At 34.5% G+C, this 288,358-nt stretch overlaps 10 protein-coding genes and 1 long non-coding RNA gene across 13 annotated transcripts in view; 7 read left to right on the top strand and 4 right to left on the bottom strand.

The window, feature by feature from the left end:
* Positions 1-723, top strand: part of LOC137918629 (uncharacterized) — an 821-nt gene extending 98 nt beyond the window's left edge. The window contains exons 1-3 of the long non-coding RNA XR_011106706.1: positions 1-29; positions 351-441; positions 526-723. The exon at positions 1-29 is cut by the window's left edge and continues 98 nt beyond it. This is a non-coding gene — a long non-coding RNA (uncharacterized lncRNA). The remainder of the gene's footprint in view (positions 30-350; positions 442-525) is intronic.
* The window catches only part of LOC137918976 (sialin), a 104,819-nt gene extending 29,760 nt beyond the window's left edge, over positions 1-75,059 (bottom strand). Inside the window, exons 1-5 of the mRNA XM_068761933.1 lie at positions 74,863-75,059; positions 64,081-64,143; positions 30,817-30,989; positions 23,792-23,925; positions 14,550-14,752 (exon numbers count right to left, since the gene is read on the bottom strand). Coding sequence (XP_068618034.1) covers positions 14,550-14,752; positions 23,792-23,925; positions 30,817-30,989; positions 64,081-64,120 — 550 coding nt within the window. The 5' untranslated portion in view covers positions 64,121-64,143; positions 74,863-75,059. The remainder of the gene's footprint in view (positions 1-14,549; positions 14,753-23,791; positions 23,926-30,816; positions 30,990-64,080; positions 64,144-74,862) is intronic.
* A 789-nt stretch (positions 75,060-75,848) lies between these two features.
* Positions 75,849-101,538, top strand: BicC (protein bicaudal C). Its single transcript, XM_068761932.1, has 20 exons — positions 75,849-76,063; positions 76,354-76,501; positions 76,581-76,624; positions 76,696-76,765; positions 77,317-77,396; positions 80,182-80,244; positions 82,849-82,998; positions 84,406-84,519; positions 85,877-86,002; positions 87,690-87,908; positions 90,617-90,785; positions 91,614-91,982; positions 92,614-92,690; positions 93,751-93,853; positions 94,517-94,624; positions 95,532-95,680; positions 96,425-96,547; positions 98,109-98,247; positions 100,427-100,546; positions 101,013-101,538. The coding sequence occupies exons 1-20, from the start codon at positions 75,983-75,985 to the stop codon at positions 101,123-101,125; spliced, it is 2,565 nt and encodes an 854-aa protein (XP_068618033.1). The 5' UTR covers positions 75,849-75,982; the 3' UTR covers positions 101,126-101,538.
* A 2,553-nt stretch (positions 101,539-104,091) lies between these two features.
* On the top strand, positions 104,092-105,195 carry Cox17 (Cytochrome c oxidase copper chaperone COX17). Its single transcript, XM_068761852.1, has 2 exons — positions 104,092-104,293; positions 104,961-105,195. The coding sequence occupies exons 1-2, from the start codon at positions 104,166-104,168 to the stop codon at positions 105,043-105,045; spliced, it is 213 nt and encodes a 70-aa protein (XP_068617953.1). The 5' UTR covers positions 104,092-104,165; the 3' UTR covers positions 105,046-105,195.
* Positions 105,196-110,091: 4,896 nt separating this feature from the next.
* Positions 110,092-129,540, top strand: LOC137918903 (sodium-coupled neutral amino acid transporter 9 homolog). 2 transcript variants are annotated; one of them, XM_068761839.1, is made up of 12 exons: positions 110,092-110,203; positions 116,722-116,796; positions 118,785-118,905; positions 121,504-121,610; positions 122,205-122,362; positions 123,457-123,618; positions 124,939-125,139; positions 125,463-125,650; positions 126,018-126,122; positions 126,828-126,896; positions 127,879-128,042; positions 129,242-129,540. In XM_068761839.1, exons 1-12 carry the CDS (start codon positions 110,121-110,123, stop codon positions 129,411-129,413), a joined length of 1,605 nt encoding a protein of 534 aa, XP_068617940.1. In that variant the 5' UTR covers positions 110,092-110,120; the 3' UTR covers positions 129,414-129,540. The 2 variants fall into 2 exon arrangements, with proteins under 2 accessions (XP_068617940.1, XP_068617939.1); XM_068761838.1 differs by having other exon boundaries at positions 118,779-118,905.
* A 3,592-nt stretch (positions 129,541-133,132) lies between these two features.
* Positions 133,133-144,386, bottom strand: Pgm1 (phosphoglucose mutase 1). The gene is made up of 10 exons (XM_068761565.1): positions 144,035-144,386; positions 143,654-143,735; positions 140,592-140,791; positions 139,989-140,145; positions 138,710-138,898; positions 137,403-137,606; positions 136,717-136,924; positions 135,778-135,961; positions 134,381-134,460; positions 133,133-133,332 (listed from the first exon to the last, which is right to left on the bottom strand). Exons 1-10 carry the CDS (start codon positions 144,272-144,274, stop codon positions 133,194-133,196), a joined length of 1,683 nt encoding a protein of 560 aa, XP_068617666.1. The 5' UTR covers positions 144,275-144,386; the 3' UTR covers positions 133,133-133,193.
* Positions 144,387-148,114: 3,728 nt separating this feature from the next.
* LOC137918613 (fatty-acid amide hydrolase 2-like) lies at positions 148,115-182,226 on the top strand. Its single transcript, XM_068761438.1, has 12 exons — positions 148,115-148,146; positions 160,529-160,803; positions 162,563-162,686; positions 164,039-164,210; positions 165,438-165,562; positions 168,194-168,283; positions 170,808-170,953; positions 172,214-172,296; positions 174,188-174,371; positions 175,975-176,097; positions 178,557-178,694; positions 182,074-182,226. Exons 2-12 carry the CDS (start codon positions 160,567-160,569, stop codon positions 182,215-182,217), a joined length of 1,566 nt encoding a protein of 521 aa, XP_068617539.1. The 5' UTR covers positions 148,115-148,146; positions 160,529-160,566; the 3' UTR covers positions 182,218-182,226.
* Positions 182,227-189,017: 6,791 nt separating this feature from the next.
* On the top strand, positions 189,018-215,948 carry LOC137918612 (fatty-acid amide hydrolase 2-like). Of its 2 annotated transcripts, XM_068761436.1 has the most exons (13): positions 189,018-189,099; positions 189,292-189,498; positions 189,936-190,202; positions 203,667-203,787; positions 205,067-205,238; positions 206,910-207,034; positions 207,729-207,818; positions 209,338-209,483; positions 210,660-210,742; positions 211,635-211,818; positions 213,627-213,749; positions 214,512-214,649; positions 215,177-215,948. In XM_068761436.1, the coding sequence occupies exons 2-13, from the start codon at positions 189,436-189,438 to the stop codon at positions 215,321-215,323; spliced, it is 1,659 nt and encodes a 552-aa protein (XP_068617537.1). In that variant the 5' UTR covers positions 189,018-189,099; positions 189,292-189,435; the 3' UTR covers positions 215,324-215,948. The 2 variants fall into 2 exon arrangements, with proteins under 2 accessions (XP_068617537.1, XP_068617538.1); XM_068761437.1 differs by lacking the exon at positions 189,018-189,099 and having other exon boundaries at positions 189,246-189,498.
* A 1,166-nt stretch (positions 215,949-217,114) lies between these two features.
* On the bottom strand, positions 217,115-264,679 carry SamDC (S-adenosylmethionine decarboxylase). The gene is made up of 8 exons (XM_068761640.1): positions 264,309-264,679; positions 260,728-260,814; positions 233,754-233,955; positions 224,709-224,805; positions 221,175-221,335; positions 220,594-220,686; positions 218,284-218,439; positions 217,115-218,003 (listed from the first exon to the last, which is right to left on the bottom strand). The coding sequence occupies exons 1-8, from the start codon at positions 264,428-264,430 to the stop codon at positions 217,866-217,868; spliced, it is 1,056 nt and encodes a 351-aa protein (XP_068617741.1). The 5' UTR covers positions 264,431-264,679; the 3' UTR covers positions 217,115-217,865.
* Positions 264,680-265,650: 971 nt separating this feature from the next.
* Positions 265,651-267,831, bottom strand: LOC137918932 (uncharacterized). Its single transcript, XM_068761868.1, has 2 exons — positions 267,433-267,831; positions 265,651-265,929 (listed from the first exon to the last, which is right to left on the bottom strand). The coding sequence occupies exons 1-2, from the start codon at positions 267,730-267,732 to the stop codon at positions 265,651-265,653; spliced, it is 579 nt and encodes a 192-aa protein (XP_068617969.1). The 5' UTR covers positions 267,733-267,831.
* A 507-nt stretch (positions 267,832-268,338) lies between these two features.
* On the top strand, positions 268,339-279,417 carry LOC137918812 (activating signal cointegrator 1 complex subunit 2). Its single transcript, XM_068761725.1, has 13 exons — positions 268,339-268,417; positions 268,517-268,594; positions 268,784-268,935; positions 270,021-270,201; positions 271,444-271,641; positions 271,975-272,225; positions 273,060-273,239; positions 274,030-274,170; positions 274,733-275,046; positions 276,503-276,740; positions 277,369-277,510; positions 278,751-278,923; positions 279,039-279,417. Exons 1-13 carry the CDS (start codon positions 268,391-268,393, stop codon positions 279,193-279,195), a joined length of 2,232 nt encoding a protein of 743 aa, XP_068617826.1. The 5' UTR covers positions 268,339-268,390; the 3' UTR covers positions 279,196-279,417.
* The last annotated feature ends 8,941 nt before the right edge of the window (positions 279,418-288,358 follow it).

Raw genomic sequence — 288,358 nt, 5'->3', positions numbered from 1 at the left:
AAACTTTACATCGTCTCGCACCCCAAGGGGTAAGTGTTGAACAAATATTATAAAGACATCATTATTACGTAGCATTTATCTATAAGTTAGAGCTCAACATTTTGTCTGTGTCCATAGTTCCATCATTATGTATTCATTATTACTTTTCAATCTGTTTATTTGTTTATCTCTTCTATTTTTGTTTTACATGCTTTACATTTTGTAACTCCGTTCTGACAGTAAACAATCACATCAACTGCTTTCGGTTTCTGCCCTTCCTTCGTCGCAAGCCATCTCGGGGTTTACTGTCAGCGGAGCAAATTGTACACATATTTATATATGTATATTATAACTGTGACATTTATTCACAGGTGCGAGTTTTACGCTGCGACTTTGATACTGCTACCTTTATACTGCAAAGTTTATACTACAAGTTTTAGACTGCAAGTTTTACACTGCAAGGTTTACACTGCTACCTTTACACTGCAAAGTTTATACTACAAGTTTTAGACTGCAAGTTTTACATTGCAAGTTTTACACTGCAAGTTTTACACTGCAAGTTTTACACCGTTGGAATTATATCACCGTGCACCGGAACCGACACATACTGCAACCTACCGGCGCTCCCTGCTCTCGACTTGCTGCCGCCTGACCAGTCCTGGGAGATCGTGCGGCTGACCACCACCACCATCAGGGGAGTACCGAGCTGCGGTATAAAATTAGACCAGGCCTTCTGCCCACTACCCTTAGTTAATTAATTAAATACATATATATTTTTCTTTGTGTGCTTTTTTTATTGCCAGCAACTATTTTCCTCTAAAAACGGCACACAATACGTAGCTATCAATAAAGCATATCAACCAGCGAAATATATTACACTCCATCCGAAAATCAATGGTTTCAAAAATAATAGATAACGTAATGATAATATAATAAAATTGTGATTGCTGCTTATTAAAATCAATTATTGCCTAACATCTGACCATACAGTACTGACCATACAGTACAATAGAAATGTTTAATATTTCAGAGATGATCACTTTATATATGGTAATTGCAAATATATATAAATGCTTTACCTAAATTAAATAGTTTAGCTGAGCAATGAGCTATACATTCATCATTCATCAATCGTTCTCTTTCGTTCATTCCATTCAAGGCAGACTATAGGCGCCCACTGTACTGCATAGGCCTCCCTTACCCCCCTAAAGTTCTCCACAATGACCAGACTTACGCTGAACGTATTCAGCGACTTCTCTCTACCTTGATTATAACTTCGATCCACATAGACAAGGACCTTCCTCAAACCACATCTACAAGATCATGGTCGCCATTCAAGAACTTTTTGGTCAGAACGGCATTGGCTGCGCCGTAAGCCACGCCCTACTGCCACATCAAGCAATCAATTCAACGAGCTTTATCGGTAGATTATGGTTCTACTTAGGATCTCATCATTTCTGAGTTGATCTCGAAGCTGCAAACATACCCCTCTCTTTTACTCTTTGACACAAAATCAATCTTACAACAAATTCGGACAAAGAAACCAATATATAATTAATATGCAAAACGATTAGCGAATGACATAGCTGAGTGGTGAACGACGGGAATTCCACAGCGGCCGTTGAGGTCGAGCGAACGTCAATAGACCCGGCGATTTAATGATAGACACGTTTTCCTCCAAAATGCCTAGACCTAGTTGATTAAGGACATTTACAGGTAGAGTTGGTAGCTATAAACATTTTAACTTTAAATCCCAAGTTTAAATAAACGCTCCTAATTTTGAAGACATCAATTTTTTTGTCTCCTTGGTAAAGCGGTATTTAACACGTTCACTGCGGCTTGAGGTCGATTCAGCCTCATGGTAAACTTTACACTGGTGCGGCGCGTAAAACTCGTGTTTTCTCTCTAGTGCGGCGGCTGTTTACACTCAAGAGTATGAGGTATGACAGAGACAAATATAGCTTTCTTTATGTCTGCGAAGCATTGACTTAATATTGTAAATAAATAAAAAAAATATTGATGAACATGAGGCAGAAAAGGCCTCAACCGCACTACTAGGAAGTTCAGCTTGAGGCTGATTCGACCTCAGCCGCACCAGCTGAAAGTTCTTTAAAATTGGGCCCGCAGTGAACGTGTTAAGCTAATTATACACAATATGTAGTACATAAAACAATCGATATAAAATTAAAAAATGATTTCTATACATTGAAATCATCATTGTTATATAATAACCTTTTATACGAGTTATATAGTTGCGTGCAGTAACAATGGTCTCTGAAAAGAAGGTAACTACCGCTATGCCATTTATCAGCGGGCTGGCGGGCGGTGAACTTCGTTGCACGACTACTGCTACATAGCGGAAGTAGCTATATATTAGTCCTTTTCTTACTTAGGATGAATTTCCGCAAAGTAACGCCTGAATCCATTAGATAGTTTTAAGGTCACAGGAAGTTTTGGATGCGAGCAGCGCAAGCGCATATTTAGAGAAGACCTATGCCTTGAAGTATGCATCTATCACCTGATATTATGATGATGATTAAGTCGTTGGTGATCATTTTTAGTATATATATATTTACGTGTTTCGATCACTAGTTAGTTATAAACGATTATTTAAATAGATAGTAAGTTAAAAACGTGATAAAAATTGATAGTATCAACCTTGTCTGTTAGCATCAGTTTATTGTTACGTTTTTGTAACAAATCACATTAGGTTATCGTATGCAACGAATCGGTCTCTTTTTGCGTTGACGAACATCCTGTTTTGACTCGCGTCGAATATGAGAAATACGATATCTTGAGAATCGACGGAACTATCGCCACTGCATTGGCCGATGTTGATTTACAAATTTTTTTTTGTAATAGTATTACTCTACGGAAAATGGAGTAATTAAAGATGATTGGTGCTTATCACTTGTAAACCACTTAAATAGACCAGTGTATACGGGCATAAATATATACAAAATACATCACAGCGTAAAACACATCAATGATATTTCCAATATGTATAGATGTACACAAACGTGACGAATGTCTTAAATAAATTAAGAACTGATAAAAGTAATAGAGTCAATATCTAACAATATTAGGTGGTTTATTTCACTACTTAATAGTTACTGAATTTTTTTTAAGGTCAACACGATGACAGGTCCTTTATTACCCACGTTCAGCGACTTCTTGGTACTTTGACTGTGTCATCGGTTCACCTAGTTGGAGACCTGCTCATGCTGCGTCTAGTGGCTATGATCACCATTCAAGAACCATTTGGCCTCGACAGCCATCGATTGTTTGACGAGCAATTCTTAGAGTTACATCAGTGACCTTGATGCTTTTCCGGATCTCATTTCTAATACGATCTCGCAGCGAAACTTCGGGCATTGCTCTTTGGGTGACCTTTGCCACTCGAGAACCTTCCAGTCCCAACGGCTATCGATTGCACGAGCGATGTGCGTCGCATACTGCCACTTTAGACATTCAATTCTTCGAGCCACGTCAATGAGTTTGTTCGTACGTTCAGGATTCCGAAATTTCAAATTACAATTTTGGAAACTAAAATCCCATTATAAAACAATATTAATTCGAATAGAAATCATAAAATTATCGATGCACCATATCTGACTTTTGGGGATATTAGTCACGTAACATATACTACACTATAATATAATTACTAAACTATTTCGGACACTACAACTCCGAGATGACAATTTTTACAAATTTAATTTATTTTATATACCTAGGACTTTACATAAACGCTGAAGAAATTCGTTTTAATACTAAACAGATACTGTCAGACTTATCTAATAATTTGAAGCAGAATATCATACATATATATCATACATATATATATATATATATATGTGTGTGTGTTTTGTCAGACGTGCGACAGACATAACGCTCCACGAAACCGAAATTAGCCGATTGTCTCTTTCCAAAGGTCGATGTGTAACATTTACCGGATATTGTAAAGTGTACCAAAACTGATACAAGTTAATACCAATAATAGTGTGTTGTGTACTCTTTGTAAATTCTATTCAGTAATACTAAATATAAATACTCCTCCGTGGAGATATCACAGAGCGTCTCTGTGTGCGTAGTGATGCGTATACGGACGTGACATTAAAATTAGCGACACACAGACGCACTGTACGCAGAGACTCGTTAATTAAGTGTTTCTCAGATCCGCGACAAATTCCGCAGCGAACGGCCATCGGTAATTCCGACGACGAAAGTGAAAGTAAATTTCTGCATGCGTTCGACACTCGAGCTGGGATGAGACATAATTAGTTTTAAAATTAATGGTTTCGTTAAAACACTAGCTTGAACGCCTTTTATTCATTGCCTTTTTACTTTGGGTTCAGAAACTAATAAATACGAAATAATAAGAACATAATACAGAAGAGTTGTACTAGGTCTTGAGTTCGCATACCCCAGGACGGGCTATCTAAAAAAAAAAAAGCACGGCGCGAGGGAAGACCGGGAGATACCGCGATCCCCCGTATAGCGCAGAGGGCGACCACCGAGGGGTTTTAGAGGGGAGGAATCCCACATACGCCTGTCCTCCCCCCAGAAGCAGGGCATCTTGAACTGAAATCTTGAAGATTTCGCCTAACGAAAAAAAAACTCAAAAAAAAAGGTCTCGAGTTCGGTTCATGGGATACAATCTTGTATATAAATCACAATTTGTATATTAATTATATAGGATTGCCAAAGCTCACTAACAATTTTCCTGATGATGGGCAGCAGCAGGTATATCCCCTCATAGATACCTTTGGAGAAGGACTAAGTATAAGGAGTAGAGACAACTGACCAGCAAGCGCAGTGTAAAGCTTTCACCCACCAAATGGAACTCGAAGACGTTGAACGTACCGGTCCTATTGGATATTTAGGGAAGCACAAGGCAGCACGTTTGAAATGATAAATATGATGCGTATGAGGCAGTGATTCCCAAAGTGGTCTATATCGACCCCTAGGGGTCTATGACAACCTGCAAGGTGTCTACGTCAGCGAAAAAAAACTTGAGGGTCCATGAAATGAAAATGGGGGTCCACGATAGTAGATCTCAACACATACACTGATAGTATCTATTTACTTACATCATACTATCTTATAGTATCAAAACATTTACATTATTTATAAAAATACCTATAAGGTAAAAATTTAGGTCTGGACATCATTAGCCGAGGAGATTTAAGATTAACCCTTACAAAATTGACGCCAAATGTTGATAATTTACAATTAAAGCATCAGGTTTATCCTTCTCACTAAATATATTGACTAATTGCTTATGTTATTTTATTTATAGTTTATTTTATGTTTATTTAATGGTACGTAGATTTTACATAACAGATACAAAATTTTATTTTGAGTAGTTTTAATTTAAATTCAATTAATAAATGTATAAACTAACACGTGTTTCTACTGTAAGTTTTTAACACTAAACTTCACTATTGTTAGAAATTTACAGGAAATCATTATCAGGAAAGTAGGGGGTCTACCCAACACGGAAAAACATACACATACACAAGGGGTCTACTAAAAGTTTGGGGAACTCTGGTATGAGGTATTAATATCACTGTCTCTTTCTCCTCTACCTTTTTTTTCTCTCTTAGTCATACTGACTGTATATATATATTTTTTTACTTTATATTTAAAATCCATCGATATCGACAATACATTTATTACCCACCCTAAAAGAAGTACCTGTCGAGAAATAAAAATCTTACGTTCCTTTATGGTGATAGTAAGCGATGTTTCAAGTTGTACGGTGTTTTGTTATCAAGTAGGAAGTCAAATTACGTCCATCATAAAAAACAACAGATATGACGCGTAAAATGTTTATATTTGGATAAGATTGAGATGACGCGCGTGTCTTGATTGATAACTAGATATAGGATACTCGAATGCGTATTTATCTATAGCGTCTGCGCAAGTGCCTTTGAAGAAATATATGAAGTAGATAAATAGCACTTACTCAATAGCCATGGAAATGATTATGCTTGAGATTTCCCTACGAGATTGTATCAGGAATGAGATTTGACGAACGAATGTAACGGCTTTAGATATCAATCAGTCAATATTAATTTGAAAGTCGAAATGACAGTGAAACAGACAGATTGGCGGTGGAGCCTTAACCCTTTCCACTCCAAGACTGTTATGTAGCATCGATAAAATTTAATTGAATTACAGTATCTTGCGATTCTAGAATATGTTTCTTTCATTTGTGATTCAAACATTTTAGTAACAAAAATCTTTCCCGTTTTAAAATTTTCCGCAAAAAGAAGTATTACACCATGTCGAGTATCACTCGACAGTGGAGCTTGTGGAACAAAATCAGTGTCGAGTGACACTCGACATTGGAGTGGAAAGGATTATGGTTGTGAACTGAAGACCACAGACCGACAATCGTAGCGTAGGATGTCATTCCGTAAGGTGGACAAACGATCTTGTCGTTAGGAAGGTGCTTGATGTAGGCAGCTTCTAACTTCAGCTTTTAACGGAAAAGAACCATGTTTAGCAATTGACGTCTTATGGTGACAATGATTGATTAATACAGTTTCTAATATGACTACCCGATTATCCGTCAGTGTGCATCTTGTCAGCCGCACGCTTCCTTCTCCGTTCTTTTACATAAGGTGACTCTTTACATTTTCGCGACCACTATTTTGTAATATTATTTCTAATTATTTTTATTAAACTATAATAAGAGTGGCTTTAATGAGTCATAAATATATAAATTTACATAAGGTAGTATGCATTCATCTGCACATAAATAGGTGTACTATTTTGTTACAATTCAATCGCAAACGCTTTCACGTAAGCCCCAACTTTTAACAACACTCAAATATATTTAATGAAATCAGGCGTTACCTCGCGGAAGTCTATCCTACGTAAGAAAAGGACCAATATTTAGCCACTTCCGCACATGCAGTGGTAGTTGTGCAATAAAATGCACCGCCCGCCAGCCCGCTGATAAATGTTCATGTGCCAAACACAGAGTCAACTCTCTGCTCTGTGTTTGGCACTAATCGGTGTAACATAAGTCCTGAAGATGCCCCGTGGAGGGGTGAAACGCGTGGAATGATTTAACGGTGGCAGTTGAGTAATTCGCATTGTTTGTTGCATACGCATTTATCAGCGGGCTGGCGGGCGGTGCATTTTATTGCACGACTACCACTGCATGTGCGGAAGTGGCTAAATATTGGTCCTTTTCTTACTCAAATATATGTTAAACTAAATGATGAAAAAATTATATACAACCAGTAATGTTTTTTGCACAAGCGTTTTTCATTTTAAGCCAACACATTCGCTTTACGTAAATACATATCTGTATTTTCGATCTCCGTTGATAATTCTATTTTAAAACAATAATGCGTAAGTAATATTGATAACGGTATCAAAATACAAAGATAATCCAAGAATTATATAAATAATACGCATATTGAAATAGCACCACGCAAATTTGTTACGCAATTTCTGATAGAATAGTTTCTTTAGTAGAACAGTTGGGTATAGGCCTCTTTCATAGATATATATTAAGACTAGATAATAAGTCAGTAATTATCGATTTCCGACGATTTTAACGAGGTCACTTGTCCACCTTTTGGATGGACGTCCACCGCTGCGTTTGAAGGTCCTCGGTCTCCATTCCAAAACCATAAAGGCCTATTGGGCAACTGTTCTGCGTGTTCTACCGTGATAACGATTTGTATCCGTGTACTATTTTTTTAATTCCTAATATATTTAGTAACCTGAGCACCTGCATAAGTTTAAACTCAAGAAGAGTCCCTCGTGCACCTGCTGTGGACCAGACCATGGCGCACCTGATCACCGGCTGTCCCATATTCGGAGCGTACTGATTGTCAGTTTAGGTTGGAGGAGAAAACAGATAAGGGTAACATCGTTTCATTAATGAAACAAGACGAAGGTCTACAGATCTTTCTGGAATATTGCAGAAAGTTTAAAGGTAAGGTAATAACAGATAACAAACCAATAATCTTTAAAGGGGTAAAGGATAATACCTGTGATAATTTTCTTAATGATAAAGAAGTTATAAATGTAAAAATTAAAAAAGGAAGTGGAAATGTTAAATAAAGAAAAACCGAATGACAAATAAAAATGTTAAAGTAGCAAGTCCAGCAGAAAATGGTGAAGTAAAAGAGGTGATGCATAAAAGGTAAAGGAATGAAAATAAATGAAAGATGTAAAGCAAAAAAAACGGGAGAGACATTGAGACAGACAAAAGAAGAGTAAGGAAATTATTTACAGAAAAACTGACCCTGTTAATCAAAGACAGAAGTGTTGTATGAGAGGTCCAAAGTAGCAGGGGCCGTAGAAGATACATTTAGTAATATTTTAAAAATACGCTATCGTCCATAATTACTAACGGTGTTAATAATGAATCAAAAATCAAAATACCCTACCCGAATACCGTGGACAGGTAAGTCAGTCCGTTTGTTATATGGTCAATGCACTTTGTACATTTATTTTTTATTTCTCTCATTCGACCGCGACGATTTACCGTATCGCATTGATTACGGCGAACTGAATGGAAACTCGGCGACTATAATCGCTCAGTCAGACCTCTGGTTTATAATAACACGAATTAAAATACATCCTTGTGTGGACTTTGATTTTCTTTTATTATGCCTGAATTGAACTGACCGGTTTCTTTGTTATTAACAAATGATGTTGTCCTGTTTTTATTTACAGTTTAATATTGATTTGGCAGAGCGCTGAAGATGTTTAGTTAGGATTTCCATACCATAACTGTACTTGATGCCCACCCCAGGGCATACAGCTTGAACTATAACTCTATTTATATCACAAAATTGGGAAGCTGTATAGCTATACATCGCTTGGGCGTTTCTATTGAGTGACTCAATACGATATCTTATACTAGTGTTGTCAATTTACATACGTTTGGTATTTCAAGGATCCGGGAGAAGGTAAAACAACGGCTCGATTTGTGTTTCATTTATTTATTCATATTATTTCTCATTTAGATCATTGTGATCACTTTATGTACGTCATGAGTGCCCAAAATCAAATTCCAAATATCTTTATTCAACTAGTCATTTACATGCGTTTTTGAATTGTCGATTATTTTAACACTAAGTGGTAAGCTGCCACCGGCTCGAAACGTTGATCTGTTGAGTAGAGCCGGCTATACACTCAACAGTTGCTCTTTTAAATTAAATTTCATAATTTTAATGCATATATATATACAGTATAATAATAATGAGACAAATGAGTCATCAAACTTGGATTAACTAAAAACTCTTGGAATGTTATAATGTCATTTATTTAGTAATATACTATTAATTTAAGATTTTAAACTAAGAAGAGGAAGGTCTATAATATCTCGTGGAACTTTATTATACATGTGAATGTACATTCAGAACGATAAAGGAATGAACTTTATTACAACTAGAATCAAATAGGGCTCCTTTGTAATCGGGTTTTTCAATTTAAAATAAAACTAGGAGCGTTTAAAATGCGTCCTCGTCTGAGATGAAACAACCTTTTATTTTATGACTGGTTTTATAATTCTCTTTTATAGAGCAATTAATTTCAACGTTTTTTTATCACTTAAAAAATTCCTTTGACTCTAAAGTAACATTTTCGAGCTTTTGTTCTGTAGTTTTTTTTTAATTGTGTTAAATGATAAATCATACATACATTATACATTGCACGGATGTGTATTGTAAAATCGAACACTACATATATCTACCCAGTATACAATAGACAATCGGTTAACAATTGTACAAGCGTATTAAAGTAAAAATCAAAGACAATTTTTACAACAAATTTTTTTACCTCAAAATCAATATCATCATGTGAACACGTGTTGTCAATTTACAATATAAAAAAATCGGTCTGCCAGTTTCTATAGACTCGGTCGAAACAATTGTACGCTAAATGACTAATACATGCGTCACTCTTGTGCCAAATAACATGTCCTTAACACAATATTTGAGCAAATGTCGCCGACGTCATCTGTCGTGTCGCGCGACGCACAGGCGGATCATAAAACGTATCACGTTCTAGCTTCAGCTATATATTTCTGTTTTTCAACTGAAGAGTGTCGACTTTTTAATAGTTCCTTCATGGATATGCATGTATGCACATATAGTAAAGTTTTATAAGATATCTAAGACCTTCCGTTTATTAGTTTTAAATCTAAAATTAATTTTATTATAGCGTTAAAAATTTTTTGGTTGATCGAAATGTATGTAACTCGGTTTGTTGACTAATTTACATGATTGGTATTATAATGTACACATGAAAAAAAATATCGTTAAATTTCATTTAAAAGACCAACTGTTAAGTTTTTAACCGGCTCTTCTAAACCGATCCGCGTTCCGAGCCAGTGGTAATTTACTACTTGCAATATCAAAATAATCGAAGATTCAAAAACACATGTAAATGCCTACTTAAATAAAGATATTTTGAATTGAATTGAATAAAGTGATTTCAGAAGGATGGCATTATTAATTCAATATATTTTATTAAATTCGCATCATTGTTACAACCATAAAACGTCCACAGTTGGACATAGTTCCCTGAAACTACAGGATCGGTTTTTTTTATGGCCCCTGCTCTTGGGAGCCTCTCGTACCCCTATTTTGTTTGGGACAGGGACTTTATTTACAAATAATTTTTTCAGGGTTTTATCTTTATTCTACACTCACTTTCATTCTTCTCAATTTCTTTTATTCTTTACTATTTTACTATAGGACCGGTTGGAAGCGAACGTCTGTCATTTTTGTGAGTGGACGTCATATTTTTGTCTCCATTTCAGAACCTTAAGGTCCTAGCAGTCATCAGTTCTACTTCATCTTACCAAAATGCTGGGATGTATCAGTTAATTTCGTTCGTCTAGGGATCTCCTCATTCTCATGGGGAAATCCCGAGCACAGCCATCTCCACAGTTTGCCAAGGAGACACGAAATGTGAAACTACATTTCGGTGCAGTAAGTCAAACTATTTGTTTAAACAAAGTTAAATCTGTCAAGTCATTCCGATATGTCTCAATTAAAAAACATAGTTTTTGTTTAAAAACCCGTTATCCACAACTAAGCTCTTGGAACCGGAACATACACTAATACAATAAGGCTTCATGTACTGGCGCCGCGTTGGTACCTACCTAGATATCCTAGCAGACCTATATCTTGTATTTTATTACCTATTGTTGCAGTTGACCAAGTGCAACGACCCGCCGGCTAGTAATAGGTCACAGGGATACGGATATACATTGATAGAAAAGAAGAAGCATCACAAATTCAGGAAACTAATTTACATACATCTTCTTAAGGAATAAGTCTGTATTTATTTATTAATTTAATATTATTTTTTGTACACGTTAAGATACATTTAAATAGTTTCATAATAATTAACAGAAAAGTACAGTGGGCGGTCTTATCACACGAGACAATCTCTCACAGACAATTATCGATTTATAAAGTAATATTTTCGTGACCCCGGAACCTATCTTCGATCTTTACATGGTTTGCTATAGAAAATCTTAACTCACTTTGCGTCGTGTTTTTTTGGAACGTAATTACGACGCAAAGCGAGGTCGGTTACTCTAGAGGAACTAATGCAACAAGACGTCACTTAAACTTTAAAAAAATTGATGCTCTCAATGACGTGTAAATTACGTTCTAATATATTTCATATTCGTGAGAGACTAACAGGGCTTACTTAAAAAATGTTATTATTTGCAATTACAAAAAAAATATGAAAGTCGCTATTGACATGTAAGACGCATAAATAACACGATATAATCACGATAAGGATATTTGCAGTTAAACTTGATAAATCGTAAACATATTGTTACTGGGAATTAGTTTCCGGCTTAGATCGCATACGACGGCTAACATTGAAACCTAATCTCTAGTTTCAGATCGATATACCTCTCTTATTCCGTATTTGTGTCATTTAGATCTGTCAAAGATGCAGGAAAAGGCTTTTGATCTATTTATGTTTACCTTGATATTATAAATAGTGTTAAACTACATTTATAAATCGATTTAGATCAAGGCTCAAACATATGATACTAAAACACAGAAAACTGCACATATTAACGTGTCAAAATGCATAAAACACGTGCTAACACAAGCCTATCGGTTACGAACTTGTTGCATAGTGGACGGGTTGCGGTATTTTTTTGGTTTGATTATCACTATGTATTTATTCAATTTATGTGATACCAAATATATAACCAAAATGATAATTGTGATATATAAATTTATGATAGAACTGTATAATAAAATAATAGACACAAAATTTAATTGAAATAAATAAATATAAACATTGTATAATAAAAATTATAAATAAATTTAGAATTGTTGCTGTATTCTGGAGGGAAGGCGAAGGAAGAGAGGCGATGTACAGGTATCAAGGAATAAAAAGGAACAGAAAAAAATGAGAAGTACAACAGAGGAATGAATGAAAGATCTTAAGGAGGACAAATGAGGGAATGGAGCAAGAGAGGTGCCCCAACAAAGATGGCCAAAAAAATGTGACACTAATGTGCGCATCTAACACCACGGGCCTATGGAAGAGAGCGTTACGGCTTGTACGCAGTGCCATGCTGAATAGGTCTGTTTGCGCACAAACACACACAATACAGTTAGCGGACGCTGACATAACTGGCCACGACTCCAGTCATAAAAAAATGATTAAGACAATTATAAGAAATACAGCGCGGCCATAACCGGTAGGTGGTAGAGGACCAGGACATGTACCGGTCAGATATTTAAGACTGCCACGCTCAGGTCAGGTTGATGAGGAGTTATCCTGCCTGGAAGAAGGAGGCAACTCAACATGTCACCGCGGCTGCCGCATCAAGGACAAGGCGGGTGAGTCGTTCTGCGTCATGCAGGGCGAAAGAAGGAGACCATGGTCATAAATTTACGTTTGACATTGAAAATAACGAATATTCACTCAAATTAAATAGAGATATGAAGTAAAAATAAATATATAATAATGATTTAAGATACGACTAAATAATTAAATGCGACCTTGGAAAATGAGGTCAGACAATGTCGCAAACGGTTTGGGAATAGAAGCCCATCGTGACCTTGCGCGGTCAAAGCTCCCTTGGCCGAGGTATTCGCGCCAAAATTACTAATGCCGCAAACGCAACGTAACCTTCTTTATTATCTGTGCTGATAACATTTATCAACAGGAACTACTACACGAATTTCGCTTATCATTGATAAATATGATGACAGTTTCAGTTGTAAATCTAGATTGTTAGCTGGGAAACCAATAATACGTAAATATACATATATGTATATATTTATTATGTTTAAATTAGGGAATTTAAATCTTAAATAAGTATGTGGATGATTTTAAAACAAAATGCAGACTGCATGTGAATACAGTAAAAATATGTATTTGTAATAAAAAAGTCGTTAACACTAGAAATCGATAACTCCAGCGATCTATATTCCAGCGAATGTTAACGGCGAACGATCTAGAATTTTCTCAAAAGTATTTTGATTAAACACCCAAGTTTAAAATTTGTACTTCCTAAAACTTTATTTACGAGTCGACAAAACGGGATAGACAATGATGAAATATCTAAAAAGTGCACGTGCACTAGATATAAGTTTAGATGAACGGTACGCGTAAATTCGATTTAAAGAATTCGCAATAACGAAAAGGATGACGGACGAAAATATAAACCACATTCAATTCTCGGTAGTCGTTAAATGCGCATAGCAACCGTTGCGCAAGGTTAGCCCGCGCAGGCACGCGGCGCCGGCCAATCAGCGCGCGCCGTTCCCATGACGTCAGCGACCACGCCTGCGCGCGCCTCCGCCGCCATGTTGCCCGCGCCATCGTAATAAACGGAACGAGCCCACACAACGCACGCGAATAATCTCAAACAGCGATAACAGCCGATGTACTGCGTCTCATTTCTCAACCTAATTATCGATGGAGCGTCATGTGTTATTTACGGCCTAGTGGAATTATTTCGCGGTCATCAATCATAACATAAGGCACGATCAAAATAAGGATGATGACACAATGGTTTGATGTGCAAATTAAATTTATAGCATCGTCAAAGCAACTGTCGCTATGTGCAAAAATTATAGCTTTGATACAAGTACTATACTAAGTAAAAAACACAAGAGAATGGTTTTGAAAATCCTTCTTTTACCCATGAGAATGTAGGAAAAGCATCTACCTAAAGTTTTTTACCCACCAGAACAGAACACCGCGCGTATAAAATATATAATTTGTAATTGTTTCGAATTGATTATTTATAACTAAGACAGAATATCGCTTGGATTAGCCAGTACGTATTTCAAAAATTTCGTAGGTACATATCATATTAGTATTGACTATAGTACGTGCTTAGAATCTTTTGCGAAGTTGGGGGACCTCTATTCCGGATCTCCGGAATATTCTTCATGTTTTTAAAAGGCCGTGTTATTTTTTTGTTATTACATTATCGCATTATAGCAGACCTTAGTGCAAAGTATAATGTTTAGTTACATCCGTTTTTTCATAAACTATTCAATATTATTTTAGATTAGGTTTAACAATAAATTACTTACCCATCATGTTTGACATGAATTTTGATCTGTCCATAGGAGGTATCCATTTGGACGCCATGGGTAGTATAGCAGGCCACGTCGCTCCCAGCAGGAAGCCCAGGACGACCCTCAAAGCGACGATCCATCCAAACCCTGCCGCTGCGGCTCCAGGAGACAGCAGAGTGAGGATACTTGCTAGCAAAGTGCTATAACCGAAGACTCGCCTGTTGACAAGAAACAAAAAACTTGAAATTTATTTTTGAAATGTACGGGTGGCAGATTTGTCTTTAAATGAGATTATTTCGAAAAGTAATAAAGGGTGCGGGGGGAGGGCGATACAGTTGGAGTCATTATGCGTGCGGATTTCTTAGTCACGAAGTTGCAGTGGTCGAATGAACATCGCACGTACGTAATAGTAATGTCGTTTTAAAAAGTAATAATTCTTAGGTCGACGAAGAGATGAACCAAGTGTGAATTTATTTCGTTCCTGGACGCAGAGATTGTACACAACTGCTTCAGATATGAACTCCGCACTGCCAGGGATCAGTCGATCTTCAAGGACTCTCAAAAACATTGAACTGGCTGCAAATTTACGTGAAAATCTACGACTTTCAATACGAAAAAGTGCATCCTCTCTGGAACTTTCAAGAGCGATTATGCATGAAATTTTTAAATAGGATCTGAAGTTCAATACTTATTGCATTCTAATTGTTTAGGAATCGAAGTGACTTAAGATAAAATGCTCGGTATGCTGAAAAATGGTACTATAGGTACAAAGACATAAATCATAGTCAATGGTGACAATTCAATCTGGATATTTCATTAATTATATCAGCCGTTACACGCCAACTGCAAGGGATAGGCCTGCCCCAAAGATGACCTGTCAATCGCTGCCCGATTTGCTGCCCAGCGATTTTCTGATACTTTGACTATAGCGTGGGTCCACCTGCTGGGGAACCTACACCCACCATGTGGATACATCGATCTCTAATTCGCAACTCAAACAACTTATTAGTATTCAATGCATACTTTAAATGTCAGGCCGTGCCTATAAATGTTACTTTAGAAAGTCATTTAACATGGCAACACTAAAACGGACGGGGTGACGTCTCGCACTTGGCGGCCCGCCATCTTGCAAATAAACCCGCGCATAATCGAAGCGTAATCGTGTTTCCGGTGTCTCGAGTATAGCGTCCACGACTTATCGATTTGATTTTTGAATCGATTAGTCATGAACAGGATATTTTATAATAATCCTAATTGAATTTAATTTTTGCGGTATTTATAATGTAGCGATAATTGTTGGATATAATGTCAAACAAAAGACATTAATAAATTAAAATAAATAAATTTTAAGAATTGTCATCCATATTCCCTTCTAGTGTCGTAATTCCTCAGTACTAAGGGTCATGATCCTTTTAGGAAACTTTGTCGTTCAGTACGTCAAGCATCTTGTTAATCTTCGACGGTGTACATTGCTCCAACTACTGGCTCGATAAGAGCTGGGTTCGAACCTGATCGGACCAGTGCATGAAGCTGTGGCCACTAATGCTCTGGTCTACGCATGGGGAATGTTGATGCAAAACCCAATATATAAAGTATCAAATGATGTCATTGACGAAAGATTTTCTTAATGGTAACAATTATCTGCAATTGACCCTAGGACATTAAACTTTGTAGTTTTTTTTTCAGTAAGTTTTTAAAGAAATCAGATGAACAGAGCATATTTCCTTTAGCAACCGCGATTGTTAGTAAAAATACTTGGAATCAAATTTAGTCTTTTAGGAAAAAATTAAGGAATATTTACAGGATGATCGGTTACAGGTATAAAAGACAAAGACAGACATACATCAATTTTTATTAAACAGAATTTCGAAAACGCTATTTCATTAAGTATGTATAGTAATTCTTAATAATTTGAAAATGGAACTTTTGAAAATAAAAATAAATTCACTAACTTATAACAAAATAGTTCATATTTAAAATAAATAATACTCGGTTTATAAGCGGCACAGCTCAACTGACAATTAATTCAGTTGGAACGCCGACAATTCGTATTTATATCTACCCACATTGTCACGGCGCATAAAAACTGACACAAGGCATTTCGCGTGCGGTCTCACGCGGGCTCGGACGTGACACTTGCTTCGAGAGATGTTATTCCGTACATTAAAAAAATAATGAACATTTTAATTGACAGTTGAGTTTTATAAGTGGATGACTATATTTAATTATGTTGCGTTTTTATCTCATTCTATATGTATGGTATAATATATAGAGATGCATACCTATAGTTAGTTTATTATGGAACATGACAATGTTCCACAAAATATCTAGACCTATTTCTTAGTTTTTAATCAAAAATTAAAGTACTTTAATAAATAAATCGTATTATAGCATTCTAGAGTTTTTAGTTGATCGAAATACGTGGAACTTTGTTGGCGCATTTAAAGGGCTTATTTTACGAAACATGCATCAAATATTGTTAAATTTTACTTAAAAGAGCAACTGTTGGGATTCTAGCAGGCTCTTCCATGATCAGCATTCTGAGCTGATGGTAGCTTACTCAAGAACTCACTACACTGATTTTTTATAATGTTAAGATAATTGAGGGCACACAAGTGCATGTAAATGTCTGGTTGTTGGATCTGTATGTATCACCGGCAACACAATGGTCAAAAACCTATGTCTTCAAACATTGCGCTATTTTAGACGAGAAAAGGTTTCGGAGATTCCTGAACGTTGCCCATCCAAGTTAGATTCACCGAGTGATCTCTTTCCCAAAGTTCGACTTACCAAGTTACCAAGTAACTAAACAGCCACTGACATGGATCTATCAAAGTATTATTTATTTATTGACCTTGATTCAAATTGTGTATATATGTTATAGTTTTGACGTATGTCGTGTAATGTGATAGTGTTATCTATGAAATATTTGCAAGTTCGTTTCCGTGCTGTACAATGGTTAACTTGTAACTAATTTCGTCTTTTAAAGGTTATTTTAACAATGGTAAAGGTTTGTTTACACGTACACGAAATAGTTTTTTTTGTTTAATCACGCTCTCAAATATACTCTACGTGATCCCAGATGATCGTCAAGTTATCTGGCATTGTGCAAGGTACATAGTTCTCGCTGAACGAATAGCCGTTGCGGTCACAAGATTTGAGACCATCGATCAGCAAGCGCAACGAAGGATGTTCACCCTTTGTTTCACAAAGTGAAAAGGCTTCCTCGTTAAAGCCGTCGGAAGATACTGAATACTTCGATGACGTTTTTAAAGATAACTGTTGCAGTAATACAATCGAAAGATCAGTACACCTGACCTTGATAGCGAAGGCCGTATAACCGTCAAATATTTAAATTACGAATGCCGTTAATGATATGAATAATTTGAAAGTAATAAATGCTAGTAAACATTCGCACAAAACGTGCGAACAATAAATATATACAGATGCCATCGGCCTAGTTTCGAAGTTACTCACTTATTAGTCATCTACCAGTTGTGCCTACGCCGAGAGCGATAAAATAATATAATTCCAGCTTGAAGCGATCTGTGTGTTCGATTTTTGAACATAATCGCATCTCGGGTTTTACCCGCCGCCATTTATTAAATTTTTCCGCGCTTGTTTTAAATTTTTTAGTAAGAAAATATTTTTATTTTATAATGTTATGTTAAAATATGATCTCTGCCGGTCGGGCGTCATTCATATATGATATATTAAATAGGTAGAAAATAGGTAGAAAAATTTTTAAAGGGCTGAATATATAGCTCATTTTCATGAAAAAAAGCTTACACGTATTTTCAATCATCCTGTATAGTGTGATCTCTGTAACTCTATTTTAATGCATCAGGCCTATAACTATAACCTTTGATTATTGGATAGAGTCTATATCCTATCCAAATGATCACAGTAAATTACCTATAAATTTACTTCTTTATAGCTATTACAGCTATAACTAATGGTCAGTTATGGCTATTGACCAAAATATATACCTAATGAATTCAGGCGTTATTTTGCGGAAGTCCATACTAAGTAAGAAAAGGAACAATATATAGCTACTTCCGCTATGTAGCAGTAGTAGTGCAATAAAGTGCACCGCCCGCCAGCCTTTTGATAAATGCGCATGCGGCAAACAATGCCAATTACACAACTACCACCGTTAAATCATTCAACTCGTGTTTCACCCCTCCACGGGGCATCCTCAGGAGTAATGTTACACCGATTAGTGCCAAACACAGAGTCTGTGACTGGCACTAATCAGTGTAACATTGAGTCAACTACTGCTGCATGGCGGAAGTAGCTATATATTGGTCCTCTTCTTACTTCAAATTATATAGGTAAGTGAAACAAAAACGAAATAAACGTGCTGTACCATCGCGCTAGATGTCATCTATTAGACTAGTAGATGGCACGCAAGCATAATTATCATATTAAAATTAAGATTCACATAAAACAGCCATAAGAGCTATAGTTAAGTAATTTGATACAGTAAGTAGGAAATTAAAAAAAAAACTAAGTGAAGTAGTACAAGGTCTGTGACGTTTTAAGGTACGGCGACTATAAATAAAAAAATAGACCTAATCATAAAAGTTTATTATTATGTAAATATTGTATATCTGAATCACAATAAAATGTATATGAAAGACAAGCTGTTTACCTTGGTGTACGAGGTCGTACAAGCCAAATGAAGATTAGCAAATTTTACAACCAATTTAAAGTTTACAACTATTATTTATTACACTTATATTTACTATTTATGTTTTGTAATTAATCCGCGGTTCGTATGACATGCAAAGCTAACTGTACAATAAGCGACTCGGAACGCTGATCTGTTGAGAAAACCCCGGCTAGAAACACATATACACACATATGACGCCTACTCACGAGAAGAATGGTGATTTTGTTAAGGTCTGAAGCACGATGGGTGAAGGACCCTTCCATCTGCATCTATACGAAGTTTTTGGAACCTATGTCCAGCTGTGGACGTCTTGCGATTAGTGCCAAACACTGAGTCTCTCTGTGTTTGGCACTAATCGGTGTAACATAACTCCTGAAGATGCCCCGTGGAGGGGTGAAACACGTGTTGAGTAATTTGGCGGTGGTGGTTATGTGATTCACATTGTTTGCCGCATAAGCATTTATCAGCGGGCTGGCGAGCGGTGCATTTTGTTGCACGACTACCACTGCATGTGCGGAAGTTCCTAAATATTGGTCCTTTTCTTACTTAGGATGGACCTCCGCGAGGTAACGCCTGATTCCATTAAATATTGATGATGAAAACTTTGGATCTGTTAAAGCTACAATTCTTAGAAAAATCTTATGAAATATCTTGAATTAACACTCAATTCAAATTTTCTTTATTCAAGTAGGCGTGTACGTGCATTGTTAAACTGTTAATTATTTTAACACTAAGTAGTAAGCTACCAATGACTTGGAACGCTGAACTGTTGAGAAGAGCCAAAAACTCAACAGTTGCTCTTTAAAAATCTTTAAAAATTTAGCCATTTTTTCATGTGTACATTATTATCGATCATGTCATTACTTAGATCAACTAAACTTTTGAATGCTACACCCGTATCCATGCAGGATTTGTTAACCCTTTCCACTCCAAGGCTGTTATGTAGCATCGATAAAATTTGATTGAATTATAGTATCTTGCGACTCTAGAATATGTTTCATTCATTCATGATTCAAACATTTTGGTAACAAAAATCTTTCCTATTTTAAAATTTTCCGCAAAAATAAGTATTACACCATGTCGAGTATCACTCGACAGTGGAGCTTGTGGAACGAAATCAGTGTCGAGTGACACTCGACATTGGAGTGGAAAGGGTTAAGATTTTGTAGATTTCACAATATCCTATTTCTTTACTTTTATATCCATAAATTAGTTCTTACATTGCTGTGTTACTAATATGCACATAAAAAATAATTCGTTTTCGTCATTCTTAAATCATTTTTCTGATTTCATTCATATTTTTTTGGAGGTTCTTATCGAAATGCAATGAAATGTCCATAAATAAATAGCGAAGACAGTCGTCGCGTATTTGGGGCATCAATAAAATGCAAGTTTTTAAATAACTATCTTTGTGCCTGTTCCCGTGTTGGAAAAGTAAACATTATTTATTTATCAAATTATAGATTTTTTATATAACATACATAGCTTCTCAAGTAAGATAATAAGCAAGAAATAAGAGCTACATATAATCTTCTAAAACTTATATTAATTGCTTTACTTTCCGTATATTGGGTTTCCGGATTTGTTTCCGTAGATATACCAGAAAACATTATAACAATGCCGTAACATAAAGCAATAAACACTATGTTTTAAAATTACTATTTTAGTTTGGTAAGGATTTTTGATAGCTAAGACAGGGGAACGTTTGTCGGATCAGCTAATGGATAATAAATATATATATATTAAAAACAAGATGGCGTCATTATAAACAGTTAAATGATAAGAGCTATGACGATGATTTATACAATTATTACCTCATAATCGGATATCATAAATACTGACGCATATTTACCTAAAGTTAACCAATTGCAATAATATGGAAATCACTTTTATATCTTATTCGTGTACGATAATATCCGTCACCCTATAATTTTCTGGCTAAAATGGCGGAGATGGGCAGTTTCTTTTTTTCTCTAAATAAACAAAGTAAAGTACAAACAAGAATAAAACAATTGAACGATATAAGTAAAATTTTGCTCCTTTTCGGCATGCTAATAATAGATACAATTATGTTCTAATAAATACTTTCACTGCTTTATGTCTATTGTCTCATGTGAAGTTTTTGCTGCCGCAATAGCCGCAAGGCTATTGCGGCTTTTACAGCTTCATAGGAAACGAGTTCACGGAACTATATGCTTTATGTAAACCAATGTTCAGTTATTTAATGGAATCAGGCGTTACCTTGCGGAAGTCCATCCTAAGCAAGAAAAGGACTAAAAGCGGGCTGGCAGGCGGTGCACTTTGTTGCACGACTACCACTACATGTGCGGAAGTGGCTAAATATTGGTCCTTTTCTTACAATGTTTAGTTTTCCATTAGTTCATGTTGCATTTTACGGACTTATGTCTCAATTCATTGGGTGTTGGTCAGCAATATACCCATAACAGTTTGTAGAATAAAACAAAACTATACAATCAGAGATATAGATTAGTCAATACAATAATAATACTATATTAACGGGTCGTCACGATGAAGTGGCAGGCCACATGGCGTGCAGAACTGATAGCAGCTGAGCTTTAGCCTGTCAACTGTCTATGGACATATCTGCCCTTAACGCCCTGGTGCCTGCAGAACAGATCTGCTCGAAATAAAGTAGGCTATATTACATCGAATTACATTAAAACACACGGTTTAAAATCGCTTGTTCTCGGCATAATACAAATCACAGGACTATATATATGTATAATATTTCTTTTTTATGTAAATTATGTTGAGTGCTAACATTGACAGGCGCCATGTTGCACCCATCCCTGCCAACGAAAGGTGAGAGTGGAGGCAACGAACTGGCAAGCGTGGCGTTGGATGTCCACCCATAATGTGAAAAGAAGACCATATCAAGGTCAGAAACACAGAGTGACTCTGTGTTTGGCACTAATCGGTGCAACATAACTCCTGAAGATGCCCCGTGGAGGGGTGAAACACGTGTTGAGTAATTTGGCGGTGGCGGTTGTGTGATTCGCATTGTTTGTCGCATACGCATTTATCAGCGGGCTGGCGGGCGGTGCATTTCATTGCACGACTACCACTGCATGTGCGGAAGTGGCTAAATATTGGTCTTTTTCTTACTTAGGATGGACTTCCGCGAGGTAACGCCTGATTCCATTAAATACATATCAAGGTCGTTTGAAGATACTAGATGCAGGCAAGTTTCTAGTAGTGTACGTGCTATGGTGAAATTACGGTGATGATTATACCGAAGTATCCAAGGGAGTTTTCGTACTTAGTATCTTAAACCTGACTATCGTTCTAATTACGCAACAGAGGCCATCCGTTAAACTTTTTTTTATATTAAATTATTTTAAAAGGATTATATATACAAATTAAATTTTACATATATAAAAAAAGTATTTAAAAACGTCTCCAAACATCGCCTTTTTTTTATTCTTCAAGACAAATCTAGATGTAAGTAATCAACTTCGTCTATATATATAAAAATAATACTGGCACAATAGTATTTAAACACGTGTTCAACTAATTAAAATATAATAAAGAGTAGTTAAAATTTGATGCTAGTTCGACTCCAAAAAGTATATTTAAACATGACACAGTAGCCGCAATCATGGCAGGTCAAAACCGCAAGGACTGAACACGCCATTGCCCCTTGTTAACTCTACCCGTCTATCCATTAGCGTCTTCTGGAAACTTCTAGCGAACGCGATCCTACGCAGTAATTGATTAACTGTCTTTCATTAGTTTAATGCCTACATTTCATTCATAACTACATCTAATTGAATACGATTCGATACGTAAATTGAAGTAATTGTTAATGACGAGTTATTATTGACAGGATCTTTTTATTCCGAGTCGCTAAAATCAAACATTTCATTTGTCTCTTTGACCTTTAATTTTTTTACCTGTCTACTTGTCAATGGAAGTATATTTTTTTCTACCTTGAAATGCTATTAATATTAACCACGTTAAAAAAAACAAAAATGATGAAAATAAAAACAATTAATTTTAGAATATGTATTGGCTAAATTGTAGTTGCACATATCCCAGCGTGTTGACAAGATTATAGGCCATATGAGAGTTTTTTTCTCTCTCGTTCAACCCTATCTGGTGTAAGACAGGGACATTAAATTTCGGAGTTCTTTTCTTATCATTCATACTTCATAAAGTCTTTTATTCCTTTATCTTTAGAATTTTTTAAATTATTTATTATTACCATATTTATTTATTAAAATTGAGGAAATGAATAAACTGTGATACAACACTATGATAAGCTAAACGAAATACAATTGTAATAACTAGAATAGGAATAGAGGGAGGAAAGGCGATAAATGAGAGGCCATACGGGAGTTACAGTGAGCAGGCTCACACGGCGCAAAGAACAAATGTAGCCGCTGGAGCCTTAAGGTTCTGAAGTGGAAACCACAGACCGGCATACGCAGCGGAAGTCGCCTCAGCTTGGTCGTAGGATCACACTGGATGCAGGCCACTTTCAACCAGTCCTATTGTAAATCTATGGGAGAGGCTAATGTTCCGCAGTGGACATATGATTGAAATGATTGCAGTCACTCACCTGGCACCAATGATCTCCGCTAGTCGACCGCCCGGCAGTTCTGTGAGAACGTAGCCCCAGAAGAAACAGCCCAACAGGTGATTCTTCTGTTTCGTATCCCAGTGGTAGCGAGTCTGCTCGATGTGACCCGGATGCTGTTGAAAATATTCAAGGTTTAGAAAAATCATTAAAGATTCGATAGCTAGCTGAGGTTTTGTGGCTCTGATTATTCTTTCTCTCTTCTCTATCATGTAGAAACTTAACATCAGTGATTTACGTAGTGTTAATACCAAAAAAAATAAAGAATGTGTTTACACGAATTAAAATAATCAGTTTGCATCTGTCTTTTGCACGGTGAGTGCACGCTTTAAAATAAGATAAAATTAAAATTAATTTATTCAACTTTAGATGTTTTAACCAAAATTATTACCTTAAACTTATTTTTTTATCCATTTCATTTTAAAAACTTCGCTAAATGTGATAAATTTGGAGAAAAAACTCCACAACAACAAAACTTTTAATAGTTTAACAATACAGTTTAATAGTTTAACATACATACACATACATTTTTATCAGAAATAGGCTAAATAAAATCAAAATAATCAAACGACATCACTGCCAAGGAATTTTATAATTTAAAGTTTCGTTTATTGAATAATAATTGCCCTTTCCGTCAATCTGATTTTATTATGCATTTGAGTTTTGTAAATGGTAGTCCAAAAATATTTTGCGTAATTTTATTAAAAAATTTCTTTTTTTTTTCTTGCTATATGTTAATTATGCTTGTTTATCGTATGACTTAACGTGTTTTACTGATTTCTAATTATTCGGAGAACCATGATTGAGAATTTTATATTTAATAAATCTAAATCAGAAACTTTTTAAAATATTATATATAAAACAATTTGTTACTTGCGTATATTTTATAAAGAAGTAGTCCAGTGTAAAGGTTTTTTTTAAATATTATTACCATTGTCGACCGCCCAATGTAAAAATAGACTCCTTTTACCTACAAAGGTGTGGTTGAAGTACGCTATATTTGCTCAGTAGTAGATAAGCCTTCACTAAAGCCTTCTACGACTATGGAGTAAGTATTGTAAATATAATGGCTTATTACAACACAAAGGAGTTTGTATATCCATACTAGTCGATTGCACAACATATGACGCAATTTCCACTGATCTCAATGCTATCTGTCTTCATTTATTTGGTGCGCTGATAAATAGGACATATTTAGACGGCAGCCTTAAACTCATTTGTCTAATTGAAAGATTGGACTGGTTCTCAATGAAAGATTTCATCCAATGTTAATAAAAATATTAATATGTTTTTATACTATAACCATCAATAAGGATATACTAAACATAGCAACTATTGAAATACATTTTTTGAGGTTTTGATATAATGTACTCATTACTACAATAGTGAAGCAAGCAGACATTATATTGATATTAATATTGAGCAGTAATAGTTTGTAGGTCGCGAGTTCGATTCCCGGGTTACAATCTTATATAATTCATACTTAATGCATTATTTATATAGGATTGCCAATGTTCTCAAGCATGTTTTCAGAAATGGACAGCAGCGTCCTCTGCGTATCAAAATACCACATTGCAATCATCAACCCGCCTGCCAAGCGTGGCGATTATGGTTTATACCCCCATAGAAACAAAGAGGTATATATATGTTTGCATACGGTATTGTTTATTGAAAAATATAAAAAAATCACAATTAAAAAGGGTTTTATTATTAAATTTTAGAGATGCATTTATATTTTTATCGTTTCGTGATTATAGAGTTTAAATAATTAAATACTGTATAATAGGATTCCCTCAGATTTTTTCCTGAAATACATAAAAACTTATAATTTGCGACAATAAGCCGAATTATTGCGACTGACAATTAAATGTAATCAAAGTACAGTGGTGAACTACTAATTAGTTATAATTAACAAAATGGATAACAATTATTGATTTAATATAATTATAATCAATTTGATAGTGTAACTTGCTAATTACTTTGTATTAATTGTTTGAACCAACACATATACAATCAGCGGCGCGCGCCTTAGTTCCACCAGGAATCGTGCTGACATTCCAATACGCAGGTTGTTAATTACACTTGGCTATGGATGCACTCTCATTCAGTTATATCTACTGTACATAACATAGAAGTAAACAGGATATTGTTACGAAGAGACCATTACACTGACGTAAACGTTATTGTATTATTACCTCAAGGTCGCCATAGCTAATGAACTGGACAAAGCAGACGTATTCAATTACATCTATATGCTATAACATATACTATGTTACACGCTCAAATACTTTACTGTCTGTAATCGGATATTTGAATGCGTATTTAGCCAAAGAGGCATTAATAACACATATATTGCTATAACGAACTTTTTAGTGTTCACTGGGCATAAAGTGCCCGTGTAAGGTTCTATAATTGAGACCACAGGATCTGCGATCGCAAAGTAGAAAGTCCCGTTTCAAGTGATCTTATTAAAACCTATGGGGGTAGCCTATACCTATAATGATGTAACTAAACCGGAATGATTGGCTATAACCGCTATATAATGTGTTTAACATTCAGTTCATCAATAAAGAAAGACTTCCTCTTACTGTGCAGAGAAATAATTGGTTAAGAGATAAACAAAAACCAAAGATAAATGTAAATAAATAAGATTAACTAAAATAATGCAAACTAAAGTGATAAAATTAAAAATGTGATATAGAGTAATAATTTAATATAAAGAAAATGTAAAAAGTAATGAGCGATGAATGAAAGGCGATACAGAGCGAAAGGGAAAGAGAAAAATTGTGGTAAGAATGAAAGGAAAGAAAGATCATATTATGTACGAAGAGAAAGAAAATAAAAATGTATGTGAAAAAAAAATGTAAGCTAGTCCCTGTCCCACGCCAGATAGTGGGTACGAGAGGCTCCCAATAGCGGGGCCATAGAAAAACCGCTAAACACAGTCTGAAACCTGATAATACTGGACTAAAACCAGCTCGATACATGAAACATACGATAGGAATCTCTGCACTTCGCACCGCACTATCTAATAGCACCGACCTATAGCCGTCATCATGAACTTACCTAATCGCAACGTCTAGCTTTCATATAATTGCAATTAATGTTATAATAGTCTCTCTAATTATTCATGTATATTTATTGCGTAGGAAAATTTACATGTTATATTGAGTTGATATATTCTAAGATATAGCGATACTAAAAAACACATGGGCTATATACTGAGTTTCGAGACTGGATTTGGGCGATGAGGTTCCGTCTCGGGACCCTTTCTAATAGAACCAGTTAAAAATGGCCAGTATTCAGTGTCTTCTGGCTATCTAAGTCTGGTCGTCACTTCAACTTGTTGACGGATATCGTCTAGACCATGGTTGCACAGACTTATTTAAGACTAGGGGCCACTCGGGCAAATCATGAACTGAATGAAATCATGAACCGGCCGCCAGAAGTATTATCATGATGGTACACCTATATCTAATTAATTTAAGCCATGATTGCACAGACTTATTAAGACTAGGGGCCACTCGGGCAAATCATGAACTGATGGCGAGCCGGCCGTAGAAGTATAGGTAATTAAATTTTTTTGGTTTTATTCTCGAATAGAATTTAATATTTTTAGAATGTACGAGAGTATTATTTTTGCTGTCGGCGAGCCACCAGTATTCGACCGGCGGGCCGCGGTCTGTGCATCTATGGTCTAGAACCTTATCGGAGCCCTTTACGGCCCGTGAATTCAAAATGGCATGTTCAGTGTTCGCAGATTCGATGGGGTAAGGCATTAATGGAGCTTAATTTAAACCTTATATTAGCAAAGCACGAAGTCTCTATTAGCTCTCTACTTACTACTATATTTTTAAATATAATAAATTTATCAAAAAGTAAGGTGAATTTGGTTATAAAATGTAAATTCTTTATTTATTATTACAAATCTATTTCAACCCATTCGAACGGGGAGCCCGATAAAACTTTTGCCAACGCTTTTTCTACTCCTCGAAACACGACAAAATAATCTTTTAAGGTATAGTTTTCAATCCTTTTTTTCGATTCAGTTATCTCCTCGACCGTGTCTAAACTGCGTCCCTACATTAACCTTTCAGTTTGTTATATAGCCACAAGTCGCACATAGACAAATCTTTAGATTCATTCGAGTTTTTGACGCTTTTTTCCGAAGAATTAAACGATTTTGACACCAATCAAGACGCATTTAACAAACTTGAAACATTAGATAAAGAGACGTGTGAACCGGAGATAATTAAACCTTTTGACAAACAGATGCCTGGCAAATGTTATAGACAGTCCTACCAACCTACAAAAAAACCTGCCTTCCTAATGCCTAGGAGTTTAAAATGACAGTTATATTTTGGAATTTTGTTCTTAACAAATAGCTTATTAACCATTTTTTTGTCATGATACTGTTCCATTATTTATTTTTTTGACAAAATATCACCATCATCATAGTTTCAAATATAACACGCTTTACTATTAGACATAGGCATAAACCTTCCGCAAAGATTGGATCTATTTAAAAACTATCAATAAATAAGTCCAAAAGGTTTTATGGTCTTTAAGAAAATACGTGAGCAAAACATGGGGCCTAAATCAGTCTAGAAATAATTTCTTGTGAGAACTATGCAGTTAAAAGCGTTTTATTTACCGTTAAAGCCTTTAATAGTAAAAAATAAACCGGTACACACCATTAGTGAAGTACAATATATATTATCTATGTAAATATATACGTAATACCAGTTGAAGCACATATGTAAACAATCACACCGTTCACATACATATTGACATTACATAGAAAACTTGTATGTTTACTAATTTCGTCGACCAAGTCTTTTAATGCGAGGTCAATAACGATAAAGCTGCACAAAGATTAAACGACTAACAACATAACGTCAATTAAATCAAATGCAATGGGCAGGTTGCCCAGTATGAGCCGCTACGTCCCGTGAGTCTTCGTAGAAACTCGCTGCGGTAGCGGTGTTTATTGGACTATGTCAAACGCACGTGAGATTAATATACAAAGATGGTCGTGCGTTATCTCATGTCGTTAAGACCGTAATTAGGTAGATATGACCCATACATGACTGCCAAACCTTAGAGCGACCTTCTGCCACGACCGATTTAAAGCGTAGCATTGGTTTCCCCTATTTAGAGGATAGTAATGCGTTCATGAAAATGATGAAAACAGATATCGGAAGACACCGGATGCAAACCCCAACAAAAACACTATTAGAAACCTCCTAGTGATGCATACGACAGCAGTATAGTACAAGAATATAGAAGAGTAAGAACAGAACAGAAATAGAAAACTAAAGATAAGATACATTTGTAATCTCGGACAGATAATTCAAACTATATTTATTGGTAGAAGTCTACGTTATAAACAGATGCAAATAATATACCGACTCGTAGCACTCAAACGTGTTTCATAAAACACCGTAACGTATTCATCTGTCAATTACTCGCAATAATTATATATTCACTGGCCCATATCGCCTAGACTTGCAGCAAAAGCGATAAAAATCAGTTTACCTTTATATGTAAACTATAAGATACCATAAATTTCGTCGTAAGTCATTTTGAATAGACAGGGTGATATGTTACAGGTGTAAAAGGAGTATACGCACATTTGTCATGAAATAGTTTTAAAACTTTTACACCTATTTAAATTTATTGCTGTCCAAAATGATCATTCTGATATGTTACGTTAATTAATAGACAGAAAACGATCGTCAATTTTAATGTATGGTAATCCGAATTTATGAAACGTCATATCTTACTTTATTTTCATTACATTATTATTTTTGAAACCATTGATTTCTGGATATAGTGTACTTGCTATACATTAATCGATAGTAATTGAATTAAACCTTCATCCCTTTAAAAACTCTGCATTGAGTGAAATATTACTTTAAATAGATAATAACAATGAGTCACTTTTATGGAGAGGATGAAACATTGACTTGCTCGTTAAATATAGTTCCAATACCCGCGTGTCTTATTATTTCTAACCGTTCCAACGCGTTCATCCGCAATCCTTTGCTACAGGTATGCAGCACGTCATAGGAATGACCGTGCGGTAAACTATGTCCCGATTTATGGAATCAGGCGTTACCTTACGGAAGTCCATCCTAAGTAAGAAAAGGACCAATATTTAGCCACCTCCGCACATACAGTAGTAGTGCAACAAAGTGCGTGCACCGCAAGCCAGCCCGCTGATAAATGCGTATACGGCAAATAATGCGAATCACTCAACCGCCACCGCCAAATTACTAAACACGACAAAATGATTTCAAAAATAATTGAACATAACAATATCTTTTGCAATCAGACGCCCACATTTACCTAGGGTCAATAAGTTGTCATCGTCAAGTTAATCTCATAATAAGTTCTTAAAATAATTCAAAATATTCCATAAAACATTTACACACGCTTTCGAATACTTAAAAAATTTTAACATTATTAAAAGGTCAGTGTAGTCAATACATAAAGCCAAAAACCCAACAGTTGCTCGTTTTAATTAAATTTAAAAATTTATAATGAATAACTTATAATGGATGATCCATGTGAATGGGTCAACAAACGAAGTTCCACACGTTTCTATCTACTAAAAGCACTTGAATGTTATAATAAAATTTAAAATATATTCAATTTTAGATTTGAAACTAATAAAAAGAAAGCTTAAGATATCTTTTTGAACTTTAATATTTGCGAAACTCTATCAATACCAACCCTTTCTGAAGTCATGGCAGTCCGACAAAAGCAACCCATCAATTTGAGGTTTGCACTTAAATTCAAAAGTTAAACACGTATTGAATCTAAGCCGTGGTCCGCTCGTCATCTGGTGACTACAGTCCGCTCGAGCTATCTAAAGCTTGGCCTTTAATTCAGAGACCAAAGACTCGAGAGAGAGCTCTAGAGTTTACTTACTATAATAAATCGTGAACCTCGTCAACCACCAGCAAAACAAACATAACAAGAAATGTAAGCTTATGACATACCTCTGTAACATTCATGTGTGTGGTCAAGTTGGCAGCAGCGGCCATGGTCTGATTGTCTTTTTCATCGTAGATCATCTCGACGATGGCGATGGTAAGATTGACTCGCAGCGCGTAGTTCAACATGAAGCCCAACAACACCATAATGTTCAGCACTTGTACGCATGTCAAACATCCTGAAAACAAAACAATCGTTAACTCTTTGCCTATAATTAAAATCTCTTTCAGGCATCGTTATAGTACTGGAATGGAATATTACTTGATAAAAACCAATCTCATATCCTTTGAGACTCTATGGATATATACATGAGTTCGAAAGCTAACAGGCTACGGCTCTATGAAGTAATATATATGTGACCTAGTGGAGATTCGGTCCTTTCGGAAGACCTTGAGTCGTAGCTAAACGGGTAATATTGACGGGTGACATTGAGGTCCCTTCGTGAGGACCTTTCAGCCAAATCACTTTATAGATTGTCCGCCTTATCTCTCAATCTGGGGCTCCCCAGCCTATAGCTTCGCTACCTTAAAGGAGGTTTTAGGCTAAGCGATTCCCTGCCTGCCTCCTTGCACCTGCAGATTCTAGCATATATGTGTCTACTATAAAACAATTGATAAGAAAAAAATGTCATTTTTGATATTTATTATTCAAAAAAATTACATATTTATAAATAAACAATTTGAGCACTCAAACCTCACTATTTAATTATATAACTCTGTAAAAACAATCAGTATATATTAAATAATTACTGTTACGCCGTAAATATACAGTTAAGTGTAACATAAAAGTATTCCGACGTATTCCGTTAATAAAGAGAGTATTTAAAACCCAAAGTGTTATTTAATTATTTATTACATGATAAAAGCTTTTAGGTTAACAATTATTTTTTCTTGTTTACCCAACAATCTTTACAAATATAAACTTTCTTATGAGACAACTCGCAGTTATCACGTGAACGTTTCTATCTATCCTCGGCACCTGCGCCGATCTATTTTAGATCAGAAACCAATGTCTTTAAATAGCATCTATCATTACTCCGCTCTATTCGAAACGCATCTGTCTCGATTGCATTTACGTGTTTCGACATCGAATCGTATCGCGTCGCGTCGCTTCGAATATCATCGACTGACGTATGGCCCCACCTACACAATTTTCATATTGTTGGAAACTATTCATTTTTTAGAGTCCTGTAATTTCTCTGCTGCTCAAGTGTTTACATATTCCATTGGTTCTAGGCGGTATAACACAGAGTGCATCTAGTCTGTGATCTCTATTAAAATAGTGATATGGCTCGTGTTGCTACTACTGTCTAAGAAAGGGACTCATAAATGCGCGTGCGGCAAATAATGCGAATCACAACTACCACCGTTAATCTACTCTACACGTGTTTCACCCCTCCACGGGCATTCTCAAGAGATGTTACACCGACCAGTGCCAAACACAGAGTCTGTGTTATTATTAGCGTGCTAGCGGGCGGTATCCATTGCACGACTACTGCTGCATAGCGGTAGTAGCTATATATTAGTCCCTTTCTTAGTTAGGATGGACTTCAGCGAGGTAACGCCTGAATCTATTAGATACATACTACTGTTTCAGCCAATTGTGGAAACTACATCGTTCTATCTTTTTACATGTAGCATCAAAAATCTTGATAAACGGACAAAAACGGACAAAATTACACATATTAAGTACGCTTTGATAATTTTAAACAAAATCTTATTTAATCCAGTATTTTTTGTTACACAAACTTAATAATGTAGATGTTACGCATAGCAAACAATTACATAATGTAATAGCTGTATGAGAACAAATTATTACGTGAGAAACTTAATTGCGCAGTAATTATCTTGACTTAAGTCGGCATTGTTGCGAGAAAAAAAATGAAAAATGATCTGTAATAAATCTTTAATTATTTTGAAGATTTCTTTACGCACATCTCGAGAATACACTCATGCACGAAATACGGAGGGCGGGCTTAACAAACACATACATATACGTTCCGGAACCAAGAGAGATTGTGTAGTGTGTTCCAATAGAAAAATTCCCGGCGATAGACGACAGAAACATTATTGTGATACCTGTCTATAAAAGTCTACATATTGGCAATTGCTTTGACAGTATCATACTTTGGACGATTACAAAATATTAAAATTTAATATATTTTTATATATATCATAACATTTGTGTTCATAAAGAATTAAAAAAATATATAATATTTGTATATTATAATGACTTTTCTTTTGATGCGTAAATCACACTGGCATCTGAATATGATCTTTACAATTAAATCTCTTTGAGTTTCTGATAATACGATAAAAATATAACTTTGAATGCAGAGTTAATTCGTATTTTTTAGTAAAGCACCGTCTAGTCTAACAGTATTGTAAAGATAATAAGTGATTTGTGGAAGCACTAGTGCGATATCATAACCCCGTAATAGTAACCACTACAGCCAAGCCACGTGGAACGTCCAGTTCAGTGATTCCCAAAGTGGTCTATATCGACCACTAGGGGTCTATGACAACCTGCAAGGGGTCTACGTCAGTGAAAAAATTTGGGGGTCCATGAAATGAAAATGGGGGTCCACGATAGTGGATCTCAACACATACACTGATAGTACCTATTTACTTACATCATACTATCTTATAATATCAAAACATTTACATTATTTATAAAAGTACCTATGAAGTAAAAAAAATATTATATATCTTTATAAAATTGTGTAAGTTGTAGGATGTTGGTATTCGCTTTGTAGTCGCAATACATTTTGAACGTACACTAAACTTCACTATAGTTAGAAATTTACAGGAAATCAATATCAGATAAGTAGGGGGTCTACCCAACACGGAAAAACATGGCAAGGTATCTACGACACAAAAAAGTTTGGGAAACTCTAGTCTAGTCACTCCAAGCATCGGCTTCCCGTGAGATCTCTCGAACTTGGTTATTGTAAGGTCGAAGACTTCTGCAATCTTTCTCTCTTCTTATCTTTCAATCTGCCTCCTAAAACGCGATAAAGTTGTAAATATATGTAAGTGTAGGTGCTCTTTCAGGAACCCTTGAGTCAAGTTCCTCAGAGCATCTGTCTTTAATGCTACCAAAACCGCTATACCGCGCCTTTTCCGTGTGTTAGTCGTCAACGATCGCGAAACAAGAGACAGCTTCGTGTTCTCCTTACTTAGTGGAATATGTAACGCAACGAGGCTAAAACTCCCGCGATAGATCTTATTTTTCCAAAGCACTAATCACCTTTAGGCTAAAGTATGATTTCAACTTAGGACCTCATTTTCTATCGTTAAACTGGACGAACTCTCGTTAAAAGCCGTCCCACTACTGCCGTACAACCTACTACGTCTTTCATTAGTGCATAACACATATACGAACTCGGATTGGTTATAAATGTTAATACTTTAAAAAAGGGAAATTTATAGTTCATTTGCCAACATTTAATTCATGGTACACACTATTTAAAAATCAATAGTTTCAGAAATAATAAATAACATAAATAAAGAATACTGATAACAATAATTTACTTTATCCTTGCAGAATTTGTACTGCCAGAAGCCTTTCGCATTAAAATGAAAATATAAGTTACTGTATCATTTCAAAGTTAAAGTATTCGTCCTGTATAATGTACGCCGCGATATACCGTTATATTTCACGGTCCGTAATCAACTATCGCTTTCAAAAACGTGTTTTATTTGTTAATTTGCGAGACATTTGTGTAAAGTTGAACGAATATAGATCGGTAAATATAGAGAGGACATTATTTACTAATTATAATTCAAGGTTGCCGTTTGTTTTCGCGCGGATCGTGTGATATTATCATAAAGTCAGGGACCGCTGGTTAGGCAACGTACAGGTTTGCAAAGTGTATCGACTCGCCCGCAAATCTGATACAAGGACGCTTTATCAAAACTTGTGCGGTTCGCCTTATTGAGTCCGCTAAACGAAATTTTTTAAACACGTGGATAATTTTGTTTTTCATTTCTTCACTTTTTTGGTGGCCCCCGCTATTTGGAGTCTCTCGGTCCCCCCTATCTGGTGTGGACTATCTGTTTACGTTTATTTAATTTTTTCATAGACATTTTTTTTATTTTCTTTCTCTTCTTTCACACGTCACGTTATCTTTCGTTCGTTTCTTTCTTTCCACAATTCTACTGTCTTTCCCTTTCGCTCTGTATCGCCTTTCCTTCATTCCTCATTACTTTTTACATTTTCTTATATTCTATTATTATTCTATATCACTTTATGACTGATACACATGTTTAACCGGAAAACCGGTTTAAGGAAAGCCTCACTGTAGTCCGTTCCGTCGAAGTGACGCTACTGAACCGGGCATGTGCGAAGTGTGCACATTGTATGGCGGTAAGCTGTTGTTCGAATTTACTCATTTGTGTTACATATTTAAAGATTTTACTGGTACATTAATTAAAAATATAAGTTAGGATAATTCTGGTTAGTTTATTTGGCTGTGATATATCTTACAACAAGGATCTACACATAAGTCCACATTACAAGGTGGATGCCGACTGACTCCGGCGCTGGTAACGAAAGGGTTAACTATACGTATCTCAAAATCATCACCCGCCTTTGCTTTAGCTTCCTTAGCAACTTTTAACTTAGCCCGTCTTGATCAGATGTATGAAACTTTTTTCAGTATTACATAAAAACATCAATAAAAATCTTTATTTCAAATCCATTTAGGTTCTTTTTTTTAATTACAGACAATTATCTCAATCTGACATTTTCATCGCAACTGCTGAACATGAACGAAATATCAAAACATGTACATTTACGTTAGTATAAAAATGTAGAATATTTTTTTATTATAAATAAACTCCTTTTGAAAGTCAACAAATGAAATTAAAAGGTATAAAAAAAGTGTTGCACTGTGATCGGAGAAGTGTCACTGACACTGACATTTAAAGTTTATTATTAAAAAAATGTTGTTTACTTCGCGATCTATATTATTATTAATCTTTTTTAATAATATAATATAAATTGTAAGCTCTGAATTAAAAACACGCAATTATTTTTCATTGACGTCTGTCATGTGTCATTGCCACAGATTAAATTAAAAATTATACATACAAAAATACGTAGTAATGTTTTGAAATATAGAAGTGCAATAGTTTCTTAAGTAAGAAAAGGGATAATATTTAGTCACTTCCGCACATGCAGTAGTAGTCGTACAACAAAATGCACCGCCCGCTAGCCCGCTCATAAATGCGTATGCGGCAAACAATACGAATTACACAACTGCCACCGTCAAATCACTCAACACTTGTTTCACCCCTCCACGGGGCATCTTAGGAGTTATATTACACCGATTAGTGCCAAACACAGACTCTGTGCACTTTGTTGCACGACTACCACTGCATGTACGGAAGTGGTTAAATATTGGTGCTTTTCTTACTTGATTGCTTCTGTCGTTCTATACAATGATGTACATAGATGATCTAAAGTCGAAAATAATATGAATAAATTGATACGAGGATGTCTGTCCCAAGCGAAATTCTCACACGTATAGTCGATATCGGTGTTTCAAAAAGTGGACCCCACGTCCCACAGGGTGGCAATTTGATTGTTAAGTGCTGCATTTCGAAAATGGACGAGTATAACACTTTCGCTTTAATATAAAAATTATGTCACATACCACAAAAAGGTTGCTAAATACTAGTCTAAGCTAACGCATAAATCTAACAATTCGTACTTATTATTTGATTTGGAGCTAACTGCATTTAATAAATAAAAGTTTTGCTTTTCATATTAATATCGTTTCAAGGCTGAAGGTGAATTCACGAAAGTTAGTCGAAATTCCATGCGCGCGGACGCCCGAGTGTAAATTTGGCAGCATTTGCGAAAACAAAACTCTAAACACTGAAATAGATCTGTAGTCTGATCGGGCGAAAGTCACTTTTATTCAACCTTGATTTATTAATAAGATGTCTACGAAAATAAAATTAAAATACTTTTATGTACGTGTAACGTTATATGTATACAGAATGATTGGTTATGTGAAAACCTTAATATATCTCCGTTCAGCTTACCGGACCTTCTCAAGAAAAAATCTACAGCAGAATCTTCTGATGAGTTGGCCCGGCACATTGTCCTAAATCTCAAGGCATTTAACGGTCTGTAGCGCTTGGGCAGCGACTTAAATAAAATAATGTAGCAACTAATATATAATTGTGTATTCCAAATTGTATTGTTAATATGTATAAATTTTAGCTGTATTTACCCGTAAGTGAAAATTGTGTGAAAAAAAAAATTGTAAAAAAAAATAATAATATAAGACGCTGTCGTGCCTCGCAGCTGGGCGAAGAAAGATCCGTATCAAATAGCGGCAACCCTCTCCCAACTGTCTGCGTTTAGTTAAAGCGAAAGATAAATACTGTAAAAAAAACACCAGCGATACAAATTAGAATTAATAAAAAAAAAGCTAGCTTGCTGTCAATTATTTGTGTTAAAATTAATGGTTTCAGAAATACGAGGGTGAATCAAAAAATTCTTGGAATCAATATTAAAAAATGCAAAGATTTAAATAATAATGTTTTGTTTTTCTACATAATCTCCCTCCAATGCAATGCATTTAGAATAACGCGTTTCTAACTTCCTTATTCCTTGTGAAAAAAAATTATTTTCTAGACTCTCGAAAAAGTCCTCTACGGCAGCTATAACCGCGTCATTATCGTGAAATTTTGTTCCACGAATTTCCTCTTTTAATTTTGGAAATAAGTGAAAATCACATGGGCGCTAAGTCCGGAGAATATGGTGGGTGGTCAAGGAGATTGAAGCCAGCACAGCGGATTGCGTTGAGCGCAACTTCCTATCGATGAGCAGGAGCGTTATCTTGAAGGAACAACACGCCCAACGACAGTTTTCCACGACGTTTTTCTTTAATGGCGTCACGCACTTTCGGGATTAAATTTGCATAATAGGGTCCAGTAATCGTCTGGCCTTTTGGCATATAATCAATAAAAAGGATTCCTTCACTATCCCAGAACACAGAGGCCATAACTTTGCCAGCGGTAGGAGCAACTCGAAATTTCTTAATGGATGGAGAGGATGGTCGTTTCCAAGACATGCTTTGTCTTTTAGTTTCAGGATCAAAATGGTGGACCCACGTTTCATCCATGGTGACAAGACGACGGCAAAAATTATCCGAATCACGCTGGAACATTTCGAGATTACGCTTGGAAATTTCCAAACGTCGCTTTTTGTTTTCGTCGGTTAACATTCGTGGCACCCATCTTGCAGACACTTTTTTGAACCCCAGTGAATCAATTAAAATGGATTGAACGCTACCAAAAATATCTTTAGGATCTCAGCTATATGTTTTATAGTCATTCTTCTGTCTTCCAAAACCAGATTCTCAACCTTTTTGACATTTTCTTCTGTAACGGAGGTTGAAGGCCGCCCAGAACGCGGGTCATCTTTACAGCTTGATCTACCTCTTTTAAATTCAGCCACCCAGTACGCAACCGTAGAATAGGGTACAGCATAACCCCCTAATGTCTGCTGAATGTCCAAAAAAATTTCCTTCGTAGACATTTTTTTCAAACTGAGATATTTTATCACCGCACGTAACTCACTTTTATCCATAATTTTGACTTTTTAGCAACTCGTTGCACAAAAAAATTTATTACATGCGAACAAACTGACAAAAACCAGTGACAGTCTGCATAAATATAGTGTGATAGACACTCTTTAATTTGAATATCGAACTTGATCCAAAAAGGTTTCATATATATGCACTTCTAAGAACTTTTTGATTCACCCTGGTATAAAATGTCGTGATGATGATATAGTAAGAAAAAGTATTTTCTTAATTCCTATTGATATGTACTACATATTGAAATTAACATTGTTTACTATCTGCGTCTGCAGAATTTGTACTGCCTGTAACTATTCCCTTTCCACTCCAATGTCGAGTGTCACTCGACACTGATTTTGTTCCACAAGCTCCACAGTCGAGTGATACTCGACATTGTGTAATATTTCTTTTTGCGGAAAATTTTAAAACAGGAAAGATTTTTGTTGCTAAAATGTTTGAATCACGAATGAATGAAACATATTCTAGAATCGCAAGATACTATAATTCAATTAAATTTTATCGATGCTACATAATAGCCTTGGAGTGGAAAGAGTTAACTTCTAGCATTTCTATTGGAAATAATAACTTGTTATTATAAAATACCAAGTAGTTTAAAGTATATAATGATATACAAACGCAAAGCCAATAAGTTAATACAGAACGACTGCAGTCGGTAATCATCGCTTTAGACGGAGGTAGCATTTTAATGAAGGTTTTTTTATGACCGTAGGTCAAGAATTTGATTATATAATATTGCTATTGCTCATAAAACTCAGAGATAAAATCGTCGGCAAAAGGTATATCCTAGTATTAAGGCAGAGGACATAACCATCACCTTTTCAGTGGTAAAACATCCACAGCTGGGCATAGGCATCTCCCACAAACCGTCACTGTCAGTATCCGTTTTGATGAAAAAAAAATTTAACCTTATGGCAATAGCACACCACACACTCATATATACTACTACTACTACTACTCCGCTAGCTCAGTGACCCAAAGTGGGTCTTGGCCTCCGAAGCGAGAGACTTCCACTTTCCTCTATCTTGCGCCATCGTCTGCCATTGGCTGACATTCAATTCGCGCAAGTCTGCCTCAACGCGATCGATCCAGCTGTATATATATATATGGGTATTTCCCAATGTACTAAGACGATTTCAATCGTAATATGAATGACTCATCTACAGTGTGTTAATGAGCTAATATAAATAAAACCTAAACAAGTTAAAACCTGTTATTAGCTCTTAGCCTATAACGTTACATGTTAATTAAAATGCAGCGCCACCCGCCTGTATTTACGAAATTAATTAAGCCAATTTAAATACATAAAAATATTTCGTGTACATCTGTCTGTATGTCACATTTTATATATAATAGATATCGATGATATAGACTGGGAATCTGCAAGAACTCGAGAAGCAAAAATCTCTAATGTTGATCATTACAAATTACACGTGTACTGGAAAGCATTTTGCGTGGAAACGCAACCGATGAAATCTGATGATTGACAGCAGCATTGAGGAAAACCATCAGAATTTATAGATCAGTGTTTCCCAACCTTTTTTGTACCGCACCTTAAAATTATTATTATCCATGTAACATATATAATTTTAAAACTCATATCGAGTCCATTTTCAACTTGACCTTCTGTGGGGCGTGGACCCCATGTTGGGAAACACTATAGAAGGTGACTGTCTCCCTCCGTGCGTCGTATCCCTCACTACTGAAGATCATGTCACCGTTTGGAAACTTCTTGGAGCACTATTTGTGGTCTTCAGCGGTGTGTATTATTTCATCTACTGTGATACTGAATGTAGCTCGGACTAGGGGTTCGTTGTCGCCTTCCAAATCATTAAAAAATATGTAGCTGGGAATGGTGATAACTTGGAACTCGAAATTTGAACGCGACCGAAAAACTATGCTCCGATTTTTGTTGGACTAATAAGGGCCTTCTTATGTTTCAAGGTAAACCGGTGTTATACAGGATATAAAGTTACCTGATTATATGTAACCCCATACTGTTTTCATTGGATCGTATTACTAACCATAGGGTAAAAATCACTTTAAAATTATACTTTGTTTTTATTCTACAATATATCGCCTGACGATGCTGCATTGATAATTAAAGTCATTATTATGATATCATGTTAATTTAATCGATGTTCGAACTATGCTCGATCAGTGTCTCGGGGAATTCCCGTGTATCGTAGCAATGCTCTCGGACCACGCATTTCAACGCTTGCATATTTTTATGTTAACAAATCGTCCACTAAATTTGAATGTGACTAAAAATATTTAATATAATATAGGGATATTGCATTAAATCTTTACTTCCCAAAGTGGTCCCTAAAGCAGTTCAGGGGATACGGCAACTTACATGGGCTTGACAAAAGAATAGGGAATCACAATTTTTACGCGAAGATCCAAGAACACATTTCGTTTCAGTCCTTTGAAAAAATATTGGTTTGACTTCATTTATCCATATAAGCAAATAATATTTTAATAATCTGATCGACTTTTACTTGTAAATACATATTTATTTATATTAGCCAGTCAATTATAACTATTTTAATCAAAAACTATTTATTCGTGATTGTAAATTTTCATAGTTAGATCTAATATGGAGTAGCAAAGAAGTTTAGCTGCAAAGGTCCACCGAAACCAGCTAAATTATTTTGAAGTAGGTTTATGAGGGAAAACAAACCTAGAAACCTCTACTCTCCTTTGTCCTATAATCTATTAAACATGTAATTCCAGTTATATATATATATATATATATATATATACACACATATATATAGAAAAATAAACAAATAAAATTGTCAATTCAAGTTATTAAAGTTATTACAGGCAAGAATTATAAAGATAAGAGTACAAACAATGGGAAGGCTTACTCGTACTCTAGCGATGATTTTAAGGTACCAGCTGCAGACAAACCAGGGGACGGAGCAAAAGCGAGCGATAAAAATTCAACAAACGCCAAACAAATTACAATACCGGTCGTGAATCAGACGATTTCGTGGAAACGTGTATCAATACCAACTCGTACAGCCAGCATATGCTATGCATCTCGAAATCAACCGGAGAAATCTCACACGACGTAATAGCAAATTACTACGTTAATTATGTTCAAGGGATATCGGGCTGTATTACATACGAGTAAAGCTCATTACGCACCGGCCTGTAAGTACTGCATTATGCATCGGAATTTGAATTAGCATAGTAAAACGAGTATTCATTTAAATTATTTTGTATTTTAAAGAAAATAATTCCGTATAGTTAATCAATGACTTGCTTTTACGTTATATGAACTTTTTAGACAGTTAGAATTTTTAAAACATATTTAATAGATTAATATAGTTCTTAGTTGACTCAAAAAAATACTAATATCATATCAGTCGATAGTGGCCCACTGCAAGATACAGGCCTTCCCCAAAGATATCTACAATAAACAATATTCCACTGTCCGCATCCAACTAAAATGATTAAACATAATATTACTTTAACATGTCTTGGTATTGCAAATATAACAAATTTTATACCAGAAAAGGTAGAATAAATACATTTAAAAAACTTTTAAGTTGAACGGTTTTTTAATACCCATATTGTGGTAGTTGTGGAAAAATACCTAGTCCGCCATATTGGAACGGCGTCCATCTTGAATTTTAAATTTTGACATAATCATCGTGTTTTACTAGTGTAGCCCTTTCATTTGATACCCATTTTCAGGGGGTTAAGGAAAAATATGTAATCATTTTGACTCGGCGGCCATCATAGATTTATAATGTTATTGATTTTATTATATTGTATTGTCATTTAAATTAAATGTGTGTACCAAATTTCAGATCAATCTGACAACGGGAAGGTGCTTACATTACAATTTTTAATTTTGATCCAAATAAATTCCGTACGGGTCGAACTAAATAAAACCGTTTAAAAAAAATTAAAAAAGTTCAGTCTAAGAAAGAGCTGCCATTTTTAAGAGAATACACTAAAGGTATTGGTTTACTTATATATAACATAGTACAACATATATCAGCTAAAACAAATGAAGATTTTATTTAAGTTTATTTGAAAATAAAAAGTGCGCTTTGGAAAAAGTACATTATCTAATGTTGCCGCCTTATTTCGTTTACTAATGCTACGCGTAATTAATTCACAAGATATTGCAAGACTGATATAAACAAGGTCTGGCCTTCGTACAAAATGACTGGAAATCCATTTAATGCCCATCCGTTGTAAAAATGTTATACCAGTGAACTGCTATAGGATAGAGCTGTCACGATGCAGGTACGTTACATACATGCTAAAAGTTGCATCGTCTTTTCAGTCGTAAAAACTCCACAGCTGGAAATGGACCTGCCACATATATTTAGAATAGAACTGCTTGAAATCTGTCTACATCTTATCTTATATTAGCTATGAAATGTTTCTAGAACGATATAAGTCACTTTTCAGAGTGATGTCACGAGACAAATTAAAATGGTTTTTAAAAATGAATTTGTTATTATATTGAATATAATACCTTCAAAAAATATTTTAAATAATATATAATCTATAGCTTGCGGTTTTTCTAATGCCAAACAAATGATTGAGCCAGTGAACAGGTAAGCTGACAATACAGCAGTTTATTTTTATTTTTATTGCAACACATGCTCATGGGCAAGAGATATCTCTCTAGAGCCCTAAGACATCAGCGGGTATCTGTTCTGAATGCTTTATCTGCAGCTGCTTTATCGGTTTATATAATGATAATGATTTGACTTCTTTAGTTTATGTGCAGAAGATGAAAAAATAACAAAGAAACGGCTCGTCGATCTCAGTCAATGTCAATGCGCAGGGTCATAGTTGCTGATATATCCGACTACCTGCATTCACACGGCCACTTCCGCTTGAAGAGCCTTGACCGACACGCGACTCAATATTATCATTGCACGTCAACCAAAACAAACACTTTTTACAATCTCATTGTTAGGTTATTTTTTTTTTTAGGAAGTTTTCGTTCCTTATCTAATGGATAGGTGTTACTTTGCGGAAGTCCATCCTAAGTAATAAAAAGACTAATATATAGCACTAATCGGTGTAACATTACTCTTGAGGATGCCCCGTGGAGTAGTGAAACAGGTGTGTGAGTGATTTAACGGTGGTAGTTGTGTAATTCGCATTGTTTGCCGCATGCGATTTATCAGCGGGCTGGCGTGCAATTTATTGCACGACTACTACTAAATAGCAGAAGTAGCTATATATTAGTCCTTTTCTTGCTGTGATTCCATGTTCATCAGCGTCATCAGCTAGTCTGTTTATCGTTTACACCGAATGATTGTTTAAAGTTGTACAAGATTTAATGACGTGAATGTATCCACACGACTTAAGATGCTTGTTGGTCCGTGATCTCCGCGACACAACCTTAAGGCTTTAGCTTAAATCTATTAATAAATCTTTACCAGTTACAATTTATAAACCGATTTTTAATTGATTGCCGATTATGTCTGATTATTTAAATTGAATAAGTTACTCGAGGCACTCTTCAAAAAAGGCAATCCACTGTTAAATTCCAATGCGCAGTAACAGGTTCTGTTTTGATACTGAATTTTCCCACGAACTATTTCAGTGATACAAAAGAATGTTAAGTTTATTGAGATTAATTAAAAAAACAAAACCGGTGGCGCTGCGTAAGCGCATACATCGCGGGATCATTAAAACGCGCCAAGTTAAGCGTTGACCTTAAAATTTAAATAAATAACATTTTCATATCGCAATGTTTACGATTTTTTCCTTATTTAGAATCGCGTTATCCTTTTGAGTTTTGAATTACTTTCGACATGTTTTATTATTACACATATGCAAATGTTTTCATCACTTTTAATGCAATACTACAGGTACACGTGGAGTGGGCGGGCTTCCAACTAGATGGATCGACGACTTCGGTAAAGTCGTGTATATTCGCTGAATGTGGGCAGAAAATATTCATCATGTTTGGTGGAAGCCTAGCTTAGGGAAAGCGTTTCTCTACTATTGTAATGTAAACAGCTAAGGAGTGGTACCGCCTACCAACCTCATTGTTTCCAGCCATGACTTTGGAGTCTTTGAGACAAGAGTAAAAAGGTTTCGTCTAGACAAGCATGTACCATCGCAGACCTTGTTATCACTTCACATCAGGACAGAGGTAAAATGCTTCGCCTATACGATTAAAATATACTACGAGCTGGTGGATGTAGCGTGAATAGGCCCCTCACTAGATGGATCGACGACATAGTTATATGGTCTTGAGAAGTCGTTGGAATCGGGCAGAGCAAGACCTGTCATCGTGATGATCTTTGAGAGAGGACTATGGCTTGCAGTTGGCATCTATCGGCTGATATGATGATGATTGAAATATATTCATTGCACATCAACACAGGATAGAAAGTGCGATCTTATATCATACACAGTTCTTCCATACAGCCTTGGGCTTCCGCAGAGTCTTTGTAGAGCTCATCTAAGCAATCTAAAATCTCTGAAGCATCCTAATCCTATAATATCTCGTGACATAACAGCTGGAGATTCCAGAAGTAGCCCTCGAGGTAGTATTAACAACGCTGTATTTGATAATATGTCAAAAAACAAAACTAAATGAATACCGATATAAACCGCATCTGTTACATTCACTTAGCGGTGGATTTTAGTTAATGTTATATGTATTGTGAAAAAATAATTAATATTATTAATCAATATACGCTGTCAGACATCCGGTATAAGAGAAATTATTAAGTGAAAAATATTTTTCGAATTCATTGATTTGCGTTGATAATATACCAACTAATGACTGTACGGGAACTTAAATCGATGAAAATTTATATCGTACATTAATTATTTAGACATTTTCCATTAGGAAATGAAAATATCAATTGTTTTTATCCAACTTAAAAGATTTAAAAAAAATCTGTTTTTTTTTATATACATACTTTGTCGGTTATTGTTAAGACGATTTCTACATGGTAAAAAGTCTACCTACCTATAGTTCAATATGAGTGAAAACAATACTCACATTTGCGCGTGAAACACGTTACATCTTTACAATGTTAAGCGTCTAATTATTTACCAGGACGCTAGTACCTATATTCAAGATCACGCGACCACTAGCCGGTAGACGCGGCGTTGGTAGCCCCCCCCCCCCCCCCCTAGGTAGACTGATGACATAGTTAAGATCGCACAAGACGGGTCTTCGTAGCGATCTTTGAGGGAGGCCTATTTATGGCATGCAGTGAGATTCTTTGTCTATCAAAAACTACCTGAAAATTCTGATATGACGGGTAAAATTAAAAAGAAAATGTGACAACTTTTATACCGTACACTGTGACAGCATTTGATTTATAGCGGTGATTGTATTTGATCGCTGCAAAGATGTAGCCTTTATTTTAAACAATAATTCTTCAAGGTAATTCACGTATATTATTATCTTAACGACACATCCGTGGCCATTGTCTGGATGCCAGAGTTGTAACTGATAAGAACTGTTGGTAATTAGGCTCTGGTGATGATGATCTAATCGCATATCTCACTCGTATTATGATAATCCTTTTATTGTATGATTACTGCGTAATAACTGCGCATTATTATTTGCTTAAAAATTCGTAATTCGCTAAGTTTTTATCTTAATTTTGCAAATGCGTATATGACGTGAATATCAGATGCATCGACTGCAGATACGTGCATTGTGAATCTAAAAGAGAGCATCTGATGACAGCTTTAAGTAAAGTATTGGAGAGAATCTTTCTGGGTCAGCTCAAGTCGTCATGCCGGATCTTTCTGGGTCAGGCCGAGCCGTGATACCGGGTTTTTTGGGGACAGGTCAACCTGAGATGACTTCAACGAACAGTGATGGTCTCCTTGATGTACCGAATTCACAAAGAACCGATCTTCAAAAAGAGGTGCCACACAAAAAGAGATATATCGACAGCAGAAGACGAAGACGAGAACGCTCATCATTGCTGGTATTTAAGCTTCCTTATGGCCACTGGGACCTTCGGATTGTGGAATGGATACCACAGACCGACAAACGCAGCGATAGGCGTTCACTCGCATGATGCTTCCAAACGTCCTCTCTAAGAGAAGTATGACAGATCATGAAGCGTAAAAGGAAAAAAATACAAGATAAACGTAACGGTAACGTCCCTCTCCCACATGAGATGCCGCAATATGAGGGTAATTTAAAAAAAAAAACGGTCGTATTAGATGAGTCCTAGACTAGGTACCGGGAGATAACGCGGCCCTCGTATAGCGCATCACCTGGGGGGGGATGTTAGTGGGTAGGAAACCCACATACCCCTGTCCTCCCCCCAGAGGCGGGGCATCTTGAACGTCCGGAATATCCCCCCCCCCCGAAACCTAAAAAAGGCCTATACTAGGTATACAGTACGGTAGACAGCTGAAATCATTATGGTGAAGTTTCCCTTCAAAGGTATGGTACGAGTTATATGCGAGGAATGTCTAACACGGATAAGAGATATAACTTTCAGCGTTTGTTTGTCCTAAGGAATGTCCGTTTTCTCACAATGTTATTCTTCTCAGTTTGTCATCAGTGGGTATTCTCTTAACAAGCTAACGTTGCTCGGATTAGCAATATTACCGCCATAATAAAAAATATTTTGGATTATAAGTGTAATTTGTAAATTTTTTGTTGTTGGTCTGTCTAATAGGTACAAAAAAAAACAATTGGAAAATGTTTCTGTTATTAGTTTAATGTCTACTTACAATTAACAATGATTGGCAATTGACATTCTAACAAGATTCAGATCAAAATGTTCCAGACTTTATAAAGTCTGATCATTGGCCTTGGGCCATTCCGGACTTAAGCACTTTGGACTATAAACTGTGGCCTGTGCTAGAGGACATGTCCTGGTCTAAGCGTCACCCAAATATTGAGTCGATCAAGAAATATTTTATATATATATATATATATATATATATATATATATATATATATAAAATAACATATATTTTACCCCACATATGTTTTTATAAAGAAAGCCGTTTTTCCTATATCTTTTACAATTATTCAATTTTTTCTTCTCTTTCTTTTCCATAAAAATCTGTTTGATGCGCCAACGATACTAAAAAAATAGCTATTGTTGTAACTGTTTTGTAGTTCTGGACAGAATATTTATATCAGTCAAAGTTCATCCATAGCTGGACATGAGGATTCCCCGTAGTTTTGCAATAGGACTTATTAGAAGCGGCCTGCTTCTGGTGTCTTCTGACGACCTTCACAAGGTCATCTGTTCTTCAGGTTGGCAAGCCGCCTTATGCTGTGACGATCCTTCATCTTTACTCCAGAACTTTAAGACCCTAGCGGCCATCTGAGTCTGTCCACTGCCACATCAACTTGGCAATCCTCAGGGTTCCTTGTGTTTCACTACGCATGTTTTCCAAGGCCATGTTAATTCATAACTTATTTTGACCATTACTTCAACTATTCTATAAAGATATAAGATTGCTTCTCATTGTAACCTACTCATAAAGAATAAAACAAACAATACAATATAATTTGTCACATTGTATGTATGTATATATATTTATAGTGCCTCGTGTAACAAACACTGTCTAGATATTTACGTATATTAATCACATGGTCGTGACAATAATTCCATCTAATTTATACATTGTAACAAACATACAAAAAGTTGATGAATTTATTCGTACAATTTACGATTGGAAATTAGTCTTGCTTTAAGAATAAAAAGATAAATAATGTAAAAAAATGTCGTATATTTTATGTTTTATTGCAAGCGTCTTTAAACAACTTTTGTTGTAGATGTTTATTATCTACGTTAATCTTAAATTACTCTAAGTATCCATAAACACGTTTTATTATGTACAATTGTAACGTGATTTGAACATAGTTTCCTTATGGCTATTTAGTTAAACAAAATGGCTCTAGAGAGACCTAGGATCAGCAAACATAGACGTCTGACCACAATGTGGACAGACAACCTTTTTAAGTTCGCCAGAAGACGCATGATGCAGTACGCCTGTCTGTTTACGACCTACGACGGAAATGTTAATGATGAAGATAAAGAATATATTTTTATTTATTTTATTATAAAAAAGACAAAAGTACTGTAACTGTAGCACACAGTTACAACGAGAGAGAGACGGTCTTATCATTCGAGGCGATTTCTACCAGACAACCTTTGGACGGAGATGAGAGACATATAAGAGAGGGCAGTTTAGGGTGTACACATATATATACATATACATATATATATATATATGGAAGTGCTCTTTTACCACATTTTTAAAGCTGATACCTATTTAGCGCATCTTATATATCTCATTCCATAACCTGACAGCGACAACAATGAAAGATTTCTTCCTAAATATACCACAATGAACAGGTATAATCAATTTCAACTGTTTTATACCTAACTAAAAATCCTGGTTTCTTTATTTGTATCTTAAACATACTGCTATGTTATTAAACAAATAAATCCGCCTTTTGTACCAACACTGCCTAAGTTTATTATTAATTACATTACAATTTATATATACCATGGATGCACAGACCGCGGCCCGCCGGTCGAATACTGGTGGCCTGCCGACCAGCAAAAATAATACTCTCGTACATTCGAAAAATATTGAATTCTATTCCAGAATAAAACCAAAAAAAATTAATTACCTATACTTCTGGCGGCCGGCCCGCCATCAGTTCATGATTTGCCCGAGTGGCCCCTAGTCTTACTAAGTCTGTGCAACTATGCCGACATACCATGCACACTTATTATACCGACACAGTGCAATTGGCTTAATCTATTTTTTAATATTAATACTACAGTTATAATTAAACATAGCGTCATGCTATAGCTATTTCCGTATATGATAAATATTTTTTCCATAATGGCTGCTGATGATGGACCAATGGTTATGATGAGTATAGTTGGATGCAGAGGATTATAAATAGATATTAGTCATAACGACGCATAGACTGATATAGCCGTGAATTTAACGTGGATATATGATTGTGTATTATTTTTTGGACTCCGTTTCTGGGGGCCTATCGTACTCCCCTAGTTTATTGTGGGAAAGGGATTATTACATTTTTAATTAATTTCTCACGTGTCTTTTTATTTTCAGTGCCTTTTTCATTCTTCATGCACTCATGTAACTAATCACATAATCTAACACTCTCATTCATTCTTAATTGTCCTTCTTTTCATCACCTTTCATCGTCTCTTCAAGTATTACAGTCTATTCATATTTTATTAAAGTTTAAGTTATTTTTTAGTACGAGTATGACACGTGTATATTAACACGGTCCATAGTTCATTGATTTTTGTTAATCTCAATATTTTTATTTATATTTTAATTTTATATTATTTTGTTACTTTTATTGGTCTTCTATGTTTTTCTCTTGTTTAAATTACCCAACCCTATTTTGAACTATCGTGAATTGACCTTGCAGGTGACAATCTCGCAGCGAAAAAAATACATGAAATAAGGGGTTGCCGTGACTCAGGTGGACCTAGGGCATTGAGATTCTGGGTTGGCGACCCACAAGGTGGAGTGACGATGACCTGATGATGCTTTAGGAGACTTACTCTTACTTGAACCCGGGTTAGGCGGACACGGCCGCCGTGTTATGTGTAGGTGTGTAGTGCATGACATGTGCATCGAGACCCCGCCTAACCAGCGTTCAAGCGAGGGCGATCTGGAGAGGCCCGTGTCTTCCCCGACCGCCGAGTTGTCCTCGCTTCGTACTACATACTCAACACCCCACTCATTACACTATACACCTACATAGTTGTAGTTCTCCGCGTGTAGACGTCTTCGTCGTAACTGAGGTTCGATCCCTAGCGTAATAAATACATTTAAAAAACTTAATTTAAATGGTTTTTTTGATACCCATATTGTGGTGGTTGTGGAAAAATATGTGCGTAATCCGCCATATTGGAACGGCGTACATCTTGAATTTTAAATTTTGACAATATCATCGTGTTTTACTAGTGTAGCCCTTTCATTTGATACCCATATTAAGGGGGTTAAGGAAAAATACGTAATCCGCCATTTTGTATCGGCGGCCATCTTAGATTTATAATTTTATTGATTTTATTATATCGTATTGTCATCTAAATTAAATGTGTGTACCAAATTTCAGATCAATCTGACAACGGGAAGGTGCTTAAATTTAAATTTCTAATTTTGATCCAAATAAATTCCGTGCGGGTCGAACTAAATAAAACCGTTTAAAAAATTTTAGTCCGTGGACCTCTGTTTCCACGGGCTCACTTTCGATGAAGCTGTATAAAGCCTAGACCGGCTAGCAGTACAACATCAATTACATCAAATAGCTATTACTTCTGTAACCATTACAAACTTTGATACAGTAATTAACCCTTTCCATTCCAAGGCATATGTAACATCGATAAATTTAATTGAATTACAGTATCTTGCGATTCTAGAATATGTTTCATTCATTCGTGATTCAAGCATTTTAGTAACAAAAATCTTTCCTGTTTTAAAATTTCCCGCAAAATAGTATTACACCTTGTCTAGTATCACTCGACAGTGGAGCTTGTGGAACAAAATCAGTGTCGAGTGACACTCGACATTGGAGTGGAAAGGGTTAAACTACTATGAGGATTTTACATTTTTTTTATGTTGCTCACGATATCCGAACATGTATTTCTGAAACTAAACTTGTTATTTAAAGGCACGTTTTAATTATTTCTAATTCAGTATAAAATTCAATGATATACAACTCGCATAAAAATTACATGCATCAAAGTAAAATCCAGACAAACCGGTATGTTCTTAAAACTATAGTTAAACAAATACAAGTTCAACTAACTCGTTCGTCGTCTCTGCACCCGTGCAGGGTTACCGTTAACTGTTTAACAGCTAACTGGCCACTGTTAGCATGCACTTTAACCGCCTACGACGGCAGACGGTAACGGTGAGTTGAAAGAGCATTGTTTGCGCGAGTGATGTAAGAAATCTCGCTGACAACGGGACAACGTGATCAGAGGGTACTCGGAGATTTTACGTAAATTTTATTTTCATTGCATTTTTTTAGACTACCCTACACAAAAATTAATTCACTAATTATAATACGGTTTCAATAAAATGATTGGTAATAAATTACGTAATTATAATATGAGTAAAATATTTTTCGGAATTGGGATTACTACATATTAAAATAATTATTTACTTGTATATTATTTATTTTCACTTTATACTTGGTGATTAGAAATATAAGTAAAAGCTTTAAGGCTTTTTGCTGACCAACGAGCTATAAATTTAACCCATCAAAGCTTATGTATATATATATATATATATATATATATATATATATATATATATATACCATTTTATAATATCACTAGAGTTAGCGGAATACAGTAGACTTGTAGCGTCTAGACACGCGCATTTGTTGAAGGTTTTAAAGCTAATATAAATACCATTTTATATTTTTTTTTGCAATTTTTTAATTTTAGATTTTTGTATGTTTCAAAATTATATATTTTCATATGTATATGTAATTTGTTACCTAATAAATAATTCATCAAAAGATTTTAATTTATTTTTCTTTTATATTTATATGGGGTCGTCAAGAAACTCGTAACCTTTAATGGGGTCGTGAATTACAAAAGTTTAAGAAGCGCTGTTTTATAGGTTATCAACCATTTATACTTTTTAAAAATTGTAGACTACATTGAGACATATACAATCTGAACCAAAATTTATTTTTTAATAAATAATAAAACCTTTTTTAAGATCGCACACATTAAAACAACCGTAATAATCCAGTCACACGTGATCTGGTTTTTACAACAAGATTCAGTCAAACGGAATTCAATTAACAGATCGATTGTAACGAAATTCTCGTCATGGCGCCTACTGAACGGAATGTCGGCTGCAAGTTCAGACAAGTTCGTAACACCGCGCAAAAACTGCGTATCGTATTAATCCACAATTAACAGTTGAATACAGTGACCAAACGACTTTTATATTATGGACATTATTATATCCAAAAAAAAATATTTTTTAGATAAAATTACTTAATTGTAACTACACTTTAGAACAATGTTTCCACAGGAAATCAATTTAATTGTTTGAGGGGCATTTTGAAAGTGTACTCGACACGAGTTCAACTCTTTTGCTTTAATATAAAAAACATATTATATATTCTACATAGGAAAGCATAAAAATTTTAGAAAGGCTAAGTTGGGGTATGGGACAAAAAAGGTTGGGAAACACAGCTCTAGACGATGTTCATTTGTGGGCAACTTAGGCAAATCATTATTAAAACATACTAGTACATCTTTTCAGCTGATAGATGCCCACTGTAAGGCATTATCATGTAAGGCATTACTATGTGAGGGTTTAATGGAATCAGGCGTTACCTCGCGGAAGTCCATCCTATGCAAGAAAAGGACCAATATTTAGCCACTTTCGCACATGTAGTGGTAGTCGTGCAATAAACTGCACCGCCCGCCAGCCCGCTGATAAATGCGTATGCGGCAAACAATGCGAATCACACAACCGCCACCGCCAAATTACTCAACACGTGTTTCACCCCTCCATGAGGCATCTTCAGGAGTTATGTTACACCGATTAGTGCCAAACACAGAGTCTCTGTTATGATATCTCTGTGTATGTTTTTGTTATTAATTTAGGACGCTCGATTCAAGTCGCTTTTAACTGGTCAATTGGAAATCTACATGAGAGGCTTGTGTCCAGCTGTGGACATCTTGTAGCTGAAATTATGATAATGATGCAATAATTTCGACCTGAAAGTAATGTGGCTACGTCGAATCGGCTGAAAAAGTAGATAAAATACAGTTTGAAAATATATAAGTCAAAAAATAAATTATTAAAATTTCAAATGGTCATGTTGTCACCCTAGCGCAATAGGCGCATTACTACCACCGCAGAATATCTAAAGCCGTTTATAGATAAAATACGTTGATTTCTATCGCACTTTCACCCGACACATGCGCACTAATTTAGATAATGTGAACTATCTAACGCGCCGCGTGAGAATGTACGACGTTTATATACAGGATGTTATAGACACTATCTCTGGTAAATTGATTACAATTTATTGACTCGTTTACAGTACTTCTCGCCTGTTTACAACAAGTTTTATTTTAATAATGTTTACTGTTTAACAATACACTACAACACAGCATTTCTCGTATAGTAAATTCTGTATTTATTTTTATTTTTAATATAAAGGAGTCTACATATGGAAGCTGAAGCGGCGAGCGCATTGTTCAGATTGAAATCACGAATATAGCAAATAACAGCCTATACAGGGTTATCATTTACAGGTCTTATAGCTTTTATTTCCAACCTTTTTATGTAGTGATCACTTTTAAATGTTGCAACAATTTATTTTTTCTATTGGAGTGCGAGGTGTACTTCTGGCAGTCAAAAATCTGCATGGACGGATAGCAAACAATAATTAATTTTACTGCAATTCGAATTTTAAAAACACTTTCTTGCCGTGTCACGTTATTTATTATTTCTGAAACTATATATTGATCTTTGGAAAGGGTATTTTTAACATTATCCTTTTTTATTATTTTTACACGAGTCTCCTTTTTAGTGGTCTCTCATACTTCCCTTGCCTTGGGTAAACAGCCACTATTTTTACCATTTTTTTACTCATATTTGCGTTTTCATCTTTCAAATCAATGTCATTTATTCGTTCATTTTTTCCAAACTTTCATCGCCTCACTACTAAAATACTACTGGTTTACAAATTGTTCCGTTATGCTTTGTTTATTTATTTTCCTTATTACATTTACATTCCTTTATTTTTACTTTTCTATTTTCTTCACATTTATCACAGATTTATCTTGACTTGTCTTATACACTTTTGATTTTATGCCTAGGTGTTCATTTTAACGATCTGTCCCATGTCTTCTGCAGCACTGACATTTTTATATTACTTTAATTGACAGCAGATGAACTATACATTCACCAGTTTATAGGTTTTACATCTATAACCAATCATCATGCCTTTAATCTATAAACAATGTTCTATCTACCCTCGGTTTGCGTCTTGTACATTACGGGACAACAGACTAAAATAATTATAAATATATACATAGCCTACTACGGTTTATATCAATTAAAATGAATATTCAAATTAAGTAATTAAGTTTCTCAGCTTAACTGGAATTCAAAGGTGGCCGGATCTCTTATCTGATATGCAGTGTAACCGCATGGACATATTAATTTTGATCTGATAAGGTGGACATTCCATATTCTTCACATATTTGTTTACGCTATCCATATATACATATATATATATATATATATAATTTATTCCTATTTCCTTTTTTCACGTCACAATTTATGAACGACATTTATTTTTTTGATTTTTTTGTATCTTCTCTTATACCTTTTTTAAGATTATTATTATAAAATACAATTTGCTATGAACTTGCGTTTTATGCATTGTACGTTAATGCGCAAATATTTATCTAAGTATTATTTATTTAAGTGTTTATCGATTACAAAATATATTCATTTATTTCGCACATAATAAGTAAATAATTCACTCACAATGATCATGTTATACTGATTTTCTTTTCTATAAACTCCTTTCCTTGACATTTAGATAGAGGAAACTCGGGCCCAAGTGTTATCTGTCAACGCGTGGCAAACAGATGAGATTGACGCCTTGACGCGCGAGTAAGGTGGCAATAGGATCCCAAAAGTAAAATCTTCTGATATGGACACTTATTTTTAAAATTGACATTTCTATAACTACTGTTGTAGTCTTTCCTTGGCATTTAGTTAGAGGAAACTCGGGCCCAAGTGTTATCTGTCAACGCGTGGCAAACAGATCAAACTGACGCATTGACGCGCGGGAAAGGTAACAATAGGATCCCAAAAGTAAATTCTTCTGATATATACACTTATTAAATATTGACATTTCTATAACTGCTCTTGTAGTCCAATACTGTTGTATATTTTTACTTGACTCATTAATCTGCTCGCGATGATTGGGTTTAGACCATGGTTGCACAGACTTATTAAGACTAGGGGCCACTCGGGCAAATTATGAACTGATGGCGGGCCGGCCGCCAGAAGTATAGGTAATTAATTTTTTTTGGTTTTATTCTGGAATTGAATTTAATATTTTTCGAATATACGAGAGTATTATTATTGTTGTCGGCAGGCCACCAGCATTCGACCGGCGGGCCGCGGTCTGTGCAACCATGGTTTAGACCGATAATCTATTCACGAGCTTAGCTCGTTACATTCATGTTTGGGTCAAAATGTTCATTACGAGTCAGACTTGTTAAACAGCGGAGAGGGTTAAAATGCAATAGTCCTATAACTTCTGACTGTACATCGAGACAGACAGTTATTCAATAAAATATATACTATCGCTCCTAACTTATCGAACCGCAAAAGACAAATTCTTTGTTAATAGATTTTAAAATATGTAACGGTGTATAACAGGAAAACGGAATCTGACGGGTGCGGTTAAATTCAACCGCACGCGGTAACTGCCACATAAACGACAAAATCAAATGACGACGTGAATTTATCAATATGTCTATTCTTATTTTAAACATGACTTTATTTGATGGAGAGCTTTGTGATGGAACGGATTTATATAAAATCAATATTTAGCCACGTCCGCACATGCAGTTGTAGTCGTGCAACAAAGTGCACCGCCCGCCAGTCCGCTAATAAATGCGAGTGCGGCAAACAATGCGAATTACACAACTGCTACCGTTAAACCACTCAACACGTGTTTCACCCCTTCACGGGGCATCTTCTGGAGTTATATTACACCTATTAGTGTGGCTCTGTGTTTGGCACGCATTTATCCTTCTTCTTTTCTGCTTAGGATGAACTTCCGCAAGGTAACGCTCGATTCCATTAAATATTATATAAAATTATCGTATATCAAAATTAAAGTGTAAGGCTCATTTTGTTAGTTGTAAAAGTGCACGATTGATCACAGCACGGCAAAGCTACCGCGGACTATGAATGAAAACTCTAAATAGATTATAAAAATACACGACATAACTATGGGCGCCATTTATGATACGACAAATTTCACTGTAAACGTCTGTACTACAGACTTTACACAAATATAGATTTAAAAACGAATACATCTACACTTACTGATATGTTTACGTTATGTAACCAACTTGTGGTCATTGCGACAAGGGGACAAAATGGTAAAGTATATCACAGAAACAGATTTTAAAATAAACACACACACATAGCTTTATGTAATATTCCGGAAATATCCACGTAGAATCATATGTATGGTCACTGCCGCAAGGGAATGATACCAGACGGCATAGTTAATGATCGGATTTTTGTTATAAATATATCTTTGCGTATCGACGATATTATTTAATGTATTCAGGCGTTACCTTGCGGAAGTCCATCCTAAGTAAGAAAAGGACCAATATTTAGCCACTTCCGCACATACAGTGGTAGTCGTGCAACAAAGTGCACCGCCCGCCAGCCCGCTGATAAATAAGCGGAAGTGGCTAAATATTGGTCCTTTTCTTACTTATCGACGATAGGTTTCGGCGATGTGTGATGAATTTAATTGATCGTTAGGCTGCATGTGGGAATTCCCCGAATGCTGTGACGACCTAATTAACAAATAATGAAAATGCGTCTAAGATTCGTCGGATGTTATACATAATAAGATAATGAATCGAACTATTATTTTATAATATATTAAAAATGTTACAATTAAAAATTATCTATATACATAAATAAAATCGGAGTGTCCGTTTGTATTTTTTTAATAACCGTTTACTACAAGTATATATATACGGTGTATATAACAATATTACGTTTCTTTTTTAAATTTTGTCTGCTTGTTTGTTCCGGCTAATATCTGAAATAATTAGACCGATTTAGACAGGACTTATATTGACAGATAGCTAATGTAATAAGGAGTAATTGTCTCCTTTTTATTTAAGGTAAGTTTATAACGAAAAAAAACTAAATAAACTATTTTTTTAATTAAAATTTCAATGTATAATTTATGTTTTGTACAACATTCACAATGTTTATGGTGTATAACAGTAAATAAACGATTAAACACACACCACGTATATTATAAAATAAAACAAAAATAATATAACTAGTCAACTTTATCGAACAAATGTATCAATGCTTCATATCACTTGCGTAACGAAGTACTGAAGACATAGGACATCTTAAAATCATAACGATTATTGTCTCGTATCTTCGTTTCGGACCTTAAACGCCCACTGTAAGGAATAGGTCCCCCCAAAATATCTATGGTGTATATACTATAGTCACCACGCTTGGTAGGATTGGTGATCGCAATATGGTATTATGGTACGCAAAGTACGCTACTGACCATCCTTTGGTAAATTGTTTTTGAGCAGTGGCAATCCTTATGTAATTAATATATAGGGTGGGCCAAAAATTTTTGCAAATAGCAACACGACACACAAACAATAGTCGATTACAGGAGTGCCAACGGCGAGACGGAGCACATCTCGACGATGTAATTTTTAAAAAATAAATTTTAATAAATGATAATTACGGTAAATAAATCATAAACAAAATAGCATTTGTACTTTTATTTCTACATATGTTTCAAAAGTGCAAAAATTTATGGTCCACCCTATACAAAGTTATTTATTTATAACACTGTATCCCGATTGAACTCGCGACCTACGAATGTAAATCTCATTCCTCTACCGCTGCGATACCGCTGTATATGTTAACATGTATATATATGTTAACATATATATCTCTATAACTACTGAATTTGCAGAATATAATAATGCAATTAAGGTAATTTTCAACAACAAATAAATACCACATTTAATCATTATCAAGTATTGTGACGTTCCCACGCTATGAATCCATTTTTGTTTCTATTACTTTTTTATACAATAATAATGTTTTCTCCTAGGCCAGTTAGTTCTATAAACGTTTTATTACTAGCCGTTCTATAATTGATACAACGATTCATGTACCATTATAACAAACATTCAGACTTAGCAAATGCATGTTTAATTATTTTAATATCATTAAAAGTTTATAACAGAAAAATTTATTGCTAAATAACCAATTGTCGTAATTTTTTTAAATTAAACTTTATTTTGTAAAGATATTTTAAAAGATAATAGAGTTTATGAATACATTACTTCATAAATCTTTACTTTTATATCTTTGATCTTTGCTAACTATACATTATATCATATATAACAATTTCACCTTACCTTTTCAATAACTTTCCTATCATCAATAAGTTACTCATGTTTCTAAATCAATTTTTCAAATTCAAAACTTAAAATCTCAAAGAGTAAACTAGATGAAATATTAACTTGGTAAAAATACATTTTTATCGTGATATAATTTCTAAACGGAATCGTACTTCAATAGTTGAATTTGTACTGAATAAAACTTTTATGTTTCTTAAAATCGATTTGAAGTAAAGTTAAAAACATATCGATATTAACGACGACTATTTTTTTTTCATTGATACATCACTATCTATATAAATAGAAATGAATATTTCCATTGGTCACGCCATAACTTGATAAGGACTTCACCGATTTCATTCATCTTTTTTTTAAGATTTATAAATTTTTAAATTTGTTGCTGTATATATTTTCCCGAGGTGCCTTATATTTTTTATGTCTCTCGTACGTCGCCTATCTTGTAAAAATAGTACACAGGGACTATTTTTAAATATATATATATATATGTATATATATATTAATCATATTACTTGCGTTCTCGTCTTTTTCCCTTCACAATGTCATTTATTTATTCACATTTTATTCTTGACATATTAGGTCTACAGACTATTAAAAAAAACACACTTTTTTTGAATTTCGAATTGATTATCGATATCTAAGACAGCAAGTCTAATTAGGGGTCAGTTAACTAACACGACATACATAAACGTATCAAAAACAGAGACAACACTAACGCATGTATTAAAACTGTAATTAACTTCAGTTATTTAACTGTATCTTAAATGGGACTACGTCAATATCGACTTGCAATGACGGCTACATTATAATTTTTTATCTGTGAAGACTTAGATGGCCTGAATGCTCCAATTAACGGAACGATAAGCATGAATAATTAACACTGACAGCATTAGATATTTTTCAGTTTAAAATAGGTCGATGTTAAGCAGACGTTTAATGGTTTTTTTTAACTCGAAACAATCGATAATATTTACCGATTCTGGTGCAATGATTTACGTAATATGATGTCAAAATATTAATATACAGAATGATATTTAATAATTGTATAAACTTTAAAAGGGTTAAAAAATCAATAGTATCACATATGATAAATTAATGATAACAGAAAGAAAGAGTGTTTTACAAATGTGGTTATACATAATAAAATGAGTTATCGTTTACTTTCTGCATCTGCAGAGTTTGAACAGTAAGAAGCTATTGGCTTGTCGAATTGCAATATAAATAATAATTACACCTATAGCCAACCACTCTGTATACAACTAATATAGATATATCTCCGTCCTTGCTTCCGTTATTGTAATTTTATAATCTAAGTAACTGAACTGCTATTTTTACCATACCGTAAAAGCAGTAATAAATTGAAATGAAGAATAGTCATGAATCATAAAAATATCAGTCTTTTAAATAAAATCAAACCGAACTCCGTAGATTCAATAAAATAATAATTTTAAGAAGAAAAAAAAACATAAGTGTTCAAGTTTCAAAGTGAAAGCACCAAACGCTATATCTATTCTGATTAATTACAATATATTGAGTCTTTTATGATTAGGCATTCGATTTGGCACATCGGATAAAAGAACAAGAATAACGGATCCGGATTTGCAGAGCGTTGTCTTTATCGCACATTATTCTGACAGCTTGGTATGTATAATATATAGAGTAGATACAACCGATGATTTTTCAAAAGACTGATATTAGAACTGCAAAATTATATGCCAGGACTTCATTATCGTCATTTTAACACACTTCAATAGGCTTCACTGGCATAGGCCTCCCCCAAAGATATCTACGAGGGATATAACAAAATCGCTACGCTTGGTACGTATTATGGTACGCGGAGGACGATGCTGCCCATCTCTGGAAACTTATTTATGAGCAGTGGCAACCCTAGGGCATCGAACCTCGATAATCTCAGTCCTTTACTGCAGAACTACCACTGCTCGATTATTTAAATCTAAAGTTATGTAAATTTTACAATATTTTCTGTTATAAATCGTTTACACACGACAAGAAAATCAGCACGATACTATTCGGGCTAGGAATTCTCCTATATAAACTTATGTACAACAATATTTATTTCAAATCATGTATATATGATCTATATAGCGTACGTATGTATATACATTCATAAACTTCTTAGTTCATATATATTTTAATATAAAAGTAATACTTGTATTGACATGTTACCTTGTAACATGTTTCATGATTTCATAACGTAATGGAAACATTATTCCCGCGCGGAATATCGTTAAAATGTATACAGCTGTTAGATGATTTACGACAAAAGAAACCTGAGAATCAATTACTGATAATGTAGCATTAAAACTCTTCGACAGTAGTAGCAATATTGCAACTTTGTTGTATCACGATATGTTACTACACTATCAGTATGTTTATCACATTTTTAACCAACAATTCATGTTTACCTTGTAAAATAACACGAAATTAAAACATTACTGTCGTTAAATTTAAACTAACTGTCTGTCTCTCATTGGTTTCTAAAACTTACAAACCGAAGAACGTCGACACGGCAAAAGCATATTATTCAATAAACAAATTTTTAAGTGCCAAGAATCTTTGGCAGTGATGTCGCCTGATTATTTTGATTTCATTTAGGATATTTCTATTGTTAAACTTTATCAAAATATGTGTTGTCGTAGAGTTTATTCCGGCTTCTTCTCCACAATTACAACAGCAGAGTAGATACAAAAATAAATATGATTAAAAAAATAAATAGAGAATTACTTGACGATCAATAAGAGTTTCAAGTTCAAATGTAGAATAAACCACTTTTATCTTTATCTTATCACAACTGGACACAGTTATCTCCCATAGCTTTTTATAAAGACCGGTTGAAAGGAACGTTCTTCTAGCGTCTTCCGATGAACTTCATTTGTCACTCTTTTACTGTGCCAGAAGAAATCCTTCTGCATCTGCTTTTCTATTTTCTCCACTCTAGAACCTTGAGGCTCCAGCGGCTATGTTACATGCTTACTGCCCCTTCAACTTTCCCCTTCGCTGGGCTACGGCAATTGCACTCTTGCTTTTACGGATCACCTAATCTAACTCTACCTCGTAGAGAAATCCCGAACATAGCCATTAAATTAATCAAGGATACTAAACGTTATTAATTATTTTGGATGACTAATACACGCACAAGCACATAGGCTATACACACATAATTTTTCTACATTTGTACTGTTTATATTAAACAGTGCTATATATATTATAAATTATACACTATATATTATTATATATATTATACACACACACATATATATATACATATATATATATATATATATATATATATATATATATATATATATATATATATATATATATATATATATATATATATATATATATATATATAGTGGGAATGTTGTTGATCTTCACGCAGAGAACTAAAAATTGTCAAGTACTCGTTGTAAAATTATATTAGTAAAGAGCAACTTTTGAGTTTCTCGCCGGCTCTCAGCAGAACTGCCTTTCAAATCGGCGGTAGCTTCCTGTAGACAACAATGCCGACAGTTCCTGATGATTGGTGATTCGAAAATGCTTGTAACAACCTATTAGAACAGAATATTTTGATTTTGATCGTGAAATATCTTTTGATAACGGACAGCGAATTGGTTTCGTTTTTTTTTATTTTTTCATCTCGATCTTTGAACTAGTCTATTGAATTATTATTATTAATTTAAACTATTATGAAAATCTTTTAATATCTATAAACGTTAAATCAAATCGATAAGCTGTGAATGTAATCTCAAGACACCGGAAACGCAATTACGCTTCGATTATGCGCGGGTTTATTTGCAAGATGGCGGGCCGCCAAGTGCGAGACGTCAATTCGTCCGTTTTAGTGTTGCCATGTTAAATGACTTTCCAAAGTAACATTTATAGGCGCGGCTTGGCGGCCGACGTTATATAATTGATTTTATCCGCTTCATTACGCATAATGCGATATTATGGTATTATAACTAAATTTTTATTTTCATTTGTGACTCGAAATATTGAATAACATTCGCATTTTAAAAGACTAACTCACGATCAAATGAATTGTAGAAACTAGCTGTTGTGCCAGCGGCTACACCCCCGGAATTTAATAAAAAAAAATTGTATTTTTTTTTCTTTTAAGAATTTGTCTGAAACAAAAGTAACCTAAGTTACTCCTCATTACATCAGCTACCTGCCAGCATAAGTTCTGTCAGCCATTTCAGATATTAGCCGTAACAAACATACAGTCAAAAATTTTAAATAATGTAACTTTTGTATATACCGTATACATATTCATAGGCATGTAGCAGAAAGCGATTATTTTAATATTATTAACAGACACACCGATTTTGTTTATTTGCGTAGATGTATAGATGATCGTTAGTCACTTTCTCTTTTTATCCTTCACAATTTCTATCTTTATTCACGTTCAAATCTTCTAGCGTGCACCTTCCTTCCCTCATATTCGTTCCTAAACCACAGTTTGTTACATTATCACAGTTTGACTCAATTTTTCGATTTGATTTACATTTTACTATTTGTTCTATTTTTATATATTTATAGCTATTTTATTATATTTTCTTATTTACTACACTTATATTGCATTATCCATGACTAGCTAAATTCTGCCGGGAGCAGGGAGTATGGAGGCGCTTAATACATTCCATGCTATGGTTGAACGTATACGACTCCCGCTGCACTTTCCGTTCATTTGCAGTTCTCATTGAAAAACAAAGGATTCATAAACAAATGAATTGTAGGCTCGAATATAGATAACTTCACATCACGCATGCGTGTACGTAATGCATATTTAAATTTGTAACTTTTTCCCGCTAAATATATCTTTGCAGTATTAAAAAAGTGTAAAGCATACGTCTTAAACGACTTTTTTTATTTTAAAGTGTGGGTCGTACAGGCCCCATGCGGCCTGAATGGAAAACATTCAAAAGTTGCCGTGGCACGAAACGTGTTAATATAAAACCTTTGTCAAGTTAGCGAAGATCTACGGCTTCTGGGAGTTTGGACCACTACATACTGCAGTTTTACCGGATTTTGGTAGTAATTAGTAATAAATTCTGCATTACAAAATTATACATGTTACCGATATCACCGACATAGTCTGAACAATTGCCTGTTTAAAGTGGCAGTAAGCGGGGGACATCGCTATTGTAATCAATGGCCATTGGAGCCGAAAGGTTCTCTAGTGACGACCAAGTGTACCGGTAGATCCAGCTTGGGTAAGGTTGACCCCAGGTTGACCGACTACGTAATTAAGATCATTGTAACGGTTTCTGGAGAAGGCGTATATCTTGCAGTGGGCATCTATCAGCTAATGTCTCTGCCAATAGACGAATTGCCAACTGCCAATAGGCTCTATTCGTGTTGACAATCTACGCCAATAAGAAGAAGGCTATATCATACACGCTAAAACTCACCTGTAAAATTTCTCGCAAATGATTTCTCTGTTTTAGCCATGACTTTGGAATGCTGTGATAAATCTGAAAAGAAAATAATTTTGATTAAAATAATGTATAATCAACGAAGCGTTCAAAATAACTTAACAAGTTTTTTGACGTATGTGTATACATATCTCTGTTTTACTCAAAGTTTATAGATATGTTAAGTAATGTAACAAATTTGTGACAAAAAATGAAATCGCACAATTTTTAATACAATACTTTCAGAAATGTTACGATAATGTAGAAAAAAAAACTTGTGAAAGTAAATATATCTATATTGAATACTTTTTATTCATGTGATTTAATACATTTCGTAGATATGGCCAGTGTAAAATAAAACAGTAATTTCCTTCTATTTTTTTGTAATATATCACATCTATAATAAACTAAACTTCATTTAAATTTTTATCAGATTAGGCTATTCTGCTATTCTTTAATTCTGCTTTCTAATAAGAAGATAATGTTTTTTGGTCTAAATTTGCGGTCTATACAGGTGATTTATTATAGGAATAAAAGTTGTGGATGTACAGCAGTAATGTATGGTACAACCTATCCAAAAACCATTGAATTCGTAAATAACTTAATAATAATATAGTAAGAAAAAGCGTTACTGAAATTCGGATTACAACATAATAAAAATAATTATTGTTTACACTCTGTCTTTACATTCTTTTTACAGCCAAAAGTTATTTAGCCGGTCAAATAAAAAATAAATTAATGTAACATATTTTAGAGTGATCACTCTAAAAGTCCCTACATCTATCACCAATCATCACATTCATATTATATATATATATATATATATATATATATATATATATATATATATATATATATATACATATATATATATATATATATAAGTGTGTGTGTGTGTGTGTGAAAACATTTGATTTAAACCAAGAATTTTTCAATTTAACTAAACAAATACCTCGTACATTCATCTTACATCGCAAATCTGGCAGTTCCGGTGACAGCCCCTGTCAATGTCAACCCTAACATCCATCCTTCTATCCTATTTTTCTCCCACATTAAATATGTTAAATAAATTTCTTTTATTAGATGTCTATAATATGAACTTAATCGTATTTCGGGAACAACTGACAATATTCCACGTGTCTTATCACGTAAAACACAATTATTTCAAAATATTGCGAAAGAACAATGCGATGACCTCAAATCTATTTACTCATTCGAGTTAGTTTCGTATCACTAAAATGTTATATACACAACTCTTGAAAGTCTATAGCAAATATTAAAATTGCGACAATACTTCATACTAGTGAAAGTTTTAATGGCCGGTGGATATATCAATAGCATATAAAATATACAGATGGTCATAAACATGTTGAAACATTTAATATATATATTAAATTTGTATATAACTTCGTAATTTAATATCAGTCGTAAAACTAAAACTAGGTTAAATACAGGCCGATATCAACAGGTTCTATTAGAAATCTATAGCTCCTATCTATCCATTAAGTTTTTGTCCAGAAGAAAAAGCCCTGCTGCTTTAATTATGACAATGCTGCAAAATGCATTAACATAAGATCACATTATTTTATTATATAATTCCACTCATCGACTATCTATTATTAGTACTTCTACCTTTTCCATACTATGATTGTCTGTAAGAGATTGCCTTGTGTGATAAGACCGCCCATTGTACTTTTTGTATATTATCGTGAAACTATTTAAATGTATTCTAACGTGTACAATAAAGAATGTTGAATAAAATAAGATCGAATTTGTTAAGACGAGATATTGGTCTCCTGATCTATTAAACACAAGTACACATAAGACATCTGTTTATAATTTTAATATATAAAATAAAATATAAAAAGTAGAATTTTTCGATGTTTTTTTTTAGTATCAAACAAAGTCTAGATTAAGAAACATTTAAGATATTTTAATATTTATTTATGAATAGTAATAGTGAGTTTTTTCTCATGGCAAGGAAAAGTCTAATATCAAATGTTTCGTCTTAAACATGCGACGCAAACTGTTTCTATCATGAATGTATCAAGTGGACTATTCATTGGGCCTTAAGAGTTCTAGAGCGGCGACCAATAGCCCGTAGACTCTTGGTACATAAGCCCACCAGGTGGACTGATGGTACAGTTAAAGTCGTAAAAAATCGTGGTGATATGTATTATTGTTGTATTGTTCGAAAGATATTAGTGCTGTTAGCACTGAGGCTTTTACATTTTCGTCGTTCAAGAGTTCCCAGAGAGTAAGGTCCGTAAACTATAAATGGTAACCTTTGGGGGAGACCTAGGCCTTGCAGTGGGCGTCTTATTATATTTATCACCTTTTGATGCAGAGTAGTTCTCACCAACAATGTATAGAAACATCTTTACAAATTTATTTAGTTCTTACCGTTACGCATCGACAATGTATCTGATCTAATTTTAATTTATTGTAAATTCAATTATGTTGAGGCTATTAGTCTGTATGTAGCCCCTGGTCTAACTTTAACATCATCCTAGACCAGTGATTCCCAAAGTTGTCTATATCAACCCCTAGGGGTCTATGACAACCTGCAAGGGGTTTACGACAGGAAAAAAAAATTGGGGGTTCATGAAATGAAAATGGGGGGTCCACGATAGTGGATCTCAACACATACACTGATAGTACCTATTTACTTACATCATACTATCTTATAAAATCAAAACAGATTGAATTGACGCCAAATATTTATAATTTATTATTCAAGCATCAGGTTCATCCTTCTCACTAAAATATTGACTTATTGCTTATGTTATTTTATTTATAGTTGATTTTATGTTTATTTAATATTACGTATATTTTACATCACAGATACAAAATTTTATTTTGAGTAGTTTTATTTAAAATTCAATTAATAAATGTATAAATTAACATGTGTTTTTACTTTAAGTTTTTCTAGTTATAGTAAGTAGCTACTTACTCTAGTTTCTCTTTTTTCTATCAACACTAAACTTCACTACAGTTAGAAATTTACAAGAAATCAATATCAGCTAAGTAGGGGATCTACCCAACACGGAAAAACATGGCAAGGGGTCTCCGATACAAAAAAAGTTTGGGGAACTCTGTCCTAGACCATCTTCATTCCAATGATGTTTCATTTGTTAGGGTAAACCGCCTATCTACCATATTCTATTGTATGAACTTAATCCCGTTGTGATACTAAATACTCTCTAGTGTCAAGTTTTTTAAAAATGAAAATCATCATATGTGAGTGATAGACTAATACCGGTTTTTAAATTTTCATCACCCGCAGCTAATTGAAAATAGAACATGGCAACCTTAGAGATTTCTGTGCCTTGAAGATAGCCTAATTAGCTGACATGGTAATGACCTTTTTTATTATTTTTCATTATTATTTTTGTTTTAATTTTTAATGTATCAACTATCCACTATCATAGCTGTTCGTCGAAATATACTAGAACATCAAAATATATATTGTATATGTCCTCAATACGCAGGTGCGGAGTTCAAAGATTATAAAAACATTTATATTTCCTATGTATGTGTCGTGAATAATTTTAATGTCGTGTGTCATAGGCGGAAAAAAAAAATGATCGATAAAGGCAAGTGTGCCGCAAATTCGCCTACAAATTAAATATGTATCGCGGTCGTATTAAACTTTATTATTTCACTTGTCGTTGTTGTTGTCGGTGGGAAATCTTAACGGACCGTTACGACGGACACCGGCGCCGGCGCATAACGGAACGCGTGCTTTTCGAGACCTCTAGTGATGCGAAAAATAAATATTGCAAAAAAAAAGTTACATACGTTGCCGTTTCTCTAATATTATTTATTTATTTACATTTTATTGTACACCATAGATAATAATTAAAAGAATATATACTATGGGCAAAAGCATAGCTAAGATTGATGTGAATTTATGTATATACTTGGTTTAGATTATATTTTAACTAATCATTTTTTTTACTATGGTAACTTTTTGTTGAAGATGACAACACAGTGTAAAATGTCAAAAGACGGTATATACATGTGTCTATGCCTAAGTATGATTATTTAATAAATAGATAAATGAGATTAGTTTCGAATTCTGTTTTCAAATCACATCCCACATATATATTTATATTAGTATGTTTGTATATATGTACGTGTGTAAGTCATAGGCTTCCAACAAAGATATCTATGGGATAATACCATAATCGCTACGCTAGCACGCGGATTGGCGATCGCAGTGTGGTATTATGATACGCATAAAACGCTGGTGCCCATCCTCTGGAAACTTTCTTGTGAACTGTGAGGTTTCTATATAATTAAAGCACGTAGTGTGAATTATATAACATTGTATATCGGGAATCGAACCGGCGATCGCAAGTGTTAGTCCTTACCACAGGACTATCACTGCACTCATGTGTAAAGTATGTATGTCTTATATATGTATATATGTATATGTGCAAGTATAATATACTCTCAAATATGTAGTAAATTTAAATGTTTTTATTTTTTTATTATGTACACCATACACTGCCCACTTCTTCATGTATATATCTAATGGTAGTCTGGTAAAGATAGATCGCTCTCGGGCGATAGGACCACCTCTTGTACCTGTACAAAAAATTGTACCTTTTTTGTTATCATCTCTGTTATTTTGTTACATTTCCTTTCTGCTTTTTTTTTAAATAATTTTAGTGTATAATAAAATGTAAATAAATAAATTAAAATGTTTTGTTAAAGTAGCCTCCCGTAATATATTTTTTTTAATAAAATTCAACATCTAGCGACAGTTATCATCAACATTTCAGCCGTAGGAAATTAGTGATCAGAAGGCATTTAGAACGCTCGAAGAATTATACGGGAGCTCAATTTGATTCTTTTTCTATCAAATTGACATTCTTGTTTTATTCACGCGAACACGAGTAACCACTATAAATGATTCTAAGGCAATGTTGCCAACGTGATATCCTCACCCCACAAAAAAGATTGGAAAACGCAGTACTAAGTGGATAAAGGTAAAGGAACAATATCAACTTTTACTTTCTTTTCTTGCGACGGATTTTCTTTAGTGAATCGTGCGTAAAATCGCACACACCCACAGATATACAAACACACACACACACACACATATATATATATATATATATATATATATATATATATATATATATATATATTACTCGAGTGTTTTCAGCGATAGCCGAAAATCGTGTGTCGATTGTTTTTACATTTTGAGGCGTTCCTTTATATTCATGAAAACTATGGTCCCAATTAACTATATCAGTTACCTCAACGGAATGTCAAATTGAATTGACAGTGGACACCATTGCATCCTTAAGTTTCTGGAGTGTTGACCACTAACCGGCAAGCAACTGAGAACATCCACCGATAAGGTAGACACATGATCTTGGTAAAGTCCTCAGAAGGTGACGGATGTAGGTAGCTTCCAGCAGTTCTGATTGGAAATCTATGAGGTAGATATCTCCAGTAGTGTACATACTAATTTTGAAATGATGATAATGGTTAGCTGAAAAACTGTGCGCGATTAAAAAAATCTATGTATATGTATGTTATTTTAAAAATTGAACACTATACCGTAGCGCATATGTGAGCGATGTACGCAGTAAAATTCGCAATTCGCGGATTCTATTTTCGTACATAGTCTCAAGGTCACGCAACGCGTCAGACTATGTTAACATCGATCCGCCCAGATACTATTGTGCGGTTCATTATTAAACTGCCCAAATAATATATGTATATACATCCAAAAAAACAGTCATAAATCTATGGAATTAAAAAGCTTTTTTTATATTCCATAGGTTTATTCGCGTTTTATCATTTACAGTGACCACCTGTCCACAACTACAATACCCGGCGATAAATGTTGCACATCGATCTTTTGAAAGAGACAATCGGCTAATTTCGGCTTTCGTAGAGCGTTATCTCTGTCGCACGACTGACTAAACGTCACATAGTGTGAAACAGAGTTAATACTATACGAAGCCGAAATTAGCCGATTGTCTGTCTCCAAAGGTCGAAGTGCAATATTCATCTTTGGGTATTGTAGAATCAAATCTAACTCCCCTTTATGGCAGCAATTTACTTAAATCTACGAAGGTTTCAAACGCGACCTGATAGAAGCACCATAAACTCTGACGAGATATTTTTATCTCTTATATAGGTAATCCTTTCTCAAGTTCAGAAACAAAGCTTCAAATATACTTTACACTATACCATGATCTTTAAATATTTGTTAAATAAACTTTTTTATATGACTTTAGCCCTTTGGAGTCTATCGGGACATACGTGTTCCATTTTTTTTCGAGACTACTGGGTTTAATATGTCCCACCTAAGATGTCTAATGGTACACATATGTCCCGGCTCTTAGCGTAAAAAAGGCGTAACCTGCATTCATAAAACTATCATTTCTAGATACAGTATCCACATTTACACATACTTGACCTCAGATATATCAGAAGTATAAAAAAAATAAATCAGACTCCAAAGGGTTACAGACATTTTACTGAAGTCGATAATTCTTTTCACCACCCAAGTACAATTTTATGCACCCATACTTGACACTGTACACGTTATACACGTGGCCAAAGGTCATCGACCTTCGAAATATGGAGAATGACAAATGCAACCAATCATGGCTGCAGGTCTTGAGTAAGAGGAATTGGGCGATCTCGCAGATCATAAGATTTATTTATTCATTATTCTACATCTTAGATTTCATAAAGAACATTTTTTATTAGGATTTTTTTTATTATTAATTCTAATTTGTATCGCGTGTTTTTAACAATATATATTTTTCGCTTTAACTAAACGCAGACAGTTGGGAGAGGGTAGCCGCTATTTGATACGGATCTTTCTTCTCCCAGCTGCGAGGCACGAGAGCGTTTTATAATTTTTTACAACTTTTCTTACACAATTTTCTCTTATGGGTAAATACAGCTAAAATTTATACATATTAACAATACAATTTGGAATACTCAATTATATATTAGTTGCTACATTATTTTATTTCAATTTTTATTAGGATTAGTTTTGATTTCTTTTAAGTTAATGTTTTATTAGTAATGTAAAGGTTATCTAAAGCGACAGAACCTTCATCTATTATATTCCAGAGTTTTCTATCTCTTTCTGACCTTGACCATGAATTTCCCGCTTTTATGACGTCATTACTCCTCCTTTTATCTGGTCAACCTCTCGTAAAAAGGAAACAAGTTTGTACTAATTTGTGATCAGATATCGTCATGCAAGTTTGACAACATCTTCGTGCTTATGAATCTATATACGTTTAATAAACCACAAACATATATTTTTTAATTTTGTCTACATGTTTGTCTATTTTTTTCGGATAATCTCTGAAATGGTTAGAACGATTTTGACGTGACTTATACCGGCAGGTAACTGATGTTATAAGGAAAAACTCTAGCTACATTTATTTTATTAAAAAAACCTAAACGAAAAATTTTTTTGTGTTAAATTTCACGCAGAAGAAGCCACAGACATAGCTTATAACATATATAGCTCTGGTGTCGAGCGGCTATCGAAGAATATGTCGATTGCATTTTATATTTACACATTTTGCTTCGACATTTGAACTGTTTCTTTCAGATTTAAATTTATCAAAAAGGTTTTAATACAAAAAGTATTAAATGTCTGGCAACACTTAGCTTTTCTCTGCAAGATCGTCTTTCGTGTAGTAACGAAAATATAAATAAATATTTTTACCTAATTTATTATTCTCTATGTTGTACAATTAAAAACAAAAATTAAAGGAATAAAATTACGTACGTTTAGTAGTAGTTTCTTCATAGAAGATTTAAATAAATAAATATATAAATTGTTAACTTTATACATTCGTCGTGCCGTTCGTTACGAACATATTTACCGATTAAACTTTAAACATCGGGGATCGAACCCAAGACTCGCGATATTAAATCTCAAAGTCACAACCTGTTAAAGGTTATATCAGCTTATAATAGCTTAAAAATAAATAAAACAATTCTCCTATCACAATGACTTGTGAATTTTTTCCTACATTACATCAAGTTTATTGTTAACCTTTTGTCGTTTGACTAGCGATGCTAACACTTCCTGGTGTTGCCAGTATTGCGGAACGCTGCATTCCACACAGCTTAGCCAGACATAGCTGTGCTGTATTTATATAAACTTTTAATAATATTGTACCCACCAGAGATTCAACCCTTATTAGTTCTTTAAGTAGGATAAAAATTTAACTTCAAAAAATGACTGCACATAAAATAACTAGTCAATTAATAATAGGAAAATAGACTAAAATAGAATAAGAAAAGTGTAGTAATATTTAATAGCTCTGTGTTTGGCACTAATCGGTGTAACATAACTCCTGAAGATGCCCCGTGGAGGGGTGAAACACGTGTTGAGTGATTTGGTGGTGGCGGTTTGTGTGATTCGCATTGTTTGCCGCATACGCATTTGTCATCGGGCTGGCGGGCGGTGCATTTTATTGCATGACTACCACTGCATGTGCGGAAGTGGCTAAATATTGGTCCTTTTCTTACTTAAGTGTAGTAATGTATTAAAAAAGTCAAGCCCAAAAAAACTGTGATAAAAAAATAGGATAAGTAATAAAATAAAGTATAAAAGAAATGTACCTAGCCACCTAAGAGTAATAAGATGATGGAAGCAAGGCGATGAAAGCAAGAAGGAATGAAAGAACAAAAAAAATGCAAGATATCGTGAAGGATAAAAGGTAAGAACAAAAGGAATTGAGATGTATGAAAATGAGTGAAGAATAAAGATAAAATAATTAAAAAACTCGTTTTGTAAATAAAGTCTCTGATCCCAACAAATTAGGGGTAAGAGAGGCCACTAATAGCGGGGGCCATTAAAAAAAAACTTCAAAAAATGAGATGTCCCCATACGCTGTTATATTTTTTATATTACATCGCAAGTAATTTAAACTGCAAGACATGGGTATCCCCCAAAGATATCTATGGAGGGATTTACCATAATCGCCACGATTGACAGGCGTGTGGGCAATCAATGTGCTATTATGATACACAGAGGACTATGCTGCCCACTCTTAAAACTTGTTTGTTAACAGTGGCAATCCTATATAATTAATACAAAAAGTGAAAATATGTGTGACCCGGGAATCGAACCCGCGACTTACAATCGCAAGTCTCTGTCCTCTAGACTAATCGATATTAATGGATTTAAAATAAAAATAAATAGCACAGTAGTAATCTATTTCCGGTAACATGCAATAGTACGGAAACTCAATTGTTTCCGGTAGTAGTACATAATAAAACTAGCCTATTATAACATGTTTAAGACGACAGAACTATTCTAGAACTATTCTATTTGAAGTAACGTTTAAATTTAAAAGGATATTCAGGATTTAAGCGTCTAAACACTAACATAAGAATTTATAGGTAATTAGATCTATTATTTATGACCTACATGTTATAACTTTTACGACAACGAAGCTATAATAGTTGAGGTTAAAATTAACTAACCTACTGACTTCGTCGTGTTAAAAATATATATATTTTATTACAATAAATACTCCTGTTCGTTGAAAATACTTCGACTAAAAACTACGGTAGTACGGGTTTTCCTATGATGACTTTCAAAATACCATAAATATGGTAAGTAAGGCAAATCAATTCAAAGTTTTATTAGCCCACGAAAATTCCTGCACTTTACAATTCCTAAAAATTTCTCAGATTACAAGACTAGTAATATTTAATTTTTTCATCTAGACATTATAAACATTAAAGTTGGATTTATTAATATCACACCAATTGATCACTAGATTATATTTCATTTATTTATTTTATCTATCGCACTGACATTTATACAGTACAGCTAAGTACAGTATAAAGTCTGAGCTAATACTAAAAATTACAAATCGTAGGTTAACTGAATAATAATTTGAATGTAAAAAAACCATCTCGTATTTTCTACACGTTACTATGGAGTTAAAATCGTCAAGTGACAAAAGACGAAACGGACTTGGTATGTAAATCAAATGCAAATAATAAATTACATGACAATCCAGTTCGTTTAAATTCGAACAATAAACGCATAATGTATAACAATTACAATAGTGACGCATATAAAACAATATTTTGTTTAAATTTTCTCAATTTATTAATTTTTAAGATTTTAACTATATGAGACATTAACACTTAAGTCAATTTTTATTGCGTTTTTGAAAAGTAGGTTTAAAACAACGTGTCGTGCTATATTTTAAAAATGGCGTACATATTTTTGTAAATATTCTTTATAATTGTTTTACAAAATCTACAATCGCAACGAGTCTTTTCAAAATATATATCTAAAATACATCTAATTTGTATAAGCATATTTTTAATTATGGTATGGTGTAGAGAATAGCCTGTAATTTTTTTAAATTTTATTTGACATAAATTAATTTTAAGAATTTGAAGGTAAATATTGTTTGTTTTTGAATTATGAGGATTAAATAAAGGGCATTTATTGTTTTAATATTTATATGGAAGCAAATTGCATAATATAAAATATTATAAATAAGAAATACGACTAATTTCGGAAGTTAATATGCAAAAAAAATTAAAAATACTGTAACAAAGTTCATGTGGAATATAAAATATGTAATAGAAAAAACGAGTAACCTATAAAGCAACAGCTGTTGAAGAAATCCCTGGTTGTCTTTGGAATTTATATTTTATTTTCTGTATTAAATATTGAAATGAACCGCAACTATGCGAACTCTACTTGAGAAATACTTCAAGAAAAACTTTTAATTTATTACTTACCTTATAATTAACCGCTAAAATAATAATATACACTATACAAATAACTACACACAAGCAATAATCGACACAAACTTAAAGATTATCAATATATTATCGCGAATAGAAATTTTATATTAGACTAAAAATTTTAAAATTAATATGACACGAAAACGACTGAGCCGAGAGAAACGTACGCCCTTAACCGGCAAGCGCAGAAACCCGACTGACGCGGCCCCAAGCGGCGCCCGCTCAAAATACTTCTAATTTAAACATGGAGGACGTTTCGTTTTATTAACAACGGATTACAGATGCATTATATTTATACTCAACAAAAAATAAATTAAACCAATGCAACGGTTTAAAAATATTTATTCTATGTAAAGCAATAACTATTTATTATTAAAAATGTAATATGTGTATTGGATAATTTTAGCAGGGCAAAAAAAAATAAAATTAACTATTCACTGAATATTACTAAAATTCATGTCGGATTATTTATTTACGAGAACTTTAAGTCCTTATATATGTTAAAAAAACTCTAAAAATATAATTAGGCACAGCAAATATTAGTTGAAAACTGCAAAAATTTAATTTCTGCATTGTGATTTGCAAATCGTATACTACTTTCAATACTATTCGTCCATAATAAGTTTGTACTTTTTGAATTAAATCTTTTATTTTAACAACACTGGCGACAGACTGGCGCCGTCTTGTCGGCGGCAATTATTAGCAAAATGTTTTGGTATTGGTAGTCAAAAGAAAAGCCGCTTTTTTACGAAAATAAGTTCAGAAACACTACAAGGCATATTATTTTTTTTTATTTAAATTTTTTTTATAGGAAAAATTACGCGCACACTATTATGCTAAAATGTTAAATTCATAAAATATTTAAAATGGAAGTCACTTTATCGACAAAGGTTTTTATGAAATATTTAACTACCTACATTTTCACCATTAAGTTCAGTTAAATAATTCAACCCCTCAATTCATCAGTTGAGTGTGTGAAGTCAATACATAAAGTTGTTCTCATTATCCAATATTAATATTAGTATATTTATTTAATACGTACATTAAATAATATACTTAATTCTTGTTTTGTATTACAAAATTGACCACATTAAGAAATATTTATTAATTTACAATGGCATCATCGAACACTTTAGCCGTAAAGACGCATTTAACAGAATTCAAAAGTAATTCGGACAAGGATACTTTGAGCGAGGTGAGTTTAGAACCAATTATTAAGTCGTTCGTGGTTCAGTTTACACTATTCAACAATCGTAAGGTTTTAAGAAAGCTGTCCGCCATTTTGTTATCGTCTCGTGTTGGAAATGCTTAAATTTAACAGCTTTATATATTTCTACTCTTCTAATATTTCCAATAAGACTGATGGCTTAGTTTAGTACCATCTAATATTAAAATATTTATAACAACTGAATATTATAAAACTGTCTTTTAAACCTAATGCTGGAACTAGATAATTAATTATATTAAAGTTAAAACTGGTTGCAGGCTTCCGAAAGTGGTACGAGCAATTCTGTTTTAACTTCAGCGGAGGATTTACAAAAACTAGCTGTTATACTTGGATTAAATAATGCGGAAGATGTCTACCAAGAAAGATTTCGCGTGGATAGACGTAGGCTGGAAGGAATGTTGGCTGGTAATTATGCATTAATCATAAACTGTAACGTATTTATACCAAACATAAAATATTTATTATTTAATATAAAAACTTTCAGAAAATTTGGAAGAATCACAAACGGCTCAAATTTTTTTCCATAGGGTAAGGAAACATTTTATTTACTATATTAATCATAATCACACACATGTACTAAATAGTTTAAATAATTGTAGATAATGAATGAAACGAACACTTTAATAAATTGGCCAGCACGACTAAAGATTGGAGCTCGATCGAAGAAAGGTAATGTACGGTACATTTAATTTTTTTTATTTTTAACAGTAAATAAATTAATTTTAATGTTATTTGCAATAATATTAACATTTTGCGCTGTTATTTAATATATCGTTATATTAATTTAACTTAAATTTATATTTTAATAAAAAAAATTATTAAAAAAAATAGATTCAATTCGAATTTTAGAACGCAACGTAACAACCGTATATTCAAAAATTTTGGCGCGCTGGCGCCGTATGAGAGCCGCGCTGTTCGCCATGGCGCCAACCCGTCGCGCATTGTTATTCATTTTGAACATTTTCATATAACCGCGCGCGTCTGCTATGAAGTATAACTAATTTAATATTTTATCAATTATCAATTATAATCGAATGAAATAACCATGGTTTACAATGAGGAGTGTGATGAATTTCTGTACAATCAAATTTTTAAAATTAGGCGTAATAATTTTAATGATTTATTAATAAAAATAGGTATGTATATACTTGCAACGAAATATTTTTTAAAAAATTGTACATGTAAGTCTATTTACATTTCAATTTTTTTTACTTCGCTAGATCCCCATGTGCGCATTGCTGGAAGAATTGATGATGTGCAATTAGCCCGAGAGAAGATTATGCAAGTGTTGGATACTAGGGTGAGTTCTTTAACATGTATGTTGCAGAATGTTTAGTGGCAGTAACACCATTTACTTCTATATCTATCTAATTATGAACTAAAATTATTAAATAACAAGATAATTGATCCGTTTTATGTATAGGGTATTTAATTGTTAAAAAAAACTTTAAACACACAATTTGCTATGGCGGACCTAATGACTTAGGTATTTAAATTAAAAGTCTTGATCTACGCCTAATCGATTTAGTTATTCAACATTTGGATATTTAGTATATCAAACGTAAATATTTATTTTCTTTCGCATAACGTTTACATGTAAAGATATATTGTTCAATATTATGTTGTTAGCGGTGGGATATATATTCCTGAATTTTATTAATATTATTTATGAATAAATAACCTATTTATAAATTATTTTTGTGTTGTCATTAAATAATATAGGTTAGGTTTATTTTTAGGGATTTTGACGACGTGTTGACTTATATAGTTTATTAACAAATTCTGTTTACAACAATGGTGTTGATATTTTTTTAGGAGGACGGAAGTTCTCTGTTGCTGTTTTGGTATTTCAGATTTCGTCTTTTTAACATTGTGTCTAAAGTAATTATTGCAATTAATTATTATTATTAGTAATACAATTTTTTATTATTATAATTATTCTAAGATATTGACGATAGTATTTTGAATTAAAATTTTACTATTTTGATATACACATTGGTTTAACTAATAAAAAATGTTTTAGTTCCACGGGAAGCGCATTATCGCGCGGTAGATATAAATATCTAACGAGCGGTATAGCGGTTCCGGTCAGACGTACATAGTATTATATGAATATTTCTAGCTTTATGTAAAGATATTAGTTTTATATTGACATTATGTAAGTCATTTAAATATATTAGGGGTAATTAATGAAAATATATATATTTGGAACAGGAACTTATTGTTCTTTATGTACGTAAGCGAAATTTAAATTCATTTAATCGTACCAAAACATGAAAATGACTTTAGTTTTCCTAATAATTCGAAAAATATTCTTATAAATATAAAAGAGCAAGTGTATATTTCGTAGTAGTTCCGTCGGTCGATATGTATTGTTCACAAAATTATTTCTTTTCTTTATTTAACCAATAAATAGAGAGATTATACTAAAAATGTTGCAATTATTTATTTTTCTACTGTAATGCAATTGGAAAATAATTTTGACTGTAAAAAATCTTTCGGGACATCTAGTCTATATATATAAAAATGAATGTGTATCTATCTGTGTATTGCCGTGAATATTTCGTAAATTATGTACACCCCGGGAAGATTTTTAATTTTTTTTTAACAATTTATGTTTTGGATATTAAAACTGACTTTTTATTTAGATGCTTGACACAACGCGTAACCTAGTCAGTTATAAAATTAAAAACTACTAACAATATTAAGTAATTGGTAACATAATACAGAAATTATATCCAAAAATATTTATCCAATTACCCTTAATAAATATTAAAAAAAAAATCGAAATTGCCTTCAAAAAAAATATTTTTTCAAGTTTTTTTTTTGGTGCAGCAATTTAAACACATAAATATACACAGACACTAGTTCTAATATAAATAAATATTAGCTGTATTGTAACATAAATAATTGTTTTTACAGGATGATTGAAAATAGATATGAAAGTTTTAAATACGTGAATGTATATAATTTGCTGGTAAATAACATGTGGTACATCCTATTCAAAATCAATAGTTTCAGAAATAATAAATATGGTAATGATAATATATTAAGAAAATGTGATACATTTAAAAAAATTTTTAATATCTATCCTTGCAGATGTACTGCCAGAAACTATCTTGTCGCATTCCAATAGCAAAAATACATTAGCGTTACATATTAGAGGGAACGGAAGGTATTGTCGCTTTCTTAACGCTTAATAGCCTAGAGTTTCAATTTTGATACCAATCTTTTAAACCGAATGTTCACATTACTATTAGTTTTTTTTATAGGTTGGCTGTACGAATTTTACTGTTGTATAATATTCTTTCCAAAGAAATTTAAAAAAAAATCTATTTTTCCCTTCATCTAGACCCTCAAGCAAACACAGTAATATTTAAAAAACAATCACTTTCGTAAATCAGGCTATTAAGGGTTAAGTTAAATTCACACGACTACATTTTTAAGTAGTTTTTATTTCTAATTAATAATATATTCACCTTCGTTATCAACAACCTTTTGCCATCTGGTATACAAAATCAATGCCGGAGCGGTAACAAATCAATCTGTTTTTCTGATAAATATGTCGACAGAAATCACATTACTTTCCTGTCCCCCTAATATTTCAGAGTGATCACTTTATATAGGTTGATGTCATAAATATTACACAATCGTAACTGAATCATGCTGTATATTTCGCAGAACCACAGATTATAAATACTGGCGACATAGATATACGAAAAAAAAAAATATTAAAATTTAATAAACAAATAAGAAAAAAATACGCTTTTGTTTAATACTATGTATATGGGTTGATGCTCTTACTTTAAACATAAATTGATAATTTTTTTTTTGAAAAGTCATCCCGTATGCACATGATAATTTACCAAAAATGTTCACAGCGATTGTTTATATGGTTTTTTATTCTATCGAGTGCAGACAGACAGACACGCATTCATTTTTATTTATACACACGATACTTTTTATCGGTCAGTGCTGTAAGATTTTTAAAATATTGATCTATTACATACGTTTATATATATAAACGAATTTTCAAATGTATGTTCATATTTAAATAAATAAATAAATTGTGTTATTTTTCGCAGAGCAACCGGGTTACAATGAAAATTGATGTCAGTTACACCGACCACTCCCATATCATCGGCAAGGTAAGTATGTTTTTTTTAATAAATTTAAATTAGAAAATTCTTTATTCAAAATATGATGGATATATATCTCTTAGTCTATATCAGAGTTCCCCAAACTTTTTTGTGTCGTATACCCCTTGCCATGTTTTTCCGTGTTGGGTAGACCCCCTACTTACCTGATATTGATTTACTGTAAATTTCTAACTGTAGGGAAGTTTAGTGTTAAAAACTTAAAGTAAAAACACATTAATTAACACATTTATTAATTGAATTTAAATTAAAAGTACTCAAAATAAAATTTTGTATCTGTTATGTAAAATATACGTAACATTAATTAAACATAAAAAACTATAAATAAAATAACACAAGCAATAATTTTTTTACTTCATAGGTACTTTTATAAATAATGTAAATGTTTTGTTTTTCGTTGACGTAGACCCCTTGCATGTTGTCATAGACTCCTAAGGGTCGATATAGACCACTTTGGGAATCACTGATCTATATGTTCGAATAATATGCTTCATACTTGAAAAGAAGGAGTGTGTATAATTTAGTAGGACTATTTTTTTAATTACATAAAAAGGATTGAAATATCCTGGAAGTAAATATAATATTAACAAAGTCTGCTATCTTATAAATCTATTTATTTTATAGAAACCCTTAACACAGAAATTTCTTGGATATTTTTTATAAAATCTAAAAATGAAAGTTTTCTAAACATTTACTTTGACAAAAGAAGACATTAAAGATATTTAACAGTAACCTATGTAAGTCGGTGTTTAAAATTGAACGCAACCTTTGTTCCAAATTTAAAAAAAAAAACTTTTTTTTAATTCTCTGACAATGGTAGACAAAAGCATGAAATACCTTCATTATATATAGTTATACAAATAAAAAATCGCATATTCTCGATGCAGTCTCATCATTGGAATGCATGCACGATGCGGGTAGTGGAACTTACCAATGTATCTTTTAATTGCCATGAAACATATCTATTGCCATACACGCGATATCATATACATACGTGTTCGTATATATATATATATATACACGTTCTGGCTTTGAAATTTCGATAATTTATTTATTCTTAAAACTTTATATGCTTATTTCAAAATTAAATTTTGTAAAAGATTTTTTTTGGATATTGCTGTCCAAATGGTACATTCTGCTTGACTTGATTATTTTGGAAGGATGATGGATTGTATCCCCGTGATAGTGATACTACTCGTGATACTCAAGGCGTGTTCAATCCTCTACATCTGGTTTACCACTGCTCATAGTATAAAATAACTATCAGGTGACATATATGATTCGATTCCTTTAATAAATGCTTTATTTACCAAAGTACTTTTAAATATAAAGAATGCAGTGCTAACTCGTTATGGAGACTTCACCTTTTGCGAATCGATTAGTAGGAAATATTCCGCGCCGACTAATCGATTTATATTTTTCTTTATTAACGAATTATTTTTCGATCTGCAGATATTTTTTGACTTTATTGTGGGCTCTTCACAGCTATGGTAGTTTCTGGAACCTTCGTAACTTTGTTGAAATATCCCTTTTTAAGGTGGACTCCCTGAATCTTTTCTTAATCAAACTGTACTCTTCACGAATTATTATAATGCGTACACAAAGAGGTCGGTGTTAAATGATCCTTCATGGATGATAATATTAATAAATGAACGACTAACACATCAAAAACTTCACATTTACAAAACGGACAGAAAATCGAATAACCTTATTACTGAAAACTTGACAGATTTTAAATATTTAATGGAATCAAGCGTTACCTCGCGGAAGTCCATCCTAAGTAAGGAAAGGACCAATATTTAGCCACTTCCGCACATGCAGTGGCAGTCGTGCAATAAAGTGCACCGCCCGCCAGCCCGCTGATAAATGCGTATGCGGCAAACAATGCGAATCACACAACCGCCACCGCCAAATTACTCAACACGTGTTTCCCCCCTCTACGGGGCATCCTCAGGAGTTACGCTATACCGATTATTTCACTCTGTGTTTGGCACTAATACCACTGCATGTGCGGAAGTGGCTAAATATTGGTCCTTTTCTTACTTTGACAGATTTTTTAATTTCAATTTTAATTAAACGTTTATAACACAAGTATATAGCTCAAGCTCGTGCAACCGAAGGCTGTTACGGCTGAAAGATTGTCGAGTGACGTCGCTAGGTGCACTGTGGTCACGGTTATCGGGGCTATGCCTTCCATTGGGCGTCCATCGACTCGCCGTCTGATATTTATAGATAACTAGCTGATCCCACAAACGTTGTTTTGCAAAAAAAAAATAAAGTTTTTAATTAACAAATAAAAAATAAGGGTTCATCAAAGAGGGGTGAAAATTTAGCGTTGTATGTATTTTTGTATGTACAAAAAATAAAAATAAAAAATTTGTTTGGTGGACCACCCTTATCATTTAGGGGTATGGAAAATAGATAGTAGCCGATTCTCAGATCTACTGAATACGCATATAAAATTTGGTAAAAATCTGTCTAGCCGTTTCGGAGGAGTACGGTAACAAACATTGTGACATGGAAATTTTATATATTAGATAAATGTAATACAAAAATGTCTAGATTCAGCATTTATTAAAGAGTCTGTAATAATAGGGTGGATTAACAATCAAACGAGTGATGGAAGACACCGGCTGTCATATCCACTTCCCGGACTCTAATCGCACGAGTACCTTGGAGAAGAGCAACCAGGTGTCCATCGCTGGTGACATGGAACGCGTGGAGAGGGCCAGAGCGCGTGTTCGGGTGAGTTCAGATTTATTTCAATGCTCTATTGAAATAAAGTAGTACAAGCCGATGCTCCCTCGGGTGCACTACATCTTCGATACTTTAAAAATATTTAATGGAATCAGGCGTTACTTCGCGGAAGTCCATCCTAAGTAAGAAAAGGACGAATATTTAGCCACTTCCGCACATGCAGTGGTAGTCGTGTAATGAAATGCACCGCCCGCCAGCCCGCTAATAAATGCGCATGCGGCAATAAACGCGAATCACACAAACCGCCACCACCAAATCACTCAACACGTGTTTCACCCCTCCACGGGGCATCTTCAGGAGCTATGTTACACCGATTAATGCCAAACACAGAGAACTCTCTGCGGAAATGGCTAAATATTCGTCCTTTTCTTACTTTAAAAATAGTCATAGGCCACCTTAAACTGCCATTTGGGCAGCAGTTAAAGTCTATCTCTCTTCATTCATTTCTCCCGAAGTTTTATGTGTTGGATACACTTAGAACTATGGAAGAACTAAAATGTTCATTTAAAATATGAATCGATTTGATTTTTTCTTAATAATCCTAAAGTTAAAGGTATAAAATATTTAAATGTGTGAATACATACAAATAATACAGAACGTAATGAATATTTATCAATAAAAAGCTTTTTAAAAATAGTGTGAATGTCTATTTCATTTCTCAGGAAAAATCTTTAAAGGTTACTCCAATACCTCGCTTTACGTTGTTTCTTTTTCAGTTTTTTCGAAAACACGTCACTTAATTCGTATTGACTTTTACTGTTGATCTTAATATTTTCGAAGTTACGTTGTCTTGCGTTCGATTCTTTACATGGTTCGCTATAGAAAATCTTAATTCATTTTGCGTCCTTACAATTTGCATAGTGTTTTTTGAAATGTAACCATGACGTAATGTGAGGTACAAAGTGATCAGTTCAAAATAAATTACGTTAATTTTACTTTTAATTTTGAGTAGAGGTAATGACTCAAGATTCAGAAGTCGAGCTATACTATTTATAAACGTATCAAATTTAAACACTTATAAAATCCTCCATGAATATATGTTTAAAAACGTTCGTGTATCGTTCCCTATGATAAAATCAAATTTAAAATGTCTTTTTTTTAAATAGTATTAAGTAAGGTGTAAACCTTTGAATTATCGATTATTTTTATTATAAGCAGCAAACCACCACTGGCACAAAATGACCTGACCTGCTGAGAAGAACTAGAAACTCAACATTTATAATATTAACAATGTAAATGAGTCAACAGACCTATTTCCATACATTTTTATCAACTTTAATCTCTTGAATGATTTAATAATAATATAATTAAGAAAAATGAAGATCTAAGACATATTGTGTCAACCCACCTTACACCTATGAGATACTGGTCTTTTGTAAACAGCATTACTTCCAGGCCCTCACTCCACTGGTGTTCAGCTTTGAGCTGCCAATAGTGGCGTCATCTCAACCGCTGCCCGACATCAACTCGCCTTACGTGCAGCAGTTGCAGGAGCAGTACAACGTACAGGTTTGTACCTTCTTAACTTTGTATTTAATGGAATCAGGCGTTACCTCGCGGAAGTCCATCCTAAGTAAGAAAAGGTCCAATATTTAGCCACTTCCGCACATGCAGTAGTCGTGCAATAAAAAGCACCGCCCGCCAGCCCGCTGATAAATGCGTATGCGGCCAACAATGCAAATCACACAACCGCCACCGTCAGATTACTCAACACGTGTTTCACCTCTCCACGAGGCATCTTCAGGAGTTATGTTGGCATTATGCTGGCGGGCGGTGCACTTTGTTGCACGACTACCACTGCATGTGCGGAAGTGGCTAAGTATTGGTCCTTTTCTTACTTCTTAACTTTGTACCTACACCGGCTTCGTTTTTTATATAGATTTTAATGCTAAAATAGCATATGGTAATAAAAATATATTACCCACTTAATATTTTGTAACAAGTTTCTAGAATATTCTTAGAGTTATCCAACCGGCAACATAGCGCTGCGACCCGATACGATCAGATTTATAATTATGTGCAGTAAATGTAATGGTTTAAGATATTTATTAACGAAATAATTTTATTTTATTCTCGACAACGAACAGTTTTATAGATCAACTATTTTATTCTTGTTGTACATTTAATTAAAATCTTTATTGTTTTCAAAAGAAATATTTCTGTCTTATATAGATGTAATCTTAAAATGCCTAAAAAAATATCTTCGTTATGTTATACATATAAGATCTGTGACCAACCCCACAACCTTTACTGGAGGAATTTAATAAAATGCTTTCTTCGCTAATATCTACTCAAAATAAGAAATATTCCTATAAAATTTGAAGTATCTAAGCGTTATTATTTTAGAAATATCGTGATGAACATATAACAAAACGAAAGTATAATTTGTATATATGTTATATAAACAACCATAACTTATGTACGATATATACTATGTATTGTATGCTGTATAATATATACTATATACAACTATAATGAAAATATTAATCAAACGCTAACAACATACACACTTACTGAGCAGGTAGCCCAGCTGGACATGACTTGGAATCGATGGTCGCGGGTTTGATTCCTTGAAAAAAAAATGCAATTGCATATAATTCACATTTTCTGTATTACTTATAAAGAGTTGCCACAACTCATAAACAAGTTTCTAGAGGATGGACAGCAGTATTCTCTCCATATCATAATAACACATCGCCAACCCACCTGCCAAGCGTGGCGATTATGGTGTATCTCTGTGGAAGAGGTCTATTCCTAGCAGTGAACGTATCTATGGGCAGAAACGATGATATATTGTAAATAGTCTCGAGTTATAAGAACATCTGTACTAGAAAAGTGTTCAATAAAGAGTTCTTTCCATGTTCAGGTGATGCTGCGAAACCGTCCAAAGCTGCACGCTAACTTGCTGGTGGTGAAGGGAGTGCAGTGGGAGGTGCAGGCCACGATGGAGGCAACCGGCCTCCTCATGAATTACATGTGCGGACCTCTTGCTGTAAGTACTCTCAAGTAATTACTTATTACATACATATTAATATGAATCTTTTAAAAATAGAGGTAAAATTCGTTTATTCAACATTGGAACTTTTAGCAGAACTCTTATATATCGTCATCTTATTTCTTTAATTTGTTTTATTTTATACTCTACTCTGCTTCGCAAGGTGTTGTAGTTGTGGAGAAGAAGCATGAAGAAACTCCACTTGTATACAATATTACTTATGATAACTATTAATCATAGCATATGTCATATTAGAACGAAAAATGATTTTAAAATTTTATTAAAATCTCTTTGGTTGTAGTATACGTATCTGGCTGTTTTTGATGATATTAAAAAAGTAACGTTTTTTAAAAAGAAAGAAAATAATTTGTATTGTTTTTCGAATTATTTTATATTTGGTTTTCGCCCTGTCAAAATGTTTTCGAATGACGCCTATGTACTATAGTTAAATGTAAATATCTTTTACGAAAAAACGAGAAAGTACTTTTTTCCCAATAAATCACATTTTAATTTTATTTTTTAATTTGTATCCCAGAGACATTAAGAGACTGGGGCTTTGTTTTACAATTAAAGTTAATATATATTTGTTTTTCCGTGTCAGTGTTTACTTGTATTTTTGCTAAACTACTCTTAAAAAATTCAAGGAACTGAAAGGTCATATCCGATGAAGCTGTGAAAGCCCACCAACCTAAAAGAAACAATGCTATGTTCCTTCTTAAATTATTTCAAAACTTAATTCTTGAACTATTTTAAACTAAAACTTGCGCATCTTACCGCCTAGCAATATTCCGTTCATTCGGTTTTTAACATAACAGATTGCATTCTTCCTCGTCCCTATATTCACCATTTTTTTTCGTGGAAAAATCCTGCATGGAATACTCCTTTGATACGGGGACAACGAAAGGTTTATGCCGGACTCCTACCGGAACAAACCCGACAGCCTTCTTGAAAGCCTTTTGTTAAAACTACCAGCAAAACTTTCGCATACTACCGTAGTTTTAACAACGGTGCGCTAGTGCATTAACTCCTTACTTGATCACCCTGAATCCATCCCAAGCCCATGATAAGAGAGTTAGAGAAAGGTGCGGTATAACACCCTCCGACGTCTAGGTCTCTCCCATGTTAACCTTTTGTTAACCTCTATTGATAACTTGTTTACAAATCAAATATTCGTATTTATATAATTTAAACTGTCACATTCAATATTGTGATTTTTATTCACCATCTAAACCTCTTTCGCCTAATAAACAGCCTTTTTTTATGGCAGTAATTTTTTCAGATTTTTTATTTAATTATTAATCTTAAAAATAATTAGTTGTTAGATACGGTCTATTTATTACATTTTTATCTTTTTCCCATCTTTATAATTCATTTAAATTATTTTATATCTTACTTACTAATTTATTCCCAGTTCTTACGTGCATGACCTATTTAAAAATAGGTGGCATTTTCAAAATCAGGTATTTACCACAATTTTCCAATTTTTAATTGAATAATCTCATTATTGTATTTTTATTTTTACTTTGGCAGTCTTTTTCATCTAAGATATAACTTATCAAAATTTTATTGTTTATTACGACTAGCTTAGTTCATTTATTTACAATTTTTTTTTTATATTTTATACTATCTTCTATTATTATAAATATTGTGTTAAGTCATCACATGAGTCCGGTTCGTATTTCAGAGTCAGACGAAGGTGCAGATGAGCCTGGAGATCTCACCGATGCACCACGGCGTGGTCGTGGGCCGCGGTGCGGAACAGCTCAAGGTCATCATGAAGGGCACCGGGACACAGATCATGTTTCCGGACGCCGAGGATCCCAACATCCCCACGCTGCGCAAGAGTTGTGTCACCATCACCGGACAGATGAAGGACGTGTACGCAGCGCGACAGCAACTAGTGGTGACTATTCTATATTTTTGATTATAGGGTGGGAGCCCACGAAATGTATCCCCCCCCCCTTTTTTTTCATTTCCACATTAGATATTTTATATATACTACTCAAAACAAAATAGGGCCCACCATCATTTTGCCCCTTAATTTATGTGCATACATGATTATTAAATTTTTACAATTAGCCGATGTTGAATTAGGGTTTTACACATTAAGTAAACACAAAATAACGTTTGAATTGTTTAATTTTATCGCAATACACTCAAATACACATTTTTAGAGAAAATGAGCACTAAGTAGACTGTCAATAAAAACTTTTATAGTCACTGTTTGTTTTTAATAAACTTGCCGGGAGCTATTCTTTAGTATCGAGTAGGACCTCCTTTGCTCCGTATGCACTCTCTGAGCCTATCTGGAACACTCTCAATCAGATGAGTGATGTTTTGGTCGGGTATTCGTTCCCAACAGAGTTTCAGCGCGTTTATGAGGTCCTGTTGGCTGTTAACGTGACTATGGGTCTCTTTAAGACTTTTTTTCAATTAATCCCATAAATGCTCAATCGGGTTGAGATCGGGACTCATTGCTGGCCAAGGTAAAACCGAGATATTGACATCAGAAAGTGCCATCTGAGTGACCCTATCTATATGCGCACGAGCGTTGTCTTGCATAAACACAAAATTATCACTTACTCTTTGTGAATTTGGGATGACATAAGGTCGGATTACTTGCTCGACGTAACTGGCTGCAGTGACCGTCCCTTCGTTCAAGATCACCAGCTCTGTTTTGCCTAACAAGCTTATTCCGCCCCATATCATCATACTCGGGCCCCCAAAACGATCAGTACCGTGCATGCATGGTTCAGTAAAGCGTTCTCCTTCTCTTCTCCACACACGTACACGTCTGTCATCGCTAAAAAACTTTACTTTACACTCGTCTGAAAAGAGTACTGTCCTCCAATTGTCCATGGTCCAATCCAAATGCTCACACGCATACCTCAAACGTGTTGCCCGGTGAGCCCTTGTTAATTTTAAACGAATAACACGCATCCTAGAATGTTGCCTGTCCTCGTGGAGTCGATTCCGAATGGTTTGAACACTAACGCGTGTGCCAGTAGATTGCCTTAGCCGGGATTGTAAGGTCCGGGCGGTAGTCGTGCGGTCCCGGCGCGCAGTCAATCGAATGTACCGGTCTTCTTGAGCAGTTGTGGCTCGAATCCTTCCTGATCCAGGTCTTCTAGCCACACTACCTGTCTCCTGGAACTGCTCCCATATGTTTCGAATAGCTCGCCGTGACACACCAAGGCGAGATGCAACTGATCTTTGCGATTCTCCCTCTTGAAGCAAAAGAACTGCCCTTGTCGAAGTTTCCACATCCATATGACGACGAGAACCTGGCATTGTAATCGGGAATAATGCCGAAACGAAAAAAACACAGCTAAACAAAGTGTGATCAAAGCATTGCGCTTAAAGCAAGACTGAGAACACAAACGATTGAAAATTTAAGAAATGGATAAATTTAAGCACTTTACTTTTTTGTCTACCCACTTGAAATCAACAAAAAAGTTAACTTTTAAAACATCATTATGAACTAATAAACATGTGTGCTAGAAGTGGTAGTGCTTCATTTTGTCAATGATTAGTATATGAGTTATTTATAAACACGATTAGAGACAAAGTTGCGGTGGGCCCTATTTTGTTTTGAGTAGTTTATTTTATGCAGTGACTATCGCAGAACGCATTCAAATGCTAATTGACAATTACAAAGATATGCTTAGTAAGAAAAGGACCAATATTTAGCCACTTCCGCACATGCAGTGGTAGTAGTGCAACAATGTGCACCGCCCGCCAGCCCTCTGATAAATGCGTATGCATCAAACAATTCGAATTACACAACCGCCACCGTCGCATTACTCGACACGTGTTTCACCCCTCCACAGGGCATCCTCAGATATATCAAAGATATGCTTCGCAGGGTTTTGTCATATAAAACAATTTGTATAAGAACATTATAAGAGTAGAGGGTCTGTTTCTTAGTGAATTAAATGTTGTTGGTTAAGACGTAAACATATGTAATTGTATAGTGGCGGAATTCGTAAGCATTGTCCTTAGGATTTACAAATATATGCGTATTTATGGTATATATATATATGCTGTGCTTTGTCCCATAATACGCAGTATCATGTCATAGGAACACTGCAAGGCATTCTGCAAACATCGCCACCATGATCCGTCTTGCATTGCCCACGATCACAACTATGTCCTCGGTCCACCTAGTGGGGGCTACCCACACCGCGTCTACCTCATGGTCGCCATCCGAGAACCTTTCGGTATCGATGGGTGCACGAGCGACGCGACTGTTACTTCAGATGAGCAATTCTTCAAGCTTCGTCCGTAGCTTTAGTTTTTCTGTGGATGTCATTTCTGATACGAATATTAAACCAATTTATTTTAATTATTATTTTACATCAAGACAGAGTATAGTACCCGGCGATAAATATTGCACATCGACCTTTGGAAAGAGAAAATCGGCTAACTTCGACTTCGTAGAGCGTTATCTCTGTCTTATACCATCTACGTGACGTTTTGTCAGCCGTTGTACAAAATACGCTAATTATGAAGTACATTCAAATTAAATTGAAAATTGCTAATGTAAGCATAAAAAATAGGACAGTGTACGATAATGACAATGTGTGTGAAGACAAACTACTCCATCTTCAGGGAAGCCTTCCACTAGTGTTGATCTTCGACGTGGCGGACGACGCGTGCCGCGTGAGCAACGACACCGCCACCAAGCTGATGCAGAAGTACAACGTGTTCATCAGCATTCGCCGCAAGCCCAAGCAGGGCATCAGCTCTATCGTCATCAAGGGCATCGAGAGATGCGCTGGTAATATTATAATTTCACCCATAGAACGTCCTCTAGATTCAGGCGTTACAGGCTTCTGGAAACTGTCTCCATCCAACGTCTTCTGATATATTTACTATATGAACCACTTTTCGAAAGGTGACCACGTAAAACGTTTATTCCTATACTTTTCAGCATTTTGGTCCGTTTTGATTTATTTTAATTTCTTTGCTTGCATTTTTCTTAATTCCTTTCTAAATACACCAATACCTCACATTGCGTCGTTGTTACGTTTCAAAAAAACAACGCAAATTGAAACGCCTCAAAGTGAATTAAAATTTTCTATAGCAAACCATGTAAAGATCGAAGATAGGTTCCAGGGCCACGAAAATACTACATTTTAAAAAGAAAATTGAACAAAGTAAACATTTAAAATACAAAAATAATATAACTCTGTCAATAAATAAATTGGAATAATATTTACCTTTTTTGTAACCAGAAACAACACGTAGAAATTTATATAAATTTATTATACTCTTTTTAAAAAAGCACAACACATTACGTAATTGAAACTGACCTCTAAAATTAGCAAAAGAAAGTGAAAATTAAACTTAATTCAAATTGCGTTAAATTAGAACTTAGTTAGAAAGGGAATCCCCGAGTTTTCATGGCATGGCGCAATTCGAAATAAAACTGTTGCCTTCTTTAAGAAAAAAAAATTAAAGACTCGAACCCAAAACAACGCAACCTCGAAAATCTAACGACGCACAGTGAAAATTAGTACTAATTAAGCAGCGACGCAACTTTGAAAAAAACGCAAAGCGAAGTATTGGTGTACTGATATATAGAAATAATGTTATATATACGCAGGTGACATATACGAAGCGCGTCGCGAACTTCTCGGCGGCAAAGAGCCGGTGGTGACCGCTGAGATACCGGAGTCCTACAACATACCTGTCCTTAATGAAGCTCTGCCCAACTTCGGAGTATTCAACCCGTTCGCGCCCGGGGCTTCGCCTTGTTCACCGTTCGGGATGCACCTGGATCTCGGACTTGGCAGCCCGTTGGGAGCTCCGCTTGGAGCTCCGATGCTTCCCGGAGCATTGTCGCCGGGTACTCCGCCCATAGTCGCGCCATGGATGATCTCTCCACAGCACCGCCCGCCTATGCACTACCCCGCCTTACCTCAGCATGCCACTACGCCGCTTGTCTACAAGAACCAACCGCCTTCCTGGAACCGTAAGCACAAAAATACTATATCTCTACTTTTATAACTACTTACAACTTCGTTACAATTAAGGAATGATGTAAATATAAAAGTTTCCAAAGGTCCTATTACATCAATATCACATAATTTGACGTGAATTAGGGTAAAAATATAAATATAAAATACTTTAATTCAACATAGAACCTTTTAACAGAACTCTTATTGGCCTTTATATTATTATCTATTGATTTTTTTATCTATTTTATATTTGACTCTACTCTGTACGTACATATATGTGTGCGTGCGAGTTTGTGTGTCTGTGTGTTCAGGAAAACTTTTAGGATTCTCCGCTATTTTCGTATTCGTGTTCAGCTTGAAGTTTTTGTTTCTGTAGAACCTATAGGTCTGGACATGGACCATTTAGGAAACTAGTCTTTTTTCACCCTTAGTCTTTCCAAAATTCTTATTCACCCTATGTAACAAACATAATTTTTATATTAAAGCCGAAGGTTTAAATTAGTGTCGAGTCCACTTTGGTATTTGCCCCCCTGTGGGGCGTGAATCTCACGTTCGGAAACACTGCTCTAGTGCGTCCCACATACATTGCCTGTGAGTTCGTGTGTGGACTATTTTTTTATTCCAAAATAATCGTCATATCCTCAGCAATGTGCGCCGGGCCAGACGTGGGGGGCATGCAGCAACCAATGCCAATGTTCCCGCCCATGCCGGACAACAGACCGGTAAGATATTTTATTATATATCTCGGACAATATACTAATTACTAATATAAATATACTACTGTGATCAAAAAGTAAGATGAAATTGTAATTTGAAACTCGCGGGCATTAGTAAGAAAGGCATTTTTTCCTAGGTTAGTAGAACTGTCTATAACATTTGCAAAGTGTCTGTCTAAGTAAGAAAAGGACCAATATTTAGCCACATGCAGTGGTAGTCGTGCAATAAAGTGCACCTCCCGCCAGCCCGCTGATAAATGCGTATGCGGCAAACAATGCGAATCACACAACCGCCACCACCAAATTACTCAACACGTGTTTCATCCCTCCACGGGGCATCTTCAGGAGTTACGTTACACCGATTAGTGCCAAACACAGAGTTTAAGTGGCTAAATATTGGTCCTTTTCTTACTTAGGATGAATTTCCGCGAGAACTTCCTGTTTCCATTAAATATTAATTTTTCTTATAACATCACAGCAATAAAATGATATAATCTTGCTTATAATTAATTTAACATACAATTGCTTGTGTCTTGTTCTATAATTTAGAGATTCGTTTTATATTGTTTTCTATTTTTCATTTATTAACATTTAGATATACACATAATTGTGGTCGAGTACGCCAATGGGCACATATATTTTGTACTTTATGCTACTACTAATCCTTTATGTGAATTTAGAGACGGATTTTTAAAATCTCGTTGACAGCATACATAAACGAGAGGCTATCGTCTACTGTGCAGATACAACTCCTCAAGTTCTTTGGACTTATCACCCGTAATGAGTAGTTCGGTGATGCAAGGAGATGGACAGACATCATCAAAACTGTCTTATTGTTTCTGAAGATATTAATGCTGTTAGTCCTAAGGCTTTTACAGCTTCATCAGTACTGAGTTCACGGAGCGGAAGGGTCTGTGAAAAACGTTCTCACTCCGTCAAACACTTCGCTATATGAGAACACTTATCGAGAGCAGCATGGGCACCAGAACTGACCTGGGCATCACGACCACCTTGACCATATGTGTCTAAGTTAGCTATATGGTTAAAATGTATAAATGCCTTTCAGATCACCCTTGGTCAGCTACTAAACTCAAGCTCGCAGGCGAGCAGCGGTTACCAGAGCAATTTCACCGGCAGCTGCGCCTCCCTCGACGTCCAGAACATCTCCGGTCAGTTCAAAATCACCAACATCAATATTACCACCGCCAAAACCTCCACAGCCACCGTCACCAATGTCTTCATCTCTCAACTGTATTCGAAAATCTACATATGTATCAATAAATAAATATTAAGTATACCTACCTCTTATTTATAACTTCTGCTCCATCTTTGTTATGCCAAAAGTTATAATAACAGTAATAAAAAAATAAAACATTTTTCGGAATGGTCACTTTATTTATTATTTTAATGTTTAATTAAAAAATACATTTTTTTTTGGCATCAAACATTCAAAAGGTAAGGAGGTGTATGAAATTCATTTTGTATTGTAAAAGTCCAGTGTTCCCCATTTTTTCTAGCTTTAATTCCCTATATTATCTTTATAGAAATATTCTTCGTGTCCTAACAAAAATATCCAAAAAAAGTATCACAGGGTATTAAAATTTTTCGCTTGGCAACACAAAATGCGTCAAATGTTTACTTACATAAATATTTTCAGAATTTCAGATACGGAAATGATTATTAATGCATTTAACTGAAGGTTGTGCGGTATGCGGTAATGTGAAAATCAAATTTCAGCATATATATATGTATATATATACAAAGATATACATGCGTATGTATACAATTGTAATTTTGCTTATATTAAAATGATTGTACATATTTAATTCCAGGGGGCGACGCCAGTAACGGTAGCAACGTGGAGTCACCGGCCGTGTCGCCGATCAGCAAGACACAACATAGCCCCGGGACTTCGGCCGAGAAAGACCGCTCTCAGCAAGGTTAACTATTACACTACAATACTTCTACACTATTAAAACTACAACATTACTAAACTACTCCACTACTATACTAAAATAGTAGTTAATTAACACTACTGAACTGCTACACTACCAAACCACAACACTACTGAACTATTACAATACTGAACTACTACACTGCTGAACTACTACACTACTGAACTACTACACTGCTGAACTACTACACTGCTGAACTGCTACACTGCTGAACTACTACACTGCTGAACTACAACAATACTGAACTACTACACTGCTGAACTAATACACTACTGAACTACTACACTGCTGAACTACAACAATACTGAAGTACTACACTGCTGAACTACTACACTACTGAACTACTACACTGCTGAACTACTACACTGCTGAACTGCTACACTGCTGGACTACTACACTGCTGAACTACAACAATACTGAACTACTACACTGCTGAACTAATACACTACTGAACTACTACACTGCTGAACTACAACAATACTGAAGTACTACACTGCTGAACTACTACACTGCTGAACTACTACACTGCTGAACTACTACACTGCTGAACTATAACACTGACGAACTGCAACACTATTAAATTACAAAACTTCTACGCGACCAAACAATAACAATACTATACTGCTACGCTACTCAAGTACCACACTACTAAACTACTACTAGCCATTATTTGTTGTTAAACAAATTCCATATATTTCCGTACATTAAGCTTTCATTCTCGACTAGTGACCTAAAGAAGTATTGTGAGGCGTGGAGCGACGTCATAGTCGTCACTGGATAAGAGCAGCGTAAAACTGGATATCGTGGAAATCTTTGGGGGTAGAACCACGCTTTACAGTGGGCGTTCATCAGCTGACGTGATGATGATGTTTATTTTTTATGTGATATGAAGGTGCAGGATCGACGGAGCTGGCGAACCTGATATCCGAGCTGCCGCTGTCTGCACGCCGCGCCGTGGGTTGCGAGAAGAAGACGCTGCAGACCCTGGCGCGCCTGTCGCCGCTCGTAGACTACCGTGCCAAGCGCGCCGAGGCAGAGAAGGTCATCTAACATCGTTTTCCCTTTTTTTATTTTCTAAAATTTTCAAAATTTCACTTTTACACTTTCTCTACTTGCCAAGCTAAAAAGCAGGTGCAAGGTTATTTTCGTGATAGCACGCAGTTTTAAAATAACCATTATATAATTATATCTCCAAATAAATTGTTTTTAAACAATAAAAATTAATTTCAACTATTTCTAAAAACTAAAAAAAGGCGTGCCCCAAGAAAAAAAATTATATTAAAAGAGATTGAGTTGTGCAAATGTGATAGAAAAAAATATAAAACTAAAATAGAGACTAATATATAGCTACTTCTACTATGTAGCAGTAGTCGTGCAATGAAATGCACCGCCCGCCGGCCCGCTGATAAATACGTGTGCGGTAAACAATGCGAAACACTACCTCCGTTAAACTACTCTACACGTGTTTCACCACTCCACGGGGTATCCTCAGGAGTAATGTTACACCGACCAGTGCCAAACACCGAGTGATGAAGAGAGAATCACTCGGTTTTGAGAATTAGAATTCACTTGAGAATCACTTCATTGCATGACTACTGCTGCATAGCGGAAGTAGATATATATTTATCCCTTTCTTAGTTAGAATGGATTTCCGCAAGGTAACGTCTGAATCTATTAGATAAATATAAAATACATAAATACTATGCTTGTTATTTAATTCCTAATACAAATTCGACATGTAATCCATCTTATATCGAATAAGGATTTTTGAATTTAAATGTGCAGGTGATGCGCGAGTCGGTGGGCACAGGGTACCGCGTGCCAACGAGCCACTGGTCCGGCAGCTATCTCAGCAAGACCTCCCCGGGGCCCATCACACTGCCCAACGGCAACGACGCCATGACCACGGTCAGTATCTCTAATTATTCTAGATATTTAGAAACTAAAACAAGTTATATATCTAAGCCTTACAAAGTTCAAGGTCACCAAGGTAGGCTTTGTATGCTTGGAGAATCAGAACTACTGATGTAGCTCATTAATGGGCGTGGGCATATCACTCGTACAAACGATAGTTTGGACCCCCCACTGTTGGACGCTGGCAGCGTAAGAGACTGGTCATCGTCGTGATCTTTGGTGAAGGCCTATGCCTTACAATAGGCATGTGTTAGTTGATATAATAATGATGTTGACATATACGTTTTGAAAACAAACGGTTAATATTTAATGGAATCAGGCGTTACCTTGCGGAAGTCCATACTAAGTAAGAAAAGGACCAATATTTAGCCACTTCCGCCACGTACGAACGATTATCAGTTTTATATGGATATCTGTGGAAGCTTATCGACATATATGGTGACGAAACACCACCTTCCATATACCGTGCTTGCACCACGGTAAGCTGCAAATTTTTTATCTTCTTTTTCACGTTTTCTCTTAGTCCCCATACACCTCTAAAGCGGCTGATACCTTTTACAGGTAGTATATATTTAGTTTTTTTTCCTTTCTTAATTTCAGTTACTAAATCAAATTACCTTAACTTTGACTTTTATCGTCAATTTACGAATTTTAATTTTGTCGTTATAATTATTATATCTATATCTAATTAATTTATTTCTCAATTATTTAAACCTCAAAAAAATTTTATATATTAAATTAACTTGACTTTTTATAACTTTTCTTCTTCATAATCTATTTATGTAATATATGTGATAATCTTTTACTTGTACATGTGGGCACGTCTGTGGCTTAGTACAAAAATATCACAACTGTACCACATTTGCCTGTTCTTCCGAACGGTAGCTTTGTCGTGTCTAGTTTACATATCTAACACTGTACGGTTACAAAATATAGCGAAAAACTACAAAAGAAAATCCAATGTGTATATATGTTATATATATCAGATATATATATTAGACCAGGCCTTCTGCCCACTACCCTTAATTAATTAAATATATATATATGTATTTTTTTTTCTTGTGCCTTTTTGTCGCCAACAACCACTACCCATTTTTATTAAATATAGATATTTTTCTTCTTAATAACGGCACACAATGTAACGTTGCAAGTTAACGTCCCATAAATCTTAGTTAAAATTTTAACCAAAAAAATATAAACACGAGAAACATCTCATAAATCGCATTACAGCAAAAAATTGTTCAACCCTTAGCGGGTAACGGTACATCTCAAGTGGCATGGAGTCGTGGAAAAGTGCTATTGGAATAGCGGATCTTTGTTTTTTTTACAAAAATTTCAATGCGCCCGCGCACCAGCCACAGCAGTTTACACCAGTGCTCGGGAGAAGGATCCTAGCCTCATTCATTCATTAGCTTTCATTAGCTTTATAATAATCGTAATTTAGATATAGAGGTCATAAGGAGGTAAGAGAGTGGTGAACTGTAATAATAAATAGGCTCTCTATTATAAATTAATGATTTGAATTTAGACTAAATAAATGATTAACAACGTTTAGCCGGAGAAGAACTGGAACAGATCGGAGCTGGTGCGCCCCGCCATTGTGGAGACGCCGGCAACACCGCCGCAGAAGAAACTCTGCCGTTACATGCAGCTGTACGAACTGCTTCGTGATATTGGACTCTATAAATATATAGGTGAGTAAAGAAATACCAATTCAATACACTTTCTTACTATACTTCACAGTCTAAAAAGATTAGTATCCTAGTATGAATCTTACATAGTAGTGGAAATAATGCATACATACTTCACTCGACATCATGAACTAAAACAACCGTAGTACCCCAGCGGTTACAGTGGGCAAAACAGATGGGCATTGGGGCTGTAAAGTTCTGGAATCTATACCATGGACCAGTGGCGTACCTAGAACTTTTGCCGCCCGGGGCGATCAGCAGTTTGCCGCCCTTTCTATTATATGTCAATCAAATAGTGGTTTTTATAAATTAATAAATAAATAAATTGTGTTAATTACACATAAATAATTTATTAAGTTATTTAATCAATATTAATTAATACACAGAGTAAATTTTTTTAGACATATTTGTATGCACTCGTAAATATATTTATATAATATCTACTCTTCTAGCTTTCATACTAGAAAAATTGTGTATAATGCTTTCAAAAAAATTTATATTATTTGTGATTTCTTGTTCTATTGACAATATTGCAAGATTTTGTAGTCTTAATTGACACATTGTAGAACGAAAATAATTTTTTTATCAACTTCAATTTTGAGAAGCTTCTTTCGCAACTAGCGACACTGATTGAAATTGTTAAAAAAAATCTTAACAAAATTGCAATGCTGGGAACAGAATTTTCCAACCTATACTGCTGAATAAATTTTTACAGATCAAGAGGGCCCTTCTCCCCGTTTTTCTAATGTTTTGCATCTTTTTTTAGTGTAGGTACAGCCATAAAAACCTGGATCCTTTTTATTTCAATATGGAACTGTTCTTTATCAATGTCATTTATTTGACATTCAAATTCTTCATTTAGTAGGTTACACGGTATTATACATAAATATTTTCTTACAAAGCCATGCAACTGATCGGAGCGTTCTTTTATTTCCTTTATAATTCTGTCCTTAGATGAAAACATTTCTCTTCGTACTTTTTCTTCTAAGGATAGCCCCACGTCTCCACGTCGAATTTTCCCCACTCATATTTTTTCTCCTTCTAACTCGACGCTCAGTCGATATCTCCAACTCTTCACAAATTATTTTGGCTGCTATAACAGCGTTTTGTACTAGCGTATCTCTTTGTTTCATGAAATGTGTTTGCAAAGAATTTTAATTTTATATGGCATTGGTGGACATTTAACCCTTTTACTTGCAGGTATTTTTGAGCGTCTTTAATTTCTAAAAAGACGGGTTCCCATAAATGAAGGTAACATAGAAAAGAAAAAGATTACATAGAATTGAGTAGTATTCAAGCATCTGATCTCGTTTTACTATTTTCTTCTTCTAATTATCATAATAATCATTTATTATACAAGAAAGAAAATAAACATGAAATGAATAAGTTGCTTTTTACAACTATAAGTAAATATAAAAAATGCCGCCCCATGGTAAGTGCCGCCCGGTGCGGACTGCACCCACCGCCCCCCCCTAGGTACGCCACTGCCATGGACTGCGGCAGACTTCAACTCATAAGGTGGACAAACGATTTTGTTATGGTCACTGGAAGTCGCTCGAAGCAGGCCCCCTTTAACTAGTCATAATAAATCTATGGGAGAGGCTTATATCCAGCAATGGACGTCCAATAGTTAAAATGATGATGATGATTTCACTGATCATCCTTGATGAAGTGGCGGTAGAGAGCCACTTCTCCCATCGCTAACGCTTTTCGAAGTGGTAGTAATGTTTACCAGGCAATAAAAACTGTCCAAGTGGAGATGCGACCTTCTTCGGTCGAAAAATAACAGACCACGCTGAGGTCTCATCGTGGTAAACATTGCGCCTAATCTCTCCATTGAAATTCCGTCTAAGCTATCTAAGATTTTGGCAGCCTGTCAATTCCAGGCCAAGCCGTAGCTCTCCGGAGAGCCTTCAGACTTCGTTACCTAAAAAGAGATGTTAAGGTAAGCGCCCTCTGTGCAATCCCTTCGAATCAGTGGAATCTGAAAAGCCGGTTGGATTGCTGAAAACTTTGCATGGCGAATCTAAAGTACGCGTATTTGAGGTAACAGCTGCAAGAATAAAGTCGCCGAGCTACAAGTACGGCCTACTAACTTGCAGCCCAACTACCGGGCGCACTAACAAACAAAAACTTCCAAGAATACCCACCATTTTTAAAAGTACTATCAACTGTTATACAGAGCTATTCAAGAAGCACGAACTGGACATGTCGACGTTTGCTTCGTTGAACGAAGCCGATCTCATCGAAATAGGTGTGACCGCCTTTGGCGCGCGCAGGAAGATGCTGCTAACAATTGCCGGTAAGCTAAAATATACTTTATCAAAGATATTTATAAAAGTAATCATAAAAAAAATACTTTCTTATGTATTTTCCTCCGATCACGGAGCATTAGTAACCTTCGTAGCTTTAATTTAGACATAGGCTTCATCCACCCGATTACATGGTCATTCGCTTCTAGACCCCTTGGTAAGCTCATAGTGGCTCGTGTCAATGGGCACGCCATATAGCACGCAGAGCAGATGGCCGTTAGTGCTATGAGGTTGTGTGCCGTTAGTTCTATGAGTGCACTAGGAGCCAGTAGACGCGGTGTGGGTATACCAACACTAGCTGGACTGCCATAGTCAAGGTCGCGAGGAGTCGCTGAACGTAGACAGCGTCAGACCGGGACCATAGTGAGAATTTTTGGAGGAAGCCTATGTCTTGCAATCAGAGATAATGATGATGATGATTGTATAACTAAAGTTTCTTTATCGAATCTTCACCAGAGCTGCAAAAACAAGCGCACGCAATCAAAGGTAACAATACACCGACTGAGCGAAAATTGATCAACTCGCCACCACATTACGACACTTCGGCGCTGGCGCAAGACAAGTGGTAACGACTTCATGACCAACTCAACACTGGTTCCACCAAGACCACAGATAACCAGACATTGAAACCAAAAACATCATAACCTCAAAACTGCTTTAACGTGTTTTACTGACATAAACAATCAGTGTTGCCATATGTATTGTATAAAATTTGATACAAACACCATTTACATATTTACAAAAGACTTAAATTAAAATATTTTCAAATGAGTATTTAAAACACACTTTAACGTCTGTTTAATGTGAAAATAATAATTACGTTTCATTTAAGACCTACGTGTGAAACATGATCTCAAATATCAATTATTCCTAAAATTGAGACTGATTAATATAGTTAAAAATGCACTTTGATCGTTAAGGCTGTAGCACATTTAGTGTATTAAAAGTTAAATATTTATGGTATAAAAGTCTATTGTATGTTTTATGGTTTATTTATGGAAAATTCTAGAGCATGCAATGCTCAAGTCGTGATTGGCTTTGTTCACTTTGAGTCTGTTATTATAATGAGATTTTATAAAATGTTGTCTAACTTATTTTTTTTTTTATTATTATACATGATAGCTAAAAGCGTATCGACGATTTGATCCTCACCATAGACTCTGGAGTCGTGGGTAAACCATAGATTTAAGTTTAGTTTAATTATATTTATATATATATTTTAGAAGCATGTTTTATTTTTTGATTATACTTAATTTAGAAGCGAAATCTCGCGGTTACATTGATTATAGAGATAACATTCGCTGAAAGAAATATATTTTAAAACTTGATTATGAAGCCGTATTGAATTTTGGTCGCTGTTTTTTTTTATGTAAACAACTTTTTTTAAAAAATCGATATAGGGCCTATTGTAACAGCACTTTTGATTTCGTATTTATCAAATATGATTATTCGAAAAGACTGGATGATATTGGCTATTGACTATGATTAAGTAAAAAATCGAGCAATTAAATACGGATCGCGTTTAAATTTAGTTTTTGACTAGATATATATGGAAGCAATCCAAGAGTAATTTTTACACAGTGATCATATAGTAATGACCAATATAAAGTACATCGAAGTTACAGGCTAATTATTTTAATCGGAAAACATTTTATATATCATTTGTTGTATCTGTGTGAATAGATTTAGGTTTTTTTTTATTTTACATATGTGTGTGCATTTTGATTTTAACCATATTAACATTTCTAATTATAAATAAATACTGTAATGTTTTTGATGCGTTTAGTAAACACTTGATACATAATAAATGTGACACAAATCTGTCAATCAAACACAACACTAACCATATAATTATGTATCAAATTGTTTACTACGTTTTTCATCAATTTTTCTAGATCTAAAATTGTTTTTAATCATGAACTTGTGATTCGTATTAATGTTTTTTTTTAAAGTGTGATTATGAAATAAATATAACGCGTAAGTAATTACAGAATGCATTAGGTTAAACAAAGTAAATTTAAGAGATGATGGATGCATTTGCCCAGTTTTTATACTAGTTTTTTTTTTTAGTGATCAAGATTTTGCACGATTATTTAAGTTTGGCTTGTCTAATTAAAGTGTGAAAAGCAAAATATCTAATGTTTTTTATTTACAACCTTCTTCAATTTCATACTGATCAGGGATCGTTCCTGGGTTTTGACTGACAAAATTAAATAAAATTCCATAGTGGTAAACCAACGGTAAGGATTGAGATTTGCGATCATATTTCACGAGTTCGATTTCCCGCGTAAATCTCATATCATTCACATTTTGTTTATTAATTATATATAATTGCCACTGCTAACAAACAAATTTCCGGAAGATAGGCAGCAACGCCCTCTGCCTATCATAAAACCACACTGTGATCGCTAATTCCAACGGTGATTTTTGTATATCTCTCTATAGGTGGTAGGGGAGGCCTATGCCATGCAGTGGCAACGAAACAAAATAGTAAAAAAAAAAGACAAAAAAAATAATCTGTGTAAAATTTTTATAAAATAATATATACAATACATTTATATAACTAATGTGTAAACTTTGAAAAGTATTTTAGAGTGGTCATTTCATTAAATAATTTAATGTTTTAAAAATAAACAACGATTATTTATCACGAATTTTCTGCTTAGTATCATGCAAGACTGCAATAATAATCATCATATTTTTGTTATGTTGTGTTCACACAACATAACAAAAGTTTGTTTTAGTTTTATTACAACCTAATGAACTTTTTTTATTTAAATTGACTATAAATATTTCATGGCTAAGAACAGATATTTTAAATTATCCTGTGGGAGTATATTTACAAATTTTCATTACATTTTTACACCCCACTAGAACCTTTTACGTATCTGAACGAAAATGTAAAAAAACCCAGAATTGATATATGTTTCTCGTAGTGTACGCTTGGCAAAACGAGGTAATTTTTGTAAATACAGGTTAAGATATTTCCTATATCTATTTTAAGACACAAAACCCTCTGTATTTTAGGAAGAAACACTAAGGTTAAGAAATATTAGAGAAATTGAATACAAAAATAGTTACTTTTTATAAAATAGCAGCAGTATGCAATAGCAAGAAAAAATAAATATAATTATAAAACATTGATTATTTGCGTTAAAATGTCATTTATTAAAAACTTTGACATTTTCTTACATCATTAATTTATTAATGTTTATCTATTAATTTAAAATTATTTGTCAAAATAGAAATAAAATTACAAATATTTTCTTAGACTACTACACTGTTCTTTTTAAAGTTATACTGGAAAATATAATAACGATTGTTGAAAAAAATTGGCGACTTATCTCTGCGTATCAAAAAATATCTATGATTTTTTCTTTACGATTAATTATATAAATTTCCATTTAACGTGAATTATTTTATTTATTTAATTATTAAAAGAAGAGGTTTTTAATAAGACTGTTTGATTACATTGGACATTTGGGCTGAACGGCTCATACTTTTCGCTATTTTTCTTTAAAAAGGTCTCCAGTGTCATGTGTCAATTTCAAAAGTTTCAATGTCACATTGCCGTGTAAATTTTCTGAATTTTACGGGATTCCTGTAATAATGGGTAACGCTAGTGCAAAAGCTGTTGAAGTGAAAGTAGCAGACTCCGCAGCACCAGCTGCCGGTGAAAAACCGAAGCTAAAGCCGTGTTGCGCGTGTCCCGAAACAAAGAGGGCGCGTGATGCCTGGTAAGGTTATTATGATTATTTTCAAACCTATTGCGCAATACATGCTGAAAGACATTTAATTTGTGATAAACATGCATAAATGTGAATTATTTTAATTCGACCTCTTCAGCCTTGTTATCTCCTGAATTAATTATAGAAAAAATATAGCCGCACCATTTCATTGGAATGTTTTAAAGTAAAAATAAGGTTTTTAAAAACGGCGAGCAAATTTGTTTAAAGTTTCTAGCACATTCTTTTTAGTTTCATGATTGATGTTCTATGATTCTAATAGCATAGTCAAAATTAGTTGATATGATGTTTTAAAGAAAATAATATTGATCCATATCTGCAGACATGGATGTCAGACCTCCACTGTCATTCTCCAATTTTTATTACCTTGGCAGTAGATTTGGCGAGAAAAAGCATAATACCTTGGTTTGGTAAAATAGATAATTCTTGTAGTTTATTATAAAGAATAGGTAGCTCGGCAATAAGAAATCATTGTGGTTTTGACAAAAGATATTAAAACAAAAGAGTATGTGGTCAGGCTGGCATAAATAACTCTTTTATTACCTCAAAGTGTGATTGATGTGAAAGTTTTACAGGGTGAATGTCTGGCATATTATGACAGGTACTTTGATATAATTTGCAAATTTTATATTAATTAAATCAATTTTCAAATTTTCAGTATAATCGAGAATGGAGAGGAAAATTGTGGACCGCTTATAGAAGAGCACAAAGCCTGCATGAGAAAAATGGGTTTTAACATTTAGATCTAATTTATAAACTGTTGATGATAAATTGTATTACTTCGTAAATAACAATCTCATAGTCATCATAATATAAGCTGAGAGACACCCTGCAAGGAAAACGCCTTCACCAAGGATTGGCACTGGAACTGATCTTGCACTGCCTGCATACTGTGACTTATCGCTGCCCTTACTGTTATTGGGCCATCTAGTAGGAGTTTACCGGTGCTTAGTCTACATCTATCTCATGATTACCATCTGATGATGGCATCTGGCTCATGGTTGTCACTCCAGAAACTTTGGGATTCAATGTTGGGCATATGCTTGAGCAAAGTCCTCATATCTCAACCTTTTATTTTAAACTAATATGGTATGTGTTGATTCTATATTATTAAACCTTTGTTCACTGAAAAATAGATAAAAAACATACATTTGGTTAATATTTTTCTCAAAAAAATAATTTTAGTAAAACTTAAGTTGTATACATTGTCCAAAGATGTTGATTAGCAAATTATTACTTATCGTGTCTAGTTGTGCATTTTAATTTATTAAATTAGGTGTAATTCATGTAAATATAGATAAATTTTTTGTTTGATAACCTGGTTTTATTTCTTAATGTACCCTCAATTCCATAGCCTAGGCTAAATATATATAAACTTTAAAGTTAAATATTTCTTCATCATTTCAAGTCTTCCTTTGCTGGGTATAGGCTAATCCCATAATTTTTTATTAGAACAGGTTGAAAATTGCCTGCTTTTATTACCTTAATCTCAACAAGATCTTTTGTCCATCTTGTATATGGACATCCTTTGCTGCACTATCCCATCTAGGATCTCTATTCCAGAACCTTAAGGCACTGAGGCTAGAAGCTGCCATCTTTTCTGCATTTGGTTTGCCACTTCAACTCCACAAGAATTTAATTAATAATTGAGGAGATCCCCATACAAACAAAAATAGCCCACATAGTTCAAGTAGATTGATCATTTACTAAGAGATAAATAAAATGTGCTTTATTAGGAAAAATTCCACTGCTTTTTGCTTTATTGACTATTTATCATTGATAAATGCTTTTTGTTGCCGGTGCTTAAAGTTTCTATAGGTTCGAAGTGGCAGAGGTCTGAATGGTATATCTCTGGCATAATTAAACTTGATGGCTCCCATGATAATTATGTTGGAGCAAGAAAATAACTCTGCTTGGGCTGTTTCTGACACATTTAGCATTTGGATACAAGAAAGGGGAAAATTAACATTCAGTTGCTTTCTATTATACTATGTTGATCGCTAGTAAAATTATATAAGCAGATTTCTAAATTATTTGTGGTCATAAATAGTTTACAATAGATGCTTACTGCAAACTATAGGCCTCTCATCAAAGATCAATATGATGAAAGGTCTTTCGTTGCCAACATCCAGCAACTTCACATGAATTTAACTGTCTTCGGTCCACCAAGTGGGGCCTATCCACTCCTGGTTAAAAAATTAATAAAAATAAATTATGCAAAATTTATTTTTTCTTTAAATTCATTAAACTGAAATTAATCTTTGAGTAAAGTAATTTAAAATTAATCAAACTGTTGAAGATTTAGTTTGAATTTTCTTTAAAACAGTCTCGATCTGATTCCATAAAACCTTATCTAAATTCTAATTACATTTAATGTTATTGCAAATACATACCATGTAATCTTTAACCTGATAGATAAGTTTGTTTAATTAAACAGTAAAAGATTGAGATTTTAATTATCACGACTACCCTAATTTTAAATTTATCTAAGATCCGCGACATTGAACCGTGTGGATATATGTGACATATTTACAAGAATCGGATTAATAGTCACTGTCTGAATTTGAAATTTAGTCAGTAATGTGTTGGTACCGTGCAAACAATTCTGTCAAAACCAAATTCAGAAGCTGCCAGATTATTTTGTAGATTGGCGTCTTATCTCTTCAGTGTGTGATGAAAGGTTAAGATTTATGCTGATCATAAATAGGAGTCATGATTAGTGACATGTTCTAACAAGGATAAAATCTCATATAAAAAACATGCAGCTCTAGTGTCAATGAATCGTATCGTTTTTTTCACAAAAGGCTGGCCACTACGACACGATATTATATTTTAAATAATTCTTGCGCGTTTAAATTCTAATTCGAAAGAGAATTTAAATTCGAAAGCCGCCAGTTATGTTACACGTCTCAAAATAATTATAATTATTTAGTGTTTTGATATGTAATTCGTCATGAGTAATGTTCTTTGTGCATGGATATTTGATTGATTTTTTTTAAATTTGATTTTGATTTCACTCGGATTTGTGGCCCAAATGGCAAAAATGTATGCTTTATTTTTGGACCGGACTATCACTGCTACCCAAATGACATTTATAGATTATGTGGCATAAATTAGTGGCAGATCGCAGAGTACGACTAGCCTAAAACCTTTTATATAATGTTGAGGCTTGAGGGCTCCCGGGGGAGCTTCGGCTCAGGCCGCTACATACTAATATTTATCGGATCGGGAGGCCGCTGAGTTGTTAGATCACTTCGGTGAACGCTCCATAGAGTGACTGGGTTCAAGGGTCTCCACGAGGGTACATGAGGGCGTCCGAGAAGGCCTAACCTTTGCTTGGCCTGGCTAATATCACTACAACTACGGAAAGCGTTAGCGCTTGGAGATGTGGCGAAAGATACTCGAGCAACGCTTCTATCTAGTATGATCAGGGTTGGCGCTCTGATCTGTGATTGGTTGGTTGTCGAATCCCTAAAATATATGCGGTTTAGTTGTTTTATATTAACTTTTCTTAATAAGAGTTCTCATTTCATTTTGACTTGGTGTAGTATATTGATAGTGTGGGTAATTTTGACATAAATAATAACCCTGCCGCCTCTGCCGTAACGTAAGTTTTTAAACATAAAATAATTATTTCTAATTGATTAAGATGAAACGCTATGGGGCCTGTGATAATATACCATGAAAAATCTATTACAGTTTTAGAATGCGTGATATGGTTACGATGTCGTTGTTACACCTTACAAAGATTTTTGATTTATTATTTTTGCGGGCGAACCTTTTATGCTGAGCTTGCAAATGAAAGTAATTTGTAATATTACATGAAAGCATGTTGTACAATCACGATTTTTTTGACAGCAGTACATTGGACTTTCTTCAAAATATTTTCGTCTGTTTCTTTTTCTTACATTTTTTTTAACCATTTATTATCCTATTCAGATTGCTTCAATTCGAATTGTATATTACAATATTTCTCATTTTTTCGCTATGATCCAAAATGTCTGCTAAGTTCTAAGATATTTGGTCAATGTTATCTTGACTAACCTTTGGAGTTTCTGCTATTTTAATGACATTGTCTGTCCTCTTTTGTGCAATGCCATTAAGACTGTTCCGAGGATTAAATTTTTAAATCGAATTGATTGGTTTTATTAAAGAGATGAGTATGTTTCTTCTCTAACTCCGTTATATTCTATGATCGCATTTCGAGAGCTTTTCATTTGCGACAAAAAATTATTGATGACTAGGATTCGAGTTCTCTTTGTAAAACATTTTTTTTATTTCTAGCATGACCTCCCGGATAGTACATTGATCGTCTTCCTCTTCATTTTTTTCTTCTGGTGACTTCCTCTTTGTATATAGGTTGACACTCGTCACATATCCATTCTACGCTGTCCGAGATATGTGGGGTAGATAGCTGTTCTGCCGATAGTCCTGTGCACTTAGTAAGCTTAAGCTTGGTGCACGTGGGGTGTACTTTTGCCATATTTACACAGTACTATACTGAAAAACTTATTGAAATCAACATCCTTACCCCAAAAAATAATAAGGGAATGAGAGATCCCAACAAGGGTAGCCATTAGAAAAAAAACTAAAGACTGTGTTAGACTAGATTCATCCACCATACTTCACATCGTTTCCTTTGTTGAGTATTAAAAGAATGTGGGAAAAAAGTTTATGTAAGTTAGTTAAATAAAATGTGGTTGATTCTTTCTAGCGCAGGTAAGTCTTAAAGGTAGTGATAAAACGAATTTTAAAGTACTTCTACTTCGTGTATATTTATTCAAACTTCGCCTCTTACAGAGATGTAAACAAAGAATTATATTTCCGTGGGATTCCCCTTTTCGATGACGATGACGTATTGCAGCTCCTACATAGTTATGTAACATAAATTCTTATATTTTTTTTTTAAAAACGCCTGTCACTCATTATCATCGTTTCACCTATAAGACACCCACTGCTGGGCATAGGCCTTCCTTAGCGGCTTCCAAAAGAACCGCTTAGAAGCAAGCTGTACCCACCTTGTAGATGGACGTTTCACGCCACGTTGCCGACCCATGGTCTCCACTTCCCAAACCTGAAAGCCTCATCTATTTTATGCGCTATTTGGCCTGGCTACTGCCACTTAGACTTGTCAATTTAGTGAGCTACGTCGCTTACTTTATTCCATCTACTAATTTCCTCATTTTTAATTTCATCGCATAGAGAAATCCTGAGCAATCCTAAACTGTGCTGTGTGTAATAAATATATTATTATTACTCCTTAAAAGGTAAATATTATTCGGTAATAAGTATATATTTTTAATTATTGTTGGAGAAATACACGACCCTACATAGCGACAGCAATTTGAATATTTTACGTACGTTCAGATATAAAGACTTAAGAGCTGTCAGTGTATGTAGCGGTTAAACTAAAATTTTAACGTTTTGTCTTTACAGGTAGTTATAAGTCTAAAAGTTTTAAAGGGGTGAATGTATATTGAGCATGTCGGCCTACCTTCATTATCTCTATATATTGTATATTGTACTCGTAATGGCCGCCGAACTAGAAAACCTTTCGGACTCAACGGCTGTCGCTTGCAAGAGTAATGTTTATAAAAGTAATAAATTCATTTATAGTTTTAACTTATTAAAATAACCTTCGATATATGTGTAAATTTGTAGTTTAACAAAATGCCTGTTATATATAATTACTGCGACGTAAATCCGCGTGGAACGCTTTGTGAGTTTTTAACGTAAACAATGTATTTAATCGGTTTTGTCGCAGAATCGACTCAAACGTGTCGCGGCGTCGCGTGTGATAGCGTGTCTGTTGGTGCGTATGAAGATGCGTCTGATACGGGATTTAAACAGACGTGAAGATGTGTCGGCGCCTAGTTCTGTACGATCCACTGATAGCTATGGGTAAGATTTTTATTTAAAAAAAGCTATTTTTTGACAGCTTAGTTATTGTTTTGGCGCGCAAAGAAGTGACAGCTGTCATGGACGACATTAAAAATAAATTGTAAAATTGGATTTATTAATAATATAAATAATAATGACACCTAAAGTTAAGGGTATTTTAATTACTAGTTTATTTATTTTTATTATTATTATCATTTTTTAAATATTGTTTATTTATTTATTATTTATTGTCCTTGCGATTGCTCCAATATCGACATACACCCGTGTTAAATTACTGTAATGTCAAAAACATGTACACCTTTCATATTGGATTAAATAAAAAATATATATATTTAGTTTTTTATGTTAATTTATTAATATACTTTATTTTATTACTCGAAATTGTAAAGCTTTGTAAATGAAAGCCATATGTTCTTGTTTATGCGTCGATTGATTTTAAAATCTCTTTCAATTATATTCATCATATTCACGCGAACTTGGTGAAGAAGTCGTACTCTTGTACGTTTCATAAACCTTCTAACAGTACTCTGCCATCATCATCATCTGATCGAGATACTTCACTCGCTTCATTCATGGACGATTCTTCTGAAATATATATAAATAATCCGTTGAGGACTTCTTAAATCTCGATCATACTAGAAAGAAAGGTTAGTAGAGTTTCTTCCACCACTTCTCCAAGTGTTTACGTCTTCCGAAGTGGTAGAAGTGATATTAGCCAGGCAATGGCATCTGGCCAAGCGGAGATTCTACCCTCTCGGGCGCATTTCTTTCGGAATGCTAAGTGGGTGTTATCGACGAGTTACAGCAACACTGTAATATAAAAATAGAATTCTTTTTTAAAGAGACCTTGGGTTAGTACTGCTCTGCGCTCTGCAACTTCAAAGTCACGGTATCTGCAAATGCCATTTCACCACCAGTGAGAGACCAGTGCAAAAAAATCACATTCGTTTTTTTTGTAAAAGTGATGATGAAAAGATGTTTATTTGTAATATTATTATGATCGAATTTTTACAGAATAAACACAATAACATTTAATTTTTATGTTTGCTATTTTACATTTTTCTTGCAAAAACATAGTCATCATTATTTAAGGCATAAGACGTATACTGGTGGACATATACATTCCACATAGATTGAAAATAGTACATTACTGAAACACTAGTTTATTAATATTTAATAAAAATAAGTAAGATCTTCCAACTTTCAACGGGTTCTGTAGAAATTTGACTGAGACGTATGTCCAGTGAACGTCCTATAGGCGAAATGATTATGATGATTAATATTTCTTATATTCCGGAATGTTACCATTATCATTCCGATATATTCCAGATATTCAGATTATAAATATATATATTTGTATTTGCGAATTAAATATAAAATTATTTTTAAGTTTTTATTTACTTATTACTTCATAAACGTAACTCATTTGTCACTTTTGTTTTCTTGACGTTTAAACATCAAGTCAATGTTATGTTACGAGAAATATATATATATATATATTTCTCTTCTCTTCTGGTTGTCTGTAAGAGATTGCCTTGTGTGATAAGACCGCCCATTGTACTTTTCTGTATATTATTGTATCTGTATATTACATATCTTATTGTGTACAATAAAGAATATTAAATAAATAAGTAAATATATATATATTTATATATACACACATAAGTGTGTGTGTTTTTATCAGATTGAACTCTCCTATAATGCTATCCTTACCTTAAAACAAAGTGAATTCCAAATGCGCTCTGATTGTACAAGAGGTTTTATGTGGTCACTTCAATATCTTTAATACAGTAGTAAAACTATTTTCCAAGCTTTTTTATTAAAAAATCATTCAGATTGTAATATGATTTTTATAACAGTTTTTGTATAATTAACTTCTTAAATTTCTTCATTTCAGCCCATTGACGCATAGGGATATACCATAATCCTGTTTCTGATTAGATTTTATAAAATAATTAATAAGGTTAAATATGTCCTTAATTTCTATGATCTAATTAAAATAGAGACAATTGAAGTTAGTACGTTTTGCATTTTAACTACGTATACAAAATTGCACACCATATATTTTTTTAATTAGAATAATTTTAAAAATAATATCACTGTGAACATATATCACAAGTCTTGTGTTAGTATTAAAATAAGTTGTAAATGATACTTTTTATTTACTAATTATTTTCATTTAAAATGCAATAGTGTAATATTTAATTTGTTTTCACAATAAATGAGACCCCACGTAGTGTAGGATTGCGGTATCGGTCTTTGTACATTAACTTTGTCATTTATCTCGCGTATTGCGTATGACTGTTTCACGTTATCTCATCCGTTGCTTTTTATCCTTGACTTTATGCACCGCTGGTACATTGAACTTATTTAAAGAAAACTCTGAAACAAAAATTACGTTATTTAAAAAAAATTGGTCGATACGACTTTGACGTCTTCTAGGTCGGACTTATTCTTATTTTCAAGAATATTTTAACGTTTAGTATGATTAGAACTTATGGTTGGCTAGAAAACAAATATATCTATCTACTTGTCTTTTTAATATATTAGGGGACCGGAATGTAATGTCGTTTCATGTGTAAAAAACCGATTGATTTTTACCGGTCCGGCATTGAAAATCTATATCATCATTTATTGCTATGTCCCCAAGATGGGACAGAAGTTCTAACTGCCTTCACTTTTGCAATGATCGTCCGCCACCAGGTTTGCTTTGGGCGGCCACGTCTTCACTTTCCTTGAGGATTCCATTCTAGGGCATGCCTCGGTATGTGATCAGGGTCCCTTCGGAGCGTGTGGGAAAATCTGTATACTAGACGACAAAAGGTTTATGATAACGAAGGTGAATATATTTTTGATTAGATATGAAAACTTGTTAAAAATGTAGTCGTGTGAATTTAACTTAAGAAAGCGACATTACTTTTCGATGCCTCTTATATTACTGTCGCTAAATTTAAAAGTGTGATACTTAGTTCTTTTTTTCAATGAGAGTTTTTATTCAGACATTTTTAATATAAGTCTAAGATGTTTCTCAATTGTCACTTAAAATTTTAAAAACCAAAGTAAGTTTTTATCTTATCTGTGTACATATTGTGATAGTAAATATAGCTGCATATTCTGGTCGTTCATTAATTTAAAAGTAATAAACAAAATTCGGCTGCCGTTAGAATCTATACCTATTAGTGGTTAATAAAGATGGTGGAACTTTCTTGTTAACTTTAAGTGGATAGTTCGTTCATTACCAGACAAAGGCAACGCATATAGATTTTTAACCAACTATCGAGATCATAAATATTGTAGTTGGACGTCGTTTATGAGACAGTCTCTTGGAGTTAAAAATATAACTCGAGCGTAGAGAACAGACTGAATTTTATTTGATAATACCATGTATTTTTATATTACAGCTATATTAATCAACCCTGGAACGAACTTTATTTATACAACCAATTCAGCCTGGGCAAAATCTTTCTATCCGAGATGCAAGTCCTTCTTTCCCTCTCCCATATCTTTGGCGGATCACACTCGGCAGCCGAAATCTTTGAAACCCCATGCCAGGGCTTCTACCGACGAGGAGCTTAAAGCCCTCGAGCAGTACTTGGCGAATGTAGACCTCGTACAGAAGCTCCCGGGCCATCGGAGAGCTTTCTGATGATTGCGAAGCATTCGGTGATTTTCGCTGTTAAAGCGGAATTTAAATAAATTCCCTTGTCTTCTCAACGCTGGGACACACTCTGCATATCAGGTCCCCGTCGGGCGCGATTCACTGAACACGCATCACAGAAAAAACCCATAAACCGGCGCCTGCGCAAGCGAGGGTAGTCAGAGTCGGCTCACGTCGCTCCCGACCGCTGTGTAGTCCTCGCTTCGCGTAACTACACTACAATCACAACACTACACCTATTCATGTATAATCACTCTTCGTGCGAAATGTAACTATGATATGATCACCAAGAGTAATTTTGTTTTAGCACGCGGGCTTCCAGTTTCCGCGGACTCAATTTATATGAAGCTAATAGAAACATTGATAAGTTTTGTAGCGCGCAGTAATGTATGCAGTCATTTATCACTATAGTTCTATGCAGCGCTTGCTTCCCCATTGTCGCCACACCAGAATCTTAAATCTCCACCGGCCATCTGTGCACTATAGCCTGGTCGGTTCCTTTCTTTCTTCGAGAAATCGCGAGGATAGCTCTCTCCATGACTTGTTGAGCGGCTGTGAACTTGACAGCGAAGGTAAAAGTGGTAGACCAAAGTTTGTACCGTGTTTTTAAATTAAACCAGTTAATATTTTAAAAAAAATGATTTTTTGTATCATTTTTTTTTTCTTACTGGTTATTGGTTACTTTATATGACAAATTTGTAAAGACTTTTGATAAACTGTCACTTTACATTGTAAGTACAATAATATAAGTATATCGTATATAATCTGTATAAAAATGTGACGTATTAGGAAGACGCATCTTTGTTACTATGTATGCGTTTACATTACAAATAATTGTTGGATGACGATATGTAGATAATTATTTCGTCAGATTCTATAAATCAATGTAAACAGCGACCTATTGATATAGGTCTCGTAATAAATAGGTGTGGACATACAGATCTGTCATATTAGTAGCACTACTGTTTACGTATCTATGGTCGTTCTATTTTTAAATTTTTGCGATTGAGGCGGGAATTTAGTGTTGTTTTCTTTATGCTTCGATAATACGGTAAGAATGTTTTTGATGTCAAATATTCCATTTTTAAAGTAGCATATTTATTACCAAATTAAATAAGACATCAAAATAAATATGAAAATTTTAATTTTATTAATGATATATTATATATACTTGCCACCATCTTGCGTGGTCTACCGCTACGAACCTTTTCTTGGGGGTATTAAATTTATACGTCAAGGGAATTCCGCCTTTATAGACAAGTGTTTTATGGCACATAAAAGGTTGAGAAGCCTCACCTAAGCCTTTCTAAAATCTAACTTCCCTATGTAACATGTATCATTTTTATATAAAAGCGAAAGGAATAAACTCGCATTGATTCTATTTTCGAATTGCCCACGTTAATAATCCAACTGTCCCATTATGAGGCGTGGACCCCACGTTAGGAAGTACTGATGTAAACACATTATTTGCAACCAATGGTTTTATTATTGAGGTTTTTTACATGATTTTAACCTTGAGACATTTACGTTCAACGGATACGAGTTTAGTGTGTATGGATCGCAATACTCCACTATATATATATATATATATATATATATATATATATATATATATATATATATATATATATAGTTACAGACTTGAAAACTAATAAACACAAATGAATATTACTTATATGCGTCTTTCCTGGACATATATAATAAAATCTAGGACTGGGTTACGCTGGTAGATGACAGAAAACATGGTTTCGGTTTTGAGATCAGACCGGTTGGTACCGATAGGTTCACGAGTGGCCACCGCTAGGTGTCTTGATATAATCAAGATCGCAGGAAGTCACTGGACGCTGGCAGCGCGAGACCGCTCATCGTGGCGATTTTTGTGGGGGAGCTGTGCATTGAAGTGGGCGTCCATATGTTGATATGATGATGATAGACTTCATGTGGGCTTTTCTTCTGCACCACAACTAGAAAGCATCTATACCTTGACCGGTCTTCACCAGGGTCTTCATCTCTGACCTGTTTTCGTTTTGATTTCGCTCTTTAAGTTCTTGTACGGAATACAATAGCAATAACAGCCTATGAACGCCCACTAAAAATCTCCACGCTTGGCATGCGGGTTGGAGATAGCAATCTAATAGTATGGTACGCAGGGGATATTGCTGCCTATCCTCTGAAAGCTTCTTTATGAGTAGTGGCAATCCTATAAATAAAAGCACTGTGTGAATTATATAAGATTGTATCCGGGGAATAGAACCTGAAACTTACGATCGCAAGTCAGTAAATCAGCAACAACAGCCTTAAGTTTTTTAATATATTTTTTTTAATAATCTTTACATCTGCCACGATTATTTTAAAATAATATGAACAATCCTGATGTATGGCAATCATGTTAGAATAAACTACGCATGATGTGAATCTTTGAACCGCGTGGCCGATTTAAATATTTTTAAACGGTTTTATTTAGTTCGACCCGTACAGAATTTATTTTTTGGATCAAAGTTAGAAATTGAAATTTAAGCACCTTCCCGTTGTCAGATTGATCTGAAATTTGGTACACACATTTAATTTAAATGACAATACAGTATAATAAAATCAATAACATTATAAATCTAAGATGGCCGCCGAAACAAAATGGCGAATTACGTATTTTTCCTTAACCCCCTCAATATGGGTATCAAATGAAAGGGCTACACTAGTAAAACACGATGATTATGTCAAAATTTAAAATTCAAGATGGACGCCGTTCCACTATGGCGGACTAGGTAGATATTTTTCCACAACCACCACAATATGGGTATCAAAAAACCGTTTAACTCAAAAGTTTTTTAAATGTATTTATATTTTATCAAACTCTTTGCAGAATATTTGGCAACGAGTACTCCGATATATCAGACTGCGAATGTCTGGAGGACGGACAGCATTTTGAGAATTACAAGTGAGTAATTAATTATTATTTAAAAAAGTTTTAAAAAAGTTTTTTTTTTTTTTAAAAAGGTCACATATTTTACAGAATTATAATTTAGGTCATAACTGATCCATGGCTAGTTTAAAAACTGTCATCATGAGCTCAGAAGTGTGAGACTACGCTTCACCAACAAAAATCATCACCAGTAACACATTTAGGGCTTACAATACTGATCTAAAATCTGAATACCGGTATTAAAACCGGTATTATTAATAAAAAAATTACTAGTAATATTTTACTAACCTCAATTGTTATATTGATTTGTTACTAAATAATATATGAAAAATTGTTCTGAAATGAGTAGATATTATTTATTACATAGTGAGTAGGAGTAGGTAGATACAAAAAAACGTGCAAGTAAAAAAAGGAAATATTAAATGCTATGTTACATTTTACATGTAACAGGCTCGTATGGCATATATAATTAAAGAAGCAAAAATATAATTGAATTGAAAGTATTTATTATTTACAAAATAATATTTATGACTTGCGTTTTACATGTATAATGTAATATTAAAATACCGGATATTTTTACATAAATACCGGTTTTGAATACCGGACAAAAATCGTCCGTGTTTCCGGTATTCGAGATTCCGGTATTGTAAGCCCTAAAGACATTCTCTTAGCGGGATCATACAGTTCCCCTTCTCTTCAACTCCCTGTCTCTTATCTAATGTTACACTGCCAGGAATCTTTTTTCGGAGTAACTGGTACTTGGTCAAACTTCCATTATTGGTGATCGACCGAATCATGATTTGGCTTTATCGAGCAGCCACGAAATGTTAAAGGCTTTATATATAACAACTCAAGCTGAGAACACTACGTCACAGATGAGAAAATGACCTTTTAGTCACATCTGTATCCAGGTTGCGAAGCGACGGTAAAGCCTGTCGTCATACCTATCCGAAAATCTAGGTAAAGATTCGAGCTGTCTCGCGTGGTAACTCTAGACCATGGATGCACAGACCTCGGCCCGCCGGTCGAATACTGGTGGCCCGCCGACAGCAAAAATAATACTCTCGTACATTCGAAAATAATTGAATTCTATTCCAGAATAAAACCAAAAAAAAACTTACCTATACTTCTGGTGAACGGCCCGCCATCAGTTCATGATTTGCCCGAGTGGCCCCTAGTTTTAAAAGGTCTGTACAACCATGTAGAGTAATTATATTTCGAGCATTTGTAAATACCATTACGCTAAGCAGTGACCATATGTTACTAAATAAAAAAAAAACGAAGTTAGATATGTAGAAACTTTTTGTTCATATAAGAACAATGCATATTACTGACCACTATAGCTACAAAGCTTTGTTTTTAATAATTATTGCGCGTTCGAATTCAAAATTCGAATGGGGATTTGAATTGACATGTCGCCAGTAATATAGGCGTTTATCTGGTGTTTGGAAACTACAGCCTTGCATGTATTTGATCCACAAAAATAGTCACAAATTCAAAGACGACGACATTATTAAACGGTTTTATTTAGTTCGACCCGTACGGAATTTATTTGTTTATTTATTTGGGTCAAAATTAGAAATTGAAATTTAAGCACCTTCCCGTTGTCAGATTGATCTGAAATTTGGTACACACATTTAATTTAGATGACAATACAATATAATAAAATCAATATCATTATAAATCTAAGATGGCCGCCGATACAAAATGGCGGATTACGTATTTTTCCTTAACCCCCTCAATATGGGTATCAAATGAAAGGGCTACACTAGTAAAACACGATGATTATGTCAAAATTTAAAATTCATGATGGACGCCGTTCCAATATGGCGAACTAGGTACATATTTTTCCGCAACCACTACAATAAGGGTATCAAAAAACCGTTTAACTTAAAAGTTTTTTAAATGTATTTATTTAAAACTAAGTATTGTGTACATGAACATCAAAGATATATCATTACGCCAGTATAAGTATAATTATCATGATATTTTTACAGCAACAGAACTCCTTTTTACCCGGGCTACTGCAGAATATTGGGCCACCGAAACATGGAGTGCGAGGAGACCACTCCTCTTCTATCTGCAGCAGCAGTTCGTAAGAGCGTCAGCTGTTCAGACTCTCTGGTACAGATTTCTTTTTTTCTAAATCTAAGACAAAAATTTTCTCATATTCATCCTTGTTAGAACAATGCTATATTCGTGTAATAAATATCAAATAACGGATAGGCTATGCAGATTTAGTGCTATTTAGCATGAAGCTATAAATATTTATGATAAAAAAATATTTTTAAAAACAGCTAATTAAAAAAATCATGTCTGTAGGAGACATTGTTAGACGATTGTTAAAAAGAAAGACACGTAAAAATCATTAAAGAGAATGTGCGGTCATATATAAAAATAAAATATTTCCGAGATAATAAAACAATTTCCTGGATACAGTTCTATTTATAGAACAATAAGATTACAAATACTGTATTTACAACGCAGCTCATAGGTCGCGATAAGAACAAATAACCATTCAAAACCAACTTAAGTAAATAGTTTAAAACGTTAAAAAAATATGTACGTGATAAAATAAAGTCTTAAATATTTTTTCGTTTATATTTAGAACACGATAAGAATTTCGTTTATCAGTTAAACTGAATTATTTTAACTGAAGTGATTATTATTAGCATTTTTTTATATTTTTTTAAATTAAGTGACAAAACTGGATTCTCTTAGTATTGAGGTTATATTTCATCATGTTACTTAATCCTCAGGACATCCAATGCTGCATATAAGCCTCCCCGGGGTATCTTTAATTAAGTTTTATTCCCCAAAAACTTAATGTAAAGATTACACGGGTTATAAATAAAATAATTACCACCATTAAATATATACGCGTTAAGCGGGAAAAGGTAAAAGACCATCCTTGCACATGTACGTTTCTTTTTCGCTTGCTAGGAGAATAAGACATTTGGAATCGATGTGGTATATACTTTTTTTCTTCATAATCTCAGTCATATATTTCTCTGTTCTTTACATCCTCTGGCTTACCAGTCTTCTACACATCTACCTCCACCTTTCTTGCTTCTCCTTTGCTCACAAAATATCACAGTATTTAATGGATTTAGGCCTTATTTTGCGGAAGTCCATACTAAGTAACAAAAGGACCAATATATAGCCACTTCCGCCAATGCAGTAGTAGTCGTGCAATAATGTTTGAATGCAACAGAGTGAGTTCACTCTGTGTTTGGCATTAATCGGTGTAACATTACTCCTGAGGATGCCCCGTGGAGGGGTGAAACACGTGTTGAGTGATTTAACGGTGTTAGTTGTGTAATTCGCATTGTTTGCCGCACGTGCAATTATCAGCGGGCTGGCGGGCGGTGCACTTTATTGCACGACTACTACTGCATTGACGGAAGTAGCTATATATTGATCCTTTTCTTACATATCACAGTACGTTTTCTTTTATATGAAAGTAGAATTTAATTCTCGTCTTAGTTATATACCTCATATTTGTATATCTAATTACATTGTTATACAATTTTTATAATCTTAGATTTAACATATAATATGCCCGACACTTAGGTACTGCTTTGTTTTATTTATTTCTATTACAACTTATATGACCTCTTTGCTAAATTTTAGGAACGAAGAGTTCGATAGTTCGACAGACAGACAGCCGATGTTTCCTACTTAAATGTAGTGTATATTATATGTATAGAGACTGTTTACATTTATCATCCGAACACAATGACGAATGTATCTATCAATGATGGTGTCCGAATTTAAATCAGCGTTCGAAATTCAATTTGATCGCGCAAGAATAGTTTAAATTTAAAAAGCATTATGGCCGTAGTGGCCAGTAATATAGAGTGTCAAATTTAAAACATTCTTTATTCAAATAAGCTGTTACAAACACTATTGATTCGTCAATCTAACATGAAATGACGGCATTGTTGTCCAGGAAGCTTCCGCCGGCTCGGAAGGCAGTTCTGCTAAGAGCCGGCGAGAAACTTAACAGTTGCTCTTTACAAATATTGTTTTAAAGGGAGTACTGATAATTAGGTTCCTGAGTCAGCATCAACATCGTATTCCTTATTGCTGTGTGTCGTGATCCATTGCGCACGGAGTAAGAATTCAGCTGCATCACGTGTCATCTTTTGGCATCGTGTAACGTAAAAAACTGATGATTTGGTGCGGCCAGCTGATAGAACTATGAACTCTTGGATGTTCGCCCTGAACTGTTTCAGTCACCTTCATTCAGTTTGGCCATCCTTTCTGGCATTAAATTACATTATACTCATGCTTCTTCATTCTTATAATGGAGAAACTGGTCAAGTTAAGAAAAACAAGAGTGTTTTTATACAGGATGATTAGATATAGGTATAAACGTTTTAAAGGGGGTGAAATATGCGCCTATTTCCAATGATATATATAAACTGAACACTCAGAAATATGTATGTATAGTACGACGTGTATAAGAACAGATAGTAAACAATAATTAATTTTAATATGTAGTAATCCGAATTTTTAAAACACTATTTCTTACAATATTTTCACTACATTATCTATATCTGGTTCGACATCTCACATATGTCTCTTCTTTTTAGGTCTATAATCAATCACCCTGTATATCATCTTTTGTATTTCTCATTTCCTAGAAAAAAAAATGAAATATAAACATAGCTATTGTAGAGAATTATTACATATGTATATATAGTTGTTTGCGCGCAGGGTCCGGGCGAGATTTCCGATGGAGACGTATTAGAAACTTACAAACGCATAGAAAAAGAGAATAAAGAAGATGCAGAAAAGAAGAAACAAAGCTCATTGGTGACTATGTCAGTTTAATGTTAGAGTTTATTTTGAATAATGTGAAATACATTAACATATAAGCGCGATGTAAGTTAATATATTCTCTGGATAATAAAATCTTTAGAAAGCACCATTGTGATATATTTAGGCTAATTGAAAAACACGGTCTTACACTTCTGGCTTCATTTTCAAGTTGAATATCGCTCATGAAGTCATAGGAAAGAAGGAAAAATTAGGAGAACAAATTTGGAAGATCTGTGTATGAACGAACATAAGAATGAAATGTTGAAAGTGGGCAATTTGGCCAAGTAACTTACCGTGCAGAACAGATATTCATAGACAATAAAAGCCGGATGCCCAGCAGTGGATGTCTTACTGCTGAAATGATGTTGATAATCGTTTTAAAATGATTTAAAATTTCACCCCTTTTTTCTGGCCCCCGCTATTGGGGGCCTCTCGTACCCCCCTATCTTTAGTCAGGCACTTTTTGGGCAAATTATTTAATTTCTCACAGAATTTTTTATTATTTTCTTTCTCTTCTTTCATACTTCACATTGTCTTTCGGTCTATTCTTTCATTCCACAATTCTACTGTCTCAAATTTCACCCTTGTACCACCAGATTTTCGGTGTGGAACACGATCATGGGGTCATCGCTGCTGACAATGGCGTGGGGAGTAGAGCGCGCAGGGCTGACCACCGCTCTCGTGCTGGTGGCCGGCATGGCGGCGCTGTGTCTTTATACCGCCCATCTCCTTCTCCGAGTCAATAGACACCATGGTACGTGACACTACACACTTCTGGAAAGGTCTAAAATATCTATAAGGGTGTTAAGTCTGCGTAATAATTATTATTTTCAGAATATTTATGGCTAGACTAAATAATATTAATAGAAGATAAAAATATGTTCTGATGATTTCCCATAAGTGGGAATCTTCCTAGGGCCAGTAGATCTCGGAGGTAATGACAAGTCTAAAGTAGAAGTGTGTATTGAATAGTATCTGTGAAGTTTTTGCTGTTAGCCCTAAGGCTTTTACAGATTCATCGGAAATGAGTTCACAGAACGGAAGGCTCCGTGAACTATACTATACTAAAGCATTCGGGTTTCCGAACTTGCATTAGACACTCTGATAGAGAATGAGGCAGTAGAAGCGAGGCTTTCCCGGTTGAGTCAGTGTTATTGTTCGTGTACTGAGTATGGAGGGCAGCGTGGACTACTCGACAATCTAAGGGAAGATACTGATCCTACCTCGGATGGCCCACGCTGTTTGCAGCGGCGTCGGGAGGCCGACGCCGTTTACATAACTGACGGTGGAGTATATTGATCAAACGTAACCCATATTTATACCGATTCTTTAAAGTATGAAAATAAAATTCAACCAATAAAAGCGCTCTGGTGTGGGATTCCAATGTTCGATGCCTCGCTGACGATGACGTAATGTATCTCCTACAAATATATAGTTAAGCTGTCGCTATATATGTATGTATAAATATATATATATATATTAAAGATTCCATCATAAAGCATGTATATTTGGCGAGACATAGTTAAAGCCGAGAGTCGTTTTAATATTTCGCAGAACACTTGTCAAAGACCTTTGTATGCATCTAATGCGAACTATTTACAAAATTAGTGCCATTCCTGCCCTTCCTGGATTGTCGCAAAAGACGACTAATAGGACAATACCCTTCACCATGCCAGTCCCATGTCCGGATGAAAAAGGATGATGGTTGATCAAGAAAAGACTAAACCCCGCAAAATAGTCAATGCTGATCATTGTACAGTGTTCAAACAACCTCACGTATCACTTGTGCGATCAGTATAAATGATTCTATTTGGAACATAATATAAATAAAAGTGCATCCAATGTCAGGCAGCGCCGCGTGCGAGGTGCCCGCCCTGTGCCGCGTACTGCTGGGCCCGTGGGCGGAGGCTGTTGCCCATATCTTCAGCCTGCTAGTGCTGGTGGGCGCCAACATCGTCTACTGGCTACTCATCGCGAACTTCCTCTACCATACCGTCAATTACTTTATGGGTAAGAAAATAAAAAGCTTCCAGGTATATAAACTGTTGCTTACTAGAAGTCTTTACTTACTAGAGATGATATCATCATGGCATGACATCTGGCATGTTGCTCTGACTTTGTACCATCAGGTTAACATCTGTTTCGGTCTCTTAAGAATTCTTTAGTAAGTGTCATGTTGATTAAGAAAAGGTCCAATATTTAGCCACTTCCGCACATGCAGTGGTACACAACCGTCACCGCCAAATTACTCAACACGTGTTTCACCCCTCCACGGGGCATCTTCAGGAGTTATGTTACACCGATTAGTGCCAAACGCATGCCGCATACGCAATTATCAGCGGGCTGGCGGGCGGTGCACTTTATTGCACGACTACCACTGCATGTGCGGAAGTGGCTAAATATTGGTCCTTTTCTTACTTAGGATGGACTTCCGCGAGGTAACGCCTGATTCCATTAAATATGTCATGTTGATATCATATGTACTATCGTCTTCTTCTTTTCAGCCACTGTCTTCCGCAAAGATCGCCACGATGATGTGTCCTACGCTGCCTGCATCCAGCGACTTCCTGCGACCTAACTTTGTCGTCGGCTCACCTAGTGGGCGGCATACCGCTTTTGGTCACCACTTGCCACTTTAGCTCTAACGGCCATTGGTTGCATGAGGGCTATGCTTGCTCACTGCCATTTTAGACGAGCAATTCTTCGAGCAGAATCGGTAATTTTGGTCCTTCTAAGGATCTCCTCATTTTTGATTCGATCTCGCAGCGAAACTCCGAATATAGATCTCTTCATTGCTCCCTGGGTGATCCTTCTTATGGGGTTCGTCGTAAACGACCACGTGACTGTATGTATAATATCATATATACTGTTATTAAATCTATATGAACTTATAAACATATAAACTTCCAAAGAACATTTTCATTGTTACTGTTAATTGTCCAGCAAGCAGTGGAGAGAACTATATATTCGACGAGATCAAATTAAGAATGAATAGATTGGTAGACCAACGAAAATAACCAAGTAACTGAAATAGTCCAGCAGATTGGCAAGAAGAAGTGGTAGTAGGTATGCCACTTAGCGCGCAGAACTACTGAAGTACCTAGAACTATTAGATCTTTAAGGTTCTGGAGTCAAAGACTGGGAAACGCAGCGAAGGAGGTTCATCAAAAAGGTGGTCAGATAACCTTGTCAAGGTCGCCGGAAAACGCTGTATGTACGCTTGTTTTTCCTGGTCTTATTGGAAATCTTTGGAGGGGGCCGGTGTCCAGCTCTGGACGTACGGCTGAAATGATGTTAATAAACTAGTTTAGTTAACGTGTCTATGTTTAGATTTATCGCCGACGAATGGAACCAGATACAGCGATGGGATTCTTTGCCCGAAGCATGAGGCGTTGCTGGAGGGGCATCCTGTTCCTGCGCCTTCGCCCTATTGGGGGCTTCACACTACCGTCCCTTTCTACGTGGCGTTGGGAATATTCCCCCTCCTAAACTTCGCTAACGTTACATTCTTCACCAAGTTTAATTCTTTGGGTGAGTTTAAGTTGTTTTTTAGTTACTTTCAATTCTCCAAAAATCTGCTAGAAGGTGTAAAATCTAAAAGGTCAAATAGTTTATTTGCTGTCAAATAATGTGTGCACCATATTCAAAAATCAATGTTTTCAGAAATAATGAAGTAAGAAAGTGCTCTCTTTTCAAATCTTGATATTATGTATTGAAAATTAATTAATGGTTACTATCTGTCTATTATAAAAAGTAAATTTATAGAACCTATTTCAAGGTGATTAGAAATGGATGTAAAAGCTATGAAGCTGTAACCAATCATCCTGTATAAAGGAAACTTTATGTTCTTGTAGGCACGCTGTCGGTGGGGTACCTGATCGTGTTCGTGATATACAAGGGGGCGACGTGGGGCGGCCACGGGAGCGGCAGCCGTGGCGCGGGGCTCGACGCGGCGGCGCTCAGCGGAATGCTGGCGCTCTCTTTTTACATCCACAACATCATCATCACCATCATGACCAACAACCGGAGGCAGGAGAACAATGTGACTACCTTACCTTTCTTAAAATGAATTAAAGCTGTTAAACAATTGGGCGCTTACCTCAATTCTCTTTTATCGTCATCATCAAGGTTGCCCCATTCAGTGACCTTCTGCGACCTTGATTAGATAAGCAGTCCACCTAGTGAAGCCTTCCCACGCCGCGTTATTTACCCTTTCTATAGTAAAATACAAAATTCTAGTCAAAGACTAGTAAAGTCTACGACATACTATAGCGTGGTAATTGAATGCTAGCGCCATCTATTGGCTTCATTTGAAGATACATCGTTCGCAACGCCATCTTGTATCAATTATTAAGTTTATAAACTCAATGTATGCTCTATGTTCAAATGTTGGTTTGATATTATTCCAGGGTAGAGATCTGTCGATCGCGTTCCTGTTGGTCACCGTCACGTATACCCTGGTGGGCGCTGTCTTCTACATATGCTTCCCACTCGACAAGTCCTGTATCGAGGATGTGAGTTACTTTTGTGTTCAATTTTTATACTATGATCAAAAAGTAAAGTGAATTTGAAAAATATGAATTCTTTCGAAGTAATCACCAGGCTTGGCAGGCGAGTTGGCGATATCAATGTGGTATTGTGGTACGAACAGTACGCTACTGTCCATTCTCTGGAAACTTGTTAGTTAACAGTGGCAATCCTATATAATTAATACATAAAGTGTGAATTATAAAATATTCTATCCCGGGAACCGAACACGCGATCTAAGATAACACGTCTTGAAGTCTTCTACCATTTGGTTTTTATTTTATAACTTATTTACTTTAAATTTTTTACAATAAGGTGCCGAATGCTTGATTGGAAAATATATGTTTAACTATGTTTGAAGTTTTGTAGGATATTTAAATAATTCAAATATTAATATGTTGAATGTTAATTTTTAGACGCTGGAATAGGTATGTAACAAGCATTGCAAAAGTACATTACTTTTAAAAATAACGTAAAAAGTACATAATGTGAAAATGCTTTAATTTTTACAATTGACGGATAATAGACATACTATATCGCTTGTTGACGACTAATTCTTTAATGTCTACATCATATATGTCAAAGCGCACTATTGGCACTATTAGTGAAAATTAAGGCGCGTTCACACAATGATAATAGTTTTGCCTGTGATGATATTCCTTAAAATTATATGATGTATTAAATCTTTCTAGAACATTCTAAACAACTTCGAGATGCACGACGTCCTGACTGCTGTTGCGCGGGCGCTTCTGCTATTCCAGGTAAGTCTTTATGAAGACTAGGCTCTTAACATAAGCTTCGGTTTAAAATTCTATTTAATGACAAATGTCTGAGTTATTTCTTTATTAATAAGAAAATAAAACAATTTTTTGTACATGTTAGCCTGACCTGTACAATCTCATAATTTTACTCTGCAATAATCAATTTGCGCCAAAAACAAACATTTTTTGTGAAAGCTTTATTGTAAAAATTAATTACTGTAAGTGGACATACAATGTAAGGCATAAATGTTTGGATCTCTCAAAGCGTGGTTACGCTAAATTCTCTGAAATCGCAAACTTTTTATAAACACTACTTAATATTTCTTCGACTTAAAATTACCTTATTGTAATATGAATGGCGTCCAGAAATCCGGCGACGGCTTATTACTCTGACTCAGTGGAACCCGAAATCTTTTTTTGCTCTTTTTTGCCCAAAACTAAATTTCAAGAACCAATTAGAGCGGTGTTCATCTACGCAAGTGTTATATATTCGCCCACGTACTGGCGCCCACATTCCTACCGCTCCAAGGCATCCAAATGCTTCACACGAAACGCTACAGGTGCGGAGTACTTTCAAAGTAAGTTCGCTGTGGAGCAACCTCATCCTCCCAACGGTCCAGAAATTCTGTCCGGCTAGCTCAAAGACCAACTTTGAAACAGCGTCTTCAAACTCAAATCCTTTCATAGCAAACGTATCACGCTATTCTCTCCGCAACTCCCTTAAAACCAGGAAGTGACTTTCTAAGCACATCGTCCACACCTCAAGGTTTTCACAATCTAAGCACCACACCATATCCAGTCACTCGTAACACTACAAGCATCGATCTCACAACACCACTCCGCCCTAAAACGCGTAGGATGGAAAGAAATCAAGCATTACATATCTCAAAATCTGTTTCGTTTCCGAGGACATCTGCCCCCACCTCTGATTGGTTCTTCGAGGTAGGATCCTTATCCCATCTTCACCGATTACTCCATGCAGGTGGTCACTGTGTTCCCGTTGGTGGCGTACATGCTTCGCCGCGAAGCCGTACTGCTGCTGCCGTTCCAGGAGTCCCGACGCCTGACCGTCTGCATCAACCTGACGCTCGTCGCCGTTTGTATACTCGTCGCCTGTCTTTGTCCCAACATCGGCACTATTATCAGGTATATATAGGCACCTATTATATAGACATTGACATTATTCACTAGATATAGGGCTAAGGTACTACCTGCCTGTCGTAAGGGGCGGCTAAAAGGGCATTGGGTTCGCGAACGTCCAGGGTCGTGGCCGTCATCGTTCACTCAATGCAAACCCAAGAAGGGCAGCAATGCGAAGTGGTCTAGTGTTACTATGGTGCAGCAAGGATGTGGGGGGAGGCATAGCTTCCTCCAGAAATGTGTCTTGGCACAAAGTAAGTCTAAGTCAAAGGTACCGAAGTCCACCGGGGGGGGGGGGGGGGTTTAGTAGGTAGGAATCTCAAACAACCCTGTTCTTCCCCCAAGCAGGGTATCTTGAGTTCATCTCTAAGATTTCCCCCCAGGTATCAAAAAATAAGGACATTTTAACACATTTTTTCTTACGTGCGAAACATTCTTAAATAGACGTTCATCTCGACTATTCCGATTAAACAATGTAAAACACTATGAAGTAAATTGATGCCATACGCATACTGCATGCAAATACGCTGCCAAGGTTAGTGTTATTAGGATTGGCAGAAAGCATGGAGTATCCTCGCTGGGGTGAAGATTCCTCATGTTCTCTTCCACCTTCCGCAGCCTTCTTCAGCGTCATGCCAACCTTTATACGTGTTAGACGGATGGTGGTGAGTTTTCACCCTAGCACGCATCTGTTCTTTATTAAAAATTTGGTGACTTCACCAAAATACGCGTTAAAGGGAGTGAAGGAGCATGTATATCCTTCTTGATATCGAAAGCAACGGTAGCCGGTAGTAATCCAGACGGTGTATACATGTAAACAAATACTGTTTACAATTTTAACTCGAACAAAATGGCTGCCTCTCTGATGGCGTCTGAATTTAACCCTTAATAGCCCAGAGTTTCAATTTTAATACCAATCTTTTAAACCGAATGTTCACATTACTATTAGTTTTTTTTATAGGTTGGCTATACGAATTTTACTGTTGTGTAATATTCTTTCCAACGAAATTAAAATAAAAATCCATTTTTCCCTTTATCTAGACCCTCAAGCAAACACAGTAATATTAAAAAAAATCACTTTCGTAAATCAAGCTATTAAGGATTAAATCTGCGTTCGAATTATTAATTTTTAATATTGAATTGAACGATATGATACAAATCAAATCTCATAAATCTAACAATAATGATAAATGATTTCACCAAAGGTACACAGGTGCTATAAGCGGATTGGTACACATCTTCGCACTGCCCTCCCTTCTGCAGGTTCGCTCGCTGCAGCTCCGCGGCAAACTCACCTTCTGGAAGGCTTTACTTTACTTCTGTATCGTTCTTTTTGGGGTTACCAACTTTATCATGCAGTTTTTAATCACTGAATAGGCTTTCAATACACATGGCTAAAAGATCTCATTGATTAGGCTTAAGTTCTTCAGTATGTCTTTGGTTTTACGTATTTTTATAATATACGAGTATTGATTTAATTCTTATAAGTCTAGGATAGTAAATATTAGGGGGAACCGAAAAGAAATGTCGTTTCTGTAGATATATTTTATAGAAAAACCGATTGATTTTTACTGCTCCGGCATTGATTTTGTATACTATATGGCAAAAGGTTGTTGATAACGAAGGTGAATATATTGTCGATTGAAAATAAAAACGTGTGAATTTAACTTAAGAAAGCGACATTACTTTCTGTTCCCCCTAATAAATTGGATATTTATAATTTTATCTCGACATTTCTGTAATAAAATGGTAAGGCAAAATTTATTTGGTAATTTGTTAAAAGCACCTATTAACGCGGTATGAAAAATCGATATTAACTACCGATGCATATTTTCGTATTTCAATACAATAATTTGCGGACAAGTTTTAAAGTCATCTATTAACCCGAGCCATGGTAGCTTAGTGGTAGAGGATTGCGAATTGCGAACTTAGGTAGCGGGTTCAATTCCCGGGATAGTCTTATAATTCACAATTTGTGCATTAATTATATAGGATTGTTACTGCTCACAAATAAGTTTTCATCATCACACTGCGATGTTATGCCCTGTAGATATCTTTGGAGGAGGCCTACACTTTGCAAGGGTGACAACACTAAAGCCTTTTAAAGTTTTTATTGTTATTATTGCTTATCTGTGTGTATGACTTACCTGGCAACATATACATATTATACTATTTTTTATTTAAATAGTTATTTTTACTAAGACGCCAAAGCTGTATCTAGTCATTGTTAAATGTAAAAATAAAACAAATTGTACATCTCATATATTGATGTAATTATTATAAATAAAAACTGTAAACATTTCAAGTTGTACTTGTAAATATATTTTGTAAAAAAAGATTTCATTTTTATTTTTTAAATTATAATATAAATAAATATTAATATTAACAACATTCCTTATATTCAACATTAAACAACTGAAAATTATTGTAAGTAATAAAATATAATAGTGTTAAAAATATATTTAAAATTTTTATTGTAAATATACACACAATTAAAATCAAAATATTTAAACTGCCATATATACTAGACAATAATTTTGTTTTATAAGGTGGCGCAAAAGTAATGTCAAAATATGAACGCGCCTTCATTTTTACAAAAGGCGCCAAATGTCACTGGGTTTTGTTATTAGGCGCCATTTGTAAAAATTAAGTCGCGTTCACCTTATGACATTATTTTTGCACCACCTGTTGTAACATATTGTTAAATTCACTATTTCTTCATATTTAAAACCTATTTGAACTTATATTATATTAGATGTCCCATCACACTTTGTACTGACAGAAATTATAATCATGTGTATACCAATAGAAAATATAAATTACTGTAAAAATTTTTTTTTTTGCTGTATAACATTTTTTTCAATATAAATAATTTATGGATGTAATATAATATATATATATACACAGAACAGACACACCTATATATATATATATATATATATATATATATATATAGGTGTCTCACCTATATATATATATATATATATATATACCTACTATATAATACCCTACTATATAATACCTATATATATATACCTATATATATATATATCCTATATATATATAGCCTGCGAGTGAATAAAATCGCCTGGCTTTTTGAACCACTCACTCACGCGGGTGGCCGCGGCTTGGAGGAGACGCGAAATTAACGAGCTCGTTCTACCAGAGATGTAGAGTGCAGTCCTCGAATTGAACTTTGCTATCTCTCGGTATATCCCTAACGAAAAGCGAAGAGTAGCTGAGAGAGACAGAATCTCTGAGGGACACACCTGCTCGAAAGGGGTAGGGCGTAGAAAGGGTGCCTTCTACTCGATAGCGGAAAGTGCGGTTCGACAAGAAATATATAAATAAAAAAGAGAATTCCCCCATAAATTGATTTATCACGATATCTCTGACTTAGAGATTTAAAATTTGATAGGAATATTCCTCGTGCCTGGTAGAATTCAGCTAAGAACGGATTGTACAAAATTACACTCGCAAGGAGTTGAGGAAGTAGATCATTAAAAAGCATTTCATTCTATAGCTCCTTTAGTTATAAAACTTGGCATCACATTTTTAAATATATTTAAAATTATTTAGTAGGAATTATATGAATTTACACCCAAAAGATTGACACGTGACACAAAGAAAATATAAATAATATGTATATATAATAACTTAGTCTCTAAGTAAATTCATTTAACTTGTCGAGTATTTTTAGTAGATTTTTCCTGTACCGAATATTTTTGCGACATAAAACAATTTTAAAGCTTATATTTTCATACTATTTTACCTTTTATATACATAGTTATCGTCCCTATAACACGATGATTTTATAGTTTTCATATAACGCGATTTCATTTCCCTCATATTAGAATTGTTCACTTTCTATAACGGAGATTTTACCACATATTTCTGTAATGTGAAATTAATATTAATTTTTGACGTTCATAATTAACTTTGCACGAGTACACTTTTAGTTTAACGAAGCGTAAAGGCGAATTATTTGTACGTTACGCGTTGTACGAGGTTCACACGAGAGCGTTATATGAGAATATACGAACGACGTTTCTCTATACCGCTGAACTAAGATCCCGTGTTATAGATGGGATAACAGTATATTCAATTGAAAAGAATCCATCACTACTGCAGGAACTGTATTTGTAATAAAAATAATAAAAAATATTCCCTTTTTATATTAAAACTTGCTTATAACAATTATTCGATTTACGTTATCCTTTATTACGTAACCCATCAATATCGATATCAAAACAATCCAATTAATAATGATTTGAATATAACAAATAATGATACAGTTCAATGATTAATGATTTATTACAATCTGTACAGGTTGCATCGAGTAACGGCAGTGTAAAAATATATGAAATTACAATTTCGCTTATGATTTTTACGATAAATTTGTGTAAATTTATGGAGGTGACTTATCACCTGCAGTGGGCGTCTAATGGTAATATGATTTTAGCGTGATGTATTTATTTCAATATAGTATATATAGTACTTAATAAAAGGCTTAGAAATATCTTTTAGTCCAATATCCCTCAGTGCAAGTCGAAGGTTTACAACCAATGTGAGTTACCGGTGATATGAAATGTGGCCTGCCACTTTGGACTTCACTGGCAAGCTCACAGACTCGACAGACCATGGAAAGGGCTATACTTGGGATTTAGATACTCATAGAACAGATGTAGTTGACATAACCAATCGAAGCAGTGGGCAGGCAACATAGCTTGAAACGTGGCCACTGGGATCCCAAGGTACAAGGGCAGAATAGAATCTCAACCCACAAGGTGGACATAAGAACTTCCCAACTTCTCCCAACCTATTCTTATGGAAAACAATATGGGAGACTGTTCAGCAGTGGACGCCCATCTACTGAAATTATAACCAAATGGCCCTACATTTGTGAACTCTACTATTAGATATAACACAGATCATCTAGTCTTTGGATTTATTTCACTCGATATAATATAAAAATATAAATAATATAAAAGGCCATTAATGAAAATATTTAAGAAAATTCGTAAAACAAACTCACAACATCGTTATATTATAAATGTCAGTCCAGATGTAATACCAGTGTATATCATTGTGTGTTGCCAACTTAATATGCACTGTGTGTACTAGGCGTTGGTATGTTGGTAGAAATGGTAGGATTGATTACGTAATAACAGTAGGAGCCTCGCGACCGGTGTAGCGTTGCAGTTGAGAGATGGCCAGCGCGACATCTATGAGCGGCTTCAACATCACTTGCGCGTCTCCATTTACTTCCTTGGCTTCGTATGAATCTATGTAAAGCCTGGAAATTGATTTATATTCGATTATACGTGTAAAAGTGACGCCAATGCAAGGCATAGGTCTCACTGCGACTACCTACGATCTTAAACATATAGTCGACCCAGTGCTGGGCATGCCCAGGCCACGTTTACTGGCCCGTGGTCGCCACTCGAGTTACATAAGCTAATTAATAACAGATTTAATGTATGGTACAGTCTATTCTACATATTGTAAGAACAAACATTTTCAAAATCGGGATTACTATATATTAAGGTCAATTATTATTTATCTATCGCTTTAAACTTGATGCTAAAGTTATTAGGGTGTAATATTCCAATTAAAAATATATATAAGTGTTAAATTTCATAGAGATCACTTAAGAGAGAGAGAGCAATTAAAAAAAAATTTAACTGACAAATGTAGTATACATTCACTCCCTTTAAAGCTTTTACACCTATAACCAATCACCCTGTATATTACATCTGTCAAATCATATTAAGGCTGCTCTCTCTTCGAGAAGCCTTTTTACCAACAGTGTTAAATTATATGTAGTAATTGAACAACTGATATAATGTCCTATAAATTAACGTCAAGCCGAAATCCAATTATACGGTAGTGGCTAGTACCAGAAAACTAAAAACAAAAACTAAAATAGGAAAGTAAATTTAACTGACTTACTTTTCTATCATAGAACATCACAATGTGCAGAGTTAGTTTACTAATAACAATTATATAAAAAAATCACATGAAAAACATTTTTTAAACATAATTTTTCACTACCTACAGATTTCGGTTTGACGTTGATTTATGGGACATCATATCAGATGTTCGATTGTTTATTATAATATAACACTGTTAGTAAAATTGTTCTCAAAGAAAAAGCACATTATAGTCTGACAGACGTAATATACAGGATGACTGGTTTTTAAAATTGTGTTAAAAATTTATTGCATTTTTTTACGTAATCCCTGCGTTATCTCTGTATATACTTTGTTAGTACATGTGACTATTGCGTGAAGTCAGGGGATGTTTCGTCTCTTTTTTTCCTATGAAAACAGCTTCTGTCTCACCTGACTGTGGCGCCGGCGCTGCCCGTGCCGCTGAGACGTAACACGATACGTGAACCATCCTCGAAGATTATGCGGAGACCCTGGAATAACCAGAATTTAGAGTATATTGTCATTGTTTAACCGATATACGATATCAATTAAGAATATAGTAAAAAACTGAGCAATTGGCTCGGCTTATGGCGGACAGTTCCACTACGGCGGACTGTCCTGTCCGCGACGGCAACATGCGCGCCCTAGCGCATTGACGTAAGCCAGCCCGGATCCCCGGTCTCTCGGCGCGCGCGTCTCACCGCAATCTGGGTTCAGCCGCACATCAGCGCACACGCAAGCACGCAGTAATAAACTCTCGCTCCGACGCGCCTACCTTGGTATAGTGGTTGTGTGAACAATATATTAGGATTTTCTCAATAGCATCCGTTTATCTCATTTCACCACCACAGGCTCATTAATATATTCATATTCATAGTTTAATCAGAAATCCAATTTGGATCATTTAAATCAAAGCTTTCAAGATTTTTTTCTTATGAACCACTTTTAAAATTTAACTGGTTTCGGTGGGTCTGTTGCTACATTTCTACCATTTTCCCAAAACACAGATAGATGCAGGGGCGGCTTTAGGTCGTGTAGCGCCTGTGTGCCATGAAACCCTGGCGCCCCCTTGGCCTAAACCCCTTAAGCCCCTAAACCTAACGCCCCTAACCCTAAACCCCTTAAGCCGCCTCTGGATAGCAGTCATTGTTTTAATTTTTCACTTTTGCAAATCAATTGATTTTCACGGGCCCCTAACAAAGTGCATGTGCCCCCATTTTTTTGTCACGCCAACGTAAACAGACTCCCCTCAAGTCTCCCGTGGACCCCTTCGAATCCATCTGAATCACTTTAGGAAATAAGGATTTATAGTGACCACTTTTAAACAAATGTCAATTCTTTATTTATTCTTCCAAATAAATATCATCATCTTCAAAGTCATCCCCATCAGATAAAACGCACTTTTGTCAATGCTTTTTTGAGTCCTCAATACAGACCTTCCAGACCTTATTCCTGGTTTGCCAAGATCCACACTTAATCTCCAGTAATCACCTTGCCCACGGCTTCACATTATGTCTAATCAAATGTGATTAACACATTCTTACCTAATCAAACAAATTCTTCTCCGTTAAATTGTGTGGAACCTACACACTGTTTTAACGCAAGAGATTTAATGTCATTTCTAACAGTTGCATGATGAATCCCAAACTATTCTACAATTTCTCGGATGATGTCTCGATTTTTTTTATTTACAAAAACAATTACCTGCCTATTTAAAATACAACAGAAGTTTCCGAATTAATTTGATACATGTCAAAGAGGTTTATCTTAGCGATGGGAACATCATAAGGGTGAATTAAAAACGTTACCTGTTTCATAGCGACGCTTTGGTCGATGGGGTCCATGTAGGAGAAATTATCAGCCAGTTTGACCACGTACGATTTGCCACCCGCCTCGTGGGTGGATCCAACGAAACCAGCTGAGCTCATCTTCTGTTCCAACGCCTTCATCATCTCGCCGCACGGCTCACTGGCGCATTCCTCGTAGTCATATCTAGAAAAAAAATATATAGATAAACAATAAGTGACTTATTAGATGCCTTATTATAGAAAGGACTACGCTATCCAAGAATGTTCATTCATAACACTCAATTTTCAATTGCATTTAAATAATTTACTCCTTAATCAATCACCCACTTCCAAATCAGTTTACCATTTACATATCACTACAGTCATTCACTTCCAAATTGATCATTCACTCACAAAACAGTCATTCACTTCCAAATCAACTGTCGACTTTCAAATTAATAATTTACTCTCAAGTCAGTCGTTCACTCCTAATCAATTATTCACTTTCAAATTAATTGATCGCTCACAAGTCAGTCATTCACTCAGAAGTCAATCGTTCATTCACAATCAATCGGTTACCCACAAACCAATCATTCAATTTTCTATTAATAGCTTACTCTCAAATCAATCAAACACAGTCAAATTAATTGTTCACTGGTAATCGTTCAATGTTAACTCATTCATTCAATCTCAATTTACAAAATACTTTGATATCGTTATGCAAAAAAAAAGGCGCTATGGAGAGACTTGTTAAACAGAGAAAGACTTGAGATCCAAAGTAAATCATAACGTAACCTGCATATGGAGAAGAATAGAAGGTAAAGGACTGTAATTATGATTTTGACTATGATTAAATATGTAAAAGTGACAAATAGTCAGTTTATTATTTAAAGTACGAGAAACTAATCTTAATTTAACTAGTAAAATAAGTATTAAAGTAGTTCATGTCTCTCAAGATACCTGGTAAAGTAATTCCTGCCGTACTGCGACCAGTGTGCCTCGAGGGTCTCCTGCACGGAGCGGCCAGTGGTAGCCAGGACAGAGAGCCACGCTAGCACTGCCCAGATGCCGTCCTTCTCGCGGACGTGATCAGAACCAGTTCCGAAGCTCTCTTCGCCGCAGAGGGACAGCCTCCCCGCATCCATTAGATTACCGAAATACTTCCAACCTGGTATTACAGATGAAATTAATACTAATTATTTTTGCCTGTTTGTCCATCTTGTCTTAGTGTAAGAATGAATGAAACCTTAGATTTCCAAACCTTTTATACATACAAAGTATACATTTTAAAAAACTGTGAGCAATATTTAATGTTTCCTTAATGGTAGTTAGAAATTGTGTTGATTTAGCTGTTGATGTAGCGATTTTTCTTACGCAAAGTTTATGTCGACCTGTAAAACGCGTGAAATTCATAATGAACTGTCAAACGCGAATAGTTTACAACAAACTGTCAAATGCGCGTAGTTGGTAACGAGCTGTCAAATACGCGAAGTTGGTAGCGAACTGTCAAATGCGCGAAGTTGGTAGCGAACTGTCAAATGCGCGAAGTTGGTAGCGAACTGTCAAATGCGCGAAGTTGATGATTGTTGTGATGTCTATATCTGATTTATGCTTATAAAAGAAACATTTATGGTTGTGCAACAAACCGGTGGGTACTTCGAACATCTCCTTTCCCTTCTTCAGAGCCACGCGGTCGACGGCTGCGGCGGTGGGCATGCTGCGTGCAAACCCTCGCACACCAGCTCCACGCTTGAAGTACGGGATGCACTCAATATTGTCCGCCAATACGGCCAGCGAGTCCGATGGGGTCACGAAGAATGCCTTGCGTCCTATTATCATGTTTCTATCACCTGTAAACAAGATGTAATGGTATTCATCATCACGTGTATCATCAGGCATACGCCCCTCACAAAGATCGCGACGACGACTAGTATTGTGCAGCCCGCATATAGACACTTCTAATAATAAAATTGTCAATTGTCACTTCTAATATTAAATTTAATATTTATTCGTTGTATCAGAAGCTTGTTTTAATCACCAAAATTATTATAGAAATGGCGGTAAAGCAAGTAATAAATAATTTTAATTTTCGAATTATTTATTAATCATCATTCGTAACTTTTTCTGAATGGGATCTCTTTTCCACCAGCACCATGAAGTTCAGGACAGTGTAATTTCCTTTCTGTGATATACCGTTTTTTTATTTATATTTTAGGGAGACCGGAAAATAATGTTTCTTTCTTAAGTTAAATTCACACGACTACATTTTTAACAAGCTTTTATTTCTAGTCAACAATATATTCACCTTCGTTATCAACAACCTTTTGCCATCTAGTATACAAAATCAATGCCGGAGCGGTAAAAATCAAATGGTTTTTCTGTAAAATATGTCGACAGAAGCGACATTACTTTTGTGTCCCCCTAATACATGTCAGACATGTATACATGGTGATTGGTAACAGGTATAAAAGTTTTAAAGGGATGAATATATAGCTCATTTGTCACTAAAAAACTTTTACATCTATTTCCAATCACCGTGTATAAAGTGATCACTCTAACTTACGTTACATTAACTTAGTTTTTCTATAGGAATAGGACAGTCCAATAACTTCTTGCAGTATAAAGTCTGCAGAAAATTGTTAATCAGAATTTTGAGAACGCATTTGTTACTATATTATCATTACATTCAAAAAGGGGAATTCCACAGAAATAAAACTGTTCATTTACATCGGTATAAATAAGGTTGAATGAATATACACACTCTTATTTCATACTTTCTCTTGTTATTACCTTCAAAACTTAGCGGCCCTAGAAAAAATCCCATATATTAATTTTCAAACCATTGACTTTTGTAGTGTGTACTTTACATTAATTAACAGCAAAAAATCTATACATTCACACTTTTAAAACTTCTAAACGTATAACCAAACACTCTGTATATTCTAAAACTCACCATCTCCATCGAAGGCTGCTCCAAAGTCATAATCACCGTTGCTGACTTCTTTGACCAGGTCCGCTGCGTACGTGAGGTTAGGGTCTGGATGTGCGCCTCCGAAGTCTTCCAACGGCACCACTCTTCTTACACTTGCTTCTGAAGCGCCCAGCTCGGTGATGAAAATCTCCTTTACGTATGGACCAGTGACTGCAACCAAATATTTCAAAATTAGTAATAAAAAATAACTCGATGATACATGTGGTGTGATGATAATATTGGAGGAGAAGGCAACGGGAAACCACCACACATATAATCATTGCCCTGATCACCGACCTTCGTAAGATGACACTTTAAGAAGTAGTTTTGGTTAGTAAACTTGGCTATATTTATTTGAATTGCTTGACTACAAGTCATCACGAAGAATGAGAGTGGCAGTAGTCTGTCTCACTCGCTCCTATAGCGCGCTCACTCTTACACTAGACTGCGCATGGGTTCTACACCTCACGGTGTATTAATTAACTAGAATTAGGGTACAGGTATTGATTCGAATCGGAAAGGTGTTCGGAAATGTACAATATACCTGGTGAAATTAATTTTTAACAATTAATCTTAAAGCTCCTTATGTTCCAAAGACGCCCTTATCTAAGAGCCCAGAACAAACTTAGACGGTTTATACCAAGATGTTATGCTATATAATAAAGAGCGACAATACTGAAGTAGAGTAAGAAGAAGACTCGGAATGGAAGTCTTGATATAGAAATAAAGAAAAATTGTAATACAAAATTGTATTATACACAGTATCAAAGGTAAATAAAAATAAATAACAAAAATAAAGTGGCGAAGAATAGAAGATCAAATGAATGATGAAAGAAAGAAGAATGAACTGTGATGGACGAGAGAGAGAGAGAGAGAAAAAGTGTATTAAAAGAAAAAGAAGGGAAACGAAAGGACTGCAAAAACAAAAGCCAATAAAAAAATTGATGATGAATGATTTCTTTTGTGGTCACTTTTAAAATTTTTAATACAGTAATAGAATACATTCCCAAGCTTTAATATCGTTTAAGGCTTTACACTACAATAGAATATATTGTTATTAATATAATTAACAATTATATACTAGTTATTGTAGTCGCCACACTTGAACCTACATACCACACACTTCAAGCATAGAGAAAAATCATTTTGTTAACACTTTGTTTATAGAAATCCTAGAAGTCTTGTCAATGGTATCACCATATTTAAAATACACAGTTCATATTTAAAATACACAAATTTTAAAAAAGAACACACAACTTACCTCCACTCATAGAGTCTATAAGCACTTTAAAAGGTTTCTTCTGCTCGGAGCCAAGGATGAGAGACTTAATTTTCGGGAAATCAAATATTTCCTTCATATAATCCACATAATCACGCACTGAGTCTATTACCTCCACCACGAATTCATGGTCATCCACCTGAAGAAGAATTGAGAATTGAAATGAATATAGCATATTACTATTCCTCTTTAATTATTTTATTTCAAACCTGTTAAAGCGGAGAAAGAAAACTTAATTTGTTTTTAAATAAAATTATTAAAATAATAATATATGTTTTGTATATGTTAACTACCTGTTATTTACATGTCTACTGCTTATTATTACTATGAAACATTTACCACTACTATGGTACCATGAAGTAATATTAAATAGATAAAAAAGATGACAAAAATTGATTTGGGCTTTATTAGTAAAAGGCTAAGATCTGATTCTTATAGATAGACTAATCCAAAGATCAGATATTAGACTTTTGCTGGTTGATTTAAACTAGAAAGTAGTAAAAATTTACATATAATTTTCTTTGTTCGACTGGTTTATATGACCATCGCAAAATAGAATAGAGATAAAAAAGAGTTCATATTTACCTTAAATGTTTGGACACCAATCTTGTCCACCGGGCACACAAGGTTTGGTACAATCTTGTACTGGGCAATGCGAGTAGTGAGATTATAGATTTCATTGGTGGTCGCATCAGGTGCTGGTCCACCATTGCTACAGTTGAACTTGATGCCGAAGTCATTGTTGATGCCCCCTGGATTGTGTGATGCAGTCAACACTATACCACCTGTATTGGATATTTGATTTTCATTAGTCTTGTAATTTAGGAATTTTGGAATGTTGGTTGGAAACGGGGTCCTCTAAAAAATGGTTATTGAGCATATGCGGATTAATGGTGAAATTTATCAACTTAAAATAGTGACTAAATAATTACTGCACTTTGTGAGACAGGCTATGCATAGGGTAGTACTTTATAAAAATTTTTACTCATGACATTCAAATAAAAAATGATTTTAAAGTATTACTAATTATAATTTTAATTTAATCCAATTTATTGATTTGAGTATATTACTAGTCGGGAATAATTTCATACAGATAAATGAAGACCGCTGAGGTCGAAAGATTTTCGAGTGTAGTCAAGATCGCAGGGAATCACTGGATTCAGGCAGCGCAAGACTCCCAGTGACTTCCCGCTTGGTGATATTCAAGGAGGCTTAAACCTTGCGCGTCTATCGACTGACATGATGGTAAATTATAAAAAATAAATTGTTAAATTTAAAATTTAAAAAAAAACTATCTTAACCATCATTTTTTCTTTTACCAAAATGTCATTAAATTCATGTGTCTACCGATCACATATCAATCAGCCAGACTTGTCTCTAAGTTATGTATAGACACAAAACCATATACCAGTGTGGTGTGAACATTTGTGGTTAATAATATATATCATATTCATTACCACATATAATCATATTAGTTATAAATGACCTTGAGGGACTATATTATACTACATTTGCAGACAGGTTATATACACTGGGAGGAAAGTGACAGGGACAGGCATCATAATTTATGATGCCCGGTGCAATTGCAAAGTAATATAACAGTGTAGTTCTCACAGCCTATAGACGCCCACTGCAAAGCATAGGCCTCCCCCTATATATCTTTATATCCTAATATCTTTGGGGGGATATACCATAATTGCTATGCTTGGCAGGAGGATTAGCGATTGCAGTAAGGTATTATGGTACACAAAGGACGCTGCTGCCCATCATCAGGAAACTTGTTTGCGAGCAGTGGCTATCCTTTATAATTAATTCACAAATTGTGAATTATATGAGATTATATCTCCAGAATCGAACCCAGGACCTGTAATACAGTGTATTATAGGTAATTTTTTAAATACAGCAAGTAATGTTTTACTTCTAAATCAATGCAAAAGTAATCTAATCAAATTTTAAATAGAACTCAATCTATAAACCTGATAAAGTAAAGAGTAAATTATAGAAGTACAATGTATTGTACTGCCATGTAAACACATTTTTATTTAGTAACCACTAAACAATTAGTTGTGTGTTTTAAGGAATTAATGCTGTGCGGCAAACTCAATGTAGACATATTTAGTTTATTTTATATACAGGATGTTTGATTATAGGTGCAAAAGCTTTAAAGAGGTAAAATATTAGCCCATTTGTCAGAAACAAACCTATTTTGAATCACCCTTTATAAAGTAATCACTCTGAAATATGTTACATTAAGGGAAAATCTATTGAAAAGTGACACATCAATAACTTCTGGCAGTGTAAAGTGTACAGGACAAATAGTAATTGATAACAAATTCAAGTCAGACTTGTTCGATACCACTGTATCTCATGTAAAAATAATAGATATATAGATAATAAAAAAGTTTCTTTTCCGGGGCTGATTTGATAATTATAACAAAGTTACTAATGTTTCAGAGATATATTAAATAGTATTGTAAGTCTAAACTACTAATTTTCACTATTATTTTTTATTGTCTTTTATATTTGTGAAAATTTATAAATGACCTTTTTATATTTGTATTCTTTGACTATTATTTATTTTAGCTAGTAACATGTAATATATTAAAAAAATGTAATTTTAAAATAATAATTTTTAATATAGTTTCATTACATTGGTTTATGTTTATTACTTCTGAGACTATCATTTTTGGATACGGTGTAGTGTATATAAATTGACAGCAAATCAGCTCTTTCAAAGCCATTTCCAATCTCTCTGTATAGTTTAGGTTTTTTGCATGATAGTAGCAAAAGATTTTTCACTTCATTGTCATGATACAAAATAGATATTCAAAATGAATAAATATATACACTACAAAAAATAAATGAGGAAATCACTTTATAATACATAATGCAAAGTCATTATTATATGTATAAATATCTAGTCAAGTCATGATGGTGATAAAGATATTCTTGATTCAAATGAAGATAAGATTTACTTCACAAAACTATTCACATCAGATTTAATTAATGATTTTTATTTGTTAATGGTGACATATACTAAACCATACTTGGCCTTTTCAGTGCATAAGTATAGCTTCTCTCTGACAATACATATATTTCAAGTGGCAGATTAGTATGACTTTGCAACTTCAAAAAACTATGCAGAATAACTATGGGCAAGATCTATGTCTCACAATGGATATTTTATGGTTTAAAATGATGGTGATGACCATGATGATAGAAGAGACTCCATAATAGCTAATTTTGAGTGATAGAACAGGTCCACAGCTGACACCAGCCATTCCCATCTCAATTCTCCCATTAATTTTAAAACTATTGCTACAAAAAAAAACTAAATGAATTGTATGTACCCCATGATGTTCTTTCTATTACTGTAACTACAAAATTTAACTATTCTATCAATTGTTCTCTTCGGTGTTACTAGGAGTAACCCTTAAACTAGGTACAAAAATCTTGACCACAGTGAAAAAAATAGCTCATTTAGACATATCACTTGCTCTTGTAATGCACTACACCTAACTTTAACCATCTAGACAAAAATTTAGTGATTTTTAAATGATTTTCTGGAGTTAACTACTATTTCTACTTTAAATATAATTTTGACTTTACCGTAAAAACAAAAAGGTAACATTAATAAAAATACTTGCCTAAAGTTTTATATTTTCGTATTATACAAGAAACAGCAGGCGTAGAGAGAATTCCATTTTGGCCTACAAGTAATTTGGCTACCTGTGAAAAATAGCAAAATTTAATAACATCTTTTCTTTTTTGCTTATCTTAAATTTTTGATTTATAGTTTAATGAAAAAAAAAACTTTCTGAAAATTGGTGTAAATATTGATAAAATAATAGATAACTACAAAAATCAAGTGTATCTTTTTAATATTCTATTCATTTTTATATGACATTATTCATTCTCTTTTAATAAGCAGATTGCACACATTTACCTACCTAGTAAGACTAAAAAAGGAGACAGAACTTAGAATAATTCTTATTATAAATTATAGTATTTTAATGAAATATACTTACTCCGTTCCCGGCGCAAATCTTAACAATTTTATCAACTACCTCCTTAACGAGGTATCTTCCGTCACCACCGACAACCAAGGTACACCCGACCAATGACTCCTTATTCGCGTCCAAGATACTCTGAATAAAATTCTCTGTATAATTTTCTTGAAGGAAAACCTTCACTTTTTTTCTCAGGCCGCTAGTACCCGGCTTTTGCCCTTCGTAAGGTTTAGTATTTACTGTAACCACGTTCAACATTTTTTATAAGTGAAGGAATCTTCCAGAGAAACGAGTTATCTGTTTGACACTCGCAATTATTATAATATTATGATAACGTACGAGGTCAAATATTTGAACCTGAACCGCAAAAAGTTACATGATAGAACTGTCAATGCAATGTCAAAGAAGGTCGAGAAAACAAAACGTTTCGTTTTACGTAGTACATTCTGTGTAAACCTAAATGTCAATTTGAACAAAAAAGGTTTTAAGGACCAAAAATTCATCATAGGTGTGATATGATGAATGAATGCTTCGTTTTCGTTTCGTCGTTTTTTCGTTTTTAAGCATTCAGTAAAAACAATAATATACAACTTTCACCCCCGGCACCAGCCAGGTGAACAAGAAAATATTGTACCGGATATTACCGATACCTATCGATAATAACCGAATATTTTAGAATAATTACGATACTTTATAAAATGTATTTGATTCAAAAGCGGCAAAATTATAAAATGTAAATATCGTTGTAACGCCATATTTACGAATTAGAAACGTTGAAGGTACTATTATGTGAACTTAATTCTAAAAGTAACTTTTCATTGAAATCCATGTTAAATTCGTGATTATATTATATCTTCATAATTTGATTTATCACAAATTCAAAGTATAACAAGATACATGTTCTTAGCCTGGTAATTTCCACAGCTAATGGAAAATACTTTATTTCGAGTGGTTTAGTTTCGCTGAGGCCTCGTTATATGCTTTAAACCGTCCCAAAGAGAGCTTCGACCTCATTCGACACCCTCGCTGTTCCAGCAATGCGAGATCATTCCTTGCTTTGGTTGACGATAAAAACCCTTGAAATATAACACTGTCGATTTTATATAATAAAAGAAAACTCACGATAGGTTGTTATATGTATTTATAATATTACCCAAAAAGACAAAATTATGCTTATAATTTATAACACAATAAGTAACTAATGTATTAATATGTAGGCATCTACCGAATAAAATACGAAAGCGAATCATGCAACATCAAGTGTTAAAATTAACAGATTAAATATTACAAGTTTTTGTAATCTGTTCTATTTACAAAACCTGTTTATAAATATAATATATCACAGGCGGCGTTTCAACTTACGCACAGTACAAGGGATAGACCCCCCCTCCCCCTCCCTAAGATACCTGTGGAAAGATATCATAATCGCCACACTTGACAGAAGGGTTGGCGATTACGAGTGTAGTATTATGGTACGCAGAGCACGCTGCTGTCCATCATCTGAAAACTTATTTGTGAGCAGTCGAAATCAACTGTGAATTATATAATTATTTTCCAGGAATAGATTGCTTAGATTTAAACAACATATTGTAGACGTTATACTTTTATTATTAATAATAAATAATTAATTAACTACTTTTATTTATCTGTATTTCAGCGTTTAGTAATATAATTGTCAAGTACTCCAAATGGAGTCCTGCTTACCTTCAATGGTTCAGACTAAGAAGGTTATAGCTGGTAAATCTGGTAAGCTCTAGCTAACATAGTAGAAGCTACATACCACACAATTTTTTATTTACAGGCCACGTCTGACAGTGAGCTTTGAGAGAAGTCAACGGGCTTTGAATAATCAGCCGTGAGCTTTATTCGAAAAGCGCCTTGTGAAAGTCCGCCGCAATTATTCCCGCGAGTGCATAAATAGCTAATAGATTTTGGAAGTACAAGACCTTACATTGCTATACCACACTGAACAAATACTAATTTCATACTCGCTGTCATGCAACGGGCATATATCTAATCAATTTTTGTTTAGTGTAACTTCCGTAAGCTCAATTGCACTGAAGCTATAAGTGTAATGGATGTTTCTAATTTCTTTTTATTTAATGGCTACGGATATTAAAAACACCAGATAATCACAATGTTGTATTTCTTAATAATTTGACATTCCTTTTTTTGTGGTGTATAATTTGAACTAATAGATTCTAAAACTTTTATTTCGTGGGAAAATCCTGCATGGGAGATCCTTCTACTGCGGGGGCAACAAAAGTGTTATACTGGATTCCTACCCCCTAAAACCCCACGTTCTTTGACGTCTTTTGTTAAAAGTACTGCAACGCATGCTCATACCGTAATTTCAACGGGTGTGGCTTAGCGTCTCAAGTCCTTAGGATAGAGCTGCAGTCTAAGTCCCACCAGGCCAAGATATACAAGCGGCGGATCACCCTGAATCCGTCGCCAAGGTCATATTATAGGGGTTGAAAAAGGACGTGGTATAACTACCTCCGAAGTCCTGGTCTTCGACTGGGGATGAAGAGCTCAGGTGTTTCTCTTTCTCTCTATCTATCTGCAGTTTCTTTCTGCAACATCAGTTTCTAGCAGAAGGTTATACCAAAGCTATGAGAGTCCCAAGGCTAATAGAATTATGCGAACCATATGAAATCATCATGCGAATATATTAATTTTTTTGAGATTAGGCGGAATGATCAGACAGACAAAAACTAAAAAAAATGTAATTTTTGTATGTAACGTATATTTATTTATATGTATCTAGTAAAAAGCGGTAATTTTAATAAAATTGTGTGTCTGTTTGTAACAGACACTCCGATGTTATTTATTTGTATAGATATATATGTATATACATAAGTTCGTGTTTATCTACCTGCAATAATTGTAACATCTGACCTGTAATTTGCAAACAAATGTTGCAAAACTGTATGCCGATATTAAATCATCAGTACACCAATTATCTGACGTATATATACGTTTAACATTTAGTGTTTGAAAATAACTCACTACTTTTAAGTAAAAAAAAAGACGCAACTTAAATAAGCGTCGTCGCGGGAAGTCATTAGTTGCGGGCAGCGCAACATCGGTTATCGTAGCGATATTTGACGGAGGCAGAGAGCGTCTATATGCTGAAAAGAAGAAAGAAGAATATCGTAAATATTTACATCAGAATACTTCGCGTGTGTATATAAACGAAGTAAAATAAAATCTGAACTATACAAACACAATATATAAAATAAACACAAAATATAAAAACAAATGTGTTTGTGTGTATATATATACATATATATTAATAACCGAATCATTGCGCGGGATTAAAACAGTCGAAGTACATAATAATTAAATAACGAATTAAATGTAATATTTTCTATTAAAAAAAAAAAAAAACTAGCGTCATTCTAAATGTCAATTTATCTTTTTTATAATGACAATTTAGACGACACTGCTGAACATAATGCGAAGTGTCAAGGTCAATTTCGTTTTAAACGTGCCAATAAAATTTTTACATAATTTAAAAACAATGAGACGAATTTTAAAATTAATTTATGCAGAGAAGGCCAAAAAAAGGTAAGCAGATCATAACTTAAATATGTATGCATATCACGTTTTTTTTATTATTCGTGTACCAATCGTATACTTTCCCGCCAAACGGTAGCCATAGTTGATGTTCCAAAAGGTTATCGAAGCGTTAAAAAAGCGAAATTATTGAAGCAATAAATCCTACCATTTAATTTATAAAGACGACGAAACTAAATATGATTTTATCGTAGATTTTTTATTTATATACTTGCTCAAATATTATGGTTTTATTATGTTATTTATTTTAGTGTTCTCTTCAGATAAATATTTTATAAATAATTTTTCTTATAAGCGCGTATAACTTGACCAAAAAAAATGTGAACTAACTTTATGTGGCGGAAAGTTGTACAGAAAGACGATATTATGAAACCCGCGCCACAGATTATATTACGTTGTAAAATGGCGCGAGTTGCATGCGTTAGTTACCAAATTTCTGACAGAAGTGATTTGTTATGGAAGTGAGCGCACGGTTCTTATTGTCTGTCACAGTTAGTTGAATATTGCGAGTTTTTATGACTTTTATATAAAGGAAAAGAAAAAATTATGTAAGTGAATTTTTAATTTAGTATGTAGTTTATTAAATATGTGTATTAGAAATTTAAACATGTTTATTTCACCAAAACAATTAACATGTTTAAATCGATTTTTAAATATATTTAGATCCATCTTAAAATTCAAATGAATTAATACTTTTTATTGTAGCGTATTATTTTTCTTATCTGTTGGTTCAATGACATAAATAATCAAAAGTGTTTTATAAAATATACTAATTATTATTTTTAAAATCTAAGATTCAAGTAACGTAATTAAACTAGATTTTTCAAGTTAATTGTTTATAATTGTTATAACTCTTCGATTTACTACTTATTCCGTGAAGTATGTTCTTATATGTTCAAGTACATATATCCAATTATATTTTAAATATCATAGAGGCACCGGTTTCAACGAAATAGCAAAACAGAAGCTTTGATTTCACATCTACGTATTAAAAAGCCCGTCTGCATATAAATACTGTCCATTTTAAATGGCGTTTAAGTGTAATTAAAAATTAAAACGTTTTAAATAATCTTTGGTGTCCATTTTATTAAAGAGGCATTCCTAATTAGATCTCTTAAATTGCTTTGGTATCATGTTCGATAAAATTATGTACATTTTCTTGTAAACATTACTACTATTTGTGTTCAGTACCTCATTAAAATGAAAAAAATAATTAAATTAATTAATTTAATTTTCCAATTATCAAAATGACCACCACTAACCATTATATACATATTTAGATTAGGATGTCGACGATCTCATAGAAAGTTTGGGAGGGCTGTCCATAGTGAGGCCTTTATGAGTAAGAAAAGGACCAATATATAACTACTTCCGATATGCAGCAGTAGTCGTGCAATAAAGTGCACTGCCGGCCAGTTCGCTGATAAATGCGCATGCGGCATACAATGCGAATTACACAACTACCACCGTTAAATCACTCAACACGTGGTTCACCGTTCTACAGGCCTCCTCTGGAGTAATGTTACACCGATTAGTGCCAAACACCAAGTCACTCGTCACTCGGTGTTGCCCCGAACTCACTGTTTGCCGCATGCATATATTGGTCCTTTTCTTACTTAGGATGGACTTCCGCAAAGTAACGCCTGAGTCCATTAGAGGCCTTTATGAGTTAAAGAGGATACCTCGGTTTGGACGATACATAGTATATACGATAGCTAGCATTCCGATAAACGTGTCCTTTCTTCTTTTACTTACTACTCTTTGGACAACAAATAAGCTTCTGGAAGTCGTTGCTACTAATTAATCGAATTTCAATGGCTCTACCCTTTGGAGAAGAATGTCAAGAAAAGAATCCTAACAGACGTATAGACTCATCACGATATCTCTATGACCAAAAGGCTTTAATATTTGAAATTTTAAAGAAATATTCCTGCCGAGTTGAATTCAGCTAAGAATTTAATGTAATTCTATCCACAAAAGGAGTTAAGGACGCGTTGATTAAAAACATTGTTTGAAACTATATCTCTTATAGGTATATATATATATGACAGACTTATGTGCATGTTAAAAATTACCAAGAATATATATTATGCAAATAAACCTACTAAAGGCAAATTAATAAATGAATAAATGACGCGTGTACAATTTTCATGATTCCATATTTCTTTTTTATAGCAGTTTTAATCTGTAATACAGAATATAAAAAAATGTATCAAATGTCAATTAGTTTATAAGATATTTGAATTTGAAAATCGAAGACCGATTTATGTCCACATAGTGACTTTACAAAATTGTAATCGTGTAATAAAAACATGCTATATTTAGCAGATATATAGATGTTCATTATTTCGAATAAATTAGCAATTGAATTAGCTTGCAGTAACGTTATATTAAAACGTATATAAAACTTGTCCAATCATGTTTATTTTTAGAAGACGTTGGTATGCTTTTAGCGGAATATGAGATAGATTGGAAGATATATTTTTCGAAATAGTATTATATTGGCAGATTGTTATATTAAAAAAAAACATATTAGTGATGACGGTAAACCTAACATATATAATACATAGGAAAGTGTGATCAAATGTAGTGACTTTTAAGATTGTTTATAAGTGTTATGACCCATTCAAAATTGAAAATAAATCCTTTGAGGATGACCTAAAAACCGACGAAACATGCAAAGAGTAGCAAAAGTTCGATCAAGCAAGCGAATTGAGATTTTTCCGAGGAACTAAATATCTTGTGTAGAGTCTTAAGATGTACAAAATAAGTCAATGGTATCCTCCTCCATCACGATACACCGTGCCGCACAACGCTTTTGATGCGCTAGTTTTAGGCAAAATAATATATCTGTCTGTCCAAATCCACTTTACTCTTCGGATTTAGCAGCAAACGATTTCTGACTTTCAAAAACATAAGAACAACGCTGAAAGGAAACCTTATTTTACACAATCTCCGATATTGAAAGAGATCAATTAAATCAGTTGAAGGTACTTCCAAGAGAAGTATTTCAGAAGTGATTATAATAGTTGAATCAACGTTTGGATTAGGATATCTCTAGCCAAGGACTCTTATTTGAAGGAGATTTATTTAAATTTGATGTAAATTTAATAATGTGTACGTAATAAACAATCACCGTAATTTGTGACCGTATCTCATACAGTACCCGGCAATAAATATTGCACATCGACCTTTGGAAAGAGACAATTGGCTAATTTCAGCTTCGTAGAGCGTTATCTCTGTCGCACGAAATACAACTGACAAAATGTCACATAGGTGGTGTGGGACAGAGATAGTGCTCTACGAGGCCGAAATTAGTCGATTGTCTCTTTTCAAAGGTCGATGTGCAATGTTTATCGCCGTGTATTATACATTACTTTAATGAATGTAATTTTAAAATATTTACATTTTGATAACCCGATGATAAGTATTCATTTTAAATAAACGATTTATGAATTAACGTATGTACCGATAGGCTTTACAATATATTTGGTAGATATTAAGTATACATAATATATACAGGTTATAGATAAAATATTTATGGGGTAAATATGTAAAATGATGATCTGAGAATATAGATTAAGGGAGAAAAGGTGATCTATAGAAGATGATTTGCAAACGAGGAAAGATAGAATGTAAACAACAAAAGGAAGACGCAAAAGATATTGTAAAGGAAGGAAAGAGTATGTAATTAAAATAAACCTGAAAAACTCATTGCTCTGAAGACCATAAAAATAAGATCTTATATTCAATAAAAAAGGAGTTGATGTACAGCTCACTTATCAGCACCAAGCGCTTAAATCTATTTTTAAACATCCTATATAAACTAATTACTCTGAAGTATGCATCATTAATTGAGACACGACTTGCCAATAACTTCGAGCATTACAAAGCCTGTTGGGATAGATAGTAAATAATCAATCATTTTAAATCTACTAATTTCATTTTGTTAAACGCTTTTTCTTATTATATTATTATTACATTATTTATTATCTATGGAACCGGTGATTATTAGATAGAGTGTATACATTTCAACTCTTTTGAGCTTTTACAACACTAGTAATCATTTTGTATAGAGATAATAATTTTATTTTTTGAAAGCATAGCGTTCAACCGACGAAAAAACAATTACTTATAATCCATAGTTTAATTGACATGTGTTACGAAGTTAAGACTAACAACTGAAAGGAAAGGTCAACTTAGATCAGTACCTATTAATGACAATCATTTCCTTAAAGTAGGTATTACCTGCCACACTTCTTCATGTTCATCTACATCTAGTTTCACATCCACATCTACATTTATATCTACATCTAAATATAAATACACATTCACATTTATATCTATACCTAGATTCACACCCATATCCACATTTACATCTACATCTAGATTTACATCAACATCCACATTTACATCAACAGTTATATCTACATTTAGATTTAAATCCACACCCACATTTATATCTACATCTAGATTTACATTCACATCCACTTTGACATCTACTTTTATATCTACATTTAGATTTACATCCATACCCACAATTACATTTACATTTATATCTATACCTAGATTTACATCCGTATCCGCATATCTTCATTTATATCTACATCTATAACTACATCCACACCCAAATTTACATCTACAATTATATCTACATCTAGATTTACATCAAAATTTACATCCACATCTACATTTACATCCATACCAACGGTTACATCTGAATCTATATCTATATTTTTATTATACGAGACGAAATAAGCGTGCCCCACCTACTTCCCAATATGCTATTTTAATACTTATTTATTGCTTAATTTACTTGTTATACTTTCATTAACTGTTTCATAATAAAATAATATAGTTCACCACACTTACACTCGAAGTGGAGTTTTCCCAACGGATTGAGACTTGCGATGGTATGTCGTGAGTTCTATTCCGGGTATGTATTCTTACATAATTCCTAAAGTGAATTAATTATATAAGATTGTCACTGCTCATTTTCCAGAGGAAGAGCAGCAGCGTTTTCTGCATAGTATGATACCACACTGGATCTCAATCCGCCTGTGAAGTTTGGCGATTATGGTATATCCCCCGAATAGATATCTTTGGGGATGACCTATGCCTTACAGTGAGCGTCTATGGGCTGGAACAAACTAAATACATTTTAATAAGAAGTTGATTTACAATGGAGACAAATGCATAAGCAGTGGATTTACATAAGAATAAAAATATTTATTTATCGCTGTTCAGAATTTAAAATAAAAGATATTACACAATAATGAGATAGTAGTCATTTGGATTATTAAACACTGCGTCACAGTAATTAACAAAATAGTTTAATAGTTACACTGAATTGAAAACGTAAGACGTTTCGAAAGTCCAGAAAGCAGTTCAGTTCATTGACTCTGTTGCGCAAAACTGCGCGTGTTAGTTTCCAGCCAAACGCACTGTGGGTAATCAGGCCGTGTCTGAACTTGGTATAATACGCTGTGAAGTGAAAGGAAAGAAAATAAATGAAGAATAATAACTGGTATATACCAGTTATTACTAGCAACAAAAATGTTTAATGCACTTATAAACTAGTTATGCTGCTGATCGATTTAGGCTTTGTGCAGATCTAAATTGAGTCCGCAGAAACGGGGAGTTCGGGGACTAAAAAAAACATTTGTAACAGATTTGGCAAAAATATATATACAGTAGAGGGCGAAAAATATTGCACATCGACCTTTGGAAAGAGACAATCGGCAAATATCGGCGTCGTAGAGCAATATCTCCACACTACCTATGTGACGTTTTGACAGTCGTGCGATAGAGATAGTGCTCTACGAAGCCAAATTTAGCCGATTGTCTCTTTCCAAAGATCGGTGTGCAATATTTATCGCCAGGTACTGTACTCTTTAATAACGTTATAGAGAGGTTTTCAACTAGGACGCGCCCTGGTGGACGCTATAGCTTTTGATGGTGCAGTTTGTTTATTTATTTACTTTATTGGAGATAAACAGTAACAAAAAGCAGTAAGAAAGTACAAACTTAGATGCTTAGAAATATAAAATTAGTTACAATTGTTACATTATAACTATCTCACTGAGAACATATAATGATTTATAGTCAAACAATGAAAGAATAAACAAAAGTTTGAAGGTAAATGAGGGGAAGGGGGGAAAGAGGAAGGAGTTACATGAAATATTTTTTTCGTTTTATATTTCTCACTGTATTACGCAGGTAAGAGAAGGCCGTGCGCGTTCACCTGTGGCCGTTGACTATACTCGACACTCGTACCGAAATGTTTAATATTAACATTTTAGACGATTAAAAAAAATCATATTGTTTTATTAGAACAGAGGTATGTATTTAATAACCCAGCCCCCCCCCCCCCGTGTATTTATTCACAATACGAATAATTTACTTTATTTATTATTTAATATTATCACTTTTGCATGTGGAAGCCACATTGAGCGCAGCACAGATTGTTGAGGCCTGTAGTAAATCCTTCCACAAGGTGTGCAGACGATTTTGTTACATTCATCGCAAGACGCTGGATGGAAGCTGCTTTCAAGGGGTAGGGAAATGTATGAAGGAGGCCTATGTCCAACAGTGGACGGCTGAATAGATGACGTATATAAAGAGAATTCTAGAATATCCCAATTTGATAGAATTTACCTTTGGACCTGTTACCACCTTAAAGACTCCAGTGCACAGTAGGTAGCTACACCACCGTTAGGATCTCAGACAAAAAAATTATAAATACGTATTTAGCATGTTTGTAATTAAAAACTCTATGGTCCAAAGATTTGTTTCGTACCTCTATACAGGATGATATGTTATAGATGTAAAAGCTTTACAAAAGCTGTTACAATTAATGTATGGTACAAATACACAAGTCATTGATTTCGGAAATAAGGTAATGTCAATACAGTACCCGGCTATAAATATTGCACATCGACTTTTGGAAAGAGACCATCGGCTTATTTCGGCTTTATAGAGCACTATTTCTATCCCACACTACCTATGCGACGTTTTATCAATCGCTGTATTTCGTGCGACAGAGATAACGCTCTAGGAAGCCGAAATTGGCCGCTTGTCTCTTTCTAAAGGTCGATGTGTAATATTTATCGCCGGGTACTGTACAGTATAGCGTTCTCGCTTCGTATTACTGGCCACTAAATTCATAATACTTTTATTTAAAACCATTCTCGCGTTCGAATTCAAATTCGAACGCCGATTTGAATTCGGACGCCATCTTATGATCGCTGTCGTTGCGTTAGGGTTGTGTAAATTATAAATACTCTTTGTATATATGTGAATACACATTAATCTTGGCTTTCATCTTTCTTGCCAACGCAATCGGGCGGTAACTAATATATTAAAATTTATATAATACAGGGTAATAGGTGAAAAAGCTTAAAAAATTTTAGCTGATAAATTAGCTATACATACATCCCTTTAAAGCGTTGTAAATGCTATATATGACAGATTTTTAATTTAAATTGATTATTTTTAAGCAAAAAGCCTAGAAAAAGATTGCGCGCCGATGGAAAAATTTTCAAATTAAGATCTCTTTTGATGTCTAAAGACGAAAGCCAAATGTTTTTTCTTACGTGCGATTACTTTTCTCTTCAATATTTAGTTTTGGTTGTATATAGTAAATTGTTATTGTTGTGTTATCTATAAAGGAACACAGCAGAACCATTATTTATATTGTAACTTTTAATGTACTTATGTGTACTACTGGTGTACTTAAATAAATAAATAAGTACTTTGTGTATTTTATTATCTTGTAAATTACGATATGATTTTATTTCAACTTTAAATACTCGGAATACGAGAACTGTTGCTTGCATGAGTTACCTTGAAACAAGATGACGAGGCAAATTATGCAAGACAATTACTCTCAAACATGAAAAATAGCTTAACGCTTGTCATACTTGAAGAATCATTTATTTATTTAACTTATTTGCGTTTAGTAGAAGAAGGCGAATTACTACTATTACATGTATTTATTCCGCAAAATCGACTGAATGCAATGACAGCTGGGTTAAATGACTGACCGAATTCAAATTTGGCGTTCGAATTTCAAATGCGCAAGAATTATTTAAAAAAAAAGTTTTGTGGCTCTGGTGGCCAGCATTACGGAGCATTCTTACGTATGCACTACAAACTTTTTAGTTCATGAAAATAGATAAAATTGTATAAAATAAGGAAAATAATAAGTACAACCGCAGTGCCATCGTAAATTGCTATTTCTTCACTTTCACCCAAGTATTAGCTGTATTTCATTATTATCATAGGCGCGTAACACGTATGTTTAGTGGGTGGTTGGAGACTGCCACCCATGTGGATATATGCATGAGTGACAGTCATCAACGTTCTTCGTGCATTCAGCAGTCCTGGAAACTACTCCTGGCTCCTCAAAAAATATCCCAAATGCGAAAATAAAGATAGCATTGCTGGCGGCGTCCGAATTCAAATTCTCGTTCGAATTTGAATTCAAACGCTTAATATATTTTTTTAAAGCATTGTGGTCGTAGAGGCCAGCAAGCGTTGTTAAATTAATTATTTAGGTATGTAAACTTTTTTGGTTGGATCGGAATAACCAATTCGGAACGATGGAAAATAATTTAAAAATAGATTGGGCAATTATTAAATTGTGCAATATTAAATTATTAATACTATATTTAAAAATAATTTTAATCTGATAAAATCTGATAAAAATTAAGCAATTACATAGGGTCGGTTAGCTTCTTTAAAGCTTGAAAATAGAGACAGATTCTTTATCTTTAATTACTTAGTCATGCCATAAGTTTTATTACAAAAAAAAAACATGTTTTTACTGTACGTAACGTTTATTAATTTTACATTGTGTTAGTTTAATACGTTAATATGAAATCATTAAAAATATAAAAAGCTTAATCGTAGTGGTCTTATTTGCTTGCAATAGTCATTTAAAAGTTGTGTATTTTTACTGCAAATCCCGTTTTTGAAGGCTCAATTTCATTTAAACGGCCACGAGAATAAGCAAAACTGCCCGAATCCGCAACCCTCGACTTCTTCACTTTTTGCTGATGGACGACCACTGCAGGTATAGGCCTCCCCCAAAGATCACCACGCTGCCTTACGCTGCCCATCCATGCATAGCATCCATCGACTTCCCGTGACCATAAAATGTCTTCAGTACATCTAGTGGAAGCTCTACCCAAGCCGCGTCTACCGGCACGTGGTCGCCACTTAAACCTTTCAGCCCAAACGACCATCGGTTGCACTAGTGCCTCCTCATTTCTGTTTCTGCATTCGATCTCAAAGCCGAAACTCCGAGCATAGCCCTCTCCATTGATTTCTGATGATCCTTAAGACTTTTCATTAGACCCTCGATTATAACATCATTAGTTTAGTCTGTCTTATCCATCAATAGTATAATTTGACATCCATTGTACTCCTAACACGTGTCATTTCAACTTTACACATAGTCAGAGCTTCAATGAATTTATTAATGGTAGCGTTTCTCCAAAAACTGATTAGTCGGTATGGAATATCCAATGCCCAAGGTCATCTGACCGGATAAACATAAGAAAATTTCCGTAGAGATATCATCTCAATTAAATCAAGTTTACTATGAGTTTGGCGCATAAAAAACAGATCTTTTTACACTAATACCTCGCTTTACGTCGTTGCGTTTTGCGTTTTTTCTCGAAGTTGCGTCACTGCTTAGTTAGTACTAATTTTCACTGCGCGTCGTTAGATTTTCGAGGTTGCGTTGTTTTGGGTTCGAGCCTTAAATTTTTTTTAATTTTCCTTTTTTTCTAATAGATGGCAACACTTGTTTCTAATTGCGCCATGCCATCAAAACTCGGGGATTCCCTTTCTAACCAAAAACAACACAATATGAATACAGTTTTATTTGCCTTTTGTTTTGGCAATTTCAGAGTTCAGTTTCAGTTACTCAGCGTGTTGAATGTAGTGTGTTGTGCTTTTTTAAAAGATAATAATAAATTTTTATAAATTTTTACGTGTTGTTTCTAGTTACAAAAAAGGTAAATATTTTTCCAATTTATTTATTGGCAGTGTTATATAATTTTTGTTTTTTAAACTTCTACTTTGTTCAATTTTCTTTTTTAAAAATAGTATTTTCGTGACCCTGGAACCTATCTTCAATCTTTATATGGTTTGGTGTACATTAAATCTATATTCCACAGACATCAGCGTCTGATTATTTTTACAATTACATTTAATGTTTCCGTTGTTTATCTGTTTACGTTTCTGCATGTCACAGTGTTTATTAAGCTAAGTTACTCTAGCCTCTTAAAGTATTTCCTTACTTAAACCTTAAACTATTTTGAAATAAATTTCAAAACAAGTGGTAAACTAGTAACATTGGTATCTGGTTGGTTTTTCAGAACGCTATGACAATATCCAGTTTAACACTTCGATTCGTGCGACCATTTCCTCATCCCTACTCCATATTGACATCCTCACGTACGCCAGTATCTGTGCGGTTTTTCACACATCGATGAATCTTGTAACTCTACTAAAGACATTTGGATATACTCTTTTTAAAAAATCGCATTTCAAATGTTTCGTTAAATGCTTTTAAAGTTTGAAAACAAATCTACCATCAGCCTGCTTCTACTACTTTATAGAAAAGATAAAACGCTTTTTGTACAGCACAATTGGTCATATTCTTTGTGATCATATTCACAATTTACCTCAATATTTAACTACATCAAAATAATTCATTCGCAAGGTTTTTTTTATCTTAGATAATGAATACGTTAAAGAAAATTGCATTTTGTTACACACGTCGTTACAAATCGCTTTAATCTTTATGTAATGCGGTATAACAAAGACTTTCACTTGAACCGTCGGTTATAACTAGGCTTACCATACGTTCCGGTTTGACCGGGATAGTCCCGGTTTGAGATCCCTGTCCCGGCGTCCCGGCCGGTCTGCATTAGCGTCCCGGTCAAACTTGAACAGTACCGACACCCCAACCAATCGTTCCCCCGTGCCACCCGCGCCAAAATTCTAATGAAGCTATTCACCCATTTTCACAAGCAGCATATTGAGGTGCCAAATTTAAAAAAAATTGTGGAGTTTGCTATATGTCTACCTGGTACTTCAGCGCCAGTGGAAAGAATTTTTTCACAGATAAAAAAATTTGGTCTGACGATCGGGGGAGGATGGAAGAATGCGTCAAAACGATTCTGAAGAAAGTGCACTCTAGTGAAAAATATAAAGCAAGCGTGGGTGAATAATAAAACCGGGCAGATTTTTAGTGTTGTTTGTATTAATTGTACTTTGTGTCTTTTTCTTTTTAATAAAAAATATATTCACATTTATTAATATGTTTTCAATTCATTATAATTTTGATTGCATTTCAAATATGAAAAACACAAATTAAGCGAAAAGCAAAATGAAAATGAGCCTCTTTCTCTTCTGCGTCCCGGTTTGGCTCTTCGTAATTATGGTAAGCCTAGTTATAACTCATGTTAGCTTTCACTGTACCACGGATAACTGTCATCTGTGACACCAGGCTCTGGTTTAATTTGTCCATTCGTAAAATTTTCGAGTTACCGTGTTGTGTACATTATGGATCGTTATTTCTACTTATCCCACTCCCCACTTGGTAGACAGAGAACATGGTTAAAGTCACGAAAGGTAGCGGAATTTGGGTGGAGTCAGACCTGTCAATGTGGCGATTTTTAGAGTAAGGGTTATACTTTGAAGTGGTCGTCTATCGGTTGATACGATGATATATATATATATATATATATATGTATGTATAAAGTATGTATATATAGTCTTTGCCAGATCGAAATAAAAATGAATCGAAATTACAACGTGCTGAAACAGGTCAACTCGACCTAGTAGTTGTATCAGGCAGTTATGACTTGGAACCCGTTTCCTGAAAGAAACTAATAAAATCGTGGAATTTGTATTTGATATTTTTTGCACTGTCTTGTAATTCGAGTAATGTTGCTAGTCGCAGTTATCTAAGATCGTATCTTAAATTACACAGGTTATTGGTTACAGGAATAAAAACTGAATAGTTGAATGTATAGATATATTCAATCAATGTATGTAGGAAACGTCACATAGGTAGTGTGGAACAGAGATAGTGCTCTACGAAGCCGAAATTAGCCGATTGTCTGTTTCCAAATGTCGATGTGCAACATTTATCATCGGATACTGTACATTCTATCCAAATATTTATGCTTTCATAAATAATAAATAACGTAATGATAATATAGTAAGTAAATATATTAAAAAATATATTTTTTACTATATGTCCCTGCAGACTTTATACTGCCAGAATTTATTGACCTTTCGCATTGTAATAAAAAATTAATCTAACATATTTCAGAGTGATCACTTTATATATGGAGATTATATGTATAAAAGACTTAAATATTTATCAAATGATAAATGATCTATAATTTCACTCCTTTTAATCTTTTACACATATAACCAAATCATCCTGTATGAAGATAAAATCAACTAATAATAAAAACTATTGTACATAACACACGTGATTCAATATGACAATTAAACAGGGTTATATAAATATATCCCTTTTGAAACTCACAGTATTTTTAAATATAATTAGCACAGCATATGTCCTATCTTCCTTCTTTTTCTTCTTATTTTCAGCCGACTAACATCCACTTCAAGTCTCTAATTGATGACCAAGATAGTACTCGGTTAGAATTTCCGAGAACCGTACACAAAAATCTATAAATAACTTCAAGGTCACGCGTGTTTACGGCGCTTCTTGATCCTAGGGTTCCGTGTTTATTGTTTAGAGGGTTCTGTAACTCGTGCTTTGTAACAATACTATAAAGTAATATGTGTTAACCTCTCTTGATCTTTCACCTGAAGAAACACCTAAAAGGTTTGCCTATATAAAAATTATATTTAATTTAAACTTTCTTGTTTCAGACATCCATTCAGCGTTCACTTCTTTCAGTGATGACAAAATGTCTACAAAGCTCATAATATTCAATACACTCGTCTTATACCTGCGCATATTCTTAGACAAGATGATCGACTTCATATTCTCGCTCTACTGGGACGATAAGAAGAATATAATTCCAGATTTGCAGAAGAAACACTCCATTCTTACTGAAAGCGCTTTGTCTTTGGGTAGGAAAATCAAAGCAAAAGAATTAAAGTCGGAGGACTTGGTGCGTTCAGTCATAGAGAGGATCAAAGAGGTATGATATGTTTTGTATTGCGCCGCGCTTATTTAATGTCGGTAAAGCAGTGGCTGTTTAACTTTGACACTTCATAGATGGCGCTGTTATTAATGGTGTTATGATGGCGTCCATTGCGGTCGCCGGTCGATAAAGCAGTCGGTATTTGAAATGTCAAAGTGACGATATAAAATATTGCAGAATAATCTTTTAAAAGGAATCGACAATTTAAATAAAAACATTAAATGTAGTTTTATTTATTTGAAGCATATACCTACATAGTCGAGAGAAATTGTCTTATACAACCACATTTAAAGTTAATTTAAATTTTCCTATATGTTCTAATATATAAGAATTGTAATCACATAAAATAAAATGCCACAATTTTTGGTATATTTACAATGACTTTTTTTAATAGGATTGTACTTCGTAACTGTATTTGCTTGGGTAAATTTTATATCACCCTTTCCGCACTTTTGTTACTGAGAGGAACAGATGATTAAATAAATATCCTTATAAAGAGGATATTTAAAGAAGGCTTTTAACTTAGTTATTATTATCAATGGCTCACCTTAACAGTGGTTTTACATCAAGTTTAAATAACGTCATTATGTAGCGCTTCCCGTATCTCGCAATGTTTTTTGTTGATGTCATAATAGTAGAACAATTTTTTTTAAATGAAACTAGTCTAAGTTACTCCTTTTTATATCAGTTACCTGCCAGTATAAATCTTGTTAAAATTAGTCCAGCTATCTTAGAGATTAGCCGGAATAAACAAACAGACAGACAGAAAAAAATGCTATATTCATATATAACAAAAACCTGTAATTTTAATATAACAAACAGACGCTCCAATTCTATTTATTTTTATATATAATTGACGCTTACCTATCATCTATCTCTGTCATTTGCTAACAAAAATACGGTTGAAAAAGCGCTAAATTAAGACTAATATAGTATTTGAAATAATGTTACCAATTTAAATAAATATTCTCTAGTGATGAGACAAAGAAATTCAAAGGCATGTATTCGTTCAAGGAGGTGGTCGCACGAATCTTTTTTTTTTAAACTGGACATTGCCAGGGCGTTGTTAAAAACAAAAAAGAAACTAATGATTTAAAAAAAAACTATCTTAATAATTAGTTGATTGATTAGCAAATAGTTTAAGAGACTTGATTTTGAAAACGTGTTTGTGAGCAGTGGCAATATATATATAATGAATTCACAAAGTGTCAACTATATAAGATTGTTTACCAGATATCGAACCCGCGATCTAAAATCGCAAGTCTCAAGTCCACAACTGCTGAGCTACCGCTGCTAGAGCATCTTTCTACCTAATATATGTATTTATAAAAATATATTCCAATTTCCTTTAATCACGCTTATTTTTTAATTTTTGTCAACTTTGTAGAAGGGGGAAAAATACAATTTTCAGTGAACGGGCGATGATTTAAAAAAATAAAGAAGGATAATAATAATTAGTTGACTTTAAGTTTTAAAAAGTTTACGATTTAAATTAGCAAATAGTTTAAGTGACTTAAACACTGTAACATGCAATAGCTTGTGCAAAAAAAAAAATCCGAAATATTAAACAAAATTGTAAAAAGGCACCGATGCTAAGGTTTATGGAATATATATCTTAATACAAAAGACATAAATCCACAGTGAAGTGCTTTTTATCGAAATTTGATTACTAAAAGCACTACCAAAGGAATTACGTTGTCGCTAAGAGGTGCTTTTACTCTAGGGTTTACATTTCATGTTACAATTTGTTGTCCAGGTGAACCCGATATTAAATGCGGTGGTGATGGACCGGTATATCGAAGCGATGGAGGACGCCAGGGAAGTAGATAGGAAGGTTGCAGCTGGACTCTCGGAAGATGATGCCAAGAAACCTTTCTTAGGTAACTAACTTCTTGATGCTTTAACTTTGATGATCTAATGGTGGTAGACAACGTAGATGATAATAAATAATGTGGATAATCACCTATCGCTGGTGAATATTAATTTTCCGTTAAGACCGTTTCAGAATAGGTCATCGTAGAATGTCTATTCACACGATCCAGCAAGTTAGACCTTATCAGTTGTCCTATACTACGCTTGCCATTACCTTGTTTTCATTGCAAAACTTTAAGGCCCTATCACCTGTCTGATTATACGAGTAAGAAGATAAATAGAATAGTAATGATATCAAATTGATTTCGTGTAAATAGTAGAGCCTAGATTCGTCACGAAGTTTACCTGTTATTCATATTTATGTACGATTCGTGGTTGTTTACGATGGGCGTTATAAGAAGGTTTAGGGTCACCGAGACCATTGGAGAGGGCCGTGCTCGGAACTTCGCAGCGAGATCGAATCAGAAATGAGTTCCGCAGATGAACCAAAGTCATAGACGTATCTCGAGAAATTGCTTGTATAAAGTGGCAGAGACGCTGATACTTTGCTTTTGCAACTGTGAGTGGTAACTTCGAGCCGTCAGACATGCTGTGGGTAGACTTCCAATTCTTTTTAGGCGATGGATGCCCACTGCATGGCTTAAGCCTCTCTCAAAAATTGCCAATCGTCCTGTGGTGCCCGAACCCACCTTCTTCCCGCGACCTTCACTATGTCGTGGGTGCCATCCATCCATCAGGAGGTCCATCCATGTGACGTCTACCGGCTCGTAGTAGCTACTTGAGATCCTTTCGACCCCAACCCCCATCGGTTGAAGGAGTGATGTTTTCGCCAACTGCCATTTCAGGCCTCCACTACCGACAACATAATCAATATCTTAGGAACCGGTCATCGTCATCTATGGGAAGGCCTGTGCCTTGTAGTGGGCGTCTATCAACTGACATGATAATGCCAGACTCTCGCTATAACGCTTCTTCTTCTTTAATCAGTTGGTTATCGTCCACACTTAAAGGATCTTGACCATTTAAGAAAAGGACCAATATTTAGCCACTTCCTCACATGCAGTGGCAGTCGTGCAACAAAGTGCACCGCCCGCCAACCCGCTGATAAATGCGTATGCGGCAAACAATGCGAATCACAAAACTGCCACCGTCAAATCACTCAACACGTGTTTCACCCCTCCACGGGGCATCTTCAGGAGTTATATTACACCGATTAGTGCCAAATACAGACTCTCTTGAACAATTTACAAGGAAATACATGGATTAGAATCTTCTAGAGGAACAAAAATGTTGCTGTCCCTATCAACCCTGTTGTCAAGTAATGAGCATGATAAGAGTAATTATAATGTATATATTCCAGGAGTACCATTCACGACAAAGGAGAGCCAGGAAATGAAAGGATTTTTCAACACTATTGGGCTCTGGTCGCGGCGTAATACGGTGTCAACTGAAGACAGCGAGGCTGTGATGCTAATGAAGAAAGCTGGCCTCATTCCAATTGCGGCGACCAATCTGCCTGAACTGCTTATTTGGTAAGTCATATAGTGGTGATATAAGTAAACACTGATCATTTTTTTCTGTATCCTTTCGATGATTTTAATCATAAGATGTTGAAAAACATGTACTACCTTAAGAAAAATTCAACACCTCCTTTTGTTCATTGATAATAAGAGAAATATCTTAGACGGATTAATTAATTTTTTATAACCTAACAACTCTTTGTCTAATATTGTCTTCATGATAATTCTGCATAGCCCAATAGAAGGCGGCACCATCTACGAAGGTAAGCCTATGGTCAACCTATAGATCCTTTACCGAGTTGTCATCAAGTTTTAAGTATTTTATTTTCATTGCATCTATTTAATAAAAAGAACAGTCAATACATTTAAATGTATTGAAATACTTTGTTATGAAACTGGAGGGAAATCCAGGAGTGCAAAAGAAATGTGATATTTTCATGATCACCATTCTTATAGAAGTTCAATGATTAGAACAGCAGAAGGCTATTCATTTATTAGAAAGAACAAGTAACTTCTCTTGTCTCAACTAATGCTGGTACATTCCGTCTTTACTTCTCCTCTTATCAATATTGTTGTTACACTCTTATGTTGAAAACTTTGTTATGTTGAAACATTGACATCAATTTGCATAGTCCATTCTAAAGTTTCAAGATCTATTTTTTCTTGTTCATTATCTCTCTGTGTTTGCTCGTTGGCATTTTCTGAATATCTCAACTCACATTACATATTTTAAATCATGCTCATATGTAATTCATGGAGCGACTTGACAAAGACGGCTCTTGAGAAAGGAACTTATATTGGGCTGACATTCTTACATCTTTAGTATTCCGATATGAAGGTGCCTCTATTCCTTTGTATCCTCATTCCAGTCATAGGACGTCCTTTGTTACACACAGGCCTCCGCCATGGATTTCCAAGGTTTTTTCTATATGGCTACCGTTATTGTTGACATCTTGTACTCTCCTATTTCCTTTTGGGTTCAGGGCATTTACATTTTTTAATACTTCTTTTCACATAATTTAATATTTCTTAGTAGTATAGTCATATGATCTTACTTCTTTCTTCTTTCATTCTATTTGATTTACAAGGTCGACTGTCCGTATTGAAGGTGAATATCCTACGGTGCGTTCTCCACTTTTTAGAACCTTAAAGTCTCAGCGGGCAATAGCTTGCCCAATGCCATTTCTATTTGGTTTTGTTATTGGATTATAACGAAGTTAACAGAGGTTTGGAGGACAGGCAAGAGACCCGTAACCCCGTGTACGGAATGACCCTCAACCCGCACCATACGGGGCGGTCACCCGGCGGATCCAGTGGCGCGGAAGCCGCGCTTACCGCCAGCTATGCCACCACTGTCAGCCTTTGTGAGTCTTGCAATTGTTCTTACTTTATTTTCTAGAATATGTACCATTAATATAGAAAAAAAGTTATATTGACTTTTATACCCAGTGAATAAATATATCAATTTGCTGAAAATAATATCAAAGAAGATAAAACTTGGGATTCCACATATTCACCGTGCGGCAGCCGGATCTATCGCTTTGTAAAGAGAAGGATTACTCAGCCCAACTGTAATCACGGTTCTCGGGGCTGACGACCCGAGTACCATGTGTAAGGAGGCCTCCTTGCAATATACCGTTCACCTTCACCTACCAGATTTCTCTACCTGATTTTTTACAAATAATACTTCGGAAGTCCGTTCCAGAAATCAGCTAAAGATCGCTTTGCCCAACATTTGCTCAATCTCAACCGATTCATTCTCTCTTTTGAAACACTTATACCACTTGCAAATAGTCTTAAAAGTTACCATATTATCACTATAAAGCAACTTTAACATTTCATAATCTTCTTTGGTACATTTATGCAACTTAAAACAGAATTTTATGATAACAATCAAAATCCATGATAAGATACAAATATAGCGAATATGACATCACTCTTCTAACCGAGGAAGCTGATAGACAAGTCGCAACATGTTAAATTTCTATGTAATATTACTGCATCAAACTATCTAATGTATTCATTAAAATAGACCTAGATAAAGTAGTTTCTGGTTTAAAAATACATGCACCATGTTTTTTATCACTCCTCGTAAGTGATAACAAAAATAAAGACTGGATTTGTAATATTTTCTGTGACTTGTGTGCGTGGGTAGATCGCCCACTAGTTGGACCGACGATATAAGATCGCTGGAAGTCGCATCATGGCTATCTTTGGGTGAAGCTTATCCCTTGTGATGGGCATCCATCAGCTGAAAATAAGAAGAAGTACGTTTGGTATTGTTACAGTTTTACTGGACTATATTCGGTTGGTGCTGTACTCTGTTAGTCGTTTTGGCTTTTACAGCTTCTTCAGGGCTCGCGGATCCCAAATCCGCGACCTAATGAATAAAAAAAAATTATGTCAAATGCGTCGCCTGACGTATTGTATTGACTAATTGTTAACTATTCGGTTTTCGGATAAAGGTATGATCCTTTCCTCCGAAGATATTTTATCTGAATCGATATCTGAGGTGGAAACAAATCAATTTGAGTCACCAGCGCGCACGGATACGAGGGCGGCGCGTTTTAAAACTGATATACAACATTTTTATTTTAAGTTTTTTTATGGCCCCCACTATTGGAAGCTTCTCAGACCCCTGTTTTGTTTGGGACAGGCACTCTATTTACAAATAATTTTTTCAGGGTTTTATCTTTATTCTACACTCACTTTCATTTTTCTCAATTTCTTTTATTCTTTCCTTTTATCCTTCACAATATCTTGCAATTTTTTTTGTTCTTTCATTCCTTCTTGCTTTCATCGCCTTCCTTTCCTCATCTTTTTTACTCTTAGGTGGCTAGGTACAATTTTATTTCTAATCTTTATTTTATTCTTATATTTTCTATCATTATCTTTTGATATTACAGATTTGTTTAGATTAGACTTTTTAATACATTAGAGTTTTGTCTTACATTCTATTATTATTTAATAAGTTCTTTTACATGTGTTTTATATGTGCATTTTGGTTCAAGTTTTCCTATTTGGTTTTGTTATATTTATTGCATTTCTTACCACCCTTTATTTTAAGTTAAAAGATTTCATTATGTTATAGCTCAGAGTTCCCAAAACTTTTTGTGACGTAGACCCCTTGCCATGTTTTTCCGTGTTGGGTAGACCCCCTACTTACCTGATATTGATTTCCTGTAAATTTCTAACTGTAGTGAAGTTTAGTGTTGAAAACTTAAAGTAAAAACACATGTTAATTTATACATTTATTAATTAAATTTAAATTAAAACTACTCAAAATAAAATTGTGTATGTGTTATGTAAAATATACGTAACATTAAATAAACATAAAACAAACTGTTAATAAAATAACATAAGCAATAAGTCAATATTTTTAGTCAGAAGGATGAACCTGATGCTCTAATAATAAATTATCAACATTTGGCGTCAATTTTGTAAGGGTTAATCTTAAATCGCCTCGGCTAATGATGTCCAGTCTGCGCACCCCCATTTTCATTTCATGGACCCCCAAATTTTTTTCGCTGACGTAGACCCCTTGCAGGTTGTCATAGACCTTTAATATACCCCTAATATACGTCGATATAGACCACTTTGGGAATCACTGTTATAGCTTGATTTGATACTCTTATTATATCTCGAAGCCTCCTCCATATAATTATATATATATATATATATATATATATATATATATATAAATATATATATATATGTGTATATATATATATATATATATATATATATATATAAGACTGGCTGACAGCAGCCTGCTTCCAGCGTCTTCCAACCAGTCTGTCTTATTTAACACTAGTTTCTCTCTTTTGGAATCTTCTAGCAATTTTCTCTTGACACAATCGATCACTAGAATTTAAGTGAAAAATAAAATCAATATATGTATGTTTTATTGTCATTTATTAATAATTATTACTTTTATAATAGATTACTTTTAATATAAAATTGACCGATGACATAATCTGTTTTATACAATCAAGGTTCGGATGTAGGCGGTTCAACACGAATGCCGGCTTTCTATTGCGGCGTGTTTGGACATCTTCCCACTGCTGGTACAACTAACACGAGAGGTAATTAAGTAGACGTATTCTAAAGATTCCCTTTCATAAGTGATGAATGAAAACTGGTACTGAGGATCATCATCACCATTGTCATTATTTCAGGCATGGGACCATTGCTGCATAAATGCCTCCCCCATAGACGTATAGTATCACCAGTTGGAAACGGCCTTTCGGCATCTTCTGTCCACTCGACCTTATTGAGGTTACCTTGTGGGTGGACGTTATACGCTACATCAATCTTTGGTTTCCACAAAACCTTAAGGTTCCAGCGGCAACCAGTCGCTATTTTTTGGTTGACATAATTGGAAAATCCAGCGCCATTAATTGACATAACTCCTAACTTTAAACCGCAAAAAATGAAATAACTTTTACCTTAGTTTCAAATAAAATTGTACAAAATTTAATATATATGCCTTAAACATCTCTTTACGTAGTAATAAAATATGCCATAAATAATATAATAATAAATATTTATAATCAGATTTTATATTTTCTCTTTATAATTGATTTACAAGAAGTGTTGAAGCATTTCACTCTTGAAAGCATAGAGTCGTGTATCTATTTATTTTGTTATATGATTGACGTATATTTTAGTAAAAAGTAAAATTGTTGTAAATGATAGTGTGTTAAATCATTTATTTGTCTAAAATCGCCTATAAAGAACTTAAACTAAAAAAATTAAATCTTTATATATCTATCACTATCGCACATATACCATACAGTTACATAAAAGAAATATATTTAACGCATATTTACACAGTTGTAGTCCAACGGTAGACGTTAGTCCTCATTTGTGATCGTAAGTCGTGGGTTCTATTCCCAGGATACAATTTTATATAATTCACACTTAACCCTTAATAGCCTGATTTACGAAAATGATTTTTTTTTAATATTACTGTGTTTGCTTGCTTCATCTAGAAGGGAAAAATAGATTTTTTTTAATTTTGTTGGAAAGACTTTTATACAACAGTAAAATTCGTACAGCCAACCTATAAAAAACTAATAGTAATGTAAACATTCGGATTAAAAGATTGGTATCAAAATTGAAACTCTAGGCTATTAACGGTTAATTCATTCACAAATAAGTTTCCAGAGGATGGGCAGCAGAGTTCTCTGCGTACCATAATGCCTCACGGCGATCACCAACCCCCTTGCCAACCCTTGCGTTTATCGTATATCCCCCCATAGAAATCTTTCCGAGGGGAGGTCTAAATCGTGCAGGGGGCGTCACATATATTACAATAAAAAAAAGTAACTTGACATCCATTAATAGTAATATAAATTTTATAAAAACAATTACTTATTGTTATAACGTCTCAATGAACCTTGGAAAGAAAAAACATATTGTTTGACTAAATACAGCTGTACAATAACCTATCCAATGATTCAAAGAAATATAAAGATATTGTAATTGATTTAACACGTTCTGTGCCGCGGCAATTTTTGAAGATTTTCCATTTAGACCGCGTGGGGCGTACACTACCCACATTTTAAAAATTAAAAAAGTCTTTAAAGACGCAGAGCTATAATTAACGGAAAAAATGTTTTAAATTTTAAATATTTAATGGAATCAGGCGCTACCTTGCGAAAGTCAATCCTAAGTATGAAAAGGACCAATATTTAGCTACTTCCGCAAATGCAGTGATAGTCGTGCAACAAAATGCACCGCCGGCCAGCCCGCTGATAAATGCGTATGCGGCAAACAATGCGAATCACACAACCGCCACCGCTAAATTACTCAACACGTGTTTCACCCCTCCACGGGGCATCTTCAGGAGTTATGTTACAACGATTTGTGACTCTGTGTTTGACACTAATCGGTAAATATTGGTCCTTTTCTTACTTTTAAATTAAATTTTCATTACGTACGTACATACGGAAAGTTATCTATATTCGACCCTACAATTCATTTGTTTAAGAATCCCTCCAAATCTTATGTTTTTCAATGAGAATTTCAAATGGCCTGAACAGAAAATGCAACGGGGGTGGAACACGGACACGTGGCATGGAATCTGTTAAAAACAAACCTGAGAAACATGTGTCCACGCTTTAGTTTATATAGTATCCATCTGTTTTTCAAATAAGTTAATATAAAGTAATATAATATGTCACATTGTGAGTAACTATATATAATTTTCAAATATCTTCACAATGACCGGTTCCTGGGCTGCCTAGATCCAGCTGTGTCTACCTTGACGAAATCATCCCACGAGAAACTTTCGGCCTCATTGGCCTTTGATTACATGACCTATGTGCCTCCACTCCCCCCCCCCCGCTGCCACTTCAGACAATCAATTCTTGGAACTATATCGATGAACTTAGTTCGTATGCTAATGTCTTCATTTCTAATTTAACCTCACTGACACCCACAGAGCAAAAAGACATCTCCATTGATGATTATCGAAATATTCTGAAATATGTTTTATTATCTATATATATATATTTTCCGTCAAACCTCGAAAGTAATATAAATTTTTAACAATACAAAGTACACCAGTTGATATATATATTTACTACGTTGGTTTTCATACAGGAGTCTTTTTCCGCAAGGGTGGTGAAGAAACAATGCTCTGCTTGGGTTTCATATCAAAACACAGCGAGGACTTGGGGCCTTTGACCAAGATCATCGCCGGCGATAAGGCTGAGCTCATGCAACTGGACAAGGAAGTCAACATTAAGGTTAGGATGAGGGGCGGTAAAGAAATATATAATATAAAATTAAATATTTTATTACCACTGAAATAGCCCGATCAAGTCAAGTTAAAAAAGTGTTACAATTACTTTTTTTATTTATTTAATAACGAAAAAAATATGTTTAATTAAAATAATATACAATTTATTTAAATATAGACATCTCAACTGCAAAATGTAATACCAATTAATGTAAGTTTCATATAAAATAATACAAAATTACAGTACCCGGCTATAAATATTGCACATAGATAGGAAAGAGACAATCGGCTAATTACAGCTTCGTAGAGCATTATCTCTGTCCCACACTACTTATGTCACGTTTTGTCAGTCGTGCGATAGAGATAACACTCTACGAAGCTGAAATTCACGGAACGCTTCATCGGGACAAAGTTCACGGAAAGAAAGGGTCTGTGAGCTATGTTCCGTATTCATCATATGATCTATCTTTCCTCTTCTTTCATTCTACAATTTTCTATCTATCCTTTTCATACCAATTTGTTATCATTCATCACCACTCTTGCATCATCTCGTTCCCCAAATATCATATCACCGGTCCAGGCTGTTATCACATTTTATTGGCTTTAACTTATACATGTTATAACTATTTTATGACCTTATTTAATACGTTATCACAGTTCAGAACAGTGTTTCCCAGCGTAGGGCCCACGCCCCACAGTAGTGCAATTTCATTCTTAAAGGGAGTTATTATAGTTATTTAACGAACTTGACATAAGTTCAACCTGTTCTGTTTAATAAAATAATAAATGTTACATAGGGCATAAGAATTTTAGAGTGGGGCACGGTACAAAAAAGGTTGGTAAACACTGGTTTTGATTTTCATTATTTATATTATTTTTGTTTTTTATTATTTCTCCCTATTTTGTATCTGAATCGAGTTTTATTTTTATTGTATTTATTCTCCAAAGATCGCCGTGATGACCGGTCTTGCACTGCTCGCATCCAGCGACTTTCCGCGACTTTTCGAGACTTACCGCGACTTTCCGAGACTTTCCAAGACTTTTCGAGACTTTCCGCAACATTAACTATATCCTCGATCCTCCTAAGGTCCTCCTAGTGGGCAGCCTACCTATGCCGTTAGTTTTTATTTATTTAGAGACATTTCAAGGGAGTATACACTATACAGATATGATTTAATCATCTTATAGTGTAAACTTGCCTTTAAATTTTGCCTTATCATGCATGAAGCTAGTAACCTTCTATTATATTAAGATTTTTTGTTTACAGGATATAAAATTCTATTACATGGAGTCCGCAAACGATATGTTAGTCAGCCCTGTAAGAGTGGAAATGAAGAATGCTATGCAAAGGTGAAAATTCACTTCTCGTTTCAATGTACTCGAAATTTGCCATATCTTTTTTTTATTAATTCTAATTTGTATCGCTAGTGTTTTTTTTTTTTACAATATTTATTTTTCGCTTAAACTAAACGCAGACAGTTGGGAGAGGGTTGCCGCTATTTGATACGGATCTTTCTTCTCCCAGCTGCGAGGCACGACAGCGTTTTATAATTTTTTACAATTTTTCTTACACAATTTTCTCTTATGGGTAAATACAGCTAAAATATATATATTAACAATACAATTTGAAATACTCAATTACATATTAGTTGCTACATTATTTTATTTCAAGTCGCTGCCCAAGCGCTACAGACCGTTAAATGCCTTGAGATTTAGGACAATGTGCCGGGCCAACTCATCAAAAGATTCTGCTGTAGATTTTTTCTTGAGAAGGTCCGGTAAACTGAACGGAGGTACTTTTAACTTGGTAAATTGCCATATCACATTAGGTTATATATTTTAAAGGTTTTATGTTATTATAGATTACCATTGATAAATTCTGCTATATGAATTTACAGGAATATTCGATGTTTTATTGCTAATTTATTTTGAAATATAAAACTTTTACAAATGAAAAAAATCATGTTGTAATAACATATCGCTATTTAGAACATTTTATAATAATATAATTTTTCATTGCACACTATTATAATTACGTAACAAATTAAAAGAAACCAAAAAAAAATACGCTTAATATAAATGCTCTGGAGAAATCAAGGAGTGTTTCCTTAGTTATTCCAAACAGTATAGTGTCCGTGTACGTGTGTGTTTGCGTGTGTATAGTATACAAGCTGATGATCATTGGGGCCCACAGGTTGTCGAATGGCGACCACTAGCCGGTAGACGCAATGTATATAGGCCACGAGGTAGACTGACCACATAGTTAAGGTCAGGAAATCGCTGGATTTGGGCAGCGCAGGACCTGTCATCACGACGATATTTTGAGGAGGCCTATACCATGAAGTGGACATCCATTGGCTGAAAAAGAAGAAGTTTAAAAGCGGACATATTCAGTATGAATCCTTATTGAAACGCAGCATAAGCCTGTTGCATTGAATTCGCACTCGCGTCACATTTATTAACACCTTCACTGCGGCTTGAGGTCGATTCAGTCTCATGGTAAACTTTGCACTGGTGCGGCGCGTAAAACTCGTGTTTTCTCTCTAGTGCGGCGGCTGTTTACATTCAACCGTATGAGGTATGACAAATATAGCTTTCTTTATGTCTGCGAAGCCTTGACTCAATATTGTAAAAAAATATTGATGAACATGAGGCAAAAAAGGCCTCAACCGCACTACTAGGAAGTTCAGCTTGAGGCTGATTCGACCTCAGCCGCACCAGCTGAAAGTTCTTCGTAATTGGGCCTGCAGTGAACGTGTTAAACAGTACTATATTATCTAATAGATTCAGGCGTTACTTTGCTGAAGTCCATCCTAAGTAAGAAAGGGACTAATCACTTGACTTTCAATCGGTGTTTGGCACTAGTCGGTGTAAAATTACTCCTAAAACAAGTGTAGAGTAGATTAATTGTGGCAGTTGTGTAATTTGCATTGTTTGCCGCGCGCGCTTTTATCAGCGGGCTGGCGGGCGGTGCACTTTTTTTTACTGCTGCATAGCTATACATTAGTCCCTTTCTTACTTAGTACTATAATAATAACCAACAATGACTTAAGTTCATAAGGGAGTTGCATTAGTTAACATGCGTTCTGTATTTTAGCTATATTTCCTCAAGCCTTTATTTGTAAAAAAGTGTTATCGAACGTGTGATTTCTTTAGCAAGTTATTACACTTAAAATACAAATAGAGTAAGTCATTGTTTAAGATTAACAAAAAAAAATCGAATAAAAGCGTTTCCTTACAGAGTGATCACGAAAATTAAAGAAGAAGTTACAGGAGCTGCCAATCCCCCACAGAAGTATAATCACGAGGGCTTCCGACACATGTACAGACTGTGGAGTTACTGGATGTCCAGGGAACCGGATGATTATGAAGCGTTATACGGAGATGGAGAACGTCCAAACCCCTTCCTCGAGTTAGGAAAAAAGGTACTGTTAGTGTTAAGATCGACAGCGTGAAGCGAAATAATCGCAGATATCAAAACGCTTTCGCTTATGCACTGCCGAACCTCACCGCCATTGTTATCCGTCGGTCTGCGCATGCGCAAAATCCCAGGACGCGCGATGATTGGTCGGTAAAAAACTACTGTTTTTTTTATTTAATAAATTCTCTGCAAGTGCTCCAGCTCGTTAGGTGTTTAGTCTCTTCAATAGCCTAGTAAACCTATTATACACGACAAACGAAATTTAGTAAATAAATATACAGGATGTTTGGTTATAAGTATAAAAGCTTAAAAGAATGGAATAATATATCTCATTTGACAGCAAAAAGCGCGGACGCTTAAAAAATTTCAAGAAATTGTGTTGGATGAGAGAGCTGCGTACCTCCTGAACGAATCATGTCAATAATCAAAGGACTCAAAATAACAATAAGACTTTTAGGTAGATAAAAGACCACATGGGAGAAGCCCAATAGGTCGGACACTTCAAATCCGCAGCACTCTCGACAGTAAAATTATCTAAATACAAGTAGCTGACAACCAAAACAGATAGGTGCAGGTTATTCAAAGAGAAAGTGATCCGTCGAAGGTGGTACGACAATCAGCGGTTAAAATTGCGACACGAGGGGGAGGAGGGGTAGGAGGACGGGGGAGGAGGAGGAGGAGGAGGGGGGGGGAGGGGGGGGAGGGGGAGGATTACAATTGATCTAAAAGCCGCTTTTAGTTTATCATCAACCTTATGTCAGCTCATAGACGGCCGCTGCAAGGTATAGGCCTCTCTCAAAGATCGCCACGCTTACCAGTCTTGTGCTGCCCGCATCTAGTGACTTCTCGCAACCTTAACTATGTCGTCGGCCCACCTAGAGGGAGTCCTACCCACGCCACATCTACCGGCTCGAGGTAGTCACTCTTAGATCTATTCCAGGGCTTCTTAAACTTTTGTCATTCACGACCCCATTCATGATTGCGAGTTTCTTGACGACCCCATACAAATATAAAAGAAAAATTAATTAATATTTTTTGATGATTTATTTAATAAGTATCAATATATATACATACACATACACATAAAAATATATATTTTTAGAATTCCTTTTGAAACATTCAAAAATCTAAAATTAAAATATGCACAAAAAATTATAAAATTGTTTTTATATTACTTTAAAACTTTCAACAAATGCGCGTGTCTAGACGCTCCAAGTCCACTATATTCCGCCAACTCCAGTGATGTTATAAAATGGTATATATAAATATTTCTCATTAAAATCTCTCGACCCCAGAATTTTGCTACGCGACCCCATTTGGGGTCGCGACCCATAGTTTAAGAAGCCCTGATCTATTCCAATAAACTCCTCGTTCATTTATTTAAAATCTTTATTTTTTAATAACCTATTTCCCGCTTTGTTTGGGGCAGAGACGTTACAACGGGGTGTTATTTTTTTTCTCATTATTGTTTTAGTCCTCCCCCCTACACCCCTTTGCCGATCTCAACCTCGAGATCAAGGCCGATGTATTTATTTTTGCTGGGAAATTTAATAGGTGACCACAAGGAAGACTTGAAGAGTGAACTTCTTCCTCTCTTTAATTCGTAGATGGTGGGCATTAGCAAGCACTGTCTGTTCACTATTATCAGACTGTTCGAACTGCGGTATCTGCCCAAGGTCAACAGCGAATGGGCCGAGGACATCACCAAGGATATGAAAGAAGATATCATTGTAAGCATTCAAAGCCATATTTCAATTAGAATAATAAATTACGTTTCTGATTTATTTTTTAATTCTGTAATAAATTTACTCAAATGATTTCTATTATTTGTTTGATGCCTCTTAAGGAATAGGTCGAATAAAAAAAACGTTCTTGTTTTTCTTTTTTTCCCTCTCTTTTTCTTTTCATTCACATTTCTTATAAATAATGGCATCGTTTTATGGAGATAAATTATAGTTCAAATAGAAACTGTTTTACAAAAGAACACCCAAAACATATTGGAAAATATCTATAAAAAAAAGATTTAGATAATGTTAGTTTGTGTCATAAATAAATTATAATTTTTTGTATTTCGAACAGCTATATTTTGTTGTATATTGAATATATTAGGTGGATCGGAAAGTAATTTCTCTTTCTTTAGTTAAATACACACGACTACATTTTTAACAAGTTTTTATTTCAACAATATATTTATTCACTTTCGTTATCAAGAACCTTTTGACATCTAGTATGCGTATTTTAAATGTCGGAGCGGTAACAAATCAATCGGTTTTTCTGTAAAATATGTTATGACGTCAGGAACGACATTACACTCAGGTCCCGCTAATATATATGCAACCAATTGTAAAACTATAATCAGATGTTATATGAATACTAGCTGTTCCCGCAAACGTTGTTTTGCAAAAAAAATTAAAGTTTTTAAAAGTTTTAGTTTAAAAATAAGGGTTGATCGTAGAGGGATGCAAATTTAGGGTTGTATGTAGTTTTGTATGCTGTATCATAATAAAATAACAACCAAAAAAATTGTTTAAAATATAAAAAAAATAATTTAGGGGTGGACCACCCTTATCACTTAGGGGTATGAAAAATAGATAGAAGCCGATTCTCAGACCTACTAAATACGCGTATAAAATTTTGTAAAAATCGGTCGAGCCGTTTCAGAGGAGTTCTTTTGTACTATCATCATCATTTTAGACGTAGATCATCCACTATTTTACTTTCCAGTCCCCCCTAATATATCACAGACATTAACGTCCGTGCCTTTATTTTTTTATAATTGCAATTCCGTATTTTATTTGCTTTTTGTTTTAGTCTACTCTTTATTTTTTAAACTCTTTCCTAACTTTAATCCTGTACTATTTTAAACTAAACTGAAGAAAAGTAATTATTTTTTAAAAATTACTGGTGTCATGTTTATTCCTCAAAGCGCCCTAACAATGTCCAATGTTTGTAACATTACGGTATCTCGATTGGATATATAACGAACTATATATATTTATACATATAACTAAATGCAAAATTTATTTATTGTTAAAGTAAGTTTGATTAAATTCTCCATGCCATTGCATATGTTTTTTAATAAAAAGTTATAACTGGAGATTAAAACTGCCAGCTATTTCTATATCGTAAACGTAAAGATTTCAGGCTTTACAGGCTGATCGATTGTTTCTCAATTTTCAATAAAATGTTTAAGTACTATTACTCGGCGATTAATTAATTAATTGCACATCGACCATTGGAAAGAGACAGTCGACTAATTTCGGCTTCGTAGAGCGTTATTTCTGTCGCACGAAATACAAACAGTCTGGTATCTATTAGGAGCTGTTACAACAAGTATCATTTACTTTTTTGATAATTATTTTTATTCTTTGTATATAATACACCAACTTTTCTATAAGCGGTGGCTTTAGGTTGTGGTAAAATAAAATAAAAATTTTCTTTCCAAAGGTCGATGTGTATTATTTACCGCCGGTTACTGTCGTATTTCCTTGACACTTGATTCGTTATGTTTTTTTTTCTTGTTTCATCTTTTACACAAATGCGAACTTCATTTTAGTAGATTTTCTTACCGTGTATTTCAATAACTTTATTAATTGTATATATAAATAAATGTGTTTGTATATATGATTCGATATTTTAGTATATTTACGCCCACTGCACGGCGTGGGCCTATTCGGAATATATTTATGAGCGGATACACCATGCCGCCACGCTTGGCATGCAGTTTGACGAGAGTAGTGTGGTATTATGGTACGCAGAGGGGGCTGCTGTTCATCCTCTAGTAACTCATTTGCGAGGAGTTTCAATCTTATATAATTAATGTACAAAGTGTGAATTATATATAATATAATTACACCCCTACATAATATAATTGTATCGCAAGTCTCAGTCCTTTATCGCTATGTATATATACGCGTGTAATTATTTGTCATATTCTAAGCCATGTCATACACTACATGTCGACTATGCGCTACCAGTTTTGTTTCCATACTATGGTTGGATTTTTTATATTATCATATGAGGTTTTTTGTTTGATGTATAATAAAAATGAGAAGGCGGTCCCAAATGGTCCTGTTGGAAATCTGTGAATTATCCTACACCTGACATAATGATGAGAATAAATTATATAATACTATTTTAAGTTTTTTAATTTCCACGAGATAGCTGTTTAAGTGTAAGTTGTTTGCAGAGCAAATTGGGCGACAACGGAGTCCTGTTGATTCCCAGCAGCCCTTACGCGGCCCCCTTCCACTTCTCCTCCCTGCTGCGGCCTTTTAACTTCGCCTACTTCGGTATAGTCAACGTACTAAAGTTTCCAGCCACTCAGGTAAATAAAAAGTATCTCGTAAATTATATCTCAAAAAAGTTTATATATGGTGGATAAATTAAATAATAGGAGGTGATTTGTCTAAACCAGTGATTCCCAAAGTGGTCTATTTCGACCCCTAGGGGTCTATGACAACCTGCAAGGGGTCTACGTCAGCGAAAAAAAATTTTGGGGGTCCATGAAATGAATGGGGGTCCACGATGGTGGATCTCAACACATACACTGATAGTACCTATTTACTTACATCATACTATCTTATAATATCAAAACACTTACATTATTCATAAAAGTACCTATGAAGTAAAAAAATTGTTTGTTTAATGTTACGTATATTTTACATAACAGATACAAAATTTTATTTTGAGTAGTTTTAATTTTAATTCAATTAATAAATATATAAATTAACATGTGTTTTTACTTTAAGTTTAATAATAAAGTTACTTAAAAAAATAAAGTTACTTTTAGTTTTTAACACTAAACTTCACTACAGTTAGAAAATTACGGGAAATCGATATCAGGTAAGTAGGGGTCTACCCAACACGGAAAAACATGGCAAGGTTCTACAAAATCTACGACACAAAAAAGTTTGGGGAACTCTGGTCTAAACTTTTATTTCTATAACTATGTTTGGAATTTATGTGTACAGAAAGATCGATTACAGGTGTAAAAACTGTTGAATGTGGGGCTCATTTGTCAGCAAAAACCTTTAAAGTTTCTACAATTTTCAATTACCTCGTATAAAATCATCACTCTAAAATATGTCACATTAATTTATTATTTATATTGAAATGTGACAGAGTAGAGTAGTAATAACTTCTAGCAGTACATACGAGTACTTTGCAGAAAAAGCCAGTATAAAAACAGTTAGTTTTAGTACATACTAACCTGAATTTTACCAACTCTCTTTCCTACCATTAAAACCGGTGATTTTTTGGAAGATTACACAATATATTAATTAACAGTAAATGCGCTAAAAATTCATCCCTTTAAAGCCTTTCCACATGTAACCAATAACCCTGTATAAATAAAAATGTTTTACCAAGTGTGTTTCTAAGTTCGAAGCAAATTTTTCACGACGATGGTTCTTATTTAAAAATTAAAATAAAGTGATAGCAAGTTTTTCTTTAAAAAAAATGGATTTAATTAAAATACTCGTTGATACAATCAAGACAAAAAAGGCGTACAAAATTTGATCAAACAAAAATATCGTGTACCATAAAACATTACAATTAATGTTTTGCCATGTACAGAATATAAACTCAATCTTGTAATGTTTGTTGATCACTGAGAAATTAAGTTAATATTTAAAATTATAATTTTAAATATATTTTATTAGTAATTTATTCTGTGGTTTGTGTACACGGAATAAATTAAATATAATATTAGTCAGTAACAGCTTCACTACCAGTGTCTTGAACTTAGGATTGACTCCTACAGAAGCCAACTTTATTTTTTGTTATTTATTTGTTTAAAAAGATTTCAAATGTTATTAATTATTGCACATTTTAGGTAATTAAAATAATAAAATATAATTTACAGACACATTAGCATGTTACTTAGCACGACACTGGCGCCATATTAGTTCATAAAATTTAGTCCGTATGCATCTCGCACCGGCGCGAGACCGGCCCCTCGCCTTACACCCTGCCTTTCGCGCCGGCGCAACACCGACAGCTAAAATTATGTTATAAAAAAATAGTATAAAAATCTTGCAGTGTATGAAATAAAACACATCATTTAATGTGTTTACTTTTAAATGCGTTTCATTTATTTTTTTATATTAGATTACAACAGGCCAGTAACCTTTTGACAGTAAGAAGTCTGTCAAGGTTGCCAGGTTTTAAAAAAAAAATAATTCAAATGTACATTAAATCTGGAGCCACATTTAAAATACATTTGACGAATTAAATGTTAGATACACATAAAAACTTATAAATTAATTTTTAATATATCTATTGCTAATCACTACCTATTGTATTTTCTTAATAAATAAATAAAAAATGTAAATGTTTATTAAGTCTCAATATTAGTCGTAATAAATAGCTTCAATGTCTCTGTTTTTTAAAACAAATAATTTTAATGTCTACACCTCCACCCCAAAGCATCCAATCCAATCTTTAGGAGATAATGCTGTGCGAATAACTAAAATACTATCCTAGCAGTATTAATACCAGGGTAGCGTTTTATCTTCCTAACGGCATTAAATATTTAATAGAATCAGGCGTTATTTTGCGAAAGTCCATCCTAAGTAAGAAAAAGGATCAATATTTAGCCACTTCCGCACATGCAGTGGTAGTCGTGCAATAAAGTGCACCGCCCGCCAGCCCGCTGATAAATGCGCATACGGCAAACAGTGCGAATTACACACACAACTGCCACCGTTAAATCATTCAACACGTGTTTCACCCCTCCACGGGGCATCTTCAGGAGTTATGTTACACCGATTAGTACCAAACACAGAGTCTAAACTTCTATTCTAATCCTTTTCTTTCTTAACGGCATTAAACCTGACAGCAAAACACACCCACACAACAAGTGACACCCAGGATCACCGTAAAACCTACATAGTTTAAAACATCACCATCTATAATTATATTATTAAGAAAATTTAATTTACTATGCGCTAAAGAAAATTTAATCCGTTTACACCAATACCTCGCATTGCGTCGTTTCGTTTTGTTTTTTTTTTTCGAAGTTTCGTCGCTGCCTACGAGTACATACTCATTTTCACTTTGCGTCGTTAGATTTTCAAGGTTGCGTTGTTTTGGATTTGAGTCTTTAATTTTTTTTTCTAAAAGATGGCAACACTGTTGTTTCTAATAGCGCCATGCCATCAAAACTCGGGGATTCCCTTTCTAACTAAAAATCAACGTAATTTTAATACAGTTTTATTTTCACTTTGTTTTGCTAATTTTAGAGTTCAGTTTCAATTACGTAGTGTGTTGTAATGTAGTGTGTTGTGCTTTTTTTTAAAAAAGAGAATAATAAATTTATGTAAATTTTTACGTTTTGTTTCTGGTTACAAAAAAGTTAAATATTATTCCAATTTATTTATTGGCAGAGTTATGTTATTTTTGCTTTTTATATGTTTACTTTGTACCATTTTATTTTTATAAATTAGTATTTTCGTGACCCCGGAACCTATCTTCGATCTTTACATTGTTTGCTATAGAAAATCTTAATTCACTTTGCAGCGTTTCAATTTGCGTTGTGTTTTTTGGAACGTAACTACGAAGCAAAGTGAGGTATTGGTGTAGTTTTTTTTTAGATTTAGGTTATAAAATAATTTCATTTACGTTTAAGCTTGTGTCATGAGTCTATACTCATGACATCTATAAATGACAATTTTAATTTTAATAATTATCCAATCTATCCCCAGGTCCCATTAGGCACCAATAGCGTGGGAATGCCCATTGGCATTCAAGTAATGTCGACTCCATATAACGACGCGCTATGCCTGACTGTCGCCAAGTACCTCGAGAAGGAGTTTGGAGGTTCAATCATGGCTTGCAAAGTCAAGTAAAGTTTTTTTTTTATATTCGGTGTTGTTTAATAAATTAAGATAAAATACATTATTTCTTTTATTCTCCCTCTCTTCATATTTGTTAGTTATTTAAAAATATATGTAGAATATAAAATAATTAATAAATAAATAATAAAATTTCAAAGATATATATAGAAAGATATTTATAATTGCATATAAAAAGTGCGCCTCGAAAACTGATACATTAATAATGTATTGGCTGGTTTGAATATCTTATTATTCCAAACACCTAACTTTGATAGTGTTTGATGCGTCGCGTGGCATAAAGGGGATTTCCATCACAAATAGAATCCCAAAAGAATGTTAAATAAACACATTGTCCGTACGCGGGGAATAAACTAAAAAAACGGGATGCTCGGGTGATCTATGGCGCGAAAAGTACAATGTTATAATGTTACGCAAGTATGGCGTTTATTAGAACGCACCTAAAGTTATTATGTACGAACGCATTTGTTTTTTGTCCCTTTTACACTCTGTACACCTCGCTCTCTCTGACGCATCGTGATACCGAGCAGGCGTGACGCTTCAACCGCTGTATAACAAAGGAAATAATTGTAACTCAGATTGAGATTTCTTATTCTGTGATATTATATTATACTTTTAACTATCCGGCAAGTGTTTTCTTTACATCGGATTACCTATTGCGGGACGAGAGGACTGTACTAACAACCGCCCTCACAAGTTATGTTTTTTTTTCATCCATCACCTTTTTCTCTTTACATCATCATCATTTCATCTGAAGAACTTCCACAACTGGCAACCGCCTTCATAGATTTCCAAGAGGAACCTTTGAATGCGACCTGCAATGTCTTCCGGTGACTTTAAAAACATCATGTGTCTGTCTTATGGGCGAACGTTCTTCGATGAACTTGCAAGTCCGTGATCTTCACTCCATAAACTTATGGTCAAAAGGACTATCTATCTTCACTCTGGGACATTTTAAAGAGCTATGCTATCAAAAACCAAGTATAAGTTAGCTTCAAGTTCAGCAACTATATCTTATCTCTCTAAAAATATCCCAATAATTATTACTCGCTCAGGAGTTTCTGAAGCGTAGATATATGGGTGATTCTTTTATCTGCTCCTGAACATAGGCCCTCTCCAGAGATTTCCAACATGAAGATAAAGGAAAGGATAATAAATACTGTCGTCTGTCCACTTAATCAACTAACTCTGCCGTAACAAGTTTCATCGAAGCAAGAAAGTCGTTCTTATGCATAAAGCTGAAAAACGTGTAATAAAATCCGAGAGGAAAATCTGTGGAAAGGCGTTGCTTTACCTTGAACTTCTTGAGAATATATATTGCACTGAGTCTATGATACCCGCGACATTTTTTCCATCATCACTAGCGATGCGATTGATCGAGCAGAAGACAGAAAGAGGTTAGTCCAAACTCCTTGGGAGTCGGGAGTTGGAAGACCGCTAAAGCTTCAGGTAGTTGAGACGGCCGTTTATTATGTAGAATAAAAAGGCGTATGGCCAAGGGTTGTATGGCCTTGGGTTTTTAATTATAAAGGAATAGGCGTGTGGCGACTCTCTCGTCCCCTTAACATTCAATGTTCCCGAGCGCAAGACTAAACGTTCCTGACGTCACTCCTTCAAGCTCACTACTTCTAGACACACAATCCGCGTTGGAATGGTCCTGACCATGGTCAACCTGGTAGCCCACTGTCCCGCATTTAGACACGAAGATCTGCGAGGATACTATAGCGTCGCTAATAAATGACGAAGAGAAGAAACCAACATTCCTTCGATTTTGCAGGGAAATCGGGGCAAAAGTAATAAATAGAAACAAAAGTTGAAATGTACAAATAAATGTAAATAGTAAAAAATAAATAATAAGAGATAAAGAAACGTAAAATTGAGGAATGAGGTGAGGAATGAAAGGATTGGATAAAAAGGTAGAAGAAATGTAAAAAGAATGGAAAAGTACGAAAGAACATAACATGAACGAAGAGCGCGGAAATAAAAGTATTATATGAAAAACTCATTAAAATAAAAAAAAGTCCCTATGCCAAAAATAAGGCAGGGGTACGAAAGACCCCCCCCCCCCCCAATAGCGGAGCCGTTAATAACAATCCGCGTTGGAAATATCTCTCTGTTCGATTTTATTGTGGATCTATGTAAAAGTCAACACAAATCGTAGTTTCATTATATTAAAACAAAAGACGATATTCCATCTGCGTAAATATGCCTTTCCATACCATTATAATTATTGAAAATCGTGTTTTTTCCGTAATTAAAACATTACTAATTATTTTCTCGTTTCACTTGAGAAAAATGTAATAATATTCAATTTTTGCACTAAAATTCTTTTAAATTAACACGCTGTGGGTACAAAATAATATTATTTACGACTAAAACATTATGCACATAAGTTTGAGGTTATGTTCGGTTTTGTAATATTCATGACAAACAAACAAAAGAAAAAAACAACTGTCCTAACGCTAATCTATGAAAATATTATCGTATTTTATTTTAAAATATACTTAATATTATTTGATTTGAATTTGTATAAAGTATTTACTTATGTTTTTTTACAATATATTGGAATGTAAAGAAAAACTAAAGAATTTCGGACATTTAAATAAGGTTTATGATTTTAACGGCTAATGTTCTTATGTTTAAACACGACTTTCACATTTTAGAAACGATTTTAAATATTTACCAGTTTTAGTTATAATATTTTCAATGCAAAAAATTACTGTCAGTTTACTAAATTTGCATTGAATGAAGATCAAAATTGCTGACCCAAAAGGTCGTCAACCCCTGTTATATATCTCAATTCCACTTGAATTTATTCGATGTGAAGTCACTATCTTGACGCATTGCCCGATCGAAAGTAGTCAATGTTGGTCAATAACAAATATTATAACCGGCTTTAAGTGTCCAACATTTGACAGATTTATTTTGTTAGTTTTGTATGGATATTCCTCACAAACAATGTATAAGTTCATTGTGCCTCCTTAGAGCACAGAATATCCATGTCATCATTATTTCAGCCGTCTTTGTTTACAAATAAGTTTTTCAGATTTTTCATCTTTATTCTTCACCCACTGTCATACACAATTTCTTTTATTCTTACCTTATTTCCATCACAATATCTTTCATTGTGTTCTTTCATTCCTTCTTGCTTTCATCGCCTTCCTTCCATCATTTTATTACTCTTAGGTGGCTAGGCACATTTTTTTTAATTCTTTATTTTATTATTGACATATTCTATTTTTTTATTACAGTTTTCTTTGGGTTGTGCTTTCTTAATACATTACTACACTTTTCTTATTCTATTATTCCTATTATTAATTGACTAGTTATTTTATGTGCAGTTTATTAGGTACCTTCTTATCTTTTGGATACCTACCTTTGATCCCTACATGTGGTACAGGGTTTTACTAGGGTAAATGATTTTTCCAGTTTTGATTTTTTTTTGCTTCCTTTGCGCTTCATATTTTCTTTTGTTCAGTATGTTTATTTCTTCACAATATCTATCACTATTTACATTCTTTGCATTTCATTCAGATTACCTGTTTTTTTTTTTTTAACGACCTTCGTTACTGGAGGCCTCTGGTACCCCATATCGTATTTGCGACAGGAGCTTTATTTAACAATAATTTATTCATTGTTACTTTTTTATTTTAGTTGTCTTCTCTCATTCTTCACAATTTCTATTGCTACAACCTCTTTCACTGTTTCTCTAAGTTCTCTTTCTTTCATTCACAATCTTTAAGTACGTCGCCTACCTTCCTTCGCCACATTCTTTGATTTCAAATTCCTTATTCCTGTTTCTATTTTTAATTTTTATTTTCTCTTTATATACCTGTGGTTATTTTTTTAATCTAATCTTTATTTGTGTTTGTAACCTCCTCGTTTACTAAAAAAATCTAGTAATTTGCGACGGCGTTCTTTATCTGCCATTATGGAGGCGATGGTGCCATTTTTTCTCCCGTTTCTCCAACTTTACTTCACACTCACATCTTTCTTATGCGAACAGATTTGCTCTTACATCTCTTTCCTGCATTCCCAAGATATCACAGATTTGTTTTAACAATCAAATTATTTATTATTCTCTATAAGTGCTGTTAACCCAAAGGCTTTTACAGCCTCATCTGAGCTAAGTTCAGGAAATGGAAGGCTCCGCACATTACTTCGCTATTACAAACAATACCGATTTACGACTTTCGTTCATATTTTTTTTATTGGTTAACACTAGTAATATTTACAAATTTTGTCTTTCCACGAAATGGGCAAAGCCCTCACCATGATTCCTATTTCGATTTCCAACTGGACTTAGTCTGTATCCAACAATTTCGACAATATTAACTGGAATATCTGTTCACTTAGTGAGTGGACATTCTGGTCGTTTCGTGATCTCTACTCCAGAACCTAGTGTCCCCAGAGGCCATATGTCCTGCGCGCCATGTGGCCTGCCTGGTGCACCTTTAGTTTGTCAAACAACCGGGTTATCTCGGTTACTTTTGTTTGTCTATGGTTCTCAATCAATCCTGATTCGATCTCGTAGATAAACCTTTTGCCCTCTCCATGGTTCGTAGGTCCGAAGTAATAACATGTTAGACCATGGTAGATCAATGGTAGACCTTCGTTTGAAAGCAATGATGGATATAATACAAATAGATTTTTTGTACATTCTCAAAACACAGCCCGACAAAGTTTGATAACGTAATCAATCAATTACGTGTTTCAGCGAAAGGCAGAGCTGTCGTGCACCCACAGGAACCCGATGGACGTGGCATAATACCTAAGGCAGTTTTCTGTATTTCAGTAATTTTTGAGCCTTGATCTAAACAAACTTATTATTTTAAAACTACCGCACACGCGATAATAAGACGTCATATGGACGTGGCGTATTTAAAACTGCCCTGAGACGCCTTTCTAAATAGACTTCGCAGCGAAACTTCAAAAATAGAGCTTTCCATTCCTTTATGAGTGTCTTTAATCCTTCTTATAAGTCCCATCACAAACGACAACGTCTCAGATAGGTAAGTCATCACCGTTAACACACTGGTCAAAGACTTACGTCTTTAGACATGAATATTTAATGGAATCAGGCGTACCTTGCGGAAGTCCATCCTAAGTAAGAAAAAGACCAATATTTAGCCACTTCCGCACATGCAGTGGTAGTCGTGCAACAAAGTACACCGCCCGCCAGCCCGCTGATAAATGCGTATGCGGCAAACAATGCGAATCACACAACCGCCATCGCCAAATTACTCAACACGTGTTTCACCCCTCTACGGGGCATCTTCAGGAGTTATGTTACACCGATTAGTGTGCGGAAGTGGCTAAATATTGGTCCTTTTCTTACTTAAGACATGAAAACAAAAGTACAATACCCGGCAATAAATATTGCACATCGACCTTTGGAAAGAGACAATCGGCTAATTTCGACTTCGGACAGCGTTATCTGTTTCGCGCGACTGACAAAACGTCGCATAGGTAGTGTGGGACAGAGATAATGTCCTACAAAGCCAAAATTAGCCGATTGTCTCTTTCCAAAGGTCCATGTGCAATGTTTATCGCCGGTACCGTACAAGGTACAGACTCGTCCTGAAAATGTATATATTTTACATAATTTAAAATCAGACCTATGTAAAATACATGATATATTTACTACAGACGTATAATATATTCTAATTGACTTTGGCAATCCAAAATGATTAAATTTAAATATCAACAAAATGAACCTTGTTGACCACGAGCTAATTAATATTAATGACGCACAATCTAAACAAATAAATAAAATTTGAGTGTCTGTTTGTAACATAAAATAACCGCTTTTTAATACATGCATATAAATATGTATACTGTACAAAAACCAAAATTACTTTTTTGTCATATTTGTTACGGCTAATCTCTGAAATGGCTGGACCGATTTTGACGGTACTTATACAGGCTTTTATTTTTAAAAAAAATTCTTAACTAATAAAGAACAATCTTTTTTATTTCAGGCGGACGAAGTCGCGGGCACAGTTAGTAACTACATAAATTTACACTGACATTTTCGAGTACAGTGTAATTACTATGTAGATTAAAAATACACTAAATAATATAGCTTACGTTAAAAATCACTTTAGCCAAGACTTCTGTAATAAAAAAAAAATTAGGTTATTTGTCAAACTATATTACGTCACAGTATTTTGAAAAACAAATTAGTAAGATATGCGTAAAAGAGAAGTGAATGATAATTTAATAATAGCAAAAATATGTAGTTATTGATAATATTTGTAAAGAAAATACTAACTCAAGCAGTAGAAAGGAAGAGGCACTGAAAAAAAATTACGTGTGCGTCTGAGCGCGCTTTAGGGATTATAGATGATTATACATTAAAAAACTATTACAACTTTATTAAAAAGTATGAATTACATTAAAAACTGGGTAATTAATAGTAGTAATAATAGTACCAGACATCGTACGTAATAGATATGAATTAAAATTTCTTTCAAACACATATATAGGTAAAATACTGAGCTTATTTTTCAATTTAAAGCTTAATTTTAAATTTAAATAATGTTTATAAACAATGGATAATTCCTGATGATGTCACTTTTTTATATTTCTTTTTAAACCACAAATATAAATTGAAAAAATTAATCAAATGATCTATTTGTTAAAACCAGTTTTGAATATCGTTTACGATAACCTTGAATTTATTAATAATTGTTACTATATTTAGGTAAGTCATTTAACAAGTATTAAACTTTAAGCGCGTTACTGAATAATAGTCGAATAATATTCATCAAAATATAACCTACATTAAAAACTTGTTTTGTGTGATATCGACGCGGGAGAAAGAGAAAGTTTCGAGTTCATTCACATTTGTTATTTACGAAACTTAAAAATTGAGTAAAGCTATCATTAATGTCAACGATTACGTATATCTGCTGTTAAACGCAACCATTACATTCCTAAATCTAATGATAAATAGCCATCATTACTTTGGTTACTTGTACAACAGTATAACAAAGTTAATGATTTTTAGAACCAGTCTTTATTCTAAAAAATAAACCATTTGTAAAGCCTCTCTCTGTTTGTTAGATGTCTGTCGTCTGTTCTCGTGAGTGAATGTGTGCTGTTTTGCTTAAAATAATTATTTTTATATTTAATATAATAACTTTTTATTATTAGTGACTTCAATTTATTGATTAGCGAATTGTTTGTGTATTTTTTATTCCAAGTGCGATGCCTAAGCGAAGCGAACATGTGTACTCTAATATCAAGCATAAAAAAGGAAATTACGTAATGGTAAATACTTTAATTACCTACTCGTATTACATCGATTTAGTATTTTCCATTATTTTAGATCATATTGTTAACGTCAAATATTTTTATTATACGTTGCTATTATTTACTTTCAATTTTTTTCACTTTCTTGAGAAATATTGTTACTTTATTTATCAATATTTATCTAATATACTTACAAGTTTCAATTCATAATTTTATTTTAAATGAAAAAAAATGTGGCGAAAGGTAAACTGTCTAATTCGTCTATGTACTGTCACCGTAAGCAATATGCAATGTTTACTTAGATCTCATGATAATTATTTCGTACCTTCCATGTAAGGAAGACCTTTGTTCAGTTGTTATTAAGTGTTAAGTGAATTTTTATGTCTCATTATTACTTTGTTTATCCAATCAGCGTTGTTTTTATTTGAGTGTTTTTTTTTATAAAATTATTCCAGTTTCGCAACACGAAAACGCAAAAAATATTCAAAGGTATAACAACAGATATGATGAAGAAATTCTTTTTTCTTATCCGAACATATTTCGATCTATTCGTAGACTTCATATTTTCTTTATACTGGGAAAAGAAGCGACAGCCAATACCTGATCTCGAAGAGAAACATGGAATTTTATCAAAAAGTGCGACAGAACTGGCGTCTAAGATTCGCAACAAAGAATTAAAATCTGAGGAACTTGTGCAAGCCTGCATCGAGAGAATTAAAATTGTAAGTATATTTTTTCGTATCATAAACTGTTAATAGCACACACCTAATCCACATATCACACGACAATGAAGATTAAGGTCATTTGATCACAAAGTTTCCTTCGATCACAATATAAATTCATTGAAAGAAGTGTGTAAATCCTGTATGTTCTTATATTTAAAATATTTATTTCCAAAAAGGTAATTTTTTTGTCACATTGACAATAACTTTTATTTAGTTTACAACAAAAATTTTATTCCATGAACTAAAATTTAAATTAAACTTTTTTCCATTTTTCAAACATATCAGTGTATAATTATAGAGATAATCATCCTTAATGAATTAGAATTTAACATTATACTACCATTGTAGTATTAGTGAATTTTTATTTTTTGTGCCATGATTATTTAATGAATTATATGTACTTTTTGTACATTTATGATAATTATTCTCTTTTATAGAAGGCCATTGTTGGTACCAGAATAAATTAATGCTACCAAATAGTAGCATGTCTAATGTATTTATTTTCACTTTGAAAGCTTGTTAGTGATATTATTGAATGACAAAAAGAATCTTATTTTTCATTGTAACTAGCCTGAATGAGGTGAAATTCTAGGTGGTTACTTATATGTTTTTTATTCAATGAACCTTTCATGGTATATAACTTTATGCTTTGAAAAAACAGGGATCAGACAAAGGAATAGGATCTATCCAGATGCACTCATATATCATTTCTATGTGTTTTATTCTGAAACTGGATATTAAGGTCAAGAACATCTTTTAATTATCAAATAGTATTCATAATTTTTTTTTCTTTGGACCACATAAGGCAACTTCAACTACAACTACATAAAATTTAATATATTTAACTAAAGTACCACTACATCAGTATTTTCCAACTATGCCAGCTTAACTTGTGTAACTTCTGAATTGCCCCCCTGTAGGGCCTGGGCCCCATATTGGAAAACACTGCACTAGATGCACCAACAACATAGTTATGGCTTGTGGGAAGTCACATGGTGTGGACAGTGTGAGACCGTTCATTGTGGCAACCCTTGGGGGGGTCACGTGCCTTACATTGGGTGTCTATAGACTGATATGATGATGATGGTAAAGTAAAACATCACAATAAATATTTAATACCTAATTCGGAATAAGTAACAACAACTTTCTAAGAAGGTAAAAGGTAGGTAAGTCTTTATTCCTAGATGTAGTTTAGGTAAGTGTAAATAGTCTATATTTACAAACTAGTGTATCACATTACATATGATTCAGTTCAAAATGTTATCATATTTATATATATTAAAGAGATATTCTTTACTTCAAGGTATTGTTTTTAAAATGCAAAGTTATTGTTAACTCTTCATTGTACATTAGTGTATTTGTTATCAAGTAAATACATATACATTTTTTTATTTGTATATACAGGTGATGTTTAGCATGTTCAGGATGTTCAGCTGTCAATAAATGTATCCATTAATATCAAATCATTTAATGATAATATAGTAAGAAAAATCATTTTAAAAATTCAGTTTACTGCATATTAAAATTAATTATTGTTTATTATCTGTCCCTGCAGACTTTGTACTGTCTGAGGTTACTGGACCGTGAAATAACAACATATTTCAAAGTAATAATTTTATACCGGGTAATTGAAAATAGATATAAAAGCTTAAAAACTTTTTGCTGACAAATTAGCTATACATTCAGTCCTTGAATACATTTAAATTTACAATAAATCATCTTGTATTTACTAAGCACTTAACATATCGCTTTTTTTTGTTTAAAATATTTACATCTAGTGTAAAAATAGTTATTATTAATTTCATACATATTATAATTAAAATGTGTAAAGTTATTTTTTTAATATTTGAGTCATCTTACAAATCAACGTTTGAAATGTATCTTGATGATTGACAAAAAATCATATGAGTTATGTAATTGAAAATATAATAGAATTTAAACTATGAAATATACATGTTCCTATAAATCAATGTCAAGCGGAAATTGCGAGATAGAGCTAGCTTGCGAAAATTTATTAAATATATATATTTCATGTATATCATATTTGGTAACATGACAGTTACAAATGATGAACATGAAATTTAAATAAAAAAAAAAAGTTGTTATAATAATAAAAAATTACATCTCAGAGTGATGATAGATTTATAGGTGATAAAGAATTAGTTTGAATGAAAATCCTCAGCCTTGATCACCGCCATCGAGTAGCGAGCTTGTCAATTTTTGACAAGACTTTTCGGTGAATGCTATGGAACTTCACCGCCTTATTCCACCATTCCCTTTTCTATATAGAACGATTAAGAAGACAGCCCACCATCCATACACTGTGAAATTTCTTAGGAGGTTCATTTTGATTCAACGTTTCTGATCACCACAGCTGAGTATAAAATAAGCTATCGGCTTCCTTATTTTCGGAGAATAACCCAGGATCATTCAGGGTTGATCACATCGTTGCTTTTCATCAGCAAGTGAGGCTTAAAAAAACGTCTTAAAGATACGTGACATATATTTTTATATTAATTATCTGTGATTAGTCAACTATTTGAATTATCGAGAGATTTGCAATTGATTTGTATCCTTCTTAAAAGCCGATGATTCATTGTGAGTTTTTTTTTGTGTTAATGACCAACCACTTTTTACGTTCGTTTTTATGCTGGAGCCATGATATTAAACTTCCTCGGCAAATTGAACTTTATAGTTCGGTGTTTTTATAAACAACTTTCGAACGCGTCCAGTGTTTTTCCATCTTACCAGGAATTTTCCACAACGAGATACGACTTGTTTATATAAAGGATTATACTATTAAATATTGTTGATCTATAGAATAACAGTAGGTAGATGGAGTATATATTTTGACGAGGAACTTACATTGATCTCACAAAAATAAAGAAAATAGGTAATACATCATCATCATAATTATTTCGACGGCAGGGCGTTCACTGCTGGGCATAGACCTGATGGAAGCGGCCTCTATCGAGCGTCTTCTGACCTTTAACAAGGTCGTCGTTCGCTTCTTGAGTATATAATAGTGGAAGATTCTCTTACAATCCCACGAAATACATATTAAAACCTTATTGATCTTAAATCCGGGCTTTAATATCGTTTAAGCGATCCCGGGTGGTCTTATATAATTCACAATTTTCGTCTATCCCAAAAATAACCACGATGACCGGTCTCGTCGCTGCCCGTGTCCAACTACTTCCAACGACCTTGACTATGTCATCGGCAAGTTGTGCAGTGCTAGCTCAGCGGTAGAGAGCTGAGCCTTGCGAACGTAGGTCGCGGGTTCAATTCCTGGGATATCATTTTTGTAATTCACACTTGCATTAATTATGAAAACTTGCCACTGCTCACAAAGAAGTTTCTACAGGATGAGCTGCAGCGTCCTCTGCGTACCATAATACTACACTGCGATCGCCAATCCGCTTGCCAAGCGTGGCGATTATTGTATATCCCCCATAAATATATTATCTTTGGATCTGTATCTGGTTTCTGTATCTGTATCTTACGGTGGACGTCTATGAGCTGAAACGACGAGGAATTTATAAAAATATGGAAGAAATGGGTAATTTGTCTTCAAGTAATGGTATGACCACGTTTCGTCTTTTTAACATGCGTACATCATAAGCTATTTATATATGTATAATAATCTACACCAGGAGACGGAGTAAGAGTCTGATAATCCCTGGGCTCTCCATTCCCAGGCGTCCTATGTAGGATTTCCCCCTTCGTCTAGAAATTGTAATTAGAAATATAGGCTCTGACTACGTTAAAAGAAACGTTGTATGTAAAACTATATATAACTATATATAAAAAAAACAGGAGACGGAGGTCTTAGCGCATTCACCTCTGATTTAAAAGCAAGAAATAAAATTGCTTATTTATACATATCTATAAAATCACCATAAAAGTAAAATACGGTATTGAAAATACCCATGGCTTTTTAGGTAAATCCCGAAACGTTGTCCACATTAAAAGGCGATTTGAATTTTTATTAAGACCGGCCAATAAATACTGTTACAATTAAAAATAAAAAAAATATTACTTTTGAATTTGGAATCTCATTTTATATGATTGCTCATTGTTTTTTTTTATTTTCGCGCCAATATATTGTAACATGTTTTGTGATATAAAAATGGTGTGGAGTGATAAAGAGAACTGCATCGCTGTGTTTTTAAAACCCTCCATAAGTTTGGTATTGGTCAAAAGTTTGTGTACCGATATCTATTCATAGCAACAATGATATATATGTCTGACAGAAAAAAATTTGGTCGGCCATGTAGTGTTCGTGTGGAAATGGCGATCAAATATGTAAAAAATCGTAGAAAACCTATCCGAAAGCCAGACTCAGTTTGAGGAGACAAAGATAGCTAGAACTATTTGCATGTTTTAAAATATTACTCAAGACTTGCAGTCTATAAGAGACGCACTGGTCATTTAAGACATTGTTTAAAAAATAATAGAGTGGTAAAATCAAAATTTGATTTCGGATGTGCAATTTGTATTCTGCAATATAACTTAAAGCTTTTAAAACCTACCCAATTAGTCAAAAGAGTACAACGTGGGCATTATCCGACTTAGTGATGGTTTCCTGGGTTGATGACTATAAATTGAATGAATGGCTGAACCATATTTTTATGATAAAGATATCAAAACATTCTTGAGAAGGTAGTTAAGCCTGTTGACAACACCATGTTCAATAATCTTCCAACAAGACTGCGCCGGGTCATAAAGTTCGATATAAAGATTGTGGCGTGAATTAAATGATGCTCGGAGAATAAAAAGAACCAAGACGTGAATTTATAACGTAAATTCGAATTCGCCCCCGCCCCGTGAGACACGTAGCTGGTGAACGCAACCGACACAAAGAGAGTGCGTCGGTGCGTGAGACGTCACCTAGCTAGTGAACGCGACCGAGACCAGGGTTCTTCTCTCGGGCAATGGATGTAAACTGCTGTGGCTAGTGCGCAGGCGCATTGGAATGTTTGTTATAAAAACAAAGATCCTCTGAACCAATAGCACGCTTCCACGATCCTACGCCACTTGAGATGTACCGTTCCTCGCCAAGGGTTCAACATTACTTTGCTGTATTGCGATTTTTGGGATGTTTCTCGTGTTTATATTTTTAACTGGCAACGTTACACCACCCAATCTTGATTACAAACGTTTTGGACTTCATCAGAACTAAAAACTGGCATCTAGACCTGATCTCAATCCCCTGGATTATGATCTATGGTTAGTTTTAGAGAGTAAAGGCTTGCTCTAAACGCCATGACAATTTGGAGTCACTTCAACAATCAATACGATTGGCAGTGAAGAATTTTCTCATAGAAAGAGTGCCTGCTGCTGTTAATACCTGGTCTCAAATTTTAAGGGTCTGTATTGCAGCCACTGGAGATCTCTTCGAATCAGCCTTATATATTTTTAAAACATTTTTATTAATTTATTAAACTAACACACTGTATCAGTAATAAATGTTACGTATATTAAAAATATTTTTTTCTGTAAAAATATTTATGGCAAGACTAAATATTATCTATATAAGTTTTATTTAATACTAGCTGTGCCCGCGACTTGGACCGCGTGGAATTCAACAAAGAAAAAAAATAATTAGTATTTTTTTCGTTAAAGTATTGTTATAAAATAAAAGTAGCATAAGTTACTCTTTATTACACCAACTACCTGCCAATATAAGTCTCGTTGAAATCGGTCCAGTCATTTGAGAGATTAGTCTGAACAAACTGACAGACAAAAATAAAAAAAAATGTAATTTTGGTATTAATACCGTATATGTTTTCATATGAATATAGTAAAAAGTAGTATAGTAAATAGTAATATTACAAACAGATACTCCAATTTTATTTATTTATATAGATAAACAGGTAAAGATTAAAGATATTCAGCAAAGACAAGTTACACAATTTAGTTTTAATTACAATTACTTAAAACTTACTACACAAAAACAAGTTAAAGTTTTAAAGAAACCGGTCTTTAAAATTTAATTAAATATTTTTTCCATACTACTTGACTTTATCGGATGACAAGTTTGTCGACCCTTAACCTCGTCTATTAGTTAGTTTATAAACAATTTTTTATGAAGTCAACTTACATTGACCTAAGTGGCATTTGCAGATCCCGTAGGTCTGAAGTGGCAGCGCGCAGAGGGCGCTTAGCCTCCCTTTAAGGGGGCGAAGCACTAGGGCTCTTAAGGGAGCCTTGATAACACACTACTCTTTAATCGGATTGAGTAAAAATTCTAGCTACCCCATATAAGTAGTTAAAACTTACGTATGGTCTACTCAAGTGAATGTTGAAAGCTACTCTTAAAAGTCTGAATTCGATAACAGATTGATATTCGTACCTACTATTGTTCTTTCTTGGTCAAAAACGGTTCTAATTACTTGCCAATTTTTTTACAGAGGGGGGGGGGATTATACATGGTCCAGGTATTCTGGCTTCGGGGAAGGACAGGATTATTAAGGGTTATCCATAATACCACAATGTTTGACGACGAAGGTCTTTGACCAATGTTTGTTACCGGCGATGACACTCGAGCGTGTGCTAAGCCGTATAGTTGACAGTTTCCTCCCCATGCGGTACAGGTATTTACCTCTAAAATAAGCATCCATACCCTGAAAGCATCTGCACCATGGGGAAAGTTAGAGTACCATTCCACCTGTTCATCCAGTCGTCTAGAACGGAACGAATAGCCACGACTGTGCTGATCCCTCGCTTTATCGGTCTTTTCACCATTCTGATAGCAATTGTCGATTGACAGACGTCTGCGATTCCAGTTCTCCAGGAGCTTTTGATATATCCGGGCTTGTAGTCTGGCTTCAAGATCCCATGGTGTAGATCCCACCAAAGCACATGCTTCCTCATAAGAGATGGTGCGCCCGAGAAAGACGCCGGTACCGCTAAGTTTGACATCCCTTTTTTTGTTTTCGGGGGGGGGGGATCTTCAGAATGTTGGGAGAGGACAGGGGTATGTGGAATTCCTTTCCACTAAAACCCCCCTGGCGATAGCCCTCTGCGCTATACGGGGGACCGTGGTATCTCCCGGTCAAGGATTGCCACGTCTTCCTTCGCGCTGTGCTATTCTAAATAGCCCGTCCCGGGGTATGCGTGTATGGTTCACGCTACCCCCGAAGCCCTCGTGATGCTATCACGATGGTTCGAGACCACGTCGAACCATCATTCGCCCCAAGGTCGCCGAAGCTAGTGGGAAAGTTTGCCACCCTGCCCTATCCTATCCTAGATATCAATATCCTAAATGATCTGCTGGTCGTATCCAATTTACAAAGATTTACAACAAATCGGATGTAAACAAAGTCCCGTTATATCGGCTTAAATATTTACAACAAAATATGTAAAATTAAAACCTAAAATATTCCATTTACATAAATACTCTGTGTGTAAACACCAACCGGTTTTTTTTAAATTATTCATCTGTGCTTCGTGAATAACAAATTTATATTTTACCACGTTTTTTTATGAACGACCTTCTTGTATGTAGGTGACGTGTAACTTACAACTGTCATTTAAAAATCCCGGGCATTAGGAATGCAAGTATTTTTTTTCACGGTTGGGTTGGGTTAGGTTAGGTTAGGTTTTTTTGACTCAGTTCATACTATTTTGGAGGATGTTTTATGTGAAGCCTTGATTCGTCGATGTGATATTGCATTAATTCTTCGAGAATTAATTTTTTTAAAACTCGAGTCATATCGTTTCGCAACCACCGTATTAGCCTGATTGACTTCGTGCCACTTCTGGCTATTTAGCAAACTCAAAAGGTCAACGCGGGGACGCTGTTTTGATACGAATGTAGAGATAAACACCGAATCGAAATCTTGAAGGGTATTCCGACTGTTTTGAGTTTTGGAAAAAGCGTTGTTAAAAGTGCGTTTGATCGGACAGGGATTAATTAAAATCAAGAATCTACATTTTATTAACAATAATCTTAGAATATATTGACTAATTTATGTAAGTAGTATATTATATACACCAATACCTCACTTTGCGTCGTGGTTACGTTCCAAAAAAAACACGACGCAAATTGAAACGCTGCAAAGTGAATTAAGATTTTCTATAGCAAACCATGTAAAGATCGAAGATAGGTTCCAGGGTTACGAAAACACTATTTTTTAAAAAGAAAATTGAACGAAGTAAACATTTAAAAAACAAAAATAATATTACTCTGCTCCAATAAATAAATTGGAAAAATATTTACCTTTTTTGTAACCAGAAACAACACTCAAAAATTCATATAAATTTATTATTCTCTTCAAAAAAAAACACAACACACTACGCAATTGAAACTGAACTCTAAAATTAGCAAAACAAAGTGAAAATAACACTGTATTAAAATTGCGTCGATTTTTAGTTAGAAAGCAAATCCCGAGTTTTGATGGCATGGCGCAATTAGAAACAAGTGTTTCCATCTTTTAGAAAATTAAAAAAAAATTAGACTCGAAACCAAAACAACGCAACCTCGAAAATCTAACGACGCACAGTGAAAATTAGTACTAATAAAGCAGCGACGCAACTTCGAAAAATACGCAAAGCGAGGTATTGGTGTATATTTTTTGTGCTACAAAAGAGAGCTATTTGTTTAATCTATAATATGAAAGCTAGATTATACATACATCATCATTCATTATCATCATCTCAGCAGATAAAGACCACGGCGGAGCATAGGTCCTCCCACAAAAATCGCCACGATGTCCGGTCAGCGACCATTCCGCGGTACATAGTCGATGCCATAATATTATTACAAAGAAAATAAACATTTTTTTATTGCACGTAACATTTATTACTAATACATTGTGCAAGTTTAATATATTATTATAAAACTATTAAAATATATAAAGCTGATTCGAAGCGGTCTCCATTGGCGTTTTTACCAGAGGCGTTTTATCTAGTCATTTTTCTAGATATGGTTTCCTTAGTAATTTTACTAGAGTCGGTTCATGAATTATTGCGCAAGCTAGAGCTTGCCTTATACACTAGATTTGCTTAGCCTAGTAATTTAACTGGCTACAGTTTGTGTAGTAATTTTACCAGAGGCAGTTTGTATAGTCATTTTTCTAGATATGGTTTCCTTAGTAATTTTACTAGAGTCGGTTCATGAATTATTGCGCAAGCTAGAGCTTGCCTTATACACTAGATTTGCTTAGCCTAGTAATTTAACTGGCTACAGTTTGTCTAGTAGTTATACTAGTGTTGGTTTGTTTAGTAATTTTAATAGAGATGGTTTGCTCAACAATTTTACTAGAGACGGTTCGCCAATTATTTTACATGTTAGAGCTTGCTTGGACACTAGCTTCGTTTGGTTTAGTAATTTGCCTAGCTAATGTATCTAGTAATTCCTGTAGAGACTTTCCTAGTTATTTCAAGTTTACTTTGCTTATCTACAGTTTGTGCAGTAATTTAGCGGGAAACGGTTTGCCTAGTTATTTTACTGCCTAGATCGTGCCTTTTAATTCTACTAGATATTGCTAATCTAGTAATATCACTACAGTAGGTCCAGTGACATCATAACAATATGGTAGAAAATACAGCTTAAGCACAAATACCGCACACAGCAGACTTCGTGGTTTATATATATACACCTGTATAAATAATGTATATTGATGCAACGGTGTCTTAAACCTTTTCTGGTTTTGTATTAAAAGGTTGAAAACAGTAATTAGCTTTTGCGAAGTTTCCATTCTGACTGCAAAGGCCACTTGTCCACACTTATATGTTAAGGCTTCGATGCGTATTCGATGCGTATGTATAATTATAAAATGCGTATGTATAACTATTAAATATACTATAATAGGCAATTAAAGCCTTACATATATGTAACGAAAAGCCTCATAAAATTTGTTACTCCTTTGTGAGTGGTATGATACGGTATTACAATGTTTTTTTTAATTTTTTTATGTAATAAATTTACGAAGTTTGTTAAACAAAAAATGGTTAATTCTATTATAATGTAAAGCAGGGGTGAGCAACTTTTTTAATCAACGGGTCTATTTAAATTTAAAAAATTTCTGGCGAGCTACATTTATAATAACAATTATTTAACTTAAAACACTATTAATAGTAAATATTAAAATAGAAAAATTAATTAAAAAAAGGTGGAAATTTAATAAACAAATGTTAATGCTAAATAAAAACAAAGAAGAATGAAACGGAAAAAATTATTTGTAATTTTTAATGAGAGATTTGTCTTTGTTTTTCCGATACAAGCTGACTCGGAAATGATTGGTAATTTTTAATTAATTTTTTGGTTTTGTATATAATACCAGTTTATTATGATAAATTTTATAACAATATACTGATGGGAGAGGAAGTCGATTTAATTAATACAATTTTAGAAATGCGTGTGACTCATTCCTGGTATAAAAGATTATTTGAGTGATATATAGTGGAAATGCAAAATAATGAGATCCGCAAAAGAACCAAGGTAGCTGACGTAGCTCGAAGAATTGCTCACCTAAAATGACAGAAACATGGTTTCTTCACCACTCTTGCGGAAGAAGACTCCTGTACGAAAACTAACATAGTAAATATTTACTAGATCACCGCATGGATTTCGTATTGTTAAAATTTATAAAACTCTCGGAGTTTGACGGAAAATATAAATAGTTAATTGAAACATGTTTCAGAATATCTTAATAATCATATTGATGATCTACATTGTGAGATGTTTTTGCTCTGAGCCTGTCTGAGGTTTAGCTCGAAGAATTTTGTTAGAGCATTTATCGACGGAGTGTTTCCATGCGAAAATATTGACATTGCAAAGTAGAAGTTTTAGTTGTTTATTTGACCAAGTTTTATCCATGTAACCAAATTTATGAACATCTTTTTCGAACTGTAATATTATTATTGGACATTTTAACACTTATATAACGTATTATTTGACTGGTGTCTAAGTGGCAGGGGGAGGGGGTAGAGGGGTGCACATCGTGCAACCAATGGCTGAAAGGTTCTGGAGTAGCGACCACTAGCCAGTAGACGCGGCGTGGATAGTAGCCTCACTAGGTGGACCGATGTCTAAGTGAAGGTCGTGGGAAGATGCTGCATGCGGGCAGCGCTGTACCAGCCACCGTGGTCATTTTTCGGAGTTGCATTTGCCTTGCATTGAGCGTTCATCGTCTGAAAAGAAGAACATCACCAAAAAACCTGAGTTCGTTTATTCTTAGATCAGGATGCTTTTGAAATCCGTAGGTTTAATGATGGCATTAGTAGCAATAGCTGAAAATGTTTTTATTTTTTTTTTATGAAATCGGGTTCTATTTCACGTGACGTATGAAATTTGTAAAAATTAAGGCACTTTCACATTATGACATTACATTTGCGCCACCTTTTTTTCGGTTTCTGGGGGGGGGGAATCTTCCGGATGTTGGGAGAGGACAGGGGTATGTGGGATTCTTACGCACTAAAACCCCCCTGCGATCGCCCTCTGCGCTATACGGAGGACCGCGATCTCCCGGACAGGGATCGCCACGCGGTCCTTCCTCCCACCGTGCTATTTTAGATAGCCCGTCCCGGGGTATGCGTGTATGGTTTACGCTACCCCCAAACCCTCGTGGTGCTATCACGATGGTTTGAGACCACGTCGAACCATCGTCCGCCTCAGAGTCGTCGTATCTAGTGGGAGGTTAGGGCCCCCACCCTAAACTCCCGCGACTTAGGGCCCCGTTTATGGTAGACCTGATATAATAGGAAGACCATATCTTTTTGATTACAGGAATGTATTAAAAACACATTATTTCCTTATAATGATCTGTGGTAATTAAAATCTAATAAGTCTCTAAACTTTCTACTTTCTAATCACGTAGCGAAACATGATCGGTATCATTTGACAATTTTATTATGGCAATAACTTCGTAGAATGGCTTTCTTTCCTTAATTACGAGATATACACAAAGTAAAATAACTTCAGGAGTTACTATTAAAAATATTTTTCGTATCTATTTAAGTAAAGACATATGTGAGCCATCTATTGCATACAGATATAGGCATATATGCTCTGGATTCTTTGAGAGAGGTTTTTGATAATACTGGTATTATGTTGCGTCATACATCTATAATAATGTTTTCCATGGCCGCCAAAATATCCAAAATTATTTAATAAACAGAGATAGATACGGTTTTAAAACAAGGAATAGAAATAGGCTGTATACTCATAGGTTTCATCTTCGAAATTTAAATAAATCATTTATGGCAAAAGATATATGTCTGTACAGTAAAATACCACGATACATATCTGACAATGAAGTATTTGCAACCAATATTTAAAAAAATGTACTGGAAAAATAAATTATTCGATTGAAGAATACTATACCGATGTTAATGCGTGGAATTGTATATTGATGCTTGGTCAGAAAGTTAATTATTGTCGCGCCCACTTTATAAAACAATATTCGTAAAGAGCAACTGTTGAGTTTTTTGCCGGCTCTTTGCAGAACTGCCTTCCGAGGTGGTAGCTTCCTTTAAGGACAACAATGCAAATATTTTATGTTGATCGACGATTCGTAATTGTCTGCCGAATTAAGAATATTTTGATTTTGAAATTAAAAAAATATGCGGTGAATAAGGGGCGCATAAAAAATTATGTTACGTGGAAAATACATCAAATTCTTGATAAATAAATGGAGATTATTAAAAAGTATGTCAATATTTGTTCATTGTCTAACTCAGAGTTCCCCAAACTTTTTTGTGTCATAGACCCCTTGCTATGTTTTTCCGTGTTAGGTAGACCCCCTACTTACCTGATATTGATTTCCTGTAAATTTCTAACTGTAGTGAAGTTTAGTGTTAAAAACTAAAAGTAAAAACACATGTTAATTTATACATTTATTAATTGAATTTAAATTAAAATTAGTAAAAATTAAATTTTGTATCTGTTACGTAAAATTTACGTAACATCAAATAAACTGTAAATAAAATCACATATGCAATAAGTCAATATTTTTAGTGAGAAGGATGAACCTGATGCTTAAATAATAAATTATCAACATTTAGCGTCAATTTTGTAAGGGTTAATCTTAAATCTCCTCGGCTAATGATGTGTGTGTCTATGGACCCCCATTTTCATTTCATGGACACCCTAATTTTTTTTCGCTGACGTAGACTCCTTGCAGGTTGTCATAGATCCCTAGGGGTCGATATAGACCACTTTGGGAATCTCTGGTCTAACTGAACTGGTTAAAAATCGCATTTAGCGTTGACTTCTTTTAAGTTACCATGGATTCGGTGATCAATCTTTGAAACCACTTGTTTCATTAGACGCTTATACGTATCTGTGTTTCGATAGATATAAAGTATCATATGTATATATCCTCGTATTTATATATCAGTTTATTGATGATTAAATAACACATACAGTATTTTATATCACATTCAACACAATACTAGACTAGTAGAACAGTATAAAAAAGAACAAAATAAGTAAAATTGTACAACTTCCAGGTTAATCCAATACTAAATGCTGTCACGGATGAGAGGTTCGAAGATGCGCTGGTGGAAGCTCGAGAGGTGGACCGGCAGATAGCTGCTGGGGAAGTCGACTTTGAAAAGAAACCATTCCTTGGTGAGATACAAGTCAGGATATCACGCATTCACGACATTCGTACACTATTGAAATCCCTCCCACTAGCACTAAATGTTTCACTACTACTTTTATAGTGAGACCAGACAAGGAACAACCTATCGGCCTTTTTATTTCCAGTCAACTATAACTTAGGTGTAAAGAATGAATAGGTTTCTTCTAGGCAACCATGTACCATCGTAGATCTCGGCATTGTTTCACATCAGACGAGACAAAGGCCAAATGCTTTGTCTATAAGTGATAAAAAAATATTTAATGGAATCAGGCGTTACCACGCGGAAGTCCATCCTAAGTAAGAAAAGGACCAATATTTAGCCGCATCCGCACATGCAGTGGTAGTCGTTTAATGATATGCACCGCCCGCCAGCCCGCTGATTACACAAAGCACTCTGTGTTTGGCACTAATCGGTGTAACATAACTCCTGAAGATGCCCCATGGAGGGGTGAAACACGTGTTGAGTAATTTGGTGGTGGCGGTTATGTGATTCGCATTGTTTGCCGCATACGCATTTATCAGCGGGCTGGCGGGTGGTGCATTTCATTGCACGACTATACTACTGCATGTGCGGAAGTGGCTAAATATTGATAAAAAAAAACTATGTTTAAATAGGAACCACATGTGAACCATACCTCATTTCGGTCATAGGACGCCCACTGCTGGACTTAAGCCTCCGACGACGACCTAAAAGGTTTGGCGTCCAAGAGATTAGACGTCCAGTTCGTCTGTACGCCTAGTGGAGTGACAACCTTTGCTACGTTTGCCGGTACATGGTCTCCAGAACTTTACTCCAGATCTTTAATATTATTATTGACCCTGAGCATTATTGTTTTTATTATTCGTCAAAAACATAACGCGGTGAAAAAAATTTCAGCAAATTTTCTAGAATGTTTTATAGTTTTAAAAAGTCAATGTCATTGAGAATGGTGGTCAATACTATATGAATTTGTAATTTACTTATTTATTTATGCCTGTTTAAGTAAACCTAATTCATATACCTCCAAGTATGTGGGTAATCGACGTGTCTCTCTTACTGGAGGAATATATTTCTCTAGTTTCCCTTTCACTGGAATCCCTCTTCAGATATACTCCTTGGTTCTTATCCCCCACTATTGAGGATCATGACCTATTTGGAGAGTTTGTCGCGTACTATGTTACGCTATCTATTCCATTTTTTGCAAATGTTTATTGCTTCGGCAATTGTGGTATCTAGTAAATTTGAAATGTTGATGGAATTAGTTGAATTAAATTTCCCATTTGCAGGTGTACCGTTCACGGCAAAAGAGAGTCATGCGGTGGAAGGGTTGCTCCACACTCTAGGAATATCAGCGCGAGCTCAGATGCGTGCAACTGAAGATGCTGAATGCGTGCGGCTGTTGCGGGCGTCCGGAGCCATAGCACTGGCAGTAACGAACGTGCCAGAGATCAACAAATGGTAAGCACGTGTCACAAACCACTAGAGCAGGGGTGAGCAACCTTTTTTGGTCGGAGGACCGCAGTTTCAAAAACAGTGGGCCAAAAAAAAAAGTATATATTCAAGGTTCAAACCATGTTCTAAACGTAATTTATGTTCGTAATCAACCGATTTACAACTAATTAGACACTTTTATTATCTTTAAAGCCTTGATTCTAGCATGTTTTTTAAAATACAAAAATAAATTAAAATTTACTTGCCTCGAGGGTTGCATGCGGCTCGCGGGCCGCGGGTTGCTCATCAACAACTTTCCAAGAGAAATAGAAAGAGTTTTGAAACTATTCTTAATTTACAAGAAAATAGAAGAACGTCGTTAAAAAGAATTGAAATTTTATCAGAAGGCTTGTATATATTTACAAGTAAATTGATTCTAGTTATGTTTTGTAATACGAGGCATGGGCATGAGTTTTAATAGCAAGGTTGTATAGAGAGATCAATTAAAAAGGGAAACTACGATTTACTATTGCAGCAAGTGGATTTTCAAAACCACAAAATTTCAATTTGATTATATTTTTTTCAAGTTATTCCGCAATTTTCAATTCCTTTTTCAACAAGATCCGTCTAAAGGGCATTAGGAAACTTGTTATATATATTTTATCACCTAATCATAATAAGAACCGTCATCTTTCAAAATTTACCAGACATCATTAGATTTTTTGTTTCAATATTAAATATTAATATATTGAGTAAAATTGTGAAGTAAAAAGGTATATGCTAAAAAATAAAAATAATAATGCGTTGATCTGAAAACAGAGTAACGACTTTTAATGTTATTATCTGAGTTTTCAATTCCTTTTAGAAGTTTATACTGCAATAATTTAAATTATCACTTTGACATTTAAAATACCAACTGTTTTTCCTACGGGCGACCGCAATGGACGCCATCATAACACCATTAATAACAGCGCCATCTATGAAGTGTCAAGGTTAAACAACTACTGCTTTACCGACATTAAATAAGCGGGGCACAATTCAAAATATAATTGTTAAAGAAATTAGTTTATTTACATCTAATATATAAAATTCTCGTGTCACGGTGTGCGTGATTGAACTCCTCCGAAACGGCTCGACCGATTTTCGTGAATCTTAGCGCGCACATCGGCTAGGGTGGAGAATCGGACAACATCTATTTTTCATCTCCCTAAACGTTAAAATGTTGGTCCACCTATAATTTTTTTTTATTTTTTAGGCAAAATTTTTTGTTTTTTATTTTTTTTTATAATACAGCATACAAAAATACATACAACCCTAAATTTTCATCTGTCTACGATCAACCCTTTTATTTTATTTGTATTTTAATGTTTCCTAGAAATAACATACACGGCAAAACAACGTTTGCGGGATCAGCCAGTGTATATATATATTTATAAATTATGTTATTTATTTATTTACACTTTATTATAAACCATAGATAATAATTAAAAATAAAGTAACAATTTGAATAGAGATACAAAAGGCGGTCTTATCGCTCGAGGCGATTTCTACCAGGCAACCTTTAGATGGAGATGAGTGAAATGATATATATACTATATCTCTACAATGTTATGATGTATTATTTTGTTATCTTCAATATTTACTAACAAATAGGTTTTATCCATTTGTTAAATAAAGTTAATTCCGTTATACCCTCAGGCAGGAAACCCGCAACATGGTGTTCGGGCAGACTGTCAACCCCTACCACACGGGGCGGACGGTTGGAGGTTCTAGTGGAGGGGAGGCGGCACTGGCGGCTGCACTTGCATCACCCATCTCCCTCTGTGAGTGACAATCTTACTAACTTTTTTACCATGAGGTAGTTGACATATATAATGTTCATTTATCTTCTCATGATTAAAGGTAGTGGACAATCATGTCAGTCACCGCTACCAGTTTTATCAAGACTATATTAGACGGTGGTGCTGTACGCTTTTGTGACTCAGTCCAGCGACCTGGTGACCATTCTCTAGTCCGTTTACCTTCCACTTTTCTGTATTTTCCGAGCTTCACCTTGCAATTTGGCCGAAGTACTCGAGAGGTCAACACAATCATACTCTAGAGGGTCTTTATTCAAAGCCTTGTTATTAACATTCGACGCCAACACCACATCTAGAATGCGTTTACCCTTTTGCAAATGAAAATCTATTGCTAAGATTTAAATGTACATATATGTAGAGTACCCTTCGATAAATATTGCACGTCGACCTCTGCAAAGAGACAATCGGCTAATTTCAGCTTCGAACCGGGATGACCTTGTTCAATAACCTGAATGCTGCTAAAATAATGACGTATTGTTTTGTGAAAGAGGCAATAGACTTTTATTACTTATTAAGGGAGCTGGTATTTATTTTGGTTATCTTTAACCTAAAGGTTGAAGAAGAACTTATGATCGTAAGTTGCAGATTCTTCCTACACTCTATTTACAAGCCTTTTGACCTAATATATAATTTGATATATTCTTCACTTGACCAACAGGCTCTGATATAGGCGGTTCGACCCGCATGCCTGCCTTCTACTGCGGACTCTTCGGTTTAAACCCAACCGCTGGATACACCAGCTTAAAAGGTAAATGAATTTATATACAGTTCATCATAAACCCCCACAGCAAGGCATATGCGTTCCCCAAAGATCGACACGATTACAGGTCTTCGACATGAGAGAACCATTAGGCTCCAACTTACGGGTCTAAAATTAAAGCCTTTTTTTATAAAAAGCCTTTTTTTAAAAAGCCTTTGATTATAACGAGCTGTCTCCTCCCGCTTCATGTAATCTTTAATGAACACCTCAAACACTTTTTTGGTGTAGAATATCATAAAATTCGTTTTTAGCTGATCTCTGCTCAGCGAAAGGAATTTTCCTATAAATTCTTCTTGATAATTTTAACATGTAACATCCTTGCCTAGTTTTATACCTAAAAGAGCTATGGAATGATATTATTTTTTTAGTTAAACCCTTTGCGAGTTTAGTTTCGCAAAATCCATTCATAGCTGATTTTTACTCAGCAATGAGAATATTTATATCTAGTTGCAAGTCTCTAAGCGTTATGGTTTCAGAGATATTGTGATGAGAATACCATATATATGTGGAAATTTCTGGTATATTATGATAAACTGTAATATAATACTTTCATAATAAGATAATACGGGTTTTATTGGTTAGCCCTTATAAGGTATATATAGAAGTTAGTAATAAAGTGGTAGTTTAGAATTGAAAAAAATACAGAAGGATGTTGGCACGGAGGGGAAAAAGAAGTAGTGGACGCACACCCTTATATTAGAGATGTGAAATAAAAATTGAATGCCTGTTTATAATATTAAAACAACCGCTTTTTACTACATGCATAAGAATATATATATACGGTATAACCCAAAATACCTAATGCTAGATGGGCTGACGAATTCTTGGCTACGGCAGGTCAAGGGTAGCTCCAAGATGTCAAAGATAGAGGAAAATGGAAAGCTTTATAGGAGACTTTTACCCTGAGTGGATCCATACAAACTTAGTACAAAATTATCAAAACTATTATTTAAAATTACTAATATTATGTCATTTGTATGGAATTAAACAACTTAATATTATATCTCAATATTACATTTTCCAAATTTTTAACTGTTTTTCTGTTCCTGCTAATCTCTGAAAGGGCTGAACCGATTTTAACTAAACTTATACTGGCAGGTAGTTGATGTGATAAAGAGTAACTTAAGCTAATTTTATCAATAAATTAAACAATTTTTTTGCTAAAAATCTAAGCGGACAAAGTCGCGGGCACAGCTGGTTTATTATAAAAGGACTACAAATAATCAGTGCGTTAATAATTCTATAAACGCTTATTTTTCTTAGTACCATTAACATATTAACTATAGAAGACATTTGTTAAAAGGACAACGTACAACCACTTGGCAACTCAAAATAGGTTGCTACAGCAAACGTATTTGTTACAGCGCCATCTATTGACAGATGTGAAACTAAAATGTAACCTTATGTTAATGTTATACAAACTAGATGGCAGTTATATCACTTTTGATGTTTAGAACTACCCTCAAAGGAATTTTTTTATTTTTTAATTATTTATTTTTATATTTAGGATCGGCTCTTCGGTCTGGAAAGGACGCGACCATGGCGTCCATCGGTTTCATAAGCACACACTGCTGCGACCTGGGACCTCTCACTCGCACCGTGCTTTCAGACACGGCTGCTGACTTACAGCTGGATAGAGAAGTTGATATCAAGGTTTGTATATTCATTTGTATTGAAAACTTGATCATTCCATAGTTTAAGCGTACATCACTAAGTGATCACTGAAAACCTGAAAATCAATCACTCAGCATATTGTGATGTAATTAAACAAACCAGCCTCTTGATTTATGTCAACTTATGGAAAAATGTAACTAAAGTCGCGAAAAAAGTTTGTGGTATTTTAAAGGACTTATTGCAGTTTCAGTAAAAGGACCACAAAGATGATTTAAATATTTTTAATTCGATAATTTTTTGTTATGGAATGTGGACGCCATTTTTAAAATTGAATCAAAATCATACCGATTTACCGATCAAGAGTAAAAATTTAGCTGAAAGTTGAAAATGTCACTAAACAGTTGGGACATACATATATGGGTGATGAAAGGTATACTCGGCGGTGTTTGTTGTGTCAGTCCATACACACCCACTGCAAGGCCATGGACATCCACCAAAGATATCTATAGGGTATAAACCATAATCGCTACGCTTGGCAGGCGGGTTGGCGATTGCATTGTATTATGGTACGCAGAGGGCGCTGCTGTTCATCCTCTGGTAACTTCCTTATGAGTAATGGCAATCTTAAATAATTAATGTACAAAGTGTGAATTATTTAAGATTGTATCCAAGGAATAGAACCCGCAACCTACGATTGCAAATTTCATTCCACTGAGCTACTGTTTCGAATGTATGTTTAGTAAACTATATTATTTAAATAAAAAACTATTTAGTTATATCATCAAGGGGATATCTATTATCGCCGCGCTTGGCGGATGGATTGGCGATCGATGTGTAGTGTTATGGTAATTGTATTCCACGAATCGAACCTGTGACCTACGATCGCAAGTCTCAGTCCCGAACCGCTTGAGCTACTGCACCTTATTTGTGATTAATAATTGGAGATGAAATGTGGATCAAATATGATGAGGACATATAAGAAGGTTGAAGGTTGTTCAGGCTTGACAGTTTAAATTAAAACCTTAACTCGTAATAATGTGATGATGTATTTAAACGCTATGAGCTTTTACCAAACCATTTCGGCTGAACCATTTCGTTCGCTGGCAACGGCTCTATGTAACTATCTACAAAATGGCAGAATGTCATAAAAAACTGGCAGCTTTATTCTATAGTTAAATGGAAATAAAATTATCTGTTGATTTGTGTTCCACGCAGAACATCAAGTTCTTCTACACGGAGAGGGCACGTGATGTACGCGTCAGTCCGGTCAGCCGTGAGCTGAGGAAAGCCATGAACAAGTAAACGTATAAGCTTTGTAACGTTTCACAAGAACACCCTGTATATCACATCGTCAGTTGATAAAAGGCCAATCGATGTAGCAATCACTTATAATGGTAGTTGTTTAAATTCGAACACGGTATAAAAAGATTCATTTAAATTATTCAAACAATATTAATCTATGATTAAAAAAATACATTTAAAAAACTTTTAAGTTAAACGGTTTTTTGATACCCATATTGTGGTGGTTGTGAAAAAATATGTACCTAGTCCGCCATATTGGAACGGCTTCCATCTTGAATTTTAATTTTTGACATAATCATCGTGTTTTACTAGTGTAGACCTTTCATTTGATACCCATATTGAGGGGGTTAAGGAAAAATATGTATTCCGCCATTTTGTATCGGCGGCCATCTTAGATTTATAATGTTATTGATTTTATTATATGGTATTTTCTAATTTTGTCCCAAACAAATAAATTCCGTACGGGTCGAACTGAACTAAATAAAACCGTTTAAAAAATTACCATAATAGATATTAATTCTTAAAAACAATACTTTGTAGTATTAATTAAAAATATTCAAATCAAGTTTCTTTTCTCACCATGACAAAGTATACATACATACACATAGTACAATTGATTATAAGTTTAAAAGTACAACCTGTACAATAAATCGATGGTTTCAAAAATAATAAATACCATTAAGGAATAGCAGTTTCAAAATTCGTATTATTACATGTTAAATTTAAATAATTGTATTACTATCTGTCTCTGTAGATTTTTGCATATCGCATTTAAATATAAAAAATACGTATATCACATTTATCACGTTATACAGAGTGTTTACAAATCGGTGTGAAAGCTTTTACATCTACAACCATCCTGTATATAGATTAAGTGATTTGTTTCAGAGTAATCCGACAGCTGACAGAAGACACGTCTCCAGAGAAGGCTCCGAAGGCATACTACCACAGCGGCTTCGATCACATGTACGCGCTGTGGCGGTACGGTATGACCAAGGAAGCGGAGAGCTTCCCTCGTCTCCTCACCAACAACCAGGGACAGGCCAACGGCCTCCTGGAGCTCGTTAAGAAGGTAATATTAAAACATTCTTAATTCAAAAAAATATTAATTCAAATAAAAGACAATTTTTTTGTTTCTGCCTCCCCCAAAGATATCTAAAAGGGGGGATATATCATAATCGCCAAGCTTGACAGGCGGGTTGGCGATCGCAGTGTGGTATTATGGTACGCAGAGGACACTGCTGCCCCCATCGCCTGGAGACCTGTTTGTGAACCAGTGGCAATCACATATAATTACAAAATTCCGGAAACATTCCGGAAATCGAACTCGCGACCTACGATCTCAAGTATCAGTCTTCTACCGATAGGTTACCACTGCCCAGGTCCAATTAATTAATTTTTATTGATTGTTTACAATGGGCCTCATAAGAAAGCTCAAGTTTACCCATAGAGTAATGAAGAGGGTTCATTGCATGTCCGATGTGGAAAGGTGGATGCATGGGAAAGTTACCACTAGGTAGACTGACATAATCAAGTATGAAAAGGACTAATATATAGCTACTTCCGCTATGCAGCAGTAGTGCAATGAAGTGCACCGCCCGCCAGCCAGCAGCTGCAGCCAGCCTCAGTGCAGTAGCTATATTAGTTTCTTTTATACTTAGGATGGACTTCCGCAAAGTAACACCTGAATCTATTAGATATTTATGACATAATCAAGGTTCAAGGAAGTCGATGGTACGGGAAGCTAAACCGATCATCGCGGCGATCCTTGATGGAGGCCTATTCCTTGCAAATGGCATTTATCGGCTTACGTGATGATGATGGTGAATCCGTTGTTAATGGTTGTTTCAACAATGTTGGTTTTGATTACAAGTTGATCACGGGTTAACAGACGATTAATAGTAAATCTAGTTTCTTGAAGAGTTTCTCTTTATAACGAAATGTCAAAACTTTGATTAGGTAACCAGAGAGTTTGATTGGTTAATCATTGATTAAATTTAATTGCCAAAAATATATTGCTTCCTCTAATATATAGTTTTTTTTTTTTTTTGTTTAAAGTTATATGTTTAAATGTACTGAATGTGATTGAAAAATTATTGCAAGAAATTGTAGTGTATCTTCTACATTGTAATTCAATTTTATTTAATTCACTGTAAAAAAAAAATTCTATGATTTAGCATTAAATTAACTTCTCTTATAGATGCTATATTTAATTATCACCTGGATTCATCAGTTTCATGCTAATCAAAATATTTATTTTAGTTTTTTAAAGTTGCAGTGAAAATAAATGATATTCGTTAAAGTAAAATTTTAATCATAGATTAAACAACGATTAACATTATTTCTTCTAATAATCGCTAGAAAGGCAAGCCAATTAGACATTAACCGTTGATCACCGGAATTTATTTAATTTCAGAAATAGAATATGCATTTATTAATTTATTGTTGTTGTACGTGTTGATTTATTTTCTTTATTTAACATATTTTAGTAACATAGTTAAGATGGTTAGTCCTCAAAGTGGTCCAGACGCAGACCCTCTGGACTCCACAAGAAACTCGACGGGGTCTATGTAGGCTTGATAAACAGAGGGAGGACCCCGAAAAATGTTATGCTTTTGATAGTGAAGACCTAAAATGTTGCCAAATTCCAAAATTGGTAAAACTTTAATTTCCATAACTATATATATGATACATATTCACACTTTTACTTGAGTTTTGAGAATATAAAGTTTAGAAATAATTTTTAAGTAGTTTATGATAAAAAAAGTCTAGGAACCTTTGGTTTAGATGTTGTCAACAGTTTTGGTATCATGATAGATTTGATTACTTGCCCATTGGACTGTAATAAAATAATAAAATATGTTATGTGGTATTCGCCAGCTGATCGGGTTCTCAGCATACACTCTGGCCGCGATCCTGAAGCTACTGGATGAGCAGGTCCTGCCGCCCGTGGACAGCGGCTGGGCGGAGAAGATCACCAAGGACTTGCGAGATGACCTCATCGTGAGTTACAAGCGCATGCTCTAACTGTTTATTGGAAATATTTTTTTTTATATTTCATGCATTTCCAGACTGACTTCATATCATTTAAATTTTTTGTATTAGGACAGTTAAGAAAAAAAATATTTTAAAGTTATTATTTATTATGCTTGGGATTTATATACGAGATTGAATATTAAATAAGAGCAAATAAAAAGAGAAGTGGGAAGACGACCTAGCGTGAAGAACAGATGTTCACTGGAACCAAAAGGTTTTTGAATTGAGATGATGGTCCGTCAAGCATAAGATGTTTGTCCAGCTTGTATCAAGACATCCTTAGTTAATGTCCTCAGAAGACGCTTCATACAGGCCGCTTCCAATCAGTTCCTGTCGGAAATTTAAGTGGAAGGCCTATGTCCAGCTGTGGACTTCCTATGGTTGAAAGTCCTCTGTCCGCCTTGTGGATGGACTTACTACACTGTTCTTGTTGGCCCAGCGTCTCTACTTCAGAACCTCAACCTCCGGGGCCGTCGGTCCTGTCTGCTATATGTCCAGACCACTACATTTTAACTTGCCAATCCACTGACCTATATGGTCTTCGAACCTGTTCATCACAGATTCGACCTAGAGTAATCACTTTTTAAGTATGATAATTAAAAATTACTGTCTTGATTGAAATTTTCTCTGCCTAAGAACTTGTATCATATTGAAAATATTAAAAAATAAATAATTTGTTAGGGTCATACTTGAGTAAATTTTAAATTTAATGTGCTGTCATGTTTGCAGCGCGTACTGGGGGAGGAGGGCGTGCTGCTGTTCCCGTCTGCGCCGGCGGCCGCCCCCTATCACTACGCGCTCTACCTGCGCCCCTTCAACTTCTCCTACTGGGGACTCTTCAACGCTCTGAAGTTTCCTGCCGCCCAGGTATGTTCTTTCTCCTTCTAAATTTCCTAACAAAAATATAACACGCCTAAGCACAGACTGAAATGATGATGGTATACACAAAGATATAGAATTCCAAGAAGAGTGATTGGAGGTAACCAGAATCTAGCGCTTGGCATTCATGATCACCTGTCTGAAGATCATCAAATTATATATATATATATATATATATATATAAACGATGGTGACTTAACTTTTAAGAAATTATATACGATATAATAAATTATAGAATATTTCTTTATTAAACAGTAATAATGATTTCAAATAGAACTTTTTATTAAAGTATAACAGATGTGTGATGTACAACAAGAACAACGCAGTTACAATGAAATTCATAGTGTTGCCACCTAGTTAAATTTTCAGAAACAATCAAAAACTATATGCTGTATCACTCAATAAATTAAAATAAGGTTAAAATCCTTAAAATGAAGTTGATGTGGTTTGATCGAACTGATAACATTGATATTTGTATTGATTGTCTAAGGGATTATGAATGTTTCGTCTCCCAGGTACCACTTGGTCTGAACAAAGAAGGTCTGCCGCTGGGTTTGCAGGTGGTGGCTGCACCTGGCCAGGAGGCGCTTTGCCTGGCCGTCGCGCGACACCTGGAGGACCGTTTCGGAGGCTACGTCCCTCCTTGCAAACTCCCTCAGTAAGCTCTCGCTCAGTTATTAGCTTATGGTATTATATATATCGTTATAGACAAACTATATGTTATATATTAATGAATATACATGTATGTCCTATTGCGTATTTTAGGTCTAAATGTTCCTATCGTTTGAATTAAACATAACGAGACATATATACTCTATTAGGAAGTGAAATTTTTAATTGAATTTAAAAATAATTATGTATTTTTGACGTTTTTGAGGCTTTATATTCCAAAGTGTGATATTTTATTGTATACAGTATCTTATTTTCAAAGGAGGAATATTAAATAAGATTTTTGTGATAAAAAAAATATATAGGTTGCAATAAATATACAATGACTAAATTAACAAAAGAAACTATTATTGGAGTTTGTACGCAAGTATAGAATCTCTTATCGCAAAGCGTTCCTATCAAATGTACAGAACATTTATATGGTTTTTGGGTAAATTGACTTTAAAATATTTGATTTCTATATATTTTTCGTTCATGTTTGAATTTTATTATTTATTTAAGAATTATAATGAGAATTACTTAATAAATAAAAACTCTGCGGTGATTTGCAAATATAATGTAATCAAGACTGCTTTCGATTTCAATGTACTTTATTACTAATGGTTAAGGGAAAATTATTTTTTTACAATAAAGACTTTTTTATATTATACCAATGAATTATTAATAAACCTTATAATAAATATTTTCTTTTAGTATTGAATATATATACCTATGGTAAATTTTGATGAAAAATGATGTCGATTTTCCTTCCAATAATCACTTTATAAATTGTCATTTCGTATCACAATAGAAGAAAAACAAGAAAAAGTGTAAAAAAGATCAGGAGTAGTGGTAATGTCCCAAATAATTTAGAAATCAATGACTTACATAAATAGAACCGATTTTCCGTTAATTTACTCAAAATGTTGTTGTTCGTTAATTTACTCATAACAGTCTATAAAGTCTAACAAGGCTTTTATTTCGGGCATAAATACCTTTTAATATGCTCTGAAGAATAATTAAAAATCATGTTAATATTAATGAAAAAATATAAATAAATTACATGACATTGTGGGATACATATAAAAATAAATTAGTTTGTATTTTTAAGTCTTGTAAACTGGAGATAAGATTTTTAAAGTAATTTAGCTTTGGAGGTCTGAGGTATCGGTTTGTTTTTGAAAATGTTCCTTTGCCCAACATCGTTAGGTATTCCTGATTTACACAAATAGCGTTTGGGAATCGACTTGATGATGTTTTTCGGATATAAAAGATAAGTTTTTACTTACTTAAATAAACTTAACTTGCACGGTCTGAAGAATTTTTTCTAAAATATCATTTTATACAAAAACTAGTACCGAGATTCCCAGGATTTAGTCTCATAGACCTCCTGCAGTAGAATTTCTACGAAATTCCTAAATATCTCAAAATGAGAAAATTAGATCTATCACTTCGTACTTTTGCACACCTGTGTATAAGCGTTGCGGACTGCTTTGAAAGAATTTTTTTTTTAATTACGACCCTAATTTTAGTCCCTTTCACCCCCCTATCTTGTTTGAGGCCAGGAATTTATTTTCTATAATTTTTTCAGATTTATTTTTATAACATTTTCGTATTTTATCTATCACATTTTCAACAAAGCAAACATTTTAGTCCACGTTATCGTTGTCACACAAGTGTAGACGACGGGGGCGTCGTGAGAACTCTTGCGGGTCGCCTGGACCACTTTAGGAACTAGGGATGTAGTAGTTCACACGCGTAAATAAATTGAATAAAAGGGTAGGCATAAAAATAAAAGTCCAATAACCGAGAAGAAATCGTTTATTTGATTTAAAATCTCTTGGGGTCCGCGATGCGGGCCCGGGGCGGCGCCGCGGCTGCGCAGCACTGGGCGGAGCCCGAGCGCGCCCGCGCGAGCTGCACCAGCTGACAGCACCCAGTGTCTAATACAATTCCGACTACAACACCCAACTAACTACGCGCGACCGACGAGGGGGCTTCGCGATGCTACGGATACGACGACGCGCTGCGACGTCACACGTCGACTACATCGATCACGAACGACTAAAAGCGACCGCCGCGGCCGACGCGGCGCGGCACGGCACCGCGACCGCGCGGAGGTCGGCCGCGACTGCCGCCGAGTTCTACTAATTATATCACTTAAGGATCACGTTTATTGGAATGGAACAGTTGCATCACATGTAAAACCTTGCTTCTAATTCGTTTATTTACATTTTTATTCGTTTGTACGAGACGAGCGGGGAAAGGGGTAGGGGGAGAAAACGCGGGAGGGGGGCGTTCAATTTTGGCCATTGCGTTCTGCTGAAGTCACCGCAATAGTATTTATAATGCAAATTTAATTAACGACGTGACCGCATCACGTACACACGGAGGTGACGACGGCGGGGCGGGGCGTGTGCGGGTGCGCGCGGGCGTGCGGGTCGCGGGCGCGGGGCGTCAGGTGCGGGGCGCGGGCGGCGCGCGGCGCGGCAGCAGCGCGCGCGCAATGCGGCGCAGCAGCGGCGGCGCGCAGCAGCGGCGCGGCCCGGCGCGGCCTCAGCTCGGGAACTTGGCGTAGAGCGCGTAGTGCAGCTCGTAGCCGGAGAAGCGGCAGTACTGCGCCTCCTTCTGCTCGTAGCCGCACAGCGACGAGAAGCTCTTCAGCTGCCGCGGCGCCGCACTGCCGGCCGCGTCCTGCCCACAACAACACACAATCATGTCAGCCAATAGATGTCACTGCAAGGCATAAGCCTCCCCCAAAGACAGCGACTTCCCGTAACCTCGAATCACGCAGTGGGAGGCCTACTTATGCCGCGTCAAAAGGCTCATTCATAACGACCGTCAGTAGCACGGGCCATGTGCCGCTCAGAATGTGGGAACATTTTTGATTCGATCTCGTAGCAAAGCTCCGAGCATAGTCCTCTCCGTTTCTCTCTGGGTAACCTCGAAACTTCTGGTCGTGGTGTGCACTCACCGGCGTGGCGAAGACGGTGAGCACGAAGCGGCCGGGGCGGAAGGCGGCCAGCACGCGCGACAGCACCTCGTCGTAGCTCGCCACCGGCACGTTCGACTCGAACGACACGTACGAACAGGAGCGCTCCGGCGTGATGTGGATCGTCATGTAGCAGCCCTGCCGCAAAGGAAACGGTTTAGTTCGTCATTTCTCAAAACTGACATTACATTTTGATACAGGCAGGCTTACATTTTGATACTCAGGCTTACGATACATACAATCCAACTTTGAGTCTTAGACACCGTGTTACGATACCGTATCCCGGCTCCGTGACCCAACTTTGTGTCATGGCACTGAGTTACGATACCGTATCCCGGCTCCGTGACCCAACTAGATCATGACACAGAGTTACGATACCGTTTCCCGGCTCCGTGACCCAACTTTGTGTCATGGCACAGAGTTACGATACCGTATCCCGGCTCCGTGACCCAACTAGATCATGACACAGAGTTACGATACCGTTTCCCGGCTCCGTGACCCAACTTTGTGTCATGGCACAGAGTTACGATACCGTATCCCGGCTCCGTGACCCAACTAGATCATGACACAGAGTTACGATACCGTTTCCCGGCTCCGTGACCCAACTTTGTGTCATGGCACAGAGTTACGATACCGTATCCCGGCTCCGTGACCCAACTAGATCATGACACAGAGTTACGATGCGGTATGACGGCACCGCAACCCAACTTTGGGTCGTTACAAATAGTTACGATATCATCCCATGAAACTGATTGACGACAGAACCAAAGCTCTGCATCGGACTACTGACCCTATTATCTGGTACACCACTTACCGGTTACTTCGGCCTTGGGGAGGCATTCGCGTGGTTTTGTAAATAAATAATAGCAAAAATAACATTTGTAAACTACCTACTATAACAGCCATGTTTAAATGTAAATTGAAGTTAATGTTACTCGCCTTTCTCACACAGGAATAGCTATACAATACAAAAAAAAATGGAAATGATTACAAAACACAACTGATTTCATTTCTCAAATCAACGTGACACTACTTACGGATGGCAAATCTTTGTCTCTCTATGGCAGCGTAAAAGAAAAACAATTTATTAGCTTCACAAACGGAATTTTAAAAACACGAATTGACGTATAACTTACACTAACAACAATTATTGTTTCTATTGTATTCATATATGCTAAATGTAAAAGATTTAAACATATAACTCATATAGCAAAGAGTTTTCAAAGCTTTTACAGCGAATTCCAATACATTTAATATAATTTGTGACATAGTAAATATTGTATATACAGTTTATGGTGATACATAGCTAACTATAGTGCAACCGAAACAGATGTACCGCGCCTTAGGTAGAGACGCAAGGGAGGAGGGGAGTATCAGCCTACCTCGCTGTCGCTTTCGACGATTTCGGAAGCACTGTACCAGGAGTGGTCAAGCAGCTCTTTGATATTGCGGGCCATTTTTTGAAATTTGAAATTTTTGCGAGTCGCAATTAAAACACGCAAAAGATTTTTTTTTTTTTCAAAAATCACATTTACTGAAATTATTTAAACAAAAGTACAAAATATGTGTATTAAAGTTAGATATAATGGAACACGTATATGACAGCACTCCAGATAATACTTAAGATGCCGATTGTTTGGATTTCCCAGGAGCTGACATAGGTAACATAAATTTAAATATTGAAATAATTCTACAATCAATTGGAGTCAAAAATAATGTTTCAGAGTCCCGCAGTCAGTTTGGCCACCCCTGCACTGTACCAATAACGCGGATGTTTCGTTGGTCAACATCAAAAAAATAAAGATTTTGTAAATTAATTTCTCTGTACATATTCAAATAATGTTGGATACTGTCAACCAACTAGCTTAGTCTCAGGCTCACGAAATTCAAAATATAATTATTCATGTAGGTATTTACATGAGTTTTTGAATTGTCGATTATTTTAACATAAGTAGTAAGCTATCACCAGCTCGAAACGATGATCTGTTGAGAAGAGTCGGCCACAAACTCAACAGTTGCTCTTGTACATTGTAATATCAACACAGTTTCACGTTTCACACATTTCTATCAACTAAAACTCTTGAATGCTACATATATAAGATTCATTTAGTAATATACTTTTAATTGTAGATTTTAAACTAAGAAACCTTATGGAACTTTATTATATATTACACCTAGACCCATGAATGATTTGTTAAGGTTTTTACGGAAACAGATGATCCTAGATCCGCGAGTTTTATGAAATAGGCTGTGCAACTCAACTCCAATGATACAATTAGATGTTATACTTACATCCTTGGCCACGCCGTTCATAGAGTACCCGCACGGATCGAACAGGTAGTCGTCGATCACCATGCCCGGGATGATTTTATCGATACCGGATTCCTGGACAAGGGAAACTTGAGTTAGTTGCACTGTTACAAATATATTTTATATATAGAGAGACTATAACATAGTATATGAGTTCGAAACATAAATATAATCAACATAGTTCAAAGGATTGGCAAGTTGATGTGGCAGTGGCAGGTGACATAGCACCCAGAATAAATAGCCGTTAGAGCCTTCAGGTTCTATAATGGACGACCAATCAACGCAGCATAGAACATCTGCGTATAACGTGGGCAGACAACCTTGTTAAGGAAAGCCCTATTACATGAAAACAAAACGTGAATGGTAATAAAATTAAAAAGAGTAACGTCAATTATATAGTAGTATAATATCGCTTTTATTTTACAAAAGGTTATCTCTAGCACGATATCTTTGAGGAAAATGCTTAAAATACTCAATTAAAATGTTTTATGGATACAGTCGATTTATAGCTGGCTTTGGAAGAAACTATAAGAGCCGAAAAGATATGATGAAAGGTGTGTTACCTTGGTGGCCTGCGCTGCATTCTCGCTGTGCGCGCGAGTGAAGATGCTCATGACGTCAGGATCCAGGTCCGACATGAGGATCTCGATGGTCTGGTCCGGCTCAGCCGCCTCGCAGCCCGAGCTGGCCTCACGGTGCTCTTTCTCCAGCGCCGCCACCGTGCCTGCGGGAACACGAGACATGTCGTCAAATCTCAACTCTGTCTTAACATACAATGAGTAAAACTACTCACACTCCAAATGAGGTCATATTGTACCCACAACTAAATACGATGTATTATTATATTATAATAAGCTGGACTCAGAAGGTGACCAACGTCGAAGTTCTGAAACGAATCGGCCATATACGCGCACTTATGCTCAAACGAAGGAAAATCGAGAAAGAAGTCGTGGCTTCGTAACATTAGAGAGTGGACCGGAATCGCCAGCGCTGCTGAGCTATTACGCAGAACCAAAAATAAGGAAGAGAGCAGGAAACTGATAGCCAACCTCCACTAGTTGGAGAGGCACTTCAAGAAGAAGAAAGAAGTTTTGAACATTGCTTTTTTACTATTTGCTCCAGGTTTACTTTGCTGTGATGTTAAATTAAAAAAAAGTACAAGATATACCTCATATAATCTACAAGATGATCGGTTATAGGTCTAAAAGTTTAGAGAGGTGGATGTATTGCGTTTGTAATTTTTTTTTAAATTCTACACCTAATTACAAAGTAAATATTCCGAAACATGTTACGTTAATACATATTTATATGTAAACAATAATTGTTTTTAATATAATGACACGAGTATACGAATGAAATAGTCGTGTGTCATAAAAACAGCAAAATCATTGTATATTTTAATAAAAATTTACTGGATAATTTGCGACGGCGATACGCTGGGGTCGCCGGTTTATCGAGACCACTACATCGTTCCGTGACAAGCCGTACAATGTCTTACGCGTAATGGCTTACGATTGTTGGTAGCGAATTCGATAAGCGTACAATATGTCAGAGGTTTTTAAACTTCTGTGAAAGATAATCATTATTTTTAATTGCAGCTGCAGGTGTAACTTAAACAGGAACTTTTGTATTACTGAATTATTAAAATTCTGTTTACTTGTCTCTGTGTTATTGAGCATGCCAATATATAACATAAAAGTCAAAATCCATTAATTCAACATTGGAACTTTTAACAGGACTCTGATCGTTTACTTTTTTTTCTACTCTGCTTCGCATGTTTCAAAAAAGTTTTATACAGACTTATGCACATACCGTCAGATACGGCCTAAATGAAGATGATTAGGCGACATCACTGTCAAGAATTCTTGTAATTTAAATATTAGTTTATTAATAATATACCTTCACCGTCAATTTACTTTTAATGTCTTTTAAATTTTATTAATGGTAATTTAATAACATTTTGCGGAGTGTTATCTAATATATAAAATTCTCGTGTCACGGTGTTCGAACTTGAACTCCTCTGAAACGGCCTGACCGATTTTTACCAAATTTTATATGCGTATTTAGTATGTCTGAGAATCGGCTACTATCTATTTTCCATACCCCTAAGTGATAAGGGTGGTCCACCCCTAAATCTTATTTTTAATTTTTTAGACAATTTTTTTGGTTTTTATTTTATTATGATACAGCATACAAAAATACATACCAACCTAAATTTTCACCCCTCTACGATCAACCCTTATCTTACATTTGTTAATTAAAAACTTTAATTTTTTTTGCAAAACAACGTTTGCGGGATCAACTAGTTATAAATAAATTAGAGATATTTAACCGTCAAAACTTTGGTACAACTTGTTTTTCACGGTGCGTTCAAAATACAATGGGCGTCCCCTATTTTTTATGACGTTTATTATAAACATATGAAATATTATTATAAATGTATTAGGGGAGGCGATCTAATTAATCAAGTTTTCCCACTTCAATTCAACAGTGAACGACAGACGTCTTACTTTCTAGTATTAAAGAACGGCATTACATTTTAAATCCAGATCTCTGCTAAATAGAGCATAGCTGGTTGGAGATAGCCGCGCGGGCATCGTGTGCGATATAATATCAACCGATAAGGCCGATACGAGCAGTGCCATCTAGGATATGTTAGGACTGTATTGATTCCCTTCATAATATATAATCTACTTTATTGGTAGTTGACGGCAATAAACAATTAGTGTTGTTTTTTATGGTGCCCGTTATTGAATAACAGGTATATTTTCAATAGTTATTTCATTTACTTTATTTTTCATTATTTTCACTCCCTCTCTCATTCTTCACAGTTTCTCTTTTGTTCTTCACATCCACTCCACATTATGTTATGCAAAGCTTAAATCAACTACATGACTAAGTATGGTTATCTCTTTGTATTACGCAACATTACACATAATTGCAACATGGTTACCATTGCGACGATTACTAATAAGACCCGGCTGAATAACTAGAGCCCTTATTTAAGCCGTAGTCCTCAAATCTAATGGTTAACCTGGGGAACTTTGACTTTCAAGTCGATATTTCTAACCATTGTAGGCAATTCATCTGTATGACATCTTTACTGCATATACTAAAACTAAAAAACCGAAACAATGACATTCTTTTAAAAAATAACTGCTGCTCTCCTTGCTAAAAAAACAATTTTAATCTAACACCTAATTGCACTATCATAAAACTAATGCGTATAAATACATCCATCGAACTTTCATCCTCATTTGTCCATCATCCTATTTAACAACAATTTATTCTTTGTTACTATTTTATTTTCGTTCTCCTCTCTATTCTTCACAATTTCTATTGCTACATCCTCTTTCTCTGTTTCTGTATGTTCTCTCCCTTTCATTCATAATCCTTACATGCATCGCCTCTCTTCCTTCGCCACATTCTTTTAATCCAAATACCTTATTCCTGCTTTTCATTTTTATTATTTCTCTTAACGTACCCGAACTTGTTTTTAATCTAATCTTTATTTTTGTGTGATATCTCCTTGACAACTTTCCTGTAATAATTTAGGAATTTGCAGTGGCGTTGGTGCATATACAGGCTTTAGCTCTCAAAATATATGATAGCTGTGCGGCTAAATATCTAGTTAAATTTAAAAAATACTAATAAGTCTTCAGAAAAAAGCGAAATCACTTTCCAAACAACCAAATAGTAATAAAGTTAAACTATAGTGCCACCGAAACTGCTGTACCACGCCTTAGGTGTACGCGACGAAACAGGCGACGAAACAGGGCGGAGAGGGGATTGGTTGCTTCGTTCCGTTACACAGCTTACACAGCAGCGGAACTAACCCTCTACTTTCCTTGGCACCCACCTCTCCGGGCTTTATAAAGGCGCGGTATAGCGGTTTCGGTAACACTTATACGAACACTAATCTTCACTTTTAATAATACGTTATGAAAATTTAAACATGGGGACCACAAAAATGTTTCTTTTTATCTATAATTTCTTTAACAACAACCATAAACGCAAATGTTTGCTTGTTCTTTAGTTATTTCACGTTTACAACTCTCCAACAAGCAGTAAAGAAATTGAAAAGAAGATATATTTACCTTCTAGAGGTAGCAACGTGTACAGGTACCAGCAGTCTTTCTCCGGACCCATGATGTAAGCGCGTCCGTCTCCGAAGAACGAATCGAGCAGCTCGACCTGAAGATAGAAAATCTCAAGTTTGAATCTCGACAGCAACTGTGATAGAAATCTACGATCATCAATTAGTAATCTAATACTTTTTCCTTGTTATAAATTTGACTTTGTTCATTCTTCTCTTTCTTTCCAAAGTGCTTTGGAATAAATTTCCCCTAGAAATTAGGGAGTTAGCAAAACGTTACATGTTTTAAAATAGCTTCATGTCTTTGTAGCGGATGAATGGAAAAAGAACTTCTTAGACCGACACCAAATTCTGAGAATGTTTGTGACCAATAGAAAGCGCACAATACTCTTATTAATTAAAAAAAATGTTCTGGTGGTTTTTTTTAATTTAAAATTCGAATTCTGCCACTGGACACTATATTAAATAGTGACTGAAATAATTTTCATACAATTTTTTTTTTAATATTAACAACATTATTTCTTTTCAATATCTCAATATTTTTATTATCAAATTCGCACTGGCCATGAATTGTGAAAAATATAACCCGAATCTTGTTACGCGTTTTAAAAAGCAACCATAAATAAATATACCATTAATAATATTTATAGGCAGACGCATAGCAACAATAAGTCGCTAAACTTTTTACGTCCGCCCGTTGTCTGGTCTAATGGCCATACAAAAAAATGACCTTACGTTTCGTGGCCCCGCGGCGAGTCTTGTCGTGTTTATAATCTGTCAGGTGCCGATATTTATTAAACTTAGATTCGTCTGCTCTCTAAGGCCGAGTACGCAAAAAAATTTTTGAGATAAAGGTCTTATTGAAATGTGTTAATAATAACATGTATTTACACCGTAAGTTGTCCACGGCTGGACATTGGCCTCCCTTATAGAATTATAATAGGACCTATAGCAATTTGATTAGGGCTGCAGTCTGTCCATATATGTGGACGACGCTGTGTCTTCGTAGTCCACACCAGGACTTTAACTACCCTAACGGCTACCTATTACCGCGTGCTTCGCCAAGTTGGACACGGTTCTGGACCTGATGTTTAAGGAACACAGGAGATTCTCAGTACCTTCATAGGTTTAACTCAATGGGAGTCCTTCGTGTACCTGTGACCCAGGCGTGAACCGTGGTACACATAATCATCGGCTGTCTCGTATAGTGCGAAACAAATAGATTGAGAGTTTTGACATCGCCTTGTGAACAACGGCGGAGTCGCCGGACCTTTCTTTAATTTTGCAGGAAGGTCATAGGAGAAACCAGCAAAGAATTGAAAGTAACGGATACTGTGATAAAGTATAAATAAAAGTTAAAGTGAAAACTAAAGAATAGAACAGAAATAAAAAAAAAAACAAAATTGTTACAATTAGTATTTCGGAGAGAAGGCGGCGTATGAAAGGAAATAGAGTATAAAAATCATATGTGAAAGATCAATGTTGCCAAAAAAATCCCTGTTCACCAATGAAGGGGGAAGTGATAAAAAAGGTGGACCATATAAAATGGATATCTGTTCTGTGTGCTTTGTGCCACTGCTACTTCAATTTGCCAATCCGCTGGGCAATTCGCGACTTTTTTCGTAACTAAATGACGTCACGGACGAATTTCCGATAGCAGGAAAGATTACTTTTTTAAATAAACATCGTTATCTCAGGATAATGACGTCATAAAAAACAAACACGGTAGCAATTGTACATTGAGTGTGTTTGAAATTTTTATGTAAAGTGATTTTATACAGTTGCGGACGTCCACTGTGAAGATCACCAGGAAACAATGAAGACTGTCTGTTTCCACCTGAACGTCCACGTCTTACGGCTGATAATGATGATGAAATTATTACTGGTATTCGATGCATTTAGACGTCTGCGTTGGTGATCTAAATAGATACCAACAATGGCGATTTACAGTCCTTGACTTTTTTTTAAATTTCTACCTTCTACGAAAAGACTTATATGAAATACATACCCTCTACAATTACTCTATAACTAGAGTGTGGAACAACACGTGATGAGAGTTGACACGCTGCAAAGAGTTACCCCCTCTAAACCTCCATAATGTCCCCTTCAATTGTTTTGTTTGTCACCGCGAGGTGTCGGAATTGATTATGTAAGCGATGCACTGCGGACTAACATTATACTTGCAAACGAATGTTTACATACTGACGCGGCATTCGTTTAGTGCATCGCTACTAAATCTCTTTTTACAGGTGCCACAAACGCATGTTATAGTGCCAGTAAATTAAAAAAAATCAACTAATGAATAATTTCTAAGGTTTATACGAAAACAAGTCAAGTTTAAAACTAAGAATGCAGTTATTTTTTTTTAAATAAAGTCCGTCTCTTTATGTTTTAAATAGCAATGTCCATCTTTGCAAGTAGTTGTTTGTTTTAAAATAAGAAGAATGGTAAAAAAAAATTAATAACATTATTTGAACTATTTACGTGAATGAAAAACCTTTGAACATTGTGATATTACAATAGTACTAGCTGTACCCTGTCTGCTTCGCTGTGGCCTTTTGTCTGTGTTATTTCATAAATTACGTTCTTGGGAGTTTTTAACATGTCAAAAAATATTCAAGTAGTACATTTTTTAAAAGGAACGTTGCCTTTATCCTTCCCTGCGGGTTAAATATCGTAAAATCCGTTCTGACCTCTAATCACTAAAGGAAATGTTCCTACAAACCATTTCCTAGCTTTATTAAAATTAGAGAGAAAAATGAAGAGATTCGTGGGGTAATTTACGTTATTAATGTATCTCGAAGAATTATTCATCTAAATTGAATAAAACTTCCAAATTGTATTGTTAATATGTATAAATTTTTAGCTGTATTTACTCATAAGAGAATATTGTGTAAGAAAAATTAATAAAAATTATAAAACGCCGTCGTGCCTCGCAGCTGGGAGAAGAAGGAACCGTATCAAATAGCGGCAACCCTCTCCCAACTGTCTGCGTTTAGTAAATGCGAAAAAAAAATATTGTAAAAAAAAAACACTAGCGATACAAATTAGAATTAATAAAAAAGTGGCATTACATAGGGCACATCACTCAAATAGTCGGTTGACAGACGGCGTTGAAAGGTTCTCTTGTGGAAACCACAAATCGGTAGACGTTGCATTGGTATACTCCCCACTATGTAGACCGATGAGATAGTCAAAGTAAGAAAACGACCAATATTTAGCCACTTCCGCACATGCAGTCGTAGTCGTGCAACAAACTGAACAGCCCGCCAGCCCTCTGATAAATGCGCATGCGGCAAACAATGCGAATTACACAACTGCCACGGTTAAATCACTCAACACGTGTTCACCCCTCCACGGGGCATCCTCAGGAGTTATGTTACACCGATTAGTGCCAAATACAGACTGCTAGAGAGATAGTCAAAGACAAAAGTCTCTGGATACCGATAGCGACAAACTCGTCATCGCAGTGATCAAAAGATATAATGACATAACCAAATAATCACTCTATTTAAATAAACCCATAAAACATTGTCGATCACATCACCAAACACTTGCTCTTTCTGAATAACTCCTTCATTCAATAATTCAAGTTATTAATCAAAATTAATAACTGAACAAGTTAGATCATTCAAATTCTGAATCTATTACACGTGTTACACATATTAAAATGTATTATACAATCATGTTTATATATAATAACCCTATTTAAAGTCCATTTTGTTGTAAAATTAAATGCACGAGTCGTCGTGAACCACTTGGTGTGCCCGACCGTCTTTTACAACGACCCTCCTGCTATTTACTTTTGTACTCAGTACAATTATACACTACTACCGTACGGCTGCGGTGATTTTATGGCGTCGTAAATGTACAAGCTAAAACCATTGTGTGGTGCGCTTGCTGTAATTCCTCGAGGTCCTTCGTTGTGAATAATAAAAATAAAATCTTGTTTTTTTCATACGACTTTTGTATTGGAGTGGAGATATGTTGCTCGCAATTTGATATTCACAGCTTTACTGGGTTTGAAGTGGCAGAGAAGTAAAGGTGCTTAGTTCTTAATGCTCCCTCAGAAACTCCGGTACGGATTATTAAACATTTTTTCACCGGATTACGAGGCATAGGTTTTTTGTCATTGTTTACACTGCAGCTCAAATAGAATTTCAGATTCCTCGTGTTCGGTCAAGGCGCAGAGGGCGCTTAAACTAAACCTATATAAGCGAAGCCCGAAGGCTTCGTGAAGGATCTCGACTCAGACCGCTACATGCTGCAGTTCATCGGATTGAGAGAGCGCAAAACTCTTAGATCGCTTAGACTATAGTGTTTACCAACGTGAGGCCCTAGCTTCACACCACGCCCAGCAGGAGAAAAATTCATTTTTGTTTGGGGGGGGGGGGGGGTTAAATTCGAAAATCGAATTACGATTATTACGACGTCACATGTTGATTCAAACCTTTTTCGCCATGCCTTAGCTTTTTTAAATTCTTACGGCAGAATTGCAAATATGCAGTAGGTAGTCCTCGCAGGCGATCATGGTTTTAAACTGACTGTTTAATTTCAGTTCATCATTCGGAGGCATAAGTCTCGGTTACTAGAGAGCGGAACGCTCCCCGTTATAGGTTTTTTTTTGGTCTGAATCTACATTACTGTCGGTACGTTAGATCACATGCAATATTACCGGATTAGAAGAACGCTGAACTCTAAGATTGCTTAGGTATGTGCTCCAAGCTCATAGCAGCTGTCTTTTTATAAACAGACGCAATACTCTTTAATTACATAGCCGGAATCTTTATTGAATAACAAATTTGAAAATATGTTGTCGTTAAACATGGACACTTTCGAAAACATGTACGTATTTGACGGCTGTGTAATGTCACTAAGTAAAATATATATATGTTTTGCTGTGAGAACCCAATCAATTCGACAGTCGCGGATGCAGCCGGTAACCGGACTCTCGAGAATTCAGAATGGAACGGTTCTCAGAAGCGGGCGGCACGTTGTGTGTAGAGTACTACAACTGTACTTATGTATAGTGGATCCGGCGACAAACACATAGAACCATGAAATATTTATGTAAGGTACCTTTATGTATGTGCTCGTAAGCAACAGGAGAATAGGTATAATTCAATTAACCCTTTGCACTCCGTTGTCGCCGAATTTGCGACATTAAAAAGCTAACAATAAATCCGCTGTCGCCGTAGCGGCGACATGGTTGTTTTGCTGCTGTGGTGCCCTTAACAGTTAGGTAAGCAAAATAGTCTGTGCTTATCTTATAGTGTTTATGATACGTTTATTATGCCTACATTGTAATAAGAGTAAAAAGTGCTCTATTTAAGTTTATTTCGTTACACTCATAACGTTATAACCCTAGTGAAGATGGAAGGCGAAAATTTTGACGATAGTTGTGAAATAAGTGATGTGGAAGATGAACTCGATTTTGCGTTGCTTGCCGACGATTTAAGTGAAATAGAATTAGAAGATCATTTAGAGACAGATAGTGACGATAGTGACGTAATGGCTTCAATGGGTGGTGTTGATCGCGCTGATCAATACGCATCATCATATTGTTTTCTAAGAAAATCTCTTAAGTGGTGGAGGAAGCTGTTCTTTTGGGGAATGGAGATGTCTGCAATAAATGCATACATTTTATATAAGTGTGTAAAAAAAAGTAAGAACGAAAACCACTGTCCCATTTGAAGTTCGTCAAGAGATTAGTCGATCAACTTGTAGGTGAATTCCGCGAAGATCGATCAAGACCTTCCACTTCAGCAACTGAAACAAGACTGGACAAAAAACTGCACATATTGCGAAAAGGCAAGAAAAGAGATTGTATTGTTTGTTCTAATAGACAGGAAAAAGGACAAAGACGCGAAACTTCGGAATACTGTGATACTTGTCCCGGTAAACCGCGAATGCATATGGGCAATTGTTTCGAAAGATATCACACTTTAAGAAATTTTAAGTCCTAAAATTTATGTTTTTCTTTTATAATATAAGTTAGAATATGTTTTGTTTATAAAATAGCTAAGAAATAAAAATTTTGTTTTATTGAAACGACTCTATTTTTCTTCTACATCATAGGTATGTACTTGGAACTAATATAGTGCTGGTGTTGCTGGTAGCCTCTATGCATTACTAGGCTGGAGTGCAAAGGGTTAATAAATAACAAATTAAAATTTGAAAATGGAAAATTGTTAAAAAAACGCTGTGCTGTAACAAGAACCAAATTTAACAAGGAATGTAGATAGATGAAAGAAATAAGGTGATGTGCGATGCCATGAAAGTGAAAAAGAAGTTGCAAAGAGTGAAAAGAGAATGATTTGACTCGATTTCGTAACGTCCCTGCCTCACACAAAACTGCGGGAACGGGAGGTCTCTCGAAAACGTGGACCATTAAAATAACGAGTAATTCTCATTGAGTTTAAACTTGTATAGATACTCCAAGAATCGCTTATGTCCCGTGAGCATTCGGGCCAGACTGTCCGGAAAAATATCCTCGTTATCAAAGCCGTCTCGTCTTCCACATGCCCTCCTGTTCCATTCGTCGATTGTCTCCTGTCAGATGGCGTTTGACGAATGAACTTGGACAGCTCTTGTATTCTGGTTCTCTGTCTAATCCGAGCCAAGGTTTTGTCACTTAAAACCACTTCTCCACCTCGTTTATGACCAAATCTTTCACCACGCAGGCCGTTCGATTGTGGAATGATTTACCGCTGAATACAAGACGTGCTAACTCACTACCTATTTTCAAGAAAAAGGTTAAGAACCATTCACTAGACCTATAATTATCTATCTCTTAGTTCATTTCCTTTTCTTCTTGCTTCTTTCTGAGGCAAGTGCGATCGAACCAATACTGATCGAAGTCAGTTAGATGTTTTTATTTATTATTGTATTATATTTATAATATGTATTATACCTTTTTTTTATAAGTATATATGTTATATACGTATGAATGTATGTTTATGTTCATTTGTTTGTGAAAATGTATTTTTTGTACACGTAAACTACCCTTTATAAGTACTTTTATCTTTTCCATACTATGGTTGTCTGTAAGAGATTGCCTTGTGTGATAAGACCGCCCATTGTACTATTTTGTATATTATTGTAAAACTTATTAAATGTATCTTATCGTGTACAATAAAGAATATTAAAAAAAAACACATTATGCTGAAAATGCAAAAGTTTCTGTCGTCCTCTCTATCTATAAGACAGTAAAATTAAAACCAGCTAAGACTCAGTACTCCATTATCATCGACGGGTTGGTTCTACGAGCAGTCGGGATGTATCATTTACCAACACAGACGTTTATCTCAACAGGAACTGGCGATCTCGGTCCAGTGTTCACTGTTAATTACTTCTAACAATGCATACGCTCTTAACATTAGCTCGTTAGATAAGGCATTATCGTTTCGTCGTAATTTGAACTTTGTTATGAGAGAGGCAACTCGCAATTTCGCAGAAACAAGATAAGAAACTTCTTAGTAGTTCATTTATTGTTATCAAGGGCCAAACAACACATTGTTGGATTTACCCATTAACAGTTCTCCGTGTTGATCGAGCGAGATCATATAACAAATGAATTATCTTGTTCACAGGTCAAATAAATAATAAAGAAGACTATTAGAAGCTACATAAGTGCATTTTAGTTAAGATTTCAACGGCGCTGTTCATGCCGGAAAAGTGTACAGTACCCGGCGATAAACATTGCACATCGACCTTTGGAAAGAGACAATCGGCTAATTTCGGCTTCGTAGAGCACTATCTATGTCCCACACTACCTATGTGACGTTTTGTCAGTCGCTGTATTTCGTGCGACAGAGATAACGGATCGAGCCGACTATATATATATATATATATATATATATATATATATATATATATATATATATACACATATAAAAACACGTGCCATACATTCAGACATAGTTGAATAACTTGTTCATACTTATCAGTTTTCATAAACACGTACACGCGTGTACTAGATGTCCCTAAAGTTACTTTGTTTGTGGTCGGACATAACTTGAGAAACTATTTTTACGCTCGACGCATACTTGAATTATTGAATAAAGGGGTTATTCATAATTCAGAAAGAGCAAATATTTGGTGATGTGATTGTTAATACAGGTTAAAGAGTTTATTAAACCGGAGCAGTTACTTAGCCTGCCTAAGGGTTTACACACGTGGCAGTTATCTGCTGTTGCGATAATTAATCCAGCCTAAGGAACTGTACAGACGTAGCAGTTACGAACGTCAATCCGATTTAAGGGCTTATATGGACGTGACGGTTATTTGACCAAACGAATGTCATGATGTCCACTACTGGTTTCCCCATAGATTTACAATAATACCCTTGGAAATGACATTCAGCGTCTTTTAATTACTTTAGCGAGGTTGTCTGTCTGCCTTGTGGGTGGAGCCGCGCTCTCCATTTATCTCCGAAAACCAGTCTATGTCATGCCATCAAGGCTATGTCGTTGGTCCACCTACTCACACAGAGTCTACTGACTCATGTTTGCCGCATGAAAACCTTCCTGCCTCAACGACCGACGCTCGTACGTGCAATATGCCCCGCCAACTACCACTTTGTTCGTGCAATTTTACGCTATATCGATGTTCCTTGATTCTTCTGCAGATATCATCATTTCTCATTCGAAAGCCCTCTCTGTTGCTCTGTGTGGATGACCTATGTATATGTTACGTATAATCTTAGTTTCAGTGAAATTCTGTATCCTAAAACGTCTTGTGTGAAGTGTACCGTATGATTGTTCCATACGGAACGGAACTTGTATTGCAAAGTTACCTGGATATTTATACGCTTGAGGGAATAAAGTTACCACAGTTGCGGGGAGCATTAGCTATCCATTTTATTATGACCCACAAGTGACGACTTGGAGGCCACTTATTCAGATAGCGGAGGACTAGCTTCCGTCCCCCCATGACCAGCTTATTGCGTAACATTAATTATAGTTCTATTGCACTTCAGCCGTTGCTACCGATATGATGAAGGTTACAAATGGTTTCGTTCAAATCTAAACGTTAAGATGCTGACCTCAGAGTCGAAGTTGTCGTGCGGCTGCAGCTGAGCGTGCGGGCGCGCGAACTCCCTGCGCGAGTAGAACACGTTGTGCACGTGCGCGTGGCCAGCGGTGTCGCGTGCCAGCGCCAGCACGGCGCGCACGCAGCGCAGCGGCGTCGTCGTGCCGCACGTCTTCAGGATCCAGCGCCGCCGCGACACGAACATGCTGCTCTCGCTGCAATACAACATCTATTATTTATTCAGGCATACCAGTAGCGCACATAAGTTTATAATACCGTAACCTTCATAGATGACAAAAAAAACATACAACACGAAGAGAAAAGATGTCGCACTCAAAGAGGAAATATTTTGCTTACAAACTAAAACATTCAAAGAGCAATTAATATCGAAACGTTTCTTCTGGCGTACAATCCTCTTCAAATAACGTGCTTCCAATAATCAATTAAAAGTAATTTTAGTTTTAGTTTCAATTAAAAATCATCATTATGAACACCGGTGTAACTTTCCAAGTGAAATTACGGTACGATATTGAAAAAAAAAAACCAAAAACGCTAAGTAAAGAAGTACAGAACTCCCAAGTTCTCTATTCTACAAAACCACGAATACAATGTAAAAATAAGTCTATATCTGAAGACGAAGGTCCGACTTGTTTGTTGCCGGTGATGACATATGGATCTCAGATGCGTTCGTTATGATGGGCAAGGCAAGCTCATCCAAAAAGCAATAGAGAGGACTATGTTGACACATCACTCGTGCAACGGTCATTCATTAGAGATGAAAGATTATCGAGTGGCGACGAGATGGTAAACGCAGCGAGAATAGGTCCCCCACTATGTGGGCCAACAACATAGTCAATTTTATGAGAAGTCGTTGGATACGAATAGCGCAAGACAGATCAGACAATTTGTTTTAACCTTTTCTTAGATCAGCACGCTTGCTTAATTATTGCATCATTAAATTGAAAGATTCCACGATTTGATTTAGTTTTTCGGCTCAAAAAGTATTTTTGTCATGACGTATCGTCTCTGTAAATTACCTGTATAGTAGATCATCAATCAAACCCTTTATAAGTACTATTATCTTTTCCTTACTATGGTTGTCTGTAAGAGATTGCCTTGTGTGATAAGACCGCCCATTGTACTTTTCAGTATATTATTGCACCTGTATATTATGTATCTTATCGTGTACAATAAAGAATATTAAATAAATAAATAAATAATAGTAGCACTAAATAATAGAATAAGGTATGATCAGCCGCTATCTTCAAAAGGAAGCTGAGAACAAAGCCCGCCTATTACTTCTGTGTATTCAATCCATCGTATGACCGCCTAATCGACATCTTTTTATTTAAATTGTAATAACAAACAGAGTTTATCGCGAGCAGTGTAAACAAACATTAACTAGTTTAAAGTAACGGATGTTTAAACGGAGCATAGGACGACATCGGCAAACATACGTGACAGTGTTAATATTTTTTTTATTTAAACCCGAACAAAGAACGCAATGTACCTTATGATTGTAGAATTTTTGTACGATTGGGAAAGTGTGTACGTGTGTGAATCAATTAGATCCACCAGCGCGGACAAATGGATACAGCTATATAACAATTTCATTACATAAATAATAGTAGTTTAATTATAAAACAAGTATATCAAATTTCTACTACACTAGCTGATCCCGCAAACGTTGTTTTGCAAAAAAAATTTTTAATTAACAAATGTAAGATAAGGGTTGATCGTAGAGGGGTGAAAATTTAGCTTTGTATGTATTTTTGTATGCTGTATCATAATAAAATAAAAACCAAAAAAATTGTCTAAAAAATTAAAAATAAAATTTAGGGGTGGACCACCCTTATCACTTAGGGGTATGGAAAATAGATAGTAGCCGATTCTCAGACCTACTGAATACGCATGTAAAATTTGGTAAAAATCGGTCAAGCCGTTTCGGAGGAGTTCAAGTTCGAACACCGTGACACGAGAATTTTATATATTAGATAATATCTCAAACTAAAAACATGCGATTTAAAATTATATTATTTTTATATATATTTTAATATGAAACATAAAAACTACAAGCAACTGGTTATGTTCGAAAGTGGACTCGTCATGGCTTTAACCCTTTCGCTTTAAATCATCTCCCTATAATTGGTACATAAATACCGACCAGAAAGACTTTGAAACCAAAATATAAAAAAAAATAAAAAAAATTCTAAATGCGTATATTCAACTAAGCTAATTATTTCAAGGGACCGGAGGATAACGGCTTAGATAAGCGTTACGAACTCGGTGTCGTATCGAGCGAATCCGTGTTACCCAAGCTAATTAGGCCAGTTACACACTGTACAGTGATCTACGTTCTTTACTGCGTCTATTAGTATTAAATACATACTAATAATACACAAGTATGCATTATTTGATTTCTTAGAGAAAATTTTCAATAAAATATAACTTCAAAACATTATCGACATAAACATTTCATCTCAACACTGTTCAAAAGAATAACCTGGTACAAAATGCCTTCATTCGCAGTTACACATATAAGTATATAATGGAATCAGGCGTTACCTCGCGGAAGTCCATCCTAAGTAAGAAAAGGACCAATATTTAGCCACTTCCGCACATACAGTGGTAGTCGTGCAACAAAGTGCACCACCCGCCAAACACAGAGTGGCACTAATCAGTGTAACATAACTCCTGAAGATGCCCCGCGGAGGGATAGACAAATCGAAAGTGCTTATAGCTTATTCGAATAAAGAATATATTCATTTTGATTTTATAATCAAATCAAAGACATCCAACCGGTCTGTCGATGGTATATCATATAAAATAATAGTATTGAAAATCAGTAATATGTATATTGCACGTGTTTAGCTACATATATTGCACGTGAACACTACAATCAGTTACAACGCGTGAAGCGAAACGTCGGAGCGAATCTATTGGAATGCATTTGAATATTCCCCTGATAATTGGCTTATCGACACCTTTGAAAAGCAATAATGTAGTTTTGTTTAGAATTTATATGTTATCGTATGCCTTTCATTTATAATTCATTTTATTTTCCATCTAGTCTCTCACGGTTGAATTTGACTAAATAAAACACTGGGACAATGTAAAGGAAACAAGGCAGTATCGCCCCTCCCTCATGGGTGAAAACAAAGTCGTCCTATATTTCTAAAATTTTCCTAAAAAAGTAGTGCAATTTACATTAGAATAAGACTCAGAACTAAGTCAAAAAATATCAAGCAAGATTCCAAGCTACGCATGAATAAAGAAATATAAGCTTAGAACATAAGAAAAGATAATAAAACAGCTATAATTGTATAAAAATAATTCAGTCAAAACTTTGATGATGAGAGACGAAAGGTGATATCGGGAGACGATTTGAATGTGTAGAAGAACAGAGATTGTGAAGGACAGAAGGAAATTGTAACACAAGAGATTTTGAAAAATGAAAAGAATAAGTGAAATAAAAGAATAAAATGAAAAAATACTTTACCCGAGTTGTGACGTCACCGCCCCGCAGATGGCAGGAGGGAATGAGAGATTGCCAAAAAAGTGGCGAAATAAAAAAAAACTTTGTACCACAAATTTCTAGCGGAAAATATGTACAGCAGGGGACGTCTTTCGGCTAAAATGATGATGATAATGTTCCATCATTTAGATCGACATTTATTTATGACTATCATGATCACCGCGTTCCTATGATATACCGACATTTTGTGATTATACAAAAAACTACAAAAAAAGAAAAGAAAAGTGTATAGGCACTACTAATTCTAAGTCGCCTATGTGACTCGACCTTATCTATTTTTAACAGTATTTTTTTATTCTAGAACGGGTTTAGTTAACATTTACGTTCATTATAAATAATAAATAAAAAAACTAATAATTATATTAAGGTTATTTGATAATGGTTATGACATCGCGACTGCGACAACCTTTAATAATAAAGTCTGTCGGAGTACTTAGTCAATTAAAATAATATACGAACAAAATACAAAAAATTGGAGAACGTCACGTGGGCGTTTATTACTGAAGTATAAAATATTGTTGCACTAACAAAAAATCTAGTGTAATAATAATTCAGTCTAGTGCTGACTTGCAATTTCTATTTAACTCGTGTTGATGACCGTTTTTTTATTATTGAGAACGATGTTCCAAAGACATTAGCGTCCATGCCTTTGTTTTACATTTATGATAATTCTGTTTTTGCATGTCCCTTATTGTCTTTACGACGCCCTAACAATGTCCGGTTTTTAAAATTACGTTTCGTGCGACCACTTCCTTATCCTTACTCCACATTGCCATCCTCAGGTTGTACCGGTTGCCGTGTTCGCCACATTGATGAATCTTGAGATCGTCTTGAGCAGTGATTCCCAAAGTGGTCTATATCGACCCCTAGAGGTCTATGACAACCTGCAAGGGGTCTACGTCAGCGAAAAAAAATTTGGGGGTCCATGAAATGAAAATGGAGGTCCACGATAGTGGATCTCAACACATACACTGATATTATTTACTTACATCATACTATCTTATAATATCAAAACATTTACATTATAAAAGTACCTATGAAGTAAAAAAATATATATGTTTATAAAATTGTGTAAGTTGTTGGATGTTGGTATTCGCTTTGTGGACGCAATAGATTTTGAACTTGTAAAAACCTGAGAGTCGCAGTCTCAGAGCTTAGGTAAGTAGGGGGTCTACCCAACTCGGAAAACCATGGCAAGGGGTCTACGACACAAAAAAGTTGAGGGAACTCTGGTCTTGAGTCTTGTCCGTGCAATACACGCACGAGTTTGTGTCACGTGACCTTGCTACCACTGTTACACAGCCCGAGAGTGTCTGCTGTTCAACGGACAACGTTGACCGCCTCGCTCTGAGTCTCTGGGCCTGTTGACGTTCGCTGCCAATGTCGAATCCATATAGCATCAGACCTAAGTGGTAACTTGACAATTTTTTGAACTTCACTACTAACTATGGGCATTTATAGATTCCGCGGATAAGAGTTGGCAGAGCGCAGCGGGCGTCTAGCCTTAAATTTTAACATAGCGAAACTCCCTTTTAATTTGTTGCACAATTATAATTGCAATCAATCGAAAAGTAGTTCAGATGTAAAATTAAATTTTGGCACAAAAATGAGGGAATAATTTAGATATTTTATAAATATTATTTTGTCTGTAGTACAATGCCGCCCAAGAATTATTTCGAAGATTTCGCAAATACTAAATAAAAGGGCGCAGAGGGCAACTAGCTTTAGACTTCTTTTAAGGCAGCGAAGCTCGATGGCTCAATAAAGAGCTTTGACTCAAGCCACTATATTTCTCTTATATAGTTTCGGCAGACGCTCCATGGAGTGACTAACTTCAAAAGCCTCCACCAGAGAAAGACTTGCCGTCTTCTTAAGTTTTATTCATCAAATTAACAATGTCTACTCGGACCGCTACGTGCTACTATTTCACAGATTTGGAAAACAGCAAAGGGCATGTAACATGTAATCGGACACGGGGCGCAACAGCCGGGGCGAACGGGGTGGCAGTCCTGGCCGGGGTGGACGGGGTGGCCACGGCTGCAACGGCGCAGGTGCCGATCGATACGGGGCGGCTAGCTCACACCTATGCACCGCCCGTCGCCCGCCTACGCTCTGGAACCTTCTCCCGGGCAGTAATCGAGATGCTACGCAGCCGATGCTCCAATTACATTGTTCCGATGCATCGATTTATTGAAATATTAAAAAAAATACCACGGATGTGCAGCGACGACATATACGTATTGTCAACAACTTAAGATGCCGAAAGTTGATTTTATTTAATTAAACTTTATCTATTCAACTTTGTAACATTTTATATATTAGATATATTTTAAATATATCTAATATATAAAATGTTACAAAGTTAATTACCGTACTCCTCCGAAACGGCTAAACCGATTTTTACCAAATTTTATATGCGTATTCAGTAGGTCTGAGAATCGGCTACTATCTATTTTCCATACCCCTAAGTGATAAAGGTAACCCCTTATTTTTTGGCAATTTTTTTAATTTTATTATGATACAACATACAAAAATGCATACAACCCTAAATTTTCACTCTTCTACGATCAACCCTTATTTTTTATTAGTTAATTAAAAACTAATTTTTTTGCCAAACAACGTGTGCGCGATCAGCTAGTATTATATACGATTTACACCACATCCCTACTCGTCTATGCTCTATGATATACAGGGTATTTCGTGTATTAGGAGCATATATTTTGTATAATTTTAAAGAGGTGAATATATAGCTCATTTGCTGTCAATTAATGTATGATATCTGTACAAAATCTATGATTTCTAACATAAATATATCGTAATAATGATATAGTAAGAAAATGTATTTTTGAAATTTGGATTACTACATATTAAAATTAATTATCGTTTACTATTGGTCCTTGTAGACTGTTTTGTCATATGTTATTGGCCTGTTGTATTGTAATCAAAAAAATGTAACATATATCAGATTGATCGACTTTATACAGGTGATTGGAAAATAGGTGTGAAATCTTAAAAGCATGGATGCACAGACCGCGGCCCGCCGGACCAATACTGGTGGCCCGCCGACAGCAAAAATAATACTCTAGAACTTTCGAAAAATATTGAATTCTATTCCAGAAAAAAACCGAAAAAATTTAATTACCTATACTTCTGGCGGCCGGCCCGCCATCAGTTCATGATTTGCCCGAGTGGCCCCTTGTCATAATAAGTCTGTGCAATCATGCTTTAAACCTTTTTGCTATATATTCATCAATTCATTACGGATATAGTAAGGAACAGTAAATAAGACTGACTACATATTTGAAACAGATGTTTGTAAACAAAACCCTTGCGTCTGCATTGGTCATTTATAATATAAATTTATACGTTGACCTTCAAGTTTAACAGACTCAATTGGTGTGCCCGCTTGATGTTACATAACACAAGACCCGACCTTGAGATTCAGTTGAATAAGCGGGGCCGGTAGACAGGTCTTTGCGTTTTTTATAACACCAATTGACCAATGATCTATATCTGTATAGATGAAGCATTATCTGCACAAATAAATACAATTGATGTGTTTGTTTGTAATGTTTTTACTACATGTATTTAAATGTATTTATATACAATACATATGCCAAAATGTTATATTTTTTAAATTTCGGTTCATCTATCAGAGAGAGATCTTCATATCTCAAATATTGTATGTGATGTATTTAACCCTTAAATGCATGGTTTCTTATTTCAGCCTGGAAAAAATGTTTCCCGGTAGGTATTTAATAATTACAAACATCTATTAAAAAAAAATAGATTTGCCGCCGAAACTTGCATAATTTCTTTTTCGACACTCAATATATTATCTATGGTCGTCGAAGTGCGTTCGGAAACACATACCATACGAATTAAAAAAAAAAAAGAAACGTAGTATGTATACATTTGGCAACAAGATGCATTTAAGGGTTAATAAAAGAAGATATATTAACGTATACAACACATTAGAGTAGCTGTTGACCAGCGGTAATGGACTGATATTAGCGATTTGTACAATCTTTGTGCATTACTTGGGATTGCAACTGCTTACAAATAAGTTTCCGGAGTCAGCAGCCTCGATTCTTTGCCGCTACTAGTGCTACTTAATTGTACATAATGTCTAACTTTTCTAAGGTGTTCAAATTTTGTGTTCAAACTTAAGATCTACAATTGTAAGTCACCTTTCACAACTACAAAGTTGACACCACGTGTGCCTGCATATTATATATTCTTTAGTTAAAATGAATGTAATAGAGTTAGCCATGGTAATACAATTTCGGTTTAAGCAACATGGAACGCAACCGATGCGATGACTAAGCAACAGAATATAATAGAACTGAAAATAATTCATACAATCTCGTTCGGGTAAATAGTTACATTCGAATAAATACATACAAATACAGGGATATTGTTAATATTAGGGGGTCATTTGGTAGGTCATTACGTACTTGCAAGACGTTGTATACTATATCGCAAAAGGTTGTCGATGACGAAGCTGAATATATTGTTGATTAGAAATAAAAACTTGTTACAAATGTAGTCGTGTGAATTTAACTTGAGAAAGCGACATTACTTTCCGATCCCCCTAATAGATGAAAAAGCTTTAAATCTATTAATGTACACCAATACCTCGCTTTGCGTCGTTACGTTTTGCGTGTTTTTCGAAGTTGCGTCGCTGTTTAATTAGTACTAATTTTCTCAGTGCGTCGTTAGATTTTCGAGGTTGCGTTGTTTTGGGTTCGAGTAATTAATTCTTTTTTTTTAATTTATTTTTCCAAAAGATGGCAACACTTGTTTCTAATTGCGCCATGCTATAAAAACTCGGGGATTCCCTTTTTAACTAAAATCACCGCATTTTAATAGTTATATTTTCACTTTGTTTTGTTAATTTTGGAGTTCAGTGTCAATTACGTAGTGTTGTAATGTAGTGTGTTGTGCTTTTTTTAAAAGATAATAATACTTTTTAACGTGTTGTTTCTGGTTACAAAAAAGGTATATATTTTTGCAATTTATTTATTGGCAGAATTATATTATTTTTGTTTTTTAAATGTTTACTTGGTTTAATTTTATTTTTAAAAAGTAGTATTTTCGTCACCCTGGAACCTATCTTCGATCTTTACATGGTTTGCTATAGAAAATCTTAATTCACTTTTCGGCGTTTCAATTTGCGTCGTGTTTTTTTGGAACGTAACCACGACTCAAAATGAGGTATTGGTGTAGTACCTCATTTGTCAATTAATGCATTGTACACCTTATCTAAAAATCAACAATGTTAAACCTATATAAAATTAGGATCACCATACATTAATTATTTATTTACACCTTTTTTGTACGCCATAGATAATAACTAAAAAAAAAAAACAATTCATACAGAGGTGCTTCGCGGTATTATCGCTCGAGGCGATATCTACTAGACAACCTTTAGATGGAGATTAGAGACATGAAGGAGAAGGCTGTTTAGGATGTACATACATTACTATACATAAATAATTATTGTTTACTATTTGTGCCAGCAGATTTTGTACAGCCAGAACTTATTGGCCAGTTACATTGCAATAGAAAAAATAAACTAATGTAATATATTTCATAGTGATAACTTTAAACACGGTGATTTGAAATACATGTAAAAGTTTCAAAGGCTTTGCTGACAATAGAGCCATACATTCACGCTTAAAGCTTTTAAATCCATAACAAATTTTTATTTTTCGTCGTCAAAAGCAATAAATTTTGTGACGCGCGACAAAGAAACTAAACGAAAAATATAGTGTCATAATCTGACCGACGTAACCACTGCTATATACGTAATTTTTATATTTGTATCTGTTTCGTAAACATTATTTATAATTATCCTGGCAATAAATACTGTTATATTTAAAAATAAACAAAATTTTAATTTGGAATTTGGAATCTTATGTCTATAGAGATTCCAGTGAGAGAAAGACTGACAAAACTACTTCAACTAAGAAAGGTACATCAATAAACATACGGGACGCTATACAGGGGGGTTGGATAAAATATAAAAACTTTAGTTTTTGTTGAGAAATGAGATATACATTCACCCCTTTAAAACTTTTATACCTATATCGAATTGCGTACATAGGTAATTTCTCATTTATTCAAAGCCTTATTATTAATGTACGTATGAATAAATAAAATACAATACTTATTTTTTTCTTTGTTATGCTTCAATTTTAACTAAGAAGATGCAAAGATTATATATGTAAGCAATTTATGTATATCTGTAATGTAATGTAAGCCGTGATGTTTACATTTAAAGTATATTTAGCTAATTATGCCCCATAACTAATTAAGTAAATTGACAAAAATAATTAATTTACACAGATTATATATTAAACAGATTAAAAAAATCGCACTCATCACATTCGCGCATCGATTATTACTCCGCGCGAGGCAGACATTTAGACGGGTAGAACGAGTTTTGCGGCGGCTTGTTACGTAACATGATGTTGCAGTACATCTGTAAATTGTGACAAAGCTTAAAGTTTCCAGAATTTTTTTTAATTAATTAATTTTTAATAATTTTATTCGTAGCTCTGCGTACAGGACGTCATAATAATTGTATATACCGCACGATTATTTCAAATAAATGATAACGATTGAAAATTTATTATACCACAGTATTATAGTTGTAGTAATGGTAACCAAAAGTCGACTTTCTGAGATGTATTAAAATACTAGATATATTAAAAATTTTAGATCCTATTAATTCGCACTCTTCTGGCATTTTTTGCTAGTTGAAAAAATAATATTAATTTATAATGTAACAATATATCCCAAAAGGCTTCCGTTATCACTCACACACACACACTACTTATATATTCATACATGTGCGTACCATTATCATTTGTGCCATAAACGTCAACTGCTGGATCGGAAGCTAGTCGCCTCTTTGGCGCAGACCTTCCTTAAATCTCCCCATCCATCGTGCCTCATAGGGATCTCCGTCTCCGGATAAAGATATAGATCTCCCCTATATGTCTCTTATAGGACCAGTTGAAAGCGGCTTGCATTCAGCGTCTTCCAATGACCTTCAGAAGGACGTCCGTTCATCTGCGCTTGTCGATCCGTGTATCTATATATATACAGAACCAGATTCATATTATAATCATCATCATCATGTCAGATATACGGCCGCGATAAGGCATGAGCCTCCCCCTTAACCCTTTTCTTAATAATGTACCTGTTGAGATACATCAGAATAAAAAAATAGTGGCATCAATTTTGAACGCAAAGTAATCATTTGTATGTGAATGTTTAAGTAATTTCTTAATTTTCGAACGCTTGTTCAGTTTTTTCTGTTGGCAACCTTGGGTCTTAAAAGTCACGTGGTATGAATATTAATGTAATATTAAAAAAAATCTGCCAAGTTAAGGGTTAAATCACCACGATGACCGGTCCCACTCTGCCTTCACCCAGCTACTACCTGCGCCTTTGACCCATTCGATTTATATAATAACAACAATAATTAATTCGCGCTAAAAAGATATTAGTGTATGTAACACCCTCTCGCAACTAGTGGGGTGCGAACGCTTACACAACACCCCCCAAGTGCAGGGAGCATGCGCGCCTCCCTGCACCTTGACCTTACCCGATTCACCCCCCCCCCTGCCTCCCGTCGGAGGGTGGTTTCTACGTCTCAAGATTACTCAGAACAACGCTCGTCGGGACGAGTGCTGTTCAACGCGGATTAAAATAACGTTTAATCTGGTACAGCGTTTTTCTTGCTGAACATACAAAATTGCCTTCGGTTTTAAGTGGTGGGTAGTCTGATATTATATATATACAAAATGTTGAGTGTCTAAAGAATGCTTGTAATATACTTTTTTGTTTAATTCAACGCGGGGGAACATATATATATATATATATTTATATATATATATATATATATCCTAAGTTACTCCTTCTATATCAGCTACCTGCCATTAAATACCTCTCCAAATTGGTCGGGATAATTCAGATATTTGCTGGAATATATGTACTGTATATTTATATGCATGTAATGAAAAGCTGTTATATTCATATTACAAAGAGACAATTCATTTTTATTTTTTTGTACAGATTTATAGTAATCATCTCTGATAGTATAAATATAGAATAACCGTTAGTTCGCGACTTATATTTCTTTATTTGAAATCTCTTTGTTAAGAATATCCTTTAAATATTAGAAACTACGATAGAAAATTCTAGAGGGATCAAATCAAAACTTCGTTGAAACTAAGTTAGTGGTACTTCATATAAACAATTTTTCTGATAAAATTTCGCGGATACGTAGCAAAAATTTTTCATCGATTGACTTGTTTCTACTGGAAGCATGTTAAACCATGACTAAAAAATCAAATAAATTCTAAAAATTAAAAAAAAAGGTTTTTACTAATAAACACAATTTTAGTCATTTTTAAAACTACCCACATAAATTTTACATGAAAAATTTTAAAAAATAATCCTGTTATACATGTATACGTTTAAAGATATATTAAATTGTAATAAAGCTATGAAATGAATTGAAACTTCTGTATTAAGAAAAATTGTAAAAATGATAACCAAAAACACCGTCTTAGTTTATTTTTGGTTCTTATCAGATAATGTCGCGATTGAAATCAACGTTGTTTTGAATTGAAAGATAGAATAAAGTTGAACTCAAATAGGGGTTCATTCTATTGCGACTTCTATCAAATAGGTTTCTTCTGGCGTTGTTCTTATGCAGAAGAGATCTCTATTAATTATTTTAATTATATAATAATATGAATAAATAAATAAATAATGAACATATGTCAAGAGTGTCAATTATTACTCGTAACATTACAAAATGCATGTCACCACAGCTTATATAATGTATACAAGTAATTTGAATATCTATGGTACATTTAATACATTACTGATGCCCAGAAAAAAATTCTAAAAATTACTACGTGGAGTTCAACATTTTTTACCTGCGGGTACAGAGAGGGTAAGTAAACATAGCTGGTGCTTCTCTCGGACGGGACCTGAAGGTCTAGTTTTAAAACTTGCTGCTAATCATCTTCTAATAAACAAAATTCAATCGTCAATGTTTTGAAATTTTTATGAAAAAAAAATTTATATATATTTATAGTTTAACTATAACATTTCATGAGACGAAGAATCGGTCAGTGGTTAACCGGAGATGTGTACATATATAGATGATACTATAGTTGGCGCGCGTTTCTGTCTGTGTAATGTCGCATTTCAGCTCAAATCATTTTACTTTTTGAGACTTTTAATTTGTATGTATAATTTGTCATCATGATGTAGATAGAATACCGCAATACCTAAAGACAAAGAGCTACTATACTCGTAGTTGAAAAGATCTGCAAGAGGATCAAGGTCACAATGTGAAATGGCAGTCGATGGGGCACATGACTCGTGCAATCGATGGCCGTCGGGGCTGACGGTAAAGCCGGGATGAATAATTAAGGTTGCGGGAAGTGGACCGATGCGAACAGCGCAAAACCTGTCAATAGTGGCGATCTTTGATGCAGACTTATGCAAAGAGGGCGTCTATTAACTGAAAAGTAGAAGAGGGAGAAGTAATTATTGAGAGTGGATAAATATAAATTATTGGTGGACATCGACGCGGTGACAGCAGGAATTGTTCTCGTTGTTCTCTAAAGACGTTACGCTGTTAGTCGAATTTAAGTATGTACGAAACTATGTTGTATTGAATATGTATTGTTAGTGTTGTCAGGATCGCGGACATCACATTTTTGTTATTTTACTACAGAGGCTTATTACCCGCCATGTATGTTACCTGTATTTAATTTTGTCTACACCAGTATTTTCCAACCTTTTATGTGCCATGGCTCACCTTGAGTATTTCTAAAATTCTTACACCCCTCTATGTAACATATACTTTTATATTAAAGCCGAAGAGGTTAAACTCGTGTCAAGTCCACTTTCAAATTACCTCACGTTGGGAAACATTGATCTACTCATCACATCCATTAATATTTTTGAAGGTATAAAATGAACAAACTGACAGTTATCAGAAATTTCGACATTCTTATTTATATTAAGAGTGTTTTAATACATGTATATTATAGACTTAAAAGGACACTCCAATCACAGTTTCATACAAATATTTAATTAATGGACAAGAAATAAACTTTGTTATTTGTTAATAGAAAACTTTTTGTACAAATAACTACTATATGACTTATAGACTAATAGTGAATTTCTTCATACATCACAATAGAACTATATTTAATATTGTAGTTATATTTCTTTTTTTTTTAATATAGCAGACATATAAAAGAAAATATGTTCCTAGATTATACAAGTCCATGTTTCAAACATAACCAAACCGGTTGGTTGGGAGACGGTGCGAAATTTAAAAATAAAACGTCGCGTGACCTTCATCCCGACGGTGTCGTAAGCCGTGAATCATTACGAGCTCCCGTGGTTGAGTGCAGCCGCACCGAGGACTCGTGCACGACATTAATTCGCACATTTCGTAATACCCACCCCCCGATGCAACGCATACAACTTACTACATTGTATAACCGCAATCCTGTATATAAAAAATCTATAATCATATACGTCGATGCAGTAAATTCACGTCAAATGAAATTCATTTGAATGACATGTGCGCCATCTGTGGTAAATTGGTCATACTAAATTAAAAACTTTCCTGGGCTAATGCCATTTCGCTAAAGATCATCACATGATCAAATGCATAGTTTACGATTCTATAAACGACATACAGACAAACATTCATTTTTGTATATATAGAAGTGCAACTGTTAAGTTTCTGACCGGATCTAGCGGTAATGTTAAAATAATCGACGAATCAAAAATGCCTGTAAATGTCTAGCCGAATAAAGAGATGTTATTCCATCATACCTAAACAGGTAAAACGGAATAGCATACAATTGACATAGACGCATATACCGTCGCATGGTAACCAGCGGTGTTTAAAAATGTAGTCACCACCACCCCATACGGCGTAGCTACGTGACGTCACCCAATCTTGGCCTATACGCCAAATTAGTACACAACACGTAAATCGATATCCGTAACACAGAAACAGCTATTGCATTTATAATGCCTGTAAATTATGAAATTTGTTTGTGTGGACCGCTATACCCAGTGTTTCAACCAGTCATATTGGAAATATATGGGAAAAGTAAGTCCAGCAGTGAACGTGGCTGAAAATTATGATGATGAAAACCTAGCTTTTTCATATTTCCATTCTTACTGTAAATTTTTCCTCCTGAAATTTGCCTATGTACTAAAATCAAATTTTCTATTCGGTGGTCTTTCATTGCCTCGCTAGTGTAACACAGCGACGTCTTTTTCATTATTAAATACTAGGGGTATCGGAAAGTAATGTCGCTTTCTTAAGTTAAATTCACACGACTACATTTTAACAAGTTTTTATTTCTAATCAATAATATGTTCACCTTCGTTATCAACAACCTTTTGCTATTTAGTATACAAATTTTCAATGCCAGAGCGGTAAATATCAATACGTTTTTCTGTAAAATATGTCGACAGAAACGACATTACTATCCGATCATCTTTAATTCTTGTGAATCTGAAAATCCAGACAGTGTTTTTTTTCCTGTTTACAAGATACACAGATCTATCGATTCAGGCGCACATTTTTATTGCAAATTTACGTGAAGGTCGTACATCCGTTTAAATCAAGGCCTCAGGCGCTGAAGTTGCAAAATAACACCGTACGCAAATTCTTGATATAGGTTGTTAATTAAAAATTTAAATATTAGATTTTCATACAGGCTAACTAGAGGGCTGTGTTTCTGGTGGTTGATATAAACGCTACATAGCACATACCACGAATCGATAATCAGGAGTAAAATATTTAAAAAAAAAAAAACTTAATTGGAATAAGGGAAACCCCCGTGAAATAGTTCAAGAAGTTAACAAAGCTTCTAACTACCCTCATAATACAATACCCTTTTTTATTAAAAAAAAATCGACGTTTTTCCTTTCAATAATGAAGTAACGTTTATTGTTTAATCTACTAAGTAAGATTGTTGTGTCAAAACAGTTAATTTCTTACATACGTAAGCCATAAAAGTTTTACCGGTGCAGTCGTCGCAGCACATAAACAAATAACAAAGCGGCCATCGGTATCAAGCCGCGATGTGTCTCCCCGGTCCAGATTTAGCACCATCTATGTTGCCTTTCACTATCTACGTGGCATAATGCCAACAGTGACGTCACCGTCGCGTACACCAAACTACGCGCCGGATACGTAACGCGTATAAAACCAACGCGCCGGTTTTGAGGGTAAACAAAAAAAAGACGCGGTGACGTCATCACAAGATTACATAATGCTCGTCTCTCTATTTTGCAAATACGACGTAGATTATTCCTTTCAGCAGTGAGATTGTCCACTAGTGGACATAGGTCTCCCTCAGAGATTTCCAATAACAACAACCAGATACATAAATAGATATAGATTTTGAAATGTTACATAGGACACTGTCTAGATAGATATTTCTACAGCCAAACACAGTAACGTAAGTAATTTTGAATAAAAGAACGCTTAATTCGTGAAATTACAAATAGAGGTCACTAACTGTCTAGGATATTGTACAACAAAATATCGATAAACTTGACCAACTTTAAAGTTGCGTACTGTTTATGTTTAAACTATGTAAATATGGTTAAAGTCAAGTAAACTTGTCCTCCCTCCGTCATATCCTTCGTGACCCGATTGGTTTGTGGTACTGTGTATTACGCGATCTGTACCGGTCTTTGACAGTTTGTTTTGCTTCGACTTCTGTGATATCGAATGTGGTTCAAACTTGATCAAACAAGCGTATGGAACTATACCCTCATGGTCGCCGCCCAACTACCTTTTCAGTGCCAAAAAGCGTTTTCAATTTGTAACCAGCATCTAAATTGACCAAAAAAACTCATAGACTATCATTATAACAGTCATTTCAGTCGAAGGACACTCCACCGCTGGGCATATTTCTTCTCCAAAGATTACCATTATAACCGGTTGAAAGCGCATATATCCAGAGTGTTTTGACAATGTTAAAACAGGTTGTTTCTGTCCACCCATTAGAAAGATAAATCCACCTGCCGTTTTTATTCTTCTCTTTTCAATATAATATAATCAAATTACAGCAACCGGCGATAAATATTGCACATCGATCTTTGGAAAGAGACAATCGGATAATTTCGGCTTCGTACAGTATTATCTCTGTCGCACGAAATACAAACGGTCCGGTATCTATTAGGAGCTGTAAAACAAGTATTATTTGCTTCTTTTAATAATTATTTTTATTCTTTGTATAAAATACACCAATTTTTTTTTAAAGTGGTGGCTTTAGGTTGGGGTAAAATAAAGTGAAAAAACACGTTCAAATTATGTTTACGTATTTAATTATTTAGGAAAATTACAACTGTACATAATAAACACCATTATACCTATTGTTAAAATCTCATTTTAACAATAGGTATAATGTTGTTTATAGAATAAAAGTAATTACTAAAAGAAGCAAATGATACTTGTTTTACAGCTCCTAATAGATACCGGACTGTTTGTATTTCGTGCGACAGAGATAACGCTCTACAAGGCCCAAATTAGTCGATTGTCTCTTTCCAAAGGTCGATGTGCAATATTTATCGCCGAGTACTGTAGCGTGTTTTCATGTACAACAAAGTAATATAAACAAAAGTCATTCCAACCGTCTGGATAAAAATTAATGGATGTCCTACGACTGAAATGATAATGATATAAAACACGTACACAAATGAACCGTCATATCTGCATGCATAACGATAAATTAAATTACATAACATTACTGCATTGTACTTTTCGCGCCATAGACTATCCGACCATCCCTATGTTAAGGTTATTCCCCGCATTCAGATAAAGCGTTTCTTTAACACGTTTATATCGGCGCGAATTGTAATGGAAATCCCCTTCGTGCAACGCGCCGCTTCAAGCGCTATTAAAGTTAGTTACATGGGTAAATTTGAAGCGAGTGATATGCGTGTGAGGCATAATTAGATCATCAAACCAGCCAATCTTGTGTATGAAAAATTTCAGATGGTTTTAGGAACAGATGTATAACTTTTCGAGGCACCCTGTATATTTGCAACGGTGAACAATCGAAGTACACAGTAATACAATGCTTACAATGTTTCCTCTTATATGTTCTCGGTGTGTGACTATCCTATATCTAGATTATAAATGTGATAGTTGACACGTCACGGGTTGCATGCAACAAAAAATAGCAAATGACGCATTATAACGCAAACTAAATATAGTTTGAAAACAAAAAATTTAAAACATTTCCATTGAAGTAACGAGAGATATAACTGAAAAAATATGTATAATTATTATAAAAAACCGTTATTATTTATTCTTTATATTGTACAGAAAAGGACAAAAAAAATATTACGTACCTATCCCGCACCTAATTTTACATTTCGTCTTACATTAAGAGTTTTAGGCTATACGCACTATATTGCCACTTCATACCCGCGGAATCAAATGCCATTTGGGCAGCAATGAGATTCCAATCCAAAAAAAATCTTACATTACATATAATGCGTTGGAACACCTAATAAGAAAATTATATTTATATATATATATTCTAGTGTATATCTAGAACGAACAAGAAATAAAATTCACAAGGAACCCAAACATCAATATATATGTTTTAGGCGCAAAAAAAAAACATACAGAAGATCGGTATCTCCAAAAAACTTGATGCATTAGATGTACGGTTCCTTATATATTAATATGTACTGCATAGCATGTTCTATTTTATTTAATTAGTTTTCTGTTACAATATTACAATTGTAATTAAATTTGTTTTTTTTTTGTTTTAAATTTATAATTTAATTTTTACCTTTAATATCATATTTATATTAAAAAAAAAACAGACAATCTAGAATTAATTAATGTCAGAACGAACTACGGAAAGAAAATTATATTGTTAGAAGGAGTATAGTTGTAATGATTCAACGATGATTTCAACAAAAGAAACATGCGCACAACAGAAATACACGAAATAGATTATCTTCCGGGTAGTTTTTTTCGTTAAATTCCAACGACATTTCAAATTTTCAAAATAATATGTCGTGTTATATTACTAGAATCAATATTGCAATGAATTAATATACACCTATCCCCCGATTTACACGGTAGATACGTTCCTGAGAAAAACGTGTAAATCGAAAAACTTGCAGAAAATGCATAATTTCGCTATTTATCAGTTGTGATTTTTTTCAATATTTTTTGGTGTATATTTTGGTATTCACAGAAATAAAATTAAAATGCATTGACAAGTTAAAATATTTAATATATCAAATATATTGTAGAACAAAATATAAAACCAAAGGTGTTTTATTATCCTTTATCACTGTCAGAAATTACTATCATTCTTTTTTTCGGAATCGAAGGTTTGAATACACTTTCATCACTCGAAGTTATTTGTGCCGATACGATGTTTGAAGCAGAAATATTTACATCATGAGAGACAGTAATAAAATCGGTTATTAAAACAAAAAAAACTTATTTGGAAAACCGTGTAAAGGCGAAAACGTGTAAAACAAGTACCGTGTAAATCGGGGAATAGGTGTATTTGGAAGGTATATTATTGTGCTTGATAATTCCAAATGAAACTCATATGTTGACTTGACAATGAATTACGACAAGAAAATGAGCGATGCACGTCCAAAAACCTTCAAGCCGGTTAAACCATTACAGGTTTCGAGGACAATTTGTAATTCGAGTTAAAAACTTGAACTCTCGGCCCAAATTACCGACGAAGTTTCGAGAAACGATCAGTTCGTACGAAAATCGACATCGAAGTCAAGTTATGTACCGTGCGAAAAAATCAGTGAAATATTGATTACGGTATATACTCGTATACTTCAGTTTCTATACTATGGTTGTCTGGAATAAATTGCCTCGTGATATGACCGCCCATTGTACTTTTTCTTTTCTATTACCCAACTATGTATATTTTTTTATTGGTATAATTAACGTTTTTAAATAAAATATGTTTTAAATAGCTAATCAATGTATTAGGTTTTTAGCTTGACACTTTTTAATTTCATTTTTAGTACAAATCCGTAGTTAAGAGTTAAAATAATCACTTAAATATTTGATAATTTGACATGAGTTGGTTTTGTTTTACGCTTTGATTAAAATAATGATAAACCCTGTATACAAGAGAAATATGCCAGATAAGTCCAATTATACAGAAACCGATATCAAATTTAGCTTGATGACGTCCCTTACTTAGCATGAGGCTTCGAGGGTTATAAACGCATCCTGATTTAAGATGAGCCCACGAAAAATTTACTCAGAGGTTACCTAAGCTTTCGTTTTGATCCAGAAATAGTGTGACGTCACATGATTCACCGGAGCGTTTTTAGAAACACGAAATAATGACGAAGATCGTTTTAAAAAAACACTACTAATTTTAGAGGTGCACAGATGCATGCAATAAATACCGCCACGCCTATAAAATTGCTTTATGTGCCAGTTTTTGTAAGATTTGCGGTTCCGACCGAAGCAGAAGTATTAAAATGCCATAAACATCAAAACTAACGTCGCCTTCAAAGATAAATGACAACATCAAGAACAACCATAAACTATGTATTGTCATTTTTTATTTAACAATGCTGACATTTTGTTAGAGGAATATATTTATTATTGTTTGTTTTTACAATAATAGTTCTCTGGAAGAAATTGCTTCGTGTGATAAGACTCTCCCATTGTACTTTTGTCTATTATGCAACTATGTATATATTTTCTAGCGTGTACAATAAAGAATACTAACTAACCTTATTTTTTCCTAGCCTAATTATATATAAGATCTTTCTATTTAAAAAAACAACCATATTTCTTTTCGAAATATGAAGCCGCCTTCATAATTTCAGCCATAAGACGTTCACTACTGGGCCTTTCCGAAAATTCTCCAACAGGAGAAGTTGGAAATTGTCCACATTCAGTCTTCCTTAAAGTGGTCTGTCCACCTTGTAGACCAGAGTTCCTCAATCTTTTTTGTGTCGTAGACCCCTTGCCATGTTTTTCCGTAGTTTGGTAGACCCCCTACTTACCTGATATTGATTGCATGTAAATTTTTAACTGTTGTGAAGTTTAGTTTTAAAAACTTAAAGTAATAACACATGTTAATTTTTACATTTATTAATTGAATTTAAATTAAAACTGCTCAAAATAAAATTTTGTATCTGTTATGCAGAAAAAAAAACGTAACATAAGCAATAAGTCAATATTTTAGTGAGAAGGATGAACCCGATGCTTTAATAATAAATTATCAACATTTGGCGTCAATTTTGTAAGGTTTAATCTTAAATCTCCTCGGCTAATGATGTCCAGTCTGTGGACCCCCAAATTTTTTTTCGCTGACATAGACCCCTTGCGGGTCGTCATAGACCCCTAGGGGTCGATATAGACCACTTTGGGAATCAGTTGTAGATGTACGTACTACGCTGCGCCAGTCTGTGGGCTACATTCCACTCTTTTTATATATACATCCTTTCTTCTTTTTGTTATAATTATTCCTGTGTCTTATATTTTGTATTATATTGGAAATTGTCAATAAATTAAATAAATTTATCACAGTTGTTGCTCAGATGTCATCTCAAAAAACAGTCCTATTAGAAATCTAAACGAAAGGTTTATGTCCAACAGTAGGCGTTGTACAGAAAATATATTTAAAAATGAAGGCAATCGACAGTGGAACGGCACGCTTACTATCAGATGAAGCTTAACTTGTTACGCAATTTGTTTAATTAGAAACTGTTTTTTTTATTAATAGGTCAAGTGACGTATGAACTGATAACAAATCTTATCAGAAACTTAAATTCGTCGCGTACTACACCATCACGCATAATGTGCGCAATGCCGCTTGGTTGTGGAAACCAGCCCGCAAAGACGAGACATGCTACACAATCTTTGTCAATCGTCGGCTGTGTTTTTAAACGGTTTTATTTAGTTCGACCCGTACGGAATTTATTTGGATCAAAATTAGAAATTGAAATTTAAGCACCTTCCCGTTGTCAGATTGATCTGAAATTTGGTACACACATTTAATTTAGATGACAATACAATATAATAAAATCAATAACATTATAAATCTAAGATGGCCGCCGATACAAAATGACGGATTACATATTTTTCCTTAACCCCCTCAATATGGGTATCAAATGAAAGGGCTACACTAGTAAAACACGATGATTATGTCAAATCACGCCGTTCCAATATGGCGGACTAGTTACATATTTTTCCACAACCACCACAATAAGGGTATCAAAAAACCGTTTCACTTAAAAGTTTTTTAAATGTATTTATTTTAATATGTTTTTTTTATTCCATGGACCACAGGCGCGAAGGGTGTCTAGCCTAAGAAGTCTTTAAAGGTGGCGCACCTCGAGATATTCCTGTGGAGTTTCCAGTAGCACGACAGAGTGTAACAGAGACAGTTAGTAAACCAAAACGTTCAGTAATCCGAAATTTCAAAATGCTTTTTATTACTGTACTAATTGTTTCCGTGACTACATCCGCGTGGAATTAAACAAAATAATGTATTTAGTTTTTACCTAATAGAATCAGGCGTTACCTCGCGAAAGTCCAACCTTAGTAAGAAAAGGACTAAATTATAGCTACTTCCGCTATGCAGTAGTAGTCGTGCAATGAAGTGCAACGCCCGCCAGCCAGCTGATAAATGCGCGTGCGGTAACCAATGCGAAACACAACTACCACCGTTTATCTACAATTTATTTGTTTTTATTGTATATAGTTTTTTTTGTTTAAGATTTTTTTCTTAATTAAAAATAGCCTAGGTTGCTGCTTATTAGATCAGCTATCTGTCAGTATAAGTTCCGTTAAAATCTTAGGGTAACTTCGCGGGCTTTCTGGGAAGCCACGGCTCGGGGCGCTACATACCACTATTTTGACGGATTTAGATACTGACGAACTCATAGATCAATCCGACGGACGCTCCGTATACTGACTTTTTTATTCTTTATTTTATCATTTACATATTCTATTTTTTTATATCACGGTTTTCTTTGGGTTGTGCTTTCTTAATACATTACTACACTTTTCTTAGTCTATTTTTTCTATTATTAATTGACTAGTTATTTTATTATTCATTTTATTAGATACTTACTTATCTATACAGTTTTGTTTCTATTAACAGTGTCACTCACCACCCTACGAGCAAACGATTGGAATGATGGGCGAAGGTTGTCGTCGCCCATCATTAAGGCGATGCTCTCTAAATCTATCTTTAACTTTACTTGTTTCCAGGGCACTGCGCATCCTGGCATATGCGATCCATATACTGACTAGGTTCAAGTGCCTCCTCGAGGGGGTGGAGCTGTCATTCTTCGATACTACCCGTTTAGCTTTCAGACACAAAGGCACCCGGGAGAATCGATGCTAGACTTGATCGGTTACAATTTCATGGCTAATAAACACTACTGCCACTTTGGAATATCCTCTATTCTTCGGCGGTATGTGTGATATTCTTTCCTTTGTGTTTCCAACCCTTCCTGCCTTTTAATCGCAGTCCGTCCAATTGATCAATGAACAAGTATTTTCTACTAAATCCAACGTTTCGAAATATAACTTTAAAAGCCCCACTTTGTCTAACTCGCAACGTCGCTACAAAGTGGGCGTCGCATTATTACCGCATGCACTATAAACATTTTATTGCTCATAAAATGTTTACATTCAATTGTAAATTATTTCGTATACCGTTAGCTTACAAACCGATACATACAATGCGGGAAAAGGTAATTGAGAGAAATAAATATTACGTCATAACAATTAATATTAATAAAGGGTAGAGTAAGATCAAAGGCATGTTAAACTATATAAGAATACATAAAATAAATACATTTAAAAAACTTTTAAGTTAAACGGTTTTTTTTGATACCCATATTGTGGTGGTTGTGGTAAAATATGTACCTAGTCCGCCATATTGGAACGGCGTCCATTTTTAATTTTAAATTTTGACATAATCATCGTGTTTTACTAGTGTAGCCCTTTCATTTCATACCCATATTGAGGGGGTTAAGGAAAAATACGTAATCCGCCATTTTGTATCGGCGGCCATCTTAGATTTATAATGTTATTGATTTTATTATATTGTATTGTCATCTAAATTAAATGTGTGCACCAAATTTCAGATCAATCTGACAACGGGAAGATGCTTAAATTTCAATTTCTGATTTTGATCCAAATAAATTCCGTACGGGTCGAACTAAATAAAACCGTTTAAAAAGTACTAAATATGAATAATAAATTACTTATACAATATAATAAAATGTTAGATACAAAACTCACTTTGGAAACGGAAAGAATGCAAGGCGATTTTATGATGTAAGAAAAAAAGCATGAAAGATAGTGTGTTTAAAAAATTGCCTCGTTTAACTTTAACACGCGTATTTATCTTTGTCAAACACATTAAGATTTGACAATCTAATTTAAATATTTTTTTTTAGATCACGGGAAGTTGTCACATGAATACCGGGTTCAACATTCAATGCGCGGCCTCAAATCTTATCACGGTAACATAATCTAGAGGTCCAAAAAAGGTTCTCGAACGTAGCAACAAATGATAAAAGACAGACGTCTGTGTCAGCGTGGTTTACTATTATAAAGATAACCTCCGCCATTCGAATTTGATAAGAGGTCAATAATTCTTATCGGCGGGCACGTGGTGTAGTCGTAACAGAGCAAAGGTTCCGCGATTGTGATGAAGGGTATATATGTCCCGACAATGACGGTTTAACACTGTTCTTTTAAAGAATATATATATATATATATAATCCACAGTTAAAATACTACTTTTTCCTTTTTATTTTTAATTCCTTCCTTAAAAACATTTCATACACTCAAGCAGGAAACAAAGTAGGGTCATTTGACCCAATACGTTGGAAATAGATACCTAGTAAGTGTTGTTATGACTAGTGTTAATTTATATATATATATATATTCTTTAAAGCATCCTCGGGAGTAATTTTACACCGATTAGTGCCAAAGGACTGAGTACTTGGTGTCCTTTTCTTACTTAGGATGGACTTCCGCAAAGTAACGTCTGAATCTAGCAGGGTTGGCAGTTTGCAGGGACAGATATATATATATATATATATATATATATATATATATATATATATATATGAAAAACAATAAATTGATTTTATCTATTGGTATTTTTTCAGACGTTAAATGACCACTGCAAGGCATACTCCTGAACTAAAGATCGTGAAGATGACTGGCCCTGCGCTGTCCGCATCTAGTTCCACTTCTACTTCCCACGATCTTAACTATTACGTCGGTACTAGCGGGGGACTTTCCCACGCCGCGTCTACTAGCTCCTGGTCGTGCCTACTGCCATTTCAGACGAACAATTCTTCGAGCTACGGTTATCTTGGTTCTTCAGTGGATCTCCTCATTACAGATTCGATCACGCAGCGAAACTCCGAGCATAGCCCTATCCATTGATCTTTAGGTAACCACCTTAAGCCTTCTATTGGTATACGACAGGCCAATAGCTTCAAGCAAAATTAATAGTAAACAATAACTAACACTAAACATACCATATTGGTGCAAATGATCCATTTAAAACTTTTGCATTGAAAATGCACGATCATTTTATTGCTTTTGTCACATTTGACTTCATGATTTTTTTCTTACTATTTAATCTACAGTTAATACACTATATTTTCCAATTAAATTCAATTTTTAATTCCTTCCTAAAAAGAACATATTTTATACATTCAATTCAAGCAGGAAAAAGTAGGGTCATTTGACCCAATACGTTGGAAATAGATACCTAGTAAGTGTTGGTATGACTAATGTTAATTTTAATATATAATTACGTTATTTATTATTTCCAAAACTATTAATTTTTAAATAGGTTGTATATTATCCGGCAATAAATATTGCACATCGACTTTTGGAAAGAGATAATCGGCTAATTTCGGCTTCGTGTTCATGTCTCTGTCGCACGACTGACAAAACATAGGTAGGTCACATAGGTAGTATGGGACAGAGATAATACCGGACAAAATTAAAAAAAAAACTTAATTTTGGTATTAGTACCATGTATATATCCATACGCATAAAATAGAAAGCTATTATTTTAATATTACAAACAGACACTCGAATTTTATTTATTTGTATAGAATATCGTTAATTTTAAAAAATCATACTTAGGATATTGCATTCGAAATTTAAAATGCGTTGTTAACAGATTCAAAATAAACATGTCAACCAGAACAGGAAGTTGGCAACGAAATTCGAGTTCATAATAGCCGTGATAAAGACAGATAAATATATGATGTAACATTATAAGGACACAAAGATTCTGTTATCTATAATTCTTATTAAATTCTTTTATCTTACTTATACACTTTTTAATTAAAACGTTCAAGCGTCGCAATAAATGTTGTCCGCAATTTGAATTAAATAAAAAAAAATGTGAAAAACACATCATGATTTCGCCACATTCATTAATAAAAATGTAAAAGATTAGAGATGTGACAAAATGTTGCTATATTTAGTTATAAACATTGGCTTCCTTTCGAATACTAAAATACGTGACACCTCACTCAATCCAACTCCCACTGGAGTACCGAAATAGAAAAATACATTATCTGCACTACATTTTTTTTTATTCTCTCATGACAATCATGACCACTCGCCAGCCAGTATTAATTTCAAACTAAAAGAAGCTACATATAGTCATCTTCTTTTCTAAATTAAATATTTATACCTTTGCAAATAATAAATAATTTCTATAACATATAAAGGAATTCAATAAAAAGTAAATCCGATTTCTATGTCAAAAGTAGATTTAATAAAATTGACACTGGCAACTTTGATTAAAAAAAAAGTTTTAATTTTTTTAAAATACATATAGTAACTCGCAAGCAAAAAATCTTCGCTTGCTATTATTAATAACTACTGCAATACTTTTTTAAAAATATAAATTCACTCAAATATATTTGAAAAATAAAATTTAAATTACACCGGCAATAACTTAATTGAATTTTAATTTAAAAAAAAATATTTGAAAAATTTTCAAAAATCAATTCTAATTATATTTATTTTCCAGCTAGCTTAAAAGTATAATTTTATTGTGTGATTTAAAAAAAATCTCTGCTTTGAGCTGTCCAAATTTAATTAAAATACGTATAGAGATTAAAACTTACAAAATACATAAATATTATTATAGAAAACTACAATAACAATTCGTTCACATGATGATATTTAATGCTAAATTTGATCGCGCGTTTTAAATTCAAATTTCAAAAATGGAACAAGAGAAACGTTCGACATCGAACGAGATGCGTCTACCACCTCGATGAACAATCACAATGGAAGGCAGTCATCACAATTGGTGTTGTTTGTAACGAGACGCGCACTCACCTCAGTACATAGGCGTCGACTTGCTCGCTCTGTGTGAAAGAAATAATTTCGCATCGGACGATCTTCAAAACGCTCTCCCATTGTTGTCTGTAACAAAAACCAGAGATCAGCGCCTTGTTAAAATACACTGCATTACAGAAGTGTCAGGGGTGCCTAACTTTAGGTGAGCCACAAAAAAACTTAACAAACATTTTTATTTTGACTGCAACAAACAAATATAGTCAAATTATAGTTTATGTTACACTTGATATTTCTCTAAAACTATTCTTAAGAAATTTATTTGCCAAGATTACTTTCAAAACTGACCCTTGATATTATTGACCGAGCCGCAAAAATGTAAATCTTGCCCGCGAGTTTAACACCCCTGCCTATTACATAATTCACACAATTCTTCAGTCAGATTACAAACCTTCATTCTATAAAAGTGTTCGCCAACCTTTTTGTATCATACACATTAAAATTCTAATACCACCCTATGTAACATACGTAATTTTTATATCACCATTTTTATAAACGAAAGGTTTACACTTCTGTCAGGTTCATTTTCGATTCGCCCTCAACAATCAAATTAAACCCACTAAGGTGCATGGGCCCAGCGTTGGGTAACACTTGCCTATAATCACAAGTGATGATTCTAAATTACCGATTTATAAATTACTATTCATAAGTTAGTACGCAATAGAAGTATATATGTAGTAGATTATAATAAATAATATACGTAATTATAATAATAAGGTAAAAATTTTTTTACGATCTTAGGATCAAATTCAGTTTTCGCCACAAAATCGTAGCAGTGCCATATGCATTGTGTCATACTGGTTTAATTTAAGATGGAACTTATATATATATATATATATATATATATATATATATATATATATATATATATATCTACTCTACCGACACCGCATTTTTCTGGTGGTGGTCACCTTCTGCATCGGTGTTCAATCTTGCCTAATTCATATCCAACTGTATATTTAAATATTTTTTTTTAATAAAACCTTCTTCATCACATATGAAATTACTTTCTTTTTAAATATATAAATCTTTTTAAATTAAAAATAATTATTTTTTAAATGAAAATTTCACGATTCTATGGTTTAAATAAATTCAGTTGGTAATTACTTGAGGATATTTTCAGGACCGCGTTAAGAATAAATATGTGATAATAGAACTTACTGTTTGCTGGGAAACAAACGTACACAATGACCCTAAAATTAACAAGTATTGTCAAATAGTCTACGAAATAACTTTAAATAAATTTGAACGTTTGAAGTGGAAAGTATTACAGTGAAATTTCTCTATAGCCTACTCCAGGATGTTTATTAAGAATAAACATCACAATTTCTGGAACGTTCCAAGAGTTCGCAGCATTGGTTGGATTATTTAAAAATATGTAAAGAAACCGTTGCAAGCAGGCCTTCTTAAACCTGCTTCTTCATCAGCCCCGTGTATCTAACCCAGCCTCTCTCCCTACAGCGCAAAGGACCTGGCTCTTACACGGTAGATACAATGCTAAATTACGTCTCAATACAGAACCCATGAAATAAATCGCAACCTTAAAAATCAAAATCCGTGACGTCATTAAGGAAATAGACCCACCCATTTTATAAAAATGCAACCAAAAATTTTCATTTAACAATTGACATTTAAATTAGCCGTTGGGGCCATATATAAATGATGCGTTGTTAAATTTCATTCAAAAAAGTGTCAGTTGAGTTTCTGGTCGGCTTAACTCAGCAGATCATCAATCTGAGTGTAGCTTCCTCACGGACTGACTACTTAAAAGGTCAGCATTAATTAACATTAAAAATAAAAAATAAACTTTTCAAAAACTCGTATAAATACATAAATATTTCAACAAAAATATTTTCGATTTGAAACTTACGGATAAAACTTAATTCTCTGTCCAATTATTTTCATAATAATTCTATATATTTTTATAATTTAAAAAGCAGACTTCTTTTTTCATTAGTAAAAATTCGTGAGATATTTAAAAATAAATCGCGAGAAGCTCCCAAAAAAATATTGCTTTATCTAAATAATCGGTATTAACGCCCAAAACACTTATAATCCAAGGATTATTTTAACAAAGTGTTACAAGCTTCTACTCTTTGATACCCATCAACTTTACGAATAAACGATTTTAGACATAAATGCCATAAAATAAAAGAAAAATATGAGTAGCCATAAAAAAACGAAATATTGCATTATCGAAAGATATACATAATGGGCTTTTTTGTGGTTGCACCCGGCAACAGTACTGCCTACAATTAAAATTTCGTAAATATCAAATAATTGCGTAATATTTACAAAAGAAAAAAAAACATTTCCAAAAACTTCAGGTTTAAAGGTCAAAAAAATATTTATTTTAAGACGTTATGTTTTAATTAACCAAAAAAGTTTTCGAATCTGAAGAAGATTCGTAATATTGGACTGACTTGTAAAACATGTACTTACAAGTTTCTGAAATTAGCGTGCCCCCAAAAAAGAAGTCACAAAAAAGCATGTACGTATGTATAAATAAAAAAAAATATTATGGTAAAATTAAATTGGAGAGTCATCTAAAAACATAGAAAACACTTATATCAAAAGTAAAATAGTGTGCATCAGTCCCGGGAAAACGTCAAAATACCCAGTATAGTTATTCATTTTTACTAATATAATTAAACTTAACTAAAATTATTGGAAATCTTATTTCAATCCTTATAAGCAGTAATTGAATTTCCCCAAAATCCGTTACTTTCCTTGTTACGTAACACCGTTAAAGACAAAAGAAAAAGTAACTAAACCTAAACTTTTAGGTACACATGTGAAAATCAATTAAAAATTTATTGTCTTATGATTGTTTAAATCAGAACTAAATTAAAAGTAATTAATTTTTATCAACCACAATTTCTTCTCCATATTCGGGCTGTCAAAAACTCGTTTCATGTAAAGAAAAAAACATGTTTCTGAAACTTTCCAGTGCCTTACAATATGCAGGCAAGTTTTTGTAAGTCCATTATTCAAGGAATCATTTTAATCAAAGGTAGGCTTAAAAATTTTTAGTTAAAAATATGGTCACGGTATTTAATGTTCTTGCATTCGTTTGTACTTCGAAATGATTATTTTGTTTTATTAATGTTAATGTTACATTTAATTAAATAAATATATATTTGGATAAAAAATAGTTATAAAACAACTTATCATTATTAAAGATTGCGTGTTAAAAATTTGGCTTTTTATTTCCATGTGAACCATTTCTCTCGCCGGGAATACATAATAAAGAATGGCCAACCGGCGTTTGCCGTACGGAGACTACACCTAGCCGAACAGCTGATTCTAGAAGCTTCCATATCAACAATGTGACTAACGAGAAAAGTAAACTACAATTAAAACAAATATAGCAACGATTTGTAAATAACCATACATTTAGTGCTAAGAAAATTAAATTATAATATCACTAAAGTTATGAAAGTATTTCATAATTATTAAAAATATTAATGTTTGTTTCAATGCCGGTAGTCAAATATTTAAATCGTTTAGCATGATTTAAATAATGGACAGAAAAAAGGGTGCAAATCTAATTCATAACTCACCTAGTAATTTTCCTCAGGTCCGCATGTTTAGCCGGCGTAAACCATATCTCTATTAACTTTTCGACACCTTCAAAAAATTGATCGTTATTGTCACTATTAGATATTATTTCCGTTTCGGCCATGTCGAGTTTGTTTCAGTATTGTTTGAGAAAATATATAATTTGCAATTGAATTCTCACTTGAAGGTAAGATACAACCTATTCGGTTAAATGTCGGGAGTTGACTGGAACAGCTGAGTGAAACGAAATTATTGGCACAGGGCACGTGAGAGAAGGGGAAGAAGACAGTAGATTATAACGATATCTCTTTCTCTCAGAGCGAGCGAGCCGGCGGCGATGCGTTCAGAATTCACGACATTTTATGAAGCTACGCAAGACTTCATTCAGGTTATATACATTCTGACGATTGACATTTTCATATCATAGTAATCAATTTACCAATGTTGCATTATAGAATTAAACATTTTAAAGTATTTTCATTTTATTCTTAGACTTAAAAATAAATTAAAGTTTTATTGTTCGTTGGTAGCAAATTATTAATTTCAAACTTTAACTAATGTGTCTATTATTTTATGTATACCTTCGGATAACTTATTTTATTTCTCAATGTGTATTTTGCTTTTTATATGTTGTTCATTAAAGAAAATCCTATTTATGTTCAAAACTATATTGTTTTATTTTCTGTTAATTGTTTTATATGTATTAAAAATCGCAATTAGTTTCCACCGAATATGTTTTTGTGGTTAATATTTCTGTCTGTTCGTAAATAAATATTAAACATTACAAAAGATTTACATGGGATAGGTAGGCTAAATACAAATTACTGTTGCAACTTTATAATTATAAAAAAAAATATTGGGACTAAGAGTATTGTCAGATACTCACAAATTTTTATTAAAAATTAAATTCGCTGCATATTTACCTCGACACTTTACCGGAGTACTCTTATTGAAGAGAGAGAGTAATAAAAGTTATGTATAATTTCCCGATAAGTCCTCCCGGTCGAGTCAAAATTAGCAAAATCCATATACCGATAATATATAGATAATTATCTGACCGGCGTCTTAAGTATTATTAGCAGTTCTGTCATATACATGTGCCTTCATATCTAACTTCAATACACATATTTTGTACTTTTGTTTAAACAATTTAAATAATTGGCTTTTGTAAAACAAAAACCATTCTGTTTTTTCCTTTAAAATGCGTATTCAATTGCCGCTCGCAAAAATTTTAAATTTAAAGAAATGGCCCCCACTGTCAGAGCTTAGCTGGTATATATGATTGTACTAAAATATTAAAAATGTATAAAAAATCAAACAACAAATACAGAAGTCTTTTATTTGTCATAATTTTTCAAAAGTAGCAACCAATTTGTGTAAATTTCCATTTTCAACAATTTTTAAAGGTTTAATTTTATAATTTGGAATAGGAATTGCAGGCATTAGGTCCTTATCTTTCTCATCATGGTCAAAATCCTCAATTGATGGCTCTAAATCTCTTTTGCTAGTTGTTTTACAAGGTCTTCTATCCTTTCTTGTATTTTGAACATCAACATTTCCATTTAATTCGACTAGGTTTTTATACATTTTCTCATTCATGTGAAAATTTAACTTCTTTGTTATCTGGAAAGATGGGGAGTTTAGTATTGTTACTATTATTGAAATAAACAAATTAATAACAATTAAAATGGACTTAAAAATATGGACTTCTTCTTCCTTGCATTGTACCCCTCACTACTGTGGATTATGACCCTTATTGAAAAATTTCCTACATTTGTCTGTCGTGTACTATGTGATGCTATCTGTGCCAGTCTTCAGAAGTGTGTATTGCTTCAGCTACTGTGGTATCAAACATGAATTGGATCTGATCAGACCAAGGCATGGCCATAAAATAATAAATAAGAACATAGAAACAATTATACTGCATTAGTAGCTTATATGAGTGAAAAAACATACCATGCCTATTATTGCAGATAGGGATCTCAATAATAGTACATTGTCTTAAATTATTGAGGTCGCAGCTCCATAATCTATTTGCTATAAAGAATTTATTTTTTCTGATACTCTGGAATTTTGTGTTGATATTATCACCAAAATTTATAGCAATGTCAGCAAAGTTGGCATGACACACATTAAAAAACCTATTTAGATTTTTCTCCACCATAATTTGCATATTCAGAATGATAGTGTCACTATCCTAAACCTAGGTATATTTTACTATTAGTGCTAATTTTCATTAAGAAATACAGATTGATTGTTCACAGTGGTGAATGAATAGCCAATTTCTCTACATGTATATTCACCTTTTAAAGCTTTTACACACCAATAAGCTATCAACCTGTATAATAAATATAGAAACCCTACAATAAAATACATATATAAAACTACCCCATGTTAAATATCTTAAAATAATAATTAGAATGTAAAATAAGAAAAGTCACAAAGATTTTATTAGGAGGACTGGGAAGTAATGTCATTTCAGTTGACATATTTTACAGAAAAACTGATTAATTTTTACTTCTCCATTGTAAATTTGTATGCTAGATGGCAAAAGGTTGTAATAATGAGGGTGGATATATTGTTAACTAGAAATAAAGACTTTTTAAAAATGTATAAATTTGAAATGTGTGAATTTAACTTAAGAAAGCAACATTATTTTTCATTCCATTTAATATATATTTAACTTATTGAAACATATAATTTTATAAATGAACATCCCAACTAGTGAATTTGTACAGCTAGAGAGATAAATTCTGAGCTCTCCATGAATTCACCGTGTAGGTGCCAGGCCCATCATTTTAGTCCCATGATGTCAAGTAATTTACGAAGGCTGTTCCCACTGATTTCCAATAGGACCAACAATCTTGCGACTACCTTGATGAGGTCATCTATCCATGACTGTGTCTACTGGTATAGTAATGTCTATATTTAAGGTACAAATGCATAGAAGTTAAATTTTCTGTTTACATAGAAAATTAAATTTATTTATGATTCGTTAGTTGATTGCTACGCTTAGGAACTACTAACATTTTAAGAAAGAAAAAAGAAAGACTCCACGCATTTAAAGATTTAATTGTGGACTCCCCTACCGCTAAAAATGTGATATGAAAAATTATCCAAGCTTACTTTAGAACTTATTTGTTCCCTGTCAATGTTTTGATCAATAATAGCTGCTTCCGTCGGAACATTTTTGGTAACTTCCGTCAAATAATTAGCCAACATCTCACTCGAACATATCGAGGGTTGGCTGAGGGGTTTGTCATTTTTATCATAGTGACTTTTTTTGGGGGTCCTTTTCTGTGAAATTTTAGAACCAGATGCCTTTGGTTCGTATGTACATTGACCTGTTTGTTTCGCTGACAATTTTTGATCGTAATTTCTTATCAAAGTTTTTTTCACTTTTGGGTCTGTTCCAAATTTTTTCATTTCCCGTATTATAAAAACTTTAAAAACTATATTCCGCAGTACGATCGTGGAACAGTAACATTTGGGTACCTAATATTAAAAATGTAAATAAGAATATTGTATTTCTATGTTTGAGAATTCAAAATGATGTCAGTTGATATTTGTTGTCGGTACAATCAATGACAGATATACGTAACCAATAATATCACTGGTTATGTTGCCATATAAACATCAAATTTAATAAATGCATTTAAAGTCTTAAATAAGTTTTATTTAAGATACAATATCAGATGACGTATTAATGATACATTTAAACCCACATTTAATTATTCGTTCGATAAATATTAACGATAATTACAAACATACATAAAACTATGTCATAAAATAATAATGAAATCATAAATTTATGACTTTAAATTTAGAATATTTAATAATCTGCTTTTATTATTTAAAATTTCAAATATTTGCTATTATTATTCAGTGTAGTAAGTGTTAAATATTTTCAAATATTATCATTGTCACAAACAGCTGCCCAAAACGTCAGTGTCAAGTAATACGTTACTGTCATCTCATAACATTCATTTTGGTGTCGTATGCTCTTCTCTATCGTATAATTTATTTTATTTAACTTTAATATAGTTGTGTGTTAGTTAATGACATTTTATTGGAAAGTATAAGTATGAATAACAAGAATATTGAATTTATTGTGAGTGTGAATTGTTATTTACGTTTACCATTAAATAAATATTACAAGTATTCCAAGATTATGAAGGTGCGGCGTGATAAGTTTTATTAATGTTTTCAGAATCCAGAAAACTTACCCGTAGAAAATGTAACGCTTACTGTTTCCAATGTTGGCATTGTGCAAAAAATAAAAGCTCTCGTAAGTAATAATTTTATTTATAAATGTATTTACCTGTCAACGTGTTATGTACCTATGTCATAATAATGTGTAACATATAGTTTATTCCTTGAAATTGAATCGCAGTGGTTATAATACTGCTCAGATTTAAATTTTATTATGTATTTATTAATAAGACAAGAATTTTCATTAAAATGAAACTCTTTCCAGGATCCTTACTGGGTTGAAAAAAGGGGATTCCCTGTGTATGAACGACCACCATCAGGTAGCACCATGGTACTTGGTGCAGTGGATGCTTGGAAAATGAAGATGGATGTTTATTTAGAAGACCTTAAGCTGCTACTTGCTTTGCCACATCACAGGTAATTAACCATAAGAAGATGCAATTTATTATCAAAATGTCTGTTAAATATTATTTATAAATATAAATTTGTATGATTTATAATTTTTTTTATAATTAGTCTTATTTGACACTTGCAATTTATTGTTATACAGTATGATTGGTTATATGTGTAAAAGCATTAAAGAGGGTAAATGCTCATTTGCTGTCCATTAACATTTGGTACACCCTATCCCCTAAATCAGTGGTATTTAAAACAAAAAATAATGTAATTGATTAAAAGATTTTTTAAAATTATTTTTATTTATATCTATCCCTGTTAAATTGGTACTGCCATACATCTAGGTAGTCATATTTTAATATGAATAAAAAAATAATTAATGTTACATATTTCGGAGTTAACAGCTTTTTTCTGACAGTTACATTAACTCCTGTAAAGCTTTTACACCTATTTAAAATTGCCCTAAATATTATTGCACAACAGGTGTCAATATATTAGCTAAGACTAGGCAATGTGTTGTAATTATTATTATAAGTATTATGCCTTGAGCCACAATATCACCCTCTTAGATACCCTGTGTGGGAATGTTAAGAGGGTATTATTGACAAGTGACAACCCAAGCCACAAGTACTTCTTGGTGTTTTTGAACCTAGTTGGCAGTTGGCAGCAACCCAATCCAGTAAAATAGCAACTTGAGCCGAGGCTCCTTCAGGAGCTCATGAACTGTTCTAAAAGAGGTCCTAGGCTAGGTGGACTCTGTGAAGTACCACCTCAAACCTTGGGAATTCGCAAATGCAGTTTGGGCAGCAGTCACAGTCCTGTCCAAAAAAAAAAAAGATAAAGCTTGGGAACGGTTTTCTCTATTACTGCACTAAAGATTTAGAGAAAGTGTTTATAGTAGGCTCTATTCAAGGTGATGAACGCGTAAATTGAAAGGTTATATAATAGGGTAGTTTAATTTGATTCCAGTTTCAATCAGATTGAGTTCCTCTGGCATTTTTGTGTTACACGAGTGATCAATATAAATGACTTTAAGTGGATAATAATTTGAATAAATTTATAAAAGTTTCAGATGTAATTAATAACCAATGTTTGATATTTTTAAGGTTCTGGAGTACAATATTATATCACCCCAACTGCATGGATTCTTTAATTTCCTTCCTCCAAGAAGCCAGTCCACCTTACTTGCCTCCCCACGAGAGTAAAGTTGTACAAAGTCTGTACGGGGATATTAGAAGACTGATTCTTATAATATTTAGTAGGTTAATTACAAATAAGGAGAGTAAGGTGAATAACTTATTTATTGCAACATAATTTTAATATAATTTAAGTGTTATTATACTAAAAAATTTTAATTCAGTGAGGGATATCTCATATTATTATTCTCATATTACTAATTTGCCAGTTGCTTAACGAACTATGGTGAGGGCTATGGTATATGTACTATATGGCAGGGGTGGCCAATAACCTTACAGTGTGTGCCAATTTCGAAATTTAATTTTTTTGCAAGCGTGTAATAATTTATTAAGAAGCTATTATTTCTTTACAAGAGTACAAAATATATGCGTTGAAATTAAATAGTACAGTAACTTTAAAAAAGTTTTGAAACACAAAATGACAACAATTTTTTTAAATATATTTACATAAAAATGAAAAGTGAATTTGGTTATATTTATTGCAAGTAACTAATTTGTCCTTTGAAGAGCTGCAGATTGGCCACTCCTGCAATATGGTATTTTTTTTAATAACATTGTATAAAAATTGTAAAGATCCTTATGAATGACAGTAACATAGTCCAGCGGATTGGCAAAATGAATTGGTAGATGCCACTAGGGCCTTAGATTCTGGAGTAGAAACCTTGGAATTGCAATTCAGCGTTGGATGTTCATTCACCAGGCGAACTGGCCACCTTGTTGATATTGTTAGAAGATTGTTGCTAGGTGCAGGCTTCTTCCAACCGGCTTTAATGGAACTCTATGAGAGTGTTATTTGCCCAGCTGTGGACATTCTGCAGACGAAATGATGTATATTTTTTGGATATTTACATTTTAATTATTACGACTAGCACACTGAAAGAATTTTTATATAAACACTATGCACAGTCTATCACTGGCCTAATATGAACTATGTCATCTCTTATTTTTTTTCTTTCTTTATTATTAGAATCCATATTCCACAGACATTAGCGTCTGTGCCTTTGCACATTTTGTTGCATATAAGTGTTTAAGTAAAAAAGAAAGTCTCCTAATTTATTTTAACGACGTTCTAACAATGTTTAGATTTTAAGATTATGTTTTGTGCGTGCATCTCTTTAGTTTGTACACTCTAATTTAGGTAGGCCAGATTTAGAAGGCCCACATTGCTTTGGTGTTCACCTTCAACAACCAGACTTTTGTACCTACCTAACCAAAATTAAAATGATCCTTATAATGTTTGCTTCAGAAGTCTGTTCCAAAAATGATTTGATGTACATTATAGACATTTACAAGTTATTAATTACTTTAAAATGTTTATTTTTTATATTTCCAGTTGTGTTGGATGAGCAAGGATTATATGGCAACACTGATATACGATAGGTTTGTGTTCACGGTGCCTGTGATATGGGACATTTGTTTGGTGTATGGTGTTGATAATGCACCGCACGTGTCTAGACTTCTTCAAGGGGTTTTTAAATTGCAACCCCAGTATGAAACGGATGCAGCAGCTGCTGTTACATTTGTTAAAGAGGTAAGCATTAAGTTTTCTTTATAAAGTTATAATCTGATATAAATTAAAATAATTTCTCAAGAATTATTGTTACTTGGTACGTCACATAGGTAGTGTGAGACAGAGATAACGTTCTACGAAGCCAAAATTAGCCGATTGTCTCTTTCCAAAGGTCGTTGTGCAATATTTATCGTCGGCTACTGTAATTTAATAGTTTTGGATATAATAAAATACTTTTTTTCAATAACGTTTTTTTTAAAAAGATTTTAAATTTATTTATAAACGAAATGTGTATGTATCAATTGTTAAACTATAGTTTTACAATAATAAATAACAATTATAATTATTTTTAAGGCTTTCAAATTTATAATACTTCAAGTAAACAAAGATTATGATAGCGATGAGCCACCAAATCTGCCAGAAACGTTCAAAGGCTTTGGTGATATAAGACGACCTTCTAATAGCAAGGCACAGGATTCCCTCACCTTCGACAGTCTCCGGGATATTATTATACACCTGTTAGACACTGCGATAACGCTAAGGATATTTATAGAGACTTATCCGAAAGCTGTTGATATTTATAAAAAAACTAACTTAATTCTAAGGTGAGTAAGATTTAGAATTTTGCATTTATTTATAATCACTAGTTACAAAAAAATTAAAACCAAACATATAACCATTCCCTTAAATTTAAATTTTATTCAACACAAACAACTTTAGATTGTAACCTAAACATTCCTTGTATTGTATACTAAAGTAATGAGGTAAATAGATTTTTACGATCTAAGTGTCAGTCAGTTTTCGCCACAAAATCGTGATAGAGCCATATTTATTGCAACATATAGAATTAATTTAAGCTATAGCTATATGTATACAAACATAAAGTATGTGGTAAAACAAAGGACATTGAGGAAGCTTTAACTATTTTTCAAGACTGTCTAATGGCAGGGTAAAAGGGTCTTTTTATGGGAGAGCCTATACACGCTTCTACCGGCTTGTAGAGACGCATTATATCCAAAAAAATCCAGATACATATATATATATATATATATATATATATATATATATATATATATATATATATGTACAATCACGTGATTTTTGGTCAAAAATATGTTTAATTATAATAATGCCTCTCTAGTAGCTGGTAGACGCAGCGTGGGCACCCCACTTTAAGTATCGACTTCATAGTCAAGGTGGAAGGAACTTGGCAGCACAGGACCAGTTATTAGACAACCTTTAGGGGGGGGGGGGGCAGTCTGCCTTGCAGTAGACTTCCAATAGCACATGTCAAGATAAAACTATAATTTCACTGAAAGAAAATTTCTTTAGTATTTAAAGTCTGTCTTATTATTGATTTGTGTAGTATTTTTTTTTAATTTAATAAATCACTCTGCTCTATGGATTCTTGGTATATAGTTATAAAGTTATATTTTCAGTGTAGTCCAGATATATGAGTATGGTATCCCAAAGATATATGAGAAACTGGAAGAAGTGGGTGATCAGAAGAGCATAGCATATACAGAAGTCGAAGGGTATATAGACTTGGCTCGAGCTGAGTTAATTGATATCCTGAGGGAGATACTGGCAGTGCATAAGAACGGCATCTTTAGTGGCGAGTGAGTATACAGTTATTTAAATATAGAATAATCAGATGTATATAGGATGTATAGCTCAGAGATGTGCAACCTTTTTAATCAATAGACCAATTTAAATATTAAATTTTGTTTGTCGGGCTGCAAATAAAGTAACACTTATTAATAATCTAAAAAACTATATAATAAACATTGGTATATAAAATGTAAAATTTTTAATTTTTTTTTTAAACAGCTGTGCGAGAGACTGGTCACAAACAAATTGTTTCTATTTAATATGTACCACAATTTTATTGTAATTAATTTTGTAACAATACATTTATGTGAGAAAGTCGATAAAATTAATTAAATTTTTAACATGTTATGCGGGCCACATAAAAATGTTTAAAAAGCCGCAAGCGGTCCGCGGCCGAGTGTTGATCATCCCTGGTATAGCTTATTTGTCAGAAAAAATCTTTTAAGCTTCTAGATCTATTTAACATCACACTGTATAACATGATTATTCTAAATACGTTAATATATAACATTGTCTTAGAACAAAACCACAAAACTTGACCGCTTGGGACTCTATAAACTTAGGAACGAAAACCATAGACCTGCAAGCATAGCATAGGATGTCCATAAAAAAGCTTAGACAACCTTTTCAAGGTTCTCGAAAGACACTGGATGCAAGCTGCTTCCAGATGGTTCTTTGGATATCTATAAGAGAGACCTATGTCCAGTGGTATCCCTGGGTACGTCTAAAATGATGATATAATAGAAAGAGAAATTTTAGTTCATACATTAGTTATCCTTGTTATTCTTCTATTCCCAGGGGAAGTATAGCAAGTCACGTGGAAGACTTCTTGGCGGTGATGATGGATGCTCTAGCTGAGAAGCTTTTGATACGTGATTATCACCTGTGTTACCCAATCAACGAGGACCTGGAGATGCTACGGCAGGCATACCCGGAAATGTATCCTTTGTAATATATTTAAAATTTTTTTTGGTAATTGATTTTGTATTGCTAATTATCAAAAATACTTAAAAGAAACATTTATACCTACATCTAATTGAAACTTTAATTAACTATTTATTTATTGTTATCAGAATGCTATATGTCACGAATATTTTCTGAAATATTTTTTTTTATACATAAATATATAAAAATATGTATATATATATAAATATATGTATATATATATATATATATATATATTATATCTATGTTATATATATATATTTGTATGAATATATGTATTTGAGTTCAAATGAACTTCGAGAATATCAGGTTGTGGTGACATTCAATAGTGAACATTCTACTGCTGAATTTGTTTTTATATATTCATGTAAGCACATAAACTTATACAAAGTTTTATAAAAAATAGCATTACAAGGTGGCGGAAGAATTAAAATAAAAACAGACATTACATTATATATACAAATTGAAGCGCTAAAATTGTGAACTTTATATTGTTTCATAGCATTTTACTTACTTATTTTCAATTTTAATTTAATTTTCCTTAGCGTACATACAGAGACAGTGTTAAAACTGATTTCATATTACAAGCAATATATTCAAATTTGGACGAACCCATACCTGAAGATGTTCTAACCAATGCAAGCGCCATGATGAACGGAGACGTAGTGACCACAGATAACATACAACCAACATCCATAGATAACGAAATACCGGATGACGTGAAAGAAGAATCTTTGATAAGCGAAGTAAAAGATATTTTGCCACATTTAGGCGATGGTTTTATTTTGAAATGTCTGAAGCATTATGGTTTTAATACAGAAAGAGTTATTAACAGTCTTCTGGAGGGTACTTTGGCGGAGCCCTTGAAAGGTATTTAAAAAATTCATAATTAATTTTATTGTTGACTCTATATTTAAATATATCTTTGCAAATATCTTGTAATATATTATTTTGTTGTCTTTATGAAGTAAATTATTTTAATTAATCCTTGTAATAATAATAATAATAATAGAATAGAAATATATTGTTAAGCGCTATGTTCAGCAGTGGACATCTTTGACTGAAATTATAATGATTCTATACACTCTTGTTTATGTGTGTGTGATTGTGGGTGTATTTGTATGTTATGATTATGAAAGTGGTTAAAATAAAGGGTCTCTGTTGTAATATCACATATGTTTGGTTTCAGTGGTACAATGTCAGTTTAGCCATTATTGTTTCATAATTCATATAGTTTGCGCTGACGATGGTAGGTTGCTCTTTAAGGTCCAGGAAGACAGAAACACAATTTTTGTGACATATAATTTGTGGCAGCTCGGCGCGTATACGCTGTTCAACAGCTACTAAGGACCGTGTTCTCGCGACCGCGCGTGTTTTGCGGCACTCCTTTTTTAAAGTGTGCGAGACGGATGCCAAATGGAGCGCCCTTATTTCATATATAAATAGGAGTCATTTTTCGAAATAAAATCACTCTCAATCGAAGCGTCTTTCTTTAAACAGGCAACGCTAAATCGGTTACCAAAACAGCTGCCAACGCTAAAAAATATTTATTATTGAAGCGCGTATTACACACGATTATTATATGGTTTAAAAAAGAACAAAGCATCGATAAATCATTATTACGTCTGAGGCATACTGGCTAGCGCCATCTAGCGTATCTTTTTTTATAAAAAAATATGATAAAACAGCTCTATGTATTTACCAGCGTGTGCTGTTTCAGGTCTGTGTTTTGTGATAGGAAATAGCCACTAACAACTGGACTACTACTTCTTAATCTATATAAAAATATATACACACTCATACACACACACAACACCCACACACCCATCCACACACTCACCCAAAGGCGCATCCTCAACCACCCCCCACACACATACAAATGCTGTGCCCACAACTTCGTCCGTGTGGAATTTAACAAAGACAACTCTTTTTTACATCAGTAATCTGACAGTGTATGTTCTGACAAAATCGATACAGCCATTTCAGAGATTAGCAGGAACAAACAGACAGACAGAAATGTTATATTAGTATATGAACCGTATTTATATTAATATACGTTTAGTAAAAAGCATTTATAATATTATTACAAACAGACACTCCAATTTTATTTATTAGTTTAGGTGTCAGCATAACAATGTCTTCTTTGGTTCAAGCGAAAACTTTTTTCGTTCTCTATTTACACTCACGAACAGGTTTCTTATGTTCGTCTACCCTCAATAATTATATTTTAACAATTACGTATTTAAAAAATATATGTCTACCCTACAATAATCCAGAAACATTTGTTTAATTCATCATCTCCTAATAATTACATTTATATTTACAGGCATAGATCAGAGTCTCCCAATTATCCCGGAAGATCCTGTAGACAGGAAGTACCTGGAGACTGGAATTCAAAGGCTGAATGTGTTTGACGGTGACCAGTTCGACATCATGAGCAGGGACGATGTTGATGTTAGCAAGATCCACGTTGGCAAGCGGCGCGGCAAGTACAAGGATCTGAAGGATATGCTAGATGATAAGACTGAAGTGAAGACTCGAGTTGACATCTATAACAAGTATAAGTAAGTCAATTTACTTTGAAATTGACTTTGTTATTCAGGACTCTTACCTACCAGTTTTTTGGTCTCCGCTATTGGAGGCCTCTCGTACCCCTAACTTTTTGGGATCAGGGACCTTTTTGTTCAATAATTTTTTCAGTCTTTATTTATCACTCTCTTTCACGCGTCACAATATCTTTCATTCTTTACTTTTGTCCTTCACAATAACTTTCGTTTTGCTCTTTTATACCTTCTTTCTTTCCTCGGCTTTCTTCCATCATCTTCTTACTCTAAGGTAGGCTAGGTACATTTTATATATTTTTATTCTTTTATTTTATCTTACATTTATATTATCTTTATTTACACATTTATTTTACTTTCTTAATTCTTTATTACACATTTCTTTTTCTATTTATTATTATTAGTTAACAATTTATTTTGTGCAGAGTTTATTAAGTATCTTATTCTATACAGTCTTATTTCTTTCAACCGTATCAATCGCCACCCCAAGATCCTAGCAGGTTTGAGTCATCCATAGAACTGAACTGTTCATGACTGTGGTCGAATCTGGTCGTTTTTTGGGCCATTATTTATTCAATTGTCCATCCTGTTGTTTTAAACCACTTTTACTTTAAAATATTTTATTTTACAGCCTGGTGTGTGATGATGTAGCAATGTATTCTGATGAATATGACGACACATACGATTCGGATGGGGTGGCGCCTAGAAACGACACGGCTGATGATCCTCGAAGGCCATTCGTTACGCCTCGAGTACTAGCTACTAGAATTGAAGTGAGTTCAGATACCATTATTTCCAGATATTTCTATATATTCTAATGTCATGTTATTGGGGTCCTAGTGTCTCAGGGTAAGTCCAATCTGGCATAGCAGATCTAAATTGGCATTCATATATACTCATGAGAAACAAGACTGAATAAAACCTAAATTAAAAAAATACGTGTATATTGTTACGTACTGTGGGTTTTGATTTGTAATGAAACACAAGGAATTTTTTATTCACAAATCAGATGGTCACCCTACTTTAACACAAAGTATACTTTCGCTTAGTCCAAACTTCGCTTACAAATCGCTTAAGAAATCACTGTCCAAACAACTTACCAAGTCGACACTGCATCACTGATCGTAAATCTCAATCTTATTACTGGAACAACAGAACTGAACTGTTGACATGGGGAGTACACCTATATATATTATACTACGAAGAAGGTTCTAGTTAGTTCGAGATAGTACTCGGTTAGAATTTCCGAGAACCGTACACAAAAATCTATAAATATTTTCAAGGTCACGCGTGATTACGGCACTTCTTCATCCTAGGGTTTCGTATTTATTGTTTATAGGGTTCTGTAACTCGTGCTTTGTAACAATATATTCATTCGTTTTCTGGCCTCCGTTAAATTCAATCTTTGTAAAGTTTTAAACGAGTCATGATTTTAACTTAAATGTTTAAGTCAATAGTTTTTAATTTAATTTTAAATAAAGGTCATGTGAAAATGTCAAAGATGTAGGCAGGTTATTTGAGTATTGCCTACTACTTGTGATTAGATATAATATAGTTTGTCTATGTGTTTAGGACTCTAACAAAAGTTACACTAAATTAAGTGTTAAAAATTAAGGCGTTTTTATAAATGTAACTTTTCTATGGTAAAAGGTATAGAAATTAATTAAAATGATTGAACGTCCTAACCTATGACAAAGAGTTATCAAGTGTTACAAAAGAGAAAAACACGACAACCTACATAATAAATCAATGAATTAAAATTTTTATTTATGGTAACACATTTGAAATCAACCAAAATTATCTGTTTTTTTTATGGCCCCCGCTATTGGGAGCCTCTCGTACCCCTTTTTGTTGATTTTGTTTGGGACAGGGACTTTATTTACAAATATTTTTTTTTTCAGGGTTTTATCTTTATTCTACACTCACTTTCATTCTTCTCAATTTCTTTTATTCTTTCCTTTTATCCTTTACAATATCAAAATTATCTGTTATAAATGTAATGTTTATTCACAGTCAGAGGAATCGGATGGTGAAGAAGAACCAGCACAGAATGATAAAAATGAATCTAGTGCTGGTACGAGTAGGAATAGAATGGACTTCTGCATGAACCCAGAGGAGATCAGAGCAAGAAGAGAAGCGAACTACCATGCGAGGAGAGGAAGAGGCTTCCAGCACCCTCCGCCGCGGTAAGTTACCTGATGAATTGAATGACTATGTACAGGATGATTAAGTTTTAGTACAATTGTTTTTCTAAACATAAACAAATGTAAAAATTTCAATAAAAACAATTGTTATTTACAGTAATACAGACGTAACTGGAAAACCTAGAGGCCAAGGTCAAGAAAAGGAGGTGCTCGCGAACAGGGACAAAAAAGAAAAGCACAAGTCTTCCCGCGCCAACCACAACCGTCGCCAGGGGGCGCAGTGGAAACGCAGCCAGGGGATGATGCCTTCTTAGTCCACATTGACCGTGTTCACTGTTACCACGTTCAGGAATTTCAGTAACACAGTAAGAAATAGGTGAACGTGATAAGCATGGAGATGTTTTAATATTAAAATGATGTTAATATGTGCAATTTCAAATGTCATATTGAGTTTTTCAACAAGGACTTTGTTTTTGAAATTAAAATATTACAATTTTAATTATTAGGTGAAGAGTAAGCTTTGATCTTCTTCTTCCTTCCCTTTTCCCTTTATTTGGGGTCGGGTCTCCTTATCAATTTGCGCCAGGCCACTCTATCTTGAGTGGTCTCTGCATCAAGTTGAAGAGTTTCCAGTTCTTTTCCGATATTAGACTACCACGTAGCTTTTGGACGCCCTCTCCCTGTTGGGAATTCTGGGAGGCTTAAGGTAGTTTTTAACACGTGCAGCCGTTGAGGTCTTCACCCGTAACCCTGGGCAAGGGGCCGCGCTATACCCCGCGGTTCTGGGTCCCTATCCGAACTCTGCCACCAATTTCACTCCAGCCTACTGGAGTGAGTGGTGCCCACCCCCGCGACGTGGACGCGGACAGGTATTACCTAAGTGATGAGTAGAGAATTTGGCTCTACCCGCCCTCAGGCCGAGGGCAAGAGTAAGCTTTGATGATTATTAAGAATAATAATGGGCATATGTAACACTTCTGTCCTATCCAACACTACCGAAAATCATGACCATATTTGGATAGTTTATCGCAGCAATATGTTACGCCATCTGCCGGCAGGTTTTGGACTGGACTTAAGATAACGAAGATCTAGGGCTTCCACAGAAGCCTCTTTTTGGATGTGGAGACCGCCGAGCTCTTAGATCGCTTAGGCTATCGCACAATATTGACTAGGTTCAAGAACGCCCACTAAGAGACCATGGCTTGGGATTTTACTCGTCGATACTCGCTTAGTATTCTAAAAGGGTTGAACCTCGGCTTGGTCGGTTGCTATTGCTTATCTAATATCCTTACTACCACTTCGGAAAGTGTTAACGCTGATAGAAGTGGCGGAAAAAACTCTAGCATCGGCGTCTCCTCTGATATAAAATCCGATTTCGTTTTGGACTAGGTCGGTTGATTATCGAAACCTTCTGCGTTGTGTTTTGTTTTGACTATTGTGATATAGTACCCAGCGATAAATATTGCACATCGATTTTTGAAAAGAGACAATCGGCTAATTACGGCTTCGTACAGCACTATCTCTGTCCCACACTACCAGCTGTGTGACGTTTTGTCAGTTGTTTAATTTCGTGCGATAGAGATAACACTCTCATGCGATCAGAAAATTTTATTGTGCAATAAAATTGTCAGTTGCATTGTGACAATTACAAAGTCTTATGGAAACCTCATTGAAGTACAGAGAACTTGTTGAAAAACTATAGAATGTTTATAATAATTTCAAATGTATCAATTAGCACTAGAATTATATGTTTAGAAACGTGCATTCACACCGAATTATAACATTATCAATATTGTGTTTTAAAATACCGTAATTTATGAAGAATGTGTGTTGCCAGTGTTGACATGGATCCGTGAAATGGTTGTTTATAGGCATTTAAAGGCTAAAAGTCACCCAAAGGATTTAAATCTTAAATGAGGAGAGCTCGAAGAAATACTTGTCTGAATTGGCAGCGGACGAGTAACATCGATCGTTCATCCAAAGGCTTGCAGCCGAAAGATTCTAGAATGGTGACCACGAAATGGTGACCACGAGCAAGAAGATTCAGCGTAGGTAGTCCTTGCATTAGGTGAACCAACTACACCAATACCTCACTTTGCGTCGTGGTTACGATCCAAAAAAACACGGCGCAAATTTAAACGCCACAAAGTAAATTAAGATTTTCTATAGCAAACCATATAAAGATCAAAAATAGGTTTCAGGGTTACGAAAATACTAATTTTTAAAAAGAAAGTTGAACATAGTAAACATTTACAAAAACAAAAATAATATAACTCTGCCAATAAATAAATTGGAAAAATATTTACCTTTTTTGCAACCAGAAACAACACGTTAAAATTTATACAAATTTATTATACTTTTTTAAAAAAAAAAGCACAACACAATACGTAATTGTAACTGAACTCTAAAATTAGCAAAACAAAGTGAAAATAAAACTGTATTCAAATTGCTTTGTTTTTAGTTAAAAAGGGAATCCCCGAGTTTTAATGGCATGGCGCAATTAGAAACAAGTGTTGCCATCTTTTAGAAAAAAAAAGAAAATTAAAAAAAATAAAAAACTTGAACCCAAAACAACGCAACCCCGAAAATCTAACGACGCACAGTGAAAATTAGTACTAATTAGGCATATAATTATGTTTTTTTTATAATATAACTGTAATATCACTTGGTAGCTTTATTTAAAGGTATACGTCATAGGGGAACTAAGTTTAATTCTAGATTCTATAAAATTGATAAAAATGTAAAAAACCTGATTCTACCTACACGAGGGATTACTAAAATGAACGAAAGTAAACACAAAACATTATATATAATGCAAACTTCGAAAAAAACGCAAAACGAAACGACGCAAAGCGAGGTATTGGTGTACATAATTAACGTTAGAAGTTGCTTTCAATGTGGGCAGTGCAAGATGTATCATCGTTTCGATCTTTGGAAAGATGAATGAATATGTGGCGTTCTTCCTGGAGGCGGTAGGTCTTGGAGGTAATGAAAACACGAAGTCTAAAGTAAAAGTGTATGTGATCAAACTTAGCCCACATTTACACCGATATAAAACTGCGAAAACAATGTTCAAACAATAAAAATCATCAGCCAATCACAAGCCGAGAAATATTGTAGAGCGCCATCTAACGTCCGATGTATGTAAAGAATTATATTTCTATGAAATTCCCTTTTTCGATGCGTCGCTGATGATGACGTAACATATTACGTCATCAACGACGCGAGCTATAGCTCTTACAAATGAATGTATTTTAAATTTGGAATCGTTTAACACATTCCATTGCATGTAGGGCGTATGCGACCACCGCTGCACTTTCCGTTCAGACAGTTTGCAGTTCTCATTGAAAGAAAAATGATTCTCAAACAAATGGATTGTAGCGTCGAATATAGATAACTTTACATCACGTATGCGCATACGCAACGCATAGTAAAATTTACAATGTTTTCCCGCTAATTATAGCTTTGCAGTATTGAAAGTGTAAAGCATACGACATTTTTAAACTGTGGGTCGTATACGCCCCACGCGGCCTAAATGGAATGTCTTCAAAAATTGCCGCGGCACGGAACGTGTTAATATAATTTTAATTTTTTCAATAATAATGTAAACAGTAACCCATAAATATTTATTTGCAATTCATTATATTTATGCACTAAATTGATATAAAATCAATATAATTTGCGACATTACAGATAAATAATAAATTTTTAATATACAATGAAAAACGAAATCGAAACCCGCGATATAATCTGTGATAAGATTTTTAAGTGACCGTAGACAATAGAGATTTCTGGTAAAAACATAATTAATACAAAGCATAATTTTAAGAATTAAATAATATGTTTATGGTTTTTTTATGTATACGATAGTTATAAAATTGCTTCCGGGTGTTTTTATGCGTAATTACAAATTTTTACAATTATTTTTTAATGTTCAATTACGGTATTATCAATAAAAACAATGAATTTATAGTACCCGGCGATAAATATTGCATAACGACCTTTAGAAAGAGACATTCGGCTAATTTGGGCTTTGTAGAGCATTATCTCTGTCCCACACTGCCTATGTGACGTTTTGTCAGTCGTGCGACAGAGATAACACTTTACGTAGCCGAAATTAGCCGATTGTCTCTTTCCAAAGGTCGATGTGTAATATTTATCGCCGGGTCTTGTAATACATTCACTCCTTTAAATCTTTTACATGAATAATCAATCACCCTGTATAGATGACATATTGTCAATGAATAATGAAATTGTTTCAAGTTGAATATGTATTTCATAATAATAATAATTTCATAGAAAAATATATCGATTTATCACTTAAGCTTCATTTTCCATAAATTGATACAAAATTGTACATAATGTCTTTGTTTTATTTATTATTATTAATTTGATTTAAAATCATTGTGTTTGTAAAACATTGTCGACATATAATATAATATGCACCAAAGTTGGCCACCCCTGTTATGTTATTGATGTACTGTAAGCATGTAAAGATAATTATTAAGTATTTATATAAACAACTTTTTTTATATTTAATCTTAAATAAACGTTTCAATTGTTGTCTGTTGTTTCATTGGATAGACCAGACGTTTATACTTGGAATGGGTTTCATTATCTTAAAATAGAGGTAATTAAAAAAAAGTAATAATTAATTATTTAAAAAAGGAATTTAGAGCAGAGGTGTCAAACATGCGGCCTGTGATGAACATAATGATTATTGTGAAGATAATATATCCGCTGCGTCAATTTTTAAAATAGTTTCGGCTAATAACATGTCTCTCAAAATAGAAAACATAGTACAAAAGATATATATATATATATATATGTATAAATATATATATATATATATATATATATATATATATATATGTATGTATTTTAATGACGCCCGTTTTTTGGGCCTCACGTTAAGGCCCAAAAAACGGGCGTCATTTCAGGGCATTTGGGCCTCAAGTCAGTTTGATTTTTTTATTATTGTATTTATAATTATGTCTTATACTATATTTATTATATATATGCTACATACAAATGTATGTATGTCAAGAAATTGCCTCGTGTAATACCGCCCATTGTAATATTTTCGTTCCTATTATGCATCTATATATATATTTTCTAGCGTGTACAGTAAAGAGTATAATTTAAATAAAAAAAAAATAAGAAAAAAACAGTAAAATTATTTGCTAATACATAAATATTTTTTGTGTTGTAGACGATAAAGTGTTAATAAATAAAATAATAAAGTTTATTAAAAATATTAAGAGGACCGGAAAGTAATGTCGCTTTTTAAGTTAAATTCTCACGACTACATTTTTGAAAAGTTTTTATTTTTATTCAACAATATATTCACCTTTCAATCAACAACCTTTTGCCATTTAGTATAAAAATTTTCAATGCCAAAGCGGTAAAAATCAATCACTTTACCTGTAAAATGTCGACAGAAACGACAATACTTTCCGGTTCCTGTAAAAAATATTTACAATGACATTGGAGTACTGATGTTATTTAATTCTAATTTATATAAAATTGGGCTCTTTCCATGACGAGTACAAGTAATGACTGCAAATAATCCTACTTGGAGAATACAAATATGTATGTGTATATGAATCAATAACTTTATACTCCTGTGAGAACTCTACCATAACATATAACACTGCAGTAATGTTTCCAGCCTGTTGCTTATTCCGAGGTCGAGATGGGGAAGAGGATTGAAGAAGGCACACGTCCCATATTCCTAGAATTCTTCAAAAAAGTGGTATAATTTATAATAGAAAATAAATCTCTGAAGTAAGTCAAAAAGAGTCTAGCTAGATCCCAAGCTATGAATAAAGTAATATAGGTTTGGTAAATAGTAAAATATATTAAAATAGCTTTAATTGTATAAAAAATAAAACTATAAATAAAATAATTTTTCATTATTAGTACTTCTACCTTTTCCATACTATGGTTGTCTGTAAGAGATTGCCTCGTGTGATAAGACTGCCCTTTGTATTTTTTTGTATATAATTATGAAACTATTTAAATGAATCCTAAAATGTACGATAAAGTATATCAAATTAAATTAAAAATAACTATAATTGCATAAAAATAAAACTAGAAATATAAATTGCAATAAATAGTAAAACGGAAATAAATTCGAAAAAGTGAATCAAAACTGTAACAAAAGTTGATCTGTGATCGAAGATGAGCTAAAATGTACGGGACACGATTTGAATGTAAAGAAATATAGAGATTGTGAAACACAGAAGGAAATTATGAAGGATGAGATGAGAAAGTGAAATTAAATAGTAAAATTAAAAGAAAAATTTATCCGTATTGTAGCTTCTCAGCCCCACAGGTGGACAGGTGGGAATGAGAGGTCCGTAAAAAGGGAGGCCATAATAAAAAATAAAACCATTCCTATTGGAATTCTATCGTAGAGGCTATATCTATGATTATCGACTTTAGCTTCCTGCCATTTCAAACCAGCTGATAAAATGCCACAGAGTATCTTTGCTTGCACATTAGAATTTAATTCGGAACTACATACACCAATACCTCGCTTTGCGTCGTTTTGTTTTGCGTTTCTTTCGAAGTTGCGTCGCTGTTTAATTAGTACTAATTTTCACTGTGCGTCGTTAGATTTTCGAGGTTGCGTTGCTTTGGGTTAGAGTGTTCAATTTTTTTTAAATTTTCTTTTTTTTCAAAAGATGGCAACACTTGTTTATAATTGCGCCATGCCATCAAAACTCGGGGATTCCCTTTCTAACTAAAAATCAACGCAATTTTAATACAGTTTTATTTTCACTTTGTTTTGCTAATTTTGGAGTTCAGTTTTAATTATGTAGCCTGTTGTGCTTTTTTTTTAAAGAGTATAATAAATTTATATAAATTTTAACGTGTTGTTTCTGGTAAAAAAAAGGTATATATTTTTCCAATTTATTTATTGGCAGAGTTATATTATTTTTGTTTTTTAAATGTTTACTTCGTTCAATTTTCTTTTTAAAATTTGTGTTTTCGTAACCCTGGAACCTATCTTCGATCTTTACATGGTTAGCTATAAAAAATCTTAATTCACTTTACGGCGGTTAAATTTGCGTCGTGTTTTTTTGGAACGTAATCACTACACTAAGTGAGATATTGGTGTATATATTCCTGAATTATATATTTGATATATAAACCATAAGATTTATTTGATTACGTAAACAGGTTGTTTATCATTCGCACGGCGGCTAGTTTTCACTTCGCAAGTGTCGGCATCGCGTTTCTGCGTGCCTTTGACATGGCCACCATTATAGCGCATGCGCGTGACTCGAATTGTAATTCGCGCGCATTTTATTTGGCCCATCTAAAGCCGCTGTTACAATGACAATGACAGTGACAGTTAAAAAAAAGAAAAAAAATGTTATTTAATTTTTTTTTAATTTATTATTGCCTCTACGCACTAAAAATTTATTAATATTATATACAAGTTAAAGATATAATAAACATATGTTATATTTTATTTCCGGTATTATTCCAGGTGGCCTGCATCTTCAAACGATATTAATAAAGTCGCCAACCAATGGTCTTCAATTAAAAAACAACATCCTATGGCTTGGCCGCTGCCATTTCAACTTGCCTATCTGGTCTAAGTCGGCTACTTTCATACGTCTATGAATCTCCTCAACCTTGAATCGATCTCGTAGAAAAATCTCGTAGCTTAACCATGGCTCTTTAACCGACTGCGAGCTTGCCAATGAGGTGCAGAGTGAGAGACCACCTTCTAACACCGTAAAACATCACTGGTAACACACATTGGTCGTAGACTCTCGTCTTATAAGACTGATTTTTAGATTATGAAATGTTTTGTAGTTTCTTGAACGCTGGTTCCAGTCGAAGTGGTTTCGAAGATTAACTTAGTTCTATTTTATAAGAAATAATTATTATTTTGAGGTTATAAATACAAACAATCAAAATTTCCGGTTTAATTAAAACATTTTTAACAGCCACCGTTTATAGCATATAGCTACATAGCATTATTTTTATATATTAAAATGTTAAAATCTTATAAAAAGTGGACACACATTGGTTCGGCAACAATAATCACTGAAGTATTTTTACGAGTACATTACGTTAGTTATTTAGTCTGTTCCCGCTGATGAGGTCCCAGCCTTACTTCAAAAGGCTCGCCGGCGGTCGTAAAGGCGCAATAAAACGTCATAACTTTATATGTCTTCATAGAGAACTCGCACAATGGCGCGCATGTTTCTTTTGCTGATACAGAATATAGTGACCATAATGTATAATTATATTCTCAGAATAACCAAGATCATCGAAGTAACTCCAAGAATTGCTTGTCTGAAGCGGTGTTGGGTGAGGCAAATCGCTCTTGGATCTGATGGTCGTCCTGATGACGTTTTCTAGTGGCGACCACAAGCCAGTAGATGCAGATTCCTTCTAGGTAGACCGACGACATAATTAGGGTCGTGGAAAGTGGCTAGATGCGGGCAATACAAGACCGGTCATATTTGTCATTGTGATCTTTGAGGGAGACCTATGACTTGCAGTGGGCGCCTAACGGATGATGATGGTGATGATTACGGATGTATATCACATAAGAAATAAGGAGATCAGCGGATTGGCAGGGCATGTAGCACGCAAAACAGATGACAGTCTGGAACTTTAAGGTTCAGGAGTGGAGACTCCATTAGGTGAACGGGCGAACTTTGAGCGTCCGCCCAAGCAATTTAAAAGCTCCACGGTCTTCCAATCTGGTGAAATTGTAGTACGAAGTGGCCATAGCCAAGGTTCCTGGGTCTTCCTCAAGCTTTGTGCCGTTATAAAATGCTGTATTGGTGGGTGAAAGCAAACAGCAACTCAGCAACAGAAGAAGAATATATTTGTATTTAATTAATTAAGGGTAGTGGGCAGAAGGCCTGGTCTAATTTTACATCGCAGCTCGGTACTCCCTTACAGCTTTTCTATCTTAAAACAAATTTAGAGCTAAGCAGTGCGCTTAATGTACGATAAAATAAGATAAAATACAATTATTCAATATTGGAACTTTTATTAGAACTATTATTGATCGTCAACTTATCTATTTCTTTTTTTAATTTATTTTATTTTTGACTCTACTTTTCTTCGCAAGATGATAGTTATGGGAAGAAGCATAAATAAACTCCCCTGTGTCACCAAATGTCACCTTGGCAGCAGTATAAGTCAGGTAAAAAAAATATATATATTTCTAAAATGTCCTACAAAAATTCGGTCTATGGTCACACTAAACGCAAAGCTGCACGAAGAATAATATTTATGTGATATTGTTATTGTCCTTAAAGAGCAATGGCGAGCCGCGGCGATCGATCAGAGCCTTGTAGCTTCACAATGAAACATCGAAGCCTGTTTATATTCAACGGATCGGCATTTAAAATAAATGTATCGAAAAGACGAAACCTTTCGCAGGAGATCGAAGATTGAAATGCAAATAGCATAACTTGGCTAATTTTTTATCATAGA

The sequence above is a fragment of the Battus philenor genome, unplaced genomic scaffold (genome assembly GCF_028537555.1).
Source record: "Battus philenor isolate CCGP_79_NKW_IND1 unplaced genomic scaffold, ilBatPhil1.0.hap1 SCAF_15, whole genome shotgun sequence".
Lineage (NCBI taxonomy): Eukaryota > Metazoa > Arthropoda > Insecta > Lepidoptera > Papilionidae > Battus > Battus philenor.
This window is presented reverse-complemented; position numbering and strand designations above follow the sequence as displayed.

Coding starts and splice junctions, on each gene's coding strand:
- BicC (XM_068761932.1), top strand. CDS start 75,983: ATGGCATCATCGAACACTTTAGCCGTAAAGACGCATTTAACAGAATTC. Junction 82,999..84,405: donor GGGCCAGAGCGCGTGTTCGG/GTGAGTTCAGAT, acceptor CATTACTTCCAG/GCCCTCACTCCACTGGTGTT. Junction 94,625..95,531: donor GAAAGACCGCTCTCAGCAAG/GTTAACTATTAC, acceptor TGTGATATGAAG/GTGCAGGATCGACGGAGCTG.
- Cox17 (XM_068761852.1), top strand. CDS start 104,166: ATGGGTAACGCTAGTGCAAAAGCTGTTGAAGTGAAAGTAGCAGACTCC. Junction 104,294..104,960: donor AAGAGGGCGCGTGATGCCTG/GTAAGGTTATTA, acceptor TCAAATTTTCAG/TATAATCGAGAATGGAGAGG.
- LOC137918903 (XM_068761838.1), top strand. CDS start 110,121: ATGAAGATGCGTCTGATACGGGATTTAAACAGACGTGAAGATGTGTCG. Junction 126,897..127,878: donor GGGCGCTTCTGCTATTCCAG/GTAAGTCTTTAT, acceptor TACTCCATGCAG/GTGGTCACTGTGTTCCCGTT. Junction 128,043..129,241: donor AACATCGGCACTATTATCAG/GTATATATAGGC, acceptor ATTTCACCAAAG/GTACACAGGTGCTATAAGCG.
- Pgm1 (XM_068761565.1), bottom strand. CDS start 144,274: ATGTTGAACGTGGTTACAGTAAATACTAAACCTTACGAAGGGCAAAAG. Junction 143,736..144,034: donor AGATTTGCGCCGGGAACGGA/GTAAGTATATTT, acceptor TATTTTTCACAG/GTAGCCAAATTACTTGTAGG. Junction 133,333..134,380: donor AGCGCCGGCGCCACAGTCAG/GTGAGACAGAAG, acceptor ATCAATTTCCAG/GCTTTACATAGATTCATACG.
- LOC137918613 (XM_068761438.1), top strand. CDS start 160,567: ATGTCTACAAAGCTCATAATATTCAATACACTCGTCTTATACCTGCGC. Junction 172,297..174,187: donor ATGAAGAATGCTATGCAAAG/GTGAAAATTCAC, acceptor GTTTCCTTACAG/AGTGATCACGAAAATTAAAG. Junction 174,372..175,974: donor TCCTCGAGTTAGGAAAAAAG/GTACTGTTAGTG, acceptor TTTAATTCGTAG/ATGGTGGGCATTAGCAAGCA.
- LOC137918612 (XM_068761436.1), top strand. CDS start 189,436: ATGCCTAAGCGAAGCGAACATGTGTACTCTAATATCAAGCATAAAAAA. Junction 209,484..210,659: donor ATAGAGAAGTTGATATCAAG/GTTTGTATATTC, acceptor TGTTCCACGCAG/AACATCAAGTTCTTCTACAC. Junction 211,819..213,626: donor TCCTGGAGCTCGTTAAGAAG/GTAATATTAAAA, acceptor GGTATTCGCCAG/CTGATCGGGTTCTCAGCATA.
- SamDC (XM_068761640.1), bottom strand. CDS start 264,430: ATGGCCGAAACGGAAATAATATCTAATAGTGACAATAACGATCAATTT. Junction 233,956..260,727: donor GTCGACGCCTATGTACTGAG/GTGAGTGCGCGT, acceptor GTTGTATTGCAG/CGAGAGCAGCATGTTCGTGT. Junction 218,440..220,593: donor TGAACGGCGTGGCCAAGGAT/GTAAGTATAACA, acceptor CCTTTGCGGCAG/GGCTGCTACATGACGATCCA.
- LOC137918932 (XM_068761868.1), bottom strand. CDS start 267,732: ATGAAAAAATTTGGAACAGACCCAAAAGTGAAAAAAACTTTGATAAGA. Junction 265,930..267,432: donor GGGAACAAATAAGTTCTAAA/GTAAGCTTGGAT, acceptor CCATCTTTCCAG/ATAACAAAGAAGTTAAATTT.
- LOC137918812 (XM_068761725.1), top strand. CDS start 268,391: ATGAATAACAAGAATATTGAATTTATT. Junction 270,202..271,443: donor TTACAAATAAGGAGAGTAAG/GTGAATAACTTA, acceptor TTATATTTCCAG/TTGTGTTGGATGAGCAAGGA. Junction 275,047..276,502: donor TTTGGCGGAGCCCTTGAAAG/GTATTTAAAAAA, acceptor TTATATTTACAG/GCATAGATCAGAGTCTCCCA.